The sequence below is a fragment of the Passer montanus genome, unplaced genomic scaffold, assembly GCF_014805655.1.
Source record: "Passer montanus isolate IOZ18808 unplaced genomic scaffold, ASM1480565v1 scaffold203, whole genome shotgun sequence".
Taxonomy (NCBI): Eukaryota; Metazoa; Chordata; class Aves; order Passeriformes; family Passeridae; genus Passer; species Passer montanus.
Window position 1 is genome coordinate 14,664 of NW_024366626.1, and position 288,358 is coordinate 303,021.

At 38.8% G+C, this 288,358-nt stretch overlaps 2 protein-coding genes and 1 long non-coding RNA gene across 4 annotated transcripts; 2 read left to right on the plus strand and 1 right to left on the minus strand.

Annotated features, from left to right (window-relative positions):
• The first annotated feature begins 299 nt into the window (after positions 1–299).
• Positions 300–2,625, plus strand: LOC120501791. Its single transcript, XR_005627400.1, has 2 exons — positions 300–330; positions 941–2,625. It is a non-coding gene; the product is annotated as an uncharacterized LOC120501791 (long non-coding RNA).
• A 22,255-nt stretch (positions 2,626–24,880) lies between these two features.
• Positions 24,881–145,816, plus strand: LOC120501793 (fibrillin-2-like). The gene is made up of 65 exons (XM_039708482.1): positions 24,881–25,377; positions 26,172–26,254; positions 29,713–29,811; positions 30,298–30,393; positions 32,671–32,766; positions 49,195–49,392; positions 54,033–54,158; positions 59,290–59,415; positions 61,339–61,491; positions 62,247–62,459; positions 63,292–63,429; positions 69,145–69,264; positions 69,837–69,962; positions 70,564–70,686; positions 71,705–71,827; positions 77,064–77,216; positions 77,968–78,021; positions 81,697–81,822; positions 84,244–84,369; positions 89,283–89,402; positions 92,850–92,987; positions 94,307–94,357; positions 94,566–94,691; positions 96,886–97,113; positions 99,318–99,443; positions 101,264–101,392; positions 102,526–102,651; positions 103,464–103,589; positions 104,477–104,599; positions 104,721–104,846; positions 105,419–105,544; positions 106,497–106,619; positions 107,747–107,869; positions 109,507–109,632; positions 111,776–111,898; positions 112,113–112,235; positions 112,513–112,674; positions 113,649–113,717; positions 114,386–114,511; positions 115,204–115,329; positions 115,832–115,984; positions 120,066–120,134; positions 120,668–120,793; positions 121,524–121,649; positions 122,030–122,155; positions 123,458–123,574; positions 125,041–125,166; positions 125,445–125,564; positions 128,666–128,791; positions 129,002–129,154; positions 129,462–129,527; positions 129,753–129,878; positions 129,968–130,087; positions 130,642–130,764; positions 131,175–131,306; positions 132,782–132,907; positions 135,375–135,581; positions 136,263–136,388; positions 137,010–137,132; positions 137,275–137,391; positions 138,033–138,161; positions 140,156–140,275; positions 141,686–141,917; positions 142,513–142,669; positions 143,904–145,816. Exons 1-65 carry the CDS (start codon positions 25,127–25,129, stop codon positions 144,261–144,263), a joined length of 8,682 nt encoding a protein of 2,893 aa, XP_039564416.1. The 5' UTR covers positions 24,881–25,126; the 3' UTR covers positions 144,264–145,816.
• An 11,442-nt stretch (positions 145,817–157,258) lies between these two features.
• SLC12A2 (solute carrier family 12 member 2) lies at positions 157,259–213,079 on the minus strand. 2 transcript variants are annotated; one of them, XM_039708477.1, is made up of 27 exons: positions 212,433–213,079; positions 196,277–196,396; positions 195,188–195,263; positions 194,564–194,659; positions 192,825–192,964; positions 191,966–192,076; positions 188,902–189,010; positions 188,367–188,494; positions 188,186–188,270; positions 183,945–184,099; positions 178,415–178,522; positions 177,682–177,805; positions 176,414–176,515; positions 175,158–175,313; positions 174,300–174,399; positions 173,384–173,495; positions 171,071–171,211; positions 170,766–170,872; positions 168,848–168,927; positions 167,409–167,546; positions 166,687–166,734; positions 165,165–165,281; positions 164,891–165,002; positions 164,335–164,421; positions 162,279–162,414; positions 161,534–161,601; positions 157,259–160,335 (listed from the first exon to the last, which is right to left on the minus strand). In XM_039708477.1, exons 1-27 carry the CDS (start codon positions 212,931–212,933, stop codon positions 160,200–160,202), a joined length of 3,393 nt encoding a protein of 1,130 aa, XP_039564411.1. In that variant the 5' UTR covers positions 212,934–213,079; the 3' UTR covers positions 157,259–160,199. The 2 variants fall into 2 exon arrangements, with proteins under 2 accessions (XP_039564411.1, XP_039564412.1); XM_039708478.1 differs by lacking the exon at positions 166,687–166,734.
• Positions 213,080–288,358: the final 75,279 nt, after the last annotated feature.

The following is a 288,358-nucleotide window of genomic DNA, read 5'->3' on the forward strand; positions in this document are numbered from 1 at the left end:
CTTGTTTATTCTTGGGGATTACTTGCCCTGACCTCTTAAAGATCCTTATTTGTTAGATAAATTATGGTCATCTGAGGTGTTTCTGGGAATGTGCATGGTCATGGATTGGTTTGGAATAGTGTGTCACTGAAGAAATTTGCATACTCATTACAGAGCAAGTCAAGATGTTAATTTTCCTAATAAAGGAAAGAGGGTGACGTGTAACTCACAGAGCAGCACTTCACCCTGTCAGAAGTCCTGGATGACAGTTCCACACACCGTGGCTTTAATATGAATTTTTGTCCTCTCTTGATGTAGGCTGGTAGTGGTGCTTCTGTGCAAGCCTGCCAGGTAGGTGAGAGAGATGCATGATATCTAACATGCCCTTTGTTGGGGAATGGTTTTATTAACTAAAACTGCTTTGCGCTGGATGCTGGCAGATTGCTGAGGGTTTTCTAGTTGCTAGTTTGGCAATTACTTATGGGAAACATATTTGGAGAAGACTGGTATTTGGTACTACTTCCCTTAATTTTACTACTTTTCTCACTGGCTGATGGACTTTTGCTGCAAAAAATCTGCTTGGTAGCCTTGTGACCTGAATAAAAGGTTTCCCAGCTGATTATTGCTGTCTCTGTTTTCTGAATTAAGGCCTTACATCTTGTTTATTCTTGGGGATTACTTGCCCTGACCTCTTAAAGATCCTTATTTGTTAGATAAATTATGGTCATCTGAGGTGTTTCTGGGAATGTGCATGGTCATGGATTGGTTTGGAATAGTGTGTCACTGAAGACATTTGCATACTCATTACAGAGCAAGTCAAGATGTTAATTTTCCTAATACACATTTAACTCTTCATTTTAGCAGGGGAAAATGAATATGAGGGTGGATTTTTGTCAGTTGTAGTTCTGAGATAAACTTACTGATAAACAGCAACTCTTCAGAGATAACCTTTTCCTAACAGAACTGAATCCAAATATTTTTGTGATTGAAGAAAAGGTTTGTCTACGCAAGTTATGCAGGTAGGAGCAATTGTATTTAGAGTTTAATGTAAGGATATTATGCTCAATTTTTAAAAGCTGTTTTTTCCTGTCAGTACGGTGTGAAGCAGTGTAGAGAGGCAGACAAATGGAATGTAGGAGGGGTCTCTCCTGTACCATGGATCCCTTGGCCCTGAGCCCTTCTCAGGCTGCAGAAACTGCCTGCAGATACAAATGTTGCAGTCCAGTGCTGGTTTTTCTCCTGCTTCCCATCTTCAGTGCTGTTCCAAAATAGATCTGGTGATTAAAACTGCTGCTGGGCTCTTCTAGCAGAAGTCAGAGCAGGTGGAAAGTGCTACAGAATTAGAACGTGAGGAAAAGCTTTAGGGGGAAAACTAAGCCACACCACAATCACAACAGCTTTTTTTTTTTTTTTGGGTAAATATTCAATTACTTTTGTTTTTATTTGAGGTTTTGTTTGTTTGGGTTTATTTTTTTTTTTCCCTTACCAGCTAAACAGAAAAATGAATTAGGGTTGCTTTCATGATGCAGATATAAGAATCTCTATTTCTTGTCATTATTTTGTTGCCAAACTACTTTATTCGTTTCCCCACATGCTCCACTGCAACCCAGGGTATGATTCTTTCCTTTCAGCAGCTGGAGAGCCATCTAACCAAGAACCTTATTTTACAGAGACATTAGAAGAAGTAGTATTACAGGATCTGGGTTATAATAAGATGTTTTAAAGGCTCAAAACTACACCTGAGAGTGCCAGTGCACTTTGCAAGTGCATCATATGGGTTGATCATGTTTTTAAATTCAGTATCATTGCAAAAATGGGGCTTAAATTTTTTTCTTTCTTCTTAAGAGCTATCCTCTGCACAATAAACACAGTTTTTACAGAGCTCTGCACAATAAACACAAATGACTCATTTGCAGTGAAATACTGTTAAAAATTACTGTCCTGATCTTCACCAGTACCACTGATACAATGTAAATTACAGTCAATGGTTCTGAGTGGAAACACAAAACAATCTCCCAGCCAAAATCACAGGAAGGAGAATGAGGCTCATTGTTTTCCAGAAGAACACCTAGTTTGCATTGAAGAGATTGCTCCTTTATATAAAAGGTCAATTAGCATAATCTTTTCTATAAATTTCTATACAGTTCTATATATTTGTCAAGTCCCACAGGAGCTGTAATAAATTGTTCCCAGAAACTGGCTGCATCCAAGCTTGGCTTAACGTTGTGCATGTTTTCTCCTTGTTTGGTGTAAATATTTGCCCCCTTTTTGCAGTCATTGCTTCAGACCTTTGCTGCTTGGTCAGTTGTTGCTTTATCTTCTGTTTCACCAGCTCCTACAGACAAACAAATCAGATCAGAACCTTTTGAGATTATTTAGCACTAAAGACACACAGGCAGTACTTTTTCAGGACCAGCATGAACATTCATGATGCTCACCTTGACTGTAGAAATTATGGAAAAGGTTGTTTCCTTGTAAGAAAATAACAAAAAACAGAGATGCTCTCCTCTGGACAAGGTCTGCATGGAGTGCTGTGTTTGTCAGTGCTACACCCTCAGGACTCAGAGCACCTGGAGAGGTGTGGGGTTATCTGTACTATTGTCTTTTAATACTCTTAAGCTCTAATAAACAGCATTTTAAATCCTACTTTCTAGTTCAAGTGTGTTTCCTACAGGGATGACAAAGGACCAGCAGCTCTGGGTGCAAAACACATGCCTTCCACAAAAATGTAAAAGCTCATAATATGGTAGTGCATTTCAGCAGTAATTCTTTGGTTTGTGCCTATTTATTTTTTTTTTAGCACCTTGGTTTTTCTACAGTGAAGATTACAAAAATATGAGTGGTTTTAAACAACAAAACAAGTGTGCCTAAGACAGATGGGCAGTCCTCTATTTCATCAGGGTGGTGTCTTACCTTGTTGGAAACATGCTAGAAGAAAGTTTGCAAGTCTTTGACATGTAATCTAATATAAATTCATCAAAATCTATTGCTCAGCCAGAATACTTGGTGAAAGACTCACTGGTCTTTCCACCATCACAACTTAAGTGTGCCCAAATACTGAGAAACGCTTCAGAGTAGGCAGATGTGCAGTTTGTTATTTAAATTGTTTACCATTCTTTCAGTTTCCTCTGAGATACATGAAAGTAAGTAAAGATTTGCACAAGCACAAGAAATATGCTTTACTTCATTTGAAATAGCAGATTGTACAAAATTAATGATGCTTTCTTTTCCTAGCATAGTCTGCAAGTTATGACTGCACCAATTTCCACTATTGCCATAGTTTATAGCCACAAAGCCTGTAAATATTTGTTTTTGTGATTAATTTAATAATCTTTTTATGTATTAACACGTTTTCTCCACTGACAGAAAGCTGTAACAAGATAAATGCTTGAAGCAGTATTAGCTTTAAACAGCCCAGTGGCTCTTATTGTGCAGTGCCATTATTGTGCATATTTAGTTCTGTAACTATTTTCCTGTGTTACAAATAGCTTGTTATACATATTTTTACTTTAGCTCTAACACTCAGAGGTTCAGCAATGGGCAGAAAGATCATTTTGCTCAGCCTAAAAGCATGTAAGTGCAAGCATTGTGCAAGGTAAATTAGTGAAGAACAACATTTTATATGTGGATGAGTCACTTGAAAGCTCTTCTGCTAAGTGCTTTTATACTTTAGAACAGAAATTTAGGTATGTACGTGCCATTTGGATATTGTTGTGAATTTAAAATACCTTAAAAAAAGGGAATCCAGGTGAGAAAGGCTGAATGAAACCTTGACTCAAGCATCAATGGATTTTCAGAGTATGTTGTAATTTAAAGCTGGAATCTGATGTGAAATAATCCATAAGGAAGTTAACCACCAGAATAGTCAAACTGGCTCAACATGTACATAATTTTCTATGATCTGATTTTTTAGTATTTTTATGCTTTTGGGTCTGCAAAATGCTTTAACTTAAGACCAGTGTCCCACTAATATTCTGCAGTTAGAGAAATAATTAATAATAATAACTGAAAATGCCAAAAATTAGTCAGTGATAGTTACCAGTGAAAAAATATTCAGGATAGGGCATCAAGCAGAGGCATGTGGTATTTGTAGCATGCTCACACTTGGAGCAGTTTGCAGCTCAAAAGAGTATTTTTATTTGACAGGTCTGCAGTGCACTTGCTTTTCTGAGGCTTGGATTATTTTTTGGACATTTTGGACATCTTTCAGTTACTTACTGAAAGCTTACTGTGCACAAAACTGGACAAGCAAGAAGTTCTGTGCCTAAACTAGGGGAAAACCATGCCAGTTGTGCTTTAATTTGATCCATCTCCTGCTTGCATTACACACCATGTCACAAAATTACCCCAAAATACACAAGTACAGTGCCAGCTGCTTTTATTCAGGCTCCACATTTTTCCTGCTTTGATGTGGGACATTATTTGCCACACAAAAATTATGGAGGTTCCCCACTACATTCCCTGCAGAGGCGGTTCCTCCACCTGCCAAGCCCTATTTTTAACTCATTTTAGTCTTTTCCTCAAACCTCTTCTTCCACTCAAAGTGCAGCTACTTCTATGATCAGATTTAATCAGAAGAGGGCAGCATTTCATTTATTCTGACAAAATTTTTTGTGGGGCCCTCAGAACTTTCTCTCTTTAGCTTCCAGGGCATGACATAATCAGTTTTACAAGTACTGAACACATTTTCCCTTTAGGTTACTGAAAATAATTACTGCAACCACATCACCTCGAATTGAAAGACAAGATAATATCCTGGAGGATTTTTACTGGGTTCTGGGGGAATTTTACTTTCTATGTGCATTCAAAATTGCCTGAAGTGGCATCATTTTATGCAATTGCATAGAAATACATCTCATTTACAAGCCTTCCATCTTTAGGGCTGTAAAATGTGTAGAGATGAGAGAGAGAGGAGTTTCATTTGGAAAAGCTGAAGTGCTGTGCTTCTTTTATTCTCTCACTGTGGTTTCCCCCTTATATTCCTTTATATATGTATATATATAATTAAAAAATATATATATATATATACGTATATAACTGAAAAGTGACCTTTAAAGTCTCTCATTACTGATAACTTATCACCTTTTCTGAAGGAATGAGCCCTTGGCACAGGAAATTAAAGCAGGTAGAAAAGCCTTGGAGTAACTGTTTCACACAGCAGGTTTAAATGGAAGGTGTAGGTGAGGTTTACCCCAAACCTGCTTTTATGACAGATATGTTTGAAAATGGGCTTTGTGAAATTGACATTTCATAAGGGAACATGTTGAGAGAGCTACCAAAAGGAGGGATTTTGACTTTCTGAGATGAAGTGTTGTTAATTAACTAAATAAACACAGGGGCATTCAGGTTATAAAGAGATACAAATTTTTTTTTTTTTTAATATAGTGAAACTCTTTCAGTTGTGAGAAATATTTGATTTGCTTCGTGAATGGGACAAAGTGGCCAAGCTTTGGGAAGAGGTATCACAAATGCTGAGATTAATCTTACACTAGGATTACTCAGGAAATCTTTCTGTCGCCTAACAAATCGTTTGGGAGCATTCATCTCTACAAGGATTTTCATTAAAGTACCAATTAACGAGACCTAGGGAAATTTCATGTTGAGTATTCTGGCTTCTGATGACATTTTTAAGGGAGATTTAAACACTGAAGTAGATAATCCTGACCCAAGGACACACAGAGGAGGTGGTGCAGAGAGGAGGAGAGGCTGTGCTCTGATAAGGTCTGAGGGCTGCTGCTTTTCTGGCCTGGTGGCTGGGGGTGAGGGGTTGAATTTTCCTTTTAGATTTTCCTTTATCAAAAGAGCAGTTCTCCCCACTTATTTGGGTTTGGTTGGTTTTTGTTTTCCTTTTTACCTTTGATTCTGCAGTTTCTGTGTTTATAAATGGTCTAACATCACCCACTTCTAATTTTGCCATTGTTGACTTCTTTCAGCATCTATTTCAGCCCATTTGTATCTGTGCTCTACATAAAGGACACTCAGAGAAATCAGAGGAAACTCCTTCACCTCAAGCAGCATGACAAACAAATAGACAATGAGGTAGAGCTAAAAAAGGCACAATGAGGTACAGAGAAAATTAATTAATTAATAATTAAGTACTTCACTGTGCTCTCCAGAGGAAATATTCACCTGATCAGATTGCTGACCCTATAAACCCTGCAGTAGGTGAGTCCAAAACAAAAAAAAGTGGGATGCTAAAAACTCCTAAAAGATGCTCAGCTGTAATTTCTGACAAGGTATTTTGAAGCAAAAGAGCTGCAGACAGATCTTTGTAGAGATACATTCTGTATCTGTACATTGAAAAAAATACCACTTCTGCTTTTTGATCACTTTCAAAACACTGCAGCACCTTGAAAACACAGGCTACCACATGTTCAAACAAAGAGTGTGTTTAAAGTTTTTGTGTCCAACAGTTACGTAATGGTAGTTTATAAAGAAAGAAACCCACATGGAAAAAAACCCCAATAATTAAGCAAGAAAAAAATCCTCTAATTTCTCTCATTTCCAGGGAGTCCAAAGTGAACAGAACAAACACAACACAAAACCCACAATAAAAGAATTGCAGAAACATGTCACCCCTGCCTACAGCAGATGTTCCAGATGAGCTTTGTCTGATTTAATTTGAATTCTTTATCAATTTCTTTGCCTCAAATCAAGGCCAGTGTCTCTCACACCTGCCTTGTTGACTACTCTACAGCAAGAAAAATAATCTAGATTTCACAGCCTTAGGGCCAGTTAACAGATGGAGAGAATCTCACTGTCTTTGAATCAAGATGCCCAAAGTCTGAAGTGTCTTTTATTGATGATTAGAGTGCTCCTAATAAACTCAGACATGGGTTTATGAAATTCTTTCAAGATACAGCATTTTAGAAACTGGAAAAAATAGGTGGTGGAGTCCCCAGGGCAAAACTGTAAAATATAATCCTTAAATACAGAGCCATTATTGTAACTTCCCAGTGACTTGAAGACACACAGGAACTGGTATGCTCATAAACAAAGCCATTTTTACAGCCCCTTCTTTGACTGTAACAATAATAGAGGTTCAACTGTATAAAAACGCACTGGGACGTTAATTTTTCACTGATGTGAAGTGTAATAACTAAAATATTCTTCATATAAATATACATGTGTAAAATAAACAGATGGACTAACAGACCCCAGCAGCATATTCTAATTTTTACACAAGAATGTATACACATGTACATTAAGCACATTAAAATGCTGTAAGGAATATCTTGGGGATGAAAAAAGCAAAACAATTCTGTAGTCAGATTACTGTTTGTACTCACTAAATGAATAAGCCAATGAAACTATTAAAAAAAAAAGAGATTTTTGGCATAGTGTATTTTTTCTTGCTAATAAACTTTATTTCAAAGAGGGATTGCACCATGGGTTTATTGTTTTGGTTTGACTAATGGTTAGTTCAAGGGTCTAAGTTTTAACAAAACTCAGTAACTCCTTTATACTGTCACCATTACAAGGCTGTTTAGCCTAATTTTCCAACAAAGTCTAGCCATGAAATAGAAATATTTGGCTCAGTTAAGCTGTAATGAATGTAGAGATGAAGAAAAAATACATACAAATACACTGGTAGCTTAACACTTAGCTAATTTTGGAAGCAGATAAACCTTGGAATGAGGCTGGAAATCACTCAAGAAAATTTTGGCTTTTCTAAATTATTTTTGCCTGCTCTCTTACTATTGCTTTCTGGTAGTAATTTTCAGTCACACTGCCTGCTGTGTAAACACACACCCTGTGTATGGGACTCCAACAGGTAGCTCTTGTAATCACTGAAATATAATTATCAATACACAAATTTAGTTGCAGCTGTCCTTTTCTGCTTCATGCTTCCTTGAAAAGACAGACTATGAAAAGAGAAAAAAGTGCTAGATTTTCTTCCTGCAACAGCAGGAAAGAAAAAATTAAAAGTTATTCCTTTTAACATTAAAATTAATCATCAGCTCTGAAGTGAGTCCTGTATGAGAATTACCTGGTTTTGAGTGTTTTTTTGAGCCTCACAGGGAGGTAGAAGTTGCTCTGTATTGTTTCATATTTCACCTGCTCCTGATTCAGCTACTACTGTTTTACTTCATATTTAAGATTACTCCCACAGTCAGAAAATTTTGCATTACTCAGAAAAGCACTGTATGTGTGAGAGGTTCCGTTAGAAATCAGAAAATAAAAGCAGGGGTTTTTTGAAGAATAACCCTGTGATGCCAGTGAATGTAAACAGAAATCCAGATGTTTTGGCAAGGCAATATGAAGAAAAAGCTCTTTGGTCTTCATTTACATTTTAAAGCAAATATTTCACTAGGAGAAAGTGAAGAATGTTGACATTCCACCACTTAGACCCTAGTCAAAGCAATGTTCTCAATGCCAAAATGTCAACATTTGTTGCAGTTTGCTTCACATTAACATGCTAGAAACACATCTGGCATATTTCTTTCTGTTTTCCCCCCCAACTGTCTGTTGTAGATAGGAAAATGGAAGGCAAGATAATTGTAATTTCTCTCAGACAGCCAGCTGCACTCATCTGTTTTGAAAAAAGAATAAAACCCAAAAAAACCAGCCCAAAAAGCAGAAGGCAGCCATCTCAGTACACACCTTGTTCACAGAGATCCATATTTATTATCTGTAATCTAAAATACTTACATCCCTTTTGGAATATATATTTATTTAGTATAATTCCTATTCTTTATTAAGGTTTTTAAATCCTAGAGAACCTGTAATAATTGCTGTAGATTACAGGCAAAGTTAATTTTATCTCTCTGCTTTCATCTGTCTGGTACTGTCAGCTGAGTTTATTTCATGGCTGGACTGCATCCTCCAAAGCTCTCAGGGAAACACTTTGATTTTGGCCCAATTCCTCTTCAACCATTCCCCTTTTCCAGACACATCCAGTAGCAAATTAAGACCCTTTTCTCCACCCACATCTTTTCTCTTTTGAAGAGCATTTGGCTTTCCTGCCGTGCTCTGATTCTGCACCTTTCTTCCTGAACAGAAACTTTGTCACGGATTCTTCCCCCTGATCAGAAGGGAAAAAAAGAAATTTCCAGTTTCAGGAGCCTTGAAGTGCAGACATAAGGCTTGGTGTCCTTGTGCAGCTTTTCATTATGAATTTTTTACAAGTTTCATTATGAATTTCATAATGAATTTGTCCATACTGTCCCTTACAATCTGACTGCCTGAAGAACCACTTAATAATATCTGCGTTTGTGATATCTCACTCTTCTATTTGCCAACAGAAGTAGAAAAAGTCCCAAAGAACCCACAATTGTATCTATATGAATTATTCTGGAATATCGGCTTCTGTTTTTTTCCAACTGCATGAAATCTCCAGGAAGAAAAGGAGATCCAACTGTGACAGTCAGACTTATTTATAGCATTCTAGAAATAGAGAATGCTGTGGGAAATATTTAAATTTTTCTCCTTCAAAATTTCATTAACACTTGCTTTGCTTCATGTGTCTGTGCTTTTGAAAAAAATTACAAAATAAAGTACTCTCTCATGTGCAGGAATTTCTGTGTGAACTAACAACAAAAAAAAAAAACCAAACTCAAAAACCAAAAACCAAAAGCCCACAACTAAAAGAAAACCAACCAAGACCAAAAAACAAAACAACAACCAAAAAAAAAAAAAACAAAACAAAAAAACAAACAAAAAAAAAAGCCCAAAGAAACCCAAAACCAAAAAACAGAACTAAACCCAAAACCAAACACCAAACCATTAAAAATAAAAAAGAGTATAATTAAAAATAACCACACCATACCAAGGCAGCATTTTGATATTTTCATTTTCTGATTTGGCCTAGAAGACAATTGTGTCAATGATGAGTGATAAAAGCAGACAGAGGATCTGCAGTGAAAAGAATTAAATGGTTATACTTTCCTTTAAATAAAACATGTCTGGATGCTTAAGGATGATCCCATCAAAAAATTCCCCAGTTTACTTGGGCCACACTGTACTGAAATTTTGCAGTGGTTGGGTGTTTTCGAGTGGATGTAAATTTCCATAAAAGTATTTATGATTTTTTGTTACTTTGGGACTCCTAAACTACAACCACAGCACCTGAGAAGGTCACAGGCTCATTTAAAATGACTGAAATGTGAATTATCAGAAAATAAGTCTTGAGAGCTACTAAATTCAGTCACAAGTCCTGGGGAAAGGCCAGAGTGCAGAAAGCACAGCACAAATGTGCACAGTGCAACATGCAAGCCAAGTCACCATCCCCAAAATGCTCACTGGATTCATTAAGATTTCACCAAAAAAACCCAAAAAACCTGAAATTCAACTGAAATTCCTTTTTTTAAATTTTTTTTTAAAATTTCCTCCCCTTTCTCACATTCTCTTTGCCATAACTAGCAGAAGGACGGGAACTTTTGAGAGCTTTTTTAAACTTGGATGTGATATAACTATTGCTATTTTCTTATTCCATTGCTAATGTTCACAAAGTGTTTTTTATTTGCAGGATTGTATTAGGTCTTAGTAAACTGAACATTCAGAAGCTCAAGGACCTGCTTCAAACCTTGAGCTCTCCTTACTTGGTCTTCTAGAAGAAAGCAAAGTCAGGCTTCCCCCACTTTCCTATAAATGTTTTCCAAAATTTCAAGTGTGATTGTTTTCCAAATACAGATTGTGCCTTTAATTCCCATCTTGTAGATAAATAAAACAAAGTAAAATCACATGAAAGTTCTGGAAGTGTAGAATAAAACCTCTCCCACTTCTGTAGCAGCAGATAGCTGCATTTAAGATTTTGATATTCATATGCCTGGTTTTTAGTTAATGCAGCATCCTGCATCTTGCACCACTAAAGAACAGGAATAATTTTGTGGTCACATTTTAAGTCTTTAAACTGTAAATCTGTAAAGACACTGCTTCTGAACTCATAACTTGCTAAATTCAAGTGTAGCCCTAAACAAAGTTTAGTACATTTTATTTTGGACTTTTTTTTTTCTTGTGGTGCCAATATCCAGATCAAGGAGACAAAATACTTGACATCTATGTGAAGATTTTTTACAGTTTTGTGAAGAATTCACAGCTTGGAGATGGATGGCATTTTATTGACATCTGTCCTACAGACGTTCCATCACAATTTTCTGTAATTCCTGGAGAGATATATTAAATATATCTGTTTAGCAGAATTCCTACAGTGGCCCTTTGTTTGCATTTTTTTCTTCTCTTTGCCTCTCTGGTTCCCATTTTTGGCTGCAACAAGAAACAAAAGTGAAATCCAGGAAGAGCTCTCCCTGCAAACCAGCTGGTTTGGGTGAGGATCTTTTGGAACCATCCAGTAGAACTCTCACAAGTTTATTGATGAGTTTATTTGAGCAGTTTATTGATGATTACCAAATAAAACACACACACTTTCCACAGCTCCAGCCCCAGATATGGCAATGAATTCTCCTCACAGCTCCTTAAAGTGTCTTGGGGTCTTTTAAGCCATTATTCCATCCCAAAGACACCAATCCCCCTCAATTTTTTTAATGTCACTTTAAGTCTTTTTGATCAATGAAAGGTACAGTTATTTTTCCTATCCTCTCCAAACAAGAAGAAGACAGTAGAAGAATAAGAAGGTATTTCTGGCATGTCTACCCCACTTGATCCTTTCTTTTTCTTTGGAAGAACAAATGTAACAAATGGATGAAGATTTAAATCATCTTTAAAGTAATTGTAGGGTGGGGGGTTTGTACTTGTCACTGTTCTTTCCTTGCCATTGCCTCTGAAAAAATGAAAAATTACCTTTTCCTCAAATACATGTCAGGTACTGCTTCATTCCAGAGCTGGTTTAAGGTCTCTGGGACACAGTGCAGGCCCAAGGTTTGAAATGTTCCTGTGATGTGACTTGGACTCAAGACCACAAGGTTTAGACTTTGTCCTCCCTGATGCAGCTTCTGCTACTTCTTTTTACTATTTCCTCCATCCCTGATCTTTATTTTTTGAGCATTTTTGGTTCTTGATGTTTTTCCCTTTCTTTTTCCAGGAACTTCACTGACGGAAACATTTCCCAACTTTCACTGTTCTGTGCAAATTAGTCTGCTTCCCATTGGAGTGACTCCATTACCTGATGCATATAAAACATTCAGGAAGAAGTTTGGATTGGTGCATTTGTTCCAGATGCAAACAGAGGTTTTGTCTCAGTATTCTTTTGTATTCCTGCTTTAGTCACAAACTGAACAATGTCCTTAACTTGTCCTTACATGCTGTTTTTAAACACACAAAGTAGCCATTTGCCCTTAAAAATATTCAAGATATCCAACCCTGAAAAAATGCAGAAAGCAGCAGGGTTCTCCCATTTTTAGATATGAGCAAATCTGGGAAGGAACTTGATAAATCTGTGGCCTGCTCAAAAGAAAATGGGCAAAATTTGTGCTTTTGTAGTTTTCTGTATGTGTTCTACCAGTTGAAATAAATGTGGCATTTTCTCTCCTGCCGCCACAAGAGTTACTTGAAAAGGAGCTCTAAAAACAAAATCAAAACAAAAACGTCAGAAACCCAAACCACGCTTCTAGAATTTTGTTCCAGAACATGAAAGAAAATTTTTTTTTTCTTCCTATGAGTGGAAAATTGAAATATCACAGCATCCTGAAGGCTAGCACAGCAAACCAGACTAATCCTGACACCAGTCCTCTTTGCAACTCCTTCAGCAGTTTTGGCAGCCAAATGTGGGACCAGCCTGGAGCATGAGGAAATCCAGCCAGGCAGACACCTTCAGTCCTGGAAAAAGCATTCCAGAGCTTGGCATCTGTGCTCTGGTTCTTGCCAAGCACAGCCCAGCAGTGGCCACACGTGTGCTGGCTTCTGCAGCAGAGAAACAAAAGGAAAGCAGGGAACATGCCATAGCCCATTTCTCTCTTCCAGGAAAAAGAAGATTCTCTGAGAAGTCAAAAGTCAGGCTGCACATATTTTGTCCAAGCTACAGAAGGAGTGTTACTTCTTATTTACATCCAGGAGTTTTGTTTTCTATTTCTGCTCAAACTGTTTTCACCTGCTGTTATTTTATAGGGCATGATCTCACAAAGCTTCTCAGTTATCCCATGACATTCACAAGGAAATTAGGATGAAAATCCATGCCTGGAAATCCAGAGTATGCAGACAGCATTCCAAATCCCCATTCCATGCCATTGAAAGGATTCTGAGTTCCACCTTTTTTTTTGCCTGTATATAAACATATAAACTAAAGATAATTCCATTACATGATGAGCTCCTAGGAAAACAGGAATTGTTGTACTTGCTCAGACTCAGGAGGGTTCCAGTGTTTGGGCTGAGACTGGGTCTGAGCCCAAAACCTACCAGATTACCTGGGAAGACATCCTGGACACAAATTGACAGAATCCATCCAAACACAAATGGCAGTCCATGATTTCTAGATTGGCTGGGATCAGAAGGTGCACAGTTACATAGCACAGCAGGAATTCCAGGAAGTTCAGATATCCTTAGGGAGGCTGTGCAGCCTTGATGATCCCTCACCCATGGATAAACTGCTGGAAACCAGCTCAGCTGCTGATCCACCCAGGAAAGCAAAGGCGTGATGATGACTTAGAGAAAAACTGTCCTCATCTTTTTTGGGTTACAGCTGCTGGCTGGACCTGTGAGAAACACCAACAGCAGGTGATTTTGCCAAAACCGGTGAAATCCCAGAAAAATGGAGATACCACACACTTCTGAGAGGCAGCCTATGAAATCTGGAGATGAATTTGGTGATTTTATGAGATCAGTCCATGAAATCCACCGTTTCCTGGAGATAAATGTCCTGGTTTCATGAAGATTATTTCCAGCTATTTTATTGTTTCAACAACATTCAACCATTACTTCATTTTCACAGTTTAATTTCTCTAGGGAACCAGTACTGGAAATTTCCAGCAAAGTTCTGGAAAACCTGTAATTGCTAATTTTAGACCTGTTTCCTCATTTTCATAGACTTAGCTAATTAAAGCATACCACTGCCATGTGTCAGCTGCATGTCTTGGTCACTTATTCCACTGTGGCTACACAGCAGATTTTCAGGATTGTTATTAATAATGTATTATTAATATTATAATTCATCATTATCAAGGCTGTTTCATTGAATTTATAGACTCAGAAATCTTATTCTGTGTATTTCTCATTGCCTGAGATCCCCAAACACTGAAGATATGACATGAAATTTCTACCACAAAACCAGAATATAAATACTCCCAAAGTTTAGGTGTTCTACTGAACCCTTTATGCCACAATAAATGGAATTCTAGTTTTGAAAAGGAACTCTCAGAAATGAAAAATAAAAATGAAAACAGAAGACAGATCTTCACACATTTCCAAGAAAAATTCTCAACCTGCTCAGTTTCCAGAGGCCTTTTTTCTCTCAATGGCACTTCTAGTGGCTCTGGATTTGTTTCCTGCAAATGAAGGAATAGTGATTTTTTAAAAAAAGTCCTTCCTCAAGCTGAATTTATAGTCTTTTCACATTGGATTTGTCCTGGGATATAAAATGGATCTCCCACCTGAAAAAACAATGTATTTTTAATTGTGTAGCTGGAGATTTTGGAACCCTTGCTTTAGTGTGCTAAGTGTTGAAAAGTTTAATTTTTACAATTCATTAGTGGAGAGTGCTAAGTAGAGGCTCTCAGGACCTATTGTTCTAAAGAAAGTTCACCTTTTCTGCTAGCAGACAGGTATGAGTTATGCTGCCACTTATATTTCAAGCAAATGCTGATAAACTTGGATCAGAAATAGGTGAGGATGAGAACTATAATTTCAATTTTAGTGCACTAAATTTTATACCAGGTTTACTCTGAAGCAGAAATGGCTGCATGTGAAGAATTGTGCTAACAGTCCTAAATTTATGACTGTTGATGACAACATTGGTGACAATTTTGTGGTTTTGTAAGTGATAACTATTTGGTGGGAGGTGGTCACATGAATCCTGAAAATTGCCCCCCATCTCAGCCTTGCACCACTAATACTGACAACCCGCAAAATTTAAATTTCTCTTGACTGGTAAGAGATGCCTTCTAAAAAGATAACACTCACTGGCATGAATGATCACCCCCCAAATTATTTTGCCTTTTAAATTGAAATATTATTAATATTTTGGCTGCTACATGCAATAACAAGTGTAAAATACTGTCTGTCCTCAAGAAATCATCAGTTCAGGATCTTGTGTTAAATGAACCGTGAACCAACAATTCTGGCAGATGTCTGGCACCATTTTCCTGACTTCCCAAAAGTCAGCCTAGGTAGGGAAAGCCTCTGCACATATTTGAGAGCTATAAATTAATTTTACATGGGTCTATAAAAGCAAAACATAAATAAACAGAGCATGCCAGCAAAGCCAGCACAGGAAACCAGTGTAAGCTGAGTGTGAGTGACAATTGTGGGGTACAAAATCACATTCTGATAACTCTCACAAAGGTTTTGATGCTAACAGCTGGATTTGGCAGCCAGGGTGAAGTTAAAGTTTACAATAGTCAAGTTTCTAGAAGTGCCAATTGTGCTGAGGGTGGTACCCATATAACCTGCCTTCCCAGCCCTATAGTCACTAACAATATGCAGGAAAATCCTCATATCTAAAGCTCCCTATAGGATAAAAGTTAGTATTTCACTGCCTTAACAAATCCAATGTTAAAAAACTATAAATTCAGCTTGAGGAAGCACATTAAAAAAAGAGTCAATATTCCTGCCTTTGCAGGAAACAAATTCAGAGCCACTTAAAGAATTTACAGAATTTCCTGAACTTTATTTCAATACACATTTCTCTTCTTCAGCCTGCTACAGCATTTAGTGCACATAACTTCCACATTCAACATGAAATTATGAGCAGAGGGGATAAAGCCATGCACCCAAACACCAACACTGCCCACCTGTTTTGTCACGGTCATTTATTTTCTTCATGATGGTCACAAAAAAGACACTGTTTCTTCAGATTTCTGCAGCAAGACCAGCTCCCATGAAGAAAGTGAGACTCAGCCTGTGGTTTATTGGAGAATTACAGCACAGGCTTCACTTTCTGTTGCTTTCAAGTTTTGAAAAATTACTCCAGCATCTTCTTGGTAGAAAGAAAGCAAATGACAAATGAATGATTTTTTTTAAAAAACAGATGAAACAGAATTTTTTCACTAGTTTTAATTTACACATATATGATGTATATGTATACATACACATGTATATATAGATACACAAACACACAAATATACATATATTTTTTTTTAAATATATATGTATAAAAAACATGTTTCAGTTCTGGGCTTGCGTAGTTTACGAATTCCAGGTTTATTAATTCAATCCTGGAATATTTTATCAAAAGGAAGATGGATTTACAGAACTGCTAGTGATGGAATTTGTTGCTTGTGAGATAACAGAAGGAACGGGTAGTGCTGTTATGCAGTTTGATATGTTTGCTATAGCATGTCTCAACGGTTTAAATTACATTTCTATCGGGGGGCTGATTTTTGCCACAGGGGTTTAAGTTTTTAAAGACACACTATTGCATTATAGTTTTCAAGTTTTATTTTAACTTCAAGAGAATAAAAGAAAGTAAACAAATAAATAAATAAATGGTGAAATAAATTGTAGGTTTATGGTAAACTCTTCTCAACTGCACATTGAGAGCTGTACCAGTCCTTATCACTGTGCTGTTTGAATAATCTGAATCACAAAGACAGGCTAAATGACATGAATCATTTGTTTATTTGCTTCTGACAAAATTATTTTCATCCTTCCACATCCTATATTGTATCAAATACATGTTATGTGACCCTGCTTTGTAAGAATTTTGCAGATGACCCTCTTTGGGATGAACAGACTCCCTTTTGCTGGCCTGTGGAACCAACCCCTCACAGACAAGCATGCCTAAAAACTTTATTTATCTCTGCCTTTTTCTTTTTCCCCTTTTGGAAACTATCTGCAAAGCATCTTTTTTTTTTTCTCCCCTCATTCATATAGCTCTAGAATTTTAAGTAGCTATGAATAATGTGCATAATGAATCCCCCTGCCCAACTTACCAGCATCTCTTCTGTGCAGTCCCTGATAGAAAACTCCCTCCTCTTTTATAGTGGTCATAATATTTTCTGATCAAGAAATTCAGTGTTCATCCCATGAAACAAGAAAACAGCCCCAATGCATTAACAAAACCCCTAGATGTCAGTACATTAACACAAAAAAAGAGTAGCAGCTCTTAACAGCAGCAGAATTGCTTCAAAGTTAAAAGGGTCTTGAATGACACTCAAGGAAGTTGATAAACAGATTTCAACCTATGTTTTAGGGAGAAAAAGAAGATTTATTTTCTTTACATCCACATGTATTTTCCACTAGGGCATACTGTACATAACATTTCATAATTACCAGGGGAAGCCAGTGGAGAACATGGCTTGGTTTTAGCTGCTGCTCTGGAAAGCTCCAGCATGAAGTGTTGTTTTGTGCAGAGAACCTTCTTGGCTATGTAAGAACAGCCACATTCTGTGTCAGGTTTGGATTTTTCAGTTCCCCTGCTCCAAAAATATTCATGTGTTACATATATAAAATCATATATGTATACTTGCACACCTCTAAAAATACAAATATATGCTTTTTTCCTAAGCAAAGGAAGACATCTAAGAGAACAAAAATACTCATTTTTTTGTGTTTGCCTGTTGGGATAAAACCCACCTTAATCCCAAAAGCTAAGTTTTTTTATTGTGGGGGAAATCAATATATGTAATAGATAAATAAATGTATAGGTGTGAAATCTATGTAAATATCTATGCATGAAGTAAATATGACGCTTGAATTAGCAGAGATGTGTTTTCCTCTGCGTGCAAGACACATATGCAATCTGTGAAATGTTCTGCTGTAGGCTGAAGGGGAAAGGGGTGTAACCAGCATTTCCTTTTCAGTCTGAAAATTTACAGGAATGCAGCAGGACATCTGTATGGAATTAGCATGGCTTCTGCCCCTCAAACATTGAGATTCATGTGTCTGCAAACTAAGACTTCATAATCTCGAGTCCAGATTTGTTTTACCTAATAAAAACATCAGGACTGATTGCACCTTAGGGTGTAATATTTTTAAAAAGGCTGGAATTGAGTTTTTAAGGAAGTAAAAATGAAAGCAGGCAGGTTCATGTTGTTTTAAAGTCTTTGAATCTTTAGATATCTTTACATATGTGTAAGGGGTTCTTTGCAGCAGCCTATACACCAAACCTTACCCCTGTATTTGCAGGCAATATTTGGCAGCTGAATTTGGGAGCTCCAAATGTACTTAAAAAAATCCATCTTTCTGGAAAGTCACGGACAAACATTCCTGCCAGTTCTCTTATGGAGTTTGCAGTGGTGCATGACCTATTATTTTTCCTTCCTATAGTCTACAGGAATGTTATGTATGTGTACATAACATTTCATAATTACAACATGCTGGCCTAGAGCTGCTGAAATGCATTAATGCAAACTTTGAATTGTTCTGAATATATAAAGTTCCATCACAGGTGTTTTAAACATTCCATAGTGATATCATAAAATATTATAGACCAGAATTTTATGTAAGATATAGAATAGGTTTTATTTCTCTGCTTGAACAGTGAGATGGGACCAACTGTGGTCCCTTGCCTGAACCATTCTGGGATTCCATTAACTCAGCATTTGCACAGCTCTTACATCATGAAATGAATCAAAGTCTACCTTTACTTAAATTCCATGAACCTATTTTCATTTAAAAATTAACCTTTTTTTTTTTTTTTTTTGCAAAACCAATAATGGAATCATAGAGTTGTGAAGGTTGGAAAAGACCTCTAACATCAGAGGGTTCAATGGACAGGAAAAACACAAAATGATCACCACAGAAAACTGTTACTACTCCTTTTGTTCTGGATTATTTATATACATATATATATATATATATATATCAGGATAATTATATTGCCTAATTCAGGGGTTACCAGAGAACAAGTCATCTCAGTGAATTTCAGGATTTTTTTTGCAAAACCAGTCATGGAATCATAGAGTTGTGAAGGTTGGAAAAGACCTCTAACATCAGAGGGTTCAATGGACAGGAAAAACACAAAATGATCACCACAGAAAACTGTTACGACTCCTTTTGTTCTGGATTATTTATGTAATACACAAATAACCACATATACAGATATATCAGGATAATATATATATGCATATAGATGTATCAGGATAATTATATTGCCTAATTCAGGGGTTACCAGAGAACAAGTCATCTCAGTGAGTTTCAGGACAGCTGAATCCTGTCTTTCTAAATACGTTGTTCAAGAGAAGCTGAGTCAGAAAATAATGCTTAGAGGAATGTATAAAATTACTGCTACTTTAAATCATCCAGCTATAAAATTATTAATGTGTTTAAACAACTTAAAACATGTTGTCAGAGTTTAATGCCAGATGAAGTTTCTCCTGAGTAATTGAGCCCTTTTAGCTGCTCCACCTACAGACTCCCCAGGGTAGAGCTTCTAGAATAAGATAAATTAAATTAACTATTAATTATATACATATTCTTAACCTGGGAATTACTCTTGCAGCTATGTTGGGGTTTTCTTTCCAAAATAAAACCAGAATATCCAATAATTGCTACTGGGGTTTTCGTCTTCTTTAACTTGAATAATTTTCAAATAGACACTGAAGTGTTTGAGGTCTACGTAGGGATTGCTTCAACCTCCTGTTTGATTTTATTTCTTATTTCTACTACTAATTTTTTCACATAAAGTTTGGTTACCTTTTTCTGCACCTAGAAAAAGGAGAGAATGCTTAATTTTATTTTTTTTTTAACTCTCTTAACTCCTTCATTTTGGTCACAGATTTCAGACCTTAAAGTAGGATTTGCTTGGTGGTAGTTAAGATGTCTAAATTAGGAACATTTCACTTCTTTTTGCTATCATTAAAAAAAAAAAAAAAAAAAAGAAAAAAAAAAGAAAAAAAGAAAAATCACTAGAGTGGTCCACCCTACTTCTCCTATGTTAAAAAAAAAATCCCAGGTTACAATGAGGTCTTACAGGCAGAACACACAAATCACTTCTAGAAGGATGTGCTAAAATATCTTGCCTTTTGTACATTTGTGTCACAAAGATGAAGAATCAGACATTCCAAGCTGGGTAATCCTTTTGTAGCTGAAGCCTTGCATTATTGAGAGATTTTTTCTTTAATTGCATTGAACAGTTCCCTCATGGCATCTTTCAACACTTTTTTTGCTTTTTTCAAGTTGTCTTCTGACTTAAGTATCTCCTTCTTCTCTTTTTTAAGCCCCACTTAATGTTTTGTTCCTTTTCAATATGCCTCAGGCAACACATATTTTTTTTCCTTCTGCAGTGAAAGCATTGCTGTGAAACCACTGTTAAAATACTTTTGAATTTTATAAATGATAAAACCAAAATTGTGGAACAATTTATCTATTTGTTGCATATGCAAGGGACTTTATGTTGAATCATATATTCACTTGTATATATATGTAAGTGAATTAATAAAAAAATGTCAATCAAAATTGCTTCTTAAATGGCTGTAATACCCTTCATGCATTGAAGTTTTAAAAATAAGCACATAGAGAGAGGAGATCATAACTCTTTACTTATTTCTTTTTTTATTGAGAATAAATTTAGAGTGGGAATAAATTAGTTTAAGCACTTTTTGCTTACTAGTTTTTATTTTTTGTTTGCCAAATTACGGGCATATACCAAATCAGTGCCTATATTTCAAGGGTGGGAGAAAAGGAAGTTAGGCCAACTAAACTCATTTCTTGGCCTGAAATAATGCTGAAAAATGAAATAATTCAAGTTTCTATGTGAAAACAAGAACATCAAAACTAATCAAAAGATACATCCAAAGCAAGGAAGGCACAGGCAGAGAATGAAGCACACAGGCTGGATAATAAAAAAATAAAAATAGATGTTGAACTACCTGATCTGAGCAATGCTTTTGAAACAGTGTCAAACGACAATCTTCAAAGTAAGAAAAAGAAATTCATAGTCTAGACTAAAATATTTCATTTTATATTAGTTATTCTATTTCCAGATTAATGATGATTATCTGGAGATAGCACAGTTACTTTGGAGGACAGGATTAGAAACCAAAATGATTGGTCAGATATATGGTGAGAAATACTACACAAATGGTAAAAAGAAAAAAAATCACAAGTAAAAATCAACGAAACAAGCAAAAAGAGGATGCAGCTCGATCCTTCTTTGTGGTAAAACTGCTGTCATCTATAGCAGATCACCTGCAGCTCTGCAGAATTCCTGTGCTCAAGGTACAGGTTAAATGGTCAATTTTCTTTCTGCTTTAGAGCAGAGAGGTTTAATCAAATGAGTTTCCAAGATCTTTTCCACAAACACTTGTAAAACAGATCTGTGGTGAAGACACCAGAGGTATCAAACATGTTTAATAAATTATATTTAGCAAAGATTTAACAAATGAAGGTTGGGCACTCACTGAACATGCAGAAGTGTGAATTCAGTCCAGTGGGGAAAAGGGAACAGCTGAAAAGAAATTTTTAGTGACAAGACAAAAGAAATTGTCCTGTCACTTCTACTTTCAATACCTGCACTGGTCTAGACATCCACCACTGGGTGCTTTTGGTGAATCAAGTAATGAAGGGCTGAGAATGCTTTCATGTGCCAAATCCATGTGGCCACGGAGAAACATCATTTTCAGCACTGTAATAAATTACTTTACACCCACTGAGTCGAGTTTAATTAGATCCTACATTAGCAAAGTGGTGGCCTATGTTTTCACTCTGTTTCAAAGTGTCAAAATAATATGACTGGCTTTACTTGAAATTATCTGCCACCCTTGTTTGGGAAGAAAATTTAATCACTTGGGAAAACTGTGGATTAAATAATATTCTGCATTATATGAGCTTTTCTCTGGAAAAATGTTCTGTATGCAGATGTACACTTGCATGCTTCCCAAATACTCACTATATACAACATTTTGAACAATTGTGATTGGAATTGGCCAGGCTTGAAGTGGAAGTTCAAGCAGAGGAAAAGAGGCATCACTCATCCTCCTGCACCAGCTATGTGATGCCATTATAGAATGGCATCCTCTGTGAAACAAGGTTTTTTACTTTATAACAGTTAGGGAATAGGATGGGAGAAAATCTCTGGGATCAGCAGATCCAAATGCTTTCCAAAACCTGGGAGATTTACAATATTTTTCCTAAGGAAATCTAATTTCATCCCACAAGGACTTCCAGTTTTAGGTTCTACTTTTTCAAATGCAGAGCTGTGTTCCTGTCTTATCCAAGCAACTCTTAATTGTAGTACTGATTTAATTTATCATGTTGCACTTTTTTCCTATTCATTTCCTTCCATCTTTTTAAGAGAGATGCTGCTAGCTAAAGAATCCAAGTCTTCTGGCAGTGATTTTCCCTCCTTTACCATAGCAGTGGCTTTTATGGGCAGCTATTGCAAATTTAACAAGTGTAGTTCTGAGATGAATGATCAGAACATAATCATTATTTTAAATCACGTCCAGTCTGTGCCTTTTTCCCATAAAAAGTATTTATGATGCCCATTCTAACAAAGACAGCCTTCTTGGTACGCATTAATTTCTATTCATCTTTACAAAGACCAAACTTATCAAAAGTAAGACATCTTGCCCAATCTTTCCCAGTAAATGTTTCATAGTGTGCTAGCTCCTTTCAAAAATTATTAATTTCTCTATCTCGCAAGGGGCTCCATAGTCCTCTTTGGATCTGAGTGCAAGAAGGTCTCTTGAGTCTTACAAATCACTTTACAAATCACTGGTAGCTGCTGACTTTGCTTTTGTTACTCCAATCAGTATTTCCAGTTTAAAATTATGTCTCTCTTGGCTTTAAGTTGTAACTTTCCCATGCTCTAATTTGTAGCCCACCCTTGCTGTGTAATTGCCTTTTTTTGGGTGTTGTTTGTTTCATTGTTTGAGTTTTTTCCCTTTCAAGATTTTTTAGTGCTGTCTTTTTCCAGATGTGCTGTGTTTAACATCTGGGAATTGCTTCTTTATCACTGTGCTTCCTGACATCCAAGACCCTGAGCTTATCTCAAATCAGTTCTTTCCTTTTGATTCCTTGTGTCCTATCTACTTATTCCTTGTGTTTTCTAGAGATAGTTATTCACCCGAAGTGGCATGGAACCCTTCTCTTTCCCCGACTCTTAGCAGCATTTCATCCATGACAGGCTTTACAACTTCTGTTTGAAAGAAATTCCAAATCTCACCCACAATCAGGAGGATGCTGAACTCCCTTACCCAGCTGTCTTCATAAAATACTTTTAGTTTCTCAAGGTCTTTAAAGACTGAGGTTCCCTCATGTGAAATTGCTTCTGCTAAATTTACAAATTTTAGCAAAATCAGCTTCTGCTCTGTCAGAACATGGAGCTTCTGTCAGAGCCACTGAAGGTGGGTCACAAAATTGCTTCTGCTAAATTCACAAATTTAAACAAAATCAGCTTCTGCTCTGTCACAACATAGGTCAGTAAATGGAGCTTCTGTCAGAGCCACTGAAGGTGGGTCAGGACCATCAAAGCAGGACAGTAAATGGAACAAGAATGGCTCTGTGACCTCTCAGCTGCTTGGGTTTTATTTCAGAGATAACAAAATGAGGCTCCTGCTCCTCACCCCCGTAAGTCACAGATAATGTGCACGTGGAGCTAAATGAAGCTGTGACTTGTCCCAGTTGTGTTTTAGAAGACAAAAGCTTCCAGGTTGCCACTGTATGCCATGGGCTGTAGGGTGAGGTGTTCACCCCCAAAGCACAGCTCAGAGGGATAAATCTTCTCGGGTGACAAAACCAGATTGTGCCGTGTTGTTATCGCAATGACGAGCACCCAGCACTCGGGGACTGTCAGCAGAGCCACGATTTTGCTTTCACTACTTTTATTTGTTCCTCACCGGTGGCTAACTATTAGGCACACCTAGGTAAATCATGCTCTCGGCCTTAAAAAAGCAAGCAGGGAATCTCCTAAGCCAGGGGTGCTTTTTTTTGGGGTGGTTATGTAGGGAGAAACAGCAAGCGGAGAACAAGCAAAAATTTCAGGGGAGAACTTATAAAAAGTGCTCCTGAACCATTCCAGCACCCCACATCCCTGCTCCTGAGGGCAGGAGCACCAACCCTCGAAACAATAGAGGTGATTAACCGAAGTGAAGCTGATAAACTTTTTGTAATGATTTCCTTATTTATTAGGAAATAGAACCACAGAAGTTTGTTTAGCCCGTCCACACATAACTTTAAAAGGGATTAATGAGGTGGGCATTCATTTTTACTCCTCTCCTGAGGAGAATATAAATCACAGAACCTCCTGCATAAGTTGTCACTGGCATAACCAAGTCAGAAGTGCTAACAAACACTTTATAATCAAGCGTTCAATTATCCCAGTGTCCCCTCGACGCTGAGCTCACACGGACGGGGAAGGAGCTCCCGGAGGAGCTCCCAGCGCTCCTGAGGCAGACCCAGCTGTGGGTGTCCGCCTCCCTCCCCTCCTGGCTCATCCTTGCGACCAGAACCTTTGGGAGCTCCGCTGTCCCAGGGAGGGATTTTGCCTCCATCCCACGGCGCAGTTCCCGAGGGCTGGGGAGAACTGAAGGAATGCGCAGATTCCCCCTTTGGGACCGGCTCTACCTGCACTGCTGCCTCTCCCACAGCCCCGTTCCCTGCAGCAGCCGCCAGCCCTCACTCCCTTCTCTCCCCTCTTCTCTCCTCCTGCCATCCCCTCTTCCCGGCCCCCTCCCTCCCCTCCTCTCCCCCTGCCCAGCCCCTCACCGGCCCGGCGGCACCGGCTCCTCCTCCGGCTCCCTTCGCTGTAAATCCGCCCCTGGGGCTGGGCAGGGGCTTTTCGTTCCCCTCTCGCTCTGCCCCTAGCACGTTTATTTAGCCGCGGTTAATTATCGTCTGGTTCTTTTTTTTTTTTTTTTTTTTTTACAGGGAAAATTCAGCGCGGTTCTCTTGGATTTCCTGTTGCGGCGGAGTGGCGTGGGGGAGACAAAACCCCAACCTCCTCTGCTTTTATTCACCTTTTTCCCCACATTCTCCGCAGAGGGGTGCGGAGCGGCGTGGAGCACCGGGCCGGGCAGCCTGGGGCGGACACACGGCGGATTTCCCGCGGCTGAAGGCTCTCCCCGCCCGGGGGCCGCCCCGTGCCCGCTGAGGGCGGCGCGGGACCGGCGCTCCCGCCCGCGGCTGCCGCCTCCCTCCCCGCTGCCACAGCCGCAGCATGGGCAGGCGGCGGCGGCTCTGGGCGCAGCGCTGCTGCCTCTTGTCGCTGTGGCTGGGCTGCCTGGCGCTGTGTGCGCAGGGAGCGGCCGGGAGACAGCAGCGACAGCCGCAGCAGCAGCAGCAGCATCGGCCGGCGCTCCGCGCTCCCTCAGGAGCCGCTGGCCCCTTGGCCGCCGCGCCCCGGGAGGACGGGGCCGGGAGCGACGCCGCTCGGGTCCACAGGCGAGGACAGCTCGACGGGCTCCGAGGGTAGGGACGAGGCTGAAACCCCCTTCCCCGCCGCCTGTTTGCTCCCCAGGGCATCTGGGCAGCCGGAGCCCCTTGCCGGGGGTCTCCGTGTGCCGCTGCCTCTCCCGCCTCTTTGAGGCTGAGGACTCGCGGTTCGCCAGGCTGGGAGTTCGGGCTTTGCCTGAACTTCCTAATTAGTGCGATTTAATTACAAGGTGACCTTGTGCCTTACAGCTAATGAATTGACCTTATTTGGCTCCTTGGTCCGGCGTCTTCCGATACTCACGTAGTTTGATGTTCACTTTTTTGGGTGGGTTTCTACGAAGAGGCGATGCAGAGTCGGTTTGGTTTTCTTCTTGTGGTGTTTCAGGGGCTTCTTGGTGTTTTGAGTTAGTTTGTCCTTATGAGCAGGCATCCCTTCTGTCTAGTGTCAGATGACAGCAAGAAGCCCTTTTTTTATGGCAGCACTTCTAGGAGTGAATGATAGTAGAATCAAACTTCCATATTCTCATATCCTTCCATGTCCTCAGTTGTGGATAGTTGGATGTTCCTTCCTCAGTTGTGAAGGATGAATGTGTGCTGCTCTTGCCTCATCCACCTCTCCTCTTTATACTAATCAGTTGAACTAACCCAAAATTAAATGCCTTGGAGGAAGATTTTGTTCCTTCGGGGAGGGTATTTTTGTAGACAGCTTCGCTACGCAGTTCTTGTTTCATGCAGCTGGATTCTTCCCACGTGTGTATGTAAAACATTAAATTTTCTTTAGAGTGCCTCCTGTTTTCCCGTGGACATTTATTGATTTGTCTGTGTTGCAGGCCAAATGTCTGTGGTTCTAGATTTCGCTCCTACTGTTGCCCTGGATGGAAAACGCTTCCTGGAGGGAATCAGTGCATTGTTCGTAAGTGTCTGACTACTGCTCAAGGGGTAACAAGGAAAATCAGTATTCTTCCATGAGTCACTGTTCATTCAGCATAAGAAAAGCTAGTTCAGGTCTGTGTTTCACATTATTTTTAGAAATAAGGAAAGGGAAAGAAGTCCAAGATGGGTTTACAGCTCCATATTCCTTGTAACTGAAGGGCTGTCCAGTGAGCTTGGTATGTTCATAAGAGACATGTCTCCACCTAGTTTTTAAAGAAAACCTGTGACAACGAAGGAAAAAGGAAAAAAAAACCCAGACTTTTGTCAAATCAAATACTGAACTGTAGTAACAGGGGGAAAAAAAAGCCAAAAGGTCTCGATATAAGCAAATCAGATCCTGAAGTTCTCTGAAACTTGGAATTACAATCAAATAGAAGGCTTCTTTACATCTGTGGTGCTTGCTCTCTTGTCATTTTTAGTTGTGTTTTGATGGCAGTCAGGCATGTAGAGTGGCTGCTGGCTGGTCATGGTAGGTACTGTGCTGACAGATACGATTTTTCACATACATGGCATGGCACAAAAAAAAGGAGAAAGGTTGTGTGTGAGGGGAATGTGCTCAGTAATCTGGTGGGATGATGTCTTTGGGGATGTTTACCATGAAATAGAAAATGAAGTTGAATTTTCTCTGTGTTAGGTAGCAGCTGATAGTAGACAATGCTTCCTTCAGACCTTGAATTTTTAATCTGTTGCCATTTAATCTAGCCTGTCACTGTCTGTTTTGTTCATAAGTATGCTCAACTTCAGAATTCATGTTCAAGAACATACTGCTCTTTGTGTAAGCAATGGAGATCTTTGTGATTCTCCATCTGATTAACTGCAGGCATGCAGGGTGAAACTGGGCAAGGGAAGGGTGATAAGCCAAGGTCTGCCAAACTTTTGAGCTTTGGTGGCTTTTTTTATGGTTCCAGGCCTCCCTCACGTATTCACATCTATTGGTTTTACATGGTTAAACTTGACTGGCTAATATTGGAGATAACTGTGCCATGTAACACTTATTTTCACCTCAAGCTGACCCAGAATTTCCCAGCGAAGGATAATGGTGCCATTCAGAGGAAGATCCTTGTATTAATGTTGCTGTGGAATAAAAGGAGTTCCTCAGAGTGTTCTTTTCACATTTATCAACTCTTTCAATGCTGGCTACTTTACTTTAATGTAAAGTAGATATTTTAAGAAGGATTTGGGCTGCCTATTATGCTGTTGATAGGCTTTTCAGATTCAGCTGTGTGCCTGGCTCAAATGTGTTTAGGGGCTTTCAACAATCCTTACAAGATATCCTTTAAATTGTGTCTCAGTGCCTCTTAAAGGCCTTGGTCTCAGGTCTGCCCACATCCCGAATAATCAGATTTATTTTTAATTTATGTGCACAAGGGACATCTTTTAGCTCCTGCCTGCTTACTGCACTCTAATTGCAGTAAGCAATTGAAATGAAAATTGCACTTTCTAACGTGTTTATAGGGTGAGTGATTTTGGCAGACCATTGTTGTCTGTGACACTTTTCTGTTTCTGCTTCTGGTGAAGGTTTTAAGTGTACAGATTTCTATGCTCACATTTAATGTCTGGGGAGATGATACTCCCTTTAGCTGGAGTTCTTCACCTAGAAAAAGCCTCCTGCACAGGATGCTGGACAAGCTATCAGATTTCTTATTGGAGGTGTGCTAATTATAATTGATGCATATTTTAACTGGTGATTTTAAAGTGATATTTCATGAGGAGACATCTATGAACCAGTGGTAGGTGAAAAAGAAACCATTCTGACCTGACAGTGTTAAGCTGATGATATATGGTGGTGGTTGGTGGTGGTCTGTGGCACATTTACGATTAAAAGTGATATTTTATCTGAAAACCAAATTTTGCTCTTTTGTTACACAGAGTAAACTGTTCTGATGAAAGCATATTTAGGATATGCCTTAAGGTCTAGGGCTTTCAGTTGGTAAAAAAAACTACTCCATAACAGATAATAAATTAACAAATGGACTAAATGTAAACCTTGCTTTATCAAGAGATTGGCCTTGTGATGTATAAAGATGAACTGAACAGGGATATTAAAAAAAACCCCATTTCTGGTGCTGGTCAAGTGCTCTAAATCCAAGTCCTGTTTCTCACTTTTACTTCTGCTGTTGGAATAGTATTTTAAGTCTGTCCATGGCACGTCTCTAATTCCAGTTAAACAGAAAAATCCCACAAACTCTTTGACTTCTCATGCCTTCACATTTGGGACATTATTGTAGCAGAATTTAATGATAAGTTCATTTTGCATCTTTTTGGTGCCCAAAGAGTGGTGTGGCACATGATCTCCTCAAGGTATTTGTTTCATTGTAGTCCTTCAGTGGAGATGTGCAGCCAGAGTATTTGGTTCTCTCAAAACTCTAGGCCTGTTTACAAAGAAATTGTGGTTCCTGGGTTTGGTGGTTTTTTGTGGTTTTTTTTTTTTTTTTTTTTTTTTTTTTTTTTGTGGTGGTGTTTGTTTTTGAGGATTTTTTGTTTTGCACTTGTTTTTTTTTTTGAGAATTTTTTGCTATACAAGTCGTCTGTTGCACAATACATGTCTTTTTGAAGTCCTCTGTTGTGCTACAGTGACTCTTGACTGCTTCAGGCTCTCTTTTGATTTATTTGCTACTTGAGCAGATGAATTTTCTGTATTAATTTGGATCTGCTTTAGAATAATTTAGACTTTTATCTCTTTTTTTTTGTGGTTCTGTCACTCCTTTCTTCATTGAAGGTGTGCTGGATGGTGAATGAGAAGGGAGGGCAGGACTTTGGGCCATCAGTGGGATGGCAGAAGGTCAGGCATGTGACCCACAGATGTGGGTTGGACAGGTGGCTTTCCTGGGGTTTTTATGGTTAGTTTTAAAATAAAAGTGTGGGAGCTACTTGAGTACAGGAATCTCTGTTTAGGGAAAAGCCACAAAATCTGTGAAGTCCAGCATTTGCACATTGGCTTCCCACAAAACTGCTTTGGGCAAAGGGCAGATAATCTTAGGAACAGGGAAAAAAAAAGACCCTAGAATGCCTTTAAATTGGTGATTGTAAGAGTGAAGCCCATAGCATAAATTAGCATTGTTTGTATTCCTTCTAATCTTGGATTCTTGGTAATGTTTTCTCACAGGTCTTGTGGTCTAAAAGTTGTGTTTTTAATGATTTTACATTCCTTGAATAATTGGCTAATATTCTGACTGGGGAAAGACTTTATTACCTGGTTTCAGTGGTCAGGTCAGTGTTTGAATATCCCTGATTTAATTCTGAGTGTCGTCACATTTGTCAAGAGATACTGATTATGCCAAAATTCAGTTAGTTTTATTTAACTTAAAATTACTTTTGCATGTGTAATAGCTGTCCCTATGGAGTGAGTTTTAGAGTGTTGTTGGTTTTTTTCTCCTGCAAGTTTAAGCCTCAGGCTGCTGTTAATCCCTGTTGCTCTCTTTCTGTGTTCTTCCTCAGCAATTTGCAGAAATAGCTGTGGTGATGGATTTTGTTCCCGTCCCAACATGTGCACTTGTGCCAGTGGGCAGATATCACCCACATGTGGATCAAGACCTGGTAAGGACTTACTTTGTTTTCATTAGAGATATCACTGAAAGTCATTCTCTTCCAGTTTCAGTGACAAAAATGCCAGCTTCCTTAAAAATAACTTCTCATTACTGCATATGCAAATGTAAATTATGCTTAGGTAAGACACCTCAAGTTCTTGATCAGGTTTGTTATTCCACACATGCCTGTTTGTTCTGTGTGACACATTTAAATAAAATATGCTTAAAGAGAGAAGGAAGTTGACGAATGTGTGTGGTATTCACATTTTCACTGAGTCCATTTTGGTAAGAAATTAAGATTGTACAGCTTCCAGTGCAATTAAAAGTTCTGACTTGCAGCATAATTGAGAAAAACTCAAGAAAATCTCTCCATGAGTATACACCTAAAATACGTAGCATAGATGGTACGAAGCCCACCATTCAGGTCCCATTTCACAGGCTGTGAAAGGCCATTCCTTTGTGGTGTTTTTGGCTGATTTTGGGTGTCTCTCTGCAGCACAGCAGTGCAGCATCAGCTGCAGGAACGGCGGGTCGTGCGTGGACGAGCGGTGCCAGTGCCAGAAGGGCTTCTCTGGTGCCCACTGTGAGCAGCGTAAGTCACAGCCAGTTTGCTTGAAGTGCAGTGAAACACCTGAAAGAATTGCTTCTTTTGGGGTGTGGTGTTTAGCTGGCAGTCATTTCCCTACAGCACACAAAAGTCAGTGCTTTTGTGTTCTCTAAAATTCAGGTTACAGGCTGGAATCACTGAGCGGTTTTGGGAAACCCTCAGGGAGCAACATCACTGTGCATCCCCCTCTTCATACCAGATGCTCACTAGTTTTTCATTATCTCTCAACAAAGCTTTCTCTGCCTCAGAACAATAGTCTCACTGCTGGGTTGAAGAATGTTCTTCTGTTTTCTACTTAGTCTCAGGTTAAAAGAATTAAATACAGTTCAAGCTATTGCATACCCTTTTGGGTTGGCAGACAAACTAGAAAGTGAATTATTTGCTCAGCTTTACCTATAACAGCACAGTGTTTACAAGCTGCAGCAATTTAGCAAACAATAAAAGTCCTTAAAAGCTGCAGGGATGAAGAAAGAGTCAAAGCGTATTCTGAGGCTGACTGCTAATTAAGAGAGAAATTAATTGTGTAAAGCAGTCTGAAAGAACTAGAGACAGAGGGCAGCTCTGCAAAAAACAGACTGGCTTAATATTGTGGAAGATAATTTTTTTTGCCCTAGTCATTTTTATAAATGCTGAAGAACAGTCTTTTTCCTGCTTTGACTGGATAAAACTCTAAAATTTTAGGAAATAGTTATAATCCTGACCTGTGACCACAGTGAAATTTTGTATGCAGGGTTGCTGGTCCCTTCCTGCTTTTGTTAGAATATATTAAAATATATTCTTAATATATTTAACACCTGAATGCTCTCAGACAAGGCAAATTTCCAGTGAATAAGTGAAAATATGATAGAATTTTCAAGTGGTGACCCTGAAGCAATCCAGAAAATCTGAACAAACTCTGGAGATTGGTTTCACTGTATCATGTAGTTAAAATCTCAAGCAGGATTATGAATATGTGTCTTCTAGGCAGTCTTACAAATGTAAATATGTTTTTATTTCTATTTAGAGAAATTTAATTGTGTATAATCAAGTAAATTGTCTTGCCGAAGTTTTGTCCATTAATTCAGTAATGTAACGCATGCAACAAAATATCTTCATTTTATGTGTGCATTCACAGGAAGAGGTAGTTCTGTTTGGTGGTTCTTGGTAAGAAGTAAGGCTTTATTTCCACACAAAGTGTATTTTGTGCTCTCCACTATGATGCAGGAGTAATGTGTACCTTTTTTCAGTTTGAAATTATTGCCTTCTCTAGGTTTCTGGGGTTTTTTTGCCCTGGATACTAAAATGTGTAACAAACACCACATCCAAACTGAGGACACACGTTTAGGAAGGCAGCCTAATGACTTTGAGACCAAAAATTTAAAGTTTAAAACATTTTGTGACTGTCCTTAGGCTGAAATGTTTTGATTTGGAACATATTTGGACAATTTTGAAGGCATGACCTGAAGCAGTGAGTCAGAAAGTAGCTAAAATGAGTTAGTTAAGGCAGTATTTTAATGGTGTTTTTCAGCCTCTCTGAAGAGCTGTCTTTTGAACTGAGAAAATTCTGTGGTCTGGCAGAAAGCTTTGTTCTTGGTTCAGACCATTGGTGAAGAGTATGAGTGGGTGCTCTGCAGTCCCATGACAGTGAAATATCTTTTAAATCTAAATGTACTGTGAATTTATGACCCTTTCAACCCACCCTGCTTCCTCCCTGACCACAAAAATTTTATTTTTTGTCGGGATATTTTAAGAAACACAGTTTTTCAGTTAAAAAATGACGAGTTACAGATGATGAAGGTAATCCTTTACCTTTGCTTCTAAACATCACTCTTCTTTCCAGCAGCATCAACTCTGAGAGATGATTATCTCTCTCTTGGACTCCTTTCTCTTCTCAAAAGGTTTGTTGCTGTAGTGACTGAACAACACAATATGCCCAAAAATAGTTGAGGTTTGACAGAGAGGTAACTTCAGTGAGGGATAGTAAGTTCTTACATAACTCTTATCAGTGTCTAGACCTGCACAGCTGATTAGAACACACTGAAGTTGAACACATGCTGTTAATCTGTGCTGAGCAGCTGTTTGCAGTTGAGATCAGCAGGTGCTGATGGAATTTGGTTTGCACAGCCATTGCTGGTGGAGGTGGCAGGAGGGAGATCAGCTCCGTCCTCAGGCCTAGAAAGTGGGAGAAAAATTAGTATTTTGAAAGTGACGCACGTGTTAATCTGTAAATGGCATTGCCATGACATTATTAACCTTTTTGCCTGTTTGTTTGGTTAACTGAAGCTGTCTGTGAGAGTGGCTGCCAGAATGGAGGAAGGTGTGTTGGACCCAATCGCTGCGCTTGTGTCTACGGCTTCACTGGCCCTCAGTGCCAAAGAGGTAAAAGAAATTCAAGGCAGGAAACTGTGATAGTTGTATACAGAAAAAAAATCTGTGTGTACATGTTTTACGCTGTGTGTTTTCAGCCAGTAAACTTTCAGTAAGCCACTTCTTATTTGTGATTTTAGAAAGTGTCGTTTGTTTTTTTTTTTCTGGTTTTTTTTGTTAGTTTGGCATACATATTGAAAATTGACACACACAAAGCCTAAATGGAGGAATTTCAGCTCATTTAGGCTGCATATTTTGTTCACATAATAGTTAAAAGATTAGATGTCTTTTGCTCTCTTCTACATGAAATAACAATCCAGAAAAATTGCTGGTGGTGTTGGGATTGTGTGAGTCTAGATAATTGAAGGATTTTTTTTTCTGTGTAACACCTCTGTTATAAGAGGAACTTGGGAGGCAATTTGCTCTGGTTAGTTGAGAGGAAGTCAGAGAAGGATTGAAAAAATAACCAATTACCATAATACAGGGGTCAGTTCCTAAACCTGGTGTTATTCCAGAATGCATCTCAGAGGTGGCTTCTGAAGGGAGTCCTGTGGAATTCCCTTTTTAAAATTCAGCTGTGAAATGCTCAGAGCTATGGGCATAAATTTGGAGCAGCTCCGTCCTCAGGCCTAGAAAGTGGGAGAAAAATTAGTATTTTGAAAGTGACGCACGTGTTAATCTGTAAATGGCATTGCCATGACATTATTAACCTTTTTGCCTGTTTGTTTGGTTAACTGAAGCTGTCTGTGAGAGTGGCTGCCAGAATGGAGGAAGGTGTGTTGGACCCAATCGCTGCGCTTGTGTCTACGGCTTCACTGGCCCTCAGTGCCAAAGAGGTAAAAGAAATTCAAGGCAGGAAACTGTGATAGTTGTATACAAAAAAAAAATCTGTGTGTACATGTTTTACGCTGTGTGTTTTCAGCCAGTAAACTTTCAGTAAGCCACTTCTTATTTGTAATTTTAGAAAGAGTCGTTTGTGGGGGTTTTTTTTGTTTTTTTTTTGTTAGTTTTGCATACATATTGAAAATTGACACACACAAAGCCTAAATGGAGGAATTTCAGCTCATTTATTGGCATACATATTGAAAATTGACACACACAAAGCCTAAATGGAGGAATTTCAGCTCATTTAGGCTGCATATTTTGTTCACATAATAGTTAAAAGATTAGATGTCTTTTGCTCTCTTCTACATGAAATAACAATCCAGAAAAATTGCTGGTGGTGTTGGGATTGTGTGAGTCTAGATAATTGAAGGATTTTTTTTTCTGTGTAACACCTCTGTTATAAGAGGAACTTGGGAGGCAATTTGCTCTGGTTAGTTGAGAGGAAGTCAGAGAAGGATTGAAAAAATAACCAATTACCATAATACAGGGGTCAGTTCCTAAACCTGGTGTTATTCCAGAATGCATCTCAGAGGTGGCTTCTGAAGGGAGTCCTGTGGAATTCCCTTTTTAAAATTCAGCTGTGAAATGCTCAGAGCTATGGGCATAAATTTGGAGAAATACCTTGCACCTTTTTTATGTTTTTAAATTTTTTTCGCATTTTTTAACTGTGAAATGGAAATAATCTCCATGGAGGTAAAGGAACTAGAAGCCCAAACACTGAAAAAGCAGGAGTTTCTATTTGCTATTCCAGGCTGGTTTGTATACCCACTAGGTACTACAAGAGTGAGAGGAATGTAAAGGATCAGTTTGTTTGTCTCTAGCTTGAGTGCTGTTGTTTTCATTCTTAAAACCTGATTTGCAGTTTTCTGTTTATCCCATTTCCTGTAGTTGCCTCTTCTGAGGGAGGCACAAGGGCTCAAATCTTAGACAGTTTGGTTAGTGGAGAAATTGAAGTAGTATTTTGTTAAATATTTGTTAATGCTTACAGCTGTTTTGTAGCCATTCAGAGGTAAGTCTATGCACAATGTATACCTGTCTAAAATTAAGAGACTACCAAGTCTTTCTGTTTGGAATGGATTTCCAAGGGATTGGACAAGGTTAGGGTAATTTGCAGTTTGAGCCTTACTTCTGATGGATCTTAGCACTGCAAATTCTGCAGTCTGGGCTGTGTGTCTAAGGTGGATTATACTTCTAGCTGAACTATGGCAGAATTGCAATATTCAGTTGTTTTTTTTTAATTTAATTGATTGCATCAGAAATGCTTTTTATTTATTGCCAGACAATTTGGTGAGCTTGCTTTTTATCCTTGGTAAAAGACATCATTCCTAGTTAAGATTTGCTTCTGTTCTCTGACTGTATTCAGGGCTGTGGAATCATATTGATGTATATGACAGACTCCAGCTGTGATGATGGCTCAGAGTTTCTAGTAATGATATTTATACTTCAAATTGTTTGACCTCCAAAGCTTGAAAGGTTCTACTACACGTGGGTGTTGCAGCCTAACTTTTGTGAATGAGCTTGCTTTTTATCCTAGATAAAAGAAATCATTCCAAGTTAAGATTTGCTTCTGTACTCTTGACTGTATTCAGGGCTGTGGAATCATATTGATGTATATGACAGACTCCAGCTGTGATGATGGCTCAGAGTTTCTAGTAATGATATTTATACTTCAAGTTGTTTGACCTCCAAAGCTTGAAAGGTTCTACTACACGGGGGTGTTGCAGCCTAACTTGTGTGATGTTGAAAGGGTTTAGGTTTTCTTTCTTGCCATTCATTGTGAAATCTTTAGCTGCAGAATTAAAGCCCTTTACAGAAATTTAAACATCAGTGTTTTGGCATCCTTTTCCCCCAGCTCTCCTTGAAAGTCCTAGGTTTTCAATTTTGTGTAGAGTGCTCTTGTTCTGCAAGAGTTCATCTGCCTTATGTGGGTATTTAAAAATTGGGTTATTTCAATTAAAGGTTTGCATGTTATTTCTTGAAATTTGAAATAGTAAGCCAAATTTCCTTCTGTCATTAAAATATAGGATATATAATTGCATATATAACTATCTAATGTATCTCATCTAATACAGCATGCTTTTGCAGCTTTGACAGGGCTAAGTAAAATTTTGCCTAATGTTAGTGTTGTATAGACCTTCTCATATTCAAATAAAGAAGTTACTAATTTATTTTACTATTATTCAGTTAAAGGTGACTCCTATAGTATATCTTGATAATAACTATGAAAAGTATCTAAGTGCTCATTTTGTTTGTGCTTTACATGAAATAGAGTATGTGGAACTGCTGTGAAAGATGCCTTAAATGCCTCTTCAGTTCAGCAGTAATTTGTAATTTAAGCTTTTAATGCAATAGTTTATGCTTTCCAGTAAATAGCAGAATGCAGTGATTTCTTCATCTGTGGATTGCCATAGTTGCCTGTCATATTTTACAGCAAGAAGTGTCTCGGTGGTTTAATTTTAAACTGAATTTAGCAGCACTTCATAACTGTTTGAGTAAAATTTTATGGTTTAAGGATATGTGAATTTCCCTTGCAAATCACCTCAAAGCTATAAGAGACGTTGTTCTGTAATTTTTATTTACATCATTGTTTTTTAAATGCACACTTTTATGGTTCTGTAAATTAAGTTCTTTAAAATTAGGCATTTTCTTCCTAATACAGAACATGTGTGTGTTTCCTTCAGCTTGGCCTCCCAGCCTAAGCTGTAGATAAAATGTGGTTGGTTTTTCAGCAATCTGGGCTCTGAGCAGACTAATTTCCTGGCTGGAGACAGGAGGCTGAGCAGTAACTGATGGCATGATCAGAGTATTTCACTTGGGGCTTTCTGCTGGGTTAAAAAGAGACAAAAACCTGTTTGGGAGTTCCTGCTTTTTCTGATATGTACACTGACCTCTTACATTTCCTGTCAAATCTGGTCAGCTGCTTGTCTTTGGTTTGTAAGCACACAAGATCCAAGTTTTTTGTGTGGTGTCTTAAAGAAAAAAAAAAAGATGTTAAAATTTGTATAGTTGAGTTTTCCCAGTGAAAAATAATGGAAAAAAGAAAGAGCAACAGAATAGAGGCCTCATTCTCAGTTGTACATATAAGGACAATTTTTTTTCCTAGAGTGATCAATTCCTTTGGTTTCTCAACATTGTAAATGATATCTGTGTCACTGCTCATGGTCTGTGCATTTTTTAAAATTGGTAATCTTCAGAGATGTGAAGATGTGGAAAAGCAAGGTGTTCTTCCTGTTTGTCGTGGGATAAGGGGAAGAAGTAGTGAGAAAGGCAAATCTTGTCACTGATGTAACTTTGCTTTCATCCCACATAGAGGGAGGAAGTTCTGATTTACTCTGTTAATTGGCTCATAACTGGAAGTAAAAGGGTTTAGAGTGAGTAGGCAAGTGTAGCTTGGGAAAGGCATCCTTTTGAGGAGGGAAGAGAATTTCAGATGAAGTTATCAAGCTTTGACAGGTAAGAAATGGGGCAAAAATAAGGAAGTACAGGATTTGAATAGCAGCTTTCCAGTAGCTAAAGGGGGCTTAAAACAGATCTGGAGAGGGAATTTTTACGAGGGTGGGTTGGGTTAGGACAAGGGTGATGGCTTTAAACTGCCAGAGGGCTGGGTTAGATGGGATATTGGGAATCAGGAATTGCTCCCTGGCAGGGTGGGCAGGCCCTGGCACAGCTGGGGCTGCCCCTGGATCCCTGGCAGTGCCCAAGGCCAGGCTGGGCACTGGGGCTGGAGCAGCCTGGCACAGGGGAAGGTGTCCCTGCCGTGGCTGGGGGTGGAACAAAGTGATGTTTAAGGCCCTTTCTGACCCAAACCATTCCGGGAGACTAAAATTCTATTACTATAACTTGAGATTAAAATGTTTTTCTTCAAGCTGGGCAGTGGATGGAAAAGCTTATCAACTGCACGGAGAAACGAGTAGGGCAAAGCAAAAAGCATCCTCATTTAAAGTGTGTAGTAACTGAGGCAAAAGACTAAGGAATAATACAGAACTGAAGTGGACACACACTGAAGCAACTGATGGGCACAGGGGTTGTAGAGATGTTTGTGGATAATACACATGTTTAAAATTAAGCTAGCGTAGGAAACTGACACAGATTTGTATAGGAGTCAATACTTCTCAAATACAATTCTGATTGTAAAGAATAAATACAATATATATTTAGTCTGTAGTGTTGCTGAAGATGCTTGTGTGTGCTTAAGTGACAGTGATCAGGTCTAAATGAAGCAACAGAAAATGTAATTCCTTAAGAAACAACTTCTGACAAGTATTTAGAAGACCTCTTAACTTCACACAGCTTTTCCTATCTGTTGATGCTAGCAGTACCATGAGGTCCTTAACAGCAAAAATGTTTTTTGATCAGCAAGCTCTTCTCTTTTTGTGGGAGTCTTGGGAAGATAGCTTTTTAATTTTGCTGTGGGGTTGTTGGTGTTTTTTCCCTTTATTAATGGCTGCTATCATCCTGAGCCAGAGTCAAGGTTTTTTATGGTTTTCCTGCTTCTTTTCTTTCAGTGTTCTGTAAATGAAAGACTGACCTGCTAAACATCAGTTTAATTCATCTTCAGTCCAATTTTCAGCCTTTGGGAAGTGGAGCATGTGGTCTTGGATTATTTTTTGCAGGTTCATAAAGAAGTCGTGCAAGGCCTATTGAGTGAAGGAACAAGGAATTAGTTTCCTGTAGCATGCTAAAAACTACATGGCTCAGTTCACAGGGGATGTTCCTTGTCACTGAGGGAAATACAAGTGTTAAATGATCAACTTGAAGCCTAATTTAGCTAAAATAAATCAAGTTATGGTTCATAAAATTAGCTAAAAATAAGTCAGAAGTAGTTTCAAACTATGTAATGTGAATCTTAAGATTTGCAGCTTTCACCATTCTTGTATACTTTTATCTCTTTAATTTTTTTAGAGAAAGCATTTCTGTCAGCTTTTTCAATGCTTGGCTGAAGGCTGATTGATTGCAAGCAAAATGCTGCAATGGCATGTTTTTTATACCAAAAGAGGCTTCAGTTTAGACTAAAAAAAAAAAAAAAAAAGGCATGCTTCTGTTCCTGTTGGAAGTAGTAGAGATAAGAATTGCAAATACTTGCAGCAGTAAGAGGCAAAGCTTCATCTGACAGGTAAGTACCTGAGTCAAGGCATATAATAAAATATGTCTGTGTTGGAAGAACCTGTTAGATATTTTGGAGGGTTTTTTTTGAGGCTAGATGTTCTGTCAGGTGTTAATAACACACACATTTAAGTGCAGTCCCTGCTCAGCAAGCTCCTTTTTTTTGCTGCAGGTTCTGGCCTGTAGATACTGGCCCACACCATCCCCTGAGGGATTGCAGCAGGGCAGATTCAAAAATCTGCTTTCCTGCTCTCAGATGTCAATGCCTAGTGGTGTTACAGGGCTCTGGCACTGCATTCCCTGCTTTTGTTGTCCATCATTATCCCCAAAAACAAGGTTTTCAAAAGCAAATATCCAGAAAAAGCTGCACAGTGTACGTTTGCTTGTTGTTAGCTGGCATTGGAAAATTTCTCCCTTCTAGGTCTGCAGAAGATACAACATTTAGCAATTTTAAAAATGGGTAATGCTGATTGCAGTAGTGATTGCAGTCAGTGTCTCTCCCTTACTCCCTTCTTTTCATTTTTAATTAAATCCCAGTATTTGAATGACTCCTTGTTTGGCACCAGCAAAAGAAAAAAGGTAAAAACCCTTAAATGCAGACATGTTGCTGCTTTTGAAGTACTTGAAATCTTCAAAACTTCTCAGTTTGTTCAAGCACAGGACAGGCAAGTGACAAAGTGTGATACAAGCAGGGTTGTTGCACTTTGTATTGGAATTAAAAGCAGAGGTTTTGTGCCTTTAAAGTAGGTCTGCAAAAGTGAAATTAAAATGTAGGTTTGAATCACCTCTTCCAAGGGTTTTCACCAGAGTGCAGCAGCTCAGGCACAGGGAAAGTTTCATTGGTTTAAATAATTTAAAAGGGAAGCTCTGTAACTGTGCTGCCCTAAGCTTTGAAAAGAAAGAACTACCAGAACTACTACATCTTATACTTACAGCCAGTATATTTATATTTTCTTCATACATCTATTTTTTAAAATCTGCACTTGAAAAGTAGGGTTTTTTTCCTCTTGCCTACAGGAGGATCAGGTCTAGGAGACATAAAATAGGTTTTTATGTGTTAGGTAGGACTTGGACTAGCTTATGCTTTTATCTAAGGATTGTTCACTGAAAAGTGAAACAAGGGTTTGATAATACAGAGCAATGAAGCAAAATCATGAGTGAGAAAAACATGTTGCAGAGGAGAGGGAAGATGATGCCTTTGAAAAATGATATCTGGTCTTATCTTTTCCCTTCCTAAGTGAAAATTTTGCTCTTGATCAGATGTACTGAAACATCACCTTCTTTTTTTTAATTACTTGGGGAGAGAGAAAATACAAGAGCTGAGCAAGGCCATGATGGCTTTGTTAGAGTTTCAAAAGAAAAGATTTCTTCTGAAAGCTAAAAAAGTTATTAATTTCAGTAAGCTAATTAATTTCTAAGATAATCTAGGGAAAAAAAATCTTGATCTGTTCTTAGGATATCTAGGAAGTTAGAGATCAGAAGTTGAGACGCCCACAGGGAGTGTCTTTAACAAAGAAAATGCAAAAATATCTGAAATATTCATGTAAATAGGAAAACTTTACATCAAATTCAGAAAGTACTAATGCTGTATATTGCTTATATAGGCAAAATTGGAAAAAGCAGAAATAAGCTGAAGAATATATATGCACTTCCAGTTTGGAGGTACTGCAAAGAGGAAGAAATAATCAAAATTTTCACTTTTTATTGTAAAGTGTGTTAGAATAAGTTAGACAAGTTTCCTCTTTAAGTTTACAGTTATGGTGTAGAGGAGGTTTGAGAGATTATCTGGGAAACTCAGGAGCCTTGGAAGTTGATTTCTGTAATGGTTATGAATGTCTGAAATTGGTTTTTTAACCTTGGTTATATGTTCTGTGTATACAAAAGTTCCTGTTAGATCTGAGAGTGAAAGAAGGGTTTTGGATATTTCTTTGAATATTGCAGTGGTGGAGCAAGAAATAGGAGAGGGAAAGTACATATTATTCAGTAACACATGCACAGTTGTTTGTGAAACTCTGAGTGAAAAATAAGAAATAGGAAGAGTATTCACCTTAGGCTTGTTTTGATTAATAAGAAAGGATTTTGATAAAACTGTCTCAGTGTTGAGCCATGAGGATGAGTGTGGAGAACCCAAAACTCTGTGTGGTTTTGGTTGAAAGTTAGATAGATGCCAGGTATTTGGAAGGAATTTTCTTTTCTGTGTTTTCTCCTCCTGTGTTCTTTGTACACCCTGATATTTTTCATTATGTCTGTTATGCTTTGAGCTCCTTTACAGTGAATTAAATGTTAAGGCTTAAAATTCTGTAAATTGGATCTATTTTAAATTTTCAACCATATCTGTCTTCATAAGCATTAATTATGCAGTATCTTAAAAGCTGTAGTTGCTATAATAAAATATGTGTGGAAAAGAGTAATCCAGGTATTATCAGGAGTAGTTCACTGAAGCCAGTCAAGAGCACATTGCATCCATGTTTGCAAAATCATGGAGGAAGTAAACTGGTTTATTACACTTCAGACTAATAATTTGCTGTATGAGAAACAGGATTAAATTATTTCTGTATTGAGAGGATATATAAATTATCTTCTTTCCTATATTTTGGTCGTGAAAAGATTCTCAGCTTTGTAAGATCTCCCTGAAAATCTTGTATAAGCCCAAGAGACTTTTTTCACCAAAAAGTTGGTTTTGGTGAACACACCCAAAAGATGTGAAGAACAGAAACTGTGTTTCTGCCTCTGTACAGACAGAACTCTAGTAAATAGAAGCAGGCTGGGTTTTTTAGCTTATTATGAACTCAAATTATCACAGCAGTCTAGACAGTCATCTGAGGAAATGTTTCTTGCCATTTAAATAGACATACATATTTAATTTTTTTTTTCTTAGAGTAATGTGTGAAACAGTTATTTTTTCTACTTAGGTTAATAATTAAGGAGATTGTTTTCGGCTCCAGTGTCTGTGGTTTTATTAGGGTTTCTGGTCTGCAGAGAATGCCTTGTGCCTTTTTCCATGCCTTTATAATTTACACAGGGGTTGGTTATGAAATATTTTCCCTGCTCATTTTGTGAGCAAGGGTGCCTTCTGAAAGCCTTGGCTTTTGCTGTGGGGAATGACCCTGAACTCCAGAGTGGGAGGGTGGAGTGTGCCCTTTCTCAGCAATACTCTTAAAAGGGTGTCCTGTCTTAAAATTTCAGTCTTCCTCTTGAGTGATTCTGGGGTTCTGTTCCTTTGAGGTTGAGCTGAGTAGCTCTGACTTCATGGAGCAGGGAACCAAAAGCCTGTGGACAGTGTAATTCAAATTTCCATCTTATGGTCAAGGAAGGTAGCATATTTTTCACACACAAAGTAAGGTATTGACTTCTTAATTCCTGGGATGTGAAAGAATTAATCAAGAGTTTAATGTGCATCTACCTGGCTTACCAGTATCCAAGTTTTGATGAGTAAGAAAGAAGAAATGTGAAAGGGAAGGAGAAGCAAATCGCATGAAGGAGTTCCTTCAGTGCTTTAGATACTGTAAAGCAAAGATGTACAAACATCATATTAGGGTAGTTGGTATAAACTGCTACATCTTGCAAAATACCAAAAAATACTATTTTGCTCTTTTGTCTCTTGCCCAGGGGTGATTCAGGCTGTAACTTCTGCAGTGATTGATGATTTGTATTCCATTGTGTGTCAGACTGTGTGCTGAGTGTTGGGATTTCATTAGTCCCACCTCAGGCTATCTTTATATAATAGCAAACATAAGGAAATATACACATTTACAAGGAGCTCCAACCAAACCAAAACTGGACATCTTGCTGGAACCAAAATTCAGGAATGCTCTCTCCCAGCTTTTACTCTGTGCTTGAAATTTTCTGTCAGTCAGCGTGTGATACTTCAGTGGAAACGTTTTGTTCCAAGAAGTTTTTAAGGAAATACTTGAATTCTGGAAGCTGTTGAATTCCATAAATGACAAAAGTGAAGTATTTCCCTGTTTCTTTATTTCTGTGCCTTTTGTTTTGTGTGTGTGTGTACTTTTCAAAATATTTTGTGTCCTGAAGTATTTAGGAGCATTTTCTTCAATGTTCAGATCAATTAGACAAAATTGCATTTTATTTCAGAAATATTGTTGTTTATCTGCTACTTTGCCATTTCCCCCCTACATGTGCTGAGGAGAGCAAGAACAAATTGCATTTTAATTCATAAGAGTATTAAGATATGCAGTTATTACTACACTTAGACTTCATCTGCTTGAAGCCGTCATAATACCAATTATATAAAAATGTCTGTGTGAACCATGGAGTTCTTGCTTTTGGAAAAGAGCAGCTGCTGCTGTTCCAGCCAGAGGAAAATGAGAATATGCTTAGAATGGACATGACAGAAATACTGGTGGAACCTGGAATTTTGCTAAAAGCTGCTAAGCTCACACAGATTCCTGCACTGAACCTGCGTCTTCTCCTCCTGTCATGTACAGCTGCCCTCCAGTTCCTTTCCAGCTGTCAAGTGTGTGTTGTTAGGATTACTGACCCAGTCACAGGAGTTTGTGTGATGGGAAGTTTTGCATCACAGGAGCTGGTCAGAAAAGGTCATGTGGGACCACTAGAACAGTAATAAAATTTCAACCTGAAAATGAAAGCTGTCAGCTGTATAAAAACATCCAAACCTTCATGATGTGTTTAACATAAGTGTTCAAAACCATTTTATACTAAGCTGCTCTTCTTCTCTATTACATATGAGAATAAACCTTTGACTAAAGAACCTGCTGGGGATGTGTCCCAACTTCTAGTTAGCAGCAATTTTAAGTGTTTGAAAGACTCTTGTGATCACTATTTATGTCAGCAATAAACGTGATGCTGTTAGATACTTAACACACAAGTTTCTTAGAAAAAGTAAAGAAAAGGAGGCTTTGATTTTACTATTCAGGTTTGTAAGAATTCCTCAGTCTAAATAGCAGTGCTGCCCACAGATTATTTTTTCCAAAAAAATTAATAGCATTGCCAACTGCCTTTCATATTCCAGGAGACTCATTGTTCATTTCCAGCCAGCAGTCTTTTTTACCATGACTTTTTGGATGTCACCTTTGAAAAAAATTCTTTTGATTTATGTCAAGTACCATTAATCTACCTTCTTGTTACCTGTGAAATGTCCCTTATTGTGTACTCCGTGCTGGCAGCTAAGCATTTACTGCAAAAAAGCCCCCCAAATTTCCATATAAAGTTGATCAAAACATTAAAGGAAGATAAATTTTAGATAATATTTAATAAACATACGCACTTTAAAATGTTTAAATAGCTTTTTGCATTACCGTGACTTATGATCTGCAGATGTTGGAGTTGAGTAAGAATAATAATATTTACATATGCATAAATTTCAGATTTGTGCTCTGAACCCAAGGACAGTTGTGAGTATTGCCAACACTTTCATACTCACACTCACATGAAAAGTTTGTCAAGGAAAGGCCTGATCTCCCTTTCTTTGGAAGGATTGGGCAAAGCTGTCATTTATCCAGAATCAGTGGGAGAACTGGGAATGCCTTGCTTCTGCAGTCCTGATGGTCCCGTGGTAGGAATCCATGGAATACCATGGAATTTCCCCTTGCAGGAAGATGAAGCTTGTCTGCACTCTCATTTATCAAAACATGAAGATTTCACGTTGCAAAGGGGAAAATTCAGGGTTTCATTGGAAGATCTCTCCAGTAAGCAACCAGCAGGTTCTGCAACGAGCAGCCAGAAAGATTTTTACTAGAGACCTCTGAGTGTTAGCAGAAATTATGGGGAAATTTGCCACTTATCAGAGTTGTAATAAAGACAGCTGTATCTCCATCTTGTTTCCTGCTGGAGTAACTTTTTAGCAAGGTGAATTCAACCTCAGGTCTTTGCCAGGACAGACTTACTGTCTCTACCCTTGAAGTTCCCTGACATAGAGTGCAGTCTCTTGGGCTTTCACTCACTGTGCTGATTTTTCTTTTAGGAGAAAGTTAAATTCCTGGTGATGCTGGCAGCGTTTACTTCTTTCCAGCATTCAGGTCCCATGCATTAAATTGTTAATTTAATAATGCTGATGTATGAAATGGATTTTTTAGATAATAATAATAATAACAACAATAATAATAATAATAATCTGTTTGCTGTAGTTGAGCCTGCAGGTGAGGTGATGGATGTTGAATTTGCTTATTTTCTCATCTATTCCTTAATACTTGAGATAATAATAATAATAACAACAGTAATAATAATCTGTTTGCTGTAGTTGAGTCTGCAGGTGAGGTGATGGATGTTGAATTTGCTTATTTTCTCATCTATTCCTCTGTTTGCTGTAGTTGAGCCTGCAGGTGAGGTGATGGATGTTGAATTTGCTTATTTTCTCATCTATTCCTTAATACTTCCTAAATCTTCCTTTAGGGGAGAGATTCTGTAAAAAGTCCAATGAAAGGCAAATTTGCTTTGTAAGGAAGTCAAACACCTTAATAAAGTATTAGGTCTTGTTCATTAATTGACAGGGGCTGTGAAGGCCTGTCTCAGACACCTTCCTTTACTCACTCCTGATGTGATTCATGATGAACATGCTTAATATTTTCAGTATTTGTTTTAGTAGTAGAAGTATCAATCTTTTAAGTAGCTTCTATAAAAAATGCTTGTTTCCTGATGCACTGCTTCCTTCTTTAGTTATGGTTGTGGTTTTATTTTTTTAAATAAGAATGATGGAAGATACTTCACTGTTCCTTCCTGCTAAATCTTCCTAGTGCTCACAAACATCAAATACAGTATTTGAGATAATGTGCTTTTCCCTTCTGCAGGCTGGGTGCAGGAGACTGGAGCTGCACCCCTGTTGGATTTCTCACAGAAAATGCATTTTGGCATTGGGAGCTCTCATTTGAAATTTCAGTCTCTGCTTTCCCGCAAAAGAAAACTCAGTTTTTAATATTCTTCTGGATAGCTTGCAGTGGACGTTACAACATGTGTAGTTACCTTTTCTACTTTTCTTCATGCCTCGCTTTTTCTCTTTCTTTTTATTGCCTGGGAAGAGGTGAAATTTTTAAGGGTGGGAGTTTTGACAAAATTCAGTTAGAAACTGGATCCTTAAACGTGTACTAAAATATTGTAATGTTTTGTCCTCAGTGCAGTGGGTTGTATTTGGGATGTTCAAACACTGTGTTTCAGGTTTTTAGCTAGTGGGTGTCAGACACAGAGGACACGTGGCAGACAGACCATTCCATATCTGTTTACAGCAGGTTTTTTACACCTTCATGGTAATAATTTGGCCAGAGAAACAAGAAGAAAAATAAAATAGATTGATACTGAACCAAGACTAGAAATCTCAATGTGGCAACTCCTTGTCTCAGGCTCCTGTGAACTAGATTTCTTAAATTACAGGTAGAATTAGAATTTTGGGAAGGAAATAATGGAAAAAAATCCAAGAACTGAAATAGTTGAATAGTTCCATTTGAGAATACAAAATACAGAGTTTTATAACAAAATAGAAATGTTGCAGCATAGTTAAATATTGAAGTTCATGGTGTGATTTTTTTCTTGATGCCAGGAAAAAAATATTCCTAATTATATTAACATTTTGAGTTTTTGACAGAGGTTGTCTTTTTCAGGTCACTGTGAATATTGAATATAATTTTCTGAGGTTAAAAACCAAAACTGTATAACACATGGTGAAGTTCACCTCATTTCAGCAAAGCAGTTACCCTTTCTGGAGTAACAAATTATTTATAACTTATGTTCAACATGTGTTCTTTCTGGCAAAATTATTCCATCAGCAGTGCTGGCAAAGGAACAAATGAAGAACCACCTAAGACTAAGACAAGCAAACCCATATGGAAAAGATGACTGATTCATAAGTGGGAATTGTTAAGGTCTGATCAACCATTATAGTAATATAATCTGACTGTCTGTGTGAAACAAATTCACAGCTTCAAATGAAGCTACAAAATATCTTCAAAATAGCATCTGTTTTTATTGCATTTGCTTCCCACTTGTAAAATTTACTGTGTGACTGCAGATCTTTGTGTAAACATCTGAACTTTACCATTAACCCGAACATGCTTGCCTTCACTTTGTATTTTAAAATCTTATATTTTCCTCGTAGTACAGAAGAGCAGCCACCAGTCAGTCTCTTTACCTCTGGGCTTCATCCTGGATAAACTGAACAAATAAAGATTTTTTTCAATGGGTGCACTTTTTAAGAATAATACGTTAAATTACAGTAATATTTTAAAATTTTATTATTATTATAAAGTGTATATCTGAATAGATATACAGCAGGCTTATGCTGATAAACATTACTTACAGAATCTGAATATTAGATTAATGCATTTTCTGTTCATTAAGGCACCTATGCATAGGTGGTTTCCAGAGCATGTATTCCTGTTTGATAGGATACAGTAAGCAGTAGGTGTGTTGGTATCACTCCTGGTATCTGACACATTCATATTCTCTTGAAAAAACGTGCTTTTGTGTCTGGTTATATTCTCTAATCTTTCTATTAAGCACACTCTCTAAACTGAGCTTTTCATTGCTAGTTTTGACAGAGTTTACACAATCATTTTGTGTCTAGTGGAACTCATATACAATTCACAACTCTAGTCTGAGTTTCAAGTTGAATTTCCTCTGATAGAATTCTAAACTTCTTAATGCTGAGTATCTTTGGCCAGGATATTCCTGTGGGTCACCAGCCATTAAGCAGAGGTTAATGGTTTGAATTTTAAATGCATGGTTTTTTTAAGTACATGGTTTGAATTTTACTCCTACTCTGATTCCTTCATGATATCCAAAGATTGATCCTACAAAAAAAATGTGTCTTGGAGAATTGCTGGTGTAAAAATACACTACTGCCAGCAGCACTGCTTATTTCCTGAATAGGAATTGCTAGGTGAGCTGGGATTGCTAAGGAATTCAGACCTGCTGAATGCAATTTTGGGAATTGAAGATGGGTAGTAAGTCATTGTTTGATTTCACTACAGAGGGCATTCAACCACGGAGAACTGAACTCTGTGTGGAGCAAGGACAGCATTTTCTTTTTATCATGTATTTATTTTACTAGAAGTGCCATTTTTGTGGCTTGATGGTCACAGGGGAAGCTCAGAGTGTAACTTTGAGGACTGCTTTGTACTGATAATCAAGAAATAGTAAAGTTTACAGGCCTTACTGAGTATGTAAGGTGTTTTAATCTTCTTTCATCGTCAGGCATTTCTGTACTTGCGTACTTGGTTGACTGTATTTAAAGTGAAAAGCCCAGCTGAAATTGACTACCAGTGTGTATTGATAACTGCAGAAGTCTTTCCTAGACTGGTGCCTGAGTGACCCTTACCAAAGAGAGGGAGCAGAACATTTATTTCTGCTTGAACTTTCATTTTAAGAGCCCAGGAAGCTTAGTGTAACACCTCGCTGGGAAGACCAGTTTTTGCTTTCCAAAGATGTCAAAGCTCTTATTTTTTCAGGGTGAAAGTATCAAGTTAAAGAAAACAAGGGTTTTTTTCTTGGTTGTGAGACCAGCTGCACCCCAATGAAAGTGTGTGGAAGACAGTGTGTTATCCACATATTGGTGTTGGAGCCTGCTTTTGACAGGAAAAAAAAGAAGATGGAACAGCAGCTTCAGCAGCCATCACCCCACTGTTGTGCCTTCCTACATGTGACTGAGTCTGAGTAAAAACTTTGCATTTTCTTCTTTTTTCCACCCCTCACTCTTTTTAAGAGATTCCATAAGGATGTGAAATCTGGCTTAGAGCAACAAGTTGTTTCTTATTTACTCCTAGAGAATTTCACTAAATTATTGATCCCAGTTGGTATTGACTCATAACATTAAAAAAATTCTCTTTATACAGGTTTAGTGTTGATGAACTAACTTTTCACAGAAATTCTACAAGAAGTATATTTTCATGCAGTTTCTGTGCTATATTCAGTGTACTGCATACAGCTTGGATTGGTTGTGTTGTCTTGTGGCTTTCTTCTGAAAATAAGTGATGGTTTGCAAATCAGTCCTCTGTAAGTAGCACAATTTTGCAACAGGCATTCCAGCTGGAATGATGATGCTGTGACTCTCTCTGGCATGCATCTTGATCATTGTGGATTGAAAAAATGTGTGGCTGCTGTGGGCTGCAGCTCCCTCCTGTAAATCATCATGAAGTAGCTTGGAGGCAAGAAAAGCAGTTTCCAGTCGTTGTTTGCCTAATCTCATCTTCTCTTTTATTTGTTTGCTTGTTTGTAAAATTCTTTTGCTTACTGTGGATTTTACTGAATACGCTGTCAGTGCTCGAGAGCAATTTTGTGTCCAGCTGCCTTCCATTTGGTTGTATCTTTTTGAAAGAAGTAAACTGAGTTACAACCTCATCAAAGTCATTACCTTCAGTAGAAGGAAAATAAAATTGCCATGGAATTTTCATAATATTGGTATCTACTTGATTTAAAAAACAATTCCTTCTACAGCTACAGGTACAGTGCCTTGTGTAATACAGCGAGCTTTCCTTTTTTTCCCCCCAGATTACAGGACAGGCCCGTGTTTCACCCAGGTGAACAAGCAGATGTGCCAGGGCCAGCTGACTGGGATTGTGTGCACCAAGTCCCTGTGCTGTGCCACCATGGGACGGGCCTGGGGCCACCCCTGTGAGATGTGCCCTGCCCAGCCCCAGCCCTGCCGCCGTGGCTTCATCCCAAATATCCGCACTGGGGCCTGCCAAGGTGAGCTCTGACTGGAATTCTCCCTGTGGCAACTCTCTACTTCTGACAATCACCCTGAAATCCTTGAAAGATCACTGTTTTCCTTGTGTGTTTCTGGATAAAATCCGGGTGTGCTTTGCTGCCTCCAGGTTTTTGCTGCTGGACCTAGAGGACAAAGCTGAAGTGCCTGGAAGAAGTGATTATTAATCAGTACTAAGGAAAAATACTTGATGTTGTTTTTCCTTCTGTGTCAGAGCTAGGCCTCTGCCTGCGTGCAGCAGTTTGTGTTTTGCCATTCGTCTTGAAGTGATTAATATGTTTTAGACACTCTTTTCATAACAGTGTCAGGAGCAGACACGGTGCCCCACAGAAGGGGTGCGTGTTGCAATCTCCAAGTCAAGCTCCATTGTATGACTTGGCCACATACAAAGGGTCCTTGAAACTGCTCTGCCAGCCTGGCCCTGGCATAGCTTCTGGGGCTTCATTTGAATTATGTGAGAGATCAGTGGTTCTCTTTAGCACCCCTGCTCACAATAATTGTGTTGTCTTTTCTGGAAGTATATTCCCTGTGGCGAATAGTTTTAAGTTACCCCTGTCTAAATTCTGCTGGGGAGCATAGAAACAATGTGGTAGTCTACTTTGTGTGATGGGTAAACAAAGGAAGTTTGAACAGCTGTAATTTTTGCTACATTTTTGACATATAATTGCTGAATAGGAAGCTTGGATTGTATTTATGTCAGCTGGGCTTAGCACACAATGTTACACGGGGCATAGATGAGAAATGCTTGGCCTTTCTTTGGGGTAGAAGGGAGGGACAGAATTTCTTTATTTCACGGAATCTTTGCCTTCCAGCAGTTGAGACATTTCCTTTTGAACTCTGAGTTCTGGTGGCTCCTCCTGACCTGAGCTCTGTGGTGTGAGCAGGTTGGCAGCACCACGTCTGCTCTGTTATGAATTACCAGCCCACTCTGATGCAGGAAGGGGCCACTTTGTGCCTTTCCAAACTCCACACTGCAGTGCAGAGTCTGTTGAAATAACATTACAGAACCTCAGAATGGAAGGGACCTCTGGACATCACCCAGTCCAACGCCCTGCCAGGGCAGAGCCACCAGAGCAGGTGACACAGGAGTGTGTCCATGTGGGGTTGAAATGCCTCCAGACCTCCCTGGGCAGCCTGTTCTGGTGCTCTGCCATCCTCAGTAGGAAGCTCAGAAGAAACCAGATGTTTTTTCTGAGGGTTTTGGAAGCAATCACAGGGATCTGTCCTTCTTTTCAATGCTTTTCTTTCTGTTGAGGGCGTCAGATTTGCAGAGACTTTGATATAAGGAACACAAACCCCTTTGGTATTCAGTAAATCTACCTTTGTCATGTATCAGGGAGACCAGGTTCACTCAGTCCATATTTCAGATATTTGGTATTTTTGAAGTGAGTGCTTACCTCAGTAGATAGCTGGGTTTGGGAATTGGTATGAACAACTCAAAATCAGTGGAACTTGGAAGCTTTGCTGTTGGAAAATGGGTCATGATTTCAGTATGTGTTGGAGATGCAAATTTGACAAGATGTGACTCCCAAGTAGGAAGTTGCTCCTGCTCTGCAAAGGATTTGCATGATTCAGTCTTAATGGGCCTTAGTATCTTTTGAGGGTTAATTATGTTTTCTGGGTAATGTTCTTTTATGAGTAGGTTACTACTACTACATTGTAGTAGTACTGTTAGATTCATTTTTACCATGAACAAGTTTAAGAAAATCTAAGCGAAGCAAAACCAAATAAAATTCAAATTGTTTGGTCCTGTTTCTTTTTTTTTCCCTTGAAGTTTCTATTCAGTCATGTCTTAAAAAGGAATTTAACTGTTCAGACATCCCTCATTCCAAGAATTCAGGCAGGAGGAACTTCAGTGTTATGCTTGAATGAGCTTTATTGCCCCTGCTGCATGGCCTTGGGAGAAGCATAATGGCAGAAATCCTCTGCTGGGTCTTCTCTCAGTTCCTCCCTGCATTCCTCAAAAGTCCCATTTCCCACGTACACCCTTTCCCTGAAGACAGCTCATTTTTGGCTCTAAGGAGAGAAGAGTGGTCATAGCTGAGCAGATTTTGGAAAGAGGAAGGTTCATCTTCCTGCCTCTGCTGCTGACATGGTTATGTGCATGTATCCATGACAGGAGATGAAATCCAAGAAAATCTATTCTGCAGTGGGAAACATGGTGTCTGAATGTTAAAGGCACTGAGGTGAACAGGACAAGAGAGAGAAGACAGATGAAGGTTCAACCTCATAATGTAATCTGGTGGTTGGTATTAATGTGTCTGAGTTACTGAAAATACTGGCAGTGTCGTCTAGGATCATGTCCTGTTGTTCTGAAAATAATTACTAAAACAGGGAAAAATAGCATGGTATTATTTCTGTTGTGTGCAGTATTTCTGCTTTCTAGGATGCAGAGGAGGATCCAAGGGTTTTCCATTGTATTTATGACCAGTTCACCTTTTATTCCCACATGCCAGATCAATTACAAAGAAACTCCCCATGCATATTCCAGGTAGAACTAAAGAGAGGTTTTTTAATTTGGATAATTTTTGTCACTACTATAATGAACAGAAAGCTCTTCACAATTTGTGTCTAACATCTGAGTGGATTTATTTTTCCTGAGATTTTTGGTTTATCAGAGTTCTTTTGAGAAACAGCTCACAGATCAGAAAGGGAAGGTGCTTGTTTAAAGTTAGCTGTGCAAATCCCACAGGCATTTTGCAGAGAAAACTATGCAAAAGCACAAAATCTTTTTTCCTTTACCAAATATTAGACTATGAACACATAGAAACATTCTACTTAATCTGTAACATATTGAACTTTTCTATGTAGAGCTGTACCTGCAGAGTTATTAATCAAATTTGCTGTTTATGGTAAAAAGTTTCTTGTGTTAATGTGATTGAGGTTTAAAAGTGTGAGTAAGTGGATAATTAATAATGCTGGAACTCCTGTGAGATTTAGCCCCACTGTCAAAGATACTGAAAAAAAAAAGCTTCATTTCAGTTTGATTGTACTTTGAGAAAAAAAATTCTTACATCCTAAAACAGCATTTAGGAAGCAATTGATAAAATACACCCTTTTAAAAATACACTTTTGTTCTTCTTGACTTCTCTCAGTCCCAAAACACCAATAATATATTAAAACAGATTTGGGCTATAAGAAAAAGGTGATAAAAAATTAAAAAAGCATCAGTCTTCTAGCATGTATATATTTGAAAGCTAGGATTAAAGGTGAATCTGCTTACTTTCTTACCAATTAAATATGATGTAAGTACACTTAAATATGATGCATTGCCTCACTGGCATTGGCTCTTCAAGCTTCAGCAAAGCTCAGCATCTATTTGCCATCTTAAAAGAGCTGAAAGAAATTAATGGAATTGATAGAGATTAAAATTTAGTTCGCCCCAGGCCTCCAGTGATATTTTCCTGTTTCTGGGAGGTGTTCTTTGCCTGCTGCCATTAATTCACTATTCCTTGACATCTTCAACTTCTAAAACTGTGTCAGACACACAGTGGATTTTTAACAACTGATCTGCTGACACAGGAAACTTAAATTTAGTGTTAATAAGTGACAAAAGGCGCAGGCACACTGTGTGTGATAAATGCATTTTGAGGCCCCAGGGTCAGAAGACAAACACCACATGTTTTACTCAGTGGGGAGCTGAGGGGTGGGCTGTGAACCAAAAAATGCTGGAACCATCTTCCCTCTAGAAGTTGCTAAGCCATGTCAAGGTTCACAGAATAATTAGGGTTGGAAGAATCTCTGGAGAGAATCAGTCCAGCCCCACACTCCTTAAAATACTTCAAACAGTAAATGTTTGATTTCCAGGTAAGCAGGCAGCCACACTGCTTATTTAGGGAAAAAAGACCAAATTAAAAATGAATAAATTCTGTGCCTTTGATGAAGCCCTTAATCCATCTGCAGTCTAACTGTTTCATTTTGGACGTGGTGTATGCTGTCTAAATCAGCACGGGCTCAGGAGCTAAATGCAAATTTCTCAGCAAATGTACTTAAACCCAAGTCCAATGTTATCAAAAAAACCCCAAATCTGCAAAAAGTGCTTGTTTTCTTCCTGAGCTGTGAGAAATTATACTTGCTTAAATAGAGAAGCAGGTGACTGGAGGCAAATACCACAGGTTTATCTACAGCATGAGCACCAGGAGGAATAAAAAACTGAGGAAGGGCTATAATCCACAAACACGGGTGGAATTTCAGTGCCTTGTAAGGGCTTTGATCATCCACCTGAAAAAAGTTCATGTTCTTGCCAGATGTTACCTGGGGGCACCACAGAGCTGGAGCAAATGGGTCCAAGAAGATTCCTGAAACACCTTCATGGTAGAGCTACTAAGGGAGCCAACCAGGAGAAATGTCCTGTTGGAGAGCTTTGTATAAAAATGTACAGAAACAGGAGGTGGTTTATGTGGAACCAAATTAGAGCTGGGAAGAAAAAAAGAAACCCAAACAGAAAAAAAAAAAAAAAACCAACAATCAACCCAACAACAAAAAAAGCCAACAAAATTTGAAGTAGAAAGCCAACAAAATTTCAGAAGTAGAACTTACTGAAATGCAGCAGGAAGCTACGGAAAGTAACTTATGTATCTTGTGTCAGTAATCAGATCTGGGTCTTTTTTTGTGTTTGCAGATGTTGATGAGTGCCAGGCTATCCCTGGAGTCTGCCAAGGAGGAAACTGCATTAATTCAGTAGGTTCATATGAGTGCAAGTGTCCTGTGGGCCACAAACAGAATGAGGCAACTCAAAAATGTGATGGTAAGTGATGCTGTAGAACAACATAACTAAAAAAGACTTTTGCAGAGCATTAGAGCACTTTGGTAATGAATTTTATGAAGTGGTTGAATAGTTGTAGTGTCTGAACTGGACACGTATAGCATCACTGAACTGTGCTTTTTATTTTTACTTTGCAGGATCCCATCTTTTCTGCTTGGCTGTTCCTATTTTGCATTAGATATTTTTTTCTGTTTCACTTTTGTGGGTAAAGACAGTGCTTATTTTCTTGGAAAATTTAGAACTGTTGATTAAAACTGTGTGAGAGTACCACGTACGTACTGCTGAGTTACTAGGATTTTCTTTTTTTTCTAAAAGATAAATTCTAGTTCAGGTAGATATTTTTGGCCCAGTGACTACAGAGTGAAAGCAAATGTGGCAGTTTTGATGAGTCTGGGTAAGTGAAAAATACAAAGGAAATGCCCTTCTCTTTTAGATGAAAAATTAAGCAGACCATCTTTAATAAGTGTAGTTTAATAAACATAGACCTAGTAATTGTGTTTAATAAACATAGGCATAGTAAATGTTTTGATGGAATTGAGGTAAAATATACATATAAGGTAAAAACAACGTGAAAGAAAATTGCTGAATTTTTGTGAGCTTGCTGAAGACTTCATTGATTTCAGTGACTTTTTCATGCCTTTGACAGAAATCAGAACTCTCAGACTTCACCTTAACCAGTGGGTGCTTCTACATTGTAGTTGTGCTGATAAGAGGATTTTATTATTAAAGGCTTTGACTTGTTACTTTCTGGCAATTTAATTATGGTACCAAATTACATTATGCTCAGTGTTCAGCTACAAACAAATACATTATTTGTTGCCAATTATGGACATCTCCTCAAGAGTTTTTTTCAGTTGCCTACAGTGCAACATTCACAGAAAAATTAAGTAATATAGTCAGTTCAAAAATTTTCAGTGAAAGTGTTGCTTCTGGTGTTGTTGCAAGTAATACCTAAGTAAAAAATTTTTTTTAAATCCAAAGGTATTTTTGCTGGTCCTACCCTCCACATTCTTCTGTTTTTCTGTGGTTTGGTTTTTTTTTTTGTGTTGACTGGTTTTAATTTTACTCAGCACCTGAAAGGGGAGGGAGCAGGCAGGTATGTATATGCTCGTGGTTGAAAAAGAACAACAAAAGTCAGAACGTCCCTGAAAACTTTAAAAATTGTATTAAAAATTGCACATTTGCTGTGGAAATTGGAATGTTTGTCCCTGACCTTGTGGCATCAGCAGATGGGGGTTGGATTTGAAATAAAGGGTTGGGTGAAAGAGAAGAGAAGGGAGAGGGAGGGAGGAAGGAAGGAAGGAAGGGGAAAAAAAAAGAGAAAAAGAAGGAAAAAAGGAAAGAAAAAGAAGAGAGACAGAGGGGAAAAAGTTCCTTGCATTGGCTTTCTGCACAAATTAGTACAAGAGGTCCTTTATTGGTCTAGTCCTTAATTTTTGCCCACAGACTCTTAACCTGTTTGTGGCTGTTTCTCAGAGGCAGCTCTTGTCTATCTATTCTTGCCTATAATCCATTTTTTTTGTTAGAAGTGCACTTGTTTTTTTTGTTCTCTTGACTGTGGTTCTTTTGATGCCAGAAGGATGTATTCAGAGACACGTTTCCTTTCTTCTGAAAAGTACTTAGAGCATTCTTTGCATTCTCGTTTAGCAATCTGAAGCTTTAATTTTTGAAAATGTTACTCTCCTTGGTAGTATCCACAGGAAAAAGTGAATGTATTTTTAACATAGGTAATCTTAAAAAGCTGTGGTGCCTATGGAACTGTGCAGCATCATCTGCTGTCTGACTTTGCTGTTAATTAATGGTTTACTAATCAACAGGTCTTCATTTCCTGTTGTTGGCAGCCTGCTGCAGAGCAGGTCATATGTTCTGGCTTTTTTGTCTTTTAAGCCCTGCCACTTGTGTCCGTGGCAAAAGTTAAATACAAATCAGTCCCTGGTCACAGCTTCCCTAGTCAGGTAATTCCCCACAGGGAATTAGGCAAATAACAGCCCTCTCCTCACAGTTTGTACCATTTTTTTGGGGAAGAAAGACATTGTGAAGCTTCACAGCCAAGGAGGTAATGCCAAAATTACAGCAGGATAATACCGTGCTTACATTGCTCTAATGATGGAGCAGGGAGTGAAAGATAATGGTTCTATTCTGGCTTCTTTACTTGTATGCTTAATTAAGTGTTTGTAATCTGTCAGGGTTAAATTTATAGGAAAATACTGTAGCCAGTCCTTCAAGCAATTGCACTTTCAATTAGCAGGGCTAACTTTCAACTAAGTAACATAATTTATATATTTTTTTTTTTTAAAAAAATTTATCTCTGCATCTGTAGATGTGGGTTGGGCCATTCTGAAGGATGCAAGGAACTGGTGTCCTGTGAGTTAACAGAACCAGTGTACAGAGAAATCATTTAGTAGAAACTGCATTATTTTAATTAGGTTTATTTTGTCACAAGCATTGTGTAGAAATGATGTGGTATGGAGTATTCTATATATTATTTTTTTTTAAATTTATCTCTGCATCTGTAGATGTGGGTTGGGCCATTCTGAAGGATGCAAGGAACTGGTGTCCTGTGAGTTAACAGAACCAGTGTACAGAGAAATCATTTAGTAGAAACTGCATTATTTTAATTAGGTTTTTTTTGTCACAAGCATTGTGTAGAAATGATGTGGTATGGAGTATTCTGCTCACTCCTTTCCCTCTTTTAGGTATGGAAAGATCAAATATTATTTACTGGCTACAGAGGACAAAATCCAAGCTGGAGTCAGTAATAGCCAAGGCTCCAGTGTTTGGAGGCTGGAATCTTGCCATAATTATTCTGACCTTCTTTACTATAACAGCAATTATCTTACTTAAGGAGAGATTTGGGGTCCCCTGTATACTCTCTGCCCCTGAGCATCCAGAGGTATTTTGTGGGGTAGGGGTTTTTCTTGCTTTTCTTTCTTCTGTTGCTCTTCCTGGGAACAACAGCACGTGCTAGAATAAGTGAGAATGTCCATGTTCTGCTTTTTTGTACCAATAAGTTGAAAAAATTAGGGAAAGACCATTACAGGGATTGTACCAAATTCCAGATATCCAGTCAACCAATATGGTATCTTAGCTAAACAAAATAAAATCCCAGACCCTTCACTTTTTCTTTTTTTTTTCTTTTTTTTTCTTTTTTTTTTTTTGCCTAAAAGTTTTGGTCTACAATACACTGAGTTTTTACTGACTTTCTAGGAATGAAATGCTGTTCATTTTCAGGATGTTATCTCCCAGAGTTAATGGAACTTAGATCTTTTCTGAGAAGATGTTACTATGTACTGTTGATATCAAAAGGTTAAGACTATATGAAACAGATTAAGGCCTTAACAAAAAAACAAAACAAAACAAACAAAAAAAAAAAAAACCAAACCAAAAAAACCCCAAAAGTAAACAAAAAAAAGACAAAAAAACCGCAGAAAAACAAACAAACCAAAAAACAAACAAACAAAAAAAAACCCCAAACCAAACAAAAAAAATCAAAAAAACCAAAAAAAAACCCACAAAGAAAAAAAGTGGCACCAAAATGGAAAGAATCCCTTAAAATAAATAGTTCTACTTCAGTTATTCCTGCTTCATTGTATAATTTTATGAGATTGTATGCTGTTCAGACTTGGTCCTACCAATTATTACTACTTTCTGATACTGTTTCTAGACTAAGACTATTTCCAGGGATCCCTTTCCTGGAGTTTGGCAGTTGAGAGCCCCATTTCTGGTACTTGTAACTCAGTTATTTATAAAACCCTGCTTTCCCTAGCAGTAAAAGTCACCAATTCTGAACTACAGGTAACCAGGCTGGGCCTTTTAGGCAGAAGCTCCCTGGGTAATAAATCTGCAACATTTTTGTCATACATTTAAATTGTTTCTCACATTGAGACTGGTTGTCCCATCTGTGTGCAGCACTGGAACCATTCATGCCTCCAGTCTTCCTCTCTGTTAATATAGCATTTCCTGTTACTTACATTTGGAGCATTTTCCCTGAGACCATTAATTTATGTATTTTGGAGGGGGGAAGGGAAGAAAACTAGTAAAATTTTCAGTCAGCCTCACTAAAAATAGCCCTTCCTGAGATGAAGTCTCAGAATTTCCAGTCAGAGGTAATAGTGATATTTTGAAATAACTGCATGTGCAAGATCCTGGGAAGGGGAAGGGGAGACAGAGATTTGGCTCAAAAACCAGTGAAACAAAAAACCAGTTACTCATTACTGCTCCAGTAAGTTAAATAATTAGTTGTTTTTTCTGTCCACATGCAGAAGACTGTGGAGTCTTCCTGCCACTCTGATCACTGCCTAGGTTTCAGGAAGGTGCTTTTTTACCTTCCCACCTTCCTGTCATTCTTGGACAGCAGCCCTGGACAATGTTAAACTCCCTTGGATGTAGCCAGTTGGGAAGGATCGTCTGCATCCTGAAGATTTGCAGAGGTGGAGAAAAACTTCCTTCATCTGCCTCTACCTTGCCAGCTACAAATGGGCTTTGCACTGCTGGACCACTGGTTTGGAATTTGGCAGCCTCTGGTTAGACAGAGCAACTCATTTATCAGCGTGGTGGCGTCTCACTTTATACATATTTACACACAAAATTGCCTTGGTGTTCTAGTGGGACCTCTGCTTTCAGTCAGCAGAAATACGTGAATGCATCAAAAGGGTCTTTTGCATTTGAAGGGCTTGGCCAAAATTTCTTTCTTGCAGTTGGAATGTTGAGGGGCCAGAAAGCAGTCAGGTCTCACGAGCAATGTTTGTGTGGTCACAGGAAGCCCAGAGATGTCCTGGCTGGCTGCTGTGCCATCCTTCAGCCTGAAAGCAGGATGTGTATTCTGGCATTCCATTGTAGCTCTCAGAGGTGGCACTGAGTCATTCAGGAGGAGGAAATCTCAGCCTCCTCTCGTGTAATCTGTGCCTTGAAGTGTTAAAACACCCAGTGCATGTACAAAGAAAACCTCCAACAGGTGGTTTCTTACTGAAAACAAAACTGTTTTCAGTGAGAAAGCACCCGCAGTATTTTATTCAGGGTTTAATAACAACTTAATTTCTTCAAGCTCTTTCCCTCTTTTTAATGCAGTATGAGTGCTCTGCTAATTGTCCCATGTCCTTTCCTTTTTGGGTAGATATTGATGAATGCAGCGTCATCCCAGGGATTTGTGAGGGTGGTGTTTGCTCCAACACCGTGGGGAGTTACTTCTGCCTCTGCCCACGGGGTTTTGTCACATCTGTGGATGGATCCTGCACTCCTGGTAGGTGCTCCAGCCATCTGACACTTCCCCCTGCCCCAGGGCCTCACTCTGGTGTCCAGGCAAACGTAGGAATTGTTAATTTTATTTGTTCTCTGAATCTGCGTCTGATGAGCCCAAAAGTTAAGCTCACTTTGGTTTTAAAGGAGCAAACATTTATCCCTACTTGGTGCTTCAAATCCCATCTCACACAGGTTAATTTAACCTTTAGTGGTCAACATAAGGCACAAAAATAAGCCCAAAAGGCATTAAGCAGCATATGCTGATGTGCCCTGATTTGTCAGAAACAGATAATGAAGGAGACCAAGTGTTGGATTTCATTACATTTCACCTTTTACAGGATGTTTTATTTAATAGGTATCCCTAAATTATAAAAACCCATTTTGCTTATTTCCACATGTTGATTTCTTATATATAGGTGCATGTGTCAAATATGTGATTTAAACAATTCTGACCAATTAACTATAAATACTGTATACCATGTGTAAAAAAACCTTAACAATTGCTAACAGTAATGTATTTTCTAAATCTCTTATGGTTCTTATTTCACATATCTCAAAGCTCTTTGTTCTCATATTGGGGAAAGGATAGGAATTCTGAAGAGGTTTCTGACTTGCAGATGAATGATGTAAGCAAGTAGCAGCACATGACCTGCAAGTGATTTAAAATTAATAATTTTTTTAAGAGTATAGCCACCTTCTGTTATTCAGGTTCATCTGCAGAGTGCCAACTTCGAATACATTGTGGCTAGCCTCAGGAATACTGAAAACCTATGATTTCCAATATGATCAAAATTTCTGTGGATTTTGGCATGTTTTACAATTTGATTTTGAAAGGCAAAAATAAGCTCCCAAAACCTGAGTCCTGCAGAAAAATCACATGCTGACAATAAAAGATCATCTGCCCTTGAAGGAAAGTAGTTTTCACGTGGCATTACTAAATATTCTGTTGCACTTTCAGTCAACTGAGCAGAACAGGCTGAATAGCATTTTTCCAGTTAGGTACATCTAAGCTGAGGAAAAAAAATCATTTAATGAATTTATTGATGTTGCTTTTGCTACATGAAGTATCTCAGGTTTTGCCATAATAGGGTTTTTATATATACAAATATATCTAGTTTTTGTTTGCATTGCTTTGTATTTTTTCACATCATGCACATTTCTTTGTTGGGTTGAGCAGAGTTTAGGATTGCATGGTGGATTAATGCAAGACTGATGCCACTGCACCTGTATGATCCTGCACTAAATCCAATGTGGAATACGTGGGTCAGAGAATAGTTGGGTGCAGCTTGGATGTTGTGGGAGTTTTTGTTTGGTTGCTTGGTTTTGGTTTTTTATTACAATTTGTAAAGCATTTTCATCCTTACCTCAGGTGAACAGGGGAAGGTAGCATTGAGAGCTCATGTTGATGCCTTTTTCACTGGTCCTAAAATATGAGTCAGACACAATTAGGGTGATAAAAAGGGCACCTTTATATGAGGGTCCTGAAGTACACAAATTCATCAGGTAGAAAAGGCCAAAGATGTGCCCTCTGTGTCACACATGTACAATTTTTATAGATTCTGCAAATTAGCATATCTGACAAGAGCCCCCCATCAGGAACCTGACTGGTGAGGTAATTCCCCCAGTTCTAGTACCTTCTGGATTCTCCCCCCTTAGGATGAGATCCAGACCCTGTTTGCAAAAGTCTGTCTTGGAAAGCTGGTTTCAGCCTTGGTTTCTTAGGAAAACCAAGACAGACAGCACAGGGATCCTGGAATTTTTGTCTTTCTGCCGAGGAAAATGTTGAAACTAAGCTACAATACAAGGCTACAAAGCTACAAGTGTGTGTATGAAGGATACAGAGAGCGTGTAAAAGAAAGAAGGGTAAAACCAAAACTGCATCAATGTCACCATTTTTGTTTTTTGTCTTTAACTTGACTGCCAGACCAGAGAGCAGGCAGCTGTTTCTCCAGCTCTGCCGGCGGCCGCTGTGCCCAGGAGCTGCCCGGGAGGTTCACCAGAAGGCAGTGCTGCTGTGAGCCTGGCCACTGCTGGGCCAGTGGCTCTGTTCCAGAGGTGTGTCCTGTCAGAGGATCTGGTGAGTGCCCTCTTGGTTTGGCTGGTTTATTTCCTCCTTTCTGTTCGTTCTGCTTTTAAAACACTGGAGTGTTTTAAACTGCTTTAAAATGTAGGCTAAACAGAAAAAAAATAAGGTTCATGGGTTGCATTATTATTAATTTCCGTGGTTTTAATACTGATACTGCCATCTGTTAACCATTTTTATTTTTGGTCCATCGTTGTTTGGCACTTGGTTTTTTAATGTCCTTTTGTTGGCTTTGGAAATAGGTTTTGGGAAATGGGAAAGATTTTGTGGTCAGGCTTGAAGAGGAAATGACTCTTAGGGTCCATAGTTAATTTTGATTTAAAGGAACAGCTGCTCTCTTGTTCCATTGCATTGTGGGTTACTTTGAACTGCAATGCACCAATTTTAAATTATTCTTTCAGTCCTGCTCAGAGAGGAATAGCGCGCATCCCTGATGAAAGCTATTTTCTTTATCAACACCTCTGAGAAACCAGTGAGTTACAGTGCTGCTGTCACCACATCAAGAAGAAAGGTTCAACAAACAGTTGACCAAACACTCTTACATTACAGCATTCCATTTTATTATTTCCTCAAGCAACGCCTGCCACAACCAAGGGAGACTCAGGGTGGCAGGGGGAAGACGCGACAACGTGGAGAGGAGGAGTCTCCATCCTGGTTTTTGCAGCACACAGGGAAGGCTGTGCCTTCCTTTTGAGCTGGCTGTGGGAGGCTGACCTGCTCTGTGCTGCTCTGTCCCCCCTGTCTGGCAGATGACCACCGCAGGCTGTGCCTGGACACTGCCCCTGCCCGAGGCGGCTCCCGGCGCGGCGGAGCAGGAGGGAATGGAAATGGATTCGGACCAAGAGGAGCAGGGTTCATCCCCATCCCAGGAAGCAATGGATTTTCCCCAGCTGTGGGTGGAGCAGGGGCAGGAGCTGGTGGTCACAGCCCCACTGGAAGTGGCCCAATCATCACAGGGCTGAGTGAGTGCTTGCGTTCTGACTTGTTTCACTCTTTTTTTTTTCCTATGCTATTCCTTCTTTTTTTCCTTTATTTTTACTGCTCAGTCTGGATATGGTATCTTCTTAACACTTAAAAATGATTTTGCCATTCAAGCATGTTTTAAACACCTCAGCTGACACATCAGGAAGTTCAGGAGCCCTTCCTGATGTAGGAAGAGGGTTTTGCATGACTTCAGTTACAGAGTCCCTGAGCCTATGTTGTTCCTGTTGAGATGTTTTTGTCAGCACTCATAAAACTACAGATTTCTAGGTGTTTTCCAAAAACTACTGGGGTTTAAAAGAAATTGTCTTCTGTATTTTCTCCTCCAACTGTAAAACCTACTTACTCTGCAGAAACACTGCCTTGGCTGAAAGCCCAAGGTGAATAATTTTCTGGCAGAAGTCTCGTGGATATAAACATTGCTCATGACATGTGTAAACACACCCCTGGCATCACAACCATAGAGATCATAAAATGCAAGAAGTATTATTGAGACAGGTACACCAAAAATTTGCTTTGACTTTCACACAAATTGAGGTTTATCCATGAGTTCACTGACAGGCTCATCAGGCTATAGACAGAAATGGTAAATCATATTTAAGAATGTTTGTCTAATGCATTTTTTTTGTTTCCAAGAGCTGTTTGTTGTTGTTAGTTTACTGTCAGGTCAACAGATAGTGCTTTGAAAAACGTTTTTTTTTGATGTGTTTGTGCATCTCACAACATCCTTTCTGAAGCCAAGTATAATATTCATATTTACTCCCATTTAAATATCTGAATATTTGTCTCTCATTCTGGTTTTTTTTATGTTAGCAATACTCAATCAGACAATAGACAACTGCAAGCACCATCCCAACCTTTGCTTGAATGGACGTTGCATACCAACCCCCTCTAGTTACAGATGTGAATGCAACATGGGATATAAGCAGGATGCAAATGGGGATTGTATTGGTGAGTGCACACTTCAAAATCCATTATTCTAATATTCTTCAGCTTAAAATCTGGGCTTTTTTACAAAAAGAAATTTTAATGATACTGCTCTTCAGAGAGAGTGCAAAGACCATGGTATTAGTTACACAAGAATAATTTCAATTTTCTATGAGAGCTATCTGTTTTCTTACCAAGAAAAAAAAAATCTTGAATTGCAAATACTGGTATTGAGTATTCCTACTCCTGTACTTAAATGCTATTGAGCATTTTTGTCACATTCAGTAAAGTAAGTTCTGCTTCATTTTCTCTTTTGTTAGGCTCACAAAGCTCAACTTTTGTGATGTAGTTTTGTTATGATCAGGATGATGAAGGGTGGGATTTATGTTTTGCCTCCTCATAAGGCTCAATGGCAATTTGAAAGATGAAAAAATAATTTAAGAATTGCGTTACTTAACTTCTGGTTAAATTTGCATTTTGGATGAAAATACAGAATGTTAACATTATATAACAAGAAATGAATTTGGTATCTTATACTTTTATTCAATTCCTGTGGACTTCACTCTTGCAATGTCCACAACTCATCAGTTATTTCAGAGAAAATACAAGATTTGGAAGTTCTTGTGGGGGGTTGTGTCGAGAGGAACCCCCTATACAAGATACATTGATTAATGTATAGGATCCTAAATAAAAAGTTCTAGTTATATTTTGGATTGAGCCCTTGTGTACTGAGTCTTTATAAGGAGTTTGAGATCTGTGGATGAAAAATACCAAACAAGAGCTTTTTAGCAATAGGTTTTCCTCACAGTAAGTGTGGGTTGAGAATCAATTTCTGAGGTGTCTGTGGATTGCAGGTCCCCTCTGAGTTCAGCTGTGCTCTTGCATCAGAGAGCTTGGTTGTACCTGCACCATTCCTGGCCACTGCACACTCTCATTTTAACAAAACTCAGTTAACAGGGATTCCACCTCTTCCCCAGGCAGTTGCACTGCTCCCATAGCCAAATATCCAGGAAGTTTTCAGAACATCTAATCTAATTTAAACACTGCATTCGCAAAAGGATTGAGCTTTTGTTGTTTCTCATCCTCACTATACAAGGAAAGTGGTTCAGTTCCTTCTTAATTTCACTTTTTTGTATTTGAAGGTTTATACAGTTCTTCTTCCATGCCGTTCTTTATGATACAGCAAGCCTGAATGTTTTTTAGCTTTTTTGTATGGGTGAAAGTTTTCTGCACCTGTGATCTCTAACTGGGAAGTTCAGAGGGCTTAATCTCTTGCTGCATCCTTGGGTCTCAGGAGCCATAATCACATTGTGAGAGGGGAGTAGGAGTTTTGTGATGTTTGTCTTGCTTGGCAGTTCTTTATAAAAGGAGTATGGAGAGCCCTGGCTCATTTGATACAGCACTAGATTTTGCATCACTGAAATCAATAATATTTTTAACTCTGGTGGACCTTGACACTCAAGGACTGTCTGGGGTCTTGGATTATTTGATCTTTTGGAAATCTAGTTTACATCTTGTATTCACATTTTTTTTACTCGGGGGTCAAGCTGAAAATAACATCTGAAGCACAACAGGTTGTAACAAGTAGAGCTATATGAACTTAAGTTTTTTTAGTTTTTCAGGTGTCACTGGAGTATGGCAATAATCTGTGCTTTGAAAGCCCCATCAGCTTTACATATCTGGGTGCTGGGACAGAAAAATACAAATGTGTTATTGATCATGTGGCTGTCATTCTGTGCCTGTCTCTTCTGTGGGCTCACCCTGCAGGGCACTTGCTTGGCAGTTCCCCTTCTACTCCAGGCTTGTGATAACAGTGAAGTTGTATCTGATTTTCAGGTTGGGGTCCCAGTGCCTGAAAACTGTGAGGTTGGGTTGTTAGGTGCATTGGGGGAAAAAAAAAATGACCTGGTTAATTATCTAGCCTACAGGTATGTGCCCAGTAAAAAACTTGTCTTCACTTAAGGAGCTTAATTGTGACTGTGCAATGCTTACCTCAGCATGAAAGAATAGACTGAAAGCAAAGGCAATTTTGGATGCACTGGGATCAAAACAAAAATTTCAATTGGTTTAACAAAAGCTGAAGGTGCAGTGCCAGCTACAATGCTATCACACATGGAAAGCACAGGAAGAGACCCCCAAAATGGCTTCAAAAAAGTTTAAGTGTCATTTTGCCCATTTTTTCTTGCATGAAGTAAATCAGTCATTACTAATTTCAGCTCTGCAGTGCTTTGCCTTTTCAGTAGATGGCTTGAATTCAGATGTTTTATAGGAGAGTGAACTCTGTGAAGTATAAATAATTCTGTGAACTCTATAAATCACACAGCTTTGTTTCACTGTTATTTTCTAATTGTATTATAAAGAAGTAGCCAAAGTATCCTCAGTTCCCCCTGAATCTGAGATTTGTGAACAGTAGTTGCTGCAAACTATGCTGAAAGTTTCTTGGAAATATAGGCAGGATATATATTCTAATTTTTATATATATGGATTATATATATAAATTAGATTTCTATATATATAAAGTAGATTTCTATATTGTCATTTGAATATTTATCTTACTACTAACAGAACAGTCTTGGGGCATTGCTAATAGGATTAATGGCACATAAATGAACACTCTTTCTGTACTTCCTTGCTTGCTCCCAAAGCAATAAATTAAATCCAGAAATGGTTGTAATTTTTCTGTAGAGTTAAAGGAAAGTCCTGTTTCAAGATTAATCCTGCCAAACCAAACAACTATGGTGTGACTTGTTTTTCTCTTTCTCATAACTTGCATTATGCTGTTCTTCACAACAGACCATGGCCAAGGACCATGAGTGTCCTAAGTGGTCTGACTCTGAATGGTCAGTCCTTTTCTCCAAAATAGCTTAAATTTTATTACCTTTCCTTATTCATGTCTGTTTATAAAAACTCTGGATAAAATTGTAGACACTTAAAAAAGTGGGAGCAAACCTGTAGGTGTGGTGTGTTGGATTTTAGTTGTCAATATAAATAGGCCTGTTTAAAAATGTTACAATTTGTCTCCAGACTCATTGCATTAAGTCTTTTAAGGGGATTTTGGAAGTTTCCTACTGTGCCTGAGAGAATTCTGGCAATTGTTAGTGATGAAAAACTGAAAAGTAGAGATGTGTGTGAGGCAGGTGCTGAAAGACAAACATTTGACCTTGAAGGGGGTGTGCTGGGAGACAGAATAAATGGGTTAAATATCTCTGTCTTAAGTGTTTCCTGTTTATAATGCTAGAATATGCATGCTTTCAATGCAAACTCAAAGCCAAATCTCCTTTCTATTAACATACATTTGCCATTTCCCTCAGTTATCAAGAGCTTATAAAAATAAGACCATCTTAAGATGCATATTTCATCTGGATGTCATGTGCATGAAGGATGCACATGGCTTTGGAAGGATTTTCTAAGCTGAAGTCAGCTGTTTTGTAGAGAACCTCTGCATTCCTGCTGAAGAGTTTATAAACTTATAGACAGATCCTTTGGAACATGAGCATGGGCCTTTTTGAAGCAAGTTGAAGCCTGTAATAGAGAAGGTCCTAAATGTCATTGTCTGCAGGAAAACTAAAGAAAAAAGATGAGTGCTGTATCAAGCATTTAGAAGTTCCCTCTGTAGTCCCTTATAATAAAGCAAGGTATAAATACAGTAAATTCATTTCAATTAGGGCACTTGACAAAGAAAATATTGTCAAGATGTGATCCAGAGTTTGATGTTCTGTTGGTGGTTGAGGACTTAGTTCTGAAGGGGTGATGTTCAATCCTTGACCCCTTCCCATATCAGCCGAGCACTGAGGAAAAATCACCTCTGGTGGAAAATCACCCCACTCCTTACAAAGAGCATCCCAACATCCAGGCATGCCAGAGAAACATGAGGGCAGGGACTACTACACTGACATAGACTGGCATGTAAAAATTCAGTTACCTCTGTATTTAACACCCCAAATTCCTCTTTTCTTCATCTTGTCTCAATTCCTGTGGTTTTACTGCAGTGATGGTGGGATCAGCGGGTATGCAAATATGAATGATCTAATTAATTGTGTGTGGAGGTCTTTGATTCTTCCATTTGCTTTTCCTTTATTCATTTAACTGTTTACACAGGTCGTACCTGGGCACCAAGAGTGCTGTTGTAAACCAGGTCATTTTATCAGTGACTTGTGTAAACACAGATCTCTTTTTGTACAGTGATGCTCTTGGTTTAAACTTTGTGTTCATTAACACAGTAATTCCTGTTAAATATAGGGTCTTATTTATGATTAAATTAGAACAAAGTTAACCTTCTGCCATCTTCTATAGTGATTTTAGAAGTTATTTGTGGAACAGCAACTTCTAGAAAGTGTGCATAAATATTCTTATGATTTCAATTTCTTGTCACATCCCAGTATTTTCAAGATGTCATGAGCTGAGTTCTAGAACCAGATTTGATAAGGAGTGAGTGGAAATGATAATGAAAATTGCCCTGGGGATTTCCTGGTATTTCTGGAAGCACGTACTGCAAAATGCATGGGAGAATCATCATTGTTGGGAACTGATCAGCTTCAGAGTTTCTAACAGCAGCTTTCAGCCAGATGCCAGAAACTCCTGCAAATCACCACTGCCTTTGTGGTGTTAAAAGCCTGCCTAAATGAAGAAATAAGTAATTACAAGTACATTGGAAATAAAATGAAGGGCCTAGCTGGAGAAAAAAGTCAAAATTAGCAAAAGTTGCTACTAAAGAAATGGAGGATTTCATCAAGGGATCCATTTGTCACCTTTGAATTGAGGTCTAACAGAGAGTAGCTGCTTAGGTCTTACTTTAGGTGCTGCAGGGGGACTGATCCAGCAGTCCTGCCCTGCCAGTGGGATTCACCCACTCTGCTCCCTGGATTACAGTGGGCAAGGGTCCTGGAGGGTTTACAGAAATGTAATGGGGAGAAAAACTGATGTTATTTGAGATCTGGGCATAGCTGTCATGACCAAAGACACCTCTGACTCACTGGTAATTGCTGGATATCAAATTTGGGAAAGGGCTCTTGAAAAGAACTGTTGAAGTTTCCAGAGCCCTATGTCAAATAAGAGTTATTTCTGAGCAGTTAGCTGACATTTCAGTTGGTTAAAATGTGTTTGGTTGCACCCAAATACCCAAAACCTTTGGAAAGCAGAGTAAGGTACATTATAGAAAAGAGTTAGGTTAAATCTGGCATTATTCAGTGCAAAGACTGGGGTTGAGGGTGCAGTGGGGCAGAAATAATTGAAATGTGGTGCACAGACTTTGGTCTCATTAAGAATCCCTCCTGCTGGTGTGCAGACCCTCCTCATTTTTTAACAGAAAACCTGTAATATAATAGGGGTAATTTTTGGTTTGCTGTCATTTTAAAGTGCCTGTTTTGATTAGTATTGTCTTTTCTTGTGAAGGAACATAAATAGCCATTGAGTTAAGTGAAACTGGGTTGTATTAAATCAACCATTAAGGCAACCATCAGGTTTCAAAATCCTCAAGAAGATTCTTTTTCTGTTGGCCCTCAAGATGCTTATAAATGAAGCAGTGCCACTTCACTTGTTACAAATGCCTGCCTAGCTGAACCAAGAACAGCCCTGTATTCCTGGCAAAGCAGTGATTTTTGCACCAAGAACAGGCTTTAGTATTTAGCATTTGGCTGCTAGTTACCATCTTTTTCGCTCAGAAGCTTCCAGACTTGTGGGGGGGGAAAAAAAAAAAGTAGACTTTGTGAAGTCACTAATGCTTCTCTGTGCTGCCAGCAGATGTTGATGAGTGCACATCAAACCCCTGCTCCAATGGGGACTGTGTCAACACACCTGGTTCCTATTACTGCAAGTGCCACACAGGTTTCCAGAGAACTCCTACCAAGCAAGCCTGCATTGGTAAGAACACTGCTCCATTTCTGCTGGCATTGCAGATGTTGCATCTGCAGCATCCTGCATCAGACCCCTTACTTCAGACTCCATTTGAACTTGAACAATAGGAGTGCAGTTTCAGTAAATCCTAATGTTAAATCAGTTGGTGTTCTGGATCTGGGCTGCCACCTTATTTGTTTTGTTGTTGTCTTCTAATATTTATCTATTATTCTGGAATATCCATCTGGGGAATTCCCTTGACAAGAGTCCTAAATAAATAAAAAATTGAATGACTGGTGCTTTTTTGTGTATGCATGCAGATGAAAGTGTGAGTAGGTTTTTAAAAGCATTCATTAAAAAATTGCAAAGCATCACAAAATGTAGCATTTGCTGTACATGTCTCTAAAAATATTATTTTTCCCTGATGCAAAGAGTCTAAATTCTTATCTTACTTTTGAACTTTTCTAGGTAATACATAAGTGACATGCCAGTATTTCTCAAAGCAATAATTGTCTCCAAATGCATTTTTATCTTACCATAGTTCTGCATTTGTGTAGGGTTGAGTTTGTTTGGCTTGGTTTGTTTTCTCTTCCCCTTAGATGTCGATGAGTGTGTTCAGAATGGTGTTCTTTGCAAAAATGGGAGGTGTGTGAACACCGAGGGAAGCTTCCAGTGCATTTGCAATGCTGGGTTTGAACTGACTGCAAATGGAAAAAACTGTGTGGGTAAGGACCCTTCTGAAGAATGGGGCAGGCATTAGCTTGGTGCTTCTAGAAATGGTGAAGATAACCTTTTTTGATATATTGTGAACTTACAGGCCCCTTCATTCAAATTTTACAGAACCATCTGATCTCAAAGAAAATTTGAGGTAATTTTTGTTTTTGAAGCTGCACCTCTCCTCAAGAGTCCAAAGATTAATGCTTTTCCATAAAGCTTCACGGCAAATGATCCAAAAATCAGCATTACTGAAGAAAATACCTGTTTTTAAATTTGGCTGCAGGGTGTCAAGAAAAATTCATGCTACATAAACAACAAGCTTAATTCTGTCAGGCGATGGGAGCTTTTTATCCTCTCATGTATGAAAGAAAGACACACCCTGTCCTTTCATACACAGCCTGCTAAAATATGCAAAGCAACTGATCACAACATGAAAAAAAATTGCTGCTTTTTCTATGGAGTGAAAACTCTTTGAGATACTTAATCAGAGTTATGATCAGAAATTAATCTTTAAGAAATACGCCACACCAGTCCTAACTGATTATTTTCACTGTGTTGTCTTCTGGAGGGTGAGAAACTAAAAGCAATTTTCTTTGCAATGTTTTGTAGACCATGATGAGTGTGCCACCACAAACATGTGCTTGAATGGGATGTGCATAAATGAGGATGGGAGTTTCAAATGCATCTGTAAACCAGGATTTGTCCTGGCTCCAGATGGACGTTACTGTACTGGTATGTGAAATTTGGGGGGAATATTGATTGAAAATGGCTTTTCCTGTCTTTCATCCCTGCAAGAATGGCAATCTAGTATTGATTCAATGCCATATAACACCTTGCTGCTCACTAAAGCAGATTTCTTTAGCTGCCTGGAAACCGATCCTTAATTTACTGAAAAAAGTATTTAATAGTGTTAGGAAAGCCACAACGATCAATGAATTATCTTGTGGAAAATCTTGGAGCATTGTAAATGCATCAAAATATTCTGGCCCTTTGTGAAATGGTAAAGTGAGCAGCAATGTGGTAAATTTAAGAGGTTTGAAAGATTTTACATTGATGAGCCCCATCCTGCTACATACATTTTCCACATCATTATCCTGATAATTCAGAGTGCATAGCACTTGAGCCATTTTAGGGGTCACACAGCATTATAAACTTTTTAAAGTGCAATCACTGTAAACTTCTATTAAAATTTTTAAGCATACAGTCTGATTTAGCTTCAGTTTCAGCAAACTAATTGAAAATACCTGTTGCTGCCCATGGAGGTATATTTGGGTTTAAGTCACTTCTAGTAAATAATTTAAATTGTTAGTCTTCTGATTTGAATTTGAACCATTTCTACTAGTTGTGCTTTCCTTAATAACATGTAGTTGTGCTTACAAATTGATGACCACTTAAAAGTTCTTTGAAATCAAAATTGACGATCATAAGGATATTTTGTGTCTAGTGCTCTTGAGCCACACTTTAAAGCAAAATTAAAATATGGGATGGACTAAGGGGAAAATTTATCATTGATTTTGCTTGATGTGGAATATGAAGTACCTCTAATCCTAAAGTTCTTCTGCTTATTTTGGGGATTTTTTTTTGTTTGTGCAGCTGGAATTTTGATTATTCCAAGATTAAATTTTTACTAGAAATAAAACAAAGATATTGTTATCTGCTATCATAAGGTAAATTGACAATGTTCTGAAACTATTAGCTGTAATCTTGCTTAAAAACAGACTGATTGCTGAAGTGTCTTGCCTCCTCTTAGATATTGATGAATGCCAGACATCAGGAATTTGCATGAATGGTCATTGCATAAATACTGAAGGCTCATTTCGGTGTGATTGCCCACCTGGCTTGGTTGTTGGAGTTGATGGTCGTGTGTGTGTAGGTAAGCCAGATTTACTCTTTTTTCTTCATAGAAAAACAAGTTAATTAATTATGAAATGTATCAAATTATTTCCGTCTGAATAGTGTTGACATCTTCTTTGTGGCAATCCCATAATCCTGTTGTTAAAAGACAAGAAACTTAATTTCCTGTGTGGAATTGGAGAGGCAGTACCTCTTGTTTACCTGTTATTCATATATAAATAAGCTTAAAGTACCTACTCTTCCTGGCATCTCCTTTAGGTTTTAAGACATACCCTTTCTAGTCTGATGAAAATTATTTTGCCATGTAATCAGCCTCCTGTCCTCTCAAATGGTACAGGTTGGAATTTAAGAGATTCTTCACTGAGCTCTGCTAGGAGTTCTAGCATATCCTCAGGGAGCTCTTGGGCCAAAAAATGGATAATTTTCAAGCTGATGAATTTAAAAAGTGTGGAGGGCAAGAGGTATTCAATCCCTTGTACTCTGCTGTTTGCTGATCAGGAGGGAGGAGAGGAATAAGTGTTTGACAAGGATTTCTGAGAGTTATGATACTGTGTGTACTTTGCAAAGTTCCTTAATTTAATGCACAGGATTTTCCCTGTGTGTCTCAGAACATCAATTCTATATCCCTGAAATTTCTCCTGCATGTGTCTGTCCTCAGGCACATGAGTGACCAGAGACTCTACAAGAATCATATTTATTAATCAGTAATTAATCATTAATGACTTTTCTTGCTGATGGACTCATGGATGTTGTATCTGCCTTTGCTTTATCAGCATATTTCCAGATAAAGTTAAAACAGCATCACAATGGGGTGATGAACTTGGGGGTTCTCACAGCAAAGGGATGAAACATACCAAATCCTCAGGTTGCTGTTACCAGCTCATTTCAAATAACATTTCAGATGGTGCTACATTTCAAAATTCTTCAAAACAAGATCTAGGACAGGTGTTTCTATCAAGTGCCAGCACAAGCTAGCCCCTTGTGTTACCACTTCAGCTTTAAAAATGTGTGATAAAAACTGAGACTGTCTTAAAAACACAGGCTCAAAAAAAGCTAAAACACATTCTCAGTCTCTCAGTTGGAACACAAATTGTGTTGTTTTAAGTAAATTAAATGTTCTAGTAAGCAAAACTGCACTGAAGGTTGAACCAACAAAAGCAAGTTGTGTTCCCTCCTGTGTGGTAGCTGAGTTGTTTTCTTCTGGTTTATTAAACATTTGGAGAAAAGCAGTGAGAAGTTAAACAATGAGAAAGGGCCTGGTGTACTGTTTTAGATATTGGAATTTCGCTGCTCAGTGGCACACCAACAAAACCAGACTTGAGTACAGGCTGTTCAGTACCTTTTTTGTGTTCCAAGTTGGCCTCATCTTTACCCCTGTCAGTGATACAGCTGCAAAGAATCAATACATTACTCAGTTTTCTGTGCTTTCACTTACCTAATGTTGCCACAGTACTAGCAGCAAAAGGCTTGACAGGTTGGCCACCATCTGTGAACACCATTTATTTAGAAGTTACGTGCTACACAGCTGTAAGGTTTACCATAAATGCTTACATGTTCAACAGGAAGTTCCCTTTTTAGGACAAAAAAAAAATAATAAAGCAGAATAATGATCTATTTGGAAAATTCATTTAAAAATATGATGTAATTATTCCAGCAATAAAATAACATAGCAAATTTCAAATACTGCATAACAAAATATCCTCACACATGACTTGAGAATATACTTTCCAAGCCAGGCCACTGTTCAGAATTGTGTGTGTGTGTGTTTATATATAATCCACATGCTGTGTTAACTACAGGAATTCTGTGTCTGGCTATTCTATTCCATATATTGCATGACCTACATAATACTTTTCAGACATTCTGGCTGCTAGAAGATCACTGGTTGTTTGAAAATTAATAACTTAAATTGGAAATCTTGTAAGAGCATTCCCACAAGTCTGCTAGGTAACCAGCAAGGAATATAAAATCTTAAGAGCCCACAGTCCAGCTGCCCCCTCTTTCTCTGAGCTCTATTTTACTTCTGAATAATGACCTTGATCCTGGTGGGAGTACACATAGAAAGGAAATGCTGGTTTACTTAGTATTTATAAGTATGGCTGAGTCAATCACAAAATGTTATACAAGCTTGAAAAAGGTACAGCAAAGGGGAACAAATGCTTGGAAAAGGAACAGTTACAGTGTCATGGAACAGCTAGATAAATACTTGGAGCCAAACTTCCAACATTTGAATATTTGCAGGCTTTTTAGGTTTGGCTGTACTTCCAGCTGCAGTTCCATGCTTGGACACCTCAGCTGGCTCTGTGCGTGAGCATGTATCACCTCAGAACTTGTGCTGAGCTGTGGCTCCAGCTTCACACAGTGTTGTTTGTTCTCTGCTGAGGCACTTCTAATTACCTTTGCCCAGAGCCAGGGTCATCCAGGACACAGTAATTAGGCTTTATTTTACCCTGGTAATTTTGTAGAGCCAAGTGGGTAAGTGTTTGTCATAAGCCTGATTTGTCCTTCTTGGGCTCCTGGATGGGTGCAGTGACTTTCCCCAAGTGTGGGTCAAGCACTGGTCCACCTGATACGGATTATAAATGTGGAGATGATAATTTTTTGTAGGTGTTGAAGAGCTACACTGCCAAATTAAAAAAAAATTAAGTGTAGAAGTGCCATGCCTTGGAACAGAGTGGAGAGTCCCATAAACAGGTACATAGGTACAGCAGCAGCAATGCTAAGCTCTGGTCCAGAGCAAAAAATGAATTCTTGGAGCTCTGGAATGAGTAAGCAAAGGCCAGTCAAACTAAACATGGGGAGCAGCACAGGTTCATCAGTAAGTGCAGACTCAGAACTGTTGTGGAATGGAGAACCTGAGCTTTGTGAGGGTGCCTGCAGCAATTGAATCTTCCACAAGGAAGTGCCTGTCCTTCTCATTCTTGCTCGTAGCACAGCCCAAAGGGGACATTCTCCCTGTCACACAGTTGCTGTGGGAGAGCCAGCTTGGTTCTTCATCCTTCACAGGCTTGGTGAATCACTGACTGTGTAGATCACACTTTTTTCTGTAACTAGGCATGCAATTGTCCCCAAGTTTTGTGTCACTTCTTTAAAAGTGCTGATGAATGCTGAAGCTCCTGTTCTCTTGTGCAGAGCAGTTGCTCAGTACATCTGTAGTTTCCTTCAGCTACTTCCCACAATCCACATCTTTGAAGATCTTCCTCCAGAGTATTCCTTTCACACTTCCCAGTCTCCTGTCACTCTGCAGTGTCCCTTGATGCCATTTCCTTCCCTTGACTTGCTTCTCCATTCCCTCACAGGGGCAGCCTCCCATTCTGTGACAGGGCAGTGATTGAAGTCCCTTTGTCATGGCAGAACTTGTCAGGGTGGCAACTGGACTTGTCTGAGATGGAGGGAAAGGATGTGATGCCTCTAATCATTTTGCACAGTAAATGAGCAGACATTTCTTGTGCAAAGGTCCTCGACTATTTTCAAGCATCGTAATCTTTTCCTGATGCTAAGTTCAAGAGAGTTGTACTGGCTTCACCTAGATTCTTGGCAAGGAAAAAAACTAAAATCCAGGACATATGTAGCTATGCTCCAGAACTATCTGTTCCATGGGATACCAAAAGCAAGAAAACATTTATGTGCAGGCAGTACTGTTATACAGGAGCCAGCTTACAACACTCAAAGGGCCGACAGAACACATAAGGAATTGCCAGTTCTTATTTGGGTTGGCCCTGGATATTCAACATTCACTGTAAAACTTCTCATGCAACTTTCCTTTGTTGTTTTGGGGTCATACTTCAAGCAAGGAGCTGTCTGGATTCCCTCAAACCCCTTTCAGTTTCTGAGTCCACTCAGGCTCGTGTCCAGGCCACAGTGCATGGTGGTTTTACTGGGGGACTGACAAGGAGCATAAATTAAAGCTGTGTTCTGTTCTGGCCCATAAAGACACCTGAAACAAACAGTACTTCTGCAGCTCCTACAGTGTCTGTAGAATTTTAGGAGTCAAAAATAAAGGCTATTTATCTGTATCCTGCAGTTCTCAGCTACACATTTTTAGAGAAATGCCCAATCACGTGCTTGTTCAAAGATCTCTAATACTATCCTGTAAGCAAACATGGGAAAAAGCATTGAAGCTTAGAAAGACTAAAACCAGAAAAGTACAACAAAACCCCAAAGAAATGCATAAGAAGGAGTCTCAGAGACATTCTCATAGCTCTTGGATAATTATAGGATATTCCTGTAATGTTCCTGTAAAGGTAGGTATTGAGAATTTGCCTTGGAAGTTTCTTCTTCCTGCATGTTACTGGTCAAGGCTGTCAAATTGATTTATGTGAGTAAATCAGTTGTAAGATTAGCAGTGTGTACATGGTGAGTCTTACAGTTCTGTCTTTGGCCTGTATAATTTTTCTGCTTTTTTGGGCATAATTTTTGGGGTTGAAGAACCTTTCAGGTGTTCTGTGTTTTGTTTGTGTGATAAGTGGTGGTTTATCCAGACCACCGTTTCCCCAAGGATGGCACTCTAACTTCTAGACTATGTTTTTAATTACAAACCCCCCTGAAGTTTCTTATAGTCTGGACTGTATCACTGCTTTCTTCACTGCCTGGTTGTGTGTAAAATTTGCTAGATTGCTGTTCCCAGCTAGATGTTGGTGCCTCTTTGGTGTGCTAAACCAGCACTGGTGCCTGTTTATGTATAAACCTATTCAGGTGGTCATGTCACATAAAGGCTGTTCTGAACAATCTGCTAAAATTGCATTTCTGTTCATGATTCTGTGAATACAGCTGGAGACCATGCTCCTCCTTCCAGAAGGAGCTGCTATTCTCCCATATTACCAGCCCTGGGCTGCTGGTGAGTTATCCTACCTTAGGAACCAGTTTGGAAGTCAGGGATGTCTGTGGTACTTCCCAAAGGGAAGAGTCAGCCACCACATGCTGATCCAGGCTGTTCTCTGTTTCTTTCTGGGACATTTGTTGATGGAGTCGAAGAGCTGTTTTGGGGTGTGGGTGACCTTTGGAACACCTTTGAATTTAGTCACAAAGTCCTGGTTTAGGTGGTTTGAAAGTGCTCTGGAGAAAGCCCCAGCAGGCAACCAAGCTGAGAATTGGCCTTGGTGCCATCAGGATTATTGAGGCAGGGCAGATGTAGCTAGCCACTGTGACCTTTCTGTTGACCAAAAATAAGGGAGTTCAGCTTTTGGGATGGTATGCATGCATTTGATTTTCAGCCTAAGGAAATAATTGCTGCCTCCCTTGTTCTTTTTCTGTAGATACTCACGTGCGTAGCACATGCTATGGGGGCATCAGAAAAGGGCTGTGTGTCCGTCCCTTCCCTGGAGCTGTCACCAAGTCTGAGTGCTGCTGTGCCAACCCTGACTATGGCTTTGGAGAGCCATGTCAGCCCTGCCCTGCCAAAAACTCAGGTAAAGTTCTGTGTTTCTTCAAGAAAGAACATACTTTAAACAAAACTGTTGTTGAAATCATGCTGCTGATTTTTATTTCATGCCCTAAAGAAAAGTGACCAGGGTGAGTTTGGGTTCCTGAATTAAATGTTTGCTATAAGCAGTAATTTTTGCAAGAGAATAAGCAGAATTCTCCAGTGAATCTGTAAATTTCCTGGTCCAGTCAATCCAACTTAAAGGAGCTGGATTATTTATAGAAATCTGTATTTCATTTTATAAGAATCAATTCTTTAAGTAAACCTGAGAATTTATTTAAGATCTCTTGACTACAGAGCTGAGGTGATGCATCTAGGACAGAATTTCCATTTAGTATTGTTTTCTGAAGCAGCAGAAAACTTTAGGAAAAAAAGTGAAACTGAGTGTGACTAAAAGCAATAACTGGAGAGGACAGTTGTGTCAAGACTGTAAAGAGATCACCTGAGTTTTTAACTCTGCTCTTCTAAGTTTGGTTTTGTATGTGTGTGTGTATATATATATATTTATATGTATGTATGTATGTATGTATGAAATTTCAGGAGGAGTGCTACCCTACAGATTTAACTAAATTACCTATAATGGTTATTTCATGTGAACACTGGCATTTTGTTAGTTACATTTTAGAAAAATTACTATGGAAAAAAAGAAACCATGTGGGTTTAGTATAGAATGAAAGAAGGTGAAATACTGGAAATAACATTTTCTTTTCCCCAACATCTCCACCCCAACTGAGCAGCTGAGTTCCATGGCCTGTGCAGCAGTGGAATAGGTATTACTGTTGATGGAAGAGGTATGTTGCATATTTTCTTTAATGTATATGATTGTCCTGGTTTATGGCAAATTTTGGGAGGAAATTTCTGAAGTGTTTTTTTTTAGGAAAACAAATTTAAGTGGTCCCTTCCTCAAGGAGTTCAAGAAGTAAATTTCTTTCAAGAAAAATGGATAAAATTGTTTCTTTAACACCATTTTGTGTTAACATTGAAATGTTGCTACATTGAAATTTTAACAAGTAATTAACAAGTTAACAATTCAGCATCATAATGTCACCCCAGGACAATGACTCAGAATTCAAAAAAAAAACCAAAACAACTCCTCAAAATCATATTTTTTGCTACTAGAGTTTTTAACTTCAAGATTAATATGTTAGTTTTAGTATTTTAATTCCCAGACTACCATATTTGAATGTTGTCTAGAAATAAAGCTGGAATTAATTCTCTAGAATTTTAATTCTCAGGATTTTGCCTGGCCCTCTCAAGAAAAAAAAATAATCTGTTGCAGAGTTCTGACAACCTATGTTGGTTTCTTTTTTTTTTTTTTTTGAGATTAGAGATTTTTTTCAGATTAGGCATAAAACAGTTCTCTCCCATTTGACAGGAGTCATTTGCCTTTGCAGTTGATTTTTAGTCAGCTGGGATAGTAATAGAACAATTTTTCACTCCAGATCCAGTGTTCCAGTGTTCACTCATGGATTGTTTCCATGGACAGATTGTATCTCTGTAGAGTTAAAAATTGGAAGGGAGCTGAACTGAAAAAACCATATCCTTATGAAAAAAAATCCTGAAAGTGACCACTTGCATTTAGTATTGGGAACTGTAAAGCTCCAGATCCTTTTCCTAGTACCACAGAGACAGGGATTTTAAAAAATAATGGCTGAGCCAGGTCTGAAGTAGGGGCAAAGCATGCTGCAGCTGCCAGATAAGTAAAATGGGTTGAAGAAGGAATGGGAGAATATAGGAACATAAAATTTATTGCTAGGTGTTTTTATAATTATCCTTGTCAGCATTAAAGCTCTTGTTCTATGCAGCAGAAACAGAAAAAGAACTCCCATCATTACCTTTAGTAATAGCCTAAATAACTTCTAAAAATAGTACTTAAGTAAAAGAAATTCTGGTTTTGTTCAGTACATCTGAACAAGTACTTACATCTTATTTGTAAGTATCTACATTTTTTTTTCCTCATTGTTAACATGCTGTAAGCTTGAATTAGTGATGTGAAATCTATGGAATTTATGAATTCTCTGTTCACTTTTCAGTGCATTATAGAAGGTCTATTGAGGAATCTCTAAATCTCAGAGAAATAATGTCAGCATTCAGTAATAATTTTGTACAGGCAGCATCCTACCATAATAATTTGCATGCAGCCTGGTGGAGAGGTTCATGTGTCCTTTTGGACACATGGAAAATACAATTTCTCATTAAAACTTTGAAACAACTGTACTGTCTACCAAGTGCATGACAAAGATCATTCATGTCTCAGCTGAAGTCCTCTTTTGTTCAGGTTTCTGGAGCAAACACAGGGTTCTCTGTGCCTCTTGTACAGCAACATTGCAGCCAATTTTCATGCTTCTGCTCCTGTCACTACTTGTACACTCCTTGTGTGGCTTTTCCTTGAGATCCAGACATGTCTACTGAGCTACAGAATTCATTTTGCTCTAAAGAAAATACGAATCTGAAGTGGCATGCCAAGTAGTATTTTCTTAGGAAGTTTTTCAGGTGTCTCATAGCATTGAGTTTTACCCAGGGGTAGCGTGTTTTTTTCCAAATGCATATATGATTAAATGTATTAAATCAGTACCTAAACTGCACTGTGATTAAAGAGGAAATGTTCTTTACAAAAAGGTGAACCCTACAAGTATAAAACAAGCCTTTCATGAAGTCACAGCTAAGCTAGCACCCTTTCTTTCCAGGGTTTGGGAAAGGAACTATTTAAAGTAATGGGCTTACCATATGAGAAGAAAGAAAATATTGGAAAACCCTCTTCTCTGCAGAGGCAAGAAGTATTAAAAGTAGTCTGTTCCTCTTCTTACAGTTCATATGAATATTTTGGAGTTTTCCAACTACAGCAGAAATTTTATATGGGACTGTAAATTCAGGGTATATAACTCATCCATCATTCTGCTCTATCTGTCTGAGAAAAAATGTAAATTTCCAGCAAGTTCTTACAGGACTGAGTATGCTGTAGTTTTGACCTATACTTTACTTATGTATTAGGAAAATGTACGTGTTAGCTAGTAATTTATAACTTCTTATTACTAGATCTTACCTAGATCCCTCAACCAGAGGCACTGGGTGCACAGGCTAGGTATTCTTCATCAGGCTTTTTCTTACAAACACATAATTCCCTGTCAGTTTAGGTTGGAAAGGATACCTGGAGGTGATCCAGCCTAACCTTCTGCTCAGAGCAAGGGTGTCATCAAAGCTGAATCATTTCTCAAAGCCTTGCCTGGGGGAATTTGGAAAATCTCCAAGGATGGAGTTCCCATAATCTCTTTGGGCAGCTTCCTCCAGGGCTTAGCCACGCTCATGGTGAAGAATTGTTTTCCTGGTGTTTAATTTAAATTGCAGGTGTTGTCTCTTGCCATGTGCACCTCAGAGAGGTGGCTCCATCTTGTCTGTAGTAGTCTGTTAAAATCAGGGAAGTGCTGTTAGAGGTCCCTCTGATATTCCCTCTTTTCAGCTGAGTAAATCCTGTCCCTTCAGCCTCTTCTTACACCTCAGGCACTGATGCTGCTGAGGGAATTTAGCCACACTGAGACTTGGAGCACTCTGAAGGGAAAATTTCTTAATCCATGTGATAGTTTAAACAGAGCAGAGGCATTACTGGGCCTGCTGATTACCAGCACTGATGAACTAATGAGTGATGAACTATTTAGTGATGTCCAGACTGATGGCAGCCTGGTGATAATTTAAACAGAGCAGAGGCATGAGGCATTACTGGACCTGCTGATTGCCAGCACTGATGAACTAATGAGTGATGAACTATTTAGTGATGTCCAGACTGATGGCAGCCTGGACTGCACCAGTCATGCCCTGTTGGAACTCATGCTGAGTTGAGGGGTTTGGGCCAGGTGGAGAGTGAAGACAGCACCCTGAATTTCATGAGCATGAACTTCCAGTTGCTTAAGGCATCAGTAAGTGGGATTCCCTGGAAACTGCCCTCAGGAGGAGGAGCAGAGCAGAGCTTTGAGGATGTTTTCCAGAGATCACAAGAGCTCTGTTCACACATGTAAGAAATCAGGCAAGGAGGGGAAAGACCAGCATGGCTGAGTAAGGATCAAACTGAAGTGTAAGGGGGAAGTGCAGTGTCGGTGGAGCCAGGGAGGAATGCTGTGAGGAATAGAGGAAAGCTGCCCAGATGTGTAGGCATGGGATTGGGAGAGCTAGGGCAGTCTGGGGCTGAGTTTAGCAGGGAGTGCCAAGAGTATGACAAGCTCCTACAGGTGCACAGGAGGCTTGAGGGGTGGGCCCATGTAAAGTGGCCCAAAACTGGACGCAGTATTCCAGGTTTGGCCTTCTAGTGTCAAATAAAGGGGAATAATCACCTCTTTCAGCCTTTGGGCTGCACCTGTGCTGTGCTTGGCTCTGACTGAGAGCCCCAGCATCCCGTGAGTCAGGTGTTGCCCACACCTCTCACAGCAGCAGGTTTGTCATAGCTGGCAGTGCCTGGTTATCTTCTGTTGTTGCAGATATTAATGAGTGTGCTTTGGATCCTGATATTTGCTCCAATGGGATTTGTGAAAACCTGCGTGGCAGCTATCGCTGCAACTGCAACAGTGGCTACCAGCCTGATCCTGCTGGAACCAGCTGTGTGGGTAAGTTGTTTTGTTTTTTGTTATTGTGGATTAATTATTTATCATTTCATTGGTGCTCATTTGACCTGACAAAATTTAGGTGGCAAGACATCTGCTTCTTCAAGCTACAATCAAAGTGCAAAAACCTGGAATGATGCTTTTCTCAATCACTGCATAATTATTATCCTTACTGTAAATTTTGCATACTGTATATTTTTGTATACTGTATATTTTACTTTGTTGCTGTTTGGGGTGTGTAAGCAGGAGGTAATACTGCAGGTTTCACTCTCCATCTAATTAATTTTGTTATTCATGATCATACATGAAATTCAGTGGGTTTTTTTTTTTTTTCTTTTGGAAATTCTTAAATCCAGAAAAAGTGTGTTACACCACAAGTGCATTGTGTAATCATGTCGCTTATGGCCTTGTAATTTTAAGGAGAAAAGCAAAGTTTGTTTAAATTAAAAAGTAATAGAAATCTTTCAGGAACCATCAGATTGTCCGAAGTCTTGTCCTTAAGTTCTGTATTTATTTTGATAAATTAATTGCTCTCTGCACTTGAAGATCTACTGACCTGTCGCTGCTCTTTGTGCTCAGAACTCCACCAGTTTTGCTGGGTAAAACCTGGTCTGTAGAGCTGCAGTATAGTTTTCATATCAAACATTCCTTCCTGGTGATGCAAAGCAAACATAAAGAAAGTGTCTCTTTTAATCTGCTTGAATAAAGAAACTTTACATTGAGTTACTTCCTAAAGCCTTAAATATAACCTTCTGGCAGGAAAAGCACTGCTGCAGAAAAGTATTGGTGTTTTTATTTTTAAAATACTTCATGTAATATTCATTCTCCAAGTGGATTTTATGGGAAGGGGTTTTATTCAGCCAGTTACTCTTGGGATTAGGTAAATGCTAGTAAAATCTATGTATTTACTTAAATAAAGATAAAGCTGACTGAATGTGAGGATGTGTTTATTCTTGGGTAGAATTTTTCCATAAAAGAATTTAAGTGTGAACACTCAGATAAAAGGTTGAAGGATTATAATTAATGACACAGTTTATGGGAGGCCAGGAAATAAAAATGGTCATCAGTCAGAATGCAGACTGTATTTTTGTCAGGTCTGAGTGGGTTTAAAACATGAGCTGCATTGTTCAGTGTTTTTACAGAGCTTATCCCAACAGATTACAGTCCAAATCTGAAGTTATTTTGTGAGATTCTGGTGAAATAATACATTCATCACACTGCATAGTATGGGCCAAAGGATTTCATGACAAAAAGCTCAACATTTCTCTTGAAAATGGCAGTTTACAAATTTGTCCTCCTTTCCTTGGTTGAAAACAGATTAAGTTAGTTAAGGACAGGTTAGTAAAGAGAAGCTTTTTTTAAAATTCATGACTACAAGACTTAAATCTTGGATTTATTGTCTGGGAAAATTTAGGGTTCATTTTCTGAATCCTACCGGAATAAGCACAGCTTGGAATATCTAAAGAAGTTGGGGAAACCAAAATTCACCAGATTGTAGTTATATTGCATTCTTGCTTTTCTTCTGTATTTTTAAATTTTAAAATCTCTAGAAATCTCTTTGATTTAAGATTTCAGTTGCAGTATTAGGTTTGGGAAATCAGGCAGTCAGTAAAGAGGAGACAGTCTGAAGCAGGATGAAATGTCATGTTTATCCTGATTTATCCTATCAATATTCTTCTACAAACATAAGTTATTTTAACATGTGATGGGCATTGAAGGAAAAGGCTTTAAATGATATTTTTTTCTTCTTTCATAGAGTAAATAGTAGGGCAAGGAGGAAGGCACATTACTTTTTATTAGAATTATTAATTATTTTCAGTTTGTTTAAGAGGCGTGCAGGGAATTATGTTACTGTATGGGATTTTCCTAGTCAATGTGCTTGATATTCTGGTCTTAATCATGGTTTTTTTTAAATACAGTGTTCCTCAGGAGAGGAGGTGTGTGTGTACTCTTGAGATGGCTGCCATGCATGAACCATACAGGATAGATTTTAATCCACTTCATGGGTAACAAAAACAATTTTAGCCTATAAAACAGTTAGAACGGTAATTAACACACTGCTGTTTTGGTGTTTGAATAAAATAAATAATTTTAAAAAAATATTTTCAAAGCAAATAAGCCTTCATGAATTTGTGTGGTGTAGTCATACAAATGACAAAGATCATTTGACCAAGGTCAAGGTCGTTGACAAAACTCAAATGACCATGGTCATTGCAGGAAAACATGATTTTTCCTTTACTACTAACGGTGAACTGATTTTTGAGTTTGCTAGTAAAAAAAAAAACAACAACAACCAAAAAAAAAAAAAAAAGAAAAAGGAAAGAAAAACTTTAAGGGCAGAACAGAAATCTTTGCAGTACAAACCTGGAAGTGAATTGGAGCTGTGAAAGTCAGGGCTGTCATTTTTGTCTCCTGTGGCTGCAGACGTTGACGAGTGCGCTGTGAACGGGCTGCTGTGTGACAACGGGCTCTGCCGGAACACCCCGGGCAGCTACAGCTGCTCCTGCCCCAGGGGTTACCTGTTCAGCTCCGAGACAGACACCTGTGAAGGTGAGGAGCCTGCACATCCTGTCAGATCTGGTGTTTTTTCTGTCACATCAAAGCCAGACGGTCCCGGGAGTGATGGCAGATACCAGAGGAAAAGAGAGAGCTGTGATGTTGCATAAATCTCCACATTTCTCTTTTAATTTCCATGCTTTTTAGTGTGTTAGAAGTTGCTGTTGAATTTCTTTCAAAGTAATAATTTAATTTTATGTGATAATGTTTTCATGTTTTCCTTTGCTTAGCTACAGCATTTTTAAACTACAATACGTGCTTGCCTTTGATCATGTAGCAGGAACACCACGTCTGCCATTCAGGGAAATGCATCTGTCTTTATCACAGAAACTCCCTTTTCTTTTCTCCCTTCTTCAGTCTGTGGTGATAGTTCATTCTAGATCAAATCCTGTTGTCTGTGATGCATTCCAGGACCTGGGTATTACTGCCTAGTAATACTAAAATTGTCCTTTATTTTTTCACTGTAATCAAGATTGCTTTCTTATATTACTGTTTAACACAGGTGTTAAAGCTGCAAAAATGTCATACAGCAGAAACTAATGAGCAATTTTAGTTCTTAAAAAGCACATGGAAAACTGTACCAAAAAAGTAAAATTGGAAGCATTTGCTTATGTGCCAACTCTTAATTAGTACTAGGAATTGTACAATTTTACTGGTCTTCTTTATTTTTTGTTTAGTTTTACAGTAAATATCAGTATTTGTAATCATTAGGAAATTTTTATAGTAAATGTTCTTGCATTTCTTTGAGTGATGGGGAAGCTGTAATTCTTTGTTGCAAAATACTTGTTATGTGAACCAGTGTAATCATCCAGATTTTTCTGAAGTGATGGAAGATATTGCTGTCCTCAGCTCCCTGTTACTGATCAGGTAGAAGTTATTGGCATACAGCTAAGCAAACACATGGAAAGAAAAGTAGAAATGTTTTAAATTCTGGCAGTATAACATCATCCACATGTTCTATACAAAACATCTTCACCCCTTCTGTGCAAAAGAAATTATATTCCTTTGTATTTTAATACATGTGGGTTTCAGAGGACACCTTGAGAAGTTAGTTCTTGCTCTTTCTGCATGTTACAAATTGGTACCACTTGTTCAGAGTGGGGCTTTTCTTGTGCCAACCCTCATGGATTTACAGAGCTTTTCTATCTAAGTGCCCATCTGCCCACAGTGCTCAGGAATTTATTCTGTCTCTGTGATTAGTGTCTGTGCACTGCAAGATTTCTGCCTGTGAAAACAGAGAACTGTGTGCCCTTAGTGTACATTGAGGAATCTTCTTGAGGAATCTTCTAGACAGAGAAACGTGTGTAGTGTGGTAAGGGGAGGTGCTCACTACCAAGAACATCAGAGCATAAACACTGGCCTGAAGCTGGGTGGGTGAGAAGCCTGGATGCAGAAAACCCAGCCAAACCTGTTGAAATAAAATGTATCTGCATTTTCAAACAGTAAGCTTGGATTTGTTTCTTGATGGTAATGATGCTATTATTATGAGTACATCTTGAATCTTGTCCTTAGATTGCTGTCTAAATTTAGCCACTGAGGTAAAAAAAAACTGGTCAGGAGGGGTTTTGTGTAAAAGTGTCTGTAAAATCTATTAAATACTGCATTTTTACTCGTGTTGGGTAGGCAGTAGTAATGCTGGGTTGGCAACAGAGAAAGAAATTATTCTCTTTCTGCCCAAATCCTGTTTCTTGTAATTCGTTTTGGAGTTGTAAGTTCACTGGTTGTAAAAACCTGCTGTAGTCAGGAGCTCTGTGTTGAGCACTGAAAATGCTCTGATGCTTGTTAGTCACCAAGAAATTCTTAATCTGACTCTCATCAGCAGCTCAGAAGAAATAACAAAACTCTTGTTTTGTTTGTAGTTCAATTGAAATTTTATCAGTTTGTTGTGAGGAGTAGGAGACTTGTCTGAGGCACCAGAGTCTGTGAAAGTTGAGATTTTTATGACAAGCTCCATGGTTTAGTTTGAGTTTCCAGTGACATAACTAGTTAAATGTAAACCAGATGTGCTTTGAAGTTCATTTCCAGGAATGTACAGTGTACTGTTTCAATTTTTCTCTCTCTGACGTTTACAATGTACACTCAGTTAAGAGAAAAAAAAATTTAAAACACACCTCAGTAAATACCTTCATACATAGCAGGTTTTATTTTACCATACAAAACAGTGTTAAAATCCATTGTTTGCTGCTTACTCTTTTAAAAATTACCATTTAGTAGTATTATGAGAAGCTGTAGGGAAACAATTTTTGGAGTTTGTTTGCATTGTGCATATGATGCTTTTTCACTTGATTCAGCAGTGCACTAATGCTGAAATGCACTTAATGTCATCTTTTAATTTTATTTTTCTTTCCTGGACGGTGATTTTGGGATGTAGTCAATGCACTGTTATCAGGCTATTGCTATCCAAATTTATTTGGCTTGGGGTTTTGTTTCTTTTTTTTCTTCTTACTTAGCATAGTGCTAAAGTTTATCAAATGCAGAAAGGCCTAGAGCATGGCCCATGAAGCCAAGAGATCTGACTCTGCTTTTCAAAAGGTGTTGAATTTTTGCTCCCCATCTCCACTTACTCCCTTCTTTGCTTGTAGTTTCAGGGACATTGGCTTCCAGGTGTGGCCCTCAATTAATTTTGTCAGGTTTTCATTTAAATTCTGAAAATTGGAAACAAAAAGATGTATTTTCTTAGAAGAAAATTGGTTATAACCCTACCTTGCTAAAAGCCAGGGAAAATGAAAAATAGGATTGATAACCTCATATTGCCCCCGTAAGTGTGAAGCAGTTTAGCTTTCATACATCTCCTTGAAGTGGTGATTTGGATAGTGACACCTGTCTGCTTTTCACTTTGTCGTGCACATTGGTTGTGTCTGTGCAAACCTGTGTGAGGTCGGCTGCCTGCTGTTAACACAGTGTGACACTTGACATGAAAATCACCCACTTTCAGCTTTAAGTACCTGCCCAGGTCCCTCATGGAAATGTCTCTCAAGTTGCAGCTTATTTAAAGAAGGGAGGAGCACTTGTGATTGTTTGGACCGAGAATACATCACTCTAGTTTTGTTAGTTTGTCCTGTCTTTTAAATTTTTTCTGACTTTCTTTTTTAAAGCTAGACTAACTTCTGAAAGCAGGATGTCAGATGGAGAGGAAGCAAAAGCATGTTCTTTGTCCCAGAGCATTTCTGTTCAGAGGATTATTTAACATAGATACTTAAGATAACTTTTTTTTTTGTGTCAGAGTGATGTATGATTTTAAGAACCACTTTGGTTTCTGTGCAAAAGCTGCAGAGAACACTCCCCACCACCTGGCACTGCTGGCTGGAGGAAGCCACGGAGTGGGAAGCAACAGAGGCAGGGAGCATTCACAGGGTAATAAAAACTGAGATAATGAAGTTTAAAATATATCCACAGAGAAGACCTTGGTGCAGAGCAGATAATTGCTGGTAAGGACTCCGGGTGCCAGCTTGGGTGCAGAGGGACTTGGAGCTTATTCTGTCAGAGCTAACAATGAGGCACATTGTCCTGACCTGATAAAGCCTCTTAGATTTTACATCCCTGCATCTGCGTATGATTAATCTGTAAAATGGGCAATCCGCAGTTTAAAATCAGGCTTCAGAAACATAAAGCTCTGTTGTTGTTCAGAAAGTTGCTGACAGTCAAAGGCAAATCCTGTTTGCTCTTTGTAGATAAGTCCATTAAGTAAAGGGTCTGTGAAAGCTGGCTTTTAAATTAAGTGTTTGCTTTTGGCATGAAGAGAGACATCACAGTTTCCAAAGTTTACTGATTCTTATTTTTATCTCTCTTGCCTTTTTTTTTTAATTAATACATTAATATTATTATATATATTTAAATACCCGTTGCTTCCTGTGATGCATATCTCTAGCGAAAGAAAGGCTTGATGCACCATAACAAAATAGCAAATTGTATCTCTTAAAAAACTTTTAAAAAATAGGGAGGACCTTTCAATTTGTCTTGAAAATTGTCTTGATGCCATTAATATCCCTAGTGCTTAGCTAGATACTACATTAGGTTATAATTAATCTAAAGAAAACGGTTTTAATTTATAGATATTACATTATATTCTTCAAGCACTGCTAGCAAACATAAGCAAGTACTAAATATTTTTTTACTTCAAGCTTGACAAAGGGAACTGGTTGGATTAGAATGTATGGCTTGATTCAGGATGCATGTAAAAAAAATTAAATTGCTTGAGTTCAGAAAGAAATGGTGGATATGCATCAGCAGTTCTTCTTGGAGAGAATGTGTTTGTTTCAGTCTTAAAACTGATACCACTTAAAAGAAATAATCAGCAAATAATGCTGTCTGCAGGGGTCCTATTCTTATATGTGAACTAGCTTAAAAACCTCACAGGGATAATAAACAGGATTTTGGGGCTAAAGAGAAGTACCATTTACAGTGTTCCAGTTACAACTGCTATTTCTTCAGCGTTTCTACAACTAGAGAATTGCAGCCAGCATTGTGATATTTTGCTTCTGACAGGGTTTTCTTAATTCTTCTCATGGAGCCATAAACGGCAGAAACAATGAGGGCTTTGTTTGTTCTCTGCGTGGTGTGGCTGGGAATGCATTTACATTGTGTGAAAAAAGAGTTTTGTTTTCTCACAGCACAGCTGTAACTGATGCTGGAGAACTTTATGGCCCATGCTGTTGGAAATTAATTGTCCTTGTAGAAAAAGGCCATTTAATTAACACCTCCAAAATATGTGCACTTCAAAATACAGGCTACCTGTCTGTCCCTGTGTCTTTTGAATTTTTCTTGCTGGGAGGAGAGCAGGGGCAAATATTTCAGGCAATCCTGGTCCCTCACAGTCCATAACAGCATTTAGAGAGTATAAATTACCATGGAATTCTTCCCAGAAGCACTCTTTAGTCCTAATAATGCCTTTTGTTTCTGGATTACAGATATAAACGAATGTGAAAGCAGCCCATGTGTCAATGGTGCCTGCAGGAACAACCTTGGGTCGTTCCACTGTGAATGTTCATCTGGCAGCAAGTTGGACCCTACAGGACTGATTTGTATTGGTGGGTGTTTCCTCCTTTTATTTTCCCTTTTTATAAATATATATATATTTATATACACACACACACACACATATCCTACATATATACAAAAATGTTAATAGACTTTGAGGATTCTTTTGGAAAAAAAAGCAGAATACAGAGGTTTTATTGGAGTAAGCAGCAACAGTTGTCTGTAGGATGTCATTGGCATTATCTTTGAAAGCCATTCATTAATGTGTTTGCATTTTTTCCCTTGGCTTTCTAATAAAATTCAAAAGGGTTGCAGTCTTCTGTACTTTGCAGGTGTTGGTAAGTTGCCATTGTTGCATATTATTTGTGTACCATAATTGAAATTGTTGTGAGATATGTGTGGTGCTCCAACTGTATTGCAGTGTCATTAATAAGTGGGTGTCATATTAAGTGGGTGATGCTAATCTTAAATGTTACTTTTCTTTTCATATGGATTTGTTTGGCATTTTTAATTCGAATTTTCTTGTTAGAATTTTCTTAAGGTGGAAAAACAAAGCAAAGACTCCATCCTGTATTTAATTATGGAATTCTTCCATCCCTTAATGTGTTTTTTAAGTGAATGTTACTTTTGTGCCTAAGCTTTCTCTTACATTTCTTTGTAGCATTACTGGCTGGTGAAGTTTATTATTGTTTTTGTAGTTTTCATGTTGTGCTAATTTCCTGATATATCCATGCTAACAAACGCTTTTTGTACCTCTTATTTTTAATCTTCTGTTCTTACATCCAAAGGGGCCACAAGTTCACAAAGAGCCTAATTATAACAGTGTTCTGGATTTACTTGGCAAATGGTTTTTGCTGGAGTGTTTACAGTATGACGTCCCATTTGGCCTGAATAGCTGTGACAAATAACATAAAATATAAGCAAGAAAATCAGCTGAGTAGTCAGATAAAAACTGAAGAACAGGATCCAGCTACATACTGTGAGCCTAATCATTAGTTTTTCATGCTAACAAGAACTGGCTCAGACACATGTTTTTCCACTACAAGTGTGAATATGTTAAGACAGAAGGGTCAGAATTAGAGCTGGTGCAAGACATACAGATTTTTACTGCTAGAACCCAGTTTTTCCACCTTGGCCAAAATTTCATTGGCATTGGAATGAGGGGGGGGCGAGCTGGATTATTGAAAATTGAGTGGGGGGCTGGAGATTACAGGTGATTTACTGTGTGGAAAAACTTAAAAGTGTTCTTATCAAATTTACACCGTTTTTAAATCTGAAGTTGATTTTCTTCCATTACCCCTGTAGAGAAAAACTTCAGTATATTTGTCCTATTTTTTTTTAATCAGATTGCTTCTGTAAAGCACTGCTGTAGTAACAGATACCTTATTCCTATTAATAAGTGAAGGGCTAAAATAGTATTGAGGTTTAGGATTTTTTGTGTTTTGCACAGGAGTGATCAAAATAAGGTAATATTAGTTTCTGACAATATATTTTATTTTTTTTTTACTTTCAAATTTGCTCTCATTTCAGAACCAGAATCAGAACCACATCATTCAGCATAGATGTGAGCCATTTGTCTCTTTTCTATGAGCTTTCCTGGGCAGAGAGAGAAAAATCCCTTGCTGAAGTTACGGTCATTTGCACTCAGATTTAAGCTCAAACCTTCAGCAAATGAGGGTTGTAAGTTCAGCAGTTACAATAAAAATTTTCAGCAGTGGTAGTGACATGCTTTGCTTGCCCATGGGCAGCTTTTGCAATATTAGGACCGTGCTTGTGAAGGGAAAAAAATGGGAATTGTTTTTGAAGGATATTTGAAATATACAAGTGTTTCATTGGTGTTTTAGGAATTGCCCATACCTTATGGATACAGCCATTTGTGCTTTTTGAGACACGCAGTTTTACATGCTTTTTAGACATATTTTAGTAATGATTTTTGGAGTTCATAAAGTGCACAATAAGTAGGATGCCATCTGCCTGTAGTATGCTTATATTCTTCTTCAAGTCTTCAAAGAGATAAGAGCAACAGAAGGAATGCTTTGATGTTGGATAATAACTTTGACCAAAAATTTTTGTCTGGACAAAAGAGATGATGGAAATTAAAGGAATATCCTGAAAATGATAAGATGAGCAGACTTTGGCAGGATAGTGTGGGTGCAGCTGGTGTGAGCAAAATACCTGCTAATTTGTAGAATTTAAATAATTTCTGAGATACTGGTTTTGAATTTTCACTCCTATAAAGTGGTCAAGTAAAAGGAAGCAATGTTGAGCTCAGTATTTATGCACTTGTTCAAGTGTGGAGCTCTGTCCCACTTGTTTGAGACCAATGTTAACCTAAATAATACAACTGTTTTACACTTAGCTGTTAATGAAATTCCCTGCCCAGTTTTGGGGGCTGATTTCACTCACATTATTGGGTGAGGATTTTTTCCTGTTGCTTTAACCAAAGAAAGGTTGTGCTCCCTGTGGTACATAATTTTTTAAGATGACAACTTGGTAGAAAAGTTGAAGCTGTTTGGAAGAAAATAAGTTGGAATGATGCTGTCTTAAGCACGTTGTTCCTGAGCATGAGGTATTGGTAATATGTCTGGCTTTTTGCACATACAGTGCATGTGAATCTTAAACCCAAATCTATTCTCCTTCCATTATTCATCAAACTAAATTTGTCTGGGTCACTTTGAACTCTTGAGCATGCTCCTACCTTTAAACCCTGCCCAGGCTGAGCTCCCATTTTAGGTCTGAACTTACAGGCTGCTTTTGCTGTGTGATCACTAATCCTTGAGACAGGATTGCCTGTCTCAATAGATGTTGCACCATTTGAGAGTAACCTTGTTAAGGCAGGCAGTTGTGAAGGTGTTGAAGGTAAAACTTACAAAGTATATACCTGATTTGAGATCTGACCCACTTTCAAAGTGTAGCTAATGCAGCAGCAGAACCAGACCCCTAAAATAATACAGAACACTCCTACCCACCATGTTTTATTTCTTTTTAAAGAAATACTTATTTCTTTTCTTGTTCTTCCTTACAGCCTTGAAAGCTTCCTTTCGAGAGAGACAAGAGCACCTTGTTTCTGTCTCTCTCAAGAGAGACATTTCAGAAAGGGTTCAGGCAGTCACCTGGGAAAGGGGGTCTCACGTTGGGATCTCTGCTTTTGTATATTTTAGATGAAACAAATGAATAAACTCACTGCAGTGTCTGGAAGACCTCTGCCAGCTGTGGGACCTGGATTGTAAAATGCCTTGGGGCAGTGCGGTTTGTTGGTCACTTCCAGTGATAGAGCTATCCCTTACATTAAAATAAAATATTTAGTTTAGATAGATAGCACTATTTATCTGAACTAAAACGTGTATGAAATTACTCTTCAGGAAGGTTTTTTTCTTTTTAAAGAGAGCCTATGCTCCCTTGATACTCTGCCTGCTGGTGTCATGGACATGGCATGCCAGCTCTTCTGTTCTGGCTGTGACAATTCTGTGTTGTTTTTGCCTTCTGTTCTGCTGCAGACAGCCTGAAGGGGACTTGTTGGCTTAATATCCGAGACAGCCACTGTGAAGTCAACATCAATGGTGCCACGCTGAAATCTGAGTGCTGTGCTACTTTAGGAGCAGCCTGGGGCAGCCCCTGTGAACGGTGTGAATTGGGTATGCTCCCCCATCCTGCATCTTTTGGGAGAAGGGAATAAGTATCTCCAGCAGATTCTTATAATCTCTGTATGTGAGAAAACCTCCAAACAAAAAAAACACACCCAAAAAAACCAAAACAAAAAACACCAACTAACTGATCTAAACAAAAAACACCAAAACCAACCCCTGTCCCAAAAAACCTATGAAAAGAAGTAGTCTTCTTTTAGAAGTTGTCTATTTTATACTTGTAATCTCTGCCATCACTGATCATTCTAATAACTTTGAAGCATACCAGGAAATAACATGTGAATAAATCTCTTAATGGTTACAATATGTTCCGTCTCCACAAGGACTATGCATTTACTGGGATAAGGAGGTAAAAGACTAAAACTAAGTGAAATATCTGGCAAAATTCATTTATATGGTGTGGGCTGTTAACAGTTTTTCCCAGCTCTTTTCAAACATGTAGCTTGTGTACCATTATTGACTGCTGAAATAGTGCTGCTAATTAGATTGCAGGGCTAGTTGTGGAAGCTGGAAGCAGCAATGCTAACTGTACTCTAGTTTATGGCAAAAAAATACTGATCCCCTTAAGGTTTGAAAAGTGCCACTGGCAGCTGAACTTGTGTGAAGATGTTTTATCCTCTCATTTTTAATCGGAACAGTAACTGTGAGCACATATATCCCCCCCTAACAAGCAGAGTGCAAGCAGCATCCAGCAGAGCTCTTAACAGTGCAGTGCAGCAAAGATATTCCTTTGGACTTCAAGAAGCAGATGGTCAGGTTAGACTGGTAAAACTGATCAAAATCTAATCAATCTAGACAGATAATTAGCTCAGATTGGGTGTGTTTGGGCTCTGAATTTCCTGTTCTGCACCTTGTTAAATTACAGCAAGCTCTGAAATCATTATATGATGCTACATTTTACGTGCATCTCCTCAGGTAATCTTATTTCTCAGATCCATTATTTTAAGCTTTGGTGGGGGAAAGAAAGCTGATCATTGACATTACTACAGTTTTAAATCTTCATGCCTCTTGAAGGAATTTCACCTTTTAGCTACATGTGAGTGCAGGGTCTGATCTGATTAGATGCTGATTGTTTCACTAAGGAAAGCACATGAGAAAGTGACAGTCTAGGATGAATTTCCTCAATTCCTATTCACTTAGTTTAAACAGCATGTACGAGTCAATATTTTTATTGATTGAGGCTACAGCACTCCCCACCTTACAGAGTGAAATTATTAGTGAATTCTGAAGGTACGTGTATTTTTAAATTTTCTGCTCCTGCCTTCCTGTCACTCTAAAGCAGTAACAGTATCTTTCTGGCTTGATTCCAGACACAGCTTGCTCAAGAGGATTTGCCAGAGTGAAAGGTGTTACCTGTGAAGGTGAAATTTTTGCTTCTTACTCCATATGGTTAGATTGGTAAAACTGTTGGCTTAATATCCGAAAATGTCACATTTTCCCCCCACATTTGAAAACGCGATTAAAGGGGATGTACTGTGTTATTTCTTTCCTGCCACTTAAAATTCTCCATGAAGCTGTAGCTCTCCCCTTGGAGCCAGCAAGTAACTGAGCTCTTTGTGTCCCCGACAGACGTGAACGAGTGCGAGGTTTTCCCGGGGGTTTGTCCCAATGGGCGGTGCATCAACAGCAGAGGCTCCTTCCACTGCGAGTGCCCCGAGGGGCTGACCCTGGACGGCACGGGGCGAGTGTGTTTGGGTAAGAGCACACCCCGCTCCCACAGCTGTGTCCCACAGCTGCCCAAAATCCTTCTTCAAGGGGCTGGAAAGGAAGCGTGGTTTATTTCTGGATTATCCCAGACAGCGTGCCTGCTTAGATGTCAAATACCTGTGCCAGTTCACAGAAGAGCTGTTAATTCCTTCGAGGAATGAGTTTGTTTTGAGGCTTGTTTTGCCCTCAGTGCAGTCAGTAGGCTGTGCTAAAGTGCTGTCCCTGTTCAGGAGTGATGGATGGTGAGCACAAATACGCTGCTGCAAAGTAGTCTTTTTTTTTTTTCAGTGCACAGGCCAGTGTCTGGTTCTTTTCCTGACACTTGGGTACACAAGTACAAGATTTTGCTTGCAGACTTGGTTGATTTGTCTTCTGGTTGACCTGTTTTGCTGCTAATGGGATGGACCCTTGAGTATAATAACTATAATTAACTTTTCTGGAAACCTTATTGTATTTTCCTGGTGTTACAGTAAGCCTAACAAAAGTCAGCTTTTTTTCAGTTTTAATCTGTATTCACTGCACTATTAAATTAATTCAGTGACATAAATATAGGGAGGATTTTTTAATTTTTTTTTTTTCTTTTTTTAACCATGAGAGCCACAAAAGGATCATTTCATAAGTCAGAATGCCTGGTACAATAAAGGAACAGATGTGTCTGTCCCATCAAATAAAAGGGTCATCTTGTAAGTGAGAACACTTGATACAGTAAAGACATACATGTGTCTGTCCTGTCACACACACAGAATCCTAAAAAGCACAGTCATGTGAGGATAAGGGTTTGTCTTGATATGGGGAGACAATAAAAGAAATTCTTGTACTTTTATGTGGCACAAGACAGATCCAGAAATTTAATTGTAGTGCAGCATCAGTAACTTCAAATGGCTGAACATTGTGCAGAAATGCAGAGTCTTGAGCAGGAGCTGAGTGTTAATGTGTGCATGTGTTCTGCCAGTAGACAGGGGTGATTTAAAAAACACCGACACAAATGGAAAGAATGGTGTTATTTTACTAAGAATATAAAGGCAACACAAAGGTGAAATAACTTCTTCAATAAAAGTACACACTTGGCTTTAGCAACAAGCAAAAGTAAGCAAGAGAAAGGGTAGTGATTGAGAAAGATAGATACATCCTCAGTTGCCTAAATAGTTTATTATCAGTCGCTGGGGAGTCTCATTCACAGCGAGGACCGGGACAATCTTTCCCAACAATTGGGAAAATCGTACATGGTGTATCCTGTAGCTGGGGTGTCCAAATTCAGCCTGAAAGTGGGTCCAGCTTTTATAGGCCCAAGTCACCAAGTCAAAGCGACTTGATTATATTTTTAGCAGAGAAACTCCTGGATCTGGTGGCACACATCCCAGCCAGCAAGGGCTGGGGTTGGCCAGGCCCCAGGCCTCAGCTTGGAGGGTTTCCCCTAAAATACCCCACAAACAGGCCTCTATTCATGGAGAAACTGATGCCTTTTCCAGGGCTACCTAAAAACAGAGGCCAGACAAAATTAAGGGGAATAAAAAGTGGTTACATTTATTGAAGGGCCTTCAGGTACACTTCCTGAGGACAGACAGAAGCCCCCCCCAGGGCTTGCACCCAAAATGGATGACACGTCATGGGTTTTATACTTTATAAGTTTGGTCCATTTGCATATTGGGGGTTAATCTTCCTATTACATTTACAATTCCATTACAGCTTCAGGTAATGAAGTAATTTACCCTAAGTTTGCACCCACCAGCTCACTCTTGTTTACATTTCTCAGGGCCTGAGGCAGTGCAGTGTCCTTGACTCCCAGGCCTAGAGAGGAATTGTTGTGTCTGACCAAAATGTGAAGACAGTAGCTAGCACTGTGTATACAGTTTAGACTTATACACTAAAGAACTGTAGGATGATATAAAAATACATAAATATATGAAAAATATACAAGGTAAAATCCTAAGGCATCAACGGCACTTAGGAAAGTTTCTTAAATTGATACATTATTTGTGGATAACTCTGTATAATACATGGTTCTACAGGGCTAGCATAAGCACATTTGTAATCTGTTTTTAGCTAAATAATACTGGTGGTGTTCATCACAGTACCCAGGATTTGTCTCATAAGTCAGCTCCACCTGAGGCCTTCTGCCCAGGCCTCAGCACGTAACAGCGGAGAAGAGGGATGAATGCCTGTTTGTTGTTGTGGAACGCAGATATCCGCACGGAGCAGTGCTACCTGCGGTGGGAGGAGGAGGAATGTGTGCAGCCCGTGCCCGGCAGGCTGCGGATGGATTCCTGCTGCTGCGCCGTGGGGGCCGCCTGGGGCTCCGGCTGCGAGCGCTGCCCCGCGCCCGGCTCCCAGGAACACCGGGCCCTCTGCCCCAGGGGCCCCGGCTTCTCCAACAGGAGGGATGTTCTCACTGGCAGGCCCTTCTACAAAGGTGAGCTTTCCTTCTTCTGCCTGTGGGGAGGTTGTGGGTGCATCCCAGAGGGTGTCCAGGGTTTGAGGCTGCTTGCTGCGGTGTGCTTGAGGGATGGGATAAAGGCCTGAGGGAGCTGATGGTACTGGTGCCTTGGAGTGGCTGCCTGGAACAGAGGCTAGAATAAGTTAGGAGAATAAAAACAGTTATTATTGAAGGCCTTCAACAGATACACCTTAGAAGCCTCTGAGAGAGGCTACACCCAAGATGGAAAAAGATCACAAGTTTTTCACCCAGTTAAAGTTTGGTCCATTTACATGTCAGGAGTTAATCCTGCAATTACAGCTTCAGGTAATGAAGTCATTTACTTTAAGTTTAGTCCCCCACAAATTTTGACATTTATTTATGACTCTCAGGGCCTGAGAGAGTAAGGTGTGCTTGAGTTTCATGCCAGGAGAAGAATTGTTTTGCCTGAGTAAAATGGGAGAGCAGTGGACGACAGGATGTGGGGTTTTAGAGTGATGCACTAAAGCAGTACAGGATCTGAAAAATACAAAACCTAAATCCTAAGACATCAATTCTGGTGTCTGAGGATTAATTGTGGGTGCATCTCAGAGGGCATCCTGAGCAAATTCCTGGGTTTGAGGCTCCTTGTTAAGTGTGCTTCAGAGATGGGATAAAGGTATTTCCTGAAGGAGTTGATGATACCGGTGGGGGATTTTCTGCTTTCATGGGAGCTTGAGAGCAAAAGGTGCAAAGTCTAAATTGGGTAAGGAGAAGGAAATTCCTGAAAGGAGAGGAGCTCTGAATTACAGGACTAGCGCAAAATGTGCATGTTTTTTAAGGTAGTGCTTTGCAGGGAATGAACCAATTGTCAGATGGTATGAGAAATTAGTTGCTTTAGATGTAAACATAAAATATTACTGGAACATAAAACACTACTAAATTTGACCAGGGCTCTCTGGGAGACTGAAGAAGAATTGGTTCTTTCTCTAGTTTGCAAAATCAGTAACTGATTAAAAGGAAGAAAGTATCTGTTGTGTTACAGTCATGAGGGCAGTGACAACAAGGATCTGCGTGATAAAGAAATAAAGAAAGTATTTTGTCCAGTTCTTGCTAGCTTCACCTCCCATACAGCAACAACAAAACAGAATAGACTGGAAAGTATTAAGAAACCAGACCCAAGTTATTTCAGACGGCTAAAATCTGAGAAGAAAAACTAGTTTTCTGTGTCCAGAAGCTCAAGTGATACAGAAATTTGTTAGGGTTTTGTTTGGTTTTTTTTTTAAGGATATATTCTGAAGCATTTGTCTTGGAATATTCTGGTGAGACCTCTGCTTCACCATAAGTAAGCTCTGCTTTTCAGGAGTCTCTCGAAGGCAAAGTTCGTGATTTTCATTGGTGATTTACTAAAGAAATAAGGAAAATAACAACAACAACAATAGCAACAATGATTTTATCAACATTTGTTTAATTAAAAAAAATAATTATTTGATAAATCTTGGTCTAGGCTGAGATTTTCTGAGGTTTGGCTTCCTGTTTCAGTTTTGGTTTGTTTTTTGTTTTTTTTTTATTTAGACCACTATTGTATTCCATTCACAGAAATGAGTGGGAGATGGTTGTTTGTCTTGTTGAAGATGGTTCTCAGTTAAGGACATTGCCTCAGCAAATTACTTCACTCTGTAGAAGAGATCATTCAGCCTTGTCCTATGCAAGATCCTTTAACAGTTTATGTTGCTCAGCATTGAGGAGAGGTGAAACATTTCACTTGATACTCTACAAAAGAAAAAATACCATTTTCAGAACAGCTCCAGATAAAACTCTGGCAGTCTCAATTTGAAAACCAAACCCAGTCAGCCAGGTGGTGGTTGCATATTTTACAAACTGGCTCAAGAATGCCAGGAATATTGATTGGGACACAAAGCAAACTTGAGCACCATACACATATCAGAGTTTCAACTCAGAGAGTGTCACTGGATTTCTTTGACTGCTGATGAGCATAAAATTGGTTTGGGTATTGAGTATATAAGCAAAGAAAGCCAAAAATAGCCAAAAAGGTAGAGAAACATCTCGCCCACAGTCAGGTCTCCAAGGATATCCGCTCTAACCCAGACCCTGCCTTTTATGCTCATTGCAATGGTAAGAAGGATCTGGAAATTCCTGTTGATTCCATATGTCTTTGTGCTTAAGAATTTCCTAATTACTTTCTTTGTTTTTATTCCTAGATATCAATGAATGTAAAGTGTTCCCTGGCATGTGCATGAATGGTAAATGTAGAAACACAATAGGAAGTTTCAAATGCAGATGTAACAGTGGGTTCACTTTAGATATGGATGAAAGAAACTGTACAGGTGAGTAAGCCTTGCATTTTCCACAGGTTTTCCTGGAATAATGGAATAGTCCTGCTTGAAAAAGACCTGGAAAGACCAACCTGTTGTGGGGAAAGGGAGCCCAGATGAGATAATCTAGCACCCTGTCCAGCTTGGAAAGGTCCAGTGATGGGGACTCCACCACATCCCTGGGGCTTTTTTAAGGGACTTGCTCTTGTGGCAGAGCTTGGTGATCTGGGAGCCCAATGCCATTCATTTCCTTCCATTTCTAAGAGCTTAATCTTTGGACAGAATGGCCAACAGTCTCAAGTTTTCCTTTCAGAAACTGATTTAATAAATACAAGACTTTTTGATTTTTATAATTTATGTTTAAGGTGCTCAGGTCGTGCTGTATCACTACAACCTGAAAAATCAGTGAGGATCACCAGCAAAGCCAAGTTTCATGTTCTAACATAGAGATTATCTTAAATAATGTTTCTTACTCTCTGGTCGTTGTATTACTAATTTAGAGACTGCAAGTTAATTTTAATTTAGTTTTGATGGCTGAGAACACACAAAGGCACCTCAGCAATTCCAACACCAGTGCAACATTAGTTCAGGAAGATACAGACACGTGTGTTTAATTTACAAGTTTAGGATTTTGTTCTTTCCTCTCTGGAAAATCTGAAGATAAGCTTGACAGTTCTGTGGCTGTGGGAACTTGGATGCCAGCGTTGTGGGTGGCTGCTCTGTGCTGAAAATGAAGGAGGTTTTGTTACAATGTACAGGCGTCCGTGAGTGTGTCTGAGTAATAACTATGAAGTGTGGGTGGTAAGGCATGTTCACTGAGGTTGGTCTGGATGCTAACGTTGCCCTAACTGGCGATTTCCTTGTTTTTATAGTGATTGCATTGATGAAGAATGCATTTTACAGACTTTATTTCTAAACTGACCAGAGTAGGTCAGAAAACTCCTTGGAAAAGCTTTTTATTTTTTTTCTCCCTTCTGTTCTGTGGTGATGAAATTACTCCACTGAGCAGCTGTAAAGAAACAGGTTTTCTGAAATAGATTACTTTTTTGCTTGTTTTAAATGAGCAAGAAATAGTTTTCTAAAGTTTGTAGGAGCCCAGGTACTCAGTAATGTGTCAGATCTGCCATGTGGGTCTGACACCTCCACACACCTGTGAGGACTGGGTGTCATCACCCAGCAGGAACCTGTCCATGGGCAGTGGCACAAAGTCCTCTCCTGCAACACTTACCTGTTTCACTGGATCATGTCCACATTAAAATTCACCTTTAGATATCTGATTCACCACCAGTGTGATTTAAAAAGAGCTCTTCTGTCTTTTCTGCTGTTGTTTTCTGCAGTAGGTTTCATTCAAACTTAACTAACAAGACAACCAGTGAACTGTAAATCTAGCTTTAATAGGAGCTAATTCCTGATGGGAAAGGTGTATGTAAACTTATAATGCTATTACTGCATAAATATCTTCATACTAATCAAATTATAATTGATGGCATTGTAGTAATGGAGTCACTTGATATCTCTGTAGAAATGATATCTTGGAATGTCTTACACTTAGTTATTTCCTTAAGAATCTAACCTTAAATTACACTTAATAGAAGCAGACTTGTTACACAGTTTACTGTGGCCTGAGAGCTCTGAAGACTCAGCCTTATAAATCTTACATGAGCTGTTTCACATATTCAGATGTTTCTATAAGTAATTATTTTTCTCTTTTGATTCACATACTGTATATAGTTTCTGTAGACTTTACAGTGACATTACTTTTCTGTGAAATGCAGGATAACCTTAAACCCAGGTTGATTTTTCTAACCTCTCTCTCCACTGCTATGAAACAGACATTGATGAGTGCAGGATCTCCCCAGACTTGTGTGGAAGTGGTACCTGTGTCAACACTCCTGGCAGCTTTGAGTGTGAGTGCTTTGATGGCTATGAAAGTGGATTTATGATGATGAAGAACTGCATGGGTAAGTGTTGCCAGGGTGCCCTGGAGTCTCCATTTGCTGTGCAAAGCTTGGCTGTTATCTGAGCTGAGCACTTCAGATGTGTCATTATTGTGACTTCATGAGCAAATGAGTCAGATATGCGGTTTACAGAGACAGATAACTGAATTAAGTATATAGCCTTGCATGTTTTTTATACAAATTATTGTACCCTTGAGAGACACTTATTCTGTACAGATATTCTAGGATGGCAGCAACTCTTCACACAGTTCATTTAAAAACTGCTAATGGGGTTCCCAAATATTTGGTAAAGCTAGGAATAGAAAGGTGGAGTTTCAAAAGCAGTGTCAATACTTTTCATTGCTTCTTCTAGGACTCAAGAAATTCTCACATCATTTCCTGAAAGAAAGTGACATCTATTTAATCTGTTCAAAGTTATAAGAATAGGTCTGGGGACACCAAAAGGTGTCTGGCCACCTTAAAAAATCTTGACTTAGGCTTCTGTCACCTTTTCTTGTTTTCCTGCAAATTCTGATGCTTTTAGACTTTTCTGGGAGTCCAGAAGTGTGAGTGCATCCTCCACCTTGAACATATTTTGTTTCTATTTCTGTCTGTCCATACAGTAGTGTTAGCTGCTTTTATCAGTTTTGTGAGTCAAATTCTGAGTTTGCCTTTGTGGCCTGTAGCCAGAATATTTCCCAGCCACACCATGGCATACACAGGAGTGGCCAAACTGAGGAGCCATTTAGGTAAAAATTGATGCACAAACATCCACCATAACTGCATCCACAAGCAGGAATTTCAGTGCATATGTGAACAGGTGTCTTATTGCCTTAAGCACTTAAAAAATATGTATACATCACTTTAATATGTTGTTCTAAAGGGCAGTATCCAAAAATTTGCTGCCTTTGCTTGTTTTCCATATTTTCTTGAATATATAATGTTAAATGATGAATTTCTGGTTTTCTTGAGAGGAAAAATTAGAGTTAATAAGGATACATAGTTTTTGATTTGCTCTGTTGTGCAGCATGAGTAGAGGAGCAACACCATGAAACAATCCTTCTATTTTGTCACTTGTGGACACTGGGAATTGCTTTTCTCTTTGTTGCCCCTGATGTGTGCCCATTTTATATCTGCACATGGTTGTTTCTTTGCAGATATAGATGAGTGTGAACGCAACCCTCTGCTGTGCAGAGGGGGCACCTGTGTGAACACTGAGGGGAGCTTTCGGTGTGACTGTCCCCTGGGGCATGAGCTCTCACCATCACAGGAGGAATGCTTGGGTGAGTTTCAACTCAGGAAAATAATCTTTAGTTGGAGGAATGGTCAGTCCCTGGAAAAGGTGGGGTCCTAGGAATCTCTTAAACAAATTAATGCTCCTCCTTTATATAAAAAATTGTATCTTCAAATAAAAAACTAGAAGCCTGTAAGATCCTTAGTGCCAGTAGTGCTGTTGGCTCCAAAGAGGAGTGTTTTACCAGGCCTCTTAGGGGTTATTTAGCAGCTGGAAAGACTGTACCACTCATGGGAGCAACTTTAATCAGTCACAAAAAGGTGTTGTCCTCCAAAATGGATCTCTCCTTTTAACACATAATCCACCAAAACGGTGAAGAACAAAAAAAAGGGAAAAAGTCACCAAAGTATATTATATCTGTGGCTTATTTTCTTGATGAAGACTAGCAGACTTGGTAATTAATGTCTACAGCAGTGTTAAAATGGATCTCTCCTTTTAACACATAATCCACCAAAACGATGGTGAAGAACAAAAAAAAGGGAAAAAGTCACCAAAGTATATTATATCTGTGGCTTATTTTCTTGATGAAGACTAGCAGACTTGGTAATTAATGTCTACAGCAGACTCTGTAATGAATGCTCTCAGACCTGAGTCAGAGAAGATAAATCTTTGGACACTTTAGCTTAAACATAACGTGCAGAACTCTGTTGCTTGAACTGAAACATGCCAAGAACAAGAAAGAAATTGAAAAAACCTGAAAGCCACCAGTTTGCAATATTACCTCTCATTCTCCCTGGAACCTGAGCTGTTAAAGCTGTTAAATATCCTGAATTGCCACTGATCTGAACGATTCTTCCCCAGATGTAAATGAGTGCTCGCTGAGTGACAGCCTCTGCAGAAATGGCAAGTGTGTGAACATGGTTGGGACGTACCAGTGCTTCTGTAACTCTGGGTACCAGCCCACTCCTGACAGACAGGGATGCACAGGCAAGTGTTGTGCACCTGCACGGGGGATCTTGTGCTTCAGCTGCATTGTTCCATCTGTCCTTGCTTTTATTTAACTTCACACCTCGCTTCTGAAAATCAGCAGGGCTGTTTTCTCATGTGCTTTGAGGCTTGTCATGAGCTGTTGTGGGAATACAGAAGTATAAAGGAATATAAAGAAGGTATAAAAATATATTTGCTGTAGTGAACTCTGCAGAATACTTGTACTTAGTGTACTGCTCCATTAAAATCAGAGGTTTGAGCTGGCAACCAGAAAATACACCTAGATTTCTTGATCAAGCAAGAAAATCTCTATGCATTGATGGCCTATCTTTCACTTTTTTCTCCTTATCATATTCATCTCTTTAATCCTTCACTATAATAATACTGAATTACCTACTTGCCAGCACATCACCTCCTTGAAAAAAAGAACAGCAGTACTGAGAGGATTTTCTGTTTTATTATTATGGTTCTTTTTTGACAATTGCGAATTGGTGCTACATTTCAAGCTTTAGGTTTCTCAGGATTTCCTTTTTTTTCATTTCCAAACTTTGTTTCTTGAGCTTTTTTCCACACCCCTAGCAATACACAGGGGCAAAACCAGCACTTAAGTTAGCAGCATCCTTCCACAGATGAAAAAGCAGTTGAAAGAGGGCAAAATGAACCAAATATAAATCAGAAACAGTAGAATGAGAATAAAAAATCAGAATGAAGCCACTGATGAACTTCTTTATGTAAAATGTGAAGGAAACACGATTTTTTTCTTAAAGAAGTAGACTTACTGCTACCAATGTTTCTTCCCCAGATAACTTCTTTATGTAACATGTGAAGGAAATATGATTTTTTTTCTTAAAGAAGTAGACTTACTGCTACCAATGTTGCTTCCCCAGATATTGATGAGTGTATGATAATGAATGGAGGCTGTGACACCCACTGCACTAACTCAGAAGGCAGCTATGAGTGCAGCTGCAGTGATGGCTATGCTCTGATGCCAGATGTCAGGACATGTGCAGGTAGGATTTCACACCTGGAAAACTCCAGAGTCATCACCTTTCAGCCAAAATCAATGTGGTGTTCCAGCCTGTCCATGCCAGTAGCAGAATTATTATCTGCCTTTTTTTTCCCCCCCCTCAGATATTGATGAATGTGAAAACAATCCAGATATCTGTGATGGTGGGCAGTGTACCAATATCCCAGGGGAATATCGCTGCCTCTGTTATGATGGATTTATGGTTTCTGTAGACATGAAAGCTTGTGTTGGTAAGTAGCTGTGAGCACCGAATACAGTGTAAGTCTTGAAAATTCTGCAGGTTTTGTTTCAGGATGTTCTTTCTCCTGTGTCCTTGAAAGTGGGTATTGAATTATTATTTTTAAAAAATAATCTGTATGCCTTTTGGTAAGTCCTTAAATATTAACCAGATTTCATAGTTAAAAAACATTGGTGTGATTTTACTATAATGGAACATGTGTGCTGAGAAGGGATTAGATGAGGGGTCCAGAAGGGGGCACTTCAAAAATTGTTCATTGGAATAAAATTGTTATGATCAAAAATATGTTTTAAGAAAATGATTTTAAGTGATTCTTGTAAGAAGAAGTTTGCTTCATATTCCTTTAATTACCATTCCAAAAAAAGGTGAAAAGAAATGGTATTTGTTTTACCACAAGACCATGGAATTTGGACTACGCATTTATTCTTACTTGTTTTAGGCAATTTACAGAGTAGAACAGCTGAAATATATTATGACCTCATATAGTGGGTATTTTCACCTTAAATAAAGTGTTCTAAAATGACAATAATGTCCAACTAATAATTAATTTATAATCACCTACAGATGTGAATGAATGTGATTTGAATTCCAACATCTGCATGTTTGGGGAGTGTGAAAACACCAAAGGCTCCTTCATTTGTCACTGTCAAGTTGGGTATTCAGTCAAGAAAGGAACAACAGGGTGCACAGGTAAAACAGATCTCCCGTGAATGTCTTACATACTTTGGTTGGATTCCAGGTAAAATAAATGCACAAGTGTTCACACACAAGAGAGAGGTTGGTATCTGTATATATTTATATATATATATGAGTGTTTCACATCTACCTGCATGTGCCAGAGTTTTAAAGGGAGTGTTCCTTCACCAGTATCAATGCTGGAGGCCCCTTGCAAATTAATTTAAAAGATTTTGGCAGCACAGGTTGTGTGAACACCCCTGTTACAGAACAGGGCTTGGGATGGCAAGGCTGCAGTTGTGTTGGGAGTTTTTTATCAGTGCTCATTTGTCACATGTACCTGGAGGATGAACTCAACTCAACTCAAGCTGCAGGAAATGGCCATGTGTCTAAGGAAAGAACAAGAGGGGGAAAAAAAATTAAAAAATCCTTCAACCTTTGCCAATAATTTTTAAAGTTCTGTAGTCACTCATAATCACCCTACAAGTTCTGTGATATTTAAGCAGTACCTTTTCTTCTGCATGCTCTCAAGAATCCAGACTCATCCAAAATAAGCTGAAAGAATTTCCTCTACAATTTTGTGTTTAGGAATCTGTTCCATAAGTACTACAGCTGTGGGTGTATAATTATTTTTATGACTGAAAGGTGGCTGTGCACCCAAAGACCTCATCCCAGTTTTAGGCATAAAAAGATCAGCATATTTCATATTTCTGGAAAGGAGTGTTAATTTTATGCTGAAAAGCAGTTGTAGGAAAGTGGACTGATTGTCATGTTTGCAAACAAAGAGCAAAAATAAAATGGAATTGTCACTCCTTTTTACTAATACAGAATACAAAATAACTTGCTTGAATTATTCTAAGACATTTGTTTTTTAACGGACTGAAAACCCTCACAGTGGAATTATGTAAAAGGAGCAGAATTTTTAATATTCTGATGTAAATACTGATAGTTTGTTTTGTGCTCGCAGATGTGAATGAGTGTGAAATTGCAGCTCACAACTGTGACATGCATGCCTCATGTGTCAACGTGCCAGGAAGTTTTAAATGCAGTTGCAGAGAAGGTTGGGTTGGAAATGGCATTAAGTGTATTGGTAAGTACATGGAAAGCAAAGATTTCTTTTTCTCTCCCCACTCTTGTTTTTCCTTTTATTTGAAAGCATGTAATGTGGCTGTGTGATTAGTCCATTAGAAACAAAGAATTATTCTTCTGTCTGCTGTAGCCTGTGGATACATGGGTATGAAAGATTCTTATGTTTCACACATTTGGTTTTCTAAGAAAAAAGAAAATTTTACTGTCTCAGAAACAATGCTGTAACATCTTACTGAATTAACTACGTATTTTATACAGTTTATATACAACTGCTACTAGAATGTGCAAAAAAACCCCAAACTCAGAAATTAAATAGATTTTGTTTTATTGTTTCCTCTGGGTAGAATATTTCCAGTCCTTCAAACATTTTTTTGTAAATACCTTGTAATTTATCTGATTTATAGACCCTGATATAAACCAAATTAAGATTGGAGGGTGGGAAACCTGTGTCTGCATTTGCTGGGCTGCTGTAGTTGTGTCTGTCCCCTTGCCTTCATGTTTCAGTTTGGTGGGTAAAAGATTGTAATACTTGCTTTTTGTTTTCAGAGCATTTTGGGATCTGTGGCAGTGGAGCTTCACAATTAGGCTTTATTGATGTGCTAAAAAAATGACCATATTATGAGATTTCTCATTTCTTCTTTTTTTTTTTCCTTTTTCTTATTTTTATTTTTTTTTCTTTATTTTTTGGTACATATTAAGGTCCAAGTGAATAGCTTGCATCAACTCTCATGAGGTTTCATTGTTTTCAATTTCTGCTATTTCTTGAGGGGACTTCCTAAATAAGTGGGAGATTTTTACCTCACTGCATTTCTTTGGTTCAGTTTCTCTTTTTTTAAATGAATTTTGACTTTAAGCTCATTAACAGGACATTAACATCCAAGTTATGAGCCAGCTGAATGCCATCTGTTGCTCAGAAATATTTTGCCCAGTCCCACCCGTTGTAATTTAAAGGAAGATAAATTAAAATGGAGTCACTACAGATTAACCCTGTATCATCTAATACTAAATGTGTGTATTTATGGAGGCATAAATCAAGTTTGCAGTGGTGCTGGTTATCTTGGCAGTTAATTACCAGCCAGTTTGCTAATTGCTGTGCTGCTACGTGCACTTTTTGACCCCAATGTGCAGATCTTGATGAATGCTCCAACGGGACCCAGCGGTGCAGCGCCAGCGCCCAGTGTGTGAACAGCCCGGGCTCCTACCACTGTGCCTGTGCAGAGGGGTTCACTGGAGATGGCTTCACCTGCTCTGGTAAGGGGTTTTGGGACACCTGAATCATCCCTGGTTCTTCTTCTCTTGGGTGGAACCTTTGTGAATTAGGCCTAAGCCTGCAATGCAAGGCAATAAGTGCGAAAATGTAATTTAAGATCAAGATGCTTCCTGTCTGCATAAGAAATGGTGTCAGAGGCATCTGATTGTTTTTTTGATTTGTGTTCCAGTTGGACCCACTGGGTCCATTTTTTGGGGGTAGTTCCTGTCTGCTGCTTCTTCCTCCTCCTCATCTTCATGCCAGTTATTTTGCAAATGCATGTCCTGCTTGCAGCAGTGCCTCTAGTCAAGAACACCAAATACCAGCTTTATTACAGCTCCTCTCTCTGGCATAATCTATTTTCCCATCACCCAGTAGAACAGGATGTGATCATTAACATACGACTTTTTAAACAGAAAAAAAAAACTACAGTTAAAAAACATTGCCCATGATCTCTGCATTTAAATTTGTAGGTGAGAATGGCATTGTTAATTTTAAACAGAAAAACAAACTGCAGTTAAAAAACCTTGTCCATGATCTCTGCATTTAAATTTGTAGGTGAGAATGGCATTGTTATTCACACAGGAGGTGACTCAAAATAATCTGACATGTATTATATCAAGTATGAGGATTTTATATTAAATACTAATTACTGTGTGTTTTGGGTTACTCTGGTCTTTATCACTGTATACAGTGGAGATGCAGCATTATCTCTGCTCTTGACTTCTAACACATCCTGTATTTGGTCAGCATATTTAATGGTGTGAAGAATTGCATCCTAATAATAGTAAAATACCTAGAAAACAAATGTGAATGTACTCATTATTGGGTAACTGCCTAATTACAAACAAAAATTAATTTAAAGTTTAGTAACAAAGTTTTCTGATTAGTAGTGTAAAGTTTTTTTTTGAGAATAAAGACCTTCAAATGTGACTTGGTTTTGTATTTCAAGTTTTTGGTTCATGAGCACAATTTTTTATCCATGTATTGAGCTTCTGAGTTTCTCTAAAAATCAGATATAATACTAATTATGGACTAATAAAATGAAGAAAACATATAAAATCTTTTTTGGACAATCATAACCATACCTGACAAAATTATCACTTCTTATGATGACTGCAGTGGTGAATGCCCTTTCTTGGGATTCTCTTTCCTTATAGCTCTTTAGGGGCATACTAGGAGAATTTCTGATGTGGAAGCAGTACTTGTAATGTTCCTCACTCTCAAAGAATATTGTCTAAAATGAGTATGATAATAGTTTCCTATGTATTATTTAGGAAAATCTGCCTGATGAACAACTTTTCTGTCAAAATAGCATAGCAATCTATACCAGGAGGCAAAATTTTGACTTTTTAAGCAAGCTATTCAAGATTTTTCAAAACTGAGTCTTAAAAGCTTGCATTATTTAAAAAAAAAAAATTAATCTGTTAATGAAAAACAAGGAGTAAGGAAGGTGAAAGGAATAATTTTGGAAACTGTGATTGCTTTTCTGCATTCCTTCTATTTACTTCAGGATATAAGTGTTCTGTTTTACACCTTCAATGCTCATCAGCGCTATTATTTTGAAGACAAGGATATATTTACGTGTGTTTCTGCTGGTGAAACCTGTAGTTTCAGAGAGGTTTTCCTGTCTCCACAGACGTTGATGAGTGTGCAGAGAACGTGGAGCTGTGTGAGAACGGGCAGTGCCTGAACGCCCCCGGCTCCTTCCGCTGCGAGTGTGAGATGGGCTTCACCCCTGCCTCTGACAGCAAGTCCTGCCAAGGTGAGCTGCTGCTGCTGCTGCCCCAGCTCTGTTCTGAGTTTGGGCTGGCTGCTCTGAAGCAAAGAGCAACCAGGAGCTCAGTCTGCAGGCAGAGAAAGCACCACATGCTTCACGTACAAGGAATTTCTTCAGTGTGAATTATGTTGGAAGGTTGCTTTCATTCTTTATTGTGATGTTTTCCTGGCTTTCACCCATAAATACCAGAGCAGAGGTTTGCCTCAGCAATTTTGTAAAATTTTTTTCTTTAAATTCCTTTTTGTCACTATTGGATAGTGTGCAGAAAATCCTGTGTTATCTTTCTAGTCCAGTTCAGCTTCTATTCCCTGTGGTGTTCTGTTACCTTTTTCTTGTTGCTGTTTAATATGACTGTATAGTAAACGAAAGCATTTTAGCTTTTAACTTACTTCATATTTAATGGTGAAAACCACATAACATCTTTGGAAATTAAAATTCTTTGTGAGATATGAAGAACAGGTTTCAGAATTTAATCTCTAGAAAATTCAGTCCAGAGCATGGCAGGTTCCAGCAATCAGGTGTACATGCATGAATCAGACTTCAGAACAATTCAGGGTGCTTCTGAGGAATTACCTGTGCTACAGTCAGATTTGTTAATCATTATCAAGTATAGTCAGTCATCTCTAATGAATTTCTTGATGCAGCTCATTTGTATTACAGTGGTGCCAATGGTCTAATAAAAATCCCCTAATAGATCCAGTCTATTCCAGCCAACCAATGTTTTGAAAAACAGTGTAATAATGTAAATTTTGAGTCAGTGTGTTGAAGGATTTGGGTCCAACATTTGAAGGATTTTGGAGAAGTGCTTAATATATTACTATGATTACAGCAAGGGTCTGAAAGCATTCCATTGATTAAATTGTGCTGTTGGAAAACTGAAATATCTGGATGCTGAATTCTTAAAAGGAGTTAGCTTTTGTTTCTATAATTTTGAAGTTGATATATTAATCTGTACTATGGTAAGATGAGTCCTTTGCTGATTTCTACAATCAAGGGGCAAAATCCAGTCTTGTTTTAGTGAAATAATTGTAATGAAAATTATTAATCCACTTTCTTCAGAAGTCCCTTGAGATGTCAGTGCATTAACTTCTGAGTGATCTGATTTGGAGGTCATTCCATGGCTTTACCCCAGGGTATCTAGAAATTTTATTTCCAGATGAAATTGACTCAGGATTTTGGATGTTAACCATTCATTTTCCCTAAAAAACATGTGCCTCAAAGGGCCCTCAGAAGTTAACCTTTCTCATATGTTACTATAAAGAGGCATTTTATTGCTTCTCAGCCTCTGGCTGAGGTAACCCAGCCAGGTTAAAAGTAGATATTTCATTACTGTAATAATTTTAATACCCCTTTTGCACATCTTGTGCACTGTTAGTTCATCAGCAGAGCACTGTACTCAGAATTTCGAATTAAGATTTGGCTGTGCTTTGTAAAATGATATTAATGCTTTCCACTTCCCTGTCTGTGCTAAAAATAATTCACTAATACGTGCCAGAACAGCATTTGCCTTTTCTGCAGCTGCTTTATTCTGGCAACTTAAGAAGTCTTGCTCTCTGACAGTATATGGAGGGTTTTTTTCCCACTCCTACCCTACTTACTTTCAGCTCAGAAGTCTTTTACAGTTTGTGCCTAAAGCCACAGCTTTGCAGTCCATGGTGTCAGTGTTCATCTCCTTTCTACACTGCAGCTGACAAAATCATCCAATTTTCTGTCAGTGTCTTTCAACTTGATTTCATCTTCAATTTAGATGAGCATGCAGGCAGTCCTTTAGATGCATTTTAGCTCATCTGGGTGTAGTTACCACATAACTATTTCAGTGTGGCTTGAGAAAATCATAGATAATTCTTACTTCCTGTGTTCCTACTTTCCCTGTATTCTTCCTCCAAGGAGATAGGACTGTTGATGCCTACACAGTCTTTCTCTTCTTGCTACACTTTCTTTACAAGGACAAATTCACAAATAGAAGTTTTGTGTAGTATTCTACACAAACTCAAAAATGCTAGTTTTTAAAATACTTTGCATGTGTCTCCTTTTGCTTTTATGGTGCTATGACACATAACAACAACAACAGCAATAAAAATAATGTGGTAATGCTGTGTAACTTTCTGATTTTAATACGTTCCTTCAGACACGGATGAATGCTCCTTCCAGAATATTTGTGTGTTTGGCACCTGCAATAATCTCCCAGGAATGTTCCGTTGTATCTGTGATGATGGCTATGAACTGGATCGAACTGGGGGAAATTGCACAGGTAAATCCCTGCTTTTCAGAAATACAGCAGCAAAAAGGGTCGCTTCGTAAATATGCAGATGAACAAGGTTTATTTGTAGTCATTTGGTGAATTATTTTTAAGACTCTCCTTCAGTTTCAGCTAAAATTCACTTGCATTTGAAACTTTCTAAGAAAGTAAAATTATTCTTTTCTCTCCAGTGAGCAGATTTATAAATGTGGATTTCCTGTTTCAGATATTGATGAATGTTCTGATCCCATTAATTGTGTTAATGGTCTTTGTGTAAACACTCCTGGAAGATATGAGTGTAATTGTCCTCCAGACTTCCAGCTGAATCCTACTGGAGTGGGATGTGTGGGTAAGTAAAAGCTTGCTGAAGTATCACTTTTAAAGTTACTGCTTTTATGCAAATAAGATAGAAAAATAACAATTCCACAGTCCTGCATATCCTATTATAGAGTTTTTTAGTGTTATCTCTCTCAGCATCAGTAACTATCAATGTTCTTGAAGTGCCAGTGACTTCAAGAGCACAGTGTTAACTGAATTCCTCCTAGGTGTGAAATTACAGATGAATGCCTGCAGTTCTTTGCCTGGATCATGGTGTGCAGCTGTAACCACGTGTGTTTTTTTCACAGATAACCGTGTGGGCAGCTGCTACCTGAAGTTTGGACCCAGAGGGGACGGGGGCCTGTCCTGCAACACTGAGATTGGGGTTGGAGTCACTCGTTCCTCGTGCTGCTGCTCGCTGGGAAAGGCTTGGGGGAACCCCTGTGAGACCTGTCCCCCTGTCAACAGCAGTAAGGAAAAGTTCTCATCTTCTCCTGGTGCTAGCTATTTCAGAAGGGATGGAAAAGGAATTTAGAGTATTTCACTGTGTTGCTGTACGTTGGTCATGTGAGACAAATTTTCCTGCTACTGTCAGAGGGTGCAGAGGTGTGGACCTGAGCATCACAGACCTGACCCTTAGTCTTCTGTGACTGACTCGGTGCCTGTTCTCACACTAATAAATCAGTCTTAGCTTTAGAATGCAATTCCCACCAGATCAGGTGGTACTTCAAGTAGTTTTGGGCATTTTATTTTGCTCTTTTCTGCCGTTTAAAAATTAATTAAGGACTTTGCAGTTAAGAATTAAATAGAGTGCGTACATCTGCTGGGCATTTTTGCTCAGCATCTCCAAGCTGGTAAGGAAATAAATTAATCATGGTCAGAACTCAAATCACAGCTTTAATTTGGAGGACTTCATTATTCTCCAAAGAAGAATGTTGATAACTTGTTATTTATGTCTAAGTCACTCTTGAGTACTTTCAAAAATATTCTTAATGATAGTTGTCAACTTTGTAGAGCTTTGAAGGGCTTTAATGAATAATGCAAAACAAATGCCAAGTATGTTGTTCTTGATAGCCTTATAACAATAGGAATTCCAAGTTTGACACTTACCTTTATCAGTAGCATACTGACATTTCATATTAAAGAACTAATCAAAACAGAAAATATGTGCCTCTGAAAGGACACAGTATGGAAAAATCAATATTGTGCCTGCTCAAGAGTATCTGAATTATGGTAATAAAAGAAAGCATAACTCCTCATCTTACATTGGTTTTCTGTTAATCTAATGCACATGTTTTATTTACTGTGAATAGATCAAAAAAGCAGAAACCAAATGACTGTAGGGAAGAACAGCCATTAAAAACACAAGTGGTATTTTATGATTCTGTTGTCAGAATTTTATTTTTTATCAGGCTGACATGTCTCTTGTTATATTTTACTTTAGCTGAATACAATACTCTCTGTCCAGGGGGAGAAGGATTCAGACCAAATCCCATCACTATTATTTTGGAAGGTGAGTTTCTTATAAATGACTGTGATGATGGATTTTGATAATAATAATAACAATAGTAAAAAAGGGGTCATCTTTGAAGAGGAACTGCATTTTTCAAAAATCATTATATTTAGCACAAAGCTAAAACAACTGTTAAGGTGAATTGGGAAACAACATGAAAAGGCACACAGCAAAAGAATATTGAAGAAGTCCAACACATTTCAGTAGGAAAACAATCTGGTGCATACCTTTTGTGTGCTTCCTTACTTTAACTGGATTTCAAAATTGGGCCCTGAAGGATAAGTCATTTATGAAAATTACAGCTCATCAGCAGAAAGTGCAAATGTCAGGAAATATTCATCAGGCAAGGCAGCTCTGGTTCCAATAAATGGGCAGAAGTGAGGAATTAGATGCCAAATTCCTGTAAACAGCAATGGAACATTGGGCTTAACAAGCTGAAACTGCTCCTTAAGGGCTGTTTGAATGGAAGAGAATGAGCATCTTATCCATGCATTCCTGGAGAGCAATTTAGAAGGAAAATAAAACCCCCCAAAAACCGCACATGACAGTTCAAAGCTACTAGTTGGCAAAATTTCAGGGTAGTACTTAAATTCTCTTCTTTCTTTTCATTGCGGAATGAAAATATGATGAATTGGTTTTGGTTTTTTTTTCCCCCCTCTCTGTTTCAGACATTGATGAATGTCAGGAGCTGCCAGGTCTTTGCCAAGGTGGAAATTGCATCAACACTTTTGGCAGCTTCCAGTGTGAATGCCCAAGAGGTTACTACCTCAGTGAAGAGACCAGAATCTGTGAAGGTTGGTTCCTTTAAAGCCTCTTTCTCTGTCACAGTGCAGTTATTATGAAAAACATTACTTTTTAGACTTAAATCCTAAGTGTGCACGGTACACCCCACCCTTACCTAGAGTATTCCCTAAAATTATCATCTTTGGTACAAGTGATACAATTAGTGCAAAGCTTGGAATGGAACACTTTGATATATTAATGTTTATTTTAGATATTAGACCTCAGCCATGTGTATTCAGCAAACTAAATGGGTTATTAATGATTTCTGTCTTCTCACCCTGCAAGTTTTATTATGCTCTCTGCATGTGAGTGGTTTAATTTACTCAATGTGAAGTAAAGTTCATACTGCTTTTCCTTCTGTGTTTGAAATTTTTCATAACTGTTACAACCAAAATTGTAAATTGATCCTAAAAAGTGACTAACCCTATTGTGAGAAGAAGGTGTGAATGTCTTTTGTGAAGTTGATTTGCTCCTATTTCAGTGGCAAGTTCAAGAACTTGGGAGTTTATTCAGTCTATTGTCTTGCACTTAAGAGAGCTAAGGCTAAACTTTGAGGTTAAAATCAGAGCTATGTTTTTCAAGCTATTCTTGAAATGAAGGATTTTGTTATCTTAGCATTTATTGTGGTTGTATTTCTCTGAAATATTTGCTTGGCCTTGGACCTTTTCTCCCCCGTTAACTGGAGTTTTTTCTTGTTTTCTAGATATTGATGAGTGTGTTGCACACCCTGGTGTCTGTGGTCCTGGTACCTGCTACAACACCTTGGGGAACTACACCTGCATTTGCCCACCTGAATATATGCAGGTGAATGGAGGACACAACTGCATGGGTATGCAAAATGTCATCTTTACTAGAACTGCAAGATCATCGGGCTGTTTGAGGTCCAGACCCTCTGCTTTGTGTTTATTTTAACTCTTTTTAGCTCCCAGCTGGTGTCATGTTGTCAGGAAAGAGATCCCTGTGATTGTCCTGCAGCATTTAGGGGCTCTTGCTCCCTAACAGGGCTCACTGTTCACTCATTTATTTTAGCTAATCATTTCCAAATGGTGGGGTTTACCCTACAAATGGATGAGTATCTACACTGTGTTTATGATTTCTTAGGAGTTTGTGTTTTTCCCCCTTGTGTCTTTAAATGAAAGCAGAACATATGTCACAAAAGTCTAAAACAAAGACTGTGGATTACATCAATCCTTAAATTATTTTTAAATGCCTGTGTTTTTCAGATAACAGTTAATGAATCTTGTCTGGTTTGGTAGGGGGTTCATATTTACATAATATCATAATTATCATAATGTTGGTTACTTCCTAAGTGCTTCTTTTTCCACATTCAGACATGAGGAAAAGTTTTTGCTACAGAAGCTATAATGGAACCTCCTGTGACAATGAACTGCCCTTCAATGTGACCAAAAGGATGTGCTGCTGCACCTACAATATTGGGAAAGCCTGGAACAAACCTTGTGAGCCATGTCCAACTCCAGGAACAGGTAAAGACTTCTGTGGTCACCCCGTTTTGCTACTTTCTTTATCTGCTGCTTTGACCTATTAACTAAAGTTAACATTTCATCCCAAAAGAGCCTTTACTGAGCAGTAATACTGGTGTTGAAGATACTGGCTGACCAGAGATACCTCCTGGCTAGTCTGTCCTCCAGGATAATTAATTTAGGAGAGTGTAATTTAGTTATTGATAGTTGGAGATGCATCCTGGTAGTCCTGGTCTGTCAGAAGATCAAGACTGGGTTTTGTACTGAGTGCAGGAAGCCTTTCTGGACTTTTCAGCTGTGTCTCACATTTGATCCATGATCTGCTTTGTTGCTTTTACATTTCCTCTGCTGAAGGTGACTAAACTTGCAAAAATTGCTCAGTAAGTATGGGGAAGTAAAAAATTCTCTTCTTTAAATGGAGGTGAAAATAATAAAGGATAGTTAATTTTCAGTCAGTCTTTTTAGAATTGATTTCCTGGAATAAGAAACCCCTGAAAGCTCAACTCAGAAAAGTCCTTGGTGGAAGAATCACCAGCTTGGAGGGAAACCTGACATCCACTGAAAAATTCTTTACATTTGAAAAAAAGAGAGAAGATGCTTAGATGAAACTAAAAAACTCATGTGCCTGTTTTGTACAAACACAGTTTGTTGTTTAATGTACTTTCCTCAGGTTTACTGGTTTAGTATCACTTAATCTATGCCTGTGGTGCTGTGATTTTAATATCGTTTATTATTTTACTGTAAAGAATTTATTACTTCCATTCAAAGTGGTTTATCCTGGTGGTTTCAGGTAAACAACAAATAAATTAAGAAAGATTTTCCCTCACAGGAAAGAAGAGGAAAATAGGACTGAAAAGAAGAGAAAACTGCCTTTTCCTTTTCCTTCTTAAATAGGAGGATGGAGAATGAAGGAATGCTCCTAGCAGTCAGGAATGGGAAATGGAAATAAGCTTGAGAGAGGAAATACATGTTTGCTGCCACAGAGAGCTCATGAAATTCTTTCCTGTAGTCATTTATTGAAATGTCATAAAATTGTCACCATGGTGACAACAGTGAACAGGTAGAAGGGATTAATGCAATTGATGTTCTTGGGTAGAAGAAAGAATATTCTCCTTTTAGATTTCTGACACTCAAATTCTCAAAAACTCCTGCAGCTTTTAATGATTTGTTAAAACCAAAATTGCTTGGTATTGTGCTAGCATTTTTATGGGGTTTAAATATTTCCTGAAATATTTCAGTGTTGCCTTGTTAACTTTTCTAAATGGCTTTACTGTTTTTGCAGGCATGGTTGAACCTTTTTCACCATGGAAAGGGATTGTGTGTGGGATCAAGCACAACTTCCAAGTGGAAATGGTTGAATAACTGCACTTATGTTCTATAGTCAGTTGTTTTGCAATCTGGGTGAGGGCTGCACATCACAGACAGGGGTTGGGGTACACTGACCTTGACCACGTCACTAGACTGAGCCCAGTGGCTCATTAAGGGCATTGTTCTGCCCTGATGAGGATTGAACTTCAAATGCCCATACATTTGCCTTTTTTTCCTTGGTGAACAGAGACCTTTCTTCCTTTTTTCTCTGTTTATTCTTAGCAGTCAGTCTCTGTTTGAAGACTTCAAGTAGTAAAGACTGTTTTGTTTTGTTTTACACATTATGCAGATCATAACTATTAGCATACAGACTTTAACCAAAAATAATAATCCTTTTCTGTTTGTTTTTTTTTACTGGAAGAAATGTAGAAAGCTTGCTTCACTGTTAAAAGGTAACAAAGATTGTACAGAACTCTTCCATGGTTTGGTAATTTGCCCAGTCTCAGTTTTTTCCCTTTATGTGACAGATCTTTTTGTACTAAAAAATAGTATAAACATATGGGGTCTTGAAATATTTTTTTAAAGTCACGGATGCAAAGCCAAGCCTCCAAAAGGTAAATCTTTGGCATGTTTTTGTGTGGATCATTTGTAAAAAGACATTTTCATGCAATCCATACCTAATTATATATTCTTTATCTATGCAGTAAAGAGTGGGGGGAAAAAGTGTGGAAAAACTGAATTCAGTGAAATTCATGAAACGCAGAGGTAGCATAATAGAACAAGAGCAACCCTTGTAGCCTCTTTCTCATCCTCCCAGACCTGATGTGTTTTTATCATGGGAGTAGGAGATCATTGCCCACTAGGATAGGGTAGTGAGCACAGGGCTCTGTTTTTGTCTGGTATATTTACTGACAGGCTTACTAACAGCAGTAAAAGGCATACATCTCCTTGCAGAAAATAATTAAGTTGCTAAGCTTCAAATCATACACATAAGTAGTATGTAAAATGTATTAGTATATTAAATTATTATAGTAACATGTATTAAAGATGTACCTGTGGAAGAGCTGTAAATTGCTGGATGGTGAAGCTGTGGTAGACAGCTCTGTAGCCCTGTACCCTGAACTGCCAGAATAACCTGAGTGAACATTAAGCAGCCATTAAAGAGAAGGACAGAAGAAAGTAGAAAATGCTGATGTTCAGATACACTGGATCCTGCTTGGCTTAGAGAAATGACTAAGTATGTCTGAATGCGGGAAAAAGATTTTGCCAAATATCATTCTGAGCAGTGGTTAACTAAATTTGCTAAAAAATAGGGATGTTTGTTGTCAAGAATTATTGTATTCATAATGGTACTTAAATTTTTCAAAATCATGGGCTGCTGAGGAGCTGCCATTAAAATGTAGATGGTAAGAAACTCAAAGTACAGCCAGTGAAGACTATAACTGCTCCAGATTAAAGAGCATTACTTGTAAGAATACAGAAGGAGCTCTTTGTTTTTCATGTTTTGGTGCTAGAATAATTTGTCAGCATTTCAGGTTTAGAGACAAATCAAAGGCAGGCTCCGTGTCTCTTGGGTGAAGAAGTGTCCTGTAGGTCCTCAGTAGCACCAACAGTGGACCAAGCATTCATGGAAGTCTTCAGATACTAAACTTACAGAAACCCTTTGAATTTTATGTTAATCAGATGTTTTTGTAAATGTTACTCACTTTTTTGAAGGATATTTCACTTAAACCTAATGCCCTGAATGTAGAAATAACCTGCCTCACACCTTGAAATGCTTCCTTGGCAGTAATTTGGAAACTGAGTATTGAAACATAATTTTTCTGGATAATTTGAATGCTGATAGGATATAAAAAGGTGCTGATAGTGGCTGCATGGTTATTGTTTGCATACTGTTCATTCAAACTGGTTGTATCTTCATACTGGAATTGCTTCATTTCCCTCAAACAGGTACAAATTCCTCTGGTAGTATTATGCCGTTTTGACATGCTTATAGTTATAGGCCTCTCATTTTTTATATTTCTACCTAGATAAAAAATTCTTGCTGTAAGTGTGTAATAACTTTTTGCCTGGAGAGCACTGTTCTGCCACTAAAACTTCATCTGCAATACTTAATAGAATCCATGCTAAAAATTTTTCTCTGTATGTTGCAAACCTACTCAATTTCAAACATCTTTCCTAGAAAACTGTAAGTTAATTTGTTTTACACATCAAGCATTTTCTACTCTCCAAGTGCAAAAAGAGGAGATATAGAAGGACCATATTAAAAAAAATGTGAGGCTTTTGGAGCATCTCTTTTTAACCACTGTCTCCATTCTGCTGAACAGTTTGGAGGAACTGATCTGCAGTAATTCCACAGAAAATAAAATAGATAGTGTTGTGAAAGAAGCATAGGTACTGGTAAATTATATTTATTTCGCATGATTGAAAGTGCTGCTGTAGATTCTCACTACAGGTGCTTAGAAAACAGGAATAAACCTTAAGGAGTTCTATTTAAAAAACAAACGAACAAAACCAAAACCTGACTGACTGCATTCTCAAATCAGACATTTACTCATGTGCCAAAGTCTGCGAAGATTTGAGGAAAGTATGTTACTATTTCAATTTGCATTAATTTATTGGCAGTCTGAATTTTCAGTACAAGCTGTAGAAGAGGAAATTGCTCTCCTGAGTAGATTTGGCTTCAAACAGCTCTTGAGTAGTTGAGAAGACTACAAGTAATTCTTGTGAGATTTTTGCATTCCCTGAAAATGCATTGCTGTATGTTTTGCTCTAGCTGAATTCAAGAGCCTGTGTGGAAATATTCCTGGCTTCACTTTTGACATCCATACTGGAAAAGCTGTTGGTAAGTTTCACCAATCTTATTTTATCCCAGAATTGTTTTGCATAATTTTTTTGAGCCTGCATAATGTTAACCAAAAGAAGCATTTCATATACTACTAAAGTTGTTAAATTTCATTTTGGAGTTACAGTGGTGACACAAATTGCAACCAATTTTTATGTAAAATACTTTTTTTTTTTAAGCTTCTGCATTTTGTTGTGGTATTTTGCTTACCTGCCACCATTCGAGTTCATGATTTTGAGTTTTAATCAATATGGTAAAAAGCTTTGGCTTCAAAAATACTGTGGGGCTTCTCTGCACATTTGTGAGTTTTGCATCTTGGCCAATGCTTAGTGTAACTCTGTTTTGATCACTTCCTAAACTTCACATGCCATTTTCTGCCATAATGGGCATGTGTGTGGTTCTGTAACCTGTGTGTAATTTCTGTAGCTGAAAAGGAGCGTCTCAACTCAGTTGTAAACAGAGTGAAAATGAGAATCCTTGCAGCGTGTAAAGACATGATGAACTGTACTTAAAGTAGCTCCTCTGCCTTTCAGACATTGATGAATGTAAGGAAATCCCAGGAATCTGTGCCAATGGAGTTTGCATCAATCAGATTGGCAGCTTCCGCTGTGAGTGCCCCACTGGATTCAGCTACAATGACCTGCTCCTGGTCTGTGAAGGTGATTTGAAATTTGGTTATTTTCTCGTTAGCCCCCTTGAGCTTATCCTAAAGGGAAGGGGAACATTTAATTCATGTGGTTTTAGAAATCTAAGAGACAGACTGGGAGCTTTTGTAGGGCTCAAGGTTATAAATCAGTTTAAGTGCTTGTCTTTATTATGGATGCACATGCACCGAATAAAATTTGTAATTGTCTTCTGTAAAGCCCCTAAATAGGTAGTCAGTGCCTTTGTTTTGTTTTATTTTAGGGAGTAAATTTAATTCTTGCTCTTAGAATTGCTCAAAAAAAAGTATCTTGGATTTTTTTTCCAACTTGTGCCTCTTTTAGAGGCAGAGATACTCATAGAACCTCATCAAGTTTTGTGTGTTGCAAAGCCAGTAGGAGATTTGTCATTTGTTCGAGGATTTTGTGCAGCCTAAAAAGTTACAAACTGTGCCACTTAGTTTTTCAGCTCAAAGGTGAAAAGGAAGCTTTTTTTAATACAAAAATTTCTTTAGGCAGATATTGCAGGTTTCCAAAGTGACTTTGATGCATGTTAAGTTGGATTAGTGGTATCTTTTTTCATCAAGAAGGTGGCATGGGTGAATGGTGTTGGTTTTGCTTTTTGTGTGCACTCCCAGCACACAGGGCTGGAGGTCAGGCTGCTGAGGTTTCCTCTTGCACAGACAGACAATGCAGTGTAAATCTGAGGCAGGGGTAGTTTCTGATGCATGAACTCTTGCTTTTCCAGATATTGACGAGTGCAGCAACGGGGACAACCTCTGCCAGAGAAATGCTGACTGTATCAACAGCCCTGGGAGCTACCGCTGCGAGTGTGCTGCTGGCTTTAAACTGTCCCCCAACGGTGCCTGCATTGGTAAGAAATCAGATGGCTTTTCTCTCCTGTTTTTACCTCACCAATGGTATGTGTGTGCTTCTCTCAGCGTCCTTTATTTCCTGTCACCTCGTGCATTGTGTTTTGCTTTATAGCCGCATTTCTCAGTAAAAGGAAAGAAAGTGATGTTTTTAAAGGACATTTTCTAGGTATCAGGCAAATTCTGACAGTAGTTTTATCCTCAAGGTGTGTAAGCAAGCACTTCCCTTAAAATGAAGCTCTCTTATGATTCAGATTTACTTACAGATAATTTAGAATCTGGTTTAAATCATAACAGCGGATTGTAAAAACGTTATTTGTGTAAAACGAGGATGTAATGCAGGTCAATAGCATGCACCATCTGTTTTGTGTTTTTGTTGTAGATCGCAATGAATGTCTGGAAATTCCTAACGTTTGCAGTCATGGTTTGTGTGTGGACATGCAGGGAAGCTACCAGTGCATATGTCACAATGGCTTCAAGGCATCCCAAGATCAGACTATGTGCATGGGTATGGAGAGAAAATCCTTTCCTGTGTGTGGTTTTTTTGGCTGTGGGCTCTTTTGAGAGGGGAAGATGAGTCTAATTTTTTCAGTAGGTTATACTGACATTAAGAAAATGATTCAGGCATTTCTGAGTTTGGTTTTTTGTTTTTTTGGGGGGAATAAAGTCTGTGAAGCTGTTCTTGGAGGGCATAAATTAACTTGAGAAAAAAACTCAGAACAAAGCAATGTGTTCTGAGATAGCTCCATGTTACTGAAGAAACATTTTCACAGAAATACATCATAGTGGCTTATTCAACAGGGAGTTTTATAGGATGTATCAGAGAGTGAGAGAGCTTAGAGCTAAAACCACACATTTTCCAATGATTTAAATCCGTTGAGTTCATGTGTCATTTAAAAAAAGCAGAATCCCCCTTTTAATGTAACTTTATACTAATTTCATGTGAAAGTGATGACATGATAGCGATGATATAAGAAATAAGATTGAGCAATAATAATCTTATTCTTTTAATTCATAATCTTTGTTCTTAATCTGTTTAGCTACAGGGTTTTAAAATGAAAAGGTGATGCATTTCAACTTTAAATAGGTATTTAAAACCTATTTGTGTTGTAGTACATATTCATATTTGCCAGAGTCTTCTTGTATTTAAACTAAATCACATTTGTCAGGTGATCAGAGGAGGCTATTTGAGAAAGTGACCTGTTTAGACAATGTAAAATTTTAAAGAACTAGCAGGACAAAATCACAAGAGCTTTCAGATCCCCATGAAACTCCAGAAATTACTGTAACACACAGGAGACGCTGAACTCTAGTTCCTTTTAAAATGGATATTTGCAAAAGTTTTTAAGCAGTCTTTGTAATTCTGGATGTGATATTGATATTATCCATTTACTTTTATAAATTGAGTTATATTTTCAACTGCTTTTCATGGGCTCTGAAGTACAGAATATATATAACAATTTATCATTTTAGGGCTGTGATGCTTAATCTTTTGTACTCAATCCTGATCACCTGTACATGTTAAAGAAATTAAGAAACGTTAGTATGGAAAACAAAAAGATGGAATGCCTTCAGATAATTGCACATACACATTTATTTTTCCATGTAATAGTACCTTTTATTTTAAAATACACACAAAATTACATCCTGTAGTGTTTTTCTTTGTGTACTGAGAAGCTGTAAAAATCTGTAGCATAAATGACAAATGAAATGAGGGACCAAAGTTTAGGATACTGCAGTTCTGCACAGACAACACATCCCCCATATCTGGGAAAACCAGTTCCTACCTGCAGTTTGTCTCTCCTTGCAGATGTTGATGAGTGTGAACAGTATCCATGTGGAAATGGAACCTGCAAGAACACAGTTGGATCATACAACTGCCTGTGTTATCCAGGATTTGAATTAACTCGTAATAATGATTGTGTGGGTAAGAGACCTAATCCAAGCTCTTATTTTCATTGCTGCTGGCTTGGCATGGCAAGGAGGACAGTGTGTAGTTAAGAAGAGGAGATGCCAGGATGTGAAGAAAGTTAATTGAGTGCAGTAGCTTCTGTAACCAGCCCTAGAGATTAATCCTTTCTGTCATGTTTTAAACTAATTAAAAGTGTTTTTTCCTCACAGTCAATTGAGGTAATATAGTATTATCCTAAATATCTGGACTGCTGGGGCAACTTTCAGCTCAGTGATGCTGTAATGCATCTCTCAACTCTTTTAGACTACCTTAGTATTTACAGCACAGTCCACGGCACCACTTATTCTGTCCCACCACCAGGGCTGCTTCATGAATTTAAAATAATTCCTTTATTTCACCATTTTGCTTGCCACTTGCACAGGGTGAGAAAGGTGAGAAAGAAGAAGCAGACCAGCAGTAAGAAAGCCAGGACAGCTGATCTGTAACCCTCCAGATCTGCTCTCCTAAAATGAGCAAAATCATGCAGAGCTGACACAGGCATTGCTATTTCACATTCCCTAAAGCACAGGGCACCAGTATCTGATAAGTTTGGACTGCTTTGATTCCTGGGTTCTTGTGATAAAGCAACCAACACCTTCCTGGGCTGAGAAACAGGCTCATAAGCCTGGAGATCTCCCTTGTGCAGAGCATAAGCAAAGAAAAGAGGGAGGCTTTACACTCCTTCCTGCTACAGAAGGAAGACACAGCAAGTCTTCAGCTTCAGGAGAGAACTGTTACATCTTTTAAAAAGCATTTTAAATCCTTTTCTTGTGTTTATGCAGGCAAGAAAAACTTAAAGTAACAAGAATGTGATGCAAAGTACAAGTTTTTCTTACAGCTTGATGCTTATTCAAAATCCTTTTCATTTATTCGTCCTCATACATATTTTTTCCTTATGCAGTGCTCCTTTAAGTCTGTGTTTCTGAAGTAATCCTACAAAATAACAAAAATTTTAAAACATATTTTCAGAACTGCTACTAGGGAGAAAATCATCCTGTGGAAAGCAAATTACATAGTCCAAAACTTGAGATTGGCAGAGATGGGTTTTTAGGAGGAAACTCAAGTTCCTGTTCTGGCTCCAGATAAAATCCAGAGCACCCCAAGTAACATTTTCTCCTCTCTTGGTAAACTTGTTGTCATGCAGTCTCTTAAGAGTAATTGAATATCTCCAGATGTAGTAACTGAAGTAATGCTAGAAGGCTGGAAATTGTAATACCCTATAAAAAACTGTGGTTAAATTAGAATGTGCATCTTGGTGCTCGAGTGAGAGTTACTTTCCTCCAGCTGTCAGCTGATTTCTTGTTGCTACAAGATGCACTTTTTCCACAGAAATACTAAGAATTGAAACTTGAGTGTGTTCATAACATACTGTATGTAGTATGCTGGGACTCAATTCTCACTTCTTGGGTTCAATTTTGATATTTTTAACTTTTTTTTATCAGATATTGATGAGTGCAGTTCCTTTGGTCAGGTGTGCAGAAATGGACGGTGTTTCAATGAAATTGGTTCTTTCAAGTGTTTGTGTAACGAAGGATACGAGCTCACTCTGGATGGCAAGAATTGTGTAGGTACGTATGAAACACATGATGTTCAGGTACTGGTGAGCTGAAATAAACTAATAGCTCCCGTGTAGAGGGAAGCAACACCGTCTGAATATCTGAATATCAAAAGAGAATGATGGTGACTTAAATGAAAACTCATTTTTTTAGAATAGTTGTCGGTCTTCAAGCAATTAATTGTCTTAGAAAAAGAAAATTAGTACAGAACCCTTCAGTGTTTTTCATATTTTGTTACCATAAGAATTACAAGATTCTAAACCTTTCTTGATTTCCTCCATTCCCCAAAGATACCAACGAGTGTGTGGCACTGCCTGGTTCGTGCTCTCCTGGTACCTGCCAAAATTTGGAAGGCTCATTCAGGTGCATCTGTCCGCCAGGATATGAAGTAAAAAGTGAAAGTTGTATTGGTAAGGCAAGTTGTAACTGTTGCTCCTGAACAATTTAAGAATTTGTATGTGGTTCTAATTGGGTGAAAAGCAGTTGTTACACCCTGATGATTGTTAATGTTTCCTGACTTAAGGTGACAGGGAATAGGTTTGAAAAGTCTTCAGGAAGAGATTTTAAAAGGAAAGGCAGAAGAATATTTTATACTGTATAGTACTCTATTTTGAACACTGATGCCTTCATTAATGCAAACCAAAATACTTTTACAAAGAAAGTATTTTGTCTTTCAGTGACTTCTGAAAAAATATGATTTATGATTCATATAACAGGTGTTGTCACTGTATTTATGTAATTTTTGCAGAAGATAATTGGCAATCAATGCCTGAACTAATAAGCATTTGGTTTCAGAGGGAAATGAAGTTTGAAAAATCTTGATAAAATTATGGGATTATAGGAACAATCAGTTAAGTCAATTTCTTCTAACAACAGTTTTCTGAGTTTGTTGTTTTGTATAATGCCTCTAAAGTGCTGAGATTCGCAGGAGGAGAAGGAGGAGACCAGTCCTCAATTTTTGTTTGTTCATAGAGGTCTCACTTAAAGCCTTGAATGCCACTCAGGAGCTGAATGTCACACACTGAATTAAGATTTGCTGGCGGAGAGCAAGAAATTAATCCAAATTTCAAATTGCTTTTCCGACAGAGCAAAGTATGGGATACTGTGAATTTATTGGGCATTTAAGACTTACTGCCACCTAATCTGTGTGGCTGCAGGAACAGGAACCATTTTGAAGTTTTTGTCTTGAACAACAGGATTTATTTTTCTAAGCCCCAGAGTTCTCTCAGCCACTTGTATCATGCCACCAAATATTCAGTTTGCCTGCCAACTTCATGATTTCTTTTGGCAGCTGCTGGCTCCGTATTAGCAGTTATGTTTGAGGTGAATTCAAATCACCTACAGTTCTAAAGTCATGAATATAAAATAATGGAAGCTTTTGGTTTTCAAGGAATGTTACTGTTTATGGCCACTTTAGTACCTTCTCAGAATCTATGTTTTTGAGAGCATCAGTGACTGCCAGACAGATTTTTTTGCCCAAACTGAATGAAAGGGTCTTGCTTGCATTCTTTTGTCATACTGCCAAATGTCCAGAAAATCTGAAGCTAGATCTCCTAGGAAATACCCAGATTATCACATGTGATTGCACTAAAACTTAGATTAATATTTTGACAGCCCTTGCAGCAGATGTTCCTCATTACCCTCTGTTGATGTTGTGTGCAAACAGCTTTATGAGAATCCATTGCTGCTGTCTGTGATGTGAAGGTTGGCAGTGGCTGATTGCTTTGTGAGCTCAGGGTGATTATATGCAGGAGAAAACAGAAAACTGGGGCCACAGAAAAATTCTTAGCTTTCACCTACCCATGTGATGTATTCCCTTCCATTGTATAGGAATATATAATAATATATATTAGGGAAAATAAAGGGAAAAGGACTTGTTTACTTCCACAGTCTGGCTGGTCACCTTCTCCTTCATGGCCACAGAAAGAGCTTTAGCACCAAACCATTCATTGCAGTAGTAATGAGCACTTCAAAAGAGCAACTTTCCTATGCAGCTGAATTTCTGAGTTTTGTATATTTACAGCTATCACAGCAACTGGGAAATTATTTCCCATTTTCTCTGAAATAAGCTGACTTAGAGTGCTTCACACAGAATGTAGCCTGGGAAACTACTGGAATTCAGTCAAATGCCAGATTGTGCTGCAGTGGTTTGTCCATGTGCTGTACCTAACAGCAATTTATGAAAGTAGGACTCAAGGTTTCTCAGAAGTTATATCACAGATTCTACTCCCACCTGATTTATTCTCTCCACTTACATTTTCCAAGTAATGAAGATTGTATTTCCATTGTTTTCTTAGCTGAGCAGTTTTCTAAATTTCAGTACAGCAGAGAATTCAGTAAATACGGGCAAAAATGGCACCACAAATTTGAGTATTCAACATCCATGAAGCTAATTTTCATGGAAGGAGAGCCTTGTTCCTGCCTATACTTTGGTCAAGCTCAATGTGGCTTTTATTGTGGAATGCTTATATAGCCACAGGCTTCTGTGATGGCTCTTCCAATATTCCTTACTGAAAGACTGAAAAAGCATTGTACTTTGAAGATTAATAAAATACATCTCATAATTTATCAGATTATAATTACCTTTAAAAATTACCATAGCAAGATAGTTTATATATTATTTTGGCATTTGCAGAATAGGATAAGTTAAAATATAGTTTGGAATAATAGATATGAAAAATTAAGGGTCTCTTAATATATTATTTTCCTGCTTTTTCTGTTGTCTGTACAAATGGGGGATGTACATCTGGTGTTGTTTCAGCTGCACAATTTTACAGACACTTGATATTTACACTAAATACTAGTACTTTGGCTCATGCGTTTCATAATTATTTAATATAATATTTAATGATATACTGCTATTAAAAAATAAATCTTAATTTCTAATACTAATAGACTATAGGTTATTCAATAGAAGAGGAATACATTTGAAATAACACAATGAAAGTGGCAGTAAAAGACTGCTGCATATAAATCTGGGCATGTAAATGCAATTAAATGTATTTCTATGCTAATAACTAGCTATAGTTCCTGTCCCAGAATCTTCCAGGGAGCATGAAAAAAGTATAGCTTTAATTTAAAAGAACGCCCAACATACAGATTTTTAAAAAATAATATTTGGATGTTTATAGATAGATTTTTCTTTACAGAAAAATATTGTTCCTGTGGGAAATATATTCTGAAAGCATTTGTTTAACATGTATGTTTTGATTATAATGGTGTTTAAAAAAGAAGGTTCATGCCATTGAGAAACTCTAATTTGAAGGAGTCAGTGAAACCTGCAGCCTGCTTTAACTCTTGGTCTCTTTTATTGGAAGCTGCTTCAGTTAAATCAATAACAAAACAATCTTCCTTGACAGCAGATGAGGTTGTGGTGAAGGTTTCTCTGTTGCTTTGCAGATATTAACGAGTGTGATGAGGATCCCAACATCTGCCAATCAATAACAAAACAATCTTCCTTAGGAGGTCACACAGGTGAGGTTGTGGTGAAGGTTTCTCTGTTGCTTTGCAGATATTAACGAGTGTGACGAGGATCCCAACATCTGCCTCTTCGGGTCCTGCACGAACACCCCGGGAGCGTTCCAGTGCATCTGCCCCACAGGTTTTGTGCTGTCTGAGAACGGGCGGAGGTGCTTTGGTGAGTTCACAGACAAGGAACGCAATATCTCAGTCTGAAAGATAACAGGTTCTCTGTAGAAACCCCTCCCAGTTTGTATCCGTGCAAGGATTGCTAAGTGCTTTTTAAAAAGTATGAAAAATATGGGTCTTAGGTTGTTTCTCTCAGGGCAGTCATCATCTGGCTTGGGAGAAGGTTCTAGCTCTGCATAACTGTATTTTCTTCTCCTAGATACTCGTCAGAGCTTCTGTTTCACCAACTTTGAGAACGGGAAGTGCTCAGTGCCAAAGGCTTTCAACACCACAAAGGCCAAGTGTTGCTGCAGTAAAATGCCAGGAGAGGGATGGGGTGATCCTTGTGAGCTCTGTCCAAAGGAAGAGGAAGGTACACATCTAAAGTTTAAAATTTGTTGCTGGGGGAAAAGGAGGAGCACATTGCAGTTGCACTTTTTGTTCATTAGAAAGAGAGATCTTTCTGGTATTTTCTCTCAGTGGCTTTTTCCAGAATGATTTTTCAAGTCAGCAAAAGCAGTAAAATTAAATGGAAGAAACCACAGACAAAGAGAAAAACTTATTTCTTGGTTTTGCTCTGTATAGACCTGAACTAGTTATCCTTTTGTGTTGACTTTAACCATGTGTCATGATTCTGTCTCTCACTTGCTTTATTTTCTGAAGAAAATGTATCTCTATAGTTGCTTTTCAGGACCTGTGCCCATATGGTCATGGAACTATTCCTGGAATTGATGATACACGTGAAGGTAGCTATTCTTCTGAATATAAAAAGTAAATATTAATACATAAAACTGTGCTTGGACATTACAGCATGTGACAGTTTACTCCTCACAGCTGCTCGTGACAAGAAGCTGACATGTAAAATGTGTTAAAAGAATACTTCTGTAAGTGCATGGCTCGAGACAAACATGCTTTTTTTAAGACTTGAAATGCATCAGCTGAGTGGCTGTTAATATCTTCCTGCTTTTTAGATGTCAATGAATGTCTTGAAAGCCCAGGGATTTGCTCCAATGGTCACTGCATCAATACTGATGGATCGTTCCGCTGCGAGTGCCCCATGGGATACAACTTGGATTTCACAGGAGTGCATTGCATAGGTGGGTGCAGTTATAGGAACTGGAGCTCTTGAACTTAAAACACAGCTTGCCCCAGTTCTCTTCACTCTGCATTTCTTCATTATGAACAGATACAGATGAATGTTCCATTGGCAACCCCTGTGGAAACGGAACGTGCTCCAACGTGGTTGGCAGCTTTGAGTGCAGCTGTCATGAAGGATTTGAGCCAGGCCCAATGATGAATTGTGAAGGTAACCTGTCCTCTTCATTTTTTTTTTTCTTTCCCTTTGGCTTTTGTCCAGTCCTCGGCATTCAAATTACTTTATTAGCCATGCTTTTCATGCTGTAATAACTCAGAGGAGAAACAAGTTTCTATGCTTTGAAATATGTCATTAGAAAAGAAATCTGAATTGATTTAAGCAGAACTTTTAGTATATCACAAGACTTCCCACACATGCCCATGTGGGGCATTCTCAAAAATGTTGTATTTTATGAATCATAATTAGTTTGCTTTCTGAAGCTGACATTTCTCATCACACAAAAGTACATTAGATATGAGCACATAATTAAAATGTGAAATAGGCCTGCCCTACCTTGCCATACTAAGGTCAGGTAGTTCTATATATATATACAGTGCCATTATTCTTAAACAGTGCATTCAGTTTTCTCTAGTTACTCAAAAGCTGATAGTTTGAATTACTGCTTTTCTGATAATTTCATCTGAAGAGAGAAACATAGTGTAACAAAACCTTCTCGGTGATTGTTGTGGTGGTAGAGAATTACTGTTTTGTTTCTCTGTGCTCAGATATCAATGAGTGTGCTCAGAACCCCCTGCTGTGTGCTTTTCGTTGTATCAACACTTACGGTTTCTACGAGTGCACCTGCCCAGTGGGATATGAGCTAAGGGAAGACCAAAAGATGTGCAAAGGTAATGGCTGATGTATGAACTTCTCCCCACCTTCCATCACCAACACATAATCCAAATATTTCTGTGCATCTTGCATTCATCCTCTCAGTGGAATGTAGCGAACAGCCCAGCAGGTGATGATTGGCTCTTTCAGAACTCACAAAAAAAGCAGTATTTAGAGTTTCTGTCACCAAGTGTAACCCTTGATGGGGACTGCAAAGCCAAGAGTGTCACAGTGGTGAATTTCATCTTTAACATGACAACATGATACAGCTCATGAGGATCAAGATGATTGCATATAATCCTAGATTTTGGGGTTTTCCTTCAGTGCTTTTACTTAGGGAGCCTGTATGTCCTTTCTCTTGAAGTTGTGTTCAGCAACTGAAGCTAGTGGAAGAAAGTTCAAACACAAAATGTGTGTTTTTTTCCAGATCTAGATGAGTGTGCTGAAGGTCTCCATGACTGTGAATCAAGAGGCATGATTTGCAAAAATCTGATTGGTACTTTCGTGTGCATTTGTCCTCCTGGGATGACCCAGAGACCTGATGGGGAAGGATGCACAGGTAAAGTTTAGAAGGGGAAGAAGGCATCTAATGGAATATACAAAAACAAAGAAAAAAAATTATTTTATATGTGTATATATATACATATATAAAATCAGAAAATAGTAATTCATGAAGAACACTTAAGATACCTAATGATAACAAATATCTTAAACCTTCTATTTTGTTTCAATGTGAGTTCTTGCTGACTAATAAGGATTCCAGAGTAAAAACTCCATTGTTCTAAAGCTAAATCCAGAAGTTTTGTAGACAGTTGTTACATCTAAAAAATAATTTGCCAAAAAAATGAGACCTCAGTTTATGGGGAGGAAGCAAGATTTTAATAAATAAAAAGTTATATTTTCTTTAGCATTAGTATAAATTATGTGTCACCCCTTTAAAGAATTAAGACTCCTAGGATTCTGAAACCAGCTATAAGTGTCATAAAGGATGAAAGATATGGAAACTGAAAGATATGGAAACTGCCATAGTTCAAAGCAATTCCACATCCTGGAAGTAAACACACACCTTTTCTTCATCATTTACTCAATTAGTTGAGGGTAAGACAATAGGTATATTTTAGCAAATTGTACTTTCCTAGTATGTAGCAAAAAACCCAGGACTGTTCCAAAATTCTCTGGAGAAAAAAAAAACAAACACCCATCTTAATGAATGTTTTAAATAGAAGTGTTTTATAAAAAAATCTTCCTTCAGCAAGAGAATGACTCAAACACCCATCTTAATTAATGTTTTAAAACATGTATAAAAAAATCTTCCTTCAGCAAGAGAATGACTACTCTCTTTGAGAGATCTTCATGATTTTTTTTTTTAATTTACAGAAAATAATCTTTATTAACAAGAATTTGTCCTTTCTTTTTGGCATATAATTCTGCCATTAAAGAACCTGAGGTTTTCCTGAGGTTTATTGTAAGCATCTAAAAATTTGTGTAACTGCTTACAGTATGTGTGCCATTAGCTATGGAAGAAAATACATGAAGACTGTAAACTTTTTAGGAAATATTATGTGGACTGAAATATTACTTCTTGTGGGAGAGATCAAGTGTGTATCCAGAGACTCTTGATAATTACAGAGTGAAGATCTGTCACTCAAATCATGCATGTATTCCAATTTTATTTAAATTTAACTTACCAGGTAAATGTTGTGACTGGAACTTGCTCTGCTGTGTTCTCTGCTTCTTGTTGTAAACTGTAAAGAATTAAAGCTTTGGTCCTGGGATGGAGTACAGAAGGAATGGGATAGGATAATGAAATGGGATAATGCTCCTTTGAAAGCCCTTTCCAGGCTTAATCAGTTGATTTTTCCACGTCTTGGAAATATTTTTCAAATGTTACATGGAATATTTAATGTATTCTAGAAATTCTGATATATTTTCTTGTAGTGAAATGCTGTTGTTGGTGTATTTATATTTTATTTTTGTTCTTACTGTGTCTGTTACTGTTATAGTTGTTATTAATATATTATATTTTTTGTAAAGATGAGAACGAGTGCCGCTCCAAGCCAGGGGTCTGTGAAAATGGACGTTGTGTGAATGTTGTTGGCAGCTACAGATGTGAATGTAATGAAGGATTCCTGTCAAGTCCATCAGGCACTGAGTGTCTTGGTAAATATCTCTCTTGTACACATTCCATCTCACATTAGAGAGTAAATGCAGAGAGAAAACTAGGCTTCTGAAAACCTAACAGCTCTCATAGCTACAGAAATTAAATAATTACACTTCTCAGTTAAATAATGATGCAATATTAAATAATATGTTTAAATATTTTTACATAATTTTAGGAATGAACAGCTTGTAGTAATCAGGCCTCACATAGAAGCATCTTAATTCCATAGGACATAAATGTAGGCAAAATACAGGGATTTTTGAAGAAGAATTTAGTCAACTTTAGATAATTCAAAAATGGATGCAGAGTAAAATTGAGTGTTTGCTTATTCAGAGTGTGATCTTAAGCACCATATGGCAACCAAGCATCTGAATTTTCTGCACCTTTTATTCAGACATAAAATACTGTGGTTTTACCAGAAAATTGCAAGAAATTTTTTTTGAGGCAAGCCTGCAAGATACATGCTGATGAAGGGGTTTTGTTCAGTACATTCATGTATTTTTAATACACTCATATTTGTCAATTGCACTACAAAATCCATCATTCCCTTTTTTGGAGTCAAACAGAACCACAAAAATTTACTTTTTCTTGACCAGTGTTCAGGTGTACATACAGTACTGAAAGGGTGTATTTATTTATTTATGTGTTCTTGCATGTTTAAGCATAATTATCTTATGGCACTACTGTAAAACCAGCTCCCTCTAAATTGTCATGAGGAGTGTGCTGACTTCATGGCTAAGCAATAACATTGAAGTGCAGAGTATTTCCTAAGGATTAGAACCAGATGGGAAGAGAAAACTGAAGTCTCTTAACCCCAGCCAGTCATTAATGGCAAGGAAATAGCCTCTTTGGAGGTCATTATTGCTTTCCTATATTGAATGTGTAATTTTCTTACTACTTTCTGCCTTGGGAAGATTTGCTTTTTGCTGCTTTTCTTTTCAGATTTCCTGGGTTAGAAATTACAATGAAAAATGGATCTGGTAGAAACACAGAATTTCTTCTGAATTATAGCATGAGCACTAAGTCACAGATTACATTGTTTTAAATACATTGTGCAAACCTTTATATTCCACTCACATTAACATGCATTCCACATCTCGAAGTGGTGACAAAGCATTTATGTATTTTTCAGGTCATAATGTCCCTAAAGACCTGCACAGTATCCTTGTCTGGGAGAACAGAAATCTGCAGAGTCTTGCAAATTATTACAGCAAATATTTTGTTTCACAGAACTGACACTTCTAGTGAGGACAGCTTTATTTAATGGAAACAGTTAAGTTACCAGGGGGACAAATTAAGTCTTTCCTAAAGCCCAAAGTTTGCCTTTTGACTAATTCTTGTAAGAAATGTACAGATTCTTCTAATCTGTAAAAGACAAGATCAGCTGAGTATTGATACATATACACATTCTGAGGGATCACTATTGGCTTCAAGAGAATAAAAAGAAAATATTTTATTTAAAACCATGAGCATTTTCACATCAGTAATTGACAATGTCTCCATTTTAATCAAGAAATAAGACAGGTGACATAGAAGATAGAAGAGATTTTATCTTCTACATAGAAGATAAAATCTCTGCAAGATTTTGAGTTTCTAGTAGCACTGGAAGCTGGGATTTTTTTTTTCTCTCAGCTGCCTGTTTGTAGGTAACCTGTAGGAGCCCCTTGACTTTAAAACTTTGCTCCCCTTTCATTATTTATAGGCATTAACCAAAAAGTTTAAAAATTAAAATAGAATTTACCAGGGGCATACCAACAATAAGGCCATACAATTTTATTTTTTCCCCAAAAAAATCTAAGAGTACCACTGAAGTACTGAGTTGCATATATACTTTCAAGTTGTAAGGATTTTTTATTTAAACCACAGCAGGATAATTACAGATGATCAAATGTGTTATTTTGGCCAGTTAAACAAACAAACAAAACTTCAAACCCCACTCCAAATAAATCAGTGGAAGCTGAAGTGGAAGCTCAGTGTTGCCCTCAGCCTGGTTTCCTTTCATAAGCTTTTCTGCAAGAACCATATTCTCAGCTATCTCTTGTGCTCTTTGTGCAGAGCAATAGTGTCAAGAGGGCAGAAAACAGATTTTGAAATGCAGCAATTACAGCTAAGGAAAAGAGTCTATCCAGTCTGTCCACTATTTCTATTTTCTTGGTTAGTAAAGAGTTGTACATATTTAATACATGTTATTTTACTACCAAGGGCGCAGCTTTCCTGGAAGCAAAACTCTTTCCCAGCTCAAGCAGACACTGAACATTAGGGATGCCTTGGATATATTTGGAATGGCAGCATATTGCTAGAACACCCAACAATTCTGAAGGGCTGCATCAGGATGGACGTGATGCTAGCTAATCACCTTCTGCTGCTTGCATATACTGACAGAGAGCCAGGATAATGCACCAGATGCTTGATGGAGCAGATCTTTATCTCCTTCCCTGTTCCAGCCTCTCTCCTTGTTCCTCACAGACAACCGCCGGGGGTTTTGCTTTGCTGAGGTCCTGCAGACCATGTGCCAGATGGCTTCCAGCAGCCAGAGCCTTGTCACCAGGTCCGAGTGCTGCTGCGACGGGGGCCGGGGCTGGGGGAACCAGTGCAGGCTCTGCCCCCTGCCCGGAACCACCCCGTACAAGAAACTCTGTCCTCACGGATCAGGCTACACCACAGATGGAAGAGGTATTTGCAGGGATGAAAAGAGGCAGAAAAGGGGAAAAGCGTATGCTCGCACGGTTAAGAAGACGCAGAGTTCTCTTTGAAGTTCCTTCGGAGAATTTCCTGTTAAACAACAGAGTTTGATTTTTCAAATAATGCTGAGAGACCAGAAATTAAAAACACGTTTGGCAGTAGCTGCAAACAGATCAACTGGGCAGAAATATCAGGATTAGGATCTGGTTGGAAGTACCAACCAGTAACCAAAAACTAGAAATTGTCCCAAAGCTTTTGTATTACTGAAAAGGTGGACACATGGCAAAGGCAACAAGCATCTCATGTAACAATGATCTCACAATGCTTTGCAGGTACTATTTCCACACAGAAAGAAGCTAATGTGTATTTTTTAGTGTTGGTGATAATGTTTGACATGGAAGTAGTCATAAGAACATTGTCTTGTATGGGCTTTTATTTGGAGTTAGCAAAACTGGAATCTGAGTACCCAGTGAATCAGCAGGAAGGTGTTGGTGCAAAGAACAGAAATGAGATTTGAAAGATGTTTGGCTTTGGAGTCAGATCCATTTTTAAAGAGGGAGAAGGGAGAAAGTTCCTGTCAGAAGCATGATGATGAGGAGCTGCAAAAATGGAAGAGAAGAAAAAAGTAGAATTTAAAACTGAGACATGACGTATTTAATAATTTCCATACAGATATTGATGAGTGTAAGGTCCTGCCAAACCTGTGCAGGAATGGGCAGTGCATTAACACCATGGGCTCCTTCCGGTGCTTTTGCAAAGCTGGCTACACCACTGACATAACTGGCACATCTTGTAATGGTAAGATTCATTAATTAGTCATCAGTTGAAGTAATCATCAGTTATTTTTTTTAGTTGTTACACAGTGATGTACCAACCTTTATAAACACTTGCTGCAAAATATTTTTTTGTCTCTTTTATCTCATGTCCTCTATTTCTTTTCACAATTTGTACTTCTGGTTTTGTGTTTCATTTGGGGAAAAGGAGGAACAAGTGTTAACAATACTGTGCTGGCAGTATTCCTGCAGTGGAATGATCACTGAAGTTGGTTAAAGCTGTGCAACCACTTTAAGTGGTAAACCAGCTCAATCCTTCACTTCTGCATTTTTCCCCACTTTTTTGTTAGTTTGCAGGTACAAGTGTAGTGTACCAAAAAGTAAGTATTTGTTGCTTAGATGAAAATACCAATGCCACTCTCCCTCTAGTGTATTACTCCTTCAAGACACTTAGTCGTGGTAGTGGCCACCCCATATAAACTTCACAGCAACACATTCATAGAGAAAGGAATAGGAGCCCTGAACAAATGTACATGGGGGGCTTTCTTCTGTGAGCATTTGTCTCTAAAATGTTGTGCTGTGAAGCAGACATCTTTCTGTCAGAGAGATGAGGACAAAAGATCACTTAATATTTTCCTCTCATTAGATCTTGATGAGTGCTCCCAGTCCCCCAGACCATGCAATTTTATCTGCAAGAACTCAGAAGGGAGCTATCAGTGCTCGTGCCCCCGGGGCTATGTCCTTCAGGAAGATGGAAAGACATGTAAAGGTAAGGAGGTTATCCACAGTGCCTTTTAATTTGGTTACAACTTAACTTAAAAGGAATTGGTTTTAAAGTGTGGTATTTTTATGAAATTTGAGTGAATCTACTTCTTTGTTGACATCTTTAAGACAACATCTCTTACTTTCAGATCTTGATGAATGTCAAACCAAACAACACAATTGTCAGTTTCTCTGTGTCAACACCCTTGGAGGCTTCACATGCAAATGCCCACCTGGTTTTACACAGCATCACACAGCTTGTATTGGTAAGAAAAACACTGATTTTCCTTCACAAGCTTATCTGTAAGAACAACATTCTCAGCTATCTCTTGTGCTCTTTGTGCAGAGCAATAGTGTCAAGAGGGCAGAAAACAGATTTTGAAAAGCAGCAATTGCAGCTAAAGAAAAAATGAGTCTATCCAGTCTGTCCACTATTTCTATTTTCTTGGTTAGTAAAGAGTTGTACATATTTAATACATGTTATTATGTTCTAAGTATAACCACATGGAGACGAAAGGATGAATTATTAAAATCTCATTTAAAATGTAGTTAACCAAAACCAGACTGCATTTTCTTTTTTTAGTTGACACAGATGTCTTCAGATCTTAAGCATATGTATAAATCTTGCCAACTGAAACTGTTTTAGTTCAGCTAACACAAAAGGGCAGCATTTTTCCAATATCAGCAATTACATGCCTGCTCCTCCACACTCATATCACAACTGAACTACCATTAGCACTTGCAATTTATTAATTACTCATAGGTCTGCATGAGTCTCCAGTTCATCTGGCATTTAAAAATGAAAAGCTACAAATTAAAATGTTGCACCTTTGTGGATTTTATTGTTATTTTACATGACATCATGCCACAAGGTAAAACCGCCTTCTCTCTCCTCTGTATTTTGAAGATAACAATGAATGTGGTTCTCATCCATCACTGTGTGGATCAAAAGGAATTTGCCAAAACACTCCTGGAAGTTTTACCTGTGAATGTCAAAGGGGATTTTCTCTGGATTCTACTGGATTAAACTGTGAAGGTAACTATGAAGAGTCAGATTTTTTTATGGAGTGAATCCTTACTTCAGTTTCTAGAGAACCATTTGATGTTAAAGATAGAGAAAAGAGAGCACCAGCCATAGTAAAAGTAATTACAAAAAGAAATTGGGAAGTATTATAGACTGATTGTAAGTATAACAAAAGCATATGCAAATATGTACTATCTTGAGTAATTTGTACAGAAATCAGGATAGAAAGGTGACTGTTTAGTTGACCTCTTCAGCAGTTGTTTTCAGCTTCACATAGGTTTATGAATCTAAAAGTATAGGAGTTGTGGGTCTTTTTTACATTTATGTCTTCATGTGTCTGAACAGAATCTCCGTACAATTTTCATTTTGGCTAATTCTAATTAGATTAGATTCTAAATTCTGTACTTAATTCTCCTACCACAGAGTTACACACTGAGAAGGCCAGTTCACTGCATTCAGAAATGTAATTAATGCAGTTTATATTGATGAGCTTTATCTCTCTTGGCCCAAGGGAAAGCCTCAGTTAGAAATCTCTATTTGAGAGCTCCAGACTTCTCAGTGGGCCTCAGTTATTGAGCAGAGAAGAAACTAAAAGGCAGTGCAAGGCCACCTGGCTGCTGAGAATTAAAAATGCAAGAGCATACACAAAGAAATTTATGACCTCTCAAAATACCAACAACTCTAATAGAGCATTTAAAACAGGAATTGGTATTTGGAGCCTATTTCTAGAACTGCAGTCCAGAAATATATGCAGCTAGAAGTTCTAAGATTTATCTCCTGTCAGTTTACTTTGTTCTCATAAAGTGCATATGTCCTGGTGTTCCTATAAAACAAAAAACTATTTCTTTATTTTCTAGACTTGCATACTGTACCTTAAAAATTGGGTTGCTTACAATCTGCTTATTTCCTACAGCAGATACAATTTAAGATGTGTGAATTTTTAGAATTTGGAGGGTGGGATGGTTGTGGCTGTCATCTTTTGTTAACACTTGTCTCAGAAACTTTTTATGTGGCTTTTTATTTTCACTTGCAGAGACATCCTAATTTGACATTCAAACACTAAAGTATGTCTCACGAAACTGAAAGCTTATCCCTAAGTGGTTGCTTTAAAACTGAAATTACAAAACCCATCAAATTCTAAGCATTACAGTAAAGCAACCATGTCTGGGATTACTGGGAATAGTGTTTATTCTCCAAAATTGAGTACTGAAAAGGCTCAAGAACTAAAATCAGATTATTGATTAATAAGAACTAGACATTAGTTGACTTCCAGGCTTTCCGAAAAAAAAAGTCTTCATGGTCCTTCCATCTGACAGCAGTGCTCCTCTGTCATAAGTCACAGAACCATAAAATGGCTGGAATTGGAAGAGACCTCAAAGCCCATCCAGTGCCACCCCAGCCATGTCAGGGACACCTTCCCCTGTGCCAGGCTGCTCCAGCCCCAGTGTCCAGCCTGGCCTTGGGCACTGCCAGGGATCCAGGGGCAGCCCCAGCTGCTCTGGGCACCCTGTGCCAGCCCTGCCCACCCTGCCAGGGAACAATTCCTTCTCAATATCCAGGTTAAATTTAACCTTCTTCAGCTTAAAGCCATTCTTTCTTGTTCCATCACTACCTATCCTTTCCAGATTTCCTGTAGCCCTTTTAGGCACTGGAAGGGCCTCTGAGGTCTCCTTGAAACCTTCTTTTTTCCAGACTGAACATCCCAAACTTTCTCAGTCTGTCCTTGTAGCAGAGCTGCTCCGTGCTCTGCCCAGCCTGGAGCCTCCTCCGGCCTGGCTGCAGCAACTCCAGCTCCTTGCTGGGCTGGCCCAGGGCTGGGGCAGCTCTGCAGGTGGGCTCTGGCTGAGGGGAGAGGGGCAGAATCCCCCCTGCCCTCGGGGGCAGCACAGGTTTGGCTTCTTGGGCTGCCAGACCACACAGCTGGGTCACAACAAACTTCTGATCCAGCAGTGTTTGGCAGTGGGTGTAATCCTGTGTCGTGCTCTGCTTCCCTCCTGAACACACAGATGTGGATGAATGTGATGGAAACCATAGGTGCCAGCACGGCTGTCAGAACATCCTGGGTGGATACAGATGTGGGTGCCCTCAAGGATTTATCCAGCACTACCAGTGGAATCAGTGTGTTGGTAAGGAAACAAGCAGCACAGAATTTAAACAGCAAATGTATCCGAGTGTTCATAGGGACAGCACTAGGCAAGGGCAAGAATGAGCAGAACAAAGTGGGAGACACAAATGCTTTTTGTGTGTCCCACTCCTTCCATAGACTTAACTGCTCCCAATGTAAATTGGGAGGTAGCAAGAAAACACACTCAGCCTTTTGAAACTCCCCGTGACAATTAGTTTTCCTAGAAAGGTCTACATTCTGACCTGTTTCTTCTGTGAAAAATCTCCATCATTGAATGTTCATTGAATTCCTGAAAGTACCAATGTGAATACCTCTGCTGAGGGAAAAAAAGCATTAAAAAAACCATACCTGTCATTAAAAAAACACAAAAAAGCATTAAAAAACCATTAGCAATTTAAGAATTCTACAGAATAGCATCTAAAGCAAATGGTGGGGAAAGAAATCAACAAAACGATTAAGGGTTTCCTTCTTCCAAAATACAGTCTTAAGGCCACCAACAGTTCTTTGTGCAGGGAATGGGATAAATTAAGAAGCTCAGGTGTTCTGTTTAGATTTAGCTCATTCAATCCACCACTTGAACTAAGCTGTATCACAAACAAAGCAAACTGTGGGATTTTTTTTATTAATGAAAACATACAGAAACAATATCAGCCACTGCTGTTCACAAAGACCAATACAAAATATTTACCTTTTCAGGTTTGGTTTCATGGTTTTCTGTCAGTGGTATCATAATCAGAGCATGACTGTGAGCACTGCTGTACATTTCATTTAGGCTGACTTTGCTCTTCTGATTTATACATAAAAATTAATTTATTTTACACATTGTAATATTAAGTAGCACACCAGCCAGTTTCTCAGAAGTCCCAATCACCATGACCACTCCTGGCTTAATACTGCTCTTCAGCAAAGAAAGCAAAGGACTGGGGCTAGAGTGACAGAACCCAAAATGAACAGCTTCCACAAAACCCCAAACCAGCTTAAGCTTCTGTAAATTATAGTCATCAAAAGAATCTCCCTCCAAGTGACTGCAGGCAAGAACGTCAAAGCATTCACTAGTGGTCTTGGTGAGGAAAACCTACAGGTTTTAGAGAAGTACCTTGGTTAGAGAAATGAAATAACCATGACACTAGCTGACAAAACATGACTTTCCATACCACAATCTTCCTTTTTTTTTTTTTTTTTTTGCCTGAAACTAAATTCAAGTCACACTGACTGGAGGTGTCATCTTGACTATATTTTAACACCCACAAGTGAAGATGATACTCCTTTTCTCTTTCAGAAACCAAGTGTCTCTGGGATGATGAGGTCAGGGATGCAGCAGAGCCCTGGGACTGGCAGAAGCTGTGATTTGTTAGTTGCATCATGCTGACCTGTTGTCTCTCAGACTAGAATTTTTGTGTTTGCTTACCAGATGAAAACGAATGCTCCAATCCTCACATGTGTGGCTCTGCTTCTTGCTACAACACCCTGGGGAGTTACAGGTGTGTGTGCCCCTCGGGCTTCTCCTATGACCAGTTCTCCCACGCCTGCCACGATGTGAATGAGTGCTCTTCTGCCAAGAACCCCTGCAATTATGGTTGCTCCAACACTGAGGGTGGATATCTCTGTGGCTGCCCACCTGGCTACTACAGAGTTGGACAAGGGTGAGTTTCTCCACACAGCTTTTCACCAAAGACACATTCAGAAGGTGCAGAGGTGCAAATTAAGGACAAGCTACTAAGTCCTTTCTAGTTTTGGGCTAAATATACAGAAACTAGAAAAAAATTTAAATGTCTGTACATGTAACAGGACATTAATTTTAAATGTAGCATATAAATAACATTAAATAAGATCTGCTTTCTCCCCCAGTATCAGCACATGAAGTCCTTCACAGATCTGCTGAGTGGGGATTGCTAATGCATAAGGATAGGTACCATGTCCACTGAGATAATTAAGGGGTTTAAGTATCACTGTAAGCACAAATTAACATTGTTCTGGTACAGGGCAGGCTGGCTTTTTTTTGTTTCTCTGTGGAACTTGTAGATGAAAATTAGATCAGGCTAAAAGCCTTCAGCCAGCGTTTGCATTTCCCTCAGTAAGCCACTCTAGTGTGAAGGAAATGAATGCACAGCCCTCCTGCTGAGGAAAGGGCAAGGAAGGGGATGCAGGCTCTGTGGCACAGATTGCACACATTCCATTTAGCAGGGACAGCTGATAAAACTGCAAGGAGTAACCGAAACACGTGTTTTCATTCCACAGACACTGCGTCTCAGGAATGGGATTTAACACAGGCCAGTACCTGCCACTGGATGGAGATGCTGATAGAGAGAATGCTTTGTCCCCTGAAGTGTGTTATGAGTGCAAAATCAATGGCTACTCCAAAAATGACAGCAGGAAGAAGAGAAGTGCTAACACTGTATGTATCAGCATAAAAATCCACTGTAATGTTTCTCGAGGTGTTTTCAGAGATATGACACCAGTAGTAAATGGATGGAATCTTTTAAACAGGTCACATTCAATGGGGAAAATCTCTTTTTTCCCCCTGCCTCACTTAGGTCCTGCTGGCAGTAATAATTTGACACTAAGAAACACATCAACAGCTCTGAAAGGATGAAGTTTCTGAGGCTTGCAGAGATTCCTTTGTAGTGTGAGATGTGTTCCTCAGAGTGCATTCAGGGGAATAATTCTCCTTGAATGACAGAGATCCGGGAATCTGGACATGTCTTCAGCATGTTGTGCTGCTAGGAGAAGGTTGGACAGCATTTATGGTCTGGGACAGCTAAACAGATCTTGCAGAAGATCATTTTAGTCTTGGTGGCTGTTCCATAGTTGCTCATAGAGGTGCAGGATTAGACCTGGCTGATGGAAGTCCAATATTCACAGAATTTATCAGGTTTTTAAACAATTACACATTTAATTTTTGTCTTGATGCATTTTGTGGGCTTATAAAGGTAAGTTACAGGAAATCATATCTAGTTTGTAATTTTTACAGCTTGTTATTACACTTTTCAAATACCATTAACCTTGTCAGTTTCTAGAACTTTCTAGGCAGTAAAAGTGACATCCATAAATTATGTGGAAAAACATTTTTTTAATCACTGTCATCATCAATGGGGTTCAGGTATTTAAACCACTGCATTACTTGCTCCTGTCCTACAATTTTCCTTATTTTCACTATGCTTTTTGAGTTGCATGACATAATGGTACAGTATGGAATTTTCAGAGAAGGTGTCAGAGAATTGCTATGTAGTGTTGTGAAATGCATTTCTCTGTTGTTTCTGTTTCTGTCATAAGAAAATTACATTGTGTGTAAGCACACTAAACATGGGTTTCTCCTTGTGGTGGTGGATTCCACCATCCTCCTTTCCAGGCTGCAGTGCAATCTGAGAAAAGCTCGTATTGCCTCGGCCTTGAAAATTAAACCTGACTTTTAATTAATAATACCCTGATGGTTTTTTAAGTGATCTCAAGCACCTGTTCATTACACTCCTCTTTGCAAGCATGAAGTTAAACAAGTCTCAAAATCACCTTAAATCAGAGCCTTCAGGGGCTCTCTGAGGCCTGTTTGAGGCCTTTAGGATTTACGGGGCGTTTCGTAGGGAACCGAGGCAGGAGCTGTTAATTTTCCTGACCATTCCTCCCTCCTGCAGCTGGAGCAGGTGAGCTGGGGCAGCCTGGGCACGGAGAGTCCCCTGAGGGTGCGGGTGGCCGTGTCCAGGCTGGGCAGCGGGGAGCCCATCCTGGAGCTGCTGCCGGCCCTCAGGCGCCGCCGCGCGCGCTACGCCATCGCCAGCGGGAACGAGCGCGGAACCTTCCAGATCCTCCTGAGGGACGGCACCAGCCGCCTGCACGCCGTCAGGGGCAGGGCAGCGCCCGGGCTGCACGCCCTGGACATCACCAGCGTGGCCCTGCCCCGGGAGAAGGAGAGGGAGCAGCTGGGGAGCGGCCATGAGGACAGCGAGCTGCCAGGGGAGGCCCTCAGGGTGAAGCTGTGGGTGCACCTCTATTAGCCGTGCTGCTGTTCTTCAGCCACTTTTTCTTGTGTCTACACACCCAAGAACATCTGCTTTTCAAAGCCAGTCTGCTTTGGAGAAGTGTATTTTGGGGGAGGAAGGCAGAGGGGAAGAGCCCTTCCTTTCCATCCTGCCAAGACTGCAGAACCGCCCTCTCTGGAGGGTGACTTAAAACTCTGCCACTGCCAAAACTTCTTTTTACAAGGGCAAATCATGGTTACTGTGTCTTTTATATAACCTCGATTTAAAGTATATTTAAAAAGCTAAAGTTCAAGAAGTCATCATATGGTACTAAATAGCACAAAAATGTGAGCTATTTTTTATTCCTGTTAGCAGTCTGTAACACTTTGGGTATTTTGCTGTAGTTCCTAATGGAAAAAAAAATTATAGAAGTTTATTTATTTTTAATGCAGTAATATATGGAGAAAATAACAAATTATGTAAACAAAAAGGGAAAGTTGCTTGTTTTTCTGTAGTTTTATAAATTTGAGGTATAACATTTTAGAGGTACTTTCTTAACCAAGAAAAAAAGAAGTAGATTTGAAAGATGTTTTCTTTTCTACTTGGACCGGCATCCAAACAGTATATAATAAATTCTAAAATATATTACAGCTGAAAGATCAGTGTAGTAGGATATTATGAAGTGGGAGATTGTAAACTGTTCACACAGTAGGATATTCTAAAGTGCTCTTGCAAATGAGAACTAAGAAAAAAAAAAGGGGGAAAAAAAAGTCGTAGAGAACAAGTATCACAATATCAATCTCCACAGAGATTGTATTTCACAGCAGCTCAATGGGTTTGTGTTCTGAATCCCCCACAAACAGTGGAGGAGACAAATCCTGTAGCAAAATACCTGGACTGTTCCTAATCCCCTTGGAAGTGCAGAACCAAACTGTGCTGCCCTTCCCTCAGTGACCTCATGAGCCAGCACAGGCAGCCTCACCTCATGCTCAGCAAGGGTGCTCCACAAACTGGCATTAACTCCTGCAGGCAGCTGAAGGAAATGTCTCTCAGAAGAGAATGTTTCACTCCTGGCTCAAAACCAGGCTGCATTTCCTGAGCCCTGAGTGCTGTGTCAGGACTGACACACCTGCAAACTCACTTATTGCAGTGCAGGTGGGGAAGGTTATGTATTTGAAGTTCATTTGTTAGAAATCTCATTAATGCTGTAGTTATACACGCCTCATTTTATCATAGCTTGTTCAGTAAGAAAGGTGATTGTACAATGACTTGAGTTTTAGTTTAGTGTTTTTTTGGTTTTTTATTTCCTTTTTACATTTTGTACTGTCATGTGTTAAGTGTATGTCTCAATGGTGCTTTCTGTGGCAGCTGGTGCCTGTAACTGGCCATGCAACAGAATCTCACATGTGAAAATAGCCAGAGCACATCCAACATTGTTCCAGTTGCATGTAGGTGCTGACCAAAGACTATACCAAGTTAAACTCAGTGATTTTTCTTCTCTTTTGTTGAGTTTGGGGATTTTGAAAAGAGATGTCTTAAGAAAAAGAGCTTTCTCTTGATAACTTGTATCAGTAAGACAACACTTTTCTTGCAATAAAGCTTATTTTGGGTTATATTGTTGTCCTTCTTTCCATTCAGAGTCAAACTGGTGATTGATTTAAAGCAATAGCCAATACTAGGGTCTGGAGCCACATTTACTTGACACTGCTTCTAGATATGGTTGTGCAAATTTGAAAGGATTAGAGCTGTTTCTGGGTCAAGTAACTGACATTTACAGAAATAAAGAGACCTCTAGGGGTCTGATAAATACATACAGGACAGCACTGACTTAAGGGCTTAACAACTGCAATAGGTGGTTTAGAAGAAGCTCCAAAGTGGGAGTTTTCCAGGAAGCCCTGCAGGAAAAGCCATCAGACTGCACACAGCAGAGCATTTTGTCCTTTCTGTCAGACTGTCAGGAGAGAAAGCAGCAGCAACACTCACCCGTGACTCCTCTGAGGCTACAAATTCTGGAGGATTTACTTGTTGCATGTGCTGTGCACACTTCCTAGATTTTTGTAGCTTTTTCTTTTTTTTTTTTAAATCCATCAGATGGTTTCACCTGCATGGACTAATTACACAGTAAGTACAAGGTAAAAAAAAAAAGTGTTACCTCTTTTCTAGAAAGGCAGCATTACCATCATAAATTCCACAAGATAGTTCTACACAATCCCAGAAAGAACTCGCTCCCAGCGTCAAATCCAGATGAAAAAATGACTAGAACAAAAAGGAAAAAAAACCCCCAATGAAGAAATCCAAAACCTCTTTGCCACCCAGCCTGTCACAGTATATAATTCTGTACCCTTTTATCAAAATTCTACCTTTTTACAGCTTCTAGTCTTTTAATGAGAAAGCTGACTACTCATGCACAGACAGGCATGGTGTCCCAGGAAGCTGCAGAGCCCCCAGCTCTTGCTGATAAAAGTAAAATTAAAATCTTGCTATTTAAGAGGGCCTGTGTATCTTGTGGCAACTCAAACCAAGATTTTAGTGGCTACTTGTGAGACCTAAGGTTGGCCTAGGCAGCAGGGACTTTAGTTATAATTGTCCATAAGTGTGTAGCACAGACACAGGTTAAAGTCTTTTAGTGTAATCATCATCATAAATTTCAAAAAATAATAATTCCATAAATATGTCTGGTTTGCCATCTTTAATCCCTCAGTTGTATAAAGGGCTCAGTTAGGCCCATACAATCCTTTATACATGAAGTGTTGGCATAGTTAAGGCATTCTAGGAAGGGCTGTGGGATTCTTCCATGGGGTTTCACTGGACTGACTTGGGATCAGCAGTCACAGCTGGGATTGAGGGCTGCAGATGCCAGCTGAAAGGTCTCAGTGCAGAACCTAGAAAAGAGCCCAGGAGTGGCTGTGCACTGCAGAACTCAGTACAGCACCAATCTCACTGCCCTGACACTGCTGCTTAATTCCTGTAGCAGACCAGGATCACACACCCAAACTAAACTGAAGCTGCAGGACAGGCACGCCTCAAATCCAAGGAGAGGGCTGGGTTCATGAGCTGCACTCTGAGGAGGTGGATATTCACACTTCATAAAGCAGGAGGGAATGAAAACTGAGAGGGAAGAACAATTCATACCTGAGACAAAATCCTCAGTCCCTGCTATGGCTGTTGATGTGTTTGACACCAAATTTCTGTAGCAGAGATAGGAAGTGAATTCTTTGCTCCCACAGAATTGCAGGGCTGGTGGAGGGGGTGATTTCTCACACGTTCCAAAAAGCCAGCCACATCTCAGCATGGGTGGCTGCTGAGAGCCCTGACCTGAGTGTTTGGGCATGGTTCTAGCACGAGCTAAACCCTGCCAAGGCCTCCTCCCTGCCTGGGCTTGTCAAAACTGAGGTCCTTACCCAAATCCTGTGAAAATGACACAAAATACATTTCTAACGTTGTCTTTTTTGTGTTGGCAAGTCAGGCATGGCTTCATTCTTGGCCAGGGTTTGTGAGTGTGGTTGTCAGATTTTCAGCCTCCACACTGAGCTGATGAAAAGCTTTTCCACTCATTTATACCTTTTTTTTTGCAAACAGTGAAATTACTGTTGGTTCCAAATTACATAATTCTCTTCGTTAATCAGTGCTCTTTCCTCTGTTATTGATTTTTCACTCTTCATCCTCATGTGGCTCACATTTTCAGTCGTTTTATCATCTTTCCCTCAGAGTCACCAACTTTCCAGGCGTTCATCTCCTCTGTATCTTCTGATTACTCCAACATCCTTGAAGTGCCACGAATTCAGGATCCCAGATGTCCAATCTTCAACTTCCTTTGGCTTTGTTTATTGAAGCTTGTCAGGGTTAGTTTTAGCAAAATTAAGTTTTCAGTAATTTAATGATCGAAGGAACAAGACTCTGTGAAGAAACCTGACTAGTGCTGGCTGAAAGAGCTCTCTGCTTGTAATTAATTAAAACAACTAATTAAATATTTGTTAGGAAAGTTACAGCATTTCCATTTCCCCTCCAAAACCAGACCTCCAGACACAGAGAATGGCAGCAGGAGCTGCTCTTGGTGTGCCATCCCTTTGCTGCCTCAAAAAACACTTGTTACACAAGCAGGGTTTTTTTGCTACATTTTAAAATCCTGTGACTAACGATATTTGTACTTAAATATACAACAGTTTTCTGCAGTTTTGTCCAATTCCGGTATTTCTGTATTGCTCATATACTTATAGAAATATCTTGTATTTCTCTGTTTCAACCTCTAGCATTTCCTGAACAATGTGGTCTCACAAACCCCTGCCACTAAGATTTTCCCCTGTGCAAGATTACTGAGAAGCTGCCAAAAAAAAAAAAAAAAAAACACATTCAAAATCAAAACAACACAAATATGCACATGGCTAGACAGACACTCCCTTTTGTTCTGTCACCACTACACCTGAATTCTGGGAATACTTGGAATTTTAGGCCAGATCACCAAACTCACAGCTGAAAATGAGCCGTGTTCCCAAGGCCTGGCTTGTGGTTTTGAATCCAAAGAATAAATATGCATTCAAGACAACAGGATCTGACCCCCCCCCAGTTTACTTAATTAGCAAAAATAATTCATTATGTACCTGAGGGAAATGCAAAAGCCTCTCTGCTTTCTGTAATATAATTTTCATATCTCCAGACCTTTCTGCTCTTCATGGGGAAAGCCCCACATAGGGTGGGGAGGGGGGAATATCAAATAACCACCTGACCATAACATTCAGTTGAGCATTGAATTTCTTTGAAAAATACTAGTTTAAGGTAAAAGTGAACATGCAGAGCAACCACAACCCCCAAAGGCACAAATTTCACCGCTGCTCTGTCTGCTCCAATGAGCATTGAATTTTTTTGGAAAATACTAGCTTTATATATATATATATATGTATGTATGTATATATATATGTATATATATGTACATATATTTTTTATTTATATACATGAAATACTAGTCTACATGCAGAGCAACCACAACCCCCAAAGGCACAAATTTCACCGCTGCTCTGTCTGCTCCAGAAAAATCATCCAGCAGAAAGCTGAAAGGAGCTGACTAAAAACTTACCAATTCCATAGAAACCCTGCCAAAGGGTTCACCCGCAGGGTTTAAAAGGTAATGGAATCGTTCTCCCCAGATCATATTGCATTTGTGAAAGCCATAAATTCTTAAAGATCAGAAATAAAAGCAGTTTTGAGCGTGTGAGGTTGACGTTTGAGAAGAGCTGCTCCCACAAGACACTGGCAGGCACAAATGGCCTGAGTCAGGTGCAAACACTGGACATCAACAAGGAAAAGTTACAGACACAAATACAACAAGTACAACACATCTGGTGTGCTGAAATTGGGTAGGAAGCTGAGATTTTTGTGCACGTATTTTCACCTGGGTGTATGCACAGCCACAGAAGAAGCAATGTCAAGAAGCAGTCAGATCTGGCAATTCTGGGACAAACTGGCAAAATCCAACAATTCCTCCCTCTTCCAAATGGGCTTTTATGCTTGTATACCCTTCATATTTCATGCTTAATGTCTTAAAATTGAGATTAGAATGCCAGCCCCAGTCTCCTGCTGTTGAATCCAAGTTGCCCTCATTTCCAGGACCTGGTTTTAGGGATAATCACAATCTTCAGCTCTAGAATAAAGTCTGCAGCCCCACACCATCTGATCATCACAGAGTTCCTTTTCCCCGCCTAATCTAAATTACTCATAAATTACCCAAGCAATTAGCTTTACAATTTCTGTGCCATGATTTTGTATTTTCTTTTTGTGCCGTAAAATGACAGCCGGTGTTTGGCTGGATGCCTTCCTTTCATGGCATTGTTTCAAACGCACAGCTGGGAGACTGAAAACCTGTAGTTAAGAATCAACACTGAGCTTGAAATGCCTGTTAAATCTATCAAGTGTGTCACAGAGCTTAGATAAGATGAATTAAAACCAAAAAAAAAAAGCCCCAACTGCAGTAATTTGAGGCCAAACTCACTGATGAGATACCTCAGCTCCCTGTCCCTCAGCCTTGATCAGGAACATTGATCACCAGACAGTTCTGCCAGCAGCAGCCACACCTCTGGAAGGGCAGTGTGCTTCTCCACAGGCCTCTCAAATCTGTAGAAAAAACATTTTCTGAACCATTCATTGAATCCTTGGGCACAGCATTTCAGGGTTTTTTTTATTTCAGTATGCCTAAAACTCAGTGAAATCCCTACATTGTGTGCTATTTTTACAAGACCAAGCACGGGGTGATGATCTCAAATAGCTGCTCTTGAATTAAGAGCTGAGATTCACTGGGATGGCTCCTGGTGTGGCTCATCTATTAATATCCCTCCATGGAAAATACCAAGTATACCAGACATGCCATTAATTAAACTGATTGAAATTCCTCTTCTTCCCTATCACATGAGGCAAAGAAATGCTATTTCTAAGTGTTCCACAGAATAATGAGATCCATCCAGTCCCAAAACAGCTGCTTTTTTGGCTGAGCAGCAGCTGTTGGGGAGCCTAAATTCTGATGCCAAGATGGAACCAGATCTATTACAAAATAAATTTTATTGTCATAAGCAACTCCTCAGCTGCTGAGAGCACAGATGTAAATTTTACAAAGACCTACACACTTCAAAATATGAGAGTTGGTGGAATATGGAGCCAATCACAAACTGATGTGGTTAGCTCCATATTCCACCAACTATCATATTTTGAAGTGAAAAAAAGAAGGGTCTTTTTTTTTCCTGCTGGATGAAGGGAGTTACACCCAGCACTTCCTTAGCCTAGACCTGCTCTCCCATGGAAAGGATGAGCAGAAGGTGGTGAAATGGCCTGAGCTGGCTCCTGGGATTCTGTTTGGAATTCTGGCTGCTCCTCTGTGCTCCCCAGCCTCCTCCAGTGAGAGGAAAACTCAGCTTCCCTTCCTCAGGACGTGCACAGTCCAGAGGAAGAGCCCAAGGAAAACAAACCACAGCAACCAAACCTTGAATGGAGAACCAGCAAAAAAAAAAAAAAAAAGGCAAGAAAAGATTTTATTTCCTTACAATTATGTTCAACACCCATGAAAACACTGCTGCTGACAAAAGCAGAAAAAACCCCAGCAAGTGACAACATGAAAAGGGCATAAAATGTGGATATGACTTGGCTTGGTCAATAAAAACAACCAAAACCTCAAACAGCAAACCTGTCCTTTGTGGAAAGCAGTGGTTTTTTAATGTTTCTGAAGTTCCAAGATGAACACAGACAGAAAATGGGGTCATATCTATTTATCCACAGAACATGGAAAATGTTACAATCACAGTGCCAGGTCTGCCTTCTCCATTGTCCAGGCAATACTTTCCAAAATTAATAATATAGAAATTTCTTCTATAAATCAGAAGAAATCACTCTTAATTGTCAAGTTCTTTGTCTCCAGATTAAATACTGAAAGTATTTATATATCACAGAAATACTTTTTTTTGTGAAATAACCACCACTTTCCTAAGAAATCTCCTTGGATTTGCTTTTGTTTAGTGTTGCAACTTAATTAAAGAAAGAAAACCACTTATTTTATTAGTTTGTCACTTTCAGCCATGCAGTAGCATACAGAGAAATGTGAATTCAGGTGTTGAATGCAGTCTGCACCAAACAAAGTGATTATGGGGGCAACCAAAAAAAATATTCCAAAGTGACCCAGAGAAAAATGAGGATTGTTAAAAATAAGAGGAAGCAGAATCTGGAATATGGCCCACACAAGCTGTCAAAACCACAAATTTTCAGTGATCAAATATCAAGCATTCCATTGCTAAATGGTTTATATTGAAAAAAAAGAGAGAGAAAAAAAAAAAAAAAAGAGAAAAAAAAGGCAAACCACTTTAAGTACAAAGTGCTTTAAAAAAAAAGAAAATTAGTATGCAGAGAAGGCATTCATGCACCTCCTTGTGCTGATGTGTTATTTCCTTGCAGCACTTTTGATGTCCTCTCCAAAGCAGAGCCACAGGATCTCATTCCCAGGGGTTCATCTTTGCCAGTTCACTCCACCAGATCATCTCACAGCTCCTCTGGTGGCAGACACATGAATTTTCATGACTTTCAGCTCCTAAGCTGAGACCTGAGATGCCTCCAGCAGTTTTGCAGGTGTCTACCCTTATTCCATTCCTATTATATTTGTGTTCTCTTCCTTTCTGTTCTGACAGGAGCATTTAAGTGCCCCAGAACACACCTGAAATAATTGTGCTCCCACAGCTCAGAGGACCAAGTGGGAGAGGGGACAAATTTCTCCTACATCCCTTAATAGGGATATTTAGGATATTTAGGATAGGATAAATAGGAATATTTCTGCTTCTTAAAACAAGCAGAAAGCAACCTCCCAGAAAACTGCAGCCTATCCCCCAAAAACTGCACAAAGTGGCTCACCTCTAGGAGAAACAGCACCAGTTTCCAAAACCTGTCAATGTGACCTGAGCAGCCTCACTTTTACTAAAACCATCTTGAAAATCTGAGATCTTAGCAAGAACATTGTTATTTCCTCAAGCTGCACATACCACAGGCCAGTTTAAAAGGACTGTACATATACTGCAGTGAAGCCAGTGAAACTACACAGCTTTGCCTGCTTTTGTTTGGGTTGGGGAAGTATCTTCCTTTATGCTCAGGGACTGAAGGAACAAGCTGGTTTTTGTATTTTATTTTTTCTTTATCAGAAACTACTAATTATCCCACAGGAATGTTTTAAAGTAGATCACAAAGAGTAAAGTGTTATTTTAAAGATTTTTTTAAAGTGTTTCCCATTATAAGATAGAGAAAGTATTATTATTATTATTATTCACAGCAAGACAAAAAAAATTAAAAATAAAAAAAACTATCTCAATTCCAAATCTACCACTAAGTTGTTCCCTGGCATAAAAGTTTGCATAGAATATGGTTAATTACCATCAGAACAATGACAAAACTACCAGCTCAGAGCTTACTGCCCCTTATTTAGAAATTGACTACATACAGCCAAAGCTACAGGAGAAGATTGGTTGTATTACTACCCTTGTTTAATCCTGGGAAAGTGAAAACTTGTAGACTGTGATGCACTTGGAGTGATGGCACACGGATGCATTTGCAAGGACAGACTCTAAAGCCACAAATTAATGCTGGAATGTTCTGTGTCCGGGGCAGGATGGGTTTTCTGGAGTGACTGATGGGTTTGAGGGTTGGCCAACAGGATGGAAAAAGTGAGATCTGTGCTCTGGCTGGAGAGGAAATCGTAACCTTGCACTTCCAAGTCTCAGCTGAGAATCAAACCTCATTTTTCTGGATCCCTACAAACATGGCAAGAACATGAAAGCTACCCCCAGGCCCTGCAACTCAATGAAAACAAAAATATCCTGAATAAAGAGTGCTCAGTCAGGTTTGTCATGCATTTGCCAAAGGCTGAACTCGCCTCATAAATCCTGAGCTACGACTGTTAATGCTGGAAGGGCACAGAAAGATTTTAATGAGAACAAAGACTCCCAACAAGGCTCCATAAAGTGAAATCCGTATGAGGTTAGCCAAAATCCCACACCAAGTGTGTGGTTAGCCTTGATTTCACCTGTGAATTCTGCAAGTAGCCGTCCTTGTCTGACCCTGCAGAGTGCTGCTTGCTCCCCTGGGCAGGCACTGTGCTCTGACCTGCCCTGGTTTCCAGGTGCCTAAACTACAACCCTGACTATTGTGCTGATATTTTTGCACCTTACCAAGTGGTTTTTGATTCAATTTCTCTTCAGCACTGCTCCCCATGAGACAGGAGCTGCATTAAACTGCCCCCGGGGTTTACAAAATTCTTTTTCTGCACAGGTGTCCCACCCTTTACTTGATGTGCAATTATATTTAATACTACTGCAAATGTTGTTGTGTGCAATTGGCAACAGCGGTGCAGTGGAATTGTTCAAGAGCCCCCTGTAATTTGCAATGCTGTGGTTAAACCATCCAGCCAGACAGCTTGGGCTGAAAAAATGAGTAACCTCACAGGGAGGATATTTCAAGGCTAATCCCAGCTCTTTAATTTCCAGCCAGAGCCTGTGGAAATACTTTGCTCGTGACTGACTCCGTGTTACCATCTGTTCTGCACAGACAAATTTAATTGCAGAGATGTTCCAAGATTTAGTGGCTGTGAAACTGTTCAACAGAGTGATGAAGTTATTTTCAAGCTAAATTAACTTGAAAATGTGTTTACTGCTACACGATTCAGATTCCCTCAGTACTTTAAACAGCCAGCACCTGAATATTTCAGGATGACACAAAGCATTCTCTTTGTCCAGATGTTTTCTTTGTTTGTTAGTTTTTTGGTTGGTTGTTTGTTTTTTTTAGGTTGTTTTGTTTTGTTTTTATTTTTGTTTGGTTTTGCTTTTTGGGTTTTTTTGCTCTTTTTTTTTTTTTGGTAGTTGGAAGTGGCAGACAGTTTTTTTTGTTACTTATGAAGCAAAAAGCCTTATTGGAATTTCACAGATCACTCTGAAACTAGATGGGATGTGCCAGTGTGTTCTAACATCTCTTCTCTGTCTGCCCTGCAGCATTTCTCCTTCTGCTCTGTAAGGTTAACAGCTGGAAAGAGCCACTGAGAAAAGAAAAGTTGGTGAAAATTGTGTTTGACCTCATCAGGCACCTTCTGCTTGAAGGTTTCTGCATCTCAGGAGCAAAACCACAGTATTCTTCCCCACAGGGCCTGGCAGAATTAATATTAAACCCTTCACCAATCCAGTCAAAATTATTTTAAAAAATACGGAAAACAATGTTCTTATGCCGATATTTGTTGTTTATTGAAAGTACTAAGTTTTTTTTAATGCAGGAAACCAATGGAATGGGGCAGGAAGAGTGAATTTGACGGCAGCTTCAGGCTTTGCACCGAGTGCTGAAAGGCAGTGGTGCCACCTGGTGATACAATTTTGGTTGTGACTCCTAGAACCTGTACAGAAATAGGATTTCCCTAATTAAAAATGATTTTGCATTAGCACAGTTTTTTATTATCCCTGCGCATGGACCTGAGGGGCTTCCAGGGGATGCAGCTGGACATGGAACCTCACGCTGGAGTTTGTTCTGGCTGCAGCTCAGTGGGGTCAGCTTCCCCCGGATCCCAGGGAGCAGCAGGATTGTGAGGAAAATCTCTCAGAGCCAGGGGCTACTGCCTTTAATTGCTGTCAAGGAGGGTGAGAGGCTGTGAGGGCCACAGGCTGCTTTACTTCTATTTTTACATCACTGCCAGCAAGGCAGAGCAGGCTGACATTTCCCTGCAGGCCTTCGCTGTTTTCTGTCTGTAGATTGCCTCACTACTGAGAGATCTTTAGAGGAAGATGTGTTGGAAAGTTTAATTTAACACGGCCTGACAGTTTAAATCCTGAGGGATTCCCTTTCCCTGCCCCCTGTTGTGCTGTGAGGTGCAGTAAAAGCTGGCTGTGCAGGCAGGGTGCAGAGACCTCCTGAAGATGGAAAAAAACATTTTCTGGAAGAGACGGCAGGCAGATCACAGGAGAGACAAAGAAATTGCTGTGTCAGGTTCCTTTTGCTCTCAGATCAGGAAGGACAGGGGGTTAAGAGCCAGCACAGGCTCCCTTGGTGACTTCTGAGGGTGCAGCTGGTCCAGAGGAGCCCCAAGGATGGAGCACAGTCTGCCAGCACCAGATGCTCCTCTGGGTGCAGGGAGCCTCCTGCACTTCAAGAGAAACATCTTCCCTGGGGATGTTTGGAGAATGAAGCATCTTCCCTGCTGCTGCTTCACCGCTTTCTCCTTCCATGTTAACCCTCAAAGCTTGGGACCACCTCTCCCTGTGCTAAACACAGGGAGCAGCCTCCATCACCCCAACCCAGAGTCAGCTCTGGAAAACTGCTTTGCAGCAACAAAGGCAGAACAGCAGGAAGGATTTGAGGTGCTCCAAGCACCTGAAGCCTGGCTGCCACCCCAGCTGAAATAAAAACCAGGTTTTGGGATTTGCAGGACCCACAGGGGCTGTGTCAGGATGGTGAAGGGTGTCCTGCCTCCCTGCTTTAAACCAAAATCACAGCAGTCCCTCTCTGCAGTGTGAGCCTCCTGCAAAGTGATGGAGCCAACCTTGATCAAATCCTCACTTTTCACCTTCAAACGCGTGCTTGAGGTCACTAAGGCATGAATTCAGCACAAGGCAATGTCATTATTCAGATCCACCTCTTCACCCTGCTCCAAGCAAATGGGAGGATGCAGAAAAAGCTGCTACAAACCTTCCCTGCCTCCTCACAGAATAAACCAGGGCAGAGCCAGTGCCATGGGAGCTGGCAGGGCATTTTTAACAAGCTTTCCCTTCCCCGTGGCATCCAAACCTCACTCCTGGGGTTTAAACACAGCTAGCAATGGATATGCAGAAGAGCTCTGACTGTAGCAGGGATCAGATACCAAAACTGATGGGATTATGAAGTTTTTTGGTGTTTCTGTAGGATTTCAACAACAGAACTCACCCTTTCTTTATGCTTTTATACTTCAAATTTTCAGTACTTTTTAGTGGAGTGTACTGAGGTTAGTGACAAACTTGTATTGCTCACAAAGCAACTTTGCAAGAGCCTGAGAAGCTCTTTTCACAACACACTCCATGTCCCAGTGGACTTCTGTGTTAATGGGAGAAAGAGGAGTTAAGAGAGTCCTTTTCTGCATTCAGGGGCAAAATGAATTGGAGCAGATTTTCAGGTACCACCATTGCAGCTGAGACACACCAGGGGCTGAGGATGGGTCTGTGCTGTCAGGCCAAGCCATGGCAAGTTTTGCAAGGTTTTACAATTTTACGTGGCTAATTTCTTTTGCAGTGACTGCTGTTTCCAAACATTTCTCCCCAAAAAACAACATGGCCTCCCCAAAAAACAACACGGTTTTGGTCTTAAACAACACATGAACTGCTTTAAGCTTCACTGGTCCTGTGCAAATTCCACTGCAAAGGTAATTTTCAGATGAAAGCAATAAGCCACATTCATCTCAGGAACTAAATTCAGCATTAACCTGTTGAATTATGAACATTATTCCCACCCCATTAAAAAAAAAAGAATTAAAAAAAAAAGAAAAAAAAAAGCTTTGTTAGACAAGAGAGTTGTATTGAATTCACTTCTTTTATTGCAGTGACATCCCCCTGGTACAAAGTATTAACTGCAATAATTACGTTAAAACATTAGAAAAGCATTTGTGTGGGACAGTTACAGTACAGTGTCAAATCTTACATCCTCAAACCAAGTGGGCCACGGCCCACTAACGCTCAAATCTTTTAAATTATTTTTAGGTTTTTTTAAATATGTAATGTCAGAAAAAAAGCATATAAAAAGAATGTATGTAAAAGGAAACCTAAATACAAGTGAACAAATAAATAATTGATTTTCACCAGCTATTATTGTCTTTCTAAACCCATACAAAGGAACCTAATCTACAAGAAGGTATGAATTGCCATGTGTAAGTGATTTAATTTTCCACTTAATTAATGATGATTGGAACGTAAGTAAATTTGGCTTCAAAATCAAAGCAGGAGTTGGAGTGACTGCCACTAACTGACATCTGTTGCAGACAATTACCATTAACTGTTCAAATTTAAGTGAGCAAATAATCTTGGAACTTGCCCTCATCCCTAGCATTAGTGGACTCCTGAGAGTGCATGTGAAAAGCATCCTAAGGTATTTCACAGACATGACCTTAACTATCCCCATTATGCATATTTAGATATACTTTATATAATTTTATACACATATATGCATGTATACACACACTTCATTTGGTTTCTGTGTTGTGTTACAGATCACAAGCAATGGTTTCCTGAATGGGCAAATAAACCTTTTTTAAATAAGTGTACCTGTGCACGTTTTGTTTTTGTATTTTTTTTTAAGATAGCAGCACTAAGTCCATGCCATACTGTCCATCTGCTCAAAAGAATGTTACCCACAAAACAAGGAGAAATGTGGCAATGATTCCAAATGCACAATGTGACCACCTCATCCCCTGCAAAACACTGTAAAACCTGTGATGTTTCTGTTGGTAAGTTTGATCCACATCCCCTCACCTGGAAGGAAACATCACTCTGACCCCACACTGCCTGTCTTGTCTTACAATGTTTTATCAGAACAAGCTGGGCTCATGCTGGCATCAGTTATCTCACACTTAGCAGCAAGACATGCAGGTTTGTTTTTCTTTAGAAGTTTTGAAAAAAGTGAAATGATTTCATAGTCTCAAATCCAACTGACAGAAACAGCAGGAAAAAAAAAAGAAAAAAGAAGGAAAACAAAGGATTTTTCGCAGTTTACCAAGAACTGGACAACAGTGTACACTGCACAGTGTATTTTTATCTTTAATCACAAGAAGTTGAAGCTCTACCTTGCCACGCAATGATTATACTTTGTCCTTCCAAAGGAACACTTACATTTCAATCTGATCCTGTATTCAGAAAAAAACAAAACAAAACCAACTCAAACCAAACAAACAAAAAAAGAAAAAAAAAAATCAACCAAAAACCTCTTCTGTGCATCCTTAAATGAAAGTCACTCACCCACTGGTAAACTGATCCAGTAGCATGTCCAATGCTAGTATCAAAAGCTTGTGAAATGTTTTTAGGCAATCCTTTCTATCCAAAAAAATATTAGGAATTTAAAAAACAGTTCACATTACTAACCTTTATACAAAGGCTCAAGTGAAATTTCTTTTGCAGGTGTTTGCAGTAGACTAAATTATGAAATTTCCAAAATATACAATGAAAGGGCACACAAGACTGGCAGTTTCTTTATTGAACATAGAAAATGTATAAAGTAGGATGTATGGAATAGATCAAAACTGCTAGACAATAAAACCTGAGTATTATTTAATAAGACTAAATCCATTTTCTGACAACTGAATGAATTGACCTAAAAACATCTCCCCTAAGAACTTAGTGGTCCATTTAACCATTTGTTGAAAAATGCGAGAGAACTGCAGCTTTTACATTTCATACTGGATAGCACAATTCCACATAGTGTTTACTGTTTTCTGTTAGATAGCATCACATTGCTTATATTATCCCCATTCAAGCCTTAAGTCGAGTTTTATGTCAAAAATAAGTTGAAAGTGACACTAAAACATAAGAGGCCAAGAAGTAGGACAGGTCTTTTATTTTCTTCCAATTTGTATTAAGATGAGAAGCCTCAGCCAGCAAGATGAGCTTGATTTCAAGCAGAGCTAAGACTAAGAGGAAACTACCCTCTGCCAAGGTAGATAAAATCAGCTGTCTGTCTCTGACTACTGCCAAAGTAGTACACACTGTCAAATTTGAGAAAAAGGACCCTTCTCTACAAGCAGAATTAGTTTTATTTTAACTGTTACAAAACTTAGTGGCAGTAACATCAGGGATTTGCTTTAGTTCAATTGACCTGCCCCAATTCTCACCTTTAAATCTAACAGATATAATAATTAAAAAAAAAAAAAAAAAAAAAAAAAAAAAAAAAAAAAAAAAAAAACCAAAAAAACTTTCTGACAATAGAGAACATACAGTACTAAGAACTAATAGCTCAATGGAAGACTGAAAAGCAGCATTCATTTTTATTGTAATATGGAATAGACTAAAAACTAAAGGAAGTCTGATCGAAACTCTTAGTTGAAGGCAGATTTTGACATTCTATATAAATTTACAAAATAGGATGTATGGGTGAGATTTGGTTAATTTCAGAAGGCACCTCAAGGCTAAAAGGCTTTTATAAATCTATAATCCTTTCATTGATCAAAAATACAACATTTTATTGCTGCTATTCAAATAGCAAACAAAAAGCTCGTCTTGTTCTTCAGTCTAACAAGGAATCCTCCCCCATTAAGCAAGATTAAATTACAGAAAATATAGAATAAAACTGAAGATGTCACAACTTTAGAAATACAGTGACTTTCCTTGTGTGCTTTCAAGTCAGTGAAATAGTGAAAGAAGAGTCACTTTTTGCCTTTGTGATGTTAATGAGCTCTAGACCGCGGCAGCCACTCTCCCCGGGGCACTGCAGTACCATTTCATCCCAGCTGTGCCACCTGCAGCACTCCTAGGAGTAGAAGGTGAGGACACTCTGGTGATTCCCACGGACCAGGAGGATTGGTGGCAGATCTTTGGAGAGAACTTCCAGCCAGGCCATGTACAGTGCACTGGAAACTGCCCCCTTCCGTGCCACGGGCAAGCTCCTGCAAGCCACAGGGGAAAGAAACTTCACTGAGCAGGAAAACCTGGCCAGGTACAAGTCACACTGCACTAAGTGTGACAGATGATTCCAGAAAGATCTAAATGCTAAGTCAAATTTCCTAATCTTCTTAATTTTAATTTTTACCCCCCTCAGAATTAATGGGTTGAAAGTTTGTGCCTGAAGCATCACAGGCATTTACATCTATTTCCCCTCAGCTCTGGCCTGTTAACACCATTTAATATTCAGGTATGGAGAGAAAATCCTTTCCTGTGTGTGGTTTTTTTGGCTGTGGGCTCTTTTGAGAGGGGAAGATGAGTCTAATTTTTTTCAGTAGGTTATACTGACATTAAAAAAATGATTCAGACATTTCTGGGTTTGTTTTTTTTGGGGGGGGAATAAAGTCTGTGAAGCTGTCCTTGGAGGACATAAATTAACTTGAGAAAAAAACTCAGAACAAAGCAATGTGTTCTGAGATAGCTCCATGTTACTGAAGCAACATTTTCACAGAAATTCATCACAGTGTCTTATTCAACAGAGAGTTTTATTGGATGTATCAGAGAGTGAGAGAGCTTAGAGCTAAAACGACACATTTTCCAATCATTTAAATCTGTTGAGTTCATGTGTCATTTAAAAAAAGCAGAATCCCCCTTTTACTGTAACTTTATACTAATTTCATGTGAAGGCGATGACATGACAGAGATTCATGCAGAATCCTCCTAAGCTGAGGACACTCTCCTCATCTTCAGCATTTTAAAATACAGCAGTAAGAAGCCTACAACCTACAAAAAAATCTGCCTCTTGCTTGTTCACACTAAAAGCAATCCCCCCAAAAAATCTATGAGTAAGATAATTAATTAATTTTATCTAGAGAGATCCTCCAGGAAAGGAAATCAAAGGAAGGACTTGAGAAAGAGGGGAGTAACTGAACACAGGAGTAGAAAGAATTTGAGAATCCTGAGCTGCACCACAAATGTGGAGGTGATCAACTAAAGCAGCATAATCAAAAGCACAACAATAAAAAGGGCATTTTTTTCTTTCAGCACAGTGGCTCCATACTTCTAATAAATAAATACAGTCAGCACTGAAATCTTGACTATGCCAAGGCAAAGACTTGCTCCTGATCCATATTTACATTTATATTTTGAATTACAGCTCCGTATCCATTCAGGTACCACCACAAGTTAAAGTGATTTACTTACATGACAATTATGTTAGCTGTACTTGAATGTTCTTTCAGCAACTCATTTAACCTGATCTGTCGGTAAGTCTGTAAACAAAATTAAACTTGTTAGGAACAGCTTCTGTTTAAAAACTACAAAAAATTCTTTAAAAAAAATAAAGATATGACCAAATGGAATGAGTAATTAACAAAAAGCAGGTACGTCCATCTCAGTGTGAAAACTTCTCATTATCAAAAAACCTATGGTTTAAGGTTGGGGAAAAAAACAAGCAGCAAGGCCAGAATGTGCAAGTAAGCCAAGTGCTACCCTATTACAGGTTGCCACTTATTTTCTCATGCAAAGAAACACCTGAGAAGAAATATTTTTGTGTCTCCATGGTGCACAATAGCTTGGGAAAGATGTCAACCCCTTAACTGCTCCTCTGCACCACAAAGTGTTGTTTGGATTTAGTGGTGTTTTTTTAAAAATTATGAAGCAAAAAACATTAGCTTGATTTAAAAAAAAAAGTGACAAACACCTGGATATAGAGGAAATTATTCTAAACTAACTGCAGAAATACTGCAGGAAAGCAGTCTGGCTCCTGCTCATACTCAAATGCAAAACCTTCTTGCCTAAAATGGTTTTAGATGCTACTTTTTATCTGCTATTCATAAAAAACTGCTATGAAAGGGAGAGAATAACAGGAATTAATGTTATCACAACCACAAGTGACGTAGGAGAAGGAAGTTTTAAACTGACGTAACATTCTAAAAAAAGCCAGAACCTTTGTTTTGTAAAGCTCAAGCTCATTATCTGTTATCCTCCATGGTTCATCCTCCTTCATTTTATCTGCAACTTCTTGCTCCTTATCATCCTCATGAAGTCGGAAGGGCTCTATCATTTCCTCAAAAGCTGCAATACTGGAAGGATTAAATGGACAAACATTAGAGCAAATAGGAGCTTTTATGTCAAAAATTATTTTCATGGTATCAGAAATTAAGGTTTATTGCTGTGTAAATATGTACTCAAGTTTTTCTCCCCTGCCTGTTGCAGTTAGAACATCAAATCAGCTTTTTGCACACTCGGACGTTGTGATGCAGCAAACAATTCACCACACGATTAAAGCTTTACTCAGCTCAGAAATTTACCTCTAATTTTAAAAGCTGAACAGTACCATCCTTAAAAAGGGGACAATAACTAGGAGAACTAACTTTGAAGGAGGAGGAATTGATATGTTACAGTCAAAATCAGCTATCAGGTCTCATGCCATTGCTGTTCGGATTCTGGCTTTGATCTTTTTATTTTGTTTCTTTTATCTCTTTCCAGTACAGTCCAGGAGCCACATTCAAATGAAAAAAAACACAGATATCTAACTTAGTCTTCCTGTTGCACTTGTAAGAATATGAATACTTTGGATTTACCATGACTTTTGAGCAAGAACTTCAGAACAAAACCTTCTGAAGATCAAGGAGGAATTAATTTCTGCTGGGAAGAAGAACTCACGTTACCCTACTTTTTTACCTACATTTCCTCCAGGAAACAGCCACATCAGAAATAAAACATCTTTATATGTACCCTTGGTGGTCTTTACTGTACAATAACTTCACCTTAATCAAAAGAAAGAAAACAAATGTGATCTGCTATTCTTTGGCTGAGCAAAAAGGAGATCTAATAATAAAATTATTATACAGCACAGCAGCTGCTGAAAATTAATCTTCCTCCTCGTGGTTCCGTGATCTGCTATTCTTTGGCTCAGCAAAAAGGAGATCTAAAAATTATTATACAGCACAGCACCTGCTGAAAATTAATCTTCCTCCTCGTGGTTCCCAGCTGTTATTAATACCTAAATGGTATTTAGGAATATTTTGGATATGTTGTGGGGATGCATCCACAGAGACAGAAAGAAAACTGCTCTCAGAAGCAATCCATGGATCACTTCTAATAAACAAAAATAATTCCACATGATTCCAGGATCTCCGCTGTGATGCATCAGAGTTTACACCTTTCTCAGCAGCAGGCTCCTGGAAACTGCACATCCAAAAGCACCACAGTGCCAGAAATATTTTGTTTTCCTTTGTTTGAGTTGCTCAATGTATTCTATACATTTGAGAAAAAAGGACTAAAAAGGGTACAGAAGAACTCACATTAACTTCAGTATTTAGCCAATCTCTAAAACAACACTTCCCAATTTCCAGGGTGTATCAAGACTCTCAGATAAATGCATGCCCATATAAAAGATATTTTTACAACTTCAGCATGCTCAACAAGGCCTGAAGGGAAAGGGGGATAATGGCAAAGGAGGATATTTTTAGATCATACACATTCTGTTCTAAATTTGTGCTGAAAGCCAGTACAATTAATGCTTTTTTGAACTTGAAAGTAAGAAATATCATATGTATGATCATTCCTGTGTACACTGAAAGTCCAAGCAAGTTAAAAAAAGGAGAAGAAAAAAAAAAAAAGAAAAACCCAAATCAGGCTATTTCAAGACCAAGCTTTGTTACACTAAACTAAGACATCATGAGGTTCATATAATTTAAGTTTTGGTGAACTTCTCTCTTAAAGAAGATTGTTCCAGATTATTCAGGTTTTTGGTTTTTTTTAAACTTAATTTTTCTGAATTTATTATCACATTCTAAGAATACAGATTAAAAAAATACAGATTTCTATATTCTTGGACATGGGAGTTACTGTTAATTCATTTCCCACAATTTTGTGAAACACTGAATAACACAGCATCTTCTGTACCACAACATACATAGGAAAGAATGAAAATGAAGTGTTCTAAATTAAAGACATCACAAATTCAATGAATAAACAAGATCTGTTTTAAGACTTACTTTTCTTTCTTTGGCTTAGTATTAATATCCCCAAGGACCATAATATCTGAGAAGTCTATCCGAAATTTGCTGAGCAAAGTGGCCATCCTGCATCAGAAAAACAAGCCTTTACACATGATCATAGTTTAAATTACTTCACAGGTTAAACAGATTGGCAATAAAAACCACTGGCTTAAGAAACAGAAAAAAAGGCATCTTAAATGTAACAAAGAAAAAAATCAAACTGACTTGGCATATGACTATAAATCAACAACATGCTTTGGAAAAAAAACCAACCCCAAACAGCTTTATGGCTTTAAAATAAGAGACGAGGTCTCTCTTGAGGATGCTCTCAGAAAATATTTGGAAACAGTGTCAGATAATATTGTAGAAAAATTAGTTTGAGGTAACTCATCCAAAAACAATCAGGGGGAAAGAAAAACTTTTTTTCAGAAAGGCAATAGAATATGATCACCCCAGCACAGAAAAACTGAAATAAGGCAAGTAGGAAGAGAAGTAATCCAATGTGCAACATGCTGTATTACCATTTGAAATGGAATTTTTAAGGCAAACTTACGCTCTTCTGTCATGATCAATCCTGTTTATTTTCCCACCAATGAACACCCTGATCTTGCAGTCCTTCCACTTCTTCTTGGTTGTGATAAGGTAAGGAATCAACAGTGTCAAGCCTGTGATTTGAACAGAATTTCAGACAAATTTAGAAAATTTTACTTTGTTCCATAGTACAGGTTTTCTCTTAACTGGCTGATATCTATTAACAACTAATCCAGAGTTATTCAAATTTTTGTTTAAAGTAACATTTAAAGGTTTGAAATTATAAAACACATTACCTCCATCATCAAAGAGCCACCAGACGTCAATATTGCTCTTGCCTTGTTTCTTCTGGAACTGAGAACTGGCATCAAGAAGTCTTTGGTCAGCCACATTTAAAGGAGAGCTCTTTGAATCTGGGAAAAAACACATGGTGAAATTTTGGTTGTGAAGTGTTTTGCTTAATCACTTTGAAAGTCATCAAATGCAACTCTCAACATTTTGTGATACACCTACTTTTAAATTAAAATTTTCCTTTGCACCCCCAACCCAACTCCAAATTTTGACTGACTGGACACAAACTGAACTGGCTGTACTTAGGGTGTCTAGAGACTCATAATTTCAGCAGCTGAAGTCTTTTAGCAGGCATCTGAGAAATTGCCTGGACAATTCAATTAACTTTGCTCCAGGGCTTTAGGCCATGCACTCTACCTCTTGCAAATGACAGAACTTCCCTAAAAATATGCAGGTAACTGATTTTACAAGTAAATGTCATGTCCTTAGGAATTCTCTCTTTAAATCCAGATTTCCTTAAACATGTGGCAAAATTAAAAGCTATTTATGCATACTGGGCCCTTTTGCAAAAAGTACTGTTTTGCATAACAAAGTTATTTGATTTACTGAGAACAAGACCATAATAGCATTTTCAGTTAGAATAATACAGATCCCATTTTTGAACTGCAGGAAAAAATCCCTGATCTCTTTCTCTTAATTAAAACCTCAGTCTGAGCAAGAGCCAGGAGTCTGACATTTGTCTCTGTCCTTATTTTATTAGGAATTTTTTTAATTTAGAGCACATCTGTGATTGATTTACATTAATATACTACTTTACTGCATACTGGGACTTCTTCCAAACTGCCATCTTGTGCTTCAAGATATAATCTCACTTTCCATTACTAAAACACAAAAGCTTCTGGCTGCTGAAATTACGAAAAAAATGTCAAAACAGTTCAGATGAATTGCAGTTAAGGCAAAAATACCTGATTAACTCAGAACAAGTTAGTGAAAACTGCTCAGTTAATTTCTGAAAATGCTGATTTGAAAAAGACTAGTTTGCATTATTTCAACATGTTCACCTCACTGGGTAGCTGCACTAAGCCTTAATTTTGAGGATATTGAACTATTTCCAAATAACAGAGCCACAACCATGACTTTGGAAGGTACACTGAATAAACTGAGAGCACTTCCACTACACCATCAGATGCTGTTTCCTGAGAAAGCAGAAAGGTCATGAACACATTCAAATGCTACTTTACACCAATAGCCTTTCAATTTTTTTTCTTTTAATTCCTACACTTATGCACAATCCTTTCTCAGTAGCAACTTCTTCTGGGAATTTCCATAACGTTGCTTTTTTTTTTCCCCCCACAGCCTAGTCCCTAAGGATGAAGCACATTCTAAAGCAGATATGAAGAAACAAATAAACATTGCATGGTTGGTGTTTTCCTCTCTGGTACTTAGGTGTGGAAAGAATTACAAAAGGAAAACTAAAATTAACAATGTGAAAGAATGATTTAACACAAAAAGATGGAAAATGCCTGCCTTTATTCAACAGTGGCTGTGTTGGAGTCTTTCCATCCTCATCCTCCTCTGGAAGGTTTTTAAAGATACAAAATAAAAAGGTTAATTTCCTTTGTGATATTAATGAACACAATACAAAGGTAAATAAAAAAAAAATAGAAAGTAAAGATGTGAAATGAAGCAGGTTTTTTTGCACAGAGAAAAGCACACAAATGCAGTCTACCAAATCCTAAGATTCATTTCTACTTCTAGAAAGTTATATATACCTCCACTACCCATCTAACTATTAAGGCTTTTGCTTTGTAAGAAAAGAATGAAGTTGTTTATGGTCATGTCAAAGTATTTTGAATGATTTGTATCTGTTAACATGCACATAATATTGTGGTCTGAGATGAAAAAACTCCATAAATTTAGCAGCCTTCCCATCACTTACAGCATACAGATGTGGGCTACAATCCTCAAGCACTTTTGACTGCCCCTCAAACTCAGTAACAACAACAAAAAAAAACTCATTGTAAATCATTGCCTACCAGCTGGTTTATTTAGGGGACTAGAAACAAATATTTATGTTACATAAAATAAAGATCTGACACAATGTACTTAAGACATCAGCATCTATAAAATCATAACACTTCTATTCCACAGACAAAAAAAATCCCCTAAATAATCCCTGGGCAAAGAGAGAGAGAGGAGGAATGAGAGAAAGAGTGAGAATTCAAGGTTCATTGCTCACTAGCAGTTACCTTTGCGTGGAGTGGGAGTTCTTTCACTGGATGATGGAGCAAAAGCTATGGAAGTGTCAGTCTCAGACTTCTTGCTATAATCCACTTTCACTATGACATCCTTGGTGCAGGGGGACTTCTCTTGGGATGACAGCAAATCTTTGTGAAAGCAAAACACCTATTAGAAACCACTGAATTGTTACAAATAGCATCAACAGAGGTATGTGCCTATACTGAGTCGGTTTAAAATTAATTTCATGCTGCTGCAACTGTTAGACCACAGCAAAGAGGGCAGGAGGGGGGAAAACCAACACAAAAATATTCTTTAAACTTCTTCAGAGCACAAAGAGGCTCCTCCCCTGAGCAGAGCTGTCATTTTCTGTTCCTTTCCCAGGCTGTGGCTGCTAATTGCAACCACACCTCCTAAAAACAGAGCTAGGTAACACTGTGGAACTACAACTACAAAATGAAAAAAAAAAAAAAAGACTTGGTGAAATGTTTTCTGTTTCTGCTTTTAACTCCAAGAGGAAGATGAGCCTTAGGCATGGCACAGACCACGTGTGTCTGTCACTGCCAAGCCTTTTTTTCCAGGTTTGGCTTCTGTGGAGCAGCTGTCAGAGCTGAAGCAAACTCACAGAGTCCCCAGTGGGTACCAAGATCCTGCTGGCACCTTGGTGTTGCATTCCCAGTTTTATCAGCAGTGTTGTTCCCACACTGCAGGTTCACTCCTTGCCATTTCTCACACTCCTCTGCCCTCCTGCACATGGTGACAGGCTGCCTGACTCTCTCCAAATACTGAAACATTCATCTTTTCCAGTGAAGAAACCTCCTCTTTCAGGGGGGATGCCCTTCCTTGTGTCATTTTTCCTCATGGCAGCAGCATTGCATGGAGCAACCACAAAAAAATTACATATTATCAAATCAGAGCAGCTGCACCAAAGCTCACAGGCTTGGAATTGAACTAAAATTACACCATTCCACTGAAGAACACTACTCAGAAAGCATAACCAAGTCTTCTACAGAGAAAACCTTTCCAAATTTGAGTCAGAGTCCCTAAACTAGTCTGTGTAGGGGTTGGCAACACACACCAAACTCAATGGCATTCCTGCACAGTGCAATATTTGTTGTGGTTTTACAATTTCTGGGCCTGAGCCCCAAAGATTTGATGCCAACTTGCCAGCATCACTAACGAGTTTCAGGAAAGTAGCAGATCTTCTGGAAGATCTCTCTGGAAGCAGTTGTATACAAGTTGCAAATACAAAAATGTGAAACAGAAAATCCAAGTTCTGCTGCTGACCATAGGATACCATCCTACAGTTCAGACTTACTAATTTCACTGAATTTTACTGTACCACAGCAGTGATGTTTTCTTGATTTTTTTACCGAGCTTTAATATTTTCAGAATGCAGTTTTAGAAGGGAATTAGAACAGCAAATTCACCAGATGGAACAAAGTCATACCTTGGCCCTGAAGGTGAGAAATGTCCAGGCCCTCCTTGAGGCGAATGACAACTACACCATACTGAACATCAAAGGCATCACTAAACAGAAGGGACAAAATTGAAGTATTTTAAAGCTTTTTATTTTCCAAATGAAAAATGCCCTTTCTTTTCCAAATGAAATACCCTCCCTGAACAAATTCCAGTGATTAAGCATTGCCTTTGGAAGTCCCAAATTATAAATTTGCTTTAGAACGTCCCTTTCAATTCCAAAACATTAACTGAACATAATTTTAGGAAAAATAATATTTAGAAAGGATACCTATTCCTTCTACTCCCTCTCTCCACTATGTAAACAGTGATTAAATAAAATCAGTGTGAATAGGTCACTCAAGTTCTGCACAAAGATTCACCAAGAAATATAGATTTTTATCTCCATCCATCAAAAAAGGGATTTTGAGTGTATTTGTGTCATTTCTCCTCATGGCAGCAGCATTGCATGGAGCAAGCCACAAAAAAATCTGAGGACTAAAGATTTCTAACATCTCTCCGAAAAAAACATTTGGGTATTAAAAACACCTAAGATTATGCAATTTAGTATCAAATTAGCTATAAGTTAGCTGTAATGTGCCTAGTTCCATTACATCTGATAAAGCTGAAACTCACTCCAGTCAAAAATAAAGAGGCAGAACTTCATTACTAGAAAAGAGCAGCAATCCTGAATAAATTGCTGAGTAAAAGTGGAGTAAAATTAGTAACAACCCCACCCCCAAAATATAAGACAAGAAAAAAGATGAACTTAACCATACCATAGCATTTGCATTAGTCATTAATCACCACCCTTCACAAATAAATACCTTGTTTAATACAAAAAAACATAAATCAGAGAACTCCCTCCCATATCATTTCCACAGAGAGAAATTTCTCAGGATTTCACTAATTAAACACTTTCCTTTATAAGTAGTAAGACTTGATTAGAAACGTTTGAAGTATCAATATATTCTATAAGTGCAAGTAAAATTGATATTGATTTAAGATTTGTTTTGTCTATTAGTGAGAACATTTTAATTTCATTATTTAATGTGTTAGATTTGTGGAGATTAGATGTGTTTCTATTTTGTGTGCTTCAGAAACTTTTAGTTTTCCAGAAATACATTTGACCTGCAGTTATTACCTCCTGAGGTTTCTTTAGGGATGTGGAGAACCACATGACTTGCTGACCTTGACAGATCTTCCTGCAAAAGCCATCCCAAAATAAAATAGGAAAAAAAGAAAAACCAACCAATGTGTTTCCTTCCTTTTCCACTGTATTTGGTGCTCCTGCTTTTCTGTTAAAGACCTGGTGAGGTGATTTTTTTGGTCCTTTCCTAATATCTGCCTGTAAAGCCTTAAGCCCCATCCTCTCTCTCTTTTAAAAGCACAGAAAATGAGAAATATAAAACACAAAGGAAGTAGGTTAACCAGCACTTCAGCTGAACACAAAAACCTCTCTGTAAGTAAAATAAGCATTGTTTTTTTCCTTAAGTGTCTGGGTAGCACCACAAGTTACTCTTACTAAATTTTTCAGCCACAACTGGTCTGCCTTTCAGTACAGCCAAGTTACTCTGGGATTTCCCTTCTCTTCTCCTTTCTGTATTAGCCTGAGTGTCAGTGCTCTGTGTCTTGTGAGTAAAGTATTTCTACTCCTTTTCAGACAATAGCTCTCAAACCTCAGACCTCTGCCACAACTTTTTTTTGATTCAGAAAGTTATTATGGAGCTTTCTAATCTGCTTAAACGACACAGATTTGGTTATTCCATTTCAGAAAAATCCCAAGGCGTTCAAGACTGCTGAATGGGAAATCTAGATCTACTTGAAAGAGACTTCATGTAACTTAAGAACTTTCTTACTAGCACACTGAAATGGACCATAGCAGCTAAAATTTTGTATTTTCTACTTACTGGAATAAATTGATGTAGGTTTCAACATCTCTCATATCACCTTGTCTCCAGTTTTTCTTAAATCCAACAACAAGGGTGTTAGGTCTCATTCTACCCAAACCAGCAGCCTAAGAAGAACAAGAAGTATTTTATAAAATAACATGTTACTGACACAACTAAAGGTTCTGTTTTCTGCCTAAGAGAATAATAAAATACTTTTCATCAAAGCTTTAAGACAATTTTGCAAAAGGAATGCATTTCGAAGTATAAAGCCCCTTCCTGATTTTGACGTGCATCTTCAGCACTGTAACAATTTTTTTAAATACCTGCATTAAGTATTGTCCTCCATCCCTCAAGTCCTCTGCATGCACTGGTGCATAGAAAGCTTTCATCTTGTTTTTAATTAGCCACCGCTGATATTTAGCCAAATCAGTTGACAGTTCCTTCATGGCTTGCCTCCGAGGACCCTTTCAAAAGAAGGAAATAATAAGAGGGGAGGGAACAAGAATTAGGAATATGAGTAATGGGAGCAAAAAAGCCCCTCCCAATTTTTTAGTCACTGCTAGAAACAAATTCAAATTCAGAGAACCTCAAAACATGCTTTCACACTATCAAAAACACCCCAAACCACAAAATACCAGGCATTATCAGCAGCAAAAACTGAAAAACTTTTACCATCTTTAGGAAGAGGGTTGCTCAGACTTTAGCAATCTTGTTCCTGCAGAGCACAACCCTCTTCCCCAGGGGGTGGGCATCAGCTTGTCCTCCAAAGCATTAACATAGTTTTAAAAGAAAAGGGCTTTGTAAAAAAATGAACACAGATGCAGGATGACTTAATATCACACTTTATGGGACTCTTTGTATCCTGCAGTCAAAGTCACCTCCTCTTTAAATATTTCCTTTGTGTTATTTCTGTCGGGGTGAATCTTTTGTGTTCCTCCTAGGCATCAAAATGCAGAATACAGGACAAGGAATAATCAAGAACACAGCAGCCCAGTTTCTGCAGAAGGACACAGACTCAACCCCAAATGGGCAAAGATTCTGAAGACTGAGGCAGTGCCATCCTTCCTGTAGGAAAGTAATTTTAAATAGGGAAAGGACATGCTCTCAAAAAAATCTTCAGAGCTGCTTTCCTACAAGAAGGATAACACCACCTTATTCTTTCCTGTATAGCCCTACTTTTAAAAGGCAGTGATTACATGTGTGATATCTTATCTCCCTAGCATCATTCCTGTTTACATAGACAGAAATTAAAAGCTTTTCAAGACAGAGTATGTGAACTGCATTAACCTGATTTGCTTTAATCTGTTAATTAGATCAGAAGCAAGTCACACTTGGTAAGTGTAATAAATTTAAACACATTTAAAAGTAATCCATGTTTTTATTCATACAGGTGTGTCACCAGCACGCTCAGCTTTGTGTCTGCTGAGAGTGGCCCTGCTCTCCCTGTCCATGTCACCTACAAAGATGCCCAATCCCAGAACAAAGCCCTGAGGGACACCACCCATCACCAGCCTCCAGCTGGACATGGAACCACTGACCACAGCTCCCTGGCTGTGTCCATCCAGCCAGCTCCTCCTCCACTCAATCCTACACCCTTCAAAGCCAGGTCTCTTCAGTCTGGAGATGCCAATGTCACACAGGACTGTGCTGAAGGCCTTGCAGAAGTCTGGGCAGGTGACATGTGCCAGTCTTGGATTACATCTCTTATTCACACACTTGCTTAAATGCTCTTAGTGATGTGACACAAGTTTGGCTTTCAGATATGAAGCAAAACTACACAAAATTCCAATGTGGTAAACAAAATGCATTTGTCTAAGTTTATCAGAGATGCCACAGCCTCTCAGTAGCTAAATGGAAGCTTTGGTACAGATCATTGTGTGACAGCAACCTATATCTCAATCAACACAACTCATGACAAGCTGATTCTGAAGAAAAGTTACTTGAAAATTGCTTCCTTCCCACCATCACAAAACCACTCAGGTTTGCCATGTAAGTCACTAAGTAGTAAGAACTGTTAGAATTACATCCTTGCTGAACCTCTGCAAAAACATCCCCACTTGATATTCTGACAAAAACACCCAAGGATACTTATTGAAATATCAGGGGCTGGTCAGAAAGGGAAGAGAAAACATCTGACAAATTAATCTCAGAACTGTAGGAATAAAAATATACTTGCAAGGTTAAAAGCAATTTTTACATTGGCTACACTGATATTGACCTCCCTGCTCAAGAAGGCTTCTTTTCTCCCAGGCTTTTTAAGAACTATGCAAAGGAATCAATATACCAATGCTCACTTCAATTAGAAGTAAAAGGTCCTTCAGCATTTAAGCATCAAATTATCAAAGGTAATTTGATTTCTTACAAATTTTTCCCTGTAGTACATCTAACTGGCATAGTGATGACCCACATATTAGCAAAACTTACCAGTAAATCTCTTCATGCACTTTTATGTCTAATGATGCTTTCATTATTAAAAAAAAAACAAAACAAAAAACCAAACAAACAAATGAACCAAAACTTAAACATGAGCCAGCAACAAAGCCAAACAGGTTAAAAAAAACAAACTAAACCCCAAAGCAGAGAGAAGAAAAACACCACCAAGGTAACTTTATAAAGTAAAGACAAAATAAACTTACCATGTGTACATGGCCACAGATCATCAAGCCCACATTCTTGGTGAAAGCATGGACAAGGTGAAGCAAAGCTGGACGTGCATTTGGAGCACCTGTCATAATTAAGCACTGAGGTCTAGAATTATGAAGGAAAAAAAAGAAGATTGGAATTAAAATTAATATGAAGTTCTGGGGCTTAGCATTTAACAGAAAAGTTTCTTCCAAATATCAGCCATAACAACATATTCATCACTGTAAATTTAATAACCTCATCCACTTTTGTAAGACTATGTTAAATTAAGAAAAGATCAGTTGTGACCCAACTGTCAGCAGATCTATGACTAATTGCATAAAAATTCAGTAATCCCATTAAAACTGAAAATCTACACATTTCAAAAGTTGAAGAACAGATTTTAGACAAGACTAGGTCAGAGGGATTAAGTTTTCCTTCCCCACTGGTAAATCACACCCCTTGCATTTTGTATATTATATTCTTCTATGTCCAGCAGAAATACTGGAGTCATCTGCTCATTTTCACTTCACCTTCCTTCAGAAGGCAGAGCCAACCTAGTGCAAGTAAGTCAAAGACAACTTTAAAACCAGTTTTAAAAGAGGAAGCGTATAAACTTCAGAAGTTCTTACAGGAGATCACTTTTCATCACCATCATAATTAATAGGTGATACCACACGAATCCCCTAAAGTAATCTCTCCCAATCTCTTTAGCTGCTCCATTTCTTTTTCATGGGTGCTTTGTTGAAAACTGTGTTGCTGCCAGGTTCTTCACAACCTCAGAGGACAGCACCTGTACTAAGAATCCCACCCAATCTGTAATTCCATTTACTTGGATAAATCACAGGAGATGAACATGGAAACCTTGACACGAGCACACCTCGTGACAGCAGCTTAGTGAACACAGAATTTTGTGTCTTTAAGTGTTACCTGAAGTTTTTCACATGATCTTCCACTCCTGAGAGCCGAATGGAATGCTGCAGAGCATTCAGGTAAGTCAAGGCTTGAGTTGAGGATCCCCAGTTCACATCTGTTCAAAGGTTTGAGGTTCCAATGGGTTATTGTTATTTACAGTTGTCTGTTGTAAAGCTACATGATCACAAAATGAATGCTGGACACTGACTAAACCCACAGATTTAAGCTACACCTTGCTACATTTTATACAATACTAGTCAACAAACCCTACAGCTTACCAGGCAATAATTACATTTAAAGAAAACATTTCTGTAGAAGTTTAAGCAAAAACGTTAAGGAAGGGAGTAACTGGCTTTTTTAATCTCCGTATTTCAAAGACCACAACTTCATAGTCTAAAGAATACTACTCAAGGAAAAAATGCTCTGCTGAGTTATTTCATACCACAGCAAAGAAAAAACTGAGTCTCAAAACACCACCTAAACAATTTCAGATACTTTCAGTGGAAAACTGCTAGATTAAGCAGACCCTTTCAGAATATTATTTTTATGAGGAAAAGGGAGACTCCACTATCATCTTTTTCCTCCCATACACATCTCTTGACAGCCAGAATGAGTTTACCATTTTCCAGATGCACCTTTTCCTCCAATTATCATTCAGACATTTATGCCTAAGTGGCATCTTCATAATTTGGGAGGAAGAGGAACAGCAATGACTACGCAGGAAAAATTGAATTTAATTACAACTAAAAAGGCTGAAACAAATTTAATCTAGTGGTCCAAACAGAAAGAAGTAGCTGGGGTTTTTCCCTGCCAAGGCCATAATTTTTCCCTTCTCTCCCCTCTCCACAACCAAAAGAAGCCCCCTGTACATACCTGGTTTCTTGTAAGTGACATAGATGTAAAGCCCAAGGACTATTACATAGGTTAGAAGTGCTGCCCACCAGTTAATAACAAACATTACAATGCAGCACAGAATAGCTCCAATGAGAGAAATCCACATATTGTAGTATTTGAAAGCAGGCCGCCAACCTAGTTAAAAATAAAATTTGGGAGGGTAGAAAAAAAGAGGGGGAAAATCAATTTAAATTTAAAATGTAAAAGAAGGAAGGCACTGCACTCTTTTCCCTTCCCTGGTATTCTGCATCCATTACATGCAAATGTCTGACTTTCAGTGCTGTACAAAATGCAGACTGGCACATTTACGCTTTGCATTTTCCAACACCTTTCAAATGAATTTGCAATTTCCTCACACAGATATGTAAATGCTCCTATTTTTTCCCCTAAAAGCACAGCTCAGAAGGGAAGTTTGAGGATGCCTGTCCCAGTATGTGTATTGAACCAGGTTGCCTGACATTTGATTTTTCTTTTCAAAGGTAAAAAAAGCATAAATCATTATCTCCATACCTCACTTTCTTACACACTACTGTTTTTAGTTGTGCATTTTTACTGTGTTCACAAAAAAGTTCTCACTACAGGAAAAGGACAGGTATATTTGCCACAAGTTTATCCAAACAGAACTTGGGTACATCCAAGTACTGGACTGCCAGTGTTTTACATTATTTGCCACAAATTTATACAAAATCAGGTATATACACCTCCACAAACACATCCAAGATTAACAAATGTATTAAATATAGAGTCATTAAAGTTAAGACTGTTGAGCAAACTGTCATACCCACCCTCTGAGAAGAAAAATAATAAATCTACCCATTCAGTAACTTAAGAAGCTTTTAAGGGAGTTACTCCAGTATAACTGCATGTGAACTGGGAATAATGTACATCTGCTTTGCAGGTAACAAGGTTTTGGCTTATTTCTGTAGTTTAACACAGACTAAAAGCTATAAAAATGGGGCAATACCACCAGCAATTCCTGTTTCTTCTTGTGTGGAAGAAGAAACACATTAACAGAAACTGAAGACAACAAAAGGTGGTTTGCCAGCACCAGCTACTGAATTAGCAAAAACACTTTCTTCCCAAGTTTCTGAATAAACTCTGAATTATCTTGTGTTCCCTCAGCAAAATGACAAAATTAGTAGCCCCCAAGCCCTACTGGATCACCCAGTTCTCGAAATTTCAGAAGACCCATGAATACAACATATTAAGCTTTTAATGCCATGAGTAGTTCCTACCTGGAGATTTTGCAAGAGAAGCATGGAATACAGAGAAGTTAATCAAGGCATATGAGGCCAAGAAGAAATTAGAAATAATTGGAGCAATGACATTCAGTTCAGCTGTAAAATGAAAAACAACAAAAAAAGAAAGCTATTATCAAAGGTATCACCCAATGGTTTTGAAGATTATAGCGAAAAAATTCTGCTAAAAAGAATCTTATTTTTTTATATACTCTAAGGAAATGCAGTTTACCCTTCTTGCTGACAGAACTAAGTTATCTTTTTAACAGTTAGGAAGTGTAGCTTTCAGTTTGAAAAATGTAAGTACTACCAAGTGTTCTAGAAGCACTACATACATTCCCAACATCATTAATTGAGAAAATTTTATTCACAGCAGGGCTTTAATCAAACAGTGCACTAACACACTGGGTTCTGAAGAATTCCAGTAGATTTAAATATTACAGACCAACTCCATCACAACAGTGATGTTTACATCCCATTCAGTAAGAGGGAAAAACCTGATGCTCTCTCCTTTCCTTGAGGCAGCATAGTACATAACATTTTTGGGTACTCTCACCATCATTTAAAAAAAAAAGAAAAGAAAAAAGTGATCAAAATGCAGAATGTGCCATCCTAGTCTGCAAGTTTCTAGTTGCAATCAAGCTTCCAGTCAGCATGGCTCAGCAGGGACCCCAAGGGTGTAATCTCTGCCACAAGCAGATGTGGAGGAAGGAGGACAAAGAAAACTGGGAAAAGAAGTTAAAAGCACTGGCACAGGACTCATAGATGGACACAGCACAATTAGTCTGCCACCTACAGAGAACACATGTAATTAATTGTACCTACAGAACCTTTAGCCACAGCAGTGCCAGCACTCAGCTCTACTATTTGTAACTTAACAGAAAGAACATTTTAAATTATATTGCTCATGCAAGTTTGTATTTTACTGAAGCTGTCATTATTAAAAATCTGAAATAAACTTTTCATATTTACAGGATGTTAACACTGTCTCAGGCAAAAGACATATTTCTATTGACTGATAGCACCTAAAGACAGATACCTATGATTAAAAGAGAAGTGCAGTTCAAATTTACTGCAGCTTTTGACAAGAGTTGTATCTAGAAGATAGGAGAAAGTGAGCCTCAAAATAACCAGATTTAGAATGCTGGCTTAGAATTAAGCTGTGCATTAGATCTCTAGCACCCTGTCATCAAGTCCACAACATGCACTGGAATGCTTTCTAAAGGACAAAAGGTGATTGAGATTTACCAAAATTTCAAACTAACCGATTAGTATGAATCCAAGAGCAATTAAAAATGTTAGAATATATCCTCTCAGTGGTTCATTGTTCTTCCCATAGCCTTTAGCAAACATCTGAAATCCTGGATAAATGCTGTCCTTGCACAAAGCCTAAGGAGAAAAATTAAAAAAAAAAAACAAACAAACCAACAAAACATCAAGAGTCAACATGCATTTTGCTCATGCCATCTCCCATTGCATACTATCTTTCTGAACATTTCCTGGTAGTTTATAACCACCATGGACTAATTGTATTCTCAACTGTCTTTGCATCTTGACATTCTGCATTTCCACTATTCCATCCTTCAGTAATGCCCACCTACAAGAAGCAGATTTCCTCTTCTGTAATTATTGTACTTGACTACTGTCTTACAATCACAAAAAGTCTTTTTTTACAGATTGTATTTTCTCAGGAAGTGGAAACTTTGCCCAATATACACAGTAGCTCTCTGCATCAATACAACTGACCTCCCCCACTTAACTTTTTTTAACCCAAATTAAGACAGAGGAGATTCCATAGTTAAAAAGATCAAGCAAAATATGCTCAGAAACCCCAAAAAACAGTAACAAACTCTTCTCCCATTCAAAATAACAGGTAAAACAATCCACTGATGTCATCTGATATGGATAATGATGGCAGTATGTCAGAGTCCCCTTCCAAAAATCATGACTCAAAATTAATTATTCTTCAAAATATTACTGTTTTCTTCCCTTACTTACCTGGAAGATCTTAGGGGCACTCACAAGGGATGCTAATGCAGATGACAGGGTGGCTGAGAAAATACCTGCAGAAATCAGTGGTGCAAATCCTGATACCATGCTCATGACCTGAAAAACAAAATAATTTAAAAAATATGTAAAAAAGTACATAAAATTACACAAACAGATGACACTATTAACTACACAAACAGAAAAAATACTACACACTCTTCACTTAAAAGCTGTCTGAATACCATGTATTCATATAAAGGAATGAACTAGAGACAGATCAGGGAATATTAATGCATCCTGATTTCAGGACAAGAGATGGTGGCTTTTCACACAATATAATTTGAAGCTCAAATTATCAAGAGCAGAAGTCTTCATGGGCTCGTAAGAAGATGAAAAGGAAGTAATGGAAGAAGAAATACTCTGGAAGGTGTTACATATTCCAACTAACCTATTGCTGACTAAAATGGTCTCAGAAACCCCAAGTGATCAAACATGTGGCAACTGCTTTTCCTGGAATCTCCATCATTTTAATTAGGCTTTTTTTCCCCAGTCAAAACCAGAAGGTCAAGACAAACTTGCTTCCTATCTCCCCAAGATCAAATCCCTGCACTTCTTTGTAATCTCAGTGACAGAAATCAAATGTGAGCTGGATGAGTAATGAGCTGGTACCTTCCAGTACCTCAAGGGGCCTCAAAAAAGAGGGAGATTATAAAAAGTGAGTGCCATCCCTGTCCATAGCATAGGGATTTGAAGATCTTTAAGGTTCCTTTCAACCTAAACCACTCTATGACTCCACTTTTCTACAGATTATTTCTGTACCATAGTTGCATGCAACTTTGCATCTATCATGTGATTTAAAATACACAAGTGTGTAATTAAAAAATGTTAATGGTTTAATAGAATACTTCTCTTTATAGAAAAAAAAGCTGAAGTTACTTTAAAACAGCCAGTGCTGAAGAATTTTAGTCAACAGACCAAACTCATCAGGGTGCTTTTCAAGCACAATGTGGTTCTGCATCATTTGCACTGCTTACTTGCCTTTTTCACCCTGGCAATCTCATTTAAATTATCAGGAGAGTGACTGAAGGACTGAAGGAAGGCAAGAAAAAACATAAGTCTCCTGTTTTAAAGTTATTGTCACCTGAAACTGTAAAATCTTGCTGTCTAAACAAATCTTACTAGGTCAGATGTTCTCAGACATAATGCACAGATGACTGATGAAGTTGTGTTCACTAGGGCTAAATTCATGGTAAAATTCAGTGGATTTCTCCAGACCAGACTGACAGTGACAGGCTCTCAGTCAGCTGAACCTGTGCACTACATCAGGTTTCACTGGGCAGTCCAAGGCATGCCTTGCTTCAAAAGAGAAATTTAATAAATGGAAGTTGCAAAAAATGTGAGTAAAGTCTCTGTCAGAGTAGTGTAACAAATGAAGAAGAGAACTTCCTGAAGCCTACGTGCAAGTTTATAACAAAAAAAAGGCATGCCAGGCCTATAATCATAGAGAAGTAAGACTAACAACATCTATTAAGCTATCTCTCCTATGCCCCAGTTCAATTTAATTTTATGACCAACAGAAAAAGTTAGTTTTAAGTGGTAGTTTCTAATAATCCTATGTGATGTTACAGAATAAAATTTAAAAGGTGTAAATGCTTTATTACTACTGCAGAAAAACTTTTGCTATAGCAACAAAATTAACAAATGCACAATAATTTCTGTTGAAGCAGTATGTAAATTTTTTTCTCTGCAAGGATGCCTTAATTCCCTCATTACAAAGGGAATCTGCGTACAAGTTTCCCTCACTTTTCCTCCCATATGTAAAATATTTTGATGCCTTTCCTTTACTACACTTGCCTTAACTTGCTATTTGCTTCTGACAACTGACTCATATTGTACATTGTCTTTCTAGGTTCTGTCCAATGCCTCCAATTATTGACACTCTATTTTTGACCATTACCCTGTTTTATAAAATTGAGAGATATCCCAGCAAAGCCTATGCAACTAATATTTGGCATTTTAAAAGCTAGCAAGTCATGCCTTACTTCTAGGTTCCATGCAATGCCTCCAATTATTGACACTCTCTCTTTTTGACTATTGCCCTGTTTTATAAATTTGAGAGATATCCCACCAAAGCCTATGCAACTAATATTTGGCATTTTAAAAGCTAGCAAGTCATGCCTTAGGTTAGTGAAGTGACTTCAGGAAGCTTCTGTAAGCTAGGAGAATACAGGGGGAACCAGATCCAGCAGAATTAGTGTGCCATGGTGTTAAACTCCCTCCCCTCCATCCCCAACACAATCCAGACCTCCTGACCATGAGCCAAGGAGCCCACTGCAGGTACCCACAGCACTGAAATTTCCATCCCTGCAAAATCATGCAGAAAAGGGCAGAATGGCCCAGCAACCACTGGTGTGCTGACAGACATACAGCTCCTGCTGATAAGGGCCTCATTATGTTTGCCTGGCATTTGCTGTTAAGGCAGTTTCCTAAATTTCAAACATTTGGGATCATGAAATACCATATTTTGACTATTCAGTTCCTTGGTCCAGCACTCTGGAGCAAAACAAAAATACTGCATTAAACAACTGAGTTTCATTCTACTTTCAACTTTCATTCAAAGTTGAAAAAAAAAAATCTTCATTTTAATTACCCAAAGCTGTAACTTTTTGTTGGGAAGCTCTAGGCTGAAGCTACAGAGCCCAGAACAATTTTTTCAAAATATTCTTCCTGCCTGTCTCACCTCCTGGCCTCATTCAGAGCTCCTAATCTAAGATTTCCACAGGTAAATTTTTGAAAATACTCTGGGCACAGAATAACCACTGACACTGAACAGAAACAGCAGAAGCCTGTGAGGATCTGTAATTCTCTGACTGTAACAGAAACTAAAGATGGTCTTCCTAGACAGGCCTGACTAAGCCTGTCTCACCTCCTGGCCTCATTCAGAGCTCCTAATCTAAGATTTCCACAGGTAAATCATACCACAAGTCATCCATCTGCTGCCTGAACACACCCAAATCCTGGGCTGACCCAGCAGAACTTCAGATGAATTCTTTGCCAAAAGAACTGACTGCAGCACAGAGTGTCCTGAAGGGATGAAGTCATTACACTGTGAACACAAACTGGCACTTTCTGCCCCAGAACCTGCCTGTTTTCAAGCTGGAAGAGAAATACAAGAATCTTCCCTCACCTTAGGGATTAATTTTAGTTTGTGCAGTATTGTTTCTCAGTTATTTACCATCTTGAGAAGTGCACAAGTGTGGACACCCCCCTTCCCACACATACCATGCATTACTTATGAAAAAAAAAAGATCTCTCCTTACACCTAACAATCAGAGATACAGAGTTGTGAGCAGTTCAGTTATGAAATGGACAAGTGTCTCATTAGATAAACAGCCTCTCACACAAACATTTTCCTTCTGACACCTTCTGAGGAGACAGACTCAGACTCTTCTCAGAGATGCACAGCAAAAGCTGGGAGGGTGAGAGAAAAAAAACAGCAAGGGAGAGTCCCACTGGGTATTAGAAAAATGAAATTTCGCAGAGAAGGTTCTCAAAACTGCAACAAAGCAGGGAGGTGTGAGGAGAGCTGCATTCTCTGTGCCTCCTCTGACTTTAAAAATGACTTTTCCTAACTGACACCAACTCTCTTTTCCACAGAGAGAGGCAAGAGTGATTTGGGAGGCAGAAATACTCTGAAGTATAAGTAACATTTATGTTAAGAACCTTACAATAGTCATGACTTAAAGACACAGAGGAAACCAGTTACAGGCTATTCACAGCTGTACATCTGACAATATGTTAATTTGAGCTTAAAACAAACAATGAAAGCCATCAGGTTTTGCAAATTTGTCAATCCCACAACAGCAATTCTGACTTCTCTGAACAAGAACAAATTTTGTACTCACATTATTCCACTATAATAATTTTATCAGTGGATTTCAGCTCAATCTCTAGCCAAATTTTTGTACATGTTAGAAAAAACTTTGGGCAAAGATGGACTACCAGAAACCAAGATTGGCAGTAAGTTCATTTTCCTTGGGCACTAAGTTAATTTTCCTTGGATTTTTCAAACACTTACCAGTAGTTCATGAACAACCCAGCTGGCTGTGGTGAAAGACTATGAATTACCCCTTAACTTATAGAGGATTTTTAAATACTGTAACATCATGTTTAATGAAAATTCATGACCTTATTACCATTAAAGGGGATGCTGTGATAAACATGTAGAACAGTCTTAAAAATACCAGTGTATTTTCTAAAAAAACTTAACAATTTAGCAAGCAAATTACTGACAGAGGTTACCTATGATTTCTTAGCATCACTACAGAAAAATGAGTATATCTACCTCCACTAGTGAATGATGACACCCAGGTACCTAAAGAAAGCTGCAGCATCACCACCTAAATCTAACCAATTTTCTCATAAAAAGAGTAAATATTTCTATATTTATTTATATACCACTTGTGTATAAACAACTACAAGTTCTCAACATGTATGCATTCTTTTGCATTAAATCTAACCAATTTTCTCATAGAAAGAGTAAATATTTCTATATTTATCCACTTGCGTATAAACAACTACAAGTTCTCAACATGTATGCATTCTTTTGCATACCAGTTAGAGTGTACCACAAATCCATTCCAGATAGAAATTGTACTTATGGAGGTGAGCATATATAGCCTGTGAGTTTTCCTAATAAGCAACGTAAAAGCCAACAAATCCAAGGAAAAAAACAAACAAAACCTGCCAAAGCAACAGCAACCAAAAAAAAACCAACCAACCAACCCAAAAAAAAAACAATCAAGAGGCTCAAAAACTCTCCCAAAGCAACAGCAACCAAAAGAAACCAATCAACCCCAAAAAAAACAATCAAGAGGCTCAAAAACAAAGAACCCAAGCTAAAAAAAACAAACAAAAAAAACACACAACTGCCCCCAAACCCAAAACAACAAACAAAAAACTAAATCCTACAAAAATTTCATCCAAAAATAACAAAAAACCCCACAAAAAACAAAACAAGCAACAAAACACCAAACCAAAAAACAATTGCACCAAAAAACCAAACCTAACCAAAAAAGGGAAAAAACAAAAAACCAACCAACAACCCCCCCAAAAAAAACCACAAAACCAAACAAAAAAACCAGAACACCCCCCAAAAAAAACACAAAACCAAAACAAAGAAACAGAAAAAAACCCAAAAACCCAACAAAAAATAAAAAAGGCAAAAAACCCCCAAGCAAACAAACAAAAAACCCAAACAAAAAAACCCCCACAAACAAAAAACCAAAAACAAAACAAAAAACCCACCAACAACCCCCCCAAAAAAAACCACAAAACCAAACAAAAAAACCAGAAAAAACCCAAAAAACCCAACAAAAAATAAAAAAGAAAAAAAAGCCCAAACAAACAAAAAACCCGAACAAAAAAAAACCCCACAAACAAAAAACCAAAAACAAAACAAAAAACCCACCAAAAAAAAACCAACAAAAAGCCCACAACCAAACACAAAACCCAATATACAGATTAAGGAGGAATTTACCTGGAAATTGTTCATCAGCCCATAGTGACAGTCTGCCCCTGCCTGACAGGATGAGAAGTCGTAGTTTAGTTTGCAGGCTGCAGTAGTGCAGTTTGCCAGCTCGGTGATAATGGTGTCATTAACATTCCCTGTGGCATCTCGAACTACACAAGAACCTACAATGGACACAACAATAAAGAAAAGCATTAACAAACTGAACCTGAATTTAAGGATATGTGTTAATTCCTTTTTATGTAAGCATCATCTCGCAGAGCAACATTAAAATATCACATTTAGTTTTTTAACATGCTACAGTACTAAGCCCACCTTCACTATGAAGCACAAATACAAGAACAACTGCTCCCTTGGCTGAAACAATGTTTAGATTTTTAATGTATCTGATTGTAGGAAGAGACAAAGTTTTAGCACAAAGGAAAACCAGGTCAATAGACTTGCAGAAATTTAAGAGCACAATCTCTGGAAGAGTCCAAGGCCAGGTTGGATGGGCTTGGAGCAGCCTGGGATAGTGGAAAGTGTCCCTGCCATGGATGATCTTCAAGGTCCCTTCCAACCCAAGCCATTTTATAGTTTTATGACTTCATTGTTTCTCTTTCTGGTCAATTTTCCGAGAGGAGTGCAGATTTGTTTTGTGTGTATAGATGTTTGCAGACAGGTATACATTCTGTTGCAGTTGTTTTTTTTTTTCCAGTCACTATGGGGAGAGGGAATCAAACTGTTTGAACACCAGGAAATACTCTGGGGACTGGAATTAAGTAGTTTTTTTTCCAGTCACTATGAGTTAGCCATTTAAAAAACAGTAAGTTTCATGAAACCCTGTCACAAGCCATTTCCCAGTGTTTAAGTAAGCCATCTCCTAGGTGACCATGACATTTTACAGTTGGTTTCTTGGTGAAAAACAGACAGAGTACCATTTCTCCCACATTCTTTTATAATCATCACCTTAACTATTGTCTTCTGTTCATCTATGATTACTTTTAATTTGGCTGGTCAAGAAAATGCTTGAGAAACAGTATTTCTGCCTGTAAGTATTAAGAAAAACTAAAGAGTACTAAAAGACCATTAAGTCTTCTATTTCAAGGGGTTTTGTCTCATAAATGACAAAAAGTAGATCAGACTAAGTATTATTTAATGTTTTGTGGTCTAATAGTAGAGGGAATCAAACTGTTTGAACACCAGGAAATACTCTGGGGACTGGAATTAAGTAAGGAGTAGGAAAAGTCAACACAGTCAATAAAACTCTCTTACTTTAATCTTTTAGGAATCTGAATGACAAGAACTGCCTTGCAGCAAAACTTCATGACAGCTAAGAACCTAAATTATCTACTTCCAAAGGAAGAAGGCAGAGATCTGCTGCAAGTTTAAGTTTATTCAGTAATATTCCTAGGCATCTATGTATTTTCCATGGGGAAAATTAATTCCAGATTAGCAATACCATATTTAAATTCTTGTGGGCCATCAGAACTTCATTAACAGCCCACCACAACACCTGGTCCCAGTAGGTGGACATTAATTAATCCTTCCACTCCTCATTTATTTTTTAGTTACTTATTATGCCTAATTGGTTAAATTACAGTAAGTTTCCTACACTAAACATCTGTCTTATGCTCTTCTTGAGTGTATGTGGAGGAGCTGAGGGGTTTTTTTAAATTGTTTTCTTGTTAAACTGTAAGAGGAAAATGTTTCCCCCAGCCACTCAAGCAGTATACAATGGATTTGGTAACACACTTCCCAGCTGAACTATTGGTAAACAACATTTTGTTGTTTTTTTTAAATTGTTTTCTTGTTTAACTGTAAGAGGAAAATGTTTCCCTTTCTTCACTATACAATGGATTTGGTAACACACTTCCCAGCTGAACTATTGGTAAACAACATTTTGTTGGTGACAAGATTGCAGTGGCAGGCTAATTATACTGAACAATTCATTAAATACCTACAATGCACTATCACAGCCCTCCTCTTCCTCATTTTGTCAAAGTTTAAACTCAGCTTTCACACATGGAATCAAAATATGGCAAAAAGAGACATGGCAGTAGGAACAAACTTAATGTGGGCCTTACTGTGAGAAAATATAGAACAAAGCCAGGCAAGGCAGGCTCTGTTCTCAGCAGAAGACACTAAGCTAGAAGTAACAATAATAAATGTTACTTTCTGTAAGACTCATTCAAAAAAGTTTTATTTATTTTTATGATTCAGGCAGCATTTTCCCAAAAAAGTCTTTAGGTCTTCCCTCCTGTGAAAATAAGATTTCACCTTTTCAAAGGCATTTATAAGTGTGTTCCTGCCAAAGTGAAATAGAGCTTTGCAAGGCTTTAAGCATGAGAAAACTTGATAGAGATGGCTGTAAATTATATCCTCAATATATGAATTCCAGAGGTACTCAGCCCTTCAGACTGCTGTTCAGAGTGCTTAATTTTACTAGCACTGTAAACACCTACAGTTTGGCTCTTGTGAATTAGTTTTATTTTCATAACCACAGGAAGCAGGTCTCAATGCTACTCAGAACTTTGGCTTTTTTTTTTTTGTTAGAGCTTCCCTTGTTCTTAAAGCAATAAATGCTGTTCTTTGAAATGTTATCTTCCAAGATGTTTTAAAGCAAATTTGCCTGTGAAATCTGCCTCCTCATGCCACCTTCATGTCTGCAGTAGTCCTTTGCTGAATTATGAAACTGCATACCTATGTCTCAGTTATCTTTTTGAAATAGCTGCCTACCTCTAGCAGCAGGATCAGTAATTTTCCTTCTTTCAGCCCTTTCTACTTACTACAGAGTATATAAATAGTGAGTTAAGTTCAGAACATCTTCCTTCTCTTCAGATGTGACTACTGTGCACCATTTACTAGCCCCTTCAAATCTTTAGTGCCTTGCTTACCACTCCCCTGGGAAAGGAATCAAAGTATTTGTATTTGTTCAATATTCCTAATTCAACGCCTCAAAAGGAGCTAAATTTCACTCATGATCTCTGACTCCTGCTGCCTTTTTCTAGCTAGCAGCACTCAAAGCGCAAGTCAGTACACGGCAGAACATTTCTGATTAATCAATTTTACGTCCAGTTGGTTTTGCAAACTGCTTCTTTTGTCAGTTTTTATACTGCATTTTTCATGTTTGGAAGCTGATCAAAGTATTCCATTAATAAGAGAGTATTAACAATAATTTTAGTCTTGTGTGGGTTGAGGTTCCAAAGGATTCAAATTCGGTAGCAAGAGGTCTGTGCAGTCAATCTAATTAGGAAATGAGTGTAGCTCATTATGCTGCACAAAGCACAATCACTACAGAGCAACTATTTGGCAGAGCTACACTCCCACGTTAGCCAACAGAGGCAGGCTAGCAAGATTGGTATCTTTGGAAAGGAAGTATCATTAGTGGTAAGATCAATGGTACTCTTATAAATGAGAATTTCATTCAAAAGGCACCACAGCCTTATAAAACAAGGTCTTTCATATAAGAAAAATTATTATTGCTGTCAGAAACTGCTTTATGTGATGTGAGTAAAAAATGGTTCCGATCACAGGCAAGAAATGATTCAATTACAACACTGTAATCTTAAAGTTACTAGGATTATTTTATGCATGGGAAAAACATAGTAAACCACTGGTGCTCTACAGCAAAACTGGTATCAACCCCAGGGTGACTTCTACACAGGATTTCAAACAACTGTGGGGTGGGAAAGATGGGGAAGAGAAGACTCAGATCAGTCTGTGATTATTTCTCTTTACACAAGAACATGACGCTTCCAAAAGCAGGCTGATGAGGACTGAAGGCCTTTCTTGGTCTCCTCCCTCAACTGGGAATTACTGCTCAAGCATCCTCACCACAGTGCTCTCTGATCATCCCACAGTTCACTGCAGGTATGTGTCTGATTACCATAATCCTCAAAACAATACATGTGTTTTTTCAGTGGGTATTTCCTGCAAACATGCTTTTCTAATCCAGGGATTATCCCACTGCTAAACTGTAAATCCTTTAAGGTAAGTAACTGCAACAATGAGGCAACACTGATAGAAGTCTTCAGTCACCTTTAGTCTGAAGCAGTCAATTTTCTTAGAAAAGCATCAGTTATTTAATGTAATTATAAAACCAGCTGAAAACTGAATCTCCCAACTGTAAAACCCAGAAACCTTTGGCTATTACCTTCCCATGCAGGAAAGTCAATTACATAACAACCCTGCATAACAAATTACATAAAAACCATATCAAAACAGATCTTCGGAATGAAAGCATAAAGTTAAAAACATTCTCTATTTACCTACAGATACTGCAATTCCTACGTAAACCATTGTAGTGATCAGGATGGCCAACAGCGTTCCTTTGGGTATGGCTGACTGAGGATCCTGAAAGAAAAACGTCAGTGGACAGTGATGACAGAGGTCAATGCACACTTGAGTGGTCATGAATGACATGAAAAATGTTTTTAATTCACTACTTACCGCAAGGTCCCCCGAGATATTTGCACCAGCAAGTATGCCAGTTGCAGCAGGGAAGAAAATAGCAAACACGGAAAAGAAAGTTTCCTCTTGTCGGAAATCCGGCCCAAAATTCTCCATGAATATGTCGGCTGCAGGAGAAGATTTAAGTCTGTCAATATTCACATGAAGCTGAAGTATGAACCCATTCCAGCCACTATCAGACCAGTAAAAATACTGACAGTCACAGAGCCTTCTTAAAACTAAATGCAGAATCATTTAAGCCCTAATGCATCACTTCAACTCAAAGTAGAAGTCAACACAGATTTAAATGCAGAAAAAATACTTACAGTATAATCCAGCTTCTTAAAATTTAATATATATTCAATATTAAGCAATACTCAAATTTTGATCCAACTGCAGAAGTTAGAAGAAATCAGAAAAAAAGTCTCCACAGTTAAACAGAGCTATAAGATATATTGGATGTTTAATTTAATTAGAGCAGCTTCTTTTGCAAAGAAAGGTATTGTTTACCATACTTTAAACTGTTCCAACATACCATTATAACCAAAGAAACCTTTGGGCTTCTTGCTCTCCAGAGGAATAAATGTTCCTATGACAAAGTCTCCAATAGCAAGTATGAGGATCACCAGCAGGACTATCTGTGCCTGAAACACAATGACTGCTGTCAGACAGGAGAACTTGTTCTTTTCACAGTATCAAGTGCTCTGCTATAAAATGTAAATGTTTACTTGATTCCAAATTCAGCTTCACCTTCTCAGCATGTTCTCTGCAAAAAAATGAGGAAAGCTGGAGAGAACTTGTACAAGGATTTTTAATTAAGAAATAGGAGTAATTTCCAACTTTTATGCCTAATCAAAAAGGTTTATTATTACTAAATGCCTCAAAATTATACTTCTAAAGCAAAATGCTCAAAAGGACTAATTTCTCTATATATAAGCCTTCCAGAAGGAATGCATTTGAGGAGATTCAAGAAATTTACATGAAAATAGCCAAATGCAACACAAATGCTACTACTGCATTATTAGCCATGGTCATCCTTTGTCTTATACTTTAGTATGTGGTATTTCCTAAAAATTTTATTACATCCAGAACAAAATAGCTTTTGTTTAATATTTTATGCAAGGAAATAGTTTATTTTGCTACATTCTCATGTTCTCAATCCTTACTAAGGAAACCAAATTGCAAACTGCAACAATTACTTGTAAATTCCTAGTTTTGAGACTACTTTTATTACAACCTAGATTTTTAGTCACTTTTCTGCAGAACAATTATAAACCCTACAAATTGAACAAGAAGTACTTTAAACCATCCCACACCTCAAAAGTGTGTACAAAGATAAATCCAGGCTCTGTAGGGATGGTTCAGGTCTTTAATTTAAATAAGCAATCCCACTGCTGTTATCTTCTGGGTGATTTGATTCCTTAAAAAGGAATGCCAGTAGCTTGGGGGAAGCTATTCACAGACCTTTTCCAGGCCCAGGATCAGGAGTTAATATGCTGTAGCATTGTTCATGCCTACAAAACAAAGTTTTCAGTTCACACAGCCTCTCAGGAAAACAGGGTGGAACAGTGATAAACAGAGCAAAACGGCCTGGAGCAGAGTTAGAACTCCACCTGAAGAAAACACTTTGTGCCCTGTATTTAAATCTTTGTAAAGCCTCAAGAATAGGTAAGAGGTGTGAGGATACAGCTGGGTACTTGTAGAAGTCTTCAGCAAGACAGAAACATAAACAAGAATTTATCACAGAGCAATAGCCATAAGTAGGTTTTTCCAGTAACTAACCTAGGCATCTCCCTGAAGCTAGGGATGTTTGCTGAGTATCTGACTTAAATTCCAAAGTCTGAAAGAATGGGCTTCTAAAACTTCAACACAAGGAGCTGAGCAGTAAACACCACAAACTCTAAAAAGCCATTTTTTAAAGCAAACTTCCCTGGAATCAATCCCAGTGTCTCTTCACTTTTTGATTTGGTTAAAAGGCATTATTATAGATTCCCCTGCTCCATTTTCCAAGGCATTCTCTGAGACATGGCTAAGGCATAGGAGAACGCCACAGATCAAGATGGAGACACTGGTGTTTTGCTGTGCTGAGTTCTACGTTAGCCCACATGAAATGCTTGTTTGACAGGTTCAGCTGCCTATCACTGCTCCCACTTGCCTCCTTCCTTGACAGAGAAACCAAGTCTTGACTTTTACACTGAGGACAGGACTTTTGGAAACTACCCCTAAAATAAGGATGGCACTGCAGTAATACCACAATTCAGGTTTGATGTAGAAACATTTAACAGGGATATTTTCATGCAAACTATTTGTTACATAACTGCTCATGCTACACAGCAAAATGGAGATACTACTTGTGACTTCAAGTGGTAGTCAGAGGATTATTAACAAATAACTCTTCAAAACAATTCAGAATAAGGAGGTCAGAATTGTTGGGTGGATAAAGAGAGTATCACAAATTCAGGTTATAGACAGTGAAGGGCTACTTGAGAAAGGTAAACAGTTTCTACAGAAGTTCAATTTAGAAGTTCATGCCAAAGTCAATTTCTGTAAGTTTCTTTTCTCCCCAGCACATCAAAGCAATGCATTCAATCTTCGCTCACTTCCCTATTTCTTGGAAGCAACAATGATAAAAAACTCTCTCTCACTTTTATTATAAATAGCATCATCTTCTTGATGCAGGAGCACAAGAAACTTACAACGCTTCATGAGGAGGCTCCTTCAGCTGCTTGTCAGTGAAGAAAATAGGAGCTATTGTGATATAAATATAAGTTGGGACGGAAGCCCCAGTGAGAAGCTCTTCTCAATTTTTTTTTTTTGTGAAGAAAATAGGAGCTATTGTGATATAAATGTAAGTTGGGAAGGAAGCCCCAGTGAGAGGCTCTTCTCAATTTTTTTTTTTTTTAGAGCACATTAAGGACAGATAGTCAGAAAAAGCCTACAAGGTGCAGGAACCAGAGAGCAACCTACACTGGCTCATAATGTCAAGCAGAAAACTGGTAAGGCAGAAGAGCTTCTCTGTTAAGATCTCTTCAGTCAGAGCTGACCTAAGACTGTGCAGCCACAAGGTGAGGGAAGGAGGTTTTCCCTCCTACACATTCACCACCACCAATGTTCAAAACCCTCCTCCATGCTGGGTCTAGTGAATGCATCCCACTGTCTGGCTGTTTCCAGGTGAAAACCAAACCAGAAGAGAATGAAAGAGAAGGGAAGCCAGCCCTGTGCTTTCAGCCTCAGAATTTGCCTAAGGTTTATAGTAAGGGAAAATTCCCATGCTGAAGTTCTTACCTTCTCTTGTGCTGTAATTGCCCAGAAGAGAGAAACACCATTAATCTATTTGAAAGGGTCATTAAGAGTGGATTTTGCTGGAGTTTAGGTTCTCACAGATGCTTAAGCTTCCAATGAAGTGTTTTAGGATCTGAAATGCTGTTCAGAGCTGCACATGCTAGTGGCCAGACCAAGACCTACTGCATAAAAATCAACTGACTTCTAATGTACCATCATGCAATACTGAATATTCAAAATAAATCAGACAGCTAAGATACAGAAATGGAACCAAAATTCTGAAGCAGAGAATTAAAAAAAAGATGGGAAATCCTTACTTTTGCTTCCCACTCCATTCCTGCAATGGAAATGCCCAGCAGTATAACCACCGTGATAGCCCCTATGATTCTGATATCATTCATTTCATCGATCATCAACGTTCCATTTTCCTAACAAAACAAAAAATACACAGTTACGTCCTTCATCAGGTAAATACCTTCCCTACTAAAGAACAGCATTTTATTCACTACAATTTATTAGTAGTTAACCTGCACACCACAAATTTACTGACTGTAAATTCCCTTTAAGGATACAAGTAATTTGGGTTTTACCTTGTTTTTAAATCAATGAATCTTCCAAATGGAAACAATAAGGGCTGTTCAGCCTGAAGAAAAGGAAGCTCCAGGGAGAGCATCCCAAGAAAAATGGGAACAGACTTTTGGATAGGGCTTGTGGTGACAGAACAAGGAATAATGGTTTTAAACTAAAAGATGGCAGATTTAGGCTCGATGTAAGAAAGAAATATTTTACAGTGAGGGTGGGCAGGCCCTGGCACAGGGTGCCCAGAGCAGCTGTGGCTGCCCCTGGATCCCTGGAAGTGTCCCAGGCCAGGCTGGATGGGGCTTGGAGCAGCCTGGGACAGTGGAAGGTGTCCCTGCCCATGGCAGGGGGTGGCCCTGGGTGGTCTTTAGGGTCCCTTTCAGCCCAAATCATTCTGTGATTCTACCTGGATGGGGAATGGACTAAGTGACCTTGAAAGGTCTCTTCCAAACCACACAGTTCTATGATCAGATGAATCAAAAAGCAAGTATAATATTTACCTTTACACATAAAGTATATACTTTATATATACTCAAACATTCTATATGAAGTGAAAAACTTTACAGATAAAAGTATAATCAATATAAGCACATGTACCTTGAGTAACTCGACAACAGTCTCTGCAAAACCAACAACATACATTGCCACTGCCACAGCATTGGCAAATGCAAAAATCAGACCTATGGCACCACCAAACTCTGGCCCCAGACTTCTGGAAATTAAGTAATATGCTCCTCCTGAAAGAAAAAAAAATACAAATGACAAAAAAGTACTCTACATGACAGAGTCTATATCAGACAGTCATCAGCACTTTAACATTTACACGAGCCAGAATCTACTCACTCTTTATCCCCTGATGTATTAGAAAATAACCCTTAACTCAGTATTTTAGGGACAGATGTGCTGAAGTTTTAGGAATGTTATTTCAAGTTCTTAGGCAAAGAGATCAGGTGGAAATAACTATAATTCATGCACCAGCTCATATTATTGCATATCAAATATGCAACCAGGCCCATGGTTTAAAAACTCTAGAACACAAGCTGCAGAATAACTGGGCTTTTTACTTCAAACTGCTCAAAGCACTTGTGCAGTCAAGAGCAAGGAACTGGCAAAGCAGACTGCAATAAACCCAATGAAGTTCCAAACTTCTGAAGACCTGTTTCGAAAAGCTCTGTTGTTAAAGGAATTTTCTGCCCTCCAATGGGACACTCAAGAGCCTGTTCTTTGTACTTTTGAGCTGGACAAAAATAACAAATTCCACATGACAAAAGAAAATGTGATGGAGTATTACAGGAAGGTAAAGTTTAGAAAATGCAGCAAAGGCTTATTCCTCAGACTTAAGGTTAAGCTTTCTAAAAGCAGCAAAATCCTCCAGTAACTGAGTACATTTCAAAAATCTGTAACAGAAAATACTTAATTTCACTGCATTAGACTTCTTGTGGAAATCCTATATATGTACTCAGCTTGGCCATACTCTGTATTTCTTATGTAACATTAAAAAAAAAAATCTTACTGTAATAAACAATATAACAATTGTTCCTATGAAATTCTACAGTTCTTCCAATTCAGGATTTCACATTTTCTAATGAAGTACTATTTTTCAAGAGTGACTTAAAAAAAATATAAAATAAAGAAAGCTCCTATAGGAATAGAACAACCCAATATACATAATATAATTAAAAATCAGAAGGGTATTCAGAAATTAAGCTTGACATAATGCTAACACATAGCTGACTTTTCCCATTGGGGCTGTTTACTTTGCGATAGTGAGGCTTTTTTCTAAATTTTTAATCTTAATGAAGATAGTTTTATAAGCTCCTACTTTAATTCCACCATATTTTTTTCCTAGTAGCAGTCATGTAATGTCATGAAGTAGTTTGGTCATGTCAGAGGCACCAACCATTTCCAAAAATAGCTGACACCACCACATAAACCATGGAAGAGAATGAAAACCATCACCCTTGGGAAAGCTGGAGCTAAGAGTGTGCAGAGAGTGTGAAGAGTTACTCGTGTGAAGGTTTATTTCAGGACATGAACACACACAAGCACACTCTTAACCAACCAGTGCAGCTCAGGAGAATATTAAGACCCTACTCATTCCTGGATATGTATCCTTAGAAATGTTTGTATTACAAAAATTGACACCAATAAAGTTCCTTCACAGCACAAAAGCAAGGTACTAGTTCAAATCTAATTAATAGGCTACTTATTGACTTTTTGTTAATTATGTGACTGTTTGATCACACAGAACACAAGGAAGGCTTTGCTCCGCAGCAACATTAAAGTGTGCACTCCAGAGTGAGGAAAGCTTAAAAACCTCATGAAAATAGCATTACCTCCTCTCACAAAGCCATTTGTGGCTATTGCTGAAGTAGAGAGTCCTGTAATCGTTGTCACAACAGTGGCCATTCCAATAACCAAGACAGAGAGACCTTTTGGGAAAAGAGATGAAAACACTCTAAGTCCCGCAGTATTAAAGAGTACAAACCTTCACCTTAATTTCATTTAAATACTCAAGTCTTGCAAATAGAACACAAATTTACTTTCAAGCAAAAGGCTACCTCTTTCCCCTATCAGGACAAAAATAAAACTGTGCAAAGATTCTCTTTAAACATCAAGATAAGAGCTGTATTCTAGAGATCAATCCAACACTAAGTTAACCATTTGAAAAGAACTGCTTATATACTACACAGTCCATATGCAGGGTTTAATAATTAAGAGATCAAAATATTATCTCTACAGTTCACTGAAGACTTAAAAATGTAAATTTTAAAATACTTGTCTTGTACCCAAATGAAAAAGTCTAACTGGTTGAAGTTTTTGGTAAGATAAATTACCATAAAAATTGGCAATATTAAGGTAATTTCCTATTCCTGTTTGAAGTAAAAGCTCAGGATCAACATCTCTTGTGGATCACATTTCAAAGTAATGAAGTAAAATTACAGCATTAGTACCCATACCTATCCCAGCTTGTCCTACAATCCATGATAATCTGATGAAGAGCATCACACCCCAAATATTTAACATACATCGTACCTAGAACAAAACAGAAATTTAACAAAGATTAGTTCTTGCATCTGCAGTCATTTTCACTAATCCTTTAGTTCAGTTTTTTATAATGTTATTGACATATCTTGCTGTACTTCACCATTTTTCAAATTATTTCACAAGAATATAATGTTATTATACAGGTTTAAGTTTGGTTAAAAAAAAGGGACTTCAATATGATTAAAAAATTACTACCTTAAACACAGAGTTAAGAGTATTTCAACATCTGACACTTGCATTGTATGCCGTAAGCAAACAATAATAATAATTTAGTCCCTAAACTTTAGGATGCAAAATTCACAGTACAGAATACATGACTTAAAATAAGACCGAAGTCTATGATGATTGTGAGGTCTAAAAGCCCAGTCTGCATCTCTCAGAAACCTCTCTCTCTTAAATAAAAAAAAATTCACTAAAGCAACATCCTACTAAATAACTTACTCTTCTTAGAAGAACAAAAACCCTGCTGCAACTTTCCATTTCTGTAACTTCTTACAACACATCTGCACAATAACAGGATGGAGAGGTGTGCATTTTTTTTTTTAATCCTAGTATTTACAACTTTTAGATCTCAACAAAAATCAGAGTTTGTATCGTACAGAATTCAGACAGGAGACTAAAAACAGATCTTGGGTCTCTCTCTTCCCTAAAGAGTAAGATATCAATCCTACAAAAAAAGGAGATAACCTCTCCAAACCACAGAAGTAAAGCATGTATTCTTTTACTACAGTATCTTTCCTTCTTGGAAATCATGCAACATAAAAACACTTAAAACCTGTGCCGAGACCTTAAGAACTTAAAGCCCTGAAATATTTATGTCCTTAAAATTCAGTTGAAATAGGAGCAACCCTTCCTAAAATTATGGCATTTATCACACCTCTCATGCACACAATCTTTATACAACACTATCACAATGCCTGTCAACAAAGAAGGTGGTAGGAAATATCTGTAAGACTAGATCAGCACCTGTAAGAAACTGAAGAACCATATATCAAACTCACCAGCACGCCTTTTATCCAGCCAAACTTGACCACCCCTTTGCTGTCAGGTGTGTAAGCAGCAGCTGCATCCCCAGCTGGTGTGCCCTCCTCACCATTGGCGTAGCCATCCTCAAAGGGCTCCTTTGAAAACACAAACAAAGTTTGTATTTTGTGTGACTGACAGAGCAGAGTGGGTATGCAAAACTTACCTTGTAAAAAAAAAACCTCCCCATCTTACTTGTGTAAACAGAAAAATAAAAAGAATGACATGACAGAAGTTTTGAGTTGCTCCTTTACGTCCCTTGCACATCTCGGATTTAAAGGAATGTAAAACAAACCTATAAGAGCAAACCATTAACAGCCAGTGTGGTAAATATAATTAAGAATTAGCCCCAGATGCCTAAAAAAAGTCAAACACCTGGTCTGTAGAAAAAGAGCTAGAAGATTTCAAAGTCCCTTGCACATCTCGGATTTAAAGAAATGTAAAACAAACCTGTAAGAGCAAACCATTAACAGCCAGTGTGGTAAATATAATTAAGAATTAGCCCCAGATGCCTAAAAAAAGTCAAACACCTGGTCTGTAGAAAAAGAGCTAGAAGATTTCAAATGCACAAGAAATTTTACTTCTTAATCTGAAAGCACAGACTGTTCTACCACAAGTTACTGGTCTCTGTTGTAGCATTTCCTGTGGTTCAGACTTAGCTGTCATTTGATCAATTTTTCAGGAAATAAATTATTCATTTCCCTGCAAACTATTCTACTACTCTTTGTAAGGTGATGCTGCCAGAAAGAAGGATGGGAGATTGGCATTTCAGGGAAAAGGAGGGAAGAGAAGTCCCTCCCCAAACACAGCTCTCCATTTACATGGGAAGGATCAAAGATGGAGAAAACATCAGCCCCATGGGCAAAGGCCAGCTTATGTCTTTTATTCACAATTCAGCTCTCAAGTTCAAAAACGGAGAAAATATCAACTTTAAATATAAATTCAAAATATATGTGAATACACACACATATATATGCCTGCTTAAAAGACAGTTTTGTTTTGCCAAGCCAGGCAAGCACCAGAACATTTAAACTCAAACATTTCCTACACTTGCTGTACGAAAGCAAGAAGCACTCTAAGCTAAGTATGTTAGTTTATCCAAGGCAACAACTATTAAGAATGGATACAGTAGAAAGATCCTGAACAACATTCAACAAACCAGCTCAAGCAGCATACTCTGAAGCAGCCTGTATCCCAGGGCTCAGAAAATATTTAAACAATTAGAGGTTCAATGAGGTAAAGGGCAAAACCCACATTTGCTAAGCAAGACACAATAGAGTGGACACAAATAAGGCTTTTTAAGTGTGTACAGGGAAAGACTAATAAAGATTAGGGTGAGGTATTTTCAAGCAAGACACAAAATAGAGTGGACACAAATAAGGTTTTTAAGTGTGTACAGGGCAAGACTAATAAAGATTAGGGTGAGGTATTTTACCAAATTCTTTCTACTTTTGATACATTAGTACCAGATATATCCTCAGCAGAGGGTCCAGAGGAAATTTCTAAACCTGTCAGTTATGAAGAGTGTCATCCATAGGCTCTTATAACCAGCAGTAAACATACAAACCAGATTTTTAGAAACAGATTATGTCAACCTTATCCAAAGGTCAGCAGCACAGGTTCATGCCAGTGCTTCTCTCACTGATGCGGAATTATGAGATTCGCACAGAAACAGATACACCTGCAACACATCTGGTGATCCTGTAAGCCTTGCACTGTTAGGTAGTTTCCAGATCATTACCTTTAACAATTTACACTCTTAAAGAGTATATTATATTGCGTCCAGAAGGGATATATATATGTATTCTTTTATATGTATGTGTATATGTATTATATACTTTGTTATATACACTGAACAGAGGACAAACAGAAACTTAATCAGGAGTCATCCAATTTGCTGAACTGCAGCTTTCCTGGACAGAAGTAATGGCTGTAATTCTTGGAAGATTTGCACAACCAGATGAATCTATTGATTGCTGATTATTTGTATTCAGGCACTCGAGCCAAATCAAGTAGCAGCACGTAATCATTTAGAGTGGTAAGAAGAACAGTGAGGACCAAAAAGAGAAATACAATGCTGCTACATTTCAGAAATGCTGACCTGTCTGAACCAGAACTAAGAAAACATCTCCTACTCAAGCCTGAGGCTCATGCCAGAAGATGAGCCGACCACCTACCCTGCTCCAATAGCTTAGAATAAAATATAAAAAACCTTATAAGCATTAATGTATCCCTTAATGACTTCTTTCAGAAGTGGGGAGGAAACAAAGAGAAAAAAAGATGTATTAAAACAAGGGGCAGATTATAAACATGTTCATAAGTATGCCAAAACCTCCAATCAAGCATGAGACAGTACAACCACTTATTACTTGTTCATATAAAACCCATTCTTATTCCTCACAGAAAACCACCACATTATACTTGGAACAAACTCTATTTTAAACCATTACATAAAAGGAGTCACATTCAAATTATCTAAACAATTTTTAAGCTTTGGCCAAAAAAACTTGCCAACATTAGATAAAATCTTCTGCTATTACAACAACACACATCATGTCTGTAATAAGAAATAACAAAATTGTTCTCTGAGAAGACTGGTCAGGGAGGATCAAGGAATGGTAGGAGGAATCTTTATTTTTGTGTCTTAAAATAGTGAAATGTGACTAAAGTGGGTAATGCCTTTTCTTTTTTAACAAGCTTGGAGTTTGTTTGCTCTATGTTCAGGTTTGGTAAGAAGGCGGAGAAATATATTTCTCTAGAAATATCTAGAAGATCTAGTCTAAAAAGGATCACACAGTTCATCACGTGAGCATGGCAGGCCAAGTATTGGTAAAACCTGCACACACTGCCAATGTGACCCCCAAATGTCACCCCAAAACCTCAACCACCACGTGGCAGCTACACATTTTCCTGTAGTGCTCAAACGCGCCCACAGCTCAGCCTGTTGTGCTCTGGGGAGGAGATAATGGGTTATCAGTTACCAGATCAGCTCCACGACACTGCACACTGTGAACACAGGGAAGTTTTGTTCTGTATGTCTTGTCTCTCCACACCGTGCAATATTTCTTAGGAAAATATTTTGAGGCACAAGCAAAATGCAATAACTGAAAGGTTATTCCTGGTTATCAGCGCTGGTGGGTGCCCAATAAAGCACCACTGAGAACAGATATTACAGAGTGTGGGCACAAAAGAATTTCACTCCAGAAGGCTCCAAGTTCAGCCCTCTAAGGCGATATTAAGAAAGCACCACTGTGGTTTCAGCTGTAAATCAAGCAGGCGTAGTATTTTTCATGCTCGTGTTCATGAGGAAACAATGCTTCTACTCAAGTCAGACACTGAATGGAAAAAACTGCCCTAGCACTATTTTAGAACAGCCAATACATGTGTGATAAGATCTTCATAAACAGTAAAAAATGCTAACACACTGTGGATTTGGAGGGGGTGTAACAAAAAGGGAAAGAAAAGAGAGTTTAACATTTCAGATCAAAACCAGTCTTATTAACACAATTCTTAAAACAAAAATAATCAGTCCAGAAATAGCCATGGTGTTAATTTGCACTGTTAAAGGAAAAATAGTGTATGTTTACAAGCTGACAATTCTATCATACACTGAGAGGACTTCAGACAAGAAACAGTTAATTTCTGCTCCTACACAGATAATCTACTATTTCATCTCCAGTGTTGGATCATAACAATAAGTCATTTGTGACAACTGTGAATAGCCTCCACATCTATTAGACATAGATTAGTAATGAGAAAATACTTGATATTTTGGTAGAGGAGATCTGAGATTTTTCACACACAGCCTGTAATACACTGGTGCATCAAAAAGTTCAGTAAAATGGCTTTATTTAAGAGTTCTTGATAGTCGTGTATGTCATGCAACATAATTTTTTTTTGTGGTGAACTTATCTAAATCCCATCTTAATGGCAACATACTTGGGCTATGTTGCACTGTATGAGGTAATACCAGAATAAACACACATGAAGTCTTACTTCTTTTCAAGAGTCACAACTTGAAAGCCACAAGTCAAGAGCAGGACCACCAGCAATTTGTATGTAAGACTATTTTCTGGCTCTCTAGGCAGATTGCTGTCACTGTGAACTGCCTGATTTGGTGTGTTCCAAGTAGTCACTGACTTCTTTAGTTAATCCCTCCCATGGCTATTAGCCCTGTGCAGAAACAGGAGGCCAGAGAAGCACCTCAGACTACAGCATTTAACTGCTTTTCCCATTCCTCAATTTTGGCCAGTTATAGATTTAGCACATGCCATGTAATATGAGGCTCTTCTCACAAACTCCCTAGAAAGGCTTCACAAAAGCAGCTTCTTCTCATCTTGGCAGGATACAGTACTGAAGCTGGTTTCAATAGTTTATATTATCATAATGCTAAAAATCATGAGCCTAATCTTTTCAAGCTGCGACTTCTGCAAAGAAATATAAAAATGGCCTTCCACTACATCTAATCAAGTTGCTTACACTTAAAGCTGCTTTGTACCTGCATTATAAATTCTGATACTATATCCTGATACATACTTTATTCTGATTACATACCTGTATTCTCTTAGTGAGCATAGCTCTCTCATGCTTACTGAAAACAGAAAAAAAAAATGAAGGGAGCTACCCTGAGAACCATCTTTGCCCAAAGAGTACTGACAGAATAATTCTGTGTTCTCTCACACATCTTCTGCAGTCCTTCACTGTGGCTCACAGCTCTACTACCAACCTGCTCACTAGCACTTACAACCACGACTTCTTGTTTCCATCGCTCAAAGGTTAATTTTGTAGGCACTGCCACTTTAAGATGCTCCTTATTTTGTGGAAGTGAAGAAGCAGTAAAATGTATTGATCCAGATGCAGCAGGCCATCTGTCTCAGAGGAAGAATCATTATTTGGAGAGATTATACTCCCATATATCCCAACTCCAGTCCTGCACACTATTAAGACTATGGCTATAAAACCTGGTTTTTTTTCAGAATTAACACAGTTAAAAACATACATGAAAAAAGAGCTTATAAACATTTGTTTTGGTTTGGTTTTTTTCTTTTCTAACTAAAGGATACTTTAGCCAGAGCATAGATACAGTAAAAATGACAGAATAAAGAAAGCTATCAAGTTACATAAGAATTACTAGGCATTTTGCCTCAAAAGATGGTAACACTTCAAAGGATTTTTAAATACTTCCAAAGATCTTTTCCTTGAAAGAGCAAATGAGCTTTTGGATTCTAGCTCCCACCACCTGTGACGCTTCCAAGGAGCAGAAGTCTTCTAAGACTTCAGAAGTGCTAAACATATTTCATGCATAGAATAACATTTAGAATAATCTTGCTGCTATGGTGTTTACCTCTTATATAACAGAACTTTTGAAAACAGTCTCTACTGGTACAAGTGTGATGCTGCCTGATAAAGAATAACTAATAAGCTAGATATTAAATGCTGTCTGAAGGACACAAAGCCGTATCAAATGTATCTGTTCTTTAAACATTACTTTTGCAGCATGTTGGTGTTTGTAATTATAAAATTTCCAGTTTTTGTCTACGGGTCAGTTTGATAAGCTGTTTTTATCTTTTACTGCTTTTATCTACACAGTTGTGAAAGAGATCAAGAGGACTGAGCTTCCTTTACAAAACACCTAAATCTCCACTGAGTGGTTTTAATCATTTTGTGGCCCAGGGACACCAGACAGTCTTACGACAAACCCTTTATCAAGAAGAGCCTTGAGTTTGGTTGCCTGAGATTCCAGAGTATTTCAGTACTTAAATAACAGGAGGAAATAGAAGTTTACACTAGTCTTTGACTCAAGCTGGTGACACTGACTACTGTTTGTAACCATTTTTTCAGGAAACCACTTCTCAAGAGAGGGTGGGATACTATTTCTAACTTTGCTCGTAAACTACAAATCATGGGTGAGTTTTTAACACTAAACTTGGAAAACACCTCTGCCAAGTCTGACAGTTTTCAAGTGGTTGTATTCCTGTGAAGGAAACAAACAACTCCAAAGGGAGGAAGTATCACAGGTAATGACTTTTAAAAAATCTTACTCTGTAACATTCTCTTAAAGAACAATCTGACTGGTCAGTATTTTGTAAAGTAGTCCTGCTGTGGCTGGAATAAGTGTGGTGACAGGTATGGAAACTAAGAACAAGAATGCACAACTCTCAACTAATGCTTTGTAACTGGCCTCATACCAATGAAAGAACAATGAAAGTGTAAATTTTAAAATAGATGTAGCAATCTGAATCTTTGGTACTTAAGACAGGACTACCCCTCACTTAGAAATTGCTACTCAGAAACCCAGTACCTTCCACAGAAGATCTGGAGCAATTGACAGATTTCTGATTATTTGTTAGTTTAAAACAGTTTACCAAGCTAACGAAATAGATTCAGATGCTCTGTTTTTTCAGGAGTTATATAGGAATCTTGACTGATTATCATGGCTCCCAGTGAGGAAAAAGAGCCAGTCAGGTAACACACAGAAAAAAAAAAAAAAACCATGGCACAAAGACATGCTCAAGCCACCTCAGTCTCAGTGAGGAAAAAGAGCCAGTCAGGTAGCACACAGAAAAAAAAAAAAAAAACCATGGCACAAAGACATGCTCAAGCCACCTCAGTCTCCCTAAACTTCTTAGCATTTTCTTCAAAGAACTCAAAAAATTAATAGTATCAGTATGCAGTCATATTAGGCATTTTACTACTGGGTGATAAAACAGGAATGAATTCTAACGCCTATTAGCAAATTTGCCATATTGCCCACTGCAGTGTCTTTATAGTCATAACCTTAAAAAAGCCTACCAAGCCATTAAATGGCATCCAGAAGCTACCTAAAACAGCAGGAGATAAATTGCCCAGATAAAACACAGTCAGTTCTTAAAACTTGGGATTCCTTGGAATCAAACATTAACAGCTACAATCATTGGTTATACAACTCAATCAAAGGAAATCCTTCGGAGGTTTGCAGCCAAGAGACCAAAACTTAAGTGCTTTGACTATATTACCTTCTCTACAATTATACATTTAAAATATAGTAGCAAATGCCTTTGGCATCCACTTCCAGAGATTTTAAAAGAGATTGCATCAAACACTGAATGTTAATGTTATCTTAAGCTGAAATTAAAGAGTCTTGTATTGTGATTGCAGCACAGCAATTTTAAACAGAAATTTATAGTTGCAATTAACATGTCAACTGAAGGATTAGCTATGTGTCTCTGCCATCAACTTGTATTTGTCTTGCACACTACTTTTAATAGAGAAACATTAAACAGTGTACCTTCTGTGTGCATATATATTTTGTATATATAATGATTCTAAAAGCTATCTCTAATTCTTTTAAAGGGAAAATCATCCACTCATCCCCAGCTCTTCCATGTAGTATGATGTATTAACTAAGTTAGCAAGACTTAATCAGGAAACTTACTCAGGCAATTGATTTCAGCTTAGTTGTAAATCCCTTCTTTCAAGGTGGTATACTTAAAAATAAGTAGGAGATTTGTTTATGAAGATTAGCACTACTTTAATGTCTTACATGAACACAGTTTTCTTGACAAATCTCTAAGCTTATTACATGAAGGTTACATCCCTCTGAAGCAGTTTTGACATGTGATAAAGCAGCAAAGTTTTCTTAATATCTACAGGTATGCAAGACCAGTATCCTATCAGAAATCTAAATAATATTTGCTTCCCCCCCAGCATAAACATCAATTAAAATGAGAGACCCTTGCAAAAATAAACAAAACTTTCCCACATCTTTACATCTTGATTCATACATCCCTCCTAAGCACAGAAGGATATGAAAATTCTGGGCAAGCTGATGATTAAAATTAGAAACAAATGAGAAAAGGCCTTTGGTCAGTGGCTTTGTAGTGTGGAAAACCCAAATGCTTATGGCCTGCATTCCCAGAAATTTTGCAGCTAAAATAAGGCCTTCCTGCCAAAAAACCAAACTTCCCCAAAAAAAGCCCAAATTTCCTTTCCAAGTCTCTCCAGTTCTGGTTAACAGAAAGCTGCAGGAGGCATGACTTCCTGCACAAGTGTAGGGGCAACCAATCCCTTCAGTTTAAGGGAAAGAAATGCATGCATTCTACTTCAACCTCAAGAATGCACCTTCATTTCTGCACTGATGTGTACGACCCTTCCCAGAACCACCACTGCACCCTGAATGATGTATCAATTATTCCTTACTGTGCCAGAATGCAATATTCCTTTGGACAGCCATTGTCCTGGAAGGAGAAACCACACTCCACAGGAAAAGAGAAGTCCAGGCTCTGAACATGGGTAGTTTTCACATGAGTATCTGAAACACAGAAGCCTGATACACTCCAGAATGAAGCAGATGCAGCACTTGATTGTGTAAGAGCTGAAGTAAATCCAATTAGCAAGCCTCCTGCAGAGAAGTTTACCATAATCAAGTGCAGTCCAAGAAATACAATGTTCTGCTATTAACTACAAAAGAGAATCCATTTCAGTCTTGTCAAGAAGTTGTTTTGGACACATCAGATTTCCAAGTCATCACAGTTCAACTCCAGCAGCCCAGCCCCAAGCAGCCACTTGCTCGTTCCTCCACCAGCAGGACCGGGGAGAGAATTGAAGGGTAAAAACTCACAGGTTGAGGTGAAGACAGTTCACCAGGGAAAGCAAAAGCCACAAACACAAGCAAAGCAAAACAAGGAATTAAAGCCCTGCTTCCCATGGTTGGACAGGGCTCTTCAGCCCCCTCCAGGAAAGCAGGGTCCCATCACATCATGGTGACTTGGGAAGACAAGCACCATCACTCCCAATGTCCCCTTCCTCCTTCTCCCCCCAATTTTACACTAAGCATGATGCCACAAGCCCTGGAACATCCCTTGGGTCCATCTGGGTCACCTGTCCTGGTTGTGTTCCCTCCCACTCCCCCCCAGCCTCCTCTCCAGCATGGCCACAGGAGGAGCAGGAAAGGCCTTGTGCAAGTCACGCCCAGCAAAAACAAAAACATTTCTGAATTACCAACCCTGTGTCCAGCACAGATCCAGAACAGAACCCCACACCAGCTACTGGGAAAGAAATAAACTCTACCTCAGCAAAAACCAGCACACAAGTCATCTATTCTCCACTCCAAAAAGAAAGGTTAATTCGAAGCATTCTTGCTCCTAACAGCTTTTGGTTTTCATCTACTTCTGCAAATTATGGTGCACTTTCTATTCAAGAAATAGGAGACAGAAGCAAATGACCCCATGCAGCAATAGCAAAATCCTAATAGAACCAGCACACAAGTCATCTATTCTCCACCCCAAAATGAAGGTCAATTTGAAGCATTCTTGCTCCTAACAGCTTTTGGTTTTCATCTACTTCTGCAAATTATGGTGCACTTTCTATTCAAGAAATAGGAGACAGGAACAAATGACCCTATGCAGCAATAGCAAAACCCTAATAAAACATCCCATTTCTATAAAAAGTCTAATTTTCCAGTGTAGTAAGCTCCTGAAAAATTACATTTTACCTGCTGGCTTACAACAGACTAAAAAGCCCATTGAAGTAATCCTAAAAAAAAAATCGTTTAAGTACCACCTGAATTTTTAATGTCATCTTCTGAAGTGGTGAATGCAGCTACAGCACAGCCCCTGAGCCAGCAGTGAGCAGGGCTGGTACATTCACACAGAAAAGCACTCACTTCCACTGGCACAGCACCATATTTCAGCCAAAGTTGCCAAACTGCTTACAGTTCAAAAGCAGTATTACTCAGAATTGTCTTAGGAGTCTCTGCCATGTAGACTGACAGACCAAACTGACTAGCATCACAGTTCCTTCACAGCTGAAACAGACAGAGCTATTTTCTTTGAATTTAAAAAAAAAAACCCAAACAACTGAATCATCTGAAGTAGAAGCAGTGGATTCAAAGAAGGGAAATTAACTAACAAAATGAAGACGCAAGAGATAACCCCTCTTATTAAAATGGAACTTTAATTATTTAGAAGTTCTTTACTCTTTTTATCACCTTATCCTTAAATCAGTCAAGTTTACAAAGCACAGACAATACATCCAAGGTTACTTTTATGCATAAATGAAATGTCAGTAAGTTTGTCAGGTATAATCAGTAGGGTGAAATGCAGAAATAAATCAAAGACCATTCTGCACTTAAGCTGCAAAAACTGGATAGCTCCCAAAACTCTGAAAGGCAAATAATTTGAAACCAACTCATTTTAAAAATTCTGAATAGAGAACAACAACCATAGTGTGACTGCTATCACCTATACCAAGAAGTGGGGAAAATGGGTTTGTGGTTGCTCATGAATGGGTATTATATGAGGCTTTAGGAAAAAATCTGAGGAATTCAACAGAAGATGTAGTACACTGGGTTAAAATTACTTCAAGATACTGATCTTGCCAAGCTCCTCCCCTGGAAGAATGTTCTTCAAGAATGAAAATCATTTGACATCTAATCAAGTACAGTACCAAAAGAGAAAGAAGTAAATCTGAAGATGAATTCTGCAGCCTTCCTCTTTAACCAGCTCTGAAACTGTCCACTGGGAGTGTGACACTTGTTTTGTAATGTTAATAAAAGAAAAAAAAAAGGAAGTGTGAATTTCATCTTTATATCACTATTGAAGTTTTACTCTGTACTATTATACACATTTTGTACAGTAGCACATGTATATAAAATTTCAAAGTAGATTAATATATTTATATTAGGAGTGCACACTCAAATGTTTTTATTGATGCCTGTGTGCAGTGAAAAGACTGTGGAGAACCGTCAAGTATTGGATCAGGGAACTGAACCACCAGATGCAGTGCAAGATTTTGCAGTTGAGGGGGTGTAGGCTTTCTGTGAACCAGATCAGACCTGTATGAGATCCAACTAAGATCTGTGACAGCAAAAAGTTCACTCCTTTCAGCAGCAGTCCACACTTGTGCTGTGAGCTATATATGATGCTAAAGGTTCAGTTATTTCCAGCTTCCCTGGGACATGGCAGGGGGGGGAAATGTAGTAAGAACAATATTAGCAGTTTGCTGAACACAGGTCATGTTTTTTAGCATTCCATGGGTGTCTGGACTAAGGACTTATCAAAGATTCAAGAGATACAAGCATGAAGCAACATAAAAATACAAATTATACACAGTCTTTATAAAACAGAACCCCTGGAATGCTAATATTATTTACTGCCGCAAACAAAGCAGTACACTCATTTTTTCCTTGATAAAAATAGTTGTGCTTAAGTGGGGTATCAGGGTAAGTAAAGTGAGGATTCTCAACACAGGCTGAAAAAGCATAAAAACATTCCTCTGCACGATGCAAGTAAAGCCTCACTGAGTACAGGTGCATTAAGGTCACTGCTGTTTAAAACTGATGAAAGAACAGTTACCAATTATAGGCTTCTGGGACACACAACAGCACTGAGACCAAGACTAAGAGAGCTTCTCTTGTTTAATTTTAGTACAGTGAACTTCAGAAAGAAGACTCAAATTCTGCTCACATATATGAAGGACAGCAAGAAGGAAATGTAATTTAAATTAAAAATAACAGGGACTGAAGAAAGAAAGAGACCTCCAGACTGTAGACAAAATTCAGCAAGGTGGTGCAATAAAAAAATCTGCAAGAGGGTCTCAAAGTTCTGTGAGAGGGAAAGAAGAAAAGGTCTGTCTCTTAAAGACAGACCTCACACAACAGGGTCAGCTAACTTGATATCTCACAATAATTTTTTAGCTTTTTATGCATCTCTAGCTAAGTTCTACTTTCATTACTGGCTAACCAAACATAACCAACGAATTGAAAGAAAATACAACAAAACAAATATTAGGGATGCAGCAGTTGTTCAACATTCTCAAGACAGAATACATTTTCGTTAGAAAGCAGTGTAATACACAGACCTCTTCACTGTGCTTGTGTTAAACATTTGAAGTCATCAGGTCAGAGGAAAAACTGCAGTGCTTGAGAAAATACTTAAGAAAGCCTAAAAGACAACTGAAAACAATTACAGTCATCCAACTTGAGTGAAAATAAACAAAAAAAACCCTCAATTTGTATCAGGACTAGCAGTAATTGCCTTTTTTCTTACACCTGTCTCCAAATCCAAATGACAGGTGCACAGCTTTTTGTGTGGGAGGAAGCAAAGCACACTTGTGTTTTTAAATACCTTGGAATTCCTTTTTGTTTTGATTAATAATTTGATCCGGATGGGGGTGGAGGTGGTGTAAGGATCTTCCTCTGAGATCAGTACCTTACCCTGTCAGTGCTCCCGGTGAGTATTTAACAAACAGCAGAGCAGAGCTGCCAGCAGAGGGCTTGGTTCACATCACATCCACTCAGCACAGCTGCGAGGGACTGCACAAAGATCAAATCAGAGCCACTCATACACAGCGAGATCTAGTCTTAAAGGAAAAAAAAAAAACAAACCAACAAACATAACCTTCCCAAATCACTCAATGCTATACAGAAAAATGCTAAATTATTTCAGTGGGTTACAGTGTGCAGGTCTGAATACCCTGACAGTATACAGAACAATAAGGTCTGTGATATTATGACATGGTATTGATATACTGAGGAGCACAAAGGCATGTGCAGTATTTCTACAAGCTCTATCTTTATGTACAGATGTAGCTGACCCAAGAAAAACTGTAAGACAGGAAAAAAAAGAAGAAAATAACACTTTTAATCTTCCCATACTCTGAAGACAGATCCCCCTCAAGAGGGCAGGGGATACCACTGCAACAAAAACCTGCATGTCATTGTCTGCTGACTTCTCTCCCACTTTTTTGCTAATAACCATCCTCTCACCTCAGCACCTCCAGAGACCAGAGCTCTTGCAACACATTCTCTTTACAAGACAGCAACTGCAACAGCATCACCAAATCCTCTCTCTCCTCTCTAAAGCAGAGAGAAATCAATGCATACCAACTGGGTAAATAACAGATTGATCACCTTAGTTATCTGCAGCCAGTGACTTACTAAGACAAGACCCCTCACCTGGAGTTTAATATGATCAACCAAGACCAGAGTTATGCAATTCATCCACCTCAAAGCACTGCAGCATCACGCAGCTGTGTTTCCACAGGCAGTTTCAAGAACAATCCCTTCCCTACCAGAAGAGCCACTGCTGGAATGACCACACAAACACCTATCCCACCAGGACTGCAGGACAAACCCTTGTGAAATGGGACCCCTCCAGTACACGTGTGTGTCCTCCTCAAAGAGTCACTCTTCTTCCAACACTGCTTTTCTGCGAGAACAGAATCAGTAGAAGTGTTAGACAGATGAAGCTACTAAACAAAGCCAAAGGAAAGAAAAAAATCTGTTCTATAATTGGCACTGGCATCGACAATGCTCCAACACTGCCTCACATTTATCTACCTATTAAAAGCAAATGGAATAGCACGAACTCTAACTGCTGGGTAAAATAGCTGCATTCAAAGCAGTCAACCATACCGCTGATAAACAGTTTAGGATCACTCTTTAGACAAAGTATCTGCCACTCCTGACGCACTGGGTCAAGAGCAAAGGCACAACAATAGGCTGTGCAAACTTTATGCAAGGGTACTAGGATGTACCAGCTGCCTTGCACAGACATGCTGTACCTGATAAATTGGTACAAAATCCACAGCTAAAGAGCAAGGTTAATTCTTCAAGTTACTTTCCCAAATGCACAGCATTATTCAACAGTAGAGACCTGCTAGTCAGCAGGAACTGAAGTCACTTTGAGAACGGAGACAATAAGCCCCCTGGCAACAGGGGAAAAAAGCACAACAGGTCTGAGAACATCTTCCACATAAAAGATGTTCTCAAAACATCAAAACAAAAAAAAAAAAAAAAAAATACAGCACCATCTTGATTTAAAAGTTATCAGGGTTCTGTGCTCATGAACCAAGTACATCATCAGAGATGGGATGTACTTCATACTCCCCTGAGACTGACATGAGATTGCCAGGAATGCAGGTATCCGAGGCTATTAGCATGCACGACACACCCTTATTAAAAGCTTTTTGTTCACAGCTTTATCTGGAAAGTGTTTTGCTAAGTTGGAAGCAAAAATAATGGCTTCCCTTCTTCCTATAAGCCTAAGTAGCTGCTAACACCTTAATTGCTTTGGATATTAAACATCCTGAAAACTTGAGTTACTCCACTGAACTTCAACTTAAAATTCTGAAGTTTATACCATGACCTTTTAGAAAAATTAATACTTAACATCAAATGCCACCAAAATTCCATATTCCACCCCAATATTTATTTGATGGGAGGAGGGGCTCAAGCAGACAGGGCATGGCTTTAAAAAAAGAAGTATCTTCACATGTACATCTATCCACACTGCAGAACGAATTAATGACATTTAAGAAATTAATAATCTGACTTAATTAACACTCACTATGAAACTGTTTTGATAATGATCCTGTAATTAGGTTGTCTACCACTCCTCTATGCCACAGACTACAGAGAAAATTCCTTGCCATTAATTTATTCTTAATAAAGAAATTACAACTCCAGAAATTGTAGCTCCAGATTATGTTATATTCCGCACTGAAATATCTTAATGGTATCAAAGAGCTTTCCACAGTGCTGCAACATTAACACACTGAAAAACCTACCTGCCAGCCTCAGAAATTTGAGACATGTTCTGCTTACAAAGCTGAGTATCCAACACCTGGTCATCCCACCATGGACCAGGAATCAGAAATTTGGGGGAGCAGGAGGACAGAAAACCAATGTGGTCTCACATGTACTACAAACACACATATATGTGTTTTATTTATAGTTTACCCAAGTCCAAACACATGGCAGTAATCACCATTTTTGATTTCATACTAACTTAGACCACAGATCATCATTTAGCTCCATCAAAAGGGCACCTGGAAGGCATGAGTAATTTGCAGTTATGGTTAGTAATTAAAATCTGACATCTAATCTCAGATGTCACAAACAAGTAACTTTGCAATACACCAACCAGTTACTCCTATTGGATCAATTCCACAGTCAGCGTCAAAAATACACTTAAACAATTGCTACCACTCCCAAAAAAACCCCAAATCCCACATATCAGCCCTGATGCACTAATAATGGTGTGAAGCAGCTAAATCTGGAAAGAACATGCATTTCCTCATGGAACTCCACCTATAAGGAGTGAAAAGTGGGATGCAAAAAAAAAAGTTCTGGAAACAAAATATTCACTTCCTTGGAATGTGGCCCATGCGTTTCTCTATTTCCCTAAACCCAGCAGAAAGACCTCACTTACACCACAGGCTCCTGAGCACAGCCACACACCAATTTTCAAACTGTGAGGAAACAGCACTGTAAGAGCTTAATCTTTATCTGGAGTCAGTTTAGGGATGATAGTTAAAAAAAAAAAAAAGTCTAGGAAATTAATTCTACGTTCAGCTAAAGCTGGTCTTCTAGCCAAGCCAGCCTGCAATGCAAAGAAGGCTCTCACTGTCAACTCATCTCAAATAACACAGGGACTCGCAGTCCAAAATAGAAAAAGCTTCAGACGCGCAGCTCCGATGTTTTTCAAGCCTTGCCCGCGGCGCAGGAGCCACCGAGCAGCCCCGGGAAGGCTCGCCCAGGATCCGTGCCCGTGCAGATCCAGCAGCATCCGACCCGGATCCCATCGGATCCAGTGGGCTCTGCCTCGGCGCCGCTGAGACAAACCCCCGGCCGCCAGCAGAGCAAGCGCATCCTTATTTATTTACTTTTTTTTTTTTTTTTTTTTTTTTTTTTAGGTTTTCTACAGCGTCTCTACCCAATGTTTCCACTCCCTTTCCCGGACTGATTCCCACGGCGAGCCCCCGAATCAATACCCTATCCGAACCAATGCCCTATCCGAATCAATGCCCTATCCGCTGGAGGCGATTTGGAAGCGGAAAACCTGTAAGAGATCCCCGCTCGGTGACGGGGAACACAGACCTAAGGCTGTAAATACCTCTGGCACTGAGGGACCATCTCCCAAAAGCACGTGTGTGTGTGTGGGGTGGATGGATACCACTGCGTCACGAAAAGACAAAAAAACCCATATATATATATAACAGAACTGAGGCGCAAGCCACGCACCCGCGCTATTTGCGCCTGCTCGGCGAGCTTTCGGCTAATTTTTTTTTTTTTTTTTTTTAAGCTTTTCTGCCGACACGCTCCGAGAAGCCGCCGCACCCCCGGCGCCGGGGGAGCCCGGGGGCCGCCCTCACCTTGTCCAGCTCATCGTGCAGCTCGGCCAGGCTGGGCCGGAGCAGCTTCTCGCCCAGGTCGGCGGCCGTGTGCCGGTAGTGGTCGATGCGGGGCACGGCGTCCATGGTGTTGTGGCCGAAGGTGCGCAGGTAGTAGGTGTTGGTGTGGGTATCGTAGTAGTAGTGGTGGTGCCCGCCCGAGTGCAGGCTGCCCTCGCTCATCACCGTGTCGCCGCCGTTCTGGACGCCGCTCACGTTGCCGCCCTCCGAGCTGCCTCCCCCGGGCTCGCCGGGGCTCTCGCCGCCGGCCGACGGGTCCACGAAGTTCACCCGAAACCTGCCCTTGGCTTCCTCGCCTCCCTTACCCGCCGCGCCGATGTCCCCGCACGACTTGCGGGGCCCCTCGGCCACCAGGTCCACCTGGAAGCGGCTCTGGCTCGGCGTGGGACCCAGCGGCTTGCCCAGCGCATCCTTGGAGCCCTCATCCCCCGCGGACCCCACCGTCAGCTCCTTGCCCTCCATGCCTTCCCCTCGCTCCGCGGCCGCCACTGCTCCGAACGCCCCTCCCGGCCGGCGGCTCCGCTGCTTTAAGCGGCCGAGCAGCGCCCCGGGGCTGCCGCAGACACAGCTCCGCGCCCCGCCCCCGCCGCAGCGCCAGGTGACGGTGCCTCCGGTCCCTCCGCCCGATCCCGCTCTGCCCAGGCAGCAGCGCGGTCGCTTCCTCGGCTGGCGCGGCGGGAGGGATGCGGGGGGAAAAAACCGGCGGCGCCGCGCAGGCTCCGCCCCGCTCCCGGCGCGGCGGANGGGGGCCGCGCCGCGATCCCGCCCGGCACGGCCCCGCCGGCCGCCGCCACGTCTCGCGAGAGGAGCGCGGGGGGCGCTCGGAGCCGCGCGCTGCCTCACGGAGCACGGACCCCTCGGGAGCCCCCGAGAGCCCTCAGGCGCCCCCCGGGTCCCTCAGTCACCCCCGGACCCCCTCAGACACCCCCGGAGCCTTCACACACAGCCCCAGACCCCGGAGCCCTCACGCACCCCGGACCTTCCGTGCGCACCCCCAGATCCCCTCAGTTCCCCCTCCAGTTCCTTACACACACCTCCGGACTCTTCATACACACTCCCATATCTGCTTAGACACCCCCTGATCTTTCACACACGCACACGGACCTCTCACACACCCCGTGGACACCCCCAGTTCTCCTCACATGCACCCCCAGAGCTCTCACATGTTTTGTGCACCTCAGACCCGTCATACACCCCTCGATCCTCTCACATTCCACCTGTTGCTCACACACACACCCTGGTCCCTCACATACACCCCCAGACCCCCTAATAAACCCCCGGTTCTTCACACACCCCACGAACGCCCTCACATTCCCCAATTTCCTCAGTCACCCCACGGAATCACAAGACTGGGTCAGGCTGGAAGGGACCACACGGGGTCATCTGGTCCGGTCTCCATTCTCCGGCAGGGTCATCCCCAAGCACATGGCACCGGATTGTGACCAGAGGGCTCTGGAATGTCTCCAGAGACAGAGACTCCACACCCTCCCTGGACAATCTGTTCCCGTGCTCGGTCACTGCACAGGGAAGAAGTTCTTCATGCTCAGATGGAATGTCCCTGTGCATCAATTCCTGCCTTTTCTCTCGCCCTGGTGATTGACCATCAGCAAACCGAGCCCTGCTCCATCTCCCTGGAATCCTCCTCCTGATATTTATGAACAAGGATGAAGTTTTTTCTCAGCTGCCGAGGCCTCTGAACAGGCCCATCTCACTCACCTGTCCTCATGAGAGATGCTCCAATGCCCCCAGCATCCTCATTTCCCCTGGACCTGCTCACACATTCCCTGGTTCTTCACACACGCCCTGCACCCCTCACACCCCTGGGCCCCTTCACACACCCCCTGGTTCCTCAGACACCCCTGAACCCCTCACTCCCCCTGGACTCCTTCACACCCCCCTTGGATCCCCCTTTTTTACCTTCCAGCCTTTGGATCTCTGCCAATTGCGCTGTAAAAAGCACTTGCATAATAGATCTAATGTCAGTAATGCCTTTTTCTGTCTCCTCTGCTGCAGCTTTTTGTCCCTGTTCTCTTAAAGTTTATTCTTTCTCCAGAAGCATACATGGTTCTTTGATTTGGAAACTGAAGTCGTTCTGCCTCCTCTCTCTCACTGGAGCATAAGTGCCTGGATAATCCATTAAAGCATATGAAGTTGGCTCTTTGTGAAAAGAAACCTCAGATGGGAGTAAAATACTTCAGCTTCCATAGTCTGAATTTAAACAGGGACTCTCCAGTGGTTTTTCATTGTGTGTTTCTGTTGTCTTTATACTTGAAGGTAGCAGCCCACAGAATATCACGGGAGGTGGGCTATGTCTCCAAAACAGTTTCACCTTATTTAGGTTGCTAAAAATCACCAAGCAAACATTCCTTTCAGTCAGGCCTCTTGAGCAATGCCACTTCTTTATGTCAATGACATTTTTAGTTGGTACTTCTGGGTTCCAAATCTTTTTTTTTCCCCTGATGTGAAGTTCTGTATGTTTTCCCCCTCTGCATAGCAAACTCTGACTGCCAACATCCATTTTCTAGCTCAACACATCTCTACTGTTTTATTTCAATTAACAACAAACCTGGTGACGTCATCCAACAGAAAAGGACTGGAACTATAAAACAAAGCTCGCTTTTCCATAACAATTAGAGGAAGAAGTATTTCAATTCTAGGGACGTGCACATGCCTAAAAAAGCTGAGGATGCCTCAGTAGGTTAAAAAGATGGGTACACTGATCCTTCTTTGTTTAAACACTGCTCTTGAAAAACAGAAAAAAATCATATACTTCAAAATAATTGGAGAGAGACTTTGATAGACTCGCAAATTTATAAAGAAAAAAGATGAAATATTTGAAACATTTGGCAAATTTTCAGAGTGTAAAGAAAATCAAGTGTTTGCAAACTGGAAAATAAAAGATTAGGCCATGGTGAAGTTTTTTTATTTTTGTCAGGGTCCAAAGGCTTGTAAAACAGCGGATGGTGAAGGGAATGAGTCAAAATAAAAAATTTCTGGTCAGAACTGAAGGTAAACAGCACCTAAACAACAGGAAAACAGCAAAGAAAATCCACCATGCATTTTTCATAAGCAGACACAAACAGTTCTTGATCAACATCTGCATAGAATGTCATGTGATGAGGTGTTTGGAATCAGTTTAGACTCAGAAATGGCAATTTCTGTGAGTTCCCTGTATAAGTGAAAGCAGAGGAGCGAAGCAGCTAGTGAAATCCCATGGACGTTACACAGTTGATGGTGGTGCGATGACACTGCAATGTTTAGATGTTTGAAAGGACAGTCTTCATGGACGAGTGGATGTGTGTTGGCTGCAACTGCAAGGCCCGTGGCCTGCCTGGCGTCAGTTCTTAACATCCTGTGGTTCCGTGGTTGTATGAATGTCAGATAACGCTAAACACTGGCTTTGAAGAGAACAAAAAAGCTGAGGATGCTACCACGGCCCCCAAGAAAGACAAGGGAGTGGAGGACACAAGGAAAAGGCTGAGTAGGAAAATGCAAGCCTCTCAGAATTGAAAGGATCAGAAAGGTCCTTTTAATTCTGAGGAAGAATGATGAGGAATTACCACTGTGTGAGAAGCTGGCAGCAACAGCAAGAGGAAAATGAACTGAGTTTTCATCAGGGTTCTGGGACTTCATGTAATCCATGAGAAAGGTGAGAGATTCTGTAGCTGTAAGGGAGAATAAAGGGCACACAAATTCCCATTAAGTGATAATTAAAATGTCATCAATACTAAGAAATACACTTTGAGGAAAAGAAAAAAAGAATAATCGCTTTAACCTCATAATTAAATAGTTTCTGACATACTACTGCTTAAAATAGCACTGTAGAAGAGTTTGGGTGTTATTGGTAAAGAAAATAGCATAACACAGTAAATAAAAGCAAGCAATAAATTACTCCTATCCTGGCCACGATTGTTTACCACAGAACATTAGTAATTGAGTTTTTTGCTGTAGAAAGGGAGGAGGGAGGAGCTGTAGAGGTTTTCAGTATCCTTTGACAAACTTTTTCTGCTTTCAGTTTGCCATTTGCGAGCTACACCAGATGCTTCATAGTGCTCATTTGATAAGTAATGTGAAACACTGGAAAATGCAAACACTTTATGCCATTATGATTGTTCTGGTCATTTAGACTAGATCTCACTCCTGTGTGTCTCTTTGCCAAGCAGAAGAACTGTAATTTTAAGTCTTTCTCTTCCAAAATACAAGCAGATGATAACTACACATTTTGCCTGCTGGATAGGGCCTTCTGTTCTCTGAGGGCTTTGTGTCATCATTGTCATCATCATCATCCTCATCAACTGGCCTTAGGTTCTTGATGGGCTTGCTGTTAAATTAGCACATATCTATGTGCTAATTTAATTATTTTTCTGTATATTTTTCTGTGTTGGGGCATTCATTTCATGTTCATGATCTGTTTTGACTTGGTTTTAGCACATTTCAGCTTTTGCACGGAAAAGATTTTCTCTAGTAACTTGACTTATTCCTGCTGTTTGTTTGGGCCAACTTCCTCTCAACCTTTCTCAAGACATTCTTGATTGGTGATGCAAATTTGTTATCTCTCCATAATTTATTTCTTTTTCAGCAATTGGCACCTGTAAGAATTCACCTCTTTTTAGTCTCCTCATGAGCTTTGTCTTAGATGTTTGCTAATTTTGTTGGATTTTTTCTTTTTGGTGAGCATAGGTGGATTTTGGGATTTTCTGTGCTTTTTGGTCCTGTAGAGTAAGCTCAGGTCACTGTTCCTGTGCAGTCCTTCAGTGCTAAAATTTTAGAGCAGGCTCTGTGCATGTGCTACTTGAACCATAAAATGAGGGTGTTTGCCCTCTTGGATTGTCATCCAGCTAGTAGTTCCTTAATGCAGTCATCATTAGGATCTAAAAATGTTGTTTGTGCATCTTGTCCCCCATTTCCCCAGCTCACACGCAGCCTGATTCTTTGTTCTGATTTTTTCTTTCTTCACTTCCTTTACATTATTTCTTTCCTTCAATTTTTCCTTCCTGCTCCTTAGAAAACAGAGGCAGAGTTAACATTTGTATTCTCCTACTGTGCTGTTTATTGTGTCCTTTATAATTATTACAGGTGTTCATCCAAATCAGGTTTAAGTAATAATTTATTTTCCAAATCTGGATGAAGTCCTAACAAATACGGTATTGTCATGTGGTAACTTACCTGTATTTGTATTACACTAATCCTAGCTTACAAGGAAAAAAAAGGTAATTGCAGCAACACTTTTGAAAGGCTGCCAGATAAATCCTATGATTAAGACACTTAGAAATGAAATCCGTTTGCTGGCAGCCGGATGTGGTGCCGGAAAATCTCTTCCAGGGGGCCTTTCTTCTTCTCTTCATGCCTTCATGTGTCCCTGTGTCTTCAGCATTTCACTGTCCTTGTTTTTATGGACCTGGTGGGAGTGAGACCACCACCATAATTATGCTAATCCTAAAATCTTAGTGTTTCTAGCATTCTCTGAAGACTGACATGCAAGATATGTTTTAGACAGCTTCTTCAATACTCTGTCACAAATGCATTTGCTTAGGAGAGACGTGCATCTCATGTCCATCCAGAAATGTAAGTTTCTGCAAAACGCTGTGTGATTTTGGTAGCTGGAGCAAGGATATTCAGCACCTGCTCCCTGCCCTGAGTGTGAGCTCCCATATCTAGTTTTAGGGTACTGGTTTATCTTTAAAGTTCTGGTTGTCTTGGTACCCAAGAAACTGCCTTTTATCCCGTGCCCATAACAGTCTGGTTGAGACCAGCAAAGCCCACAGGCTCTGGAAACCACTGCCAAGGTGTGCATGTGACACAGGGAGATTAAATGCAAAGACAGACCTTATAATTACAAACTTCAATTACCACATATCATTCAGAGCAGTTATTGTCTGACTCACTCCTCTTTTTGCCCAGCATTTGAAAATTGCAGTGTGTACGTACATGCGTCAGGAAGAAGAAATTATTCAAAGGGATATGGAATTCATTATTTTAAAGTGCTATGGCTATAGGCAGATACATCAGGAATTATTTGAGAATATAGATTAACTTACTGCAACAATTCTGGAAATAAGAAAACAAACAGGCCTTTTGTGCAGTATAATGTATTTTCAAAGTAAAATTAAGCTCTTTGTGATTTTGGTTTTTGGTTATGTTTCTTTTGTTTTAAAGTTTTAGTATTTTCTATGTCTCAGTCTCTAAGGAATTTTATCACAGATGAAGCTGCAGGCTGTCACTGAGGTGCTGCTGAAATGTAAAGTGGGCAGCCTCAATACTCAGTAACTTCAGTCCAGACTACAAAGAAATAATTTTGATTCCAAACCAAGCAGCTGAGCTGCTCAGGACAGAGCTCATACATTCTGTGTCAGCAGAGAGCCTCCTATTTCATTTCTCTGTGAGCTAGGAGCCTGCTCTGATAGTTTCCTTCTCTGACACCTCTGTGTGAACAAAGTCCATTTTGCATATTTCAGTTCCTTCATCAGTTCATCTCTTTGCTCTCTAGAGCTACAGGCAAGAAGTTGTCTCAGACATAAAACATCTCATAGTAATGAGATAGCCAGAACACAGGGATAAGGAAATGCGTTACCCTTCAAGGCTGTAGCTAAAAGATTTCTGTTTCTCATTTTTCCTTTTCAAAGTTTTTCATTGTCGTTGCTGGGTTGGTTTATTTTTGGGGGTTTTTTTTTGGGTTGGTTGGGCCTTTTTTTCATTTAGTTACTTAATTATGTTTATGGAAGATAAAATAGCTTCTATGTCTTTGTATCCCATTCATTATCTGCTGAAATGCATGTCCTTTGGAGCAAATACCCGTTTTGTAAAGAAGCCAAGGGAGGCAGGTTGGCCAGCAGCCCACCAGTGTCCACAGATATCTATATTTCCAGAAGCTCAAGCCAGCCAACCACATTCTACTCACACAATTAATTTTCAGTCCTTTTCTTTTAATTCTTCTTGTACTATGACAGTCAGTCCATTAATATTTCTTATTTTTTCATATTCTATAAACATTCATTATCAAAATTGAGTGGAAGTTACCAATAATTTATGCTGCAGTCATCCTTTTGTTTTTGGAGTTTTTTTTTTTCACTTTACCTACACAGTTCAGTGCTTAGAAAACTCCTTGTTTTTTGTCCTGCCTTGTAACAGCTTAAAACTGAGTGGTTCAGGGTAGACAGAGAAGTCCAATTGTTTGAACGGAAATCTTGATATACTCTTCTGATACAATGAATAAAATGTGTCCTGTATACCATCAGCACCAAGTGTAGTTAATCCAGTATTTTATGGATTTTTTTTTTTGTGTTAATATATGAGTTTGTAGAATTTACTTGTTCAGGAAGGTAAGATTACAGGAAACGAGGATTGCACTAATTTTATCATGTGTCCCCAATGTAATTTCTTACCCCTTAACTATAATTCATATTCAGATCTTTGGGGAAGAATGGTATGTGCTTGTGATGCGTATGGTACATATTTGGCATCAGAGGATGGGGTTCTTGGAGACCAGGCAGGGAAGATGAACCTTTACCACATCCCTGAGGATGTCTGTTCAGGGCACTTGTGCCCCAGCATGCATCCAGCCTTTGGAGTGCAGCCACTGGAGTGAATCAAGGAAGCTTGTTCATAATCAGTTTCAATAACAATTCTCTCCTTTCGTCTCTAGAACAGGAAATTAGTGTGGGAGCACAAAGGAACCAAGGTGCGAGAAGATACAGTGTGCAGGAGAACATATTCTGACTTGAACCATTTCACAGATGGGAAAACTGAGGCATAGAAAGATGACAGCCCGAATCAAATCTACTGTATGAGAGTGGAGGTGGATTATTTTGAACACACAATACCCTCTCAGTTTTCATTTCCACATTTTTGTTCCACCCACAGATTCATTGGGGAAATTGCTAATACTGAAGGCAGTCAAATCCATTCTAATCTTATAAGCAGTGGAAGCTGAAAACGCAGTTTTGTAGCAATGCACTTGTTTTTCCCTTGCTTTCAGGCTAAGAAATACAGATTGCATTACAGATACTAGTTGTAGGTCCTTTGTGTGACTTTTAAAGATATGTTGGCAGGATAAGTTGCTGTATATTGTATTCCTGAACAATGCTAAGTATTTTGGTCAAGTGTTCTTTTTTTCTTGGGGTATTTTTGTATGTGCTATTGAAGTCTTTAAATGCTCAGATAGTGACTCACCTGCATCCTTTCAAAGAGTTTATCAGTAATCTCTGAAAATCATTACACCAAGGTTTTATTAAAAAAAAAAAAAGAAAAAAAAAAAGGTAGCCTATGTCTTTGTATAGGGCTAGAATCCAAAAGTTTTTCTCCTTATCTTTAAAAATGCTTTTGAACTCTTTCCCCAGGATAAGTTCAGGGTGACCTGAATGAATAGTCCCTGGAAGTGCTAAGGAAATTCAATGTTTATGAAAATTCATTTAAAAAGATAGCATGTAGCTAAAATGTATATGACACTTCCAAGTAAACATGATTGTTTCAAAGGGAAAAAAAAACCAAACCAAACAGAATGGTGCAAAAAGTTGAAAAAGGGATGAAACCTGTGAGGGTGGTGAGGCCCTGGAACAGGGTGCCCAGAGAAGCTGTGGCTTCCCCATCCCTGGAAGGCCAGGTTGGACAGAGCTTGGAGCAACCTGGGATAGTGGAAGATGTCCCTGTCCATGGGAGAGGGTTGGAATGAGGTGATCCTAAAGGTCCCTTTCAACTGAAGCCATTCTATGATTCTATTACTTAATGATTCTATAAAATTGTTGTAATGATATTCAGTCACTCATCTCCATTTGAAATCATACAGTTTGATTAGTCTGCATGAAAAAAAAAGCACAATAAACAAAAAATTCCAGTTTTTTAGAAAAAATAAATAAAAAGTGCTTAGAAGTGGAAAAATGAGAGACTGAAAAAGGTTGTGATTCTTATGAGCCCCTTATGAGGGGTCAAATAGGAGGGAGCTTAATACATGTGTGCAAAATGCTGTAAGGCACTGCAAGAGGGAAAATAGGGAGCTACTGTCAATCTTTCAACTGCAATGGAACTGTCAATTAAGTTTAAAAATGATGACATGCAGCATAATAAGCTTGCAGATGCCATAGACTTAGGTAGGTGGGAAGAAGGGACTAGCCATTCAAATGACCAACAAAACATCAGCAGTTTTCAGGCAGAGGAAAATATCAGAGCTCTTAATCTTTTTCTGTCAAAATATATGTGAACTCTTAGGAAGGATTAGACAGAATTCCTCCTCAAAATCAGTGTATAAGTTGCTATATGAATTTCCTTGTGCTTGCATCTGGCACTGAGATTTCAGAGACTGGATTCCAGATGATGTTTGCACTACCTTACCTCATGTAGTGCTCCAGCTCCTAGGAAAACACCCCTGTTCAGAGGCATCTGGTGGAGAAAGTGGAAGTCAGGTACCTTTATAAATGGGAAACTGAAATGTCAGCACAAAATATGATGCAAATCCTGGTAGAAATGAAAAGAAAATGAAATTAAATGAAAACTTCTTTTATCATTTGTTTTTCCCTTGATGAAAGGTACCTAAAACACCATTGAAACAGACACTGACTTGCTACTGCTTTGATCGATTTGCTGGTTCATATTTTCAAAACATCCTGTAGGCAGCTCATTCAGACCAAGAGGGAGAACTTCTGCTGTAACTGCAGCTCATTCCCATCCCACATGTCATATTGAAAAATCTGTTTTATCCAGTTTCAAAAATAACTCTTTCAACAGTGTCAAAAAACATATGGCAAACATCACCCCCACACATCACAATCTATTGTCATCACCCATTTATGTCAAAGGGAATTCATATCCTAGGCACTCCTTAATCTTCAGGATGGACTGGAAAAAAATGCAGTAAAAATACTGTCCTGCAGCTGTCTCTGCACATCCTCTACTTTTGAAAATCCTCTACTTTTGAAATCTGGTTATCCTTCTCAACTACAACATCAAAATGCAAAAAACCCCATCATTTTGTCTTTTGGCAGTGCTTTTTCTGATCTCTTTACTCTGTCAGCAAGCAGCAGTTTTTCCTCCTGTCCCTTTATGCTGTGATCTCTTCAAAGAATATTTTTATTCTGTTTTGTAATGGAAATGATAACTGATTCTTCTTTCCATTTGTGCTTCTATTTGCCCTGTAAAGACAAACCTTGTTCCTTGTGTGACCAGCTACCTTCCACAGCAGAGACTGACCTTAGACAAGGATTTGCCTCCATTCTGCCACTGTCTTGTCTCATTTCTGTGAGAAATTCTGCATCCCTATCTGCTTGTTTCTCATAAAGCTATTGCTACTGTCCTATTTTATATTCCTTGTCTTGTTCTGTTCTCTCTTCTTGGCCTTCTTCAGCAATAGATCTTGAGCTTTAGCAGGTTGAAAGGTATCTGATCCCAGATTAAAGTTTTCAGTACTCTAGGCCACTGAATTTTTTAAAATTCTTAATGGCCTATACTGTATTGATACAAATATTCAGTTGAATAGCTGTTTTATATACATAACTAGACACCCAACTTAGCAAATTATGTAAGCATGTGTTTGTCTCCTGTGCTGTTCAACAAGGCACTGAATAATGAATTTAGCATTAAACTTGCTGAGACCCACTAAGGTCAAGCAGTTTGTTTGAGAGCATGACAAACAGAGGTGGATTGCTAAAAGGAATCCTTCATTTTGCAACTTGGAGCATTGGGGGGAAAAAAAAGGTAAAAAATATAGACACTAACAAGGAGATTGGAGTTCTAGATTGAACACTTCCCCTCTCATCAGATATATTTAAATATTGTCACTGAAGTTATTAATTTGGTTGCCTTTTTTTTCCATTCTCTTTTTTAAGGAAGTATATTTAATAAAAATAGAAATAGAACTGAGTAATGATATTACATTGAATTTCTGTGGATTTAGTTTTCTAGCAACTGAGCCTAGTTGAGAGGCACAGGCAGTGACCTCCTCCACAGAAGATTCTCTTATGGTTCACGTTGTGTTTCTCCATTTGACCCTACAGCTCCTGCTCCTTGGCTGACACTGTCAGCCATCCATAGCATTGTAACATGCTCTTGTGTTAAATAGAAGGACTGTTTGGGGGAAACTTTTGCAGGAAGTAGCACACAGCACATTTAATAGGAAGCGAAGTATATTCAGAAATGTAATAGATAGAAAAATGTGGGTATTTTTTCTGAGTTCCTACTTTTATTACAATATGGATGGCACCTTTACTTTGCTAAGCAGACAATTATGTCTGTTTAGGTAGAATAGTGACATATATATTGTCATGTTCCAAGAGGAGAGCAGGTGTTCTCTTTTTTAAATTAGTAAAATAGGTAAATGTTGAAACTAGCATTTTGGAAGGCTTGTTGCTCTACTCATTCCTTAATTCTCTGTCAACAGGTTGATGAAGTGTTGGCATTTCAAGAATTTGGCAACTAGATGCAAATAAATTTTCTTGTTAATTTGCAAAATATTACTATTTTGTCTTCATACTAACGTATAGACATTATTAAATATAATTTAAGACACCAGAAAGGCCTTACCTAATAAGAGTACTTGAAACCTTATACTTTTCACAGCAGTGCTGTGTGAAAACTGCAACTTTGACTTCATAATCTAATAATTTTGATTGTGTTTGCATCTTCTCTTCAGTCATATTTCTGATAGTATTTCAGTAACTTTTTTTTTCAATTAAAAAACTACAATAAATTAATTTGTTCCCAAAGAGAAGGAATTATTTTTCTCAAAGAAACCAGGGTGTCTTTAAAACATTATGTAATATAATAATTTTACCACCTAGAACAATGAAATTGAACAATAAAATTACATTAAAACTACTGTATTAGCTACTGAGTACTTCACATAATGTAGTCCTTACAGTTCTGGAAAGGAATTACTTGTTTGATAAATAACGTTTTAGTGGATGAATGACTTTAAGATAATTGACTCATAAATACAAATATGATTCTCTAAGAGTGCACAGTAAAAATTTTTGTTTTCTGTTTATCCAGTATGCACAGGAAGGAAAGGTCAGGGCTAAAGGCAAAAAGTTTAGAAATCCAGGACAAAAAGTTATGATACATAGTGTGTTTTTAATTTGTGCAGCTGTTGCTATCCCTCTTTCTGTACTATCCAGATGCACCAAAATTCTTGTTTTTAATCTGGCTAATGTCAGATTGAACACTAAACATTTCATACACACAACTGAAGTCACTCTTGATTTCTTCACCTTCATTCTGACTAGGACATAGGTCAAATTCAAGACCTATTTTTTCCCAGTTGAGTTATTCTGCAGATATCAGGGCCAAACACAGTGCAAAGAAAAATCTTACATTCTTCTGGACAATCTTTCCATTGTTCTGCAGTGAGATTGTCTTTAACTTACATTTATATTGCTCTGCTTTTTTAGAATATAATTGATAAAAATTGAGTAAATTAAATGCTTTGCTAATTTAGTCTTATTATTTAAAAAAAACCAAAAAACAAACAAACAAACAAAAAAAAAACCAAAACAAAAACCAAACCAATCCTCAGATCAAAATACATTATCAATCTGTTTGGTTTAGTCCTGACCTGTCTGTGAGATATTGTAGCCTCTATTCAAATTCTTTTCAGGTTTGGTAATAGATACCCCTTTACCTTGTTCTGAGTCTTAGTGGGTCTGTAAGTTAATACCTTTCTGCTAGTTGTATTTCCATTTATTTTCTGAATGTAAAGTGGCATTTCTTCAAAATAATGAATTTTCAGAAAAAGCTCTAGAGGTTCATCATCACAATGCACCTGCTGAAATGTACTCCCGTAGTTCACAGGAACTATGAATACATAGGGAAGATAAAACTCTTGCATTAAAACTTTGTTGGAAATTAAAACTTATTTATTTATTTATTTATTTGTTTGTTTATTTATTTATTTATTTATTTATTTATTTATTATACAGGAAAGCAGGGGTTCTTTAGCTAAATATACATTAATGGTGACAGTCTGATTTAGGTAGTATAATATTAGAAAATTACAAATGTACACATAGATATTTGCCAAAAATATTATAAGCCATGTGACTAGTTCAGTCTCAATCATTTGTTGTCTTCTTAATTTTGCAAAAGAAATCCTGTATTTGTTTTTTTCTTGGCTGGTAAATATAGGAGTAACTACTTTGTATGTCAAATTATGGCCAAAGGATGCAAACAACCTTCAGACAACTAAATCAGACACTTCCTCAGTGGTGTTCCTACTTGGAAAAGTATGCAGGGAAAATTCTTTCCTCTCCTTCTTGCCATTCTTCTCCTGCCAGGATAAACCTGTTCTTTTTCTTCCTCTGCTTTCTCTCTCTCCCTCCCCACAGTCACTTAGAGCCAGGTCTTTCTTTTGCTCCCCACCTTACAGAGCCACCACCATAAACATGACTTTTAGGCAGCAAAAATCCACTCTCTGTGAATAAATTTGCTGCTTTTATTCCTCCTTTCTCTTTTGCAGGACTGGCCTGGATTGGAATTTTGTAGTTTGCTGAAGACAGCAATAGAACACCCTCTTCCAGAGCTCCCATGGGAACTGTCTCCCAGTGCCAGCATCCTACAATCTGTCTGTGCCAAATCACCTTGTCCTCCCCTTCTGATGGGAACACTAGGAACTTGCCTGCCCTCAGAGGACAAAGCACTGGGTTAGCCATTCCAGTTAAAGGTTAACTCTAAGAGCCCTTCACTTTTGCAATCCTATTCTCTGAGGGAAATAATTTGTTTTACTGCACAGAAGCCTCAGTTCACATGAAATGAATTGTTCTGTTCAGCTGAGGTACCTCATCCTCCCAGAGTCAGCCTGGAACTGGCGTGGGGGAGAACTTCTAGAAGGCAGCCAGCCTAACTGGCTGTTCCAACCCTCCCTCCAGAGGTCCTAACTCCTTCTGCTGGCTGTGCAGAGCAGATTGGCCAGCTCAGTTCTTAAACTTTGCAAAATTAGGCAGCTGGCATGCAACCCAAGATGTTTAGTCAGTGCTTGCAACGAAACTCAGGATTGTCGATGCTGCCAGGCGAGGAGAGGAGAGGGCAGGTTTTTGTCACCTGTTCTGTGAGGACAGACCTGTTTCACACTGGATTCTGCCACTGGACAGTGAAACCTTTGCTTCTGGATGCAGTGTGTGCATGTTTCTTCTTGATTTTTTTCCTCCTCTTGAAAAGCAGTAGGGTTATTACAGCCCTAGGTGATATAGAGAGGCAGATTTGACCAAGAAAAATGTGAAATGGACTCAGATCATGAGAGAACAATAACGGGCAGGGTGAGGAGGAAGGAAAACAGATTTTTCAGAAGGTGTGTAGCTGTAGCTTTGGGATAAGACAAATCGACTGCCCCAGTGCCATTCAGAATATTTGTTTGTCCAATAAAACTCACAACGGTAGATTTCCCACTGCTTCTGTCTCATCCGGTGTTTGAGTAGCTTTGATTCTCTGCCCTTGGAGAGCTTTTGAGCAGACGTTTCTATCTGCCCTGCCCTCACACCACAACGTTCTCCAGCCTCTCACATGGAGGCGTCATTGTTGGTGTTTGTTCTGCCTTTCCATATCTAGGCAATCTTTCACTTAGCCAGGGCAGGTGTAATGTCAGGCTCATTCCATGCCAAAAGTAGCTGATACATGTTCCTGGATCAGTCTTTGCATTCTTATCCAGCTTGTCAATACCTACGTAATATGTTTTCATGGAATTTTTTTTTTTTTTAATCTGTACCACGAGCTGCAACATGTAAATGTTTGTGTCTGCAGTCAGTATGTACTTTTCAGGGACATTTTTGGAAAAACAGGGTAGTACTATATTAAAAGGATATCTCCTTGTTAAACAAAAAGAGCAATTAGTTTAATAGTGTTACTGCCACCATAATTATAATATTTTACTAATAAATACTGAAAATGTTAGAATATCTGGTTTTGTTGCTGCAATATTACATCTCCTGAGAAGAACATTCCATGGCATTTTCAGGATTAAATCATATTGCCCTCTTTACAACTTCTAACTTTTAAAAATAGATCTTGTATTTTCTATTGGAAGCACTCATGTGGAAACAGGTAATTCACTATGTGTCTTCTGCCTCATGGGTGTAGGAACAGAGGGGGACTTAACAGTGATGGTGAGACAGATTATTTGAGCTCCTCTAATATGGACTAGAAGTTGGACTCGTAGGGTCCCAAAACTGGGGAGAAAACTGACATACCTTTGGCTCTTCTTTAGATTCAGTCAGTTCAATAAAGCTGAAGAGCTAAAATGCAGTCACAGGTTTTTGTCAGAACTTTCTGAAATTCAACAGTTGTTAGCAAAACATTGTGTAAACTTCGTAGCTCCACAGTCCCAGGTTTTGGCTCAGGCTGATTGCACTTGAATTGTTTCCGAGTGATCAAAAGAGAAATTAATAGATGCCTAGTAAGAAAGTTCACTTTATTCTATTTACAGTGGAGTCTAATCTCATTACATTTAGATAACGGCGATAAACATCCCTTTGAACTGAACCTCACCTATTCCTGAAGGATTACGGAATGCTGGAGTCTGTGAGAGCATTAAATACAACTGCTGGCTCAGATTAATTAAACTGCTGCATTTAAGGGCTCACAAAGGGTTTCACAGAACCTACAGAGCTGCACCTTGTGCATCCACGTGGACATTCCCTGTACATTGTGGGAGAGCAGCAGATTATTGTCATTTATTGAGAGTAGGTGGTCTAAAAGATGGGGACGTTCTGTCTTTAGCCATGGAGAGGTTGGATAGGACAGAGGGAGGTTTGTGCTTTCCAAAGCAGGCATCTATTAATAGAAATCAGAGCCTGGAATATGTCCTCTGATGTAGCCATAAGCAATTCAAAAACACAATTAACAAATATTCAGCGGATGTCATTTGTGTTCTAGGTTGTTAATGCCAGAAAGCTATTATTAGAACTATGAAGCACTTTGACAACTTGCACTTTGAGGAATACAACATTTTCGTCTGTTTGCAGTGTGCTGCTTACTAAGTTTTGGTGGAATTTAGATTTAAATATATTGTTAAAAGCTAGAAATCTGCATTAGAAACTACCATTACCTGTGGATTGATATATGTTGTTGGTTGGGGTTTTTTCAAAGTTAAAATTTAAATCTAACCCTCATAATAACAGAACTCAGTTTCAGCAGAATAACCTCCAACTAAATGTTGCATGAATAAGGTTAAAATTAAAAGTGAATGACGTCAGCTTCAGTTGAGTTTATGATATTGTTAAATTAAATAAATAAAATAAATAATGAATATGTTAAAATGAATAAAGTTAAAATTAAAAGTGAATGACGTCAGCTTCAGTTGAGTTTATGATATTTACATTCATGTGACATAAGATTCTATGTCAGAAGAGCAGCCAGTTTGAGCCACACACTTAAACTTACAATTTGTATACAAATCTAAACTCTGTCAAAATTGACTAGATGCTTTGTTGATCAGGAACATAATTTGTTGGTGCTGAATTGCTGGCGTTTGCTGAAGGAGTTTGTTGCACAGGAGGTTAAGTGGTTCTCTGCAGACACAGTGATTTTAATAAAAATAAAGCCAAAGATGGTGCCATCTTTTCCGCACTGTCATGAAATGATAAGTGCTTTCATGTTTCTTTTCACCTTGTTTTCTACTGAAAATTTTAAACATGGAACAAGCTATCCCACATCCAACCAAACCACAACTTTACAAATATCTCTCAGGCAGAATTGTTGAATCTCTCGGGCAGAATTCTGCTGTGTTTTGAACCTTGGGTTATATTTGCTGGATTGCTGTAATCCAGATATGAACAATTTACTTGAGATGTCTTCATAAAACCTTACATACTACAGCACAGCTTAGATTTACAATGCAGTGAGAGTATTTTCACACATTGTTATATTTCAAAATGCAGGAATATATTTTCTCTAAGTCCAATTTCTATAAAATGGATCTCTGAATTTTAAGAGGGTTTTCTAAAAAGTATTTTTCTTATGCCTATGAACATATTTGCAGTTTTATTGAATTCAATTTAAACTACCAAACATTATTAGTTTATGATTGTGTGGATTTTTGCATATCTTTGTGAAAAATACACAATATGTTACACGGTGATTTTTACATGATACATAATGTTTTAAAAAAAAAGCATGATACACACAAATATTGTGTGACTGTAAGGTAATGGAAATGTGGACACCAGGATGTGTGCATGCTTATGTCAACTGGGTGTCATGCTTGTAGCCAGTAATTAAATATTTACAGAGGGAGACAAAAGAATGTCCCTTAGGCTGAGAGCTCACAGAGCTGTGTGTGCAGCAATACTGAGAGTACTAAACTATTCTGGGGATGCCCACTAGTCAGGGAGTTGGAAATTTTGACAGCAATAATGACAATAAAATGTTCTTAGAGCCTTGTCCCCTTGGTCAGGTGATTCCCTGGGAGACTTTTGCCAGGATCAGTTTTTCTGTGCCTGTGCCACTGTCTTTGCTTTGCAAGCACCACGTGTCCCTTCTCACCCCATGGGCAGGGCCACCCCAATGCCTCCATCAGCCCTACAAAATAACAGGTGAAAGCAGAGGCAGAAGAAAATATTCTGAAAATTTTTCTAAACAGCAGTGAGAAGGTTTTTTAATCCTGTTGCAGGATTAAAATTCAAGTGTTTTAATTTTAAGAGTTAAAATTCAAGTGCAGGGTGATCATTCAAGTGTTGATGTGAACAAGGTGGATCTGAAGCATCACATCACACAAGGTGCTACAGAGCATTTTTCAGACTTGAAGTTTACTTGGATTAGGCTGATTTCTATTAAACAGAATGACTCTGGTCATTTAGAGTTTGTCCTAATAAACCCATCACTTTACTTCCACAGTAACAAGAAAGATCTTTCTTATTTGATATGCAGGTTTGTACTCTGGTAAATTGCTTTCAGGCTAATGTTGAGGAGGTGCAATGTTCTCAGAATGTCAGTTTTGCAACAGAATGCTTGATCTTCTTACTGGCTGTCTGGCTGTGAGCAGGACATCATGTACCTCAGAGAGGCTCCAAATATACTTTAGATATAAAGCACTAAAAAAAGCAACAATATATATTTCTACATATTTAATTTTATACAACGATAACAAGGACCTGTTCCTGCTGACTTTATAGTCATTATTGGAGCAAAAAAAAAAAAAAAGGATGAAGAGAGGCTGACATGCAAGTTATTATAGCAATTTAATGGGTTTTTTCCCATCTTGGCCCAGCACAAAACTTCAGAAATACTTAAATGACTCTCCTCTACTATTCTTCTTTCTACCTTTTTGTATTTAGAAACCACAGTGTGCCTGCCCAGGACTAAAACATTATGGAACACCCATTCAAATGTCCCAAGGCATCCAGAGTGGATTGTTTAGTTAGGCTGAAAAGGCAGAATTCATTAAACCAATCTTCCAGGTGTTACAAATCATCTCCCAAAGAATTCACAAAGGCTGGACCCCAGAAAACATTTGGAGAGGCCAAAAGAAAAAAGAGCTCTGTGGAGTCAGAGACAGATGACACGAGCTTCCAGTGGATTCAGCCTGGATGTTGGCTGGAGTGGATGTTGCTGACATCCAGGAGCTGGCTCTCAGGATAACCCTGTTACCAGGGCTAGGATTAGGACTGCCCCGGAGTTCTCCGTCTAACCACATGTGGGGTAGACTGTTGTGGGTGCCACAGCTGAAATAGTCACAACAGGAGCCTCAGGCAGCCTTTCCTTATCGTTGGCTCTCTTACAACATGCCTGATAAGCATTACTTAACAGTCATCAGGGAAGACAGATCCATAATAGTCAGAGACAGCAGAGGAGTGGTGCAGAAAACACTTGGAATTTAAGGAATACACCAGAGGAAGCCAGTGCGAGTGAATGACAAGTACAGGGGTTTAGCAGGTCCAAACTAAGCTTCTTGAATGATTACTACCACCAGGAAAGGATTGGAGGCTGATTATCTTGAGAAAGAGACATGCCTATCAGCTGGCTGAATCAGATTAGTCATAAGCTTCTCTCCTAAGCTTTTCTTTCAAGCTTGTGCTCACTTTGTCTTCTGAAAGGCCATTCCTTTGAGAAACAGCTTTCCCAAGTACTGTACCCAGCTCCAAGAGAAATATCAAAATGCCAAGGCCTGAGATGGTCCTTTGGGCTTGAGTTATTCTGAACTACAACCTGGAACACAAAGGGATGGATTTAGAAGGTAGTGTCTGAATATTTGTTGCCAGGATCTTGAATAATAAAAGACTAAACCTCTACTTACAAGGATTAACTACAAATAAAAACCTACTAAATGTTAGCATTTAGTTTCTGAAAACAGGCCATGATATTGCCACATATGTAATTATCCTTTTTACAGGACATATTGATGTGCAAAATATCAACAAAAAACTGCCTAGGGTCCAGTTTCCTGACACTTAATGCTTCTCTTTGGGATGTGGCCATATTTACACAGTTCATATACCTAACATTGATTTGGGCCTGCTTCCCAATTCTGTAAGTCATGAGAAACATAAACAAGAAACTATCAAATTTATGCAAGCCTACCAGTGTTCGAAGTTACACACAACCTCCAATTACCTCTCCTCTCCATAATGTTCCAGACAAAAAAAACAAATTACAAAAAAATTACTCTGACAAGGATAAGGCAATGTGTAAATTGGTGTGGAAAGAGAATTGCTTGTGAAATCTCATTAAAACTGAAAAGCAGAAGAGGGAAAGCTACAGGATAATAATAGCTGGTGCACTGCTCCTCAAATGAGAGTTCTGCTTTTTCCACAGCATCTAAATCCCTACGTATGTTGGAATAGATGTTCTGTTTTAAAACACTAAGTAAATATTAAACTTCCACACTCTCTGCCTTACTGTTTGCATTCTTTGACACTTGGCCGTAAGGGGTTGCAAGTTTCTGGGATGAAGTAATTTTGTACCAAGATGGCAGATAGCTCCAAAATTTGGGGAAGACAGGCATTTCCTGGATGCTGCAGTGCTTCTCTCTGTGCAGGGATCAAGCCATGGAGGTTTTCTATTCCTTGAGTCTACAGTTTTGTAGCCCCAGGATTTCACTTTGCTGCCTGGACAAGGTCATACATCAAGGTCATGATGAAATAATATTTGCTTTTTTTGTATTGGTAAGAAAATAATGCTTTCAGTTAATGATTCATGGGAAAGAATATGGAAAAAAAAAAGGAGAAAATGTGTAAAGTATGGGAGTCAACCAAGTATTACACTGATGTGTGAATGCCTCTGGGAATTTCATCCGTGCATCCAGGGCTGCCTTGAATACATGCTGCACAAGGTGTTGGTATTCTGTGATTACAATTCTCCAATTGTGTGGTAGAAAGCTAATCCTAGAAAACAGGAAAAAACCCCTCATATTTTAAACAGCAAATTGAGAATAAGTATGCTTTGTTACTAGGTTTGCTGGTGTCTTTGGGGGTCATCTTGAATCATCATTCATACCAGGGACTTCAAAAGCATCCCCTGATCAAAAAGCCAAGTAAAGATATCTAGGAACTGTTATTCCTGTGAGAGTCATGGCTCTGTACATTTCAGCAGAGTATCAGAATTCAGCATAATTCCACAGAGCATCCTAGGATAGAAACATAGGAACATGGGAATGTAGTATCAGAACTCAACGTAGGAAAATTAATCTCATGCATCTGAAATGGAGCACTGCCAATAAACAGGGCTTTGATTTAAAAATTATTACATTCCCCTTTCTAACTCTTGCCAGCATAGGCTGAATGGTCCTAATATTGACCAGAAAAAATAAAATGGTCTAGTCAGTGCACTCTGAACATATTCTGGATATTAATGGTTAATGATAAATGCTTTTAATAAAGATTGTTTGTCCACAATGTGTTTTTTTAATCTATTCACTAACAGACTGATTTATTTGAATTTTAACCATCTACATTTAAACATCAATTTTAAATTACTTGCCTATTCTTACAGTGCACTAACAGAGAGAGATAAGCATCTCCAGTGGATGATTCAGCCGCCTGAAGATAAAAATGTAAGATAGATGGGAAGTGCCTGTCTTTCCATTGGAGAAGCCACTTAGATTTTATGGAAGACATCTAACTTCCAAACAGGTAAAAGTGGTTGAGAGAAATCCCACAAAATTACATACTCCAGAACAGGAAAGAAATATGGAAGAATTTGTCAGGGATTACAGGGAATTACTGTCACCTGACTATGAAAGTACTGCTAAATTTAAGCAAAAAACCAAATCCTGAGGCTTGAGGAAACAAGAAACATTAAGATTTTTTTTCCTTGTTGTAACTGATTTTAGTGTCCAGCAGTGGAGTGCTGGAAGAAAGTGTATTCCTGATAATTTTGCTGTCACTTTACTGCATTTATTCTTGCTTTGAATTTTTTACGGATTCAGTGAGTGGCTAGAGACAAAATGCAGTGAACTGCTGTCAGCCATCTGCCTGGGACTTCTGGACCACATGGAGGAGGAACCATGCTGGAAAGGGATTCACACAGGGCTAAAATGCCCTGCATTGCCTGGAAAAGGAACAAGTCAGCTGCTGAAGTGACAAGACTGACACAGGAGCTCAGCACTGGAGCTAAAAGGAGAAAGGGGGTGCTGAAGTACTGCTACAGTTAATTTCCTGACAAAAAAAGGGTTGTAAGATCAATGAAGTTGTTAGCTCTGGCATGGAAGGGATGGGGATAACAATAGAAGCATTATGTAATTTGAAGATATTTTAACTTGTCTTTCTCTTTTTGTGTCTTCTCAGTTTCTAACTTCAGTCTTTCCAAAGAGACTTTTGGATCTAGACAGGCTCCCCACAGCTTCTTCTGCTTGTTTCCTGCCTCTGACTTTTTCTGAGATCCTGGCTTGTAATCTGCTCTCCTCCTACAGTTCCTTATGGCACTGTCTTAGTGCTATCCAAAAATACACGTGTTCCATAAAGAAACCGCCTTTTTTGCTTGGAACTGATACTGGTATCCTAGGTCTTGCTAGATTGTACTGTCAGCTCATTAATTTCCTTCCAGAAGAGCTCTTTTCCAATGTAATGATCCAGGTTCAATGAGTCATTCTGGCAGCCAATTTAACCCAAACTGTGCTGAAGTGCACAGTCCAGGTAGAACTGCATCTCTGAGTGATCTGCTGGGTTTTTTTGTTACATGAATGGTTACACATGGATGGTCATTTGATTAAAACACCCAATGAAATTATAAGAAAATTACTTCAGACTGAGGATAAACTAAGAATATGTTTTGGAGTTAATCTAATATATACAGGTATCAAATTCTTGCCCTCCTTTACCCAGTTTCGGCAGCACTTGGAGCTCAGAGCCACAGTTGGTTGGTTGTGCACAATTTGCACCCCACAACATTCCCTATTTGCCAGTGTTTTATGATGTGGAAATGTCCATGAGATGACCAAAAGATGTACAGAAATTTGAAGTTCTAGAGAAGCTCTAAGCCTTTTAATTTTTCTTCCAGTTTCGGCCACAATTCTCCCTTTCCTTTGGCATTATGCAGGCAGACAGGCACGCTAATACCTTTATTACATAACTGTTCAGAAATGCTCCCATTTCACAGGAAAGATGCATCTCATTCACACACCTTATGCAAACAAGATATAAATTGCTACACAAGTGAGGACATGCAACATTATGCCTGAAAAGGCTACTCAGCTGCAATCCTCACGGCCCTTCCCTGTGCCAGAGAGCGAAACCCTCCCTTTGGCTTGTTTTCCTCTCTTTTTGGGGCTGACAAAACTCTGCTTCTTCATCACTAACGGGGGGGAGGGGGGAAAGCTGTGCAATGAAAAACAAACCCCCACCCTGCCCCAGCTCCACGTTCAAGGTTGGGTTGACCCCTACTGACCGTGCAGCAGATTTGGTGCCAACTGGGCAGTTTTTGGAAATGCCAGCCCAAATTACGCGAAGCGCGTGATTAAGCGTGTGGGTGAGCTTAAGCTCTTGTAAACCTTTATTATCACCTTTGCCACAGTCTGATGCAGCTGTGGAAACGTGGACTGCTCTGCGAGGTGAACAAGGGTTGAGGGATGGCTTTGATATTTACAGAGATGCGTGTTCTTCCAGCTGGAGGCTTCACACAGCTGCGGCTCATAAGGAGTTGGCCTCAGCTGCAGATCTGCAGTCAAATCACAGATTTTTCTCCTCATCTGGGGTTTCTGTCCTCTCAAAAACCCCTTCACTATGACTTTGAGAAATAAATGATTAAAAGATCTCTGCTGACTGGTAGATTTGTGAAAAAAGGCAGGGGCAGATGATATGATTATGTTTTGACAGGAGACTGACCTGTGATAATTCCAGAAGGTTTTCTTTTATTAATACCTAGAGGAGAGGAGCTGAAAGCAAATTATTTTTTGAGATTTTCAGATACTAAAATACTGTAACCTTTCATTAAAATTTGATGAACACTATTCTCCAGGAGAGTGCTAAAACAATAATAATTGTCTCATCCATCAGTAGTAAACTATTAATATTGGCTCAAGCAATGAATAAGCAAATTGAGAAATGAGCCATCTTCATTAGTAGGTTCACTATTCTTAGCAGTTCATTATTCTGAGTTCCTTAAATTCATTATTCTAAGGAAGTTTCTATATGCAGCAGAGGATGTACTAATACTCCATAACTTGATTTAATTAAACTTTGCATTAAATTTCAGTAAATTAAATACATTTATTGAAAAAAAAGGAGGAAATAGAGTGAAGTAAGAATGGGGAATACACACAGCAGGTAAGATGCTGACAGCTGCATTTCCCTATTCCATAGCTTTTCCCCCTCCCCCTGTCTAACTGGTACTTTTCCTGTAATGCTCCTCACTGCAGGGCAGCTTAGGAGTGTTTTGGCAGGGAGCAGTCTGCTTATTCTCCCTGGAGACTGCACAGGGATCATAAATCCTTTTGGAGTTCTTAACCCTTATATGTAACTGACAGCTTTAATCTTCTTCATTACTAAATTCAAGCAAGAGGCAGTGCAGGCACGCGGGGAGGAGGACACATGTTCCAATTGCTGGGCAGCCAGTCACACACTTTCCAATATTGTTATTTAGTGGGTTTGTCAGACAGAACCCACCATGCACTGGAAGTGTTTTTGAGACACACCAGTGTCCTAACAAACACTTGTGACAGAAGCAGGTCCCTGAACATTCTTTTGGTGAGGAATTCTTTGGTTTAATCACGTTAGTGACTTCTGCCGCCTTTTCCCTGAGTTATAATTTGTGTTGCACTCCTTCCCCTCATTCTTTCCCTCTTGGCACAACTGGCATCTCCTTTGTGCCTTCTGCTGTCAGAGGGAACCAGGTGCCAATAGTAATGTTTACGTCAGGGTGATCTGTGAATGCTGGTGACCTCCTCCTAGGAGGAAAAGAATGATGACCCATTAAGGCAATCAAGTCAACTGTTTAGATGACTCTGTGCAAATAATTTTTCCAGATGTCTAAACACAGCAGAGAAATCTACCCTGGCATACCTTACTCCTCACTTATCACTATTGTGATACTATACCAGTGAGGTTTTTCCACTGGCACAGCACTGTAACATGTATATTTCAGAGCGTTTCAGTGCATGAGAAAACATTTCCTGCACATGAGACAGAAAAGATAAATTACATGTCCCAAGTGGCATATGAATTTATTGTTGCAGATAGGGGGAAGATTGATGTCTTGTGTCTTCTTGTCACGAAACTGCAGGAGCCATTTGTGAAAGATACTGGAATGCTGACGTACAATGCTTGGGGTTTTTCCACTGTTTTAGCATGGTTGGTGTTATTGTTTGACTGACTGTGTGTTTCTGAAGATGACAGAACATTGTCTCCTCTTCAGTTTACAGGGTTTTTTCACCCCTTTTACATAAGGATTGCTTTCACAGCACTGATTGCTTAAGGCAAGTGCTATCTAAATGTGTTTGAATGTATGCAATCATCAGAGGCATATTTTGCAACTCTTTGTCAGAATCCAATAAATACACAGCAATTAAAAGGGAGATTATGACAATGTAGTAGGTGAGCAAACAAGTTTCTAAAAAGGACGCTTTTCCCCCTTAAATGTTTGCCAGAATAATTTTTAGAAGAATCCAGCTGTTCATAAGCTGCTGTGAGGATCAGTTGCGTGTTAGAGACTATAAAAGCACATTTTATTCACAGTTCCAGGACCCAGAAACAACGTGAGAAAATTGATACACTGCTGATAAGGTTGGATGTTAGAGTTTTACCAAGGTCCCATATTTCATTTGAGCACACAAAACCCTCTGAATGTCAGCAAAACAAACACAAACTTCAGGATGTTTAAACAACCCAAATTCCTTTAGTGGCAAGCTGGGCTGGCAGTGTGTGGTACCCAATGAGAGAGCAGAAAGGGATATAAAGCTCACCCTGCTAGGTCCTGTACAGGTCAGATCTCAAATGATTTCAAGTGACAAATTTACTGTCCATGGTATGCACCAGGGAAACAGAAAAATCTTCTATTTCTGATTTTAAAAACATGTAATAAAGCAATGTTCCCAAGAATGGTAGAGACATAGCAAAACACAGATTCCTCCAGCTTTAATCCAAAAACTAAATTCTGCCTTTTTAATATTGTTCAACATCTGCTACAGCTGTTAAAATGTCAATACTGGGTGCTCTTAGGGTTCTGGGAGTTTGATTTGCTTCTGGCTCCCATTTTTCATGTGGAGTCACTGATGGGAAATTGCCCAGGAGGTCCAGTGCTCGATAGCAGATCTGGGATGTTTTAAGTACTTTCAGAATACTTCATTCATGTTCACTCAGTGCTTATATAAAAAGGTGAATTCCAGTCTACAGGAACATCTCAGTGATGCACCATGTACCAGAATAGCAGTGACTTCCTAATAATTTCTTAGTTTTCTCAGAAGTGTGTATGTTATTAGGAAGCTGACTCCTACCTGTTTCAAGGATTTTAAGGTCTTACTAGGAAAACAGTAAGAAATTATATATTATTTGACATGCAAATAAGGCTCTTATAACACAGAGACAACAGAATATCAAACAGTAACTCCAGAAAATGGGTAGGATATTTCAGATATATATTTATAAAGGACCATTTTTTACAGGTTGTATGTAGGAGATTTGGATGTCATCCAGGATGACTCAAGTTTGTAAGGCTTTTCTGAGTCTGTGACAACTGAAGTGACATAAATATGAATTATAATCACAACAAGCCAATGCTGCTTTTCAAAATCTCTATTGTGCCTTACAACACTTGCTTTACCTTAAGCAGCACAAGTGTCCTTAAGATACCATTTCTTATTCTGGTATGACAGTCTTCAGTCATAAAGCTTGTTTGCACATTGACAACATCATTGTAAGTAATTAAATCAGAACTATTTCTTCTCCCAGAATCCAAGCACTCCAGTTGGTTGAGCTTTCTGAAGGTGGAAATGTCGCTCTCAGCTCATAAGGACCTTTAAAAAAAAACCAAAAAAACCCAACAAACCAAACAAAAAGCCCAAGCAACAAAAGAAAAAACTCCTCTGTAAATGCTTCTCCATCCATATAATCAGAATGAGAGGGGAAAAACCATCTGAGAAGTATTCCAACCCACATAAAGGTTCAACCCACCACTTAAGGTGCTCCAGATGAAGAAAGTGTGAGGAGCAATTGTAGCAGGATGCTCTGCCTGGAGTGGGGGTAAAACAACTCTGATACTGACAGTGACCCTGTCAGTGGTGGATGGAGAAGGGGGTGGCTCCGTGTTTTCACTGTTGAATAATGCTGGGACCAGTCAAACATCCTGAGAGTGAGGTGAGGATGTGGCAGGCGTGGTGAAGCACCTGATAAAGGAAAAACAAGTGACACTACTGATAACTTATCTGAGGCTGCTGAGCTGACAGCTGGCCTGGGGACATCCCACTGACAGTCCATCACCTGACACTGCAAAAGCTCAGGTCCACTTTTTAAAGGGAGGGTATCCACACCCCTTCTTGGATTGTGTGTGGAGATTCCTCCCTGGAGAGGGGGCTCCCCTCCAGGTTATCTCTTGAGGTTAAAGACAGAGATTTAGCCCCATGTGGGTGTGGATGAGCAACACCAAACTCTACTTAAAACCTGATTTTTCTAGCTTTAATACAATTGCTTTGATATTATTTCAAAAATAGTGCACTATGCTATACAGTAGTTTTAGCTGCCTGCGTTGTGTAGTCAAGAATTCTGATTGAGGTGTTACAGTCCAGTCATCATCACAATACTACCAAAAATAGGTAAAAATAAAAACTCCTTAACACCAATGTAGAATTAAGAAGCAGGCATTCTTTATTCAGCAGGATGCACAAAATCTCTGAAATACTGAGCCTGCTGAATGCAGAAAAGAGCTCCTGTTTATACACTATATTTTGCATACATATTCATAGGTTTTCCCAGGAAAAACATACAAATTATAACAATTTCCCTGATATCATTGGCATGGAGGTGTTCCCTCCCCTCTGCTCATGCATTCTTCTGTGCTGGGGGTCTCTGTGGTGGCCCCTGGTTGGTGACCCCAAGTCACACCTGACCACCCAGGGAACTGGTAAAACTTGGCACAGCTGGGCTGGTTGCTTTGCATTTCTTCTTCTTGCAGATTGAGCATTGTGTGGTTCCATAGGCCAGTGATTTTTGAAGAATGAGCATTGTATTTACCCACCAGGTGCAAACTATCACTCACCTGGCAACTATAATAAATAACTTACTTTCATATACATATGTCTGGTTTGCCATCCTTAATCCAAAGGTTCAATTACACCTATACAATCATTCAAACATAAATTGTTGGCCGAGTCTGGGGTTGGGATTGGATCCAGCCTCACTCTGAGAAGGAGTTTACAAAATCCAGGGGGTCCCTTCCACACCTGGTGACTCAGTGGACAGTTCTCCCTGAAAAACCCTTTCTGCAGCTCCCAGTCTGCTCTGGGCAGTGATATTGGTTATGTCTTTCAACTTTGACCCATGGGATATTCTGATTTAAAAAAAAAAAAAAGTCAATCCACAGTATTAATATTCCCAGCATCCATGACTTGGTGTCAGGAGAAAAAATTTCCATAAAATGTTTTTAGCCTTCTAGGCTGTGGTATGCTGACATCACAGAGTACCAATTTCTTTATCATCACCTTACAGATAATTGCCCCACCTGAACTGGGAAAAATTAAACACCTTCATCTTATTTTATTAAACACTGAGTCTGATAGTGTTACAAAATTCAATTCCTGAAATTACAATGCAAGATTTTTTTAAAAAATTTGAGTTAAATACTAAATTTCCACTCAGTCTTTCAAGGAATTTTGAAAATCACTGCCAGAAGGGTTTAGATTGAAAGTTGTGTTCCTTCATAGCTGTCATATGTCTGAGATTTAAAGGACCTTGGAAATGGTCCATCTCAGAGTGTACCTGTGAAACTGCAGAACTATTTTGTGAAGCAAATGCCGAAATAAGTTGATCTCTTCTGTGCTGATGCAAAAATAACCATGTTCCAGGCCACATCTATAACAAATGCTCATGTGGAATTGAGATAGTCTGTAAAACACAAAATTCAACCTCACCCTTCCTCCCTCTGCTTTGTTTCAGGCAGGGACGTTTCTGGTGTACTCCCTGGGCTGGAAGGAAACTGCAGTTTGTTTTTAGAGCTTTTGCCTTGAAATCCCTCTGTCCTTCCCCAGCTCCCTTTCCTCCTCATTGCCATGTCTGCAGCAGGATCAGAAGTTTGCAGGGCTGACAGTGTCTGGAGCAGGTGGTGTTCCTGACAAAGGGCTGGCACTTTGTTTTCTCCCTGGTGTGCCAGATATCAGCAGTCAGCACCATGGAGTCAGACCTGCAACTGCTCTCAGTATTTCAGGTTAAAAAAACCCAAATCCTGTGGTCTTCTGCATGTAAGGACTTCAAAGGAATGTGAAAGAAGCATACGGCTGTTCAGCATGTGTGAAACATGAGTTTAAGACATCTGATGGGCTTTTCTGTAAGTTCATTAAGATGTTAATGCAGCAGCGGTATTTATCTTTTCAACACTCCGGCATATTCTGAACATCAGGATTCCAGCTCCTCCTTTGTTACAGAAAAAGGATTTGTAACCATGTGTCTACTCAAAATACCAAATAATGCCAAGTAAAAGAACTTTTTCTGGCCCTGGATGTGGAAATCTGTGTGGAATGTTGTAGAAATGGCAGTTTTTTTGGAGAGGAAATTTAAAAACCTTTAGGAAACATATAATGTTTTCTTTGCTCGTCTAATCTTGCCACAAAAACAGTTAAAAAAAGGTGCACTGTGGATTGTCCCCGGGGAGAATATGCTCACATTTTTAAGGAATTTCTTGGATAAGTGCTTGCACCCACCATGGGGTGGAAGATCTGATAAGAAACTCTGTGCTTTGACCAAGGGAGGACATTCTGGAGAACAGTTCAGGAGCCTGGAGACTCCTGCTTGGTCATTTGGAGCCATTTCCAATAAAGTAAACAGAATAAAGTTTAATAAAGAATAAAGTAAACAACATTTCTTTCACCAGCCTCATACCAAAATGGGGACAGCAGTAGGTGCTACATGTGTACAGTGATCCAGGGATATTTCCTGAATGGCAGCTATTGACCAATTTCAGCTTTGTTTCAGAAGTTTTGGGGTTTTTTCCTCTTAACAGAACAAAAAATTTAGAAGAAAATCACTGCAAGCATGAACATGATGTGAGACAAATAATTTTTAGATTAAAAAGTATGGGAAAAAATAACAAAACCAAGGAACTAATTAAAACCAATGTTGATGATGTTATCCAACGAGTTCTTTAAAAAGGAGTCTATGCAGCAGTGGGGGAAGATGTTGGAAAATTCTTTTAACTTTAGCACAATAATGTTTTGTACCTACATCAGTGATTAATATGTGGCAAAATGTAGTAGCAGACTTCTTGATTTTTGAGACTGTGTGTCAGAGCAAAGAATGATAACAGAAGTATGCCCACATACTTGAGATATTTTCAAGGAGAAAAGATTCATTAGAAGATCTGGAACCATGAAAGGGAAGGATGGGGAATGGGATGTTCCTAAATGATCACCAAAGACCCTCAGAAGACCCCTACTCATAGCCAAATCAGTCCACTGAAATAATTTGAAAATATGCATATATTCAGGAATTGTAATGAATATCCAGCTCAGTGTGACAGAGTAGGTCACTCCCAAACTATAAAAATATGAAAATATTACAAGTAATCTATGTCTTTTACCAATCTGCCCTCACTTTGAAAAGGATTCAAATGGAAACAGGAAAAACAAGTTCTGAATACTATGGTGTCTTCAGTGGGAGGAAGAGAGTACTGAGATGAGAGAGAAGAAAGCAAAGAGAGAAGGAAAATTTATCTGACAATTCATTTCTAGTCAATTTTCAAAAATGTCCCTTTTGTCAGTGAAAAAAGTTTTTGTCAACCCATCCAATTCCTCTAAAACTACCAAAGCCACACCTCCCTTTTTCCTCCTGTGGGTTGGATCACCTTTGCCTGTCAATGTGCCACAACTTCTAAAACCAGAGGAACACCCAGCCTTGTCCTCTCCATTTCCTGCTACAAGAAAGAGAGGTCAGGCTGAGTGTCAGCTGTGAGTCAGGGCCTTCAGACGTGCACCTGCAGTCCCCTCTGCAGTGCTCCTGGATCCAGGGAGCACTCTGTGCTAATTCCAAGGGGCTGGATGCTGGGTGCCCCTCACTCAGCCACCTGCAGTCCCCTCCCTGCAAGGGAGCACACAGAAATGACAATTAGAAAGTTAATACGTCCCAGGAATGAATCCATTGATGCCCATCCAAGAATTTAATCAACAGGATGTGTTTTCTTCAACTGAGGTGTCTCATTAATTAATTACTGCGATTCAAGGCTCTCATGTGTTGAGAAAATGTGCTTGGTTACTTACAGGGTAAAGCAAAACAGTTTCAGCTGGGAGAGGTGATTTGCCCTGCTAATCTGGGCCATGGTTAACCCAGTGTTTAGTCACTGAAAATAAATACCATTCCAGTAACTTCCTGAGCAGGAGGTCAGGAAGAATATCTCATTTTCTTTTTTGAGTCTAGTATCCTAATTCCAGAAGCACAATGCCTTGCAGTCCTGAGGGAAAATGCAAGCATAATAAAAGATTAATATACAACTTCCATGATTCATATATTCCCTTATTTTGCAGTCCTAATTTTGTGGAAAATTTATATTGCTGGACTCACTTTCTCCTTTACAGGCAGAAGGCCAAGATGAACCTGAGGATTTTTTACGTCTTCTAATTTTTATCATTTTTGCCAGCTGCACAGGTCTGTATGGTTTATCTTTCATGAAAAATGAAATTGTCCTGCTTCATTGAATCTGCTGCAGTAATGTGAGAGTTCACTGATAACAGATGTTACAGAGATCCTACAGTACTACTCTTAGTAAGTCAAGGTTTTAAACCTGCCCTCAATGTTCCCAGGCTTGTGGGAGTTTTGCATGGGCTTTTGGTTTGGTTTGTTGGATTGGTTTTTGGGGGTTTTTTGTTTGTTTGTTTGGGGTGGTGTTTTGTTTGTTTTTTGGGGGTTTTTGTTGTTGGTTTTTTTTTGGGGGGTGTGTGTGGGTTTTTTGTTGGGTTTTTTTTTTTGTTTTTTGGGGGTTTTTGTTGTTGTTGTTTTTGGGGGTGTGTGTGGTTTTTTTGTTGGTTTTTTGTTGTTGTTGTTTTCTTGGGGGGGGTTTGGTGGGTTTTTTTTGGGTTTTGGAGTTTTTTTGTGACAAGCATGAATATGAATCTTTAAATAAGTTATCTGTAAAACAGTTTAGTTTGTTTGATAGCTCTATGCGGGTTGTTATACTGGGAAAGTCTGCTCAGACATGGTTATCATAGATGGACAATATATATAACCATACATAAAGGGAAATAAATAACAAGAAAGCTAATATTAAGTATGTAAACACATTAAGATCATCAACAGGTGGCTATATAACAACCAGGTATCACATTTTTTCTGTGACTTTCCAATGTCTCTTCATTTTTTTCCTGTTGTCTCAGGTTAGACCAGAGGTCAGACTGTTTTTTACTATGTTTGCAGTAGCAGAATAAGAACTCAGTCCTTCCTGAAACTCTGAAGTCCTGCTGTAATATTGAAAAAAATTCCATTGGTATAAGCCAGGATGATTAAAAAAACTTTATTAATATCATTAAAACTAGCTGTTCTCCCTCCTCACCACCATATTTAAGGCGTATCCAGGTTTTGGGATGATCACCAGTCTCAAACAACTTTCTGGCCTTTAAATCAAACTGATAAAACAGAACATGCTCTTGAGTCAAAGGGGAAAGATAAATCTACCACTTGTAGGAATTGGGGCTGAAATATCATCATAGATGAAAATTACTCCTTTTCAGAGGAGTGTTAGAGAAATTTTTCTAGTCTTTGTAGATTTTTTCAGCTAAAAAGGCAAAAATGTCAGAACAGCAGGACCCTAGAATCAGATATTTGAACTGAATTTGGGTGACAGGTTTCACCTTGTAAGAAACTGGAGGGTAAAACAAATCCTGTGCGGAAGAGAAATTTCAACAGCATCTGACCTTCATAAAGAAAGCTGTGCCTGTTTGTCTCAGTCCTGTATACTGAAAGGTCACATGGCGATAAGAGCACGTTATTATGACTAAACTGTTGAATGTATTTGTGATAAGCTGGTTCTTTTCTTTCCTATCCTTCTCATTAACTAATTAATGAGAGCTATTGTTATTTCAGCCTACATGGCTGAAAGAAAAGAGTAATCCATGACATTAATTTAAGGAGGGAAACTTATGAAAGACTTGCCTTGAACAGATTTTTCAGAGACCAGGACTTGGGCTCCACACACTTAGCTTGGCTTCCAGACTTGGATACAAATATATCTTAAATAATTTTCAGGATTTTGAAATAAGGTAGTAAGTACCCAAAAATGAAATAGACATTTTAAAGACTTGCAAAAGCAAATCGGTAGAATACCTTGGAGAGTGATGAAATGCTATTAAAGATCACATTGAAATAATATTAAAAGTCCTAAAATCATGAGACTACTAGAAAAAATCTAGGGGGAAATTAATCTTTCTGTGTGTGCAATGTAATATCAATGATGGAATGTAAATAATGCAAATGAGTGCTTAACATTCCTGGCTGAATATTAATTTTGTCATAATCATCTATTCTGGGAACTGCAAAAGATGGGATTGATCTGTTCTCTATAAAAATACCCTAAATATATCTTTTCAATTAATGGTATTTACAAAAGAACATAGATTACCTAAAATACAGGTTACGGACCTAAAATACTTTTCTGCACTTTTGGAAATAAGTACTCTAAGCTGAACTAAGTTAAGAAGCAACCTAATCTGGAATAACATATATGTATAAGAAGAGTACAGAGAATCAATTACATAATTTTCTGCCTATTTTGCTAAATCATAACCTGGGACCATCACACAAGAGAAGATGTGTGTCTCACAGTCAAAATTGGAGATATTTTTATGCAGGAGAAGTCCTGAATTTAAACCTGCACTTTGGGAACAGCAGCAAATATAATAATAACAATTAACCTAAGCAGGTCTATGTTAAACAAAAACAACCAACCATAAAAAAACCCCATAAAAATAAAAAATCTAAACCAATCAACAAACAAACAAACCACCAACAAAACACCAACCAAACTTCATTAATCGTCTGCATATGTTTTTTCTTAGTATATGAAAATTTATTGTTGTTTAAAGCCTCTTGGTTTGGCGTTTTTGCTGCTGAAATATGTGTAATTGTAAATGAGGATTGTAATAAACTAAGTTATGGGTACTATAAAAGAAAGGCCTCAGAAAAAGAGATTTGATTGATATGTACTTATTTTTCCAGGGAATCACCACCTTTTCAAACAGGTTGAGAATGGTGATTTAGAGTTGTGGAAGTTGGGGCTCTCCAGGGACTAAGAGATGTTCCCCAGTTGATTTAAGTGAATGGTTTTGTGGCTTGTGGGGCTATAAACTGACCTTCTAAAACAGAAATAAAAATGTCATACTGGATCTGGTTAATCTTAAGGGTTAATTTTTAAAGCAAATGACAATGGTTTAGTTGAAAAATGCCCAGATTTTCCAAATCTGGGGAAAGGCCTTGGAAGCGGCTGCTCTGTGTGGCATGGAAGCTCCTCTACACAGAGATCCTGACTCACACTTCTTAGGGCAGTGACAGCTTTTACTGCCACTATGTCAGTAAAACCATTTGAACAACGTGCTTTTCCTTAAACTTAATTAGACTACCTGGAAAAGTGAGCCCTTTCTCCCTGGGTTCATGTTCTTGGAAACACAGAATCAGTTAGGCTGGAAAAAACCCTTAAAAACATTGAGTCCAGTCACTGACAAGGCCTGCACTAAACCATGTCCCCAAGTGCCTCATAGACTTTTTCAGATCCCTCCAGGGATGGTGACTCAACCACTTCCAACCCGAGGGCAGGACCCAGCACTTCCTCTGGTTGTCCCTCATGCCATGGATCCAGCCTGTCCAGAGCCCTCTGCAGAGTCCTGCTGCCCTCCAGCAGATCCACACTCAGTGTCACCTTCAAACTCACGTTTTACGAGGGAGGATTCTTCTCAATTGCTTAGCAAGATAAAAAGTGTCCACAGTATTCTTCCGCCCTTCATGCACCTCAAATTTCTGACTAGAATGCAACCTGGCTCATTTGGTCCTAGAAAGAGTCTTACAGTCTTCAGTATTTTTGGATAACAAGGCCAGGAAGAGAGTTAAACATGCAGAAAGACATCCACTTCATGTGCTGCTGTATGGAAATGGCAAGTCATCCCCAAAGAATGTAATGCATGACACTATTGAAGTCTTATTTTCCTCGACCAGAAGACCTTTTTTTTTTAAAAATACCAAAGTTTAAATAATGTCACTTAGCGATTGTTTGCTGTGATACATTCCTTATTCTCTCCATGAACATTTTGGATTCTTCTGAGCATGCAAAACTATAGACACCACATACTAATTGTTCTGTTATTCTGCTTAGCATATGAAAATGCATTCTGCATTGCATATCAAAAGCTCCTGAAGCAGCTTTCAGAAACCTTTTCTGTGCAGTGCTATTGATATTTCCAAAGAATTTCAGAAGCAGAGCAAATTACTTATTCAAGCTCTATTTGGTGCCTGCATCAAGGAGTCCTTAATATACAGAATGAAGCCAACAATCTCTCTTTTGCCCATTGGTGCCTAGCACTAGAAGTTTAAGACAAAACTTAAGACAAAGTTGGTATGCAGCTAAGAAGGAAGCTAGGAATTTGTGATTTGTAACTCCTATTGATACATTTCCCTTTCCTTTCTCCATCTAAAAAAACCCTTTGGACATTTTTTCGGGCGTCTGTAAGATAGCTATTTTTTTCCTGAGATTCCTGACTCATTTCCTATCTTCCTGTAAATAATTTTACCCAAGAATTTGTCATCCAGTATTCTCCCTATTAACAAACCTTCAGTCTGTTTACATTCGGAAATATTGCAATATGCTAAGTCTTGAAAGCAAAGAGATAATTAGCTCCGAGATCCTTTCTGAAGTGTTTTATTCCATATGCTTTTCTGAAACTGGATGATTTGTCCCCGAAAAAGTAATGTCCTTAATTATTTCTTTATACATCGAGATAGGGATTCTCTCTTGCTCTCTTGGCTTAGTGTCAGCTCTGTCAGAAAGGAAATGATGGAAAATAAGAGCGTGCCCTGTAAGGTTTAACTGAGGTCATGGATGCATTTAAGAACACGTATTACATGACTGCCCACATGAAATGGGAGATAAGCAGTTTCGATTATATGTGTGTATATACATAAGTTTGGTTTGTTTTTTTTTGAAAGGAAGTAGATGTTTGGAGACCACTCAAGTTTCATCTAGAGATGCGAAGCGCTGTGTTTTACACCATTTCTGAAAGGAAAATACAGAAGTATGGAAAGTTTCCTGCAGGGAAATACAAGTCTTGGCAGTATTTCACTTTTGTGATGAATACCTGAATAACTATTGTTATCCATTTTAGAGGGCTACACTTAAAAAGGGGCTTTAAAAAATGGAAAGTAAATAAAAAGCAAAACATTACCTTTGTGCCTTTTGTATTTTAGCTCTCTGTGTTTTGCTAAGGAAAAGCTACCCAGAAGAATTGTCTCAGATCCAGAATCACACCATATCACATTTACTGCTTTGGCTTCAGTTCTGTAGCAAAGCTCTGCTACACTGCTGCAATTTTGACCTGCATTTAGTCACTTAAGGAAGTTATTCCAGTTCATACACAATAAAGCTATCTGGGATCTGCTTTAAATTACTTTTGCAGTTGGGTTTACCTCTATTTTTGCCTGAAAAAAAAAAACCCAAGAAGAGGGCTCTGGACCAGCTTCTTGCATCCTTGGTGTGGTTTTACCATGCTTGCAAGTGACCCTTAGACATACAGAGTCTCATTTAAAGTGTGTGACAGATTTATTTACAGTCCAGGTACTTAAAAGTAACTTATTTAAAGAGAAATACCCACAAAACTATCCAAATAAACCTCCCAGTTATAAAGAGAGGGGTCCCTATTTTCTTTACACCATGTCTCTTTGTTGATCTTGTTTTGAACTTGCTTGTGGGTGACTGATATTAAATCCACACAGAATAAATCTGATAAATCTGATTAATTCAGAGGATAATACGACTTAAATAAAGCACAAGTACAGATTGCCAGCAATGTCATTAGTTTTAAAAAAACATGTCTATAAAATGTCAAAGTTTGCAAGCATCCAGACTTAGCTCATTTCTGTAACTACCAGTTTATTTCAAACTATTTATGTGAAGTTATCCTGATACCCTTTTTGTGGTGCAGCACAATTAGATGTGTTATTCTGTGTTTAAAGCGTGGAGATAATGGAGATCAGACATTGCACCACAGAGAAGACAGAAATACCAGCATGACTCACCTGAATTAGAAAAATCCTACACTTTATATCTGCCTCAAACATGATTTAATTTCCCTGATATGCTACAGCTGTCGATTAAAAAAAAAAAAAAACAACCCCCAAACTAAAAACACCCTTAAAAAAACCCCAAAAAATAAAAAACCAAAAAACCAGGCTCAGCTACAATCATAACAAACAATGACCTTGGCTTATATCTTGTAGCTATGGCAGCAACTGAAAGGACTCTTCCCACACTGTGTTAGGAGAAGGGTTTTAATCACAGCTTCCCATGACTGGGTGTCTCAAGGAGGGAGCAGGGCTGAAACAGAGAGTTCTGAGGCAAAAAGGGTTATTCTGAGGAGTGACACAATTTGTGATCACACCGTAGGAATTTTGTTTCAGTCCTCCAGGGAGTGTGCCTGCCCCACAACGTCTGCATGCAGCTGCTTTTGGAGTCCTAAAGCTGCACCTATGGACAATGAAGTTTTTCTGTATTTATGTATATGAGGGTTTATCAAAGGAAAAGAAGGTTGGGGAGAAGGTTTTTCAGTGTTTCCTGTTAGTTTGAGTAAGACTGTCAAGTCAAAGTCAAAACAGGAGGTTGGTCTCAGTCTGACTTTTAGGTATTTCTTTGTTCCCATTTCATTAAATATGGGAGTGCTACCACTCTCAGTTTACAGGAATGGGGGAAAATATAAATGATTGATCCCTTTCAAAGCTAAAAAAAGTGTGAGGAGGCTTTTCAGTCTTTGTCCCTGGCAGGTAAAATGAATGGCTCACTCTTTTAAGTCAGTTAGGTGGTGCATTTTTTCTCCTGTCCTTAGGGAATGCAAAAAATACAAATACAATGTGAAAAAACCATTACTACGATCACAGCAGATGAAAAAATACTTTAAAATGGGAAAATAGCTAGTGGGGAATTGAATAGGAGTTTACATAACATTAAATGTGGGGTTTATTTCTGTACTTTTCTTCAGGCAAGAAAACTTTCAGGTCAGTCTGTAGTTGGGCACCAACACTCCACATACCACAGGTTAGCACAGAGGAGGGAGTGCATGTGTTGTGCTGAAAAAACCAGAACTGCTCTACTCACCTTGGACACAGTTCCAAAAGTCTTTCCTTAGTTTTTTTTTTTTTTTTTTTTTTTTCAAGGATGCTCAGAAAAAATCTGCAGGTTTCTCCTTTCAGTCTTTGCAGTCAATAGTTTCTGGAGTGTGGGTATAAGAAGTGCTGAAGGGTCTGCTGTGTAACTTGCTTATTTTACCACCTAATTTGCTTATTTTGCCACTCTATTTAATCCTCTTGGGGCTTTCTTCTTTCCACTGGATCCAAGACTCCACTCAGCAGATGTCACCACCACCACCAGGCAGATTTCTGGGTTTTTTTGTGACAGCTCCTCAGTCACACAACTCTTTGTAAAGCTTCTCACTTGACCTTCCCGGCACCACAAATTAGTAGGATCACACTAAATACCAAGTTTGATTGGAGTGGATTCCATGGTAGCCTCTCAAACTGCTTTTCTCCAGGCTGTGGGGAGTGGAAGCTGCCCAAGGAGCAAGGAGATGAGTTCTGGCTACACTCTACCTGCAAACAGGAGGAAACTGGCTGTGTAAGGTGTACAAAGAAATGGCTGCTTGCATGGAGTCGTTAATAATCCCCAAAATGTGTAAGAATAAATAGGCTGAAGAAATACAATGATTTGTTGTGAAGGGAAGCTGTTCCATGACTGGGAGTTCTTGTCTGTGGGGTTTGCTGCAGTGATTTTGCCACATAATCATAAAGAAGTCAGATACAAAACATGACCAGTGCAGCAAAGTGGAGGAGAGAGATGGGGACTTCCCAATTATTCAGAGGGATAAAGGTGGTTATTGCCAAAGGAGGTGAGTGAATCCATTTTTTTGGGAAAGAGTGTGGTATTTAGTGTATTTGCAGTGACAGGGCAGCAATCACCATGCAGTGATACTTATGGAAATTTTAAAAAAGAAAAAAGAAACTATGTGACAGCAATGAACAGTGTCAGAGTTCTCTTTTCTAAATCTGCAGAAAAGCACAAAAACTACTGGAATAATAAAGGAAATGGCCCTCAACATTGGATACCTAAAATAAGAACCGAGGACAAGTACTTTCCCAGAAAAGTCACAACCTCCAGTAATTGCTGCTCCAAGGTCTTCTCCACTATATTTAATAGCTCTGGCTGGATTGTTCTTCCATTAAGTTTTTATGGTCACTTTTGGACAATTTTCATATTTCCTTTTTTTGCTTCAGCTGAACCTGCAAGGCTGTAATTCTGTTAGGTGTGTTGCTAGATGTTTCCTAACTCTCTTATTTGAAGAAGCAATCAAATCATTGCCTACCTGCATGTTCCGTGTGATTTTTATGGCCTGCTGCCTGAGGAGCTTCAGTGTGTATGTTCCCACTTCCCTGCCACTTCTGTTCATGGATCTTATCCTTTATCTGGACTTATGTGAGACTTTTCTCATCCTGCTGCTTTTCAAAATTAAGCACTCAGAGCTGCAGGCTGAGTTCAGGATGTGGCAGCTCCTGGCTTCACATTGTGGCACCACGAGGCTTTTGGTGGACACAGAGGGGATGGAGGGCAGGGGGAACAGGATAATAATCCCAATTGTTTATTTTTAAACTCATAGCTGTGATGCTCAGTTCCTGGGTTCTGGCTGTTTGAGAAGTTAACGAGCGAGCAAGCAATGCCACTTGTAAACATCCACCCTTAAAACTGGTTTTACAGCCAGTCTTGCAGAACCCAGCTAGGCAGGACCCTGCACTGTCAGTGGAACAAAGCTGCTGTGAGAGCTAAATGAAAGGTCAAAGAATGTGCCTTCATTCCTCTTTGGGAAATGCACAGTATCTAGTAAATGTTGTCAGCAATTGGGGGTGGGTGGTCCCTTGGGGATGGAAGCAGTGTGGAAATTCCCATGCCTTGGGCTGAGAAGGAAAAGAGAGAGGGACTTATTGCCTTGCAATACATGTGGACATGAGGGAATACAAGAGGGAAATGTCTTTACTGACTTAAGCTGTGTGACACCAGTGCCTGGCTGGCATGAAAATAATCTCACAGGCGTTGGAAGTAAAGTGGAAAATGGTCACTGGTCCCAAGTGGTGCTTGCAGGTTTAGAACCCAATCAGTAGAAATTCCACCACTCATTTGAGCTCATGTGGAAAGAGATTTACAGAGAGAGAGAGACAAGATGTCCTGAGAGCTGCAAGAAGATGGCAAGCAGGACTGAAGTTCTCAGTTGGATGGGAGTTGTTTGTTTAGTTCATATGCCATCCTACATCTGGCCAAACCCATTTGCTTGAGCCCTTCTTCTTGCAGGAGTTAAAAAATAAAACCTAATCTGTATATTCTCCATGCATTACTTTGATTTGAACAAATGGCAATATACATATTTCAATAATTTACGTTTGATAGTAGGGCTTAAGTGCTTAAGCCTTAAGCTTTACCTTGGAAATATGTTTTTATTTTCTGCATAATCTGTGTAGCAATCCCACAAACTTCTTTGCTTTTCCCACTTTGTAGCCTGAAATGACCCATGTGTTTAAACCAGTAAGCATGTGCAATAAATGTCAGATAGAAATTAATTCTGTTCTACAAGGAGAGCTTATTGCTTCCTGGAAGGATGTCCCTGAAAACCAATACTAGTATTTATCAAGGTGCTGGTATTTACAGGTTTTAAGGGTATCTAAAAATTATATACACCTACACAGAATTTGCAACACCCCTGCATAGCTAATTAATTTAAAGATAATTGTCAGCTTTTGAAAGTCACAGTGAGATTTCTATCCACATCTTGGGTTATTTTCAGTGACTTGGAAACAAAACTGCAACGTGTTTAGGTGATAGCTGCCTTCAAAGAAAAACAGCAAGAAAGATGGCTAAAGCATGGGTAATTGAAGGCACTGCATTTTGGTTTTTACATTGTAAAGAGATGTACTTCTGTACACACAAAAGTGAGGAAACTACACTTACAGAAAGCTACTGCAAGCTTTTGCCTCCAGAAGAGCATGCAAAACTCCAAAACAAGTAGAAAAGGGTCTGGGAGAGAGCCCATAATCCAGGCTTTCCCCCCATATTTGTTCTACCCTCCATGAGGTGAATCCAGTGAACACAAAACAAAAAGGGAAGACTTTGCATAATTTCCAAAATTCTTAAGCTCAGCCCTCATTTTCTTTCATTTAAACACATAAATATTAATAAATAATGTATACAATGGTTATTGCAGTTGTGGTCAGCAGAAATCCACCCATATGAATCTGGTGTTTCCAGGGGATCATGTAATGGTTTGAGTTGGAAAAGGCCTTAAAGCTCATATGGTTCCACCCCCTGCCATAGCAGGGACACCTTCCACTATCCCAGGTTGCTCCAAGCCCTGTCCAGCCTGGCCTTGGACAATTCCAGGGATCCAGGGGCAGCCCCAACTGCTCTGGGCACCCTATCCAGGGCCTCAGCAATCCCACAGAGAACAATTTCCTCCCAATATCCAATCTAAATCCACTCTCTTTCCATGTGAAACCATTCCCTGTGTGCTGTCCCTCCATCCCTTGTCCCCAGTCCCTCTCCAGCTCTCCTGGAGCCCCCTCAGGCCCTGGAGGGGCTCTGAGGTTTCCCTGGAGCCTTCTCCTCTCCAGGTGAACATTCCCAGCTCTCCCAGCCTGTCCCCACAGCAGAGCTGCCCCAGCCCTCTGATCCCCTTTGTGCTCCTCCTCTGGACTTGCTTGCTTTTTTATGCAAACAGATCATTTTGCACACATCAAAGCAATTTTTGGGTCTCTTCTTCCTTCCTATGTTGCTTTTTTTCCTGTTTTCTCACAACTTTCTTCAGAGGAAACAAAACAAAGCAAAGTGTAAAGCTATTTGTCCCCTTGTGCAAACATATCCTTTCAGGGACATGTTCTTTAAAAATGAACAGTTCCTTTATTCAAGGCTCAGGAAAAGCTTAATAATTTACTTTCTACGTGGTCCTCACACTGATCTGGCAAACTTACTTAGGACTTCAGTATTAATGACAACACTAATTTTTCAACTCAGACAGCACTTTCTAAGTTTTGCAAAGTAATTTATATTTGCTTGTGTATCTCAACTGCCTTTCCCATATACCCCCTCTGCATACCATTTATTTGGCTACTTCTTTGGGAATTGGTACTTTTCCATCATGATTAAGTAGAAAGAAATAGTTGTCAAGTTTATGAGTTGTCTAATTTCCCAAGGTTACTGATAGAACTTGATCATTCTCACTTTTGCTCTCACTACCTTGTAAACATGTAGGAATTAAATCAATGAGAAGAACATTCCAATCTTAAGCCACATATTGATTAAAAGGGCTTTTTTTCCCCAAAAAATTATGTTCACCGCTGCATTGCTGTGGTTCAGACCTGCTGCCAAAGTCTCTTTGTGTAATGCTTTCATTTGAGATTTTCTTCCTTCAAGTGTTGAAATGAGTCATTAGCATGTCTTTATGTATGGGATGATCTCATTTCACACTGAACAAAGAGAAAAATATTATTAAGAGTAGGGTACAATCAGAACAATTGTTTATTCTAAGCAGAGAAAACCTCATATTTTGTGTTCAGCTGGTTGTGACTGTGAAATAAAATAGTGGTAGACCTGCAGGAATTCTCTACTTAACATTTATATTTATTAATTGTTTTTGAAGTATTTTCTAGATGTTCTACACAGGGACTATACAGACAGAGGGGTGGTTTTGTGTGGTTTTGTTTTGTTTTGTAACCATCTGACTTGACTAAATATTAGCTTAACCTGCTAAAATTTTCCTCAGTGAAGCAAATATTACACTGGACTCTGCTGAGGAAGCAATCACAGTCACAAACCTACACGATATTATTTTTTTAAATCACAGGAAAATCAGAACGAACTTTTATTTTTTGTTTAAGTAGGATGTTTTTGTCTGTGTAATTGAAGAGATTTCAAAGGGTAAGTGATGCTCCAAAGAGTCAGGGATGTTTTAGAGCACCAGATTCCTTTCAGGATCACATTTCCACCTGCATTATGTTGTGTACAAGGGGATGCTGGCCAATAAGGAGCGTGATATGGTGCTGCTTTGGAATCTTTGGAGAGGTTCCATGCTTCAGGATTTGGTAGCTAACCATATGAAACAACAACCACAGCATTTGTATGCAAGTAGGCAGTACGACCAACTTAGACTCTGCTTTGCATCAGAAAACACTTACAATAAAGGGTATGAATACAAAAAAGCAACTGACTCAAAGCTCATTCAAGCCAGAGGGATTAGATTATGCTTAAACTCTGTGCTTCATCAGGGCCTAAGTGATAAATAGCAATAATCCACTCTAAAAAATTTTGAATATCGCGCTTTGGGGTTTTTTGTAGGGTTGCTGTACCAAACCCACACAGGGTGTTCTGGGCAGTTCCTCAGCTGTCCTGCAGCTGGCTCCTTTCTGATGGGATGTCAGGGCTTTCTGAGCAGTTTCCCAGCCCCAGGGCTGCCTGTCTGCCCGTGTGGAGTCACATCTCTTGTGTCTGTCAAACAAGAACCTTGATGCTTGCTGGCCTCTGAAAGACTCAGAAATTTCAAGGTCTCTTTGTGCTGCACATTCCACCTGCTTTGGGCCTCACTTTTTCCAAACTCAAAGAGAAATGAATACAAGACCCATCAAATGAAGTTGTAGTTTGCAGCCTTTTGTGACTATTTGAGTACAACCTGATGTTTTTTGCTCTGAAAATGATGATTTTTCACGCCAGAAGGACTCTGAAATAGCACTCACTTTCCTGTAAAAGTAAATTTGCTTTGAACTTACTTTATGGTGAATTTACTAAATTTTTACGTGGCTAGAGAGTATTTGTTCTTTGACTAAATGAAGTGACTCACAGCTTTATGTGAGATTAGTGATCCTGCTAATTATTGTAGTATTACATATGAATTAATATTTTCTGTCAAAATCTTAGTTATGCCTTGTCAGAAAATTGATTTTCAAGCTCATGTGTACTTTCACATGTCTGTAAAGACCAAACTGAATCAACATAAGTATTTTACTTTAATAAAAGCAAAACATTTTATTTGGAATTCAAATCCCTTTGAAGCACTGTAAGAAAATCCAAAAGCAAATAGCTATTTTGAAATTATTAATAAAACATACATGTAAAATATAAAAATGGGCTTGTGGATACTTTTAAACATTTTTTCCAATATTTATTTTTATGAAAAAACAAAAGATCAAAAGTGCTATGATTTGTTTAACAAAGAAGTTTCTGTCACAGCAGATTTCTCTAGTGGAAAATCAATTACATAACTTTTCTACCAGCCTTCAATTTGATGCTATACAGTCTCAACAGCCTCCTGAATTCCAGAGGGGGCCAATGGAATATATATATAATCTCATGGCATGTGACAAAATTAAACTGTCACTTGAATGGGCTCCATTCAGTGTTTTAATATCTCATAATGTCCTTCTTCATACAACTGAATTTCTGTGTCCTAAAGTGATACAAAGTCTACCTAGATTTTCCTCACCAAACTGTGTGATTAAATGAAATAAGTTGTGGATCTTAAAAAGCTTGTAGGTCAATAAAAAAGATTTAAGTATGATCACAAGTAGGAGTTGGGAGACACTAATTCAGTCTCTAGGAGAGACTGGGAGAGTCTAAATTAAATGTACAGCAGAAAGACTGCAGCTGTTGTGAGGAAGGATTGTTCTCCTGGAGGTAAAAGTTGTCCTTGGAGACTGCAAAGAATGAATGAGATTTCATGTTGTAATAAATTTTATACTCAGCCCTGAAATGGTAGAAACAAAAATCAGAAGTTTTCCCTGAGCCCACCAAAAAATTATATTGATTTGCAAGAAGTGACATCCCTCTCCTTTTTTCCACCTTGAGCTGCTGATGAGCTGTGGTCAGGACCACACCTCTGTCCATCTTGTGGGATTTAATCACCTGAGGAAAAGAAGGAAAGTGCTTTCACAGCAGCTCTGACTGATCCATCACGTTTGTGAGGCTCTTGGTCAGCTCAGTGGCTCAGTTCTGCACAGGGGTCAGACACAGCGTGCTTTTATTTAAATTAATTTATTAAATTTATTGAAATTTCTCTTTTAAAAAATCTTCCCCCTCCCCAAGTATTACTCCCACCATGCTGTCTGAGTGAGGTAGAACAGTAATTGGTATTTCCATTTCCTTTTTTTAGCCACACATGAGAGAAAGTACAGATCTTGTGCTTTTCTTCATGCAGTATTGTAGTCTTCACATCCTTAGGGAATTTCCCCACTTGACAGGAATTGTTACACCACAGTTTGTCTAGTCTGTCTTTTTTAGTGTCATAAACGTTTACAAAGTGTTAATGAAATGCATTCCAGGCAAATAAAAAGCATTGGGAATAAAACTGAGATAATGCCCAAGAAACTTCCCAGATTAATTCATTGCTTGGCAATAATTTTGCAGTGAATTCAATAAGGAGGACAAACAAGGATAAATGCATAGTCTAGTATTTCTTCCTTTAAGGCAGTTGCTTAGTAACTTTGAGCTCCAGAATTTCTGTTTATTTTTTCAGTGCTTTCCCTAATGAGTGTGGTGGCTGAATTTCTTCCAGTTCAGCTGATAGAGTGGCTCCCTCACCCAAGGTCATTCATACCTTGCTAATTGTATGAATAAACTTATCAGTAAGCCTCAGCTTCCTGGTTTGGCATTGAAATTTGCCCATTTTCTATTTCTAAATGATACAATTAAGCAGAAGAACTTCTGTTTATTGCTGAATGCAGCATAAAATTATGATTGTGTATTTTGGTGGACATTATCTGGCTTGATACCACATTGTAAAATAGTTACTTTCATTTAAGAAACCTCCATTTCCCAGAAGCTTCAGTGAGATTTATCCTGACATTATTACCATTTGTTACATCTGGTAGAATATTTCCACAAGATTTTAGCAAGGAGAACAGCCTTGGACTCTGCTACCAGCTGCTGCATCTTCTTTTCACTTTCCTCTGAAGTTTGTTCCAGTTGCTTTCTCTTCTAAAGCTACACTGAAACCTGAGTAGATGACAGCAAAAGGAAAAAAAGCCTAATGTCTCTCCCTGACCAGTCTGTGATCTCTACAGACCTATTCTGGCAGGCTTTCCTTTAAAATAAACTTTAAAAAAACACATCTGTTCCATTTCACTTGGCATAAGTGAAAAATTTCCTTTTCCTCTGGTGACTTTGCTACTCATATTCCTAGAAAAGTTAAAAAAAACCCCAACAACCTAGGTTAAAGAGCTGCAACTGAAGCTTACAAGTGTGAGTTCCTGCTGGAAAACTTAAGTTAAAACTTAGAGCGGCTCTGTCTGAAGACTTCTAATTATCTTTTATCCATAATTTTAATGTGAAGACAGATTGTTATCACTGCTGCAGACAGCTGAAAATTATGATGGTACTGAGACGGAGGAATTTGGATCAGATATTGAACCTTTAAAGTCTACCATAGAATGAGGTTGAATATTTGATGATTTATTGGCTTCTTAAACAATGAGAAAAGTGAAGATCTTCAAATCCAGTATCCAACTTTTTTTTTTTTCCCATACTCTTTTCCTAGGGGAAAGTTAAAGAACAAAAAGGGGAAGCCCAGCAGGAAGGAAAGCACATGAAATACAGTCAGTATAGGGTTCAGAAATTAGGCACTCTAAAAATCTTCAGAAACAAAATGTAAATTGTAAAATAATCACTGCCAGTGTTGTGATGTCTAAGTACCATACAGATATTTCAGGAAGCCACATTTTCAAAGGGACTTAAACACCTAAACCAGTGAGGGCAACACAATTTTTTAGCTGCCACCTCGACCTGAATCACCTTGAAGAATGGTCCCTATCACAGCAGGTTTTGTGAGTTCCTTTATTGGTTGGTGCCTGGGATTTCTGAAGTTTTGACTTCCCTGCTTGCTTTAAAACAAGTTTGTTGCCTGGGGAAAAAAAAAAAAAGGAAATTAAAAAAAAAGTGAAGAAACCAGTTCTGGCTCTTCAGAGCAGCCTCGTGTCTGAGCACAAGAATGCTGTGGATCTAGTGGAACTAGTTAGTGCCACATTGAAGTGTCCCATGAACCTGCCACATCAATGTGAATTCAGAGTTTGTTTTAGCCAGGACAGGGCTGGATACTCCACAGCAGTGCTGATGTATTTGAACCAGTCACAGCTTTCACATACCTAGGGCAGAAATGCTTGGGGGAGCTTAAAACCAGAAAACCACAACAAGAAGAAAACATAATCCAGATTACTACCCATTTTTGAAGCCACTGGCTACTACAGTAGTCACATGGAAATAAGGGGCAGTGTCTTCAACTCTCTGCAGAAGTACAGTTTCCCTCAGTGTATCAGATATTTTCCTCCTATACTTCTATATGCAATTACTTCTATAATTCTATTACAGTAGACTTCACCGGTTAACAATGTGGTTCACTAATGCTTTGGGTTTTTTAATACCAACTGAAAAAACTCCATATATCCACACCTTAAATTGGCTTCACTGGAAAACTCAATTTGAAACCCACGTTGCTTATACAATTTATGTATGTAAAATTTTCTTTCTAACGTAATAGTTGAGGCAGAGCTTTAGATAAGAAATGCTGAACGTTTCACCACAAAGGAAACAAGGCAACAAACCATAAATAAAGGTCAGTGCTGTAAAACCTCCTCGTAGAAAGCTCCAGGCCCTGCCAGAAGGAACTGGCTTTCCCCAAGCTGCAAATCTGTGTCCTTCCCACCATATGCACTGAGACTTTTATAGTAAACATATAAACATGCCACTGTCCCTATGTGGCAAACATTTCCTGTTTACATGAAATTAAATTTGTGTAGCAATAAACTGTTCTAGAAGCTTTCTTCTTTGTGTGCAATTTCCCCTCTTAGCAACAAGTGCAAAAGAAGGTTGCAGTAATATCATGTTTCAGCACAATCTCAAAGTCAAATACATGTTTTATTTCACCTGTGCAATTCAGTGTTCTCTGGGGCCAGGGGAAAAAGAAAGGAGGTCAATAAACATTTCATTTTATTTTGAGATCTGTGATAAGTTTTGTTGAAAGGCAAGGAAAACCTCAGGTGGTGTTCCACGATGGAAATGTACTCAATGTTCCTGTTGTTCAACGCTGCTGGGTGAGCACCTGATTGTTTCAGCCTTCTCATGATTCAGACAATCAATGGAATAAATAAAGAATGCACCTTCATGCAGCGTGGTCAGGCAAACCACCTTGTTACTCAGCAGCAGAAACTCACCTGAGACCTTCCCAGGTCAAGGCATTTTCCTAAAGTTTTGGGGGAGCAAAGAGGGGCTCACAACTGGAGGGGTTTGGGATTTTGTGTATGGAGAATCAGGGAGCTGTCATAGGAAAATAAAGTTAGTTTATGTTATGGTTTAGTTTATGTTGAGGCTTAGTTGAGAGGGGATTTTTGGGGACCATCTTGTCCACCCCCACTAGCACGGGCAGGGATGTTTCTCACCAGGTCATGGAAGGCCACTCCATCCTGACACTGAGCAGCCACAGCTTCCCTGGAATTCTTGTCCTGGTGCCTCACCACCCTCATCACAAAATTTCCTCCTTCCTCACACCCAGTCTGAATCTCTCAGCTTAAAACTGTGCCCCTTTTCCTGTCACTGCAGCCCTGCCAAAAAGTCTGTCCCCATGTCCCTTATGTGGTTTGGTGTGCTAAACCTGTTTTTTTACAGCCTTTGATCCCCTTCCCCCTCTTTTAAGACAAATTAGAGAATTACTGCTCCAGATATTCCTTCACTATATTGTTATTTGCATTATTTGAGCACCTGGGAGTCCAAGATAAAAAAAAAAAGCTTTTCATTGAAGATATTAGGATACAAACATGAGGAAAAATAACAGGTTGGAGACCAAAATAAAGGGAAATATAAGGAATTCTCTTTCTGGCGCACTTCACAGTGCTCGGGAAGCAAAGCAGTGTGTGAGAAACTCCTGCCTGTCTGCTGCTGATGCTAAAGCAACGTGTGGTGTTTGATTTAGGTTGCCAGCAGTGTTGAACAAGTGTTTGGACCCCCATCACAGCTTGGTCAGCACACAGAGGTCATTTGCACCTCCTCCAGCTTAATTCATGACTAACCTCAGCAGTCCCTCCAGACCAGATTTAATAAACACTTAAAATGTTTAATATATTAGATTAATTTAAAATTATATTTAAAATTTAATAAACACTTTAAAAATGCCATTGCTGTAGGCAACTCTGAAGTAAATTACTGACAGACACACTCTGCCTTTGAAAAAAAGATTTATCTTTAGAGGTCTAGAATTCTTGCTGGCTCCTTTTGATAAAATGATTCATTCTCACAGTGTAAAATTTTTTTCTTACTAAAGGCATCATATTTTTCTTTCTTACCACACTGTGAAACCTTTAATTGACTGGTATTGATATATATAGGTAACTCACCAAACCCCACTGGCATTCTAATATAAATTTTTGATATATTAATATTGTTTATTTCTAAAAGCAAGAAATTACAATGCCTTAAAGCCCTCAGTCTGAATAGATCCACATAAAACTTTCTACAGGAAAAAGGAACAATTGAACATGCATGAAGATTTGTTTTTCTTTCAATTTTTTTAGTCTTCTATGTGTAAGGGAAAGTTGCATGCTATGAATTTGGTGTTCATATTTCAAGGATTTTTAATATTGGCCACATTCCATAATTTCACTTTATTGCAGGATAATGCAGAGGAATAATTGAAGAATTATTCCTAAAGTAGCAACTATTAATCACACACACACAAAAAAAACAAAACCAAAAAACAAACAAACAAAAAAGAAACAAAAAAACCACATGAGAAAAAAACAGAAAAAAGAAAACCACCAAGAAAATATCAAGCTACAAATATTCAAGTACCTTTAGTATCTTTATAGTAATTTTTAGATATTTCAGATCAGCTGAAATGCCTGCACACAACAGAAGAACTCCTAACCAGCTCTAAACTCACAATGTCTCTCCTCTGAGTAGCAACAGATCCTGTTCCTACAAAACTGAATATTACCCCTGAGCTCAGCAGGTGAGATTTGAATCCAGATGCATCCCATAAGCCCTCAAAAAGCTGTATATTCTACAACTGATAGTTTAAAAGAAAACATACATGACAAATTGAATAGTCATTTGATTTTCCTTTCATCTTGATAAATGAAAACAGGAAATTTCAATTTGTTTCCTAATTCTTCTTCTTCAGCACAGCGCTGAAACATTTTATTGTCTGCACTAAGGAAAACAGCAGAAAATATTTTTTGTAAAAGCATTTATCTCATATATATCTGTTTCCTGAAAATATTTCATTAAATGGCTTAGAATGGTGTTAAATTGATCCACAAATTATCCAATGCTTTTCCAGAAAAGTTTGAGGCTGCAAATGAGGGAACATTCATTTCCTATGGTAAAAATAATAAATTGGTTGATTAGTTGCAATGCATTTGATAAAAGCTTGAAAAGAAAATAAGAGTTGTATGTGCTAGAAATTAACTTGTGCTCCATGAAAGGACCTCAGTGACTCCTAAAACTTAAGAACCCTGATTATATTTCATTCATCTAAAGAAAAAAACAACAACCAACCAACCAAACCAAAAACCACCAAAACCCAAACCAACAACAAAAACCAAACAAAACCAAAAAACCAAACCAAAAAACCCAAGCAAAATAAAACAAAAACCCCAAACAATATTCCAAAATGAGCTGTCAGAGAGGCTGTTATTGTAATTCCTAGCCTAAATCCAGCTCCTTGGGCCATCCAAGGATTAACTCTTCAGTCAGAAAATAAAGATCTTCCCAACTTTGCCTGTGTAACAACTCCATCTGACCTTCCAAAAAGAGATTCCTGCTCTCTGAATCCCCCTCTCAGTGCACTTCTGAACATGCTTCCTCAGTGGAAGCCGCAGGAAAAGTTCAGTTTAGGGTGCACTTACCATTACAAGGCTGTGGAATTCCTAGATTTTTTTCTCATAATGGATTTTTGAGAAGGTGCAGCCCTTTGATCCTTGCAACTGCATTCCCTGTTAGCACCTTTGCAGGTCCTCACACACCTACAAAGGGATCTTAAACTGATTTTGTGTTGCCTGTAGCCCCTCAGCCTCACAGAGACAGGAGCAGTAGTTTTGAAGCCCAGTCTTTCAGGAAGAAGAAATTAAATTAATCCAGAATTGGACAGGATTTTGTGGTAGCAGGTTATCCAGCTTAAAACAGGAACACCCTAAAAACCCTATGGGAGTTCCTCTGACTTTCGAAACACACATTTTTCCATCACCCCATACTTGAGAAAAATCTGCTCTGTGGCTCCTGCTCAAAGATGTTTCCATCTGCACCTGCAGATGTGCAACTGCAGAAAGACAATTCCTGTTTCAAGTCCTTAGGGATCCTTGGCTCTATGTGGAGTTGGCTTTCCTGTTATTTTAACGTTGTCTACATAAAAGTGGTGGGGTTTTTTTTTTCACTACTCAGCATGCTAAGTCCCATATCCTGTTTCCCAGGACTGAATCTGAAAGGGCTGGGGGCTTTGAAGTGTTTACTGCTGCCTGCATTTGGATGCTGTGAACAAAAAAAAAAAAAAAAGACTCGAGTTCTTTACCAAATTCCCCCCAGTGAAACAAACCCAAGGAGTTTTTTCACACCAGGGATTTCACAGCATGCTTTGGGCAATGCATGAGTGGTGGTCATGCACCTGAGAGCCCTGAGATTGCACAGGTGACACACAATTTATCCACAGAGGGTGCCTGCACAGAGTGTTTTTACACCATTATTTAAGGGCACTTGGAACCTGCCACCACTTGCCAGGGTGTAATTGATCTACAATTAGGTGACAGGTTGTTCCACTCTGGCACAGCAGGGGAAAACAATTTGGAGCTGCTTATTCACCCCACCTCTCATTTCTCCTCTTGCCTTTGACACAGCAAGAAATTAATTCCTCACAATTTCTTGTAAAAGAAAAAAAAAAACAAAAAAAAACCCAAGAAAAATACCCAAAAACCCCCCACAACAGCCCAAACCACTACCCAGAAAACACCCCACCCAAAGAAACCCATCCAAATCCTTAAATGCCCCCTGTGGCATGAAATTCTCATTTTTCCTGATTTTCCTGGCTGTCTGTGTGTCTGTATAATGATTAGCATAGGGTAGGGGAAAAGGGGGTAGATTTGTAGTAAAACCCATTGCAAATCCACCTACACCAGCAGAATTCTGTGTCAGCCAGAAATCCACCCCAAAGGTGGATTTGGGTGGAAATCCTGTGGAATTCCACCCCAAAAGCTGTGGTAATGTGAGGTTGGTTAGACAATGCTGCAACAGGTAAACTTCCAGAGGGAATAGCTCAGCTCTGGAGGGCTTTGCACCACAACCACCAGGAAATGCACTTGCAATGCAGAGAGTGTTTTGACATCACAATATTCTACAACTTGGTGCAGGGATGGAGCTGTAAAAATGCCAGAAAACTCATTTTCTGGGGTAGGTAAGTACTTTGCAGGCTACAATTGTCCCCATCCAGAAGGAAGACTTGTGCAAACTGGATAAATGCTGACCTGAAAATAGAAATATAATCCAAACAGTAAAAGAAGGAAGTGTCTATGGTTATCCCACGTGTGTACATGAATACATGCTTAATTTGCAAATACAGCTGTAATGACTGCATGTGCAAATGAAACCACAGTTTGAACAAATTACACAATGTCTTGCTACAGGCACGTAAAAGAAAACTCATCAGGGTATTACTAATTGGTCCATGTAACACACACATGAAATGCAAATTCAGTCCTGAAAACCTGCAGAACAAGAGCACAGCAGACCTTTTATCCAGTCTACTCAAGGGCCACTTTTTATTTCTGGGCTTTATTTTCAGAAATTTAGGACTTCCTCAGAGACAGATGGGTAAGCAATCCAGTGCTTTGGAGAGAAGTGTTTAACCTAAGACATTGTCATTGTTGGAAAACAAAATATAATGTTTAAAATACCAGTCTTTTTTAAAAACTGTGCTGCTTCTTTTAACCAATGCATAAAATGATCGGCCTGCAGGATGTACAGAATTGCAGTGAAACATATTCCATGGAAAACAGCACATTATTTTTTGAAGGTCTGAGAATTTTGGGGTTTATATCAGTATGATTTTGTCTCAGAAAAAAAGGAAGGTTTTCCAAGGACTGTAGTTGTACCATCCTACGAAGATTTGGAATGCTGTGACTTGGAGAGCTGTCACTGAAATATTATTCTGGTAACAGTAAAAATATACTTAAAGCCTCATTTTAGTCACTCTGGTAGACAACTTAGACATAGTTTTTCATGGGATTATTTTTTGCTACATGGCCATTTGCTGGTAGGTATTTTTCAGCAGATTTTGCTGCTCTAAACAGGATGAGTTTCAAAGAGATTTACTTGGAGAACAAACAACTTTCTCATGGGAATCCTGATGGCACAATCTGGCCCCTGGGGATTATTTTAACTTGCTTCTGAGGTAGGTGAGCTGCACCTGGAGGTTTGTGTTCATGGCTCCAAACTCTAATTGCTTTGTAGGCTTCACGGTGCTTGAAATGAAAATCTTGAATTAAAAGCTAAAAACGAGCTCAGTTACTTGTGTGCTTGGCTAACCCACCTCCCTCTTTTGGTGTCACCCACCATGCAGGTGACAATAACCCTGAAAAAACTACTGAGGGCCCCCTCAGAGCCACATCTGATGTTTTTTTCACAGCCCCAAGCCCTCAATTTGACCACCAGCAGCACAGCCTGGTTCTCCCCAGCCCACCTCATACCCACCTTGCTCTGCCTCCATCTGACAGGAACCCTCTCTATTTGTTTTGGGAATCCAGGCCTTTATTTTAGGTGGGATCCTGCCATTTGGCTGTGCAAAAAAAGGGTCATTAAAATTTTATTCAGGCCGGTCTGAAACTTTTCCAAGCACTTTCTTCTGCCCAAAAAAAATACAGAGGCAGCTTTCTGGTGGAGAGTGAAGACAAAAGGCAATGGCATTCCTGAAGCCCATCTGGGAGTTTGTGGAAAAGTTTGAAAAAGCTAAACTGTTCTTGTACAGCCCTGTGTAGGTATTAGAGATTTCCCCTGTTTTTCTTTCCTCATTGTACATTATTGAGGATATTTACTTGAAGAAGGAGTCTTTGTTTAAGCATTCATCTTTCTTTTTTAACTTATTAACAATCTGAAATCCTAATCCTCTGCTTGTGACATCCCAGCAGGACTGCTATGGAAATTATTACCCTGCCAAAACTCGGAGGACTGTGACACCAGGTAGAGAATAAACAGGAGAGGCGGATGAACTGTTAGGAAATAAGGACCCCTTTTTTGTCTAAATATTTTCATTAATAAAGAACAAGGGAAGGGAAGGGAAGGGAAGTACATGATATGTTTCTGAGGCCCAGCTACTCCTTTAACCAGGAGTTCAGGAGGACAAAGTGTGAAAGGGCCCCATAAGAGAAAAGCTTTCTTATATTGTACCATTTTTTTTTTAATCTAAACCCTTGGCTCCTGCGATTTATTTACATACCTTGATATTTTTTTTCTTTGAGGTCCTTAGGCACCAGTGTCAGGAACGGTCACAGACAAGCATTTGCTGTGCTTGGGTTGCCAAGTGACCTCCAGAAACCTCTGCCAAGGACAAAGGTCTTGTCAGATGCCTTCAGAAACAGAGCTCTCAAACCCAAAGTTTTAACAAAAATCAGTCTTTACACTCCCACAATTACCTTGATGTTCCAAGCTTCTCTTTTCTAACTGCGAACATGCAGCAGATGAAAAATCACATTTTTATCTGGCATTTAGCCCCAGAGAATGGGGGCCTTGGTGAAAACACTGGGTGTGAGGTGTCAGTGGGCAGGCTGTAATCCCTCAGAAGCTGTATGATAGTGGCTGTACCAGGCACCCACTGCATGTTCATCTTGTTGATAGAAAAGTCACCAAAAAGGAAAACTGTCTGGGCTTACAGCCATCAAGAGTGGTGTGAAATGAGGACATGCAATGACAAAAACGTAAAAAATACAATTTAATTGTATTAAAGATGTGCATTTAAGCACAATTGTGCTTAAAGGTGTGGCTGGGAACGGCAAAAAAATTCCAAACCAAATTCCAAACCAAATTGCCAACCCCAAATCCAGCACAGAGGTGGAACAGAGAAAAGAAGCAAGTAGACAACTATTTTATTTTAAAACCAAGAGTGTAAGGTAAATGGCACAAGAGATTGTAAAACATTTTTGCTGTCCAAAGAGTGTAGAAAGAAAGAAAAGGTGAGAGTGGTATATACCCAAGGTGTGGGTTCCATGGCCAGGCATCAAATATTATTAATCAACCAGTGGATGCAGCTGGGGAGGAATGCATGGCAGATTTCACAGCAAAGGAGAGCAGCTGCCCTGCAAGAGATATCTTCACAAGGAGAGATTTTATCACTGTCTGTGGTCCAGACAGAGCTGTAAAGAAATTTGATGCTTTACTCACTATTGCTCATGAAGCAAATGTTGGAAAATCAGATAAAAATCAGTTGCACACCAGACTGTGGGATAGGAGAAAACTTTCTAGAAGAAAATACAAAGGCAAAAAACCCCAAAACCAAATGTATACTTGAAAAATATAAGCCTTGCTTTAATTCCTTGTCATGCTGTGGTACATTCCAATGGAAATCACTGCTCTGTACCTTGGAAATTGACCATATCGTGTTCATCAGAAGGAAGCAGTGATGAAACTCTCTAAAATGCTGAAGAAGGCAATAATGCTCCAAACACCAATGCCTAGATGTAATCTGGATCTTCACTAGTGACTGAGCTTCCCCCACTCTGTTTCTCTCCATCTTCTCAGGTGTTTGTGAGTGAGGGGAGCACAAATGTGAAGTTTGCTTGAGTCAGCTCGATTGGTGAATTGCAAATCCGCCTGATGGGGCAAGCAGAGCAGAGCAAGGCTCATCAGGAATGAGCAATCTGAAGCAGCCAGAGCTCCCAGGCTGGAGCTGCTGCCTGCTTGGAGCTCGCTGCAGGCTGTGTCATGCCTGAGTGCCAGTCCATGCCCAGCCAGAGGAAAGGAGGCAAAATTCCCTTTACTCAGCCACAGAATGGCTGATCAATAGTTATTTCCAACTCGGAGCTCAAACGACCCCTAGCCCGTGTAAAAGTCCCCAAAGAAGGAGATTTCAGGAGCATAACTCAAAAGTTTCTGTCTCTTCCCCAATATGAGGTGCGAGAAGTGCAGAAAACACATGTGGGTGTTCCAGCCAGGCACATCTGTGTACACAGATGAAAGATTTAACATTACTGTGATGGCATGGCTAAGTCCTAGTCACAGAAGCATAGGATATGTCTTGTAGGCATTCCCTACTAATGTTCTGCCTTGAAAAGTCTCCAAAAAAGAAGAAACAAATCAGGCTTGGGGTTGCTCTCTGCATTATTTCTCTTCAACCTGTCTCACAAAGGCTTGGTTTATGAACGAAAAGTTTGTTAGTTTCCCCTCCAGTGCCCTTCATCTGCCCCTGTTTGACCATTGAGAGGACAGGTAAAGATATCTCTTCCCAAACAGGCTAATCTATGGAGCAGAGATAGGAATGTTCTGCCACAGGTATGGGACTAACACTTACACAGATGACTGCAGAACGCGTGGGATTTGTGAGGCTGTTCTGGAGGTGATGGACCAAAATGAAGAAATTTTCACACATCTTCCCCAAACGGCCTTTGTTTAGCAGTGCTGCTGGAAATAAAACGTGATAATTTTATCTGTGAGAGGATTAGGTGGGAGCAGGACAGAGCGTGCCTCTCTTCTTCCCCATTTCCCCGCAGCGAAAATCTCCAGCTGGGGCTGGAAAACTCCAAAGCAGACTTTTCCAGTGTTCCACACAGCATTTTTAGCTCAGAGGCTGAACTTTCCCACTTCTTTCCCTACAGACAGCTTGGGTTTTCATCTGTGAATCTTCACTTTGGTCTTTCTTCTTGGGGAGAAGGTTTTTCTGGTCTCAGGGCTGTGCTGTGAAGTCAGGTTAGGAAGCCCATCCAGCAGGAAGGTCAAGATGATTATTGAAGGTGAAACTCAGGCACTTGCCAGGAGCTTCCCCCCATGAACTTCTGCAGTTTGGCACTGGGGTGTTTTCATGAGCAGCAGGGCTTTTCAAAAAAACAAATCAGAAATCCTTTTTCCACTGAGAAACTGCGGAAAATCCGTGGAAGATTTTCATCCAGTCATAATAGGAAAGAACATTGCTGGTAAAAAGCACACAGTACGTGCAAATATCAGTCTAATTAAATGGGAATGTCACTCTTGAAAGACACAACAGAGGTGAAGCTGCAGTGCTGAAGACAAGGGTGTTATTCTCTGGTTTTGGCTGGGAAAATCTTAGAGTGTTATTTTTACTAGAAACACAGCACAGGAGGCTCAGTCTCAGCAAGGGTTTAGGAAGGAGAGGGGAGAACATAAGGTATTTGCCCAGAATATGTGTTCTGTCTTCTGAACATCAGGAATGGTTAAAATGATTTCCACCCTTAAATCCCATCTCTTCTTAGATGCACTTAGATGAGGGGAAAGAATACTGTAAATAGCAATCAAATAATGTGATGTTCAGTAGGGTGGAAAATCATCCCAGTAGCTGATTTTAGTCTTTTAAGGGTTTCCTCTCTCCTGATGAAAACCTTGGATTTTAGGACAACATACTCATCACTAGCAGTCTTCTTCCTCTATTCCTGTGTCTTTAAAAATAAAAATCTAATATCATTCTCCTCCGAGCTCAGATGTTTCGTCACTTCTTCAGAACCAAGGAATAAATTATTGGGATGTTGGTTTAGTTCCACTGCTGTTCAAAACCACAACAAACAAAAGGCCTGTGAATTCTGGTGTAAAGTTACACCGAGAGTGTTCAGCCATGAATTACTCTCGTGCTGCTCTAGCATGACATGGAGAAGCACTGCAGACAGCCCATGCTGCAAAGCTCACAGTGGAAGACTTTAACCAGACCAAACTTGTTTAAATAAGGCAGTGCTGACTGGGGAAGAAAGCAACAATGAGGGAAGACAAGCAGATTTTAATTATTTTTTTAAAAAATTATTTATAGCGTGTGCTATTTGATTTAATTCTGCACCTGGCGCAGAAGAAAGAAAGAAGAAAATAACACAGTACAGGAGTAAAAAAATACTGTGTAATAAACAGACAAACAAATTGATCAAAATCATCTGTAACTTCTGCTAATAAACCCCTGCAAACTATTGCTGAATGCCAGATTATTTTGAAGCTAAATGAAAGACTGTTCACAGCTGCATACACTTCATCTCATAAATGCAGATTAAAGCAGATTTGAAAGCGTTGCTATGAATTATGCATTATTTTTAAAGAATAAAGTGAATAACATAGCCTGTAGGAACCTGGAATAGGGAAATTTTCAATTGGTGACGCCACTGTCTAAAAGAAATTACTGTGGTGCTGTAAGCATTGTATCTTGCTCTTCCCATTCACACTTAGTAAATATTTGTCATCCATGAAACTCAAAAATTCTTCATCTTCACTGTAGAAAATTTCTGCTTAGAATAAACTGAGTTTTATTTAAGTAAAGACAGTTGGATTAGGTTTTGCATATATATGTGTGTGTGTTTAATTTTAAAATATACATGATCTATGTAATTTAAACACAAAATGCAAAATACTAATTGCACACTTGTGTGATTCTGTGCTTTCCAGAGGGCCATGGAGTGGTTTAGGCTGGGAAAGACCTCTGGATTCATCGAGTCCAGCCACCATCCCAGCACTGCCACATCCACCACTAAACCACATCCCCAAGTGCCAGATCTGCACAGTTTTTGGAGCACTCCCAGGGATGGTGACTCAAGCACTCCCCTGGGCAGCCTGCTCCCATTTTCAGTGAATATATGTTTATATATATACATATTGTGTGTTTAGGCACACTTACCTCTGCATGTTTACATGAAACATGTAATCCATACCGTGGCTGGCAAACTTAGGGCAAGAATTAACCCTTGAGAGGATCTCCTGCCATCTCATTCACACAGTAAAACAGCTCAACTGTGATGTGAGCAATCATTCCTGATGTGAAATTCGGTTTAGAAGTATTCTCCACGGCTTTTAAGATGCAAATCCACAGGCCTGTGGTCCAGGGAATGGAGCAGCCCATCCCTGTGACAAGGGCAGCTATGCCACACAGCGCTCCAGACACCTGAAAAAGCAACAATTACACAGTTTTTGCTCCAAAACAAGGTACTCCTTTTCTCTTACAGCCATTATTTTTGGAAAAAAAAAAACAAAACAAAACTCTTGAGGTAACTTCACTAAGATTCTGCACCAACATGCAGCACACCCCATGCGCTGCTGAAAAACAAGGTACTCCTTTTCTCTTATTTATTATTTTTGAAAAAAAGAAAAAAACCTCTTGAGGTAACTTCACTAAGATTCTGCACCAACATGCAGCACACCCCATGCGCTGCTGCGACTTAGGGGGACAAAAAAAATAAAAATCCAATTTGTCTCTGATGTCACTGTGTGTGAGTGGTGATGTCCTCAGACCTTTCCTGTGAACTCTGAAATTGGTGGTTCATTGCATAACTCGCCGGAGAACACAATAATTGCCTACTTTTGTTCAGTTATTGTCTGGAACTTGCACGTCCAAGACGCGAAGGAGAGAGGTTCACTGACAACCTGAAAGGGCCAAGTCCTGGAGCAGGGCTCAGGAAGCCCAGAAAAGACCTTTCCTAGACCTCTGTGAAGGACATTTAATCTTATCACCCCTTCCTTTCCAAGATAAAGGGGTTTTCATGTGTGCAGGAGTGGTGTGACAGCCCAGCCCTGTGCCACGCACCTGGCCCAGCATCTGCAGCTCCCAGCCCCAAATTTGGTGAGTTTTGGGAGGATAAAATGTCATAAATTCAGGGGGGGAGTTGGTGGAGGTTGGAGTCCAGCAGGGTGTGTCAATATAAATAAGTTAAACATGAACAGTGCTTGAAAAAGTGGAAAATAAACCGTTGAGTGCTTTGGGGTTTATTTTTTTCAGATCACTCTGTTTCTCCTTCCACCAATTTTTTACCCTTTTAACATGCCAAAGCTTCAGTGCATATTTGTTTCTGGGGAATAATGAACAAAAACTTTGACTCTTCAAAATAAAGTCATTTATCTATTCAAATACAAAAAAAATCAGAATCAAAAATCACTGGTTAATAACTACCACATCAGGTAATATTTTTTTCATTTATACAAAAAAAAAATTACTTCCCCTTAAATTTTTAAAGTTTAATTTTAAGTATTAAAGTTTAGTTCTTTTTTTCAGCCTTCTCTTCCATTCTAAAAGAAGCCACATGTTCTTTAATGACCTCAGAAATAAACCATTAGTTAGTGGACCCTAATCCTTCATCCTCAACAACTCAGAAAGCAAAAAAATTCTACAGTCATGATCACCTTTTGTAATTGAACTCTCATTGAGCTCTCATGCAACCTATATGAGAATTTGCCTGTGATACCCAAATTTATTTTAGCTATTTTGACCAGTGCAGATCTTTTTCTGACGTTGTTCTCCTGAAAACTCTAGAGAAACATTTATTTAAAAATGCAATGTAGTGATTTGAAACTTTGCAATAATTAATAATAATAATAATAATAATAATAATAATAATAATAACAACAACAACAACAACAACAATAATAGTTATCACCCTTTTCAATGGCATAATTTTAGTAACATCTGTAGTGCTGTTTGGACACTTTCAACCATCACAGGAAAGAATATAATCCCTGGCTGTTGTGAGAGCTTTTGTGTTTGTTTGCTGTCGACTGCTGACATCTGGTTTTTTTTATTCACTTATAAGAAGCAGTTCCCAGGAGTGCTTGGACAAACAGCCATTAATTTCTTCTGCTTTGAGAACTTCTACCCTTAAGTATTTTTGCTTGATAAGAATGTTATTTTTCCTCAAGTTCAGCCTTGAGCAGGATGCCTCAGGGATCCTCAGCACCCACAAGTTCACTCAGGAGGTCCAGGCAACAGGAGTTTTCTGAGAACTTGTCAGCTTTTCATTTTGACAGCAGCAAGAATTATTTCTTTACCATGTTCAGGTTATTTTTAAGCCTTGCCTGGCCTGGTTCAAGGCCAGGGCTTGGAGAAACCAAAGTCTGGTGGAAGGAGTTGGACAAGATGGAATTTCAGGTCCCTTCCCACCCAAACCGTTCCATGACTCTGATTTTTACCATAAACATAGAATTCAACAGAAAAAAAATGTTTTTTCTTGATAAAAGTCTTTTTGCCTGTTGGTGCAAAAGCTGTCCCCATGCCACCCACTCACCCTGGACTCCTCCTTGCTCCCTAAACTTGCCCTAAACTGGCTGCCTCTAGGGACAAGGTGGTCAGAACTCAGGTTTTGAAGAACTTGGCTTCTAAAGGTGAAGGCAGCCTTAAAAAAAATGCAGCCCAGGACTCCTGGAGCAAACGTTCATGAAATAGCTATTTAAGCCCTTTACTCAATGTCAGGAGGAAGTCTGCCTCTATTTTTTTTTAATTTCTTTCTCAGAGGTGAACGTTTTCTGTCAAAAATGAACTTGCACCCTTCTTGCCCAAATGTTTCTGAGGTAAAGGAACCAAAGCCTCTGCTTTAGGATTGCCAATATTAAAGAAAACATTGAAGCACCTGTTTAAAATGCCACTAAAACAAGTGGAAAATAGAGATATGCGTTCATAAATCACACCCACAGTGACTTCCAGCACTGTCATGCCCCTTCCCTAGGGCTCTTCTTTGTTCAAAACCTAATTAATATATGCCAGACCTAAATGCCCCCAGGCCTCTTTGCCTCAGGCCTGCTCAAATCACTCCACCTTTCCTCTTTTCACCTCCTTGCTTATCTCTCTCTTGAATTTGGGTTGGGTGAGGCATCATCAGTCTTTGCCACACAGGAAAACACATTTAATCCTTTCCCACCGTGGCTCAATATTGGTGAGGGTTCAGCTAATCAGGGACAGATTTTGCTGGCTCAACAGAAATCCTGATTGCCAGATATGAACTAAAAATTTATCATTTTGGTACTGTGACCACTGTCTTTTAGTACTTGCACTTCACAGCTCCATTTGAGCTGTTCCCAAATCCTACAGTGAGTCCAGGACTTGAAATATAGGATTTCTGAGTCCATATTTTTCAATTACCATCCTCAAATATGAGTTCAAAACTGACTGCTTATTCAAGTGATGCTGTGATTTCTTTTAGCCCATTTCTCTGCCAAAACAAGGTTATGTTAAGACCCTTTATTTAGATGCCTGTTTTTAGATGTAATTCACAATTATTTGTCTGCTGAGATATTGAGATTTAGACAGACAATTCCCTGAGTCTACTTAGATCATAATTTTTCTCAAAATCTCCTCATTCATTTTATTACAGGATGCAATTCACAATTATTTGTCTATTTTACTGCTGAGATATTAAGATTTAGACAGACAATTCCCCGAGTCTACTTAGATCATAATTTTTCTCAAAATCTCCTCATTCATTTTATTACAAAACCTTTTTCTCCTTTTTCTTTCGTGGAATAAAAGAAAATATTTTATCCTGTGTATATCTAGCAATCTTATAGGGTTCTAAAAATAATTGTTCTTGGCATTTATCAGGCACCAAAGGTAAATATACATGATTCTATCAGCTTTAACATTAATATCTGTTATGGTTGCCACAGGCCCTGAACCACATTATTGTGGTTCAAGTTCACCTACTTCAGTTACAACCTCATTTACCTCAGAAGCACTGCACCTGTCTGTCTATTCTTTCTTCAACAAATTAAGTGGGAAGATAGCCAGACACCTAAATTACATAAAAATCACTACAGTTCTTACATAAAAAAAAAGATTCAATTTTCACATGTCACTTCTAGATGTAAAATGTCAGAACAGAACAAAATTGTGATTACTTATTTAGGTGGAAGACAGAACTGAGGATTTGTATCAGGTCTTTCTTTGCCAATTTTACAGGCACATTATCTAATTTCTCCTTTCTTCCCAACAGAATTACCTTGCAATAATTTATTATATTCAATAAATGATAGAGCTAATAAAAGCAGGCATTATTATTTTTATCATGCTGCTTTCTTCTTCTTCTTCTGTGAAAGAGAACAATTTCAGATGTTGGTGTGATCTACCTATTATATTGATTGGAATATTTTCAAGATTGGAATTGAATTTGAAAAAGAATAGCAGATCTTTTGTAATGAAAGGCAGCCTGAAGAAGGCTCAATCCAAAAGGCAGAGCACTAATTTAAAGCTCAAAGAAGAGGAAGGTAACCTATTAGTTTTTTATAAAATGGGAACATTTTTATAAAATGAAAAAATTTCTTTCCTGCTGCACATGAAGATAGAAAACCCTGAAGATCTTAACAAGCTTCTGTCTTTGTCAAATCTTTAACTCAGATCTCAGATTTTTGAGCATCTGTCAACTGAAACTCCAAACCCTGCCCTGCCTACTCAAATTATGGACTTGAGGCTTACATGAAGCAGCCACACTCTGCTTCCTTTTCAGCATCAAGAAAATAGAGGTAGCAAAGGATGTTCATAATAATTTTGTGCTTCTGGATGGGAGTAACTTAAACCCCACTTTGCTTAAACCAGACTCTATAGTAACAGGCACTTGGATGCTGTCTGAATTTTTGAAACATTATTTCAGTAGTAAATATGAAGTGGGTTGGGATTGTCTGCCTTTGGGGATTTTATTTTGTTTGCCTTTTGTTTTTTGGGTTTGGGGGGGTTTGTTTGGTGTGGTTTTTGTTGTTGTTGTTGTTGTTGTTGTTGGGGGTTTTGTTTGGTTTTTTGGGGGGGGGGTTGTTTGGTGTGGTTTTGTTGTTGTTGTTGTTGGGGGTTTTTTTTGTTTGTTTTTTTTGTTTGTTTATGGGGGTTTTTGGTAGCTTTCTTTTTGTAGTTTTATGTTTGGTTTTTTTTGTTTGTTTGTTTATGGGGGTTTTTGGTGGCTTTCTTTTTGTAGTTGTATGTTTGGTTGTTCTGTTTTGTTTTTTTTTTGGTTTTCTCCCCCAAGAAAATAATATTTTGGAGAGAGGAGACTTGTGCCTTCTATCTTCATCATTTGCTGTCTTTCCAGGTGAAGACAACAGCTTTTCCCTCCTACTCATCCCAATATCTGGTGGAAACTGAGACCCAAACTTTGGAGCTCAGTGCTTTTACCTTTCCTCAGGGCTTGAGAATTATTGTTTTGGAGGATTAGGTTAGATGACTCAAAAGGTTTGTTTTTTCTTTTAGTCCCTCTGCTCTTATATAAAATCAATCCTATAAAGTTAGCAAGAAGAATTGCTGTCCTGTACAAATCAAATAATCTAAAGCAGATTAATCAGTTTCTTCCCTGGATCCCAGTTTCCTGCACTGCTGTCTAGCTCCTTGATTGACAAGATTGCAGCTCAATTCTGGAGTAGGAGGCAACTGGCTAAATTGGCAGGATTTCAAATGCCTTCCCTGAGGTCCTGGTCCCCAGCTCTTGTCCTGTGCTTGTGTGTGTCTGCAGGAAGGTTATCACAGCTGGGGCAGATGGAGATTTATACAACCCACACTTTTCCTCTGGGAGAGCTCCTAAAAAAACTGGAAAAACAAGAACAAGCAATTCAGCTTCTATGAAAAAATATAAAAGAAGGAAAAAAAAATACAAGACAGGGGGAAAAGAAAGAAAAAAAAGAAAGAACAAGGGAAAAAAACCGCAGGGCTGTAACATTTCTTCTGCTCCAAGGGAATCTGAGGAATAGCAAGCTCAAGAATCTGATATGTCATGCACCCTCACCTGTTCTCTCTCCTATTTCAACAGCTGTTTGCAGTCATTGTAAGAGCATAATTGTCACTGCAGGGATTTCCAGCCTGTGTGAAGAACTTCTGCCTTAAAACAGGTATAAGGCAAGCAGATTGCCTCAGCAAAAAGAAAACTGAGAGGGGGCAAAAAACTTTCACAGCACTATCCATCAGTCTAGTTCTAGTTCAGGGGCTGAGGGAATTCTGCTCATCCAAATTATTAATCTTTAAAGGTACCTCAGGACTCTGAGCTGAACAGTCAGTCCTCCCAGGTGCCTGAACTTTCTGTCCACTAAAATATCTCCACAGTATCCTAAATAATTAAGAGATGAGATTTTTATCCCTGAACCTCTTCAGTTAACACTGAACCCAGGAGGAAGCCATTTATAACTCCGTTCAACTCTGTGGAAGTTCCAAGAAAAAAATCAGAAAAAATAATGGAAAAGGGGAAAGGGGAAAGGGGAAAGGGAAAAGGGGAAAGGAAAGGGGAAAGGGGAAAGGAAAGGGGAAAGGGGAAAGGAAAGGGACAAGAACAACCACCCCCTTCAAACCCACAAAAACCAAAAACCAACCAACAAAACCTCCCAATAAAGCAAACAACAAAAACCCCAAACCAAAACCTGGACTAAGCATCGTCAAGTAGGTATAATGATGCTTCTGGGCTTTATTTTGACTATGTAACAAACTAAAGTCTGTGTTTCAGAGAGGAAACCCTTCATAACCAGTCATGGAATGATGGTTAAACAGAACAGGTAGGGGACATACAAATATTCTAAAATTCAGGGCCTGGTTCAGTGTGGCTTAATGACAGTTCATGGACACAGGAAAGAACTGAAGTCAAGACTGCAGTTTTAAACCTGGGGAAAGCCTTGTGTGCTCACAAGTTTGTTGACTTTTTCTAAATGTACTAATGAGCTAGCCTAATAGAATATTCTACCTCACAAAGTTTGTTCTGCCTCCTATTCTTGCAGCATCAGGGCCTCTATAGTTGTACTACTAAATAAATGTTATTTGAACCAATTGTTTCACTTGTGCTCAAGGGAGAGCTCCATCTTTCCCCTCAAAAGTGGAAAGAAGTTTGTGCAAACTGACAATGCAAACACGTCTCTGTTTGAGAGTAACCAGCAAATTCTTCTGTCTTGATTTCTTCTTTTTTTCTCTCCAAATAGTGTCTGTGGCTGCTGTGAAGGGACAATGGCAAATCCTCAGTAGGGAACTCCTGAAATTCGGCTGTCTCTGTCTGAGCAGAACCATCAGTGCTGAGATGAGGGAGAAAAGTGCTTTGGATTGCTGATGCTGTTGTCAGATTTGCCAGCCTTCCATGGTGTAGATACAGACAAATAGGAAAAAAATATCAGCCTTCCCAGTCTGGCTAAAGAAATACTGATGCTGGAGCAGTATTACAAAAATTTCAGGAAAACCACAATGAACACAGATTCCCCACGATGAAGACTCCATGGTTTTTACATTATTTAACTAAGAGCAAGCTGGGCTGAAGGCAGAAGAGGTGGTACAGATAAACAGAGCAGAAGGCACTCAGCTGTCTCCCTGCCACAGCTGAGGTCACAGGCTCAGGAGAAGTGGCAGGAGCAGCAGGTGCCCCCGAAAATCCTCCTGGCTCCTCGCCACTGTCACATGTTGGCCGGATCACCCTGTGTGAATCAGCAGCAGCCCTCTCCCTCTTCCAGCAAAACAACCTTGTGAAATGCAAAGCTGAGTTTCATGTCAGGTACATGCAGGCAATGTGTGTATCTGTGATTGTGATATGTGTGGAAACTGACCATGGCACAGTTATAAAGACAATTCCAATAAATAACTGAGGGAGTAAAGCATGGAAGAAGGCCTTTGAACCTATCCTCTGTTCACAATTAACCTTTATAAGTCTTAAATTGATTTTGGAGCATTTGAATTAAAGCTTTAAGGATGTTGCTGTTTGACAGGAACTTTCTGCTTGTAGCTAAAAAGAGTTTTGCAATAATAACCTTTTGAAGTACAATTGTAGAATATTGCTTGTAGTAAAGATCTTTGGAACTATAGCTTTAGAATATATCAAAAGGAAACGTGCTTATCTCAACACCTTAAGAAAACATGGAAAAGCAGCTTGAGAAAGGAAGATGAACATCAACTCCAGGATTGATAGTTTCGACCAAGGGAAGCTGGACATCACTGGTATGAGATTTATAGTCCTTGCAATTAAAAGGAGCTTCTCATTTGTAACAACCTGCACCAGCCACGAAGGAGCAGGCACAGGGGGGATAACTGCAGTATTCCCAGTGATTCCACGAGCGCTGAGCCAGCTCCGCGGGCTGTGGGAACGCGGCGCGCGGACGGAATGTCACCCGCTGTCCCGCCTGGGAATCAGCTCTCCCAGGCACTGTGGCTGTCCCTGACCTTCACGGGCCAAGCAGCAGACTAGGTTTTCATGCATCTGTTTCCAGTTGGTCTGCTTCCTGCCAATTCCCTTCTCCAGAGGGCGAAACTCCCTGCGGAATAATGAAGGCAAAACGCCGGGGGGATGCGCGCAGGAGAAAGGGATTTCTGCAGGAATCACGTCTATGAAAAGCTGTGTTTGTGCAACGGTGTGGGGAAAAGAATAAAGGGAAAAAAGTGCATTCTGATACTAGAGGGGAAAGCAGACAAGTGGAATGGGTCTCAGCTGTGAGTTTGCAAGCTGTCCATGAAGAAATGTGACAGAGAACTTTGCCTGCCTGCTTCTTCACCCTACCTGTGCAATCTGATCATAGCTGAATGTGATCATGTACATTTACCTTTGGTGCCTGATAAATGCCACGAGCAATCGTTTTTTAAATGCTATGAGATTGCTAAAGATAGCCAAGACAAATTATTTATTTTTTCCATGAAAAAAAAATTTAAAATAAAGTTTTTGTAATGAAATAGGAGATTTTGAGATAAATTATGATCTTAGACTTAAGGAATTGTCTGTCTAAATTCCAGTGTTGTCTGTCTAAATATTCAATATAATCAGAAGCCTACAAAGAAGAGGGACTTCATGCAAAGAGGAAATCACCTGGGAAAAGCCAGCACCTAAATAATAGGAATACAGACTCTGCTGCCTGGCACACAGTTTCGTGTTGACAGATCAAGAGCAGGTTGACTTCTACCTCTGCCTGGTAGATCTTTGTGCAAACTGAAGTTTGTAGCTCGTTGGAATCAGTTTTTGCTACCATTTTAATTGCCTGCTTTACTCTACATCCTCTCCTAACTGAGCAGGGCAATTACATGTATGTGAAGAAAAATTGCTATATACAATAATAATTATAAAGATAAACAGGGCAGAGCCAAGATAATGCTCTCAGAAAAAATAAAAAGGTTTTCTGATAGAGGGAAGCTCTGTACATGATTTAAAAGTGTCAGCAAAAAAAAAATCTATGTATTTTGAAATGTATAAAGTTGTTATAATATTATTATGCATATTTATTTTTTATATAATGATTCTCAGCAAGCACCCTGTAGTTTATTAGCTAGTAACATACCATAGCTATTTACAGGAAGATATTAAAAAAGATTCTTTTTGCTCTTTAATAACTCAAATTCCAAGTGAAGAATTAAATATTTTAATCAATGTCTTTCATTCTATTTCAGCAGGCAGCTCAGCCAAAGGATCTAAAATAATCACTGTTTCCCTGCATAAAATTCCCCGTCTGAATATGGAAAGGGCCAGCCCTCTACCCATACTAAGTAATATTTCAGTCTAATTAGATTTATTGCCTTCTTTCTAGGTGTTTCTTCCCTGGGTTAATGTGTTGAGCCTCTTATGGAAAGCATATTGAGTTGCTTTTGAAATAAGTGTCATATCATAACGAAAATATTACTTATTTCAATCACAAAAAATGAGAAAGAAGACAGAAAGTTTCAAAACACAAAGCTTTCCTTTCATTTATACTGCCAGCAACATATTTCCAAAACCAGATATCAGGCTATTTTAAAATTCTATATTTAAAAAATACCTCTGAAGTAAATTCAGTGGCTTTTCCAGAATCATGCACAGGACCAGCTCTGCTCTCAGCTGGATCAACACAATCCTCCAGAATTCCATGTCATTGCAGCATTGTGAAGCTGGGATGGGATCTGGCATAGGCCCTCTTGCTCCTTTCACTGAGATATGGTGTTATATATATATTCTTTTTCTTTCCTTCTTCCCTTCCCCCCCCTCCCCCGGTTTTGTTTTAAAACTCAGTTTCATTTTTTTTCCCCTTTCAGCTCATTTTGCCCTAGGCTTCAGTTCAGTTTGGACAGTCTGAAACTAGGGGGGAAAAAAAAAAAAAAGCAAAACAAACACTGTTGTTTCCTTTTGAATGTTATTCAGGCACCAGGGGCTAGGTCTTGATTAATGCTCTCTTTTGAAGCCATTGTTATCTAAGATCTTATACAATTTGTTTTGGAATTTTCATTGTTTTCAGAAGTCGTGTTGAAAACTTAATGAAGTTAACACAAAGAACTACTGTAATGAGGTAATAAGTCCATACCAACACAAGGCACAGAAATTAATTATTTCATATGCTGCAGTGAGCACCAGTGTTGAGGGAATGTATGAGCAGGGAAAGTCTGATTCAGTTGTCCAAGCACGTGCACCCAGTGACATTTGGGATACCCCGGGATTTCTCACATGGCATTCATATGCAAATCCAGAAATCCTGGCTTTCTTGGGGCATCACATCTGACAGGACTCTGCAAATTCTCCCGTGTCTGAACTGTCATGGGAGAGTTTTGTTCAGGCAATTGAATCAAGACCTGTCTGTGTGTTCCATCCCTTGTCATCATCAGAAAAAAAAAAAGAAAAAAAAAAAAAAAAAAAAAAAACCAAAAAACCAAAAAATCAGATTTATGCTTTGCAAACAAGGGACACACCCTTTAAATGCTTCAATATACTGGAAAATTGTCTATATGAATTTTACATGGTCTGCAAAGCATAAACAAGAAACCAGTGATGTCCCAGCACCTTTATGCCACATTCTTCTCTTGGCTGTCAAATTGCACCACATTCCCCTGGGGACAAATGCAATTATGTTGTGGATCCTTGGAGAACCAGGTAAAAACCAGAAGTCCAAATAAACTGCTGCATAATTAGATACAGCCCCTGTGACATTTCCAATCTCGCTTCTGTTTCATGTCATAGGGAATTGTTTGGTAGTGAATTAATCTGGGTTTTACAGATACAATCACTGAATACAGGTAAAACAGGATTTTGTTTACATCAGCATGTTCAAGATTAGAGCACAGCATCACAAACTGCTTCTCAACCATATGTAGTGTGGAATGTTTATAAATTAAAATGAGATGCTGAACAATTCAGTTTATGCTATGAAATGTATTTTTCCTGTTTTGGACAGATAACCTAATATTTATTTCACCCTTGCTGTAGCATTTGTTACGAGTTTTAGGAGTTTTTACTCCACTTTTTCTGAATAATCACTTCCAAGTGATCTGTTCCCATTTAGAGTATGAGAAAACCTCTCTTGAGTCAGTGTTTGCAATTCACAGACCAAACACAGTGTCTGCTCTGCATTGCCACCAACATAAAGCCTTCACCCCTTTAACATGGATTGCTGGCCCATTATGCTTAGCAAACTTTGCCATCCTGTCCAGGCCACTGTGGCAAACACTTTTTTTTTCACTTATTTTCTCTTTTCCTTCCCTCACAAGGACAAACCCCAGCTCTGCCCTGGTAAATTTTGACAATTTGGTGCTGTGCCCTGACGTGGAGTGACGGATTGTGCTGCCAAACCATCACCAGTGACCTCCACGGATTTTTGGAGGGGTCGCCTCAGGACAGGGCAGAAATCTGACTGTAAGCTCCTTTCTGTAGATGGCTCATTTTAATCGTGACATTGCTCAAATCCAGATCCCTCTGTGGATGTTTATGATTACAGTGACCTCTAGGGGTTTGCTTTCCACCACAGAGCCTTTAACTTTGGCTGCAGGAGGGCAAGGCCAGCTCCCTGCTCAGTTCTCCCAGTGATGCCATATTCTCACTTTTTTTGCACATTTCAATTTCTTTAAAAAGAAAAAAACCAAACCAAACAAAACAAAAAACCCCAAACAAACAAACAAAAAAAAAACAACCCCAAAAAACCACCAAAACCAAACAAACAAAAAAAAACCAACCCCCCCCAAAAAACCCCCAGAAAACCACCAAAACCAAAACCAACCAAACAAAAAAACCAAACAAAACAAAACAAAAAAACCCAAACGAACAAACAAAAAACCCCCCAAAAAACCCCCAGAAAACCACCAAAACCAAAACCAACCAAACAAAAAAAAACACAACCCCCCCCAAAAAAAAACAAAAAAAAAACCCCAAAACCACCCCAAAAAACCAACCACCCAAAACCCAACCAAACAAAAATAAAACCAAAACCAACCCCACATAAAACGAACACACAAGTTGCAAGACAGGAAAGGACACAGGTAAAGGTCTCTGGGCACGTGGTAGGATTCAACACAGCTTCAGAGGTGAGGAAAGTCTTGGATAAATTTGGAATAATTTCAAGGCCTGACAGCAAAATACCTTAAAAATACAATGAGCAATGCTATTCTTAAATATTTTCCTTGCAGACACCAAAAAATTCCAATCTAGATTTAGAAAAACAGACTGGTTCATTCCCCCCACCCCTCCCCCTAAAATATTCCAAATTTCTGCTTTTGCTTATGCATCTGGAATTACCAGATGATTATGAAACCTATAGCTGGAAGATGCAAAATCCTAATTCAATTCATCTGAATTGAAGGTGAATTTCACTGCAAAACTGTATACTATATCAACAGGACTGGATATAGTATAGAAAAATAACATATAAGAACCCTAAAAGAACAACTTAAACTGGCGAAATTTAAATAAAGGGCAGAAATGCAACAGCCAGGTGACTCAGCTGTCAGCTAAATTTGAATTTGCTATGGTAGTAAGATAGAACTCCTAGTTGTCTTATGAATTGCATGTCAGACAGCCTCAGGCAGGAACATCAGAAAATATTCCACCTGGAGAGGAATGCTGAATTCCAGTCAAGGACTGGACATGTCTTGTTTTGCTCACCAGGCTCAGATTCCTGGTTTTCCTTCTTCAGTTTCTTTTAACATTGCTTTTAATTTGGTTTCTGTTTCCCTCTGTCCCATGAAGGCTTTGTGTACCTAATTTTCTGCTATAATTTCATTGAAGGCCTGTGTTTTCACAACCTTTTCCTGTCCTGCCCCTGAATCCTCTGGCTCATTCTTGAATTATTTTGTATTATCCTTGGGGTGGTTCAGCCCCCACACCTGCCTGGCTGGCATTTTCTTATCTTTTGGGGTTTTTTTTCACTGCAGGCAAGCAAAGCACAAACAATCATTCCAAACAGGCCAGCACCTCTATGAGAAATATGATTTCTTCTTGTCAGACACCAAGGTTTTTATGCAGCTGCCTCCATCCATTTTAAACCATAGCCTTTAAATTTCAGAATCATTCTCAGTCATCCTTTATCTATTATTGCAAGTTCTCAAAACAAGCTCCAGTCCTGTGCATCCTTTTGGCAGAATGTCTTACAGAAGAGGTGCCCAGAGAAGCAAAATCTCTCACAGCTTCCCCAAATCATCCTGTGAATGGGGTGGATGTTTCTTTTAAGAGAAGGAGATGCAGTTTTATTGCCAGAAATAGTGGGGGTCCTGTGAAATTATCCTAGGAAATTATTGGTGTTGTCAAGTTTGGAAGCCTCTGTGAGAGAGCTGCTCTTTAACAGCTTGGCTTCAAAGAAGCAAGGTAAATATCTGAGTACAAAAATTATATTTCCTGAGCTGTAAAGGTATGCAGGAGTAATAATTCTATTTGGATTTTGTAATACGTTGGACCAGCTTAGCAAATTGGAAAAAATCACCAAAAATACAAACAACAAACACAAATAAACCCCAAACCTAGAGCTGGTGGTGTTACACATGGGTAGCTCCTGGATCTCATTTATTTTTAAAATTACCTTGTCATGCAAGCTGAATGCCCTCTCTCACAGGCTCAGAGATGTGGTTTTTCATCCTTCCTCTGCTTGTCACCTTGGTCATCCCCAGAAACATCACGTGTGCTGGGCAGAACTGCATGGAACACAGCCAGTTTGGAAAACCCTAACAAGGATGCACATTAAATGTCAAAATCTCAGCCCACTGGGTACTCTGCCCATGGGCATGTTGGAAGAAAAGCCTCCCACCTGAACTCACATCACTGCATTTATCACATTCATAAAAGCAGCAATTCTGGGTGTTTTCAAAGCCCTGCTCACAATTCAAAAGCTGAGCAGTTAAATTAGTGGCAGGTGAGCTCTGGAATGGTTTGGGCAGAAGGAGCAGCACTGCTGTGTGTTCACCATGGAAACTGCAGAGGTAGAGTAGTGTCAATAAATTCACTTTGCCATGTCATTCTGCTGTTCCAAACAAGTGCAATAGCCATATACAGGTTCCCTTGGTTTCTTTCCAAACTGCTTCAACAGCAGGAACTCAAAAGAAGGTCTAGCAAAAGAAAAAGCAGCACATAATACTTCACTGTTATAGCTGATGAAATGCCATCATTTATATAATATTAGTTATATTATTATATACAATTATATTACAATTATATGGTGTATTACAATTATATTGTATATTGTGTTTATAATTATAATGTTATAAGTGTGTCATATAACATTTATTATATTAATTAAATTTAATCCTCAACCTGAACAAACTTATCACCCTAAGCTGTAAAATTTGCATTTTATGAACCCCTACTACTGTACAGCAGTGCTTCCAAGCACTCTGAACAGAAGCAATAGCTGGAGTTGTAAACTCCTGTTATTCAGAAACATCTTATGCAATTCACCTTTATAACTTCCTGCCGGTTGCATTTAACCTTTGGTTTCACCACTGAAATATTTTCTGTGATGGCAGCCAAAGAAAACATCACAAGTACCGTAGAATCCTTTCCCATACCAGCTTAAATTCCATTCACAGAAACACACAGATGTTATTTTCCCTTTTCATTCTTTTTTTTTTCTTGTTAACTGTAAAGGCATTTTTCCACTTAGGTATCAAGACCTGTCACATCTTATTACAAATGCAAAAAAAAAAAAAAAAAAAAAAAAGAGGTCTCAGCTAAGAAAAGTATTATTTATTTATCTTACCTGCTCTGTAGACCAAATCCTTAAAAGTAATTATCACATGCTTATATAGTCAAAGATATTCAAACTTCTGATAATTTTTTTTTTGTTAGAAAGGACCAGCACTGTTTGAGGATGAGAATCAAAAAAATGGGGCCAAACCCCAATTCTTAGATCCTTACCCTGATGAGCAGCAAGTGATAAGGAGGCTTCCCCTCTTTTACTAAAAGTTACAGTATAGAAACTTTTAAGATAGATTGGTCCATTTTGAAAATGATGGGGATAAAATGTGCAAAGTCTATTTTAAAGTCCTATAGTCTATTTTAAAACGTGGCTGCTCCTCAGCTGTACAGGGTTTCAGTGAAATATGAACTGTCAGCCAAATGAAGATGCAAACTGGGTGCACCAGGTCCTTACTGAAGTTTCTCTGGTAAATCAGCATCAAGTCAGACCAGGATTAATAAGAAGCTTCTTGGTGGGGGTGTGCACTTGAGGAGGAACTGAGATCCCTTTCTTTCTCTGCTGCAGATTCACTGTGAGGTCACTTTGTCCTTGTGGAGAAGTTTTCCTGGCCTCTCCTGCTCATTTTACATTCAGAGTGATTTGCTGTGAGGAACAAATGCTATAGAATGGTTTGTGATTTTTTTTTAGCAGCACTTGTCCCTGTCACATTCAAGAAATTTCCGAACTAAATCTCGTTTGCTCTTCCACCTCCCTGGCTATAATTTCTGTGTTAGCAGAGTTGTTTACTGATGCACTGGGAAGATGATGGCAGGAGAGAGGAAAACCCCAGAATTGTATATTCACCTTGAAGGACTTTCTATTTGGGAAAAAAAAAAAAAAAAAGAAAAGCCATTGCTGCTAGCATTCCAAAGATGACTCAGAATGAGTGCTTCAATTACCATCTAATTAATACAGCACATTAATTAGGGGGTTATTTAGGTGAGGTAGCCCTTATATCAGGGTGTCTGATGAAAAATAAATTACATAAGCAGAAAATACATAGCAGTTAAAATTGTCACATTAAAAACCATTAAATGACTTTATTAAATGTTATCTTCTTCACTGAGTGTTGCTATACATGCTAGGGATGACATCTGTGTCTCACACTGCAAGTAAACATTTTCTTGCATGTACAGGAAATTTTCATCCATTTAAATTTATGGCTTGATGCTGTTTTACCTCAATTTTTTCACTGTTAATTTTTTAGGCTCTTTAGACTAATTAAAAATTTATTCAAATTAATTTAAATTCACGATGCTTGCTGTTAATTTAAAATTATGAAAGGTAAAAACATTTAGCACCACTTTAGTCAGGAGTAATTCCATAAACATTTTTAGGTTAAAAAAAAAATAATAAAGTCTACACCATATAGTCTGCTTTCTGTTTGTCTTGTCTTTGCAAGCTATCTGATGAGTTTGGCTGGATGAACAAGAAAATTAAGTAATAATGAATGTGTGTTTACTTATGTAATTTAATTCAAGAGTATATTTGAGTATGCTGTATTTTCATAATTATTTTATTAGCCAAGAATTTAGCACAATTAGAAATATAAATATAGCTCTAAATTGCAGAGACTTTTAATGGATACTCCCACTCTGGTTCTTTCCAAAATCAACATTCCACTTAGGGAAAAATATTTTCGGAGGTTTCTGAAGGTGTATGTAGCAAAAAGCAAAAGATCTTCTGATAACCAGGGCAAAGAAAGGCATCCTGTGGTTCTAATCTGTTCTGGGGAGTGCAAAATGGCAGCATCATGCCTGGCAAGTCTTGAGCCCTTTTTTTCCTCCCCATCCCATTATAACTGACATGGACAAAAGGAGGCTTGGGGGGTTTTTGAACTTTTGGTTCTTCACAGCTTCCTGATGGAATCAGAATGAGGGATGAGAGGAAATTACCTTGCCTTGTGCCAGGGGAGATTTAGATTGGACACTAGGAGAAATTTCTTTGAAATGATGGTGAGGCTTTGGGAGATGTTCCCTGGGGAAGCACTGGGATTATCATCCCTGGAAATCTTAAAAAAACCCTGTGTGGATGTGGCACTTGGGGACAGGTTAATGGCTGGGCTTGGTGGTCCTAGAGGTCATTTCCAGCCCTGACACTTCTGTCATTCTGACAATGATTTTGTGTTTGTGGCACCTTCTGACTCACTCATCCTCCAGGATCACTGCTGGCACAAAACAATGAAGGAAGGAAACACTCAGGAACGTTGGCTTGCCTGGCTGCCCGAGGAGTTAAACACAACAATTCCCTGTGCACTCTGCAGAAGTTTACCTCAC

Coding starts and splice junctions, on each gene's coding strand:
- SLC12A2 (XM_039708477.1), bottom strand. CDS start 212,933: ATGGAGGGCAAGGAGCTGACGGTGGGGTCCGCGGGGGATGAGGGCTCC. Junction 195,264..196,276: donor GCTGGATAAAAGGCGTGCTG/GTGAGTTTGATA, acceptor GTTTTGTTCTAG/GTACGATGTATGTTAAATAT. Junction 176,516..177,681: donor TCTTGGATTCATACTAATCG/GTTAGTTTGAAA, acceptor TTCATTTTACAG/CTGAACTGAATGTCATTGCT.
- LOC120501793 (XM_039708482.1), top strand. CDS start 25,127: ATGGGCAGGCGGCGGCGGCTCTGGGCGCAGCGCTGCTGCCTCTTGTCG. Junction 29,812..30,297: donor CACATGTGGATCAAGACCTG/GTAAGGACTTAC, acceptor GTCTCTCTGCAG/CACAGCAGTGCAGCATCAGC. Junction 138,162..140,155: donor TACTGGATTAAACTGTGAAG/GTAACTATGAAG, acceptor CTGAACACACAG/ATGTGGATGAATGTGATGGA.